The 288,358-nt window shown below is 38.5% G+C and overlaps 3 protein-coding genes, 1 long non-coding RNA gene and 1 pseudogene across 16 annotated transcripts; 2 read left to right on the top strand and 3 right to left on the bottom strand.

Moving 5' to 3' along the window:
- The first annotated feature begins 61,952 nt into the window (after nt 1–61,952).
- Nucleotides 61,953–216,569, top strand: FBXO34 (F-box protein 34). Of its 13 annotated transcripts, XR_013160217.1 has the most exons (5): nt 61,954–62,098; nt 75,249–75,339; nt 208,292–208,425; nt 210,164–210,232; nt 214,971–216,569. XR_013160217.1 is itself a non-coding variant. In XM_077122564.1 (3 exons), exon 3 carries the CDS (start codon nt 179,833–179,835, stop codon nt 181,954–181,956), a length of 2,124 nt encoding a protein of 707 aa, XP_076978679.1. In that variant the 5' UTR covers nt 61,965–62,098; nt 75,249–75,339; nt 179,823–179,832; the 3' UTR covers nt 181,957–187,757. The 13 variants fall into 13 exon arrangements, 6 of the variants coding, with proteins under 6 accessions (XP_076978679.1, XP_076978683.1, XP_076978682.1 ...); XR_013160220.1 differs by lacking the exons at nt 208,292–208,425; nt 210,164–210,232; nt 214,971–216,569 and adding exons at nt 87,168–87,346; nt 171,132–172,647 and having other exon boundaries at nt 61,953–62,098; XR_013160218.1 differs by lacking the exon at nt 210,164–210,232 and having other exon boundaries at nt 61,956–62,098.
- On the bottom strand, nt 139,906–149,332 carry LOC143652742 (high mobility group protein B3 pseudogene; annotated as a pseudogene).
- ATG14 (autophagy related 14) lies at nt 191,567–239,436 on the bottom strand. Its single transcript, XM_077122569.1, has 11 exons — nt 239,361–239,436; nt 238,577–238,803; nt 216,506–216,568; nt 214,941–214,983; nt 212,013–212,094; nt 207,342–207,579; nt 203,876–204,105; nt 201,779–201,896; nt 200,411–200,501; nt 200,246–200,331; nt 191,567–194,535 (listed from the first exon to the last, which is right to left on the bottom strand). The coding sequence occupies exons 2-11, from the start codon at nt 238,795–238,797 to the stop codon at nt 194,229–194,231; spliced, it is 1,479 nt and encodes a 492-aa protein (XP_076978684.1). The 5' UTR covers nt 238,798–238,803; nt 239,361–239,436; the 3' UTR covers nt 191,567–194,228.
- A 4,114-nt stretch (nt 239,437–243,550) lies between these two features.
- Nucleotides 243,551–274,785, bottom strand: TBPL2 (TATA-box binding protein like 2). The gene is made up of 7 exons (XM_077122244.1): nt 274,711–274,785; nt 272,089–272,540; nt 271,363–271,450; nt 269,184–269,275; nt 266,020–266,187; nt 260,688–260,782; nt 243,551–243,627 (listed from the first exon to the last, which is right to left on the bottom strand). The coding sequence occupies exons 1-7, from the start codon at nt 274,759–274,761 to the stop codon at nt 243,551–243,553; spliced, it is 1,023 nt and encodes a 340-aa protein (XP_076978359.1). The 5' UTR covers nt 274,762–274,785.
- Nucleotides 274,385–281,236, top strand: LOC143651213 (uncharacterized). The gene is made up of 3 exons (XR_013159914.1): nt 274,385–274,743; nt 280,327–280,521; nt 280,966–281,236. It is a non-coding gene; the product is annotated as an uncharacterized LOC143651213 (long non-coding RNA).
- Nucleotides 281,237–288,358: the final 7,122 nt, after the last annotated feature.

Raw genomic sequence — 288,358 nt, 5'->3', positions numbered from 1 at the left:
AGCTGATCTCTCGGTCACAAATTCTCTCAGTGATTTTTTGTCTGAAAATGTTTTAATTTCTCCCTCATTTTTGAAGGAAAATTTTGCTGGATATAGAATTCTTGGTTGGCAGTTTTTCTCTTTTAATAGTTTAAATATATCTTCCCACTGTCTTCTTGCCTCTATGGTTTCTACTGAGAGATCTGCGCATAGTCTTATGGGGCTTCCCTTGTATGTGATGGATTGCTTTTCTCTTGCTGCTTTCAAGATTCTCTCTTTCTCTTTGACCTCTGACATTCTGATTAGTAAATATCTTGGAGTATGTCTATTTGGATCTATTGTCTTTGAGGTATGCTGCACTTCTTGGATCTGTAATTTTAAGTCTTTGGGAAATTTTCAGTGATAATTTCCTCCATTAGTTTTTCTCCTCCTTTTCCCTTCTCTTCTCCTTTTGGGACACCCACAATGCATATATTCATGTACTTCATATTGTCTTTCAATTCCCTGAGTCCCTGCTCATATTTTTCCATTTTTTCCCTGTATTTTCTTTTGCTTGTTGAATTTCAGATGTTCTGTCCTCCAGTTCACTAATCCTATGTTCTGTCTCTCAAAATCTACCATTGTAGGTTTCCATTGTTTTTTTATCTCTTCTACTGTGCCTTTCATTCCCATAAGTTCTGTGATTTGTTTTTTCAGAGTTTCGATTTCTTCTTTTTGTTCATTCCTTGCCTTCTTTATATCCTCCCTCAATTCATTGATTTGGTTTTTGATGAGGTTTTCCATGTCTGTTTGTATATTCTGAATTAATTATTTCAGCTCCTATATGTCATTTGAATTGTTGGTTTTTTTCCTTTGAATGGGCCATATCTTCAATTTTCCTAGTGTGATTTGTTATTTTTTGCTGGTGTCTAGGCATTTAATTACCTTAATTAGTTTATTCTGGAGATTGCTTTCACTTCTTTTACCTAGGGTTTTCTTGCTGGATGAATTTGTTGTCTATCTGTTCTTTGACATTCAGTTCAGCTTTATCTGGATCTCTAGCTTAAGTTTTGTTTAACAGAGGAGAATTTTTCAGTTCTTATTTTCTTGTTTCTTGCCCTGCTTGTATGGTGCCTTCCCCCCCCGCCCCCCTAAGGAGGGTCTACTTAGATATTATAGACTCCAGCCAGATTTTCCCAGTCCAAACTGGCCTCCTATCAGGAGGAAAGAGTCACCTGCATCGGTTTTCCCTGAGAGTGAAACCCAGCAGGTTGAAAGACTTTCCTGTGAATTTTCTGGGCTCTGTTTTTCTTATCCTGCCCAGTATGTGGTGCTTGTCTGCCTGCAGGTCCCACCAGCATAAGATGATGCGGTGCCTTTAACTTTGGTGGACACTCCCTGCTGGGGGCGTGGTGGAGACAGAGGAGAGGTTATAGGCTGGTTTTAATGGCTTCAAATTACCAAGCCCTGGAGTCTGAATTACTTGAGGGAAGGATTCCACCTCAGTTGGGCTTCACCCCTCCCCTCGGGAAGGCACAGGCTCCAGACAAGCCCCCAAAAGAGCTCACTTCTGCCTATGCCTGGGGCAGTTGCAGCCTGAGAAGTCCTGCTGCTATATCCAAAGGCAGTCAAGCCTTTGTAGAAACACAGCCACAAAAACCTCTGTTTCCTTCTTTTTTTTCCCCCTTTTTCCGTCAGCCCTGCCCCCTTGGAGCCAGGGCAAAAACGAGCAAATCCTCCACTTTGACCAGGTTCACCTAAGCTGGGGGCCTATTTTTAGTAGTCAGAATTTGTTAATTAATTACACAATTGGCATTTAATTGTGCTCAGTCCCTACTGCTGGTAAATTTCCTTTCCTTTCCCCCCCCTGGGAAGCAGCCTATGGGGGAGGGGTGCCGGCTGCCGCAGCTTTGGGAACTCAGGGTTCTGTGGGGGCTCGCAGCTGGTACAGCTGGTCCAGACTGGGGTACCCTGTGTGTCCAGTCACTGACGTGGCCCCAGGAGCTGTTCTGTACTGTTTCTGGTTATTTAGTAGTTGTTCTGGAAGACAAACTAAAATGCATACATTGCTAAGCCACCATCTTGACCTGGAAGTCACCTACCTGGTTTTATCTCTCTGCTCTCTGTGTTGACCCTGAGTTTCTGCCTTTTATTCTCTTCACCTGGTAAAACAATTAAGACCCACCTCAAATGGGCAGGGCCATATCTCTATGGAAACAAGCTAATGAAGAGGTCCCACCCACAATTGGGTGGGTCACATCTCCATGGAAACAACCTAATCAAACGGTCATATCTAATAATAGGACAGCACTCACACTATTGGATTAGAAGAACAGGGCTTTTCTGGGGTACTTAACAATTTCAAACCAGCACACTGACTATAGGAGACACATTTTAAATTCAAAGATACAAATAGATTGAAAATGAAAGGATAGAAATAGATATATCATGCAACCACAAAAATGTATATAGTTTTGTAACATTTTAAAATTCATTTAAATTGCATCATAGTTTGCATATCATGCTGCAATTCCCTTTTACGACTACATCATAATTTATTTTTCCTTTTTTAAATCAATGAACATTTAGACTATTTCCTTCTTTTTCTCTAATAAAAACAACACTGCATTGAACATACCTTCTTGTGCACGTCTGAGAATTTCTCTATATAATCTATCTAGGAGTGAAACTGCTGGGTTTAGGAAATGTGCATCTTCATCCTTACAGGGCAGTGCCCAATTGCTCTTCAGGATGGTTGCATAATATAATTTATACTCTTGCCAGCAGAATAACAGGGATCCTGTTTACTCATTTCCTTGCTGTCGCTGGTATTTTTGTTTTGGGTCTTATTGAGGTTTATGACTTTGATAGTAGCAGAATTTTCACACTACTGCTTTATGGCTTTTGGTGCTTGGTGTGTGAGTTAATGTGTGTATGTGTATGTGTGTGTGTGTGTGTGTATGGTGTTTATAAGACTTTTTTGGCCATGTTTAGAGGTTTTTTTGTTTTTCTAATTTTGGTAGCAAATGGATATTGCAGCTTAAGTTGCAGATACAGTTTTTTGTTGTTGCTGTTCATTTTGTTTCACAATGATAAAATTAAAATAGAGTAGTGCTAATTGTCTAGAAACCTGAAAATCCTGCAGCATGATCTCTCTCTCCAGATTGTACAGCATTTGGCCTGCCAAATATTAGGAGGGACAAGAAGCAAAGTTAAATTAAATTCCAAAAACTTTAATTAAAAAACTGTGGTAAAGGTTATATGTAACAGTAAGGGTTTTGCTCCCTGCACAGAACTGTGTTGTCTAATGCAGCATTGATAGCTGTATTAGACACAGGGTACACAGCTAATTCGGTGGGTCCTATTTCTGATGTTTTTTTTCCCTCTATTTTCCTTTTCCTTCTAAAATAATGTATACTTTCTCTTCCTTATCATGTCACTCTTAAAGTCTCAGGAAGATCCTGCATGTAACTTTGTTTAGTCTAAAGATTTTTTCTGTTGGGATATAATCAGAGGGATTATACTCTCTTATGCTATTCTAGCTAAAAATAAACCAAAACTCCAAACCATATGTGACATTTGCTGAGCTGCCCTTTGAAAATAAGCAATAAATTACAGAAAAAAAACTAGGAATGCAGCAGGTGTAATGAATCAGGAATGGCTTCTTGACATAATATATATTATGATATTATGGCATAGTATATATTATGATATATATGACATATAGTTTATATATATAAATATATATTTATATTTGTATCTGAATCAGTATACATATAACATATATAATGATTTATTATATATGTATAATATATATATAAAAATATATTTACATGGGCATGGGCAGGCACCGGGACTCAAACCTGGGTCTCTGGCATGGCAGGTGAGAACTCTGCTTGCTGAGCCACCGTGGGCTGCCCAAACTGATTCATTTTACTTCTGAAATGGAGGTACTTTATTATTTTGTGTGTTCAACCCTTTTTGCAAAGCATATTATTTCATAAAACTACCAGATCTAAGAATAGGTTTATTATATTACCCCTGTGGGTGGAGTGGGGATAATTTTTTCACTAACCAAATGTCCCCAAATACAGAATTTTCACCTAGAAATGATCATTCCCCCAAATTGTTAGGTGTGAACTTTTATTTGAAGATAGCCCATCCTTTTTAGAAAATTTTAAATCCTGCATAGTGTCATGCACCGTATATACGCAGGAATATATATATATATATACAAAGTACTTCTGATTTTTCAGAAGGTGGCAAAATTATAAAAGCCTTTCGGCAAGATATTCCACTCTGATGAGAAGACTTTAAAGCAAACAAAGACACTTTTTCTCAAGATAATGGAGAGACATCCCCACATTATGAAGCCCCCTAGACAAATGGCCTTATGATGAAATATTAACAGTCCTATTCTCTGCACAGAAAACTCCAAGGCATTCTTGGTTACAATTTATATGGCAGCATCTTTCATTTATACATTACCTTTTAGTTATTTAAATGTTAGAACTCATTGCTTCATCAATCTATGCCTGCCACTTATCTTCTGTGTGACTCTGATTTGTGACTCCTCCATCCTGAGCCTTCAGATTTTAGAGTAAGTGGGTAAATTCAGACTTAAAGAGAGAAATAACTGCTTCTTTCAATGATGGAGCTTTTGAGTTTAGAGCACTTGCTTGGGAAACCAGCATTTGTTCTGGCAAAGAGGCCTAAAATTCTTCAAAGCCATTACTGTCTCAGCCTAGAAATAAAATTCTATGGGACACTTCATTTAATTATTTCAAGATTGACTTCACAATTCTTTTTTCTTAATGTTTAAATCTCATTGTTATTAGTCCATTGTTTTTAGTTCCTTTTAATTATATTTTTGATGCAGAACTAGTCAAAAATTGGCAAATATATTTAGGGTACACATTCATTCACTTCCCGAGTGCCTACTATCATAGAATACTATTTATAACTAGTAAGGCCTAAGATTAATGATTTAGATACAAAAAGGAATAATAAATACATTAATATCTCTTATTTGTAGTTCCTACTAGATAGCAAGTGGTTCATGTATTAGGTCAATAAAGATATTTCCGTGTTATAGTTCTCAAGCAGTGAAAATGGTGGCTAGAAGCGTTGAGTGGTCTATGTCCCTGCTATGAAATCAATTATGTGTGAAATATAAGTGCACTCTCATATGCCAATAAACACAGGTCTTTTTAGGAAGCCATGAGATCAAAGATAAAATTCATTTAATTTGACAACAGATGCATAAATAAGACCCAAATATGAGAGAGGACTGTAGGAAAATGGTGGAATAGGAAGCTCCAGGATATGGTCTGTCCACCAGAACAACAATTAAACAGGCAGGAGCTATCTGAAACAACTATTCTGAAACTCTGGAGGCCAGTAAAATACTGTATAGCATCTGGGAAAGAGCAGGAGGAAGAGGCTGGTAAACTGTAGAGAGTTGCTGTCTCTTGTAGTGTTTACCAGAGCCCATCCCCGACTCATGCCACAGGCCACTAGGGGACCCAGCCTCTGGCTAGCTCACTGGTGACAAAAAGGGGACACAAAAATCAACTTTCCCAAGATTAGGGGTGAGCATGGCCAATTGCTGATCACAGCTATTTTGTGTGTGTGTGTGTGTGCATGGTCCGGGAATTGAACCTGGGTCTCCTGCATGGAAAGCGAGCATTCTACCACTGAACCACCTGTGCACCCTGATCACAGCTTTTAATCAGTGGCTTTGGATTGCTGGAGACCCAGCTCTGAGGGCAGCCATTGCTGTAAGTTGTCCCAGACAAAGGCAGTGGTGGTGGAGACTTGAAGATGCTAAGCTTCCACGGGACTGTGGGGGATAGTTAGCTGAAGAGTTGCAGTTGTTGGGCAGGTCAAGAAAGCTCAACTTTGGGGACCCAGAAAGAATCTCCTGGTGCCCTTTCTGATCCCCTCCCCAGGGCACTTTGCAGCTGGTCTGTGCTGTCTTCGTGAGTCTCTGGCTCTGTTTTGGCTAGGAAAGAAAGACTTGGGAAGCTCCTTTCTAGCATGCTCCTCGTCCCAGAATTATGTGGAAGCAGCTTGCAGCAATGAAGAGTATAAAAATCTATAGAGGTGGACAGTATGGGGCCAAGGCTTGCCTGCCTTAAACATTCAGGATAAGGAGATCTGAATCCTGGGTAATAGAGGGACACTCAGACTCCTGTGAGCAGGGGAGCCCAAAACAAGGACTAAGCACAAGTCCAGGACAAGAAAGGACACAGAGGATCCAGTACACTGCATTTACCTTAGAAATACCTGAAGAATAGGAGGGCTAAGGCACAAGAAAATCTGTGTCTTATCACCAGCTGGTTAAAAAATCAAGAAACAGACATCTCAGGGAACAAATCCATGGTTCACATTTTAAAATATTTAAATGTGGGCAGGCAACAGTGGCTCAGTGGCAGAGTTCTCACCTGCCATGCTGGAGACCCGGATTTGGTTCCTTGTGCCTGCCCATGTAAAAAAAAAATTTTAAATGTACAGTGTACAACAAAAGGGTACAAGGCAAACAAAGAAACAGAAGATGATGGCCCATGCGAAAGAAACGGATTAAAATCAGAAAACACCAATGAAAAATATCAGAATGTGGACACACACACAGACACATATATAGAACCTTTAAAAAATGATTTTAAAGAAAAAGATCTTGAAAATGCTCAAGGAGTTGAGGGAAAATACAGAGAAAGAACTAAACGATATGAGGAAAACAATGAATGAGCAATATGAGAATCTTAGTAAAGATAAATAATTTTAAAATGAAATCAAACAGGGTGGGCCATGGTGGCTCAGCAGGCAGAGTTCTGTCCTGCCATGCCAGAGACCTGGGTTCAATTCCCGGTGCCTGCCCTTGCAAGAAAAAAAAAAAAAAAAAAAGGAACCAAACAGGACTATTGGAGTTGAAGTCCACAAAAACTGAAATGAAAAATTCCCAGGGAGATTTCAAAAGCAGATTGAAGCTGGCAGAAGAAAGAATCAGTAAACTCAAAGACAAGATACTTGAAATGAGGCAGGCTAAGGGGCAGAAAGAAGAAAACAATTATGAAAAGCAAAAATAGTGCAAAACACCAATGTGACACCATCAAGCATGCAAATATATGCATTATGGTAGTGCTAAATGGGGAAGAAAGAAAGAAAGGAGCAGAAGGAACATACGGAGAAATAATGACAGAGAACTTCCCAAACTTACAAAAGACATGAATATATACATCCGAGAAGCCCAGAGAAACAGAATAGGATAAACATGGAGTTAAATACAACCCCTATCATATGCTGATCCCACTATTGAATGCAAAGGACAAAGAGAGAGTTCTGAAAACTGCAAGAGCAAAGCCATGTGTTATGTACAAGGGAATCCCAGTTAGATTGAGTGCTGATTTCTCATCAGAAACCGTGGAGGCAAGAAGGCAGTTGTTGAAATACTTACAGAGCTGGAAGAATGCAACTGCTAGCCAAGAATTTTCACTCTCAAAACTGATGGAGAGATTAAGACATTCTCAGATAAGCAAAGTGAGGGAGTTCATTACCACTAGATCAGTCCCACAAGAAATGCTAAAAGGAGTTCTTCAGATTAAAAGGAAAGGACAACAGACAGTGGTTCAAAGCAGCATAAAGAAATGAAGACCTCTGGTAGAGGTAACCATTTGGGTAATTATAAATGCCAGTACTATTGTATTGTTTCGTACATAACTGCTTCTTAATTCCTACAAGTGCTAAAATGCAAATTCATAAAAAGTAATGTTAGACCTATGGTTTTAGACATATGATGTATAAATGATAACAAGTACAAAAAAGGTGGGGGATGGATGGGTATAGAAAAATTAATGTGTATGCTATGGAAATCAAGTTAGTATCAAACCAAATATGATTTTTATATATTTAGGATGTTATTTTTTAACTCCATGTTAACCACAAAGAAAATATATGAAAAATGTATCAAGATAAAAAAGAGAAGATACTCAATATGGTTGTGCTGGTTTGAAACTGTTATGTATCCCAGGAAAACTATGTTCTTTTTATCCTAATCCAATCTTGTGGGGGAAGCCAAGTTCTTTTAATCCTGATTCAATATTTTAGGGTGGGACTCTTGATTTGGTTGTTTCCATGGAAATGTGACATGCCCAATTGTGGGTGTGATCTTTTGATAAAATTGAGGTATGATTTTACCCATTCAAGGTGAGTCTTAATTAGTGTACTGGAGTCCTTCAAAAGGGGAAACATTTTGGAGAAAGCTCAGACACAGACATTTGGAGAGATGCCTGAATAGTTGATACAGAGAACTGACACTGACATTTGGAGATGCAGAGGAAAATTCCAGAAGGACTGATAGAATGGACAAGAGTGGTTTAAAACCAGAAGCAGAGAAAGGAGCTGAGGAGACATTGCCATATGCCTCCCCATGAGATGCTAAGCAAGCCAGAACCCAGACTTTTGTCCCAGAGCAGCTAAGTGAGGGCTCACAGGTGCTTGGAGTCAGAAGCACAAAGCAACAAACTGGAAACAAGAACTTCAGGTGCCAGCCATGTACCTTCCCAGCTGACAGAGAAATCCTGGATGCCATTCAGCATTTCTTCAGAGTTAAGTCCTCTTTCTCTGGATGCCTTAGAGATTTTTAAGGCCTTAGAACAGTAAACGTGTAACTTAATAAATTTCCTTTATAGAAGCTATTCAATTTCTGGTATATTGCATTCTGGCAACATTAGCAAACTAAAACAATGGTACACACCACACACACACAAAAATAAAATAAAAATAGGTATTAATGGAAGAATTCAGAAAAAAAGTTTAAGTTATAATAGTTAAATAGCAAATGGCAGAAGAAAGTCCTGAATTATCAGTAGTGACTTTAAATGTAAATGGATCAAATTCTCCAGTCAAAAGTCAGGGATTGGCAGAATGGATAAAAAAGAGCATAACCCAACTAAATGCTCTTTAAATGAGACTCACCTTAAACTCAAAGATATAAGTAGGTTAAAAGTGACAGGATGAGAAAAAACATACCAGGCAATTAGTAACTAAAAGAGAGCTTGGATAGCTATAGCAGTATCAGATAAAAGAGACTTTAAGTAAAAAATAATTACAAAGGCCAAAGAGATCATTATATACTGATAAAGGGGACAATTTAGCAAGAAGTTGTAACAATTGTAAATATATATGCACCTAACAGCAGCGCATCAAAATATATTCAGCAAATAACGGATTTGAAGGGAGAAATAGATGGTTCCATGTTAATACACCACTTTCAATAGTTAAGAATATCTAGTCAGAAGCTCAATATGGAAATACAATACTTGAATGATACTCTAAACCAACTATACCCAACAGTCATATATAGAACACTTCTCCAAACAGAAACAGGACACACGTCCTTCTCAAGTGCACATGGATTATTCTACAGGATAGGCCACATATTAAGTCACAGAACAAGTCTTAATAAATTCAAAAATATTAAAAATCATACAACTATCTTCTCTGATGACAATGGAATGAAGCTAGAAAACAATAACAGAAGGAGAAATAGAAAATTCACAAAATATGGAAATTAAACAAGATACTCTTGAATAACCAGTGAGTTAAAGAGGAAGTCATAAGGAAAATTAGTAAGTGTCTTGAGGTGAGTGAAAATGATAATACAACATACCAAAACTTACAGGATGGAGCAAAAGGCAGTGCTGAGAGACAAACTTATAGCTCTCAATGCTTACATTAAAAAAGAAAATAGATCTCAAGTCAGAGACCTGATCTCACAACTGGAGGATCTCAGAAAAGAACAAACTAAACTCGAAGTCAGCAAAAGAAAGGAACTATCAAATGGTGCTGGGAAAATTGAATCTCCATTTGCAAAAAAAAAAAGGAGGATCTAAACCTCATACCTTATACAAAAATAAGCTCAAAATGGACTGAAGAACTCAATATAAGAGCCATAACTATCAGACTCCTAAAAGAAAATATAGGGAAGCATGTTCTGGACCTTGTGTTAGGCAATGGTTATTAGACTTTACACCCAAAACACAAACAACAAAATAAAAATAGATAAATGACACCTCATAAAAATTAAAACCTTTTATACCTCAAAGGACTTTACATGAAAGTAAAACAAGAACCTACCCAATGGGAGAAAATATTTGGAAACAACATATTTGAGAAAGGTGTAATATCCAGAGTATATAAAGAAATTATTCAACTTAAGAATAAAAAGAAAAACCTCCCAATTTAAAAATGGGAAAAGAGTTGAATAGAAATCTCTCCAAAGAAGATATACGAGTGGACAGAATGCACATGAAAAGATGCTCAGTATCACTGGATATTAGGGAAATTTAAATCAAAACCACAAGGAGATATCATTTTGCACCTACTAAAATAGCCACTGTTTAAAAAATCAGAAAATTGCAGGTGTTGGAGAAGATTTGGAGAAATAGGAACACTCATTCATTGCTGGTGGCAATGTAAAATTGTACAGCTGCTGTGGAACACAGTTTGTTTGTTCCTCAGAAAGTTAAGTACAGAACTGGCAATCCCACTTCTAGATATATACCAAAAGGATTGAAAACAGGAACTCCAAAAGATCTCTGCACCCTGATGTTCTTAGTGGCATTATTCACAATTTCCAAAAGATGGAAATATCCCAAGTGTCCATCAACTGCTAAATGGATAAACAAAATGTGGTATATACATAGAATGGAGTATAATTTATCCTTTAAAAGGAATGAAGTTCTGATACATGTGATGACATCGATGAACCTTGAAGACTTTGCATTGAGTTAAATAAGTCAGACACAGAAGAACAAATAGTGTAAGATCTCACTGATATGAAATAATTTGAATAAGTAAACTCGTGGAGTCAGAACCTAGAATATAGGTTACCAGGGAAAGGGGTGGGAATAGGGAATGGGAAATTAAGGCTTAAAATATACAAGGGTTCCTCCTTGGATGACGGTGATGGCAGCATAATATTGTGGTTGTAATGAACAGAACTGAAATATATATCTGAACATGGTTAATGGGGAAAAGTTAGGTTGTATCTATGGTATTCGAATAAAAGTTTTTTTAAAAAAATTCATGAGCTGTACTACACAGTGAACCCTAAGTTAAACCATGGATTATAGTCAACAGTAAAATTATAAAAATATGCTTTTATCAGTTGTAACAAATGTTCCACCCCAACGCAAGGTGTTAGTAATAGGGTGACATATGGCAATCCTGTATTTTATGCATGATTATTCTGTAAACCCAAAATTTCTCCAATAAAAAGAAAAAACCCCACAAATATGAGTTACTCATCCATGTTTCAGATATTACCCTGAGAAATATTTTTTCGCAGCATCTATTAACTATAATTTGAAAAAAAAGTGACCATAATATACAGTTTGAGTCCTGAAAAGAACAGTTTAAGTCAATGAATTTTATCATCCTCTGTGGTGTATAGAAAAAAAATTAACGATTCTTTCTTTCACATCTGTAACTTATAAATCAGTTCTGCTGTAGCATGTGTCTGTTCGTGCTCACTATAAGCTCGTAGCAATTGGTAGTTGCTATTAATGTCTTTCTGACTAGTTGCTATTAATGTCTTTCTGATTTGTAGCACGTGCTACAAATTCATCATTCGAAATGAGAGCAATGTGTTTAATCTGTTTCCCTGATCCCTCTCACTTTATTCTCCATGAAGCAACCATGATGATTATATAACTTGTCATACAGAGGATGGGGTGTCAGAAGAACACAAGGTTTGAGCCAGAGGGCCTGTGTTTAAGTCCAGGCCTCTAACTAGCTGTGTGATCACAGGCATGTAACTTAATCTCTCTGAGCCTCAGATTCTTCATCTGTAAAAAGAGTCATTCTGTTCACCTCACAGGGTGGTTGTAATGATTAAATGAAATAATATATGGAAAGCAATCCACAAATGCCTTTTAAGCATTTTGTTATTGGAAGTTTCAGATATTCTAAGACCGAGAAAAGAGTATGTTGGATTTTCATGTACCCCTGTCCCAGCTTCAACAATCATCCACTTATGGCCAATGGTGTTTTATCTATTCTCTACTTGCTTCCTCTCTTCTTCCTGCCCAAAAGAATATTATTTTTTAAATTCCAGATATCATATCATCCCTATCTTAAAATACTTCAATATGTATTTCCAAAATGTAATGTCTCTTTTTTAAAAGCATAACTGTAAAATCATTATCATACTTTAAAAATTTTACAAATATCCAATCACATAAAATTTTTTTAGTTATTTTGTTTGACTCAGGATCTAAATAAGGCCTACACATAGCATTTGACTGATCTGTCTCTTTAGTTTAATCTAACCTACATTTGTACTGTTCGATATGGTAGCCACTAGCCACCTGTGAATTTAAATATAAATTTAAATTAATTAAAATAAATAACATTAAAAACACAATTCCACTTCCGGAGAAGATGGCGGCTTAGTAAGATGCGCAGGTCTTAGTTCCTCCTCCAGAACAGCAACTAAAGAAACAGAAACAATACGAAACAACTCCCGGAGCCACGACAGAGACCAAAAAGACAGCGTACCCCATTCTGGAATGGCTGAACGGGTGGGGAGGGTCCGCTGCGGTGAGATGCCCGAGGGGCGTGCGTTTTCCTGGCTGGGGCGGCTGGCGGCTGGGGTCCCCTCCTCGTGCATGGCTCCCCGGTCTGACTGGGAACGTTGGATGGCGGGGCCCTCCCGCCATGCTTGGCGTCTCGGGCCAGCTGGACAATTTGGACCAGCACTCCCACAAGCCGCGGCGGCCGGCGACCCCCCCCTCCATGCGCAGTTTCCCGGGCCGACTGCGAGATTCGGATTGGCAAGTTAAAGGAGCCACAGCATCTTTTACTGGTAGGACCCGCAGACAGACGAGTGCCACGAGCGCCACCTACTGGGCAGGAAAAGAAAAACAGAGCCCAGAGATTTCACAGAAAAACCTTTCAACCAGCTGGGTCCCACACCCAGGGAAATCTGATCAAATGCCCAGACACCAGCAGAAAATAATGGATGACGCTCGGAAAATTGAAGATATGGCCCAGTCAAAGGAACAAACCAATAGTTCAAATGAGATACAGGAGCCGAGACAACTAATGTTGAATATACGAACAGAAATGGAAAAACTCTTCAAAAACCAAATCAATAAATTGAGGGAGGACATGAAGAAGACATGGGCTGAACAAAAAGAAGAAATAGAGAATCTGAAAAAACAAATCACAGAACTTATGGGAGTGAAGGACAAAGAAGAAAAAATGGAAAAAACAATGGATACCTACAATGGCAGATCTAAAGAGACAGAAGCTACAATTAGTGAACTGGAGGATGGAACATCTGAATTCCAAAAAGAAACAGAAACTATAGGGAAAAGAATGGAAAAACTTGAGCAGAGGATCAGGGAACTGAATGACAATATGAAGCGCACAAATATACGTGTTGTGGGTGTCCCAGAAGGAGAAGAGAAGGGAAAAGGAGGAGAAAAATTAATGGAAGAAATTATCACTGAAAATTTCCCAACTCTTATGAAAGACCTAAATTTACAGATCCAAGAAGTGCAGTGCACCCCAAAGAGAATAGACCCAAATAGGCGTTCTCCAAGACACTTACTAGTTAGAATGTCAGAGGTCAAAGAGAAAGAGAGGATCTTGAAAGCAGCAAGAGAAAAACAATCTGTCACATACAAGGGAAACCCAATAAGACTATGTGTAGATTTCTCAGCAGAAACCATGGAAGCTAGAAGACAGTGGGATGATATATTTAAATTACTAAAAGAGAAAAACTGCCAACCAAGACTCCTATATCCAGCAAAATTGTCCTTCAAAAATGAAGGAGAAATTAAAACATTTATAGACAAAAAGTCACTGAGAGAATTTGTGACCAAGAGACCAGCTCTGCAAGAAATACTAAAGGGAGCACTAGAGTCAGATACAAAAAGACAGAAGAGAGAGGTATGGAGTAAAGTGTAGAAAGAAGGAAAATCAGATATGATATATATAATGCAAAAGCCAAAATGGTAGAGGAAAATATTATCCAAACAGTAATAACGCTAAAAGTTAATGGACTGAATTTCCCAATCAAAAGACATAGGCTGGCAGAATGGATTATGACCCAGCAATACCACTGCTAGGTATCTACTCAAAGGACTTAAGGGCAAAGACACAGGCAGACATTTGCACACCAGTGTTTATAGCAGCATAATCTACAATTGCAAAGAGATGGAAACAGCCAAAATGTCCATCAACAGATGAGTGGCTAAACAAACTGTGGTGTATACCTACGATGGAATATTATGCAGCTTTAAGACAGACTAAACTTATGAAGCATGTAATAACATGGATGGACCTAGAGAACATTATGCTGAGTGAGTCTAGCCAAAAACTAAAGGACAAATACTGTATGGTCCCACTGATGTGAACCGACATTCGAGAATCAGCTTGGAATATATCATTGGTAACAGAGACCAGCAGGAGTTAGAAACAGGGTAAGATAATGGGTAATTGGAGCTGAAGGGATACAGACTGTGCAACAGGACTAGATACAAAAACTCAAAAATGGACAGCACAATAATACCTAAGTGTAATGTAACTATGTTGGAACACTGAATAAAGCTGCACCTGAAATATAGTTTTTTGTTTGTTTGTTTGTTTGTTTGTATCTTTTGTTTTTGTTTTTTTCTTTTTCCTTTTATATATATATTTTTTTTAATTAGTATTATCATTTTAATTCTGTTCTCTATATTAACATTCTGTATCTTTTTCTGCTGTTTTGCTAGTTCTTTTCCTAAATCGATGCAAATGTACTAAGAAATGATGATCATACATCTATGTGATGATACTAAGAATTACTGAGTGCATGTGTAGAATGGAATGATTTCTAAATGTGTTAATTTCTTTTCTTTTTTTGATTATTAAAAAAAATTTTAAAAAAAACACAATTCCTCGGTTGTAATAGCTACATAGATAGTGCAGATATAGAACATTTCCATCATTGCAGAAAGTTCTATGGGATAATCCTGATCTACAAGTTTTTCTACCCTCTCTATTGTATTCCTTGCAATTGAATTGTTGAAGAAACTAGGTCATTTGTCTTAAAGTCTTTCCCATATTCTGGATATTGCTCATTGAATACTCAAGGTTTCATTTAACTTGTTTCTCTATCTTCTAGAGTTCCTAAAAATTGGTGCATAGAGCTAGAGGTTCAAAAGCTGCTCATCATTTTTGTGAGCCCAACTTCCACCATGTGCTGCTGTGTACATAACTTGACTTTCTGAATATCAGTTCCCTCACGTATAAAGTGGGAAAAAGAATAGAACCTATATCATGTAGTTGCTGTGAAGATTAAAACAGATACTGGTATAAAGTGCTTAGCCTGGTACATGTCACCATAATATGGATTCAGTTTATATTAGTTATTAAAGTATGATTACCTGTTATAATTGTTATTAGGCAGTGGTTCTCAAATCACAGTCCATGAACTGGCTGCATCAAAATCCTCTGGAGACTTAAAAAATGAGTCCTGGAGATTCTAATTCAGTCGATTGAAATGTGGCCAAAGAAGTCTGTCTTTGTAATAATTTTAAATGAATCTAATGCATTAGTGAATTTGGAAACTGTGATGGCTTTGTGATATGTCCACTTGGTTAGACTGAACCACTGTCCCCAGAATTCCCTTTCCAGAAATATTCTCTCACGAGTATGGAAGGGGAGCAACAGTCATTCTGTAGCATATATACAAATTCTCCCAATCGTTCAATCAAACACTATTCTTGTGTTCCTGTAAAGAGATTTTGATCAGTTGATGTTAAATTAAGCAAAATGGCAATTATCCTGGGTGCCCCAATTCAGTGAGCTGGAAGGCCTTTAAAAAAGGGCTTAGCCCAGGCATCAATGGCTTCATTGGTATCTTACTAAACACTTAAAGAATAATTAATATCAATTTTTCACAAATTCTTTTTAAAAAAAGAAGAGGAAGGAACACTTCCCAGGTACCAGGCATTGCTACCCTGATACCAAAACAAGACAAAGTTGTCACAAGAAAAGAAGCCTAAGACCAACATCTCTTATGAATATAGATGCAAAGGTCCTCAATAAAATACTTTCAAACTGAATCCACCAATATATAAAAAGGATTGTATACCTTGACACTGTGGGATTTATCCTGTATGAATGCAAGGCGGGTTTAACACCTGAAATCAATTAATATAATATGCTATATCAATGTAATTTTAAAAACCCCACATGATCATTTCAATAGATAATAAATAAAAGGCATTTGAAAAAATGCAATACCTTATCATAATAAAAATCCTCAACAAGCTAGGATTATAAGGGAACTTCATCATCAAAATTGTATAGTACTGATGTAAGGACATATAGACTAATGGAATACAGTGGAAGTCCAGAAGTAGTCCCACACATCTATGGCCAATTGATTTTTGACAAGGGTGCCAAATCCATTCAATAGAGAAAGAGTAGTCTTTTCAATAAATGGTGCTAGGAAAACTGGATATCCACATGCAAAAGAATGAAATTGAACCCCTACCTCATACCATACACAAAAATTAACTTGAAATGGATCAAAGACCTAAATATAAGTGCTAAAGCCAAAATTCAGAAGAAACTATAAGATAAATCTTCAAGAACTTTTATTTGGTGATAGATTCTTAGATATGACACCAAAAGCAAAAGCAATAAAAGAAAAAAATAGATAAATTAGACTTCACCAAGATTAAAAACGTGTATCAAAGGACGTCAAGAAAGTGAAAAGACAACTTTTAGTATATGAGAAAATACTTGCAAATCATGTATCTAATAATGACTTGTATTTACAATAAATAACTCTTACAATTCAATAATAAAAAGACAAATAACCCAATTAAAAATGGACAATAGACTTGAATAGAGAATATACAAATGGCCAATAAGCATATGAAAAGATGTTCAACATTATCAGCCATCAGGAAAATGCAAATCAAAACCACAATGAAATATCACTCTGTCCCCCCACTCCCAGGATGGCTATTATTTATAAAAACAGAAAATAGTAAGATGAGGATGCAAAGAAATAGGTACCCTTACATATTGCTGGTGCACTGTGAAATTGTGCAGCCATGGTGGAAATCAGTTTGGTTGTTCCTCAGAAAATTGAAAATTAAATTACCATATGACCCAGCAATCCCACCTTTTGGCATATGCCCAAAAGAATTGAAAACCAGGACTTCAAAAGATATTTGTACACCAATGTTAAATCAGCAGTATTCACAATAGCTAAAACGTGGAAGTAACCAACTTGTCTATCAACAGACAAATGAATATACAAAATTTGGTTTATACATACAATGTAAAATTATTCAGTCATTAAAATGAGTGATATTTTGGTACATGCTATATCATGGCTAAACCTTGAAGACATAGTCTTGAGTGAAATAAACCAGACAAAAAGGACAAATACTGTATGATCTCACCTAAATAAAATGCTAGAAGGAGCATACAGCATAGAGAAAGATAGCTTATAGATTACCAGAGGTGGGGTAGGGGGTAGGACTGGAAGAGAAAATTATAGTTTAGTGGGCGAAGAGTTTCTGTTTGAGGTGATGAAAAAGTTGGAGTAATGGATATCAGTGATGGATATCAGCATAATATTGTGAATGCAATCCATACTATTGAACTGTACGCACGAATGTGGCTAAAATGGGGAATTTTAAGTTGCATATTTGTTACTACAATAAAAAATTTTAAAAGATAGTATGAAAATCACACCACAATAGGATGGTTATAACAAAACAAAACAAAACAACAACAAAAAGCCCCAGACAATTGCCAGCGTTGGCTGGAATGTAGAAAAATTGGACCACATACACTGCTGGTGGGAATGTAAAATGGTGCAGCTGCTTTGGAAAACAGCTGCTTTGGAAAACAGAAGTTCTTCAAAGGGTTAAACATAGAGTTATCATATGCTCCAGCAATTCCACTCCTAGGTTTGTACCCAAAAGAAATGAAAACATGTGTCTATACAAAACCTTGTACTTGAATGTTGATAGCAGCATTACTCATAATAGCCATAAAGTGGGAGCAACCCAATTGTTTATCAACTGATGAATAGATAAATTTTGCAAAATCTATATATCTACACAATGGAATATTATTTGGCAATAAAAAGCAACAAAAGACTGAAACATACCAACACATTGATGAACATTATGCTAAGTGAAAGAAGCCAGTTATGAAGGCCACATATTGTATGATTCCATTTACATGAAATGTCCAGAATAGGAAAATCTATGGAGACAGAAAGTAGATTTATAGTTGTCTAGGGCTAGGGGTTAGGAAGGTAAGGGGAGAGGTTAGGAGGAAGTCAGGAATGACTGTTAATGGGCTCAGTATTTCTTTTAGGGTGATGAATTATGGGAATGGTTGCACAACTGTTAAATATACTAAAAACCGTTAAATTTTACACTTTAAATAGATGAATTGTATGGCATCAATAAAGCTATTATTTTTTAAAAAGGGGGGTAGGTTTAAATCTTTTCTGAACTCAGAGATTTGAAAGAGAAGCTACGTTTGCAATTGCTCTCTCTTTCCTCTGGATTTTCCTCCTCACTGCCTGTGAAACCTTTTGCCTTTATGGGTCTAATTTCAGCCTGCTCATTATCTCCCCTTTCTGACTGTCTGCACTGTGAACTTCGGCCTAGCTTAGCTAGCTCCCACAATTGCATCAGCCAAGTCCTTGTACTAAACAAACAAACTAATTCTGCTTCTCTGGTTGAAACCTGTGTACTGGTTTGAAACTGTTATGTACCTCAGAAAAGCCATGTTCTTCTAATCCAATCTTGTGGGGCCAGAAAAATTGCTGGGTGGAAGCCTTTGATGAGGTTGTTTCTACGGAGAGGTGACCCCACCCATTCAAGATGTGTCTTGATCTGCTTAATGGAGTCCTTTAAGAGGAAGACATTTTGGAGAAAGCACAGATGCTTGGATACAAGAAAATTTCCTGGGAGATGCCAAACTGAGAGATGAAATCCAGAGTTTGCTCTGGAGATGCTAAGTGAGGACCCTGGAATCAGAAGCTAAAAATGATGAACTAGGAGCAAGAACCAGCAGATGCCAGCCACATGTGTTCCCAAGTAATAGAAGAGTTCCAGATGCTGGTGGTCTTCCTGCAGAGTCCGAGTATCATTTTGTTGATGTCTTAATTCAGACATTTTCATGGCCTTAGAACTATAAATTTGTGACCTAATAAATCCTTTTTGTAAAAGACATCCATTTCTAGTATATTGCATTCCAGCAGCTTTAGCTAAGCAAAACAGATTTTGGTACCAGAGAAGTGGGGTGCTGTGTTATGCAAATACCAAAAATGCTGGAATGGCTAAAAAAATAGCTAAATTTATGGATATAGACCCACTAAACAGAGATTCTACATTCAAGGTTGTAACTTGAGTGGTTAGAAAGGGCATTAATAGTTTGTTTGGGTGGTTGACTGAAACATGGATAAAAAGGTCGCCAACATTCCCTGAGGTTGAAATGTTAGAACTGCCCTGATATAATGTAGATGAAGGAATCCAAAGGCTTAGAGAGATTGGAATGTGTTTGAAGCTAGTATGTGCCCCAGAAAAGCCATGTCATTTAATCCTTATTCAATATTGCTGGGTGGAATCTTTTTTATTGTTTTCATGGAGATATGACCAACCCAATTGTGGGTGGTAACTTTTTAAAAAAATTTATTAATTAAAAAAATTAACATAGATAATCAGTAATTCACAATATCATCACTTAGTTGCATATTCATCATTTCTTAGAACATTTGGATCCATTCAGAAAAAGAAATAAAAAGACAATAGAAAAAGAAATAAAATGAAAACAGAAAAAAAAAATTATACTTACCATACCCCTTACCCCTTGCTTTCACTGATCACTAGCATTTCAAACTAAATTTATTTTAACATTTGTTTGTGGGTGGTAACTTTTGATTAGATGCTTTCCATGGAGATGTGGTACCATCCATTCAAGGTGGGGTTGCTTACTGGAGCTCTGTAAGAGGGAATCATTTTGGAAAAAGCTTTAGAGCCACCAGGACCAACAGAACAGACAGAGCCCTGGGGAAGCTGCTGAAGAAGCCTGGAGAGAAAGCTAGCAGACATCGCCATGCACCTTTCCAGCTGATAGTGAAATCCAGAACATCATCAGCCTTCTTCAGCCAAGGTATCTTTCCCTGGATGCCTTAAGTTGGACATTTTTATAGGCTTGCCTTAATTTGGACATTCTCATGGCCTTAGAACTGTAAACTTGCAAATTAATAAACTCCCCTTTTGTAAAAGCCATTCCAGTTCTGACATATTGCATTCAGGCATCTAGCAAACTAGCGCATAATGTTAGAGTGGATTTATCTTGGAAGATCTGCTCACACACCCCAGGAATATCCAGAGGACACATCTTTTGCCAGGACTTTGAGGAATAAATTTGTGAATTCCATTTTTTTTTTTTTGCATAGGTAGTCATCAGGAATTCCAATATAGCAGCATAGCAATCCAGCATAGCAGGTGAGAACTCTGCCACTGAGAGCCACCATGCAACTGCCCTGAGAAATAAATTTATGAGACTAGTTCCATCATTACTGAAGAGCTCTGTAATCACCCTTCTCAGTAGGTCAGATATTACTGTGGGAACAGCTATCACTGAGCTGGAATCCTTAAACATGATGGGGATGATCAGATACCAAGTTGGCAGAAACCACATGGCAACAGTTCATTACAGTAATGGTTAGGCCAGTGCTTGCTTGACCAGACAACCAGGAACCATCACCTGGCCAAGTTGATGCATGAACCTGACCATGACAGTCCACCCCCTATCAACTTGGCAGCTATACACATTACCTTCAACCATACTTGATGTCTAAATAGAATTCAATAACAGACATATTTTTTTGCCTACAAATACTCAACTGTCCTGTTTACAACTGGAATGCACTAAATCCAGAATAGGGTGCAAGTCCTTGGGTAACGTTCACTCTTAAACGTGATACCTTATAATTTAAATACTACAACATGAACAGTACAATTGATGTCATATTAAAAGGGGATAAGATAGAGAAGAAAACAAAGATATTTGCTTTATGTACAAATACAAACATAATCATAACAAAATGAGAAGGAAATATTCATACCATCACAGTCTTCGTTTCTGTAACTGGTCATGTGATCATAGTTATATTTATCATTACCTTCTTCCATTACCCATTCCATGTTCCCTTTACCTTCAGAAAGCATTTCAGCTGACCATGGTTCTTTGCCTGGTGGGGTTACCCAAACCCTCCTGAAGTTTCTGGGCCATTGGTAGTCCTGCCTGGATTGTGTTGTTACAATTTTCAATTGACTTTAATCACAGGGCATGGTAGTATTAAGAGACACCCTAGGGGATCTCCTATGTTTGATAAGTAGGGCAAGTTTGACAGAGAGAGGGATGCCTGCCCAAACCAAAGAAGACCTAGAAATATGCGACTTCACTCTAATTGCTGAGATGCTGACAGTAATTGCCAAGGTCTAGAAGAATCTGTGGGTCAAGCATCCCATTCTCTGGCTAAATTGACCCGTTATCTAATTTATACTGTCACCATGCAGAATTGCAATAGAAAATTAATCTCTTAGGTCTTAAATCAACAGCAGGACCAAGGACTGTCCATTTCCCATGACAGTGGATAGGGTAAGGAGAAAACTCTCCCTCTTAGATGACTTAGAAACAATCAAGAGGATGTTCCCCCCTTGAGAGTTTTAAGCTGCAGTGAGTATGTGGAGGAGTGGTTGGAGGCAGCCCACCACTCACATGCTCCTAGGGTTCCAGACCGGCAGAGGCAGCTCTCCCCTTGTGCTAGAATTTCCAAATGTGTTGTCCTGGGCAACAAAGAAAGAGAGTGCTGGACAGAAAGGAGGAGGGCATTTTTCCTTACGCTGAGATGACTCACCAGTATCGGTGCTGAAGTCAGACAAGTGGGTTTCATCCCCTCTTACGGAGGTTTTGTCTCCATTCACAGTCCCGGGTTTCAGCACCAAAATGATAGATTTTTCAATTGGGAAGGAGGAGAAGAGACCAAAACTCGATTAAAGGAGCGTTATTGTGTGGCTATGCTATGCACAGGTGGGCTGGAGCCTAAGATGGCGACAGTCACTCTCTCTCTTCTTGACCATAAGGTTAATTTTTAAGCCCAATGGGTCAAGAAAACAAAAAGCTGAGAAATATTGGGAGTTGTTGCACTTGATGCCCTGCCTGAACTTTCCCTCCCTGTGGAAAAGCAACCCTAATGTAACACTTTTGGTCTCTATTTGGGTCCTCAAATATTCTTAGTGAGTGCTTGGTTATTAGGTGAAGCAGCCTACTGAGTGCTGAGTTTTGAGGAGTAAATGGACGTGCACAGCCTGAATATATATATCCTCTTTCTTTTTCTGGGAATTGAGCTTTCTCCAGGGAGCCCACTCTTTCCTTTGTCTTTCTATTCCATATATTTTGTATATGCTTGATTCCATGTGGGCCAGCCTGGGTAGACAAGATGTCTTCTTAACGTGGGTTTCAGTTTCCCACAAGTGGATGCTATATTATCTGCTCAAGTTTTTTAATAATAAAGGTGAGATTTTTGCCTCTTCCCAGGCCCTAATGCCTTCTAGGTTACCTTATTTCTTTTATATTTTATTTTATTAATAAAATCAATCAACATAACCACACGCACATTCTTAACATATGAACATTCCATACTTGGTGTGCAATCAATGGCTCACAATGTCATCACATAGTATATTTTATCAACATGATCATTTCTCAGAACATTTGCATCACTCCAGAAAAAGAAATAAAAAGAAAAAAGAAAAAAACTCATACATACCACACTCCTTACCTCTCCCTCTCATTGACCACTAGTAGTTCCCTCTACCCAATTTATTTATTTATTTTTGCATGGACAGGCACCAGGAATCGAACCTGGGTCTCCAGCATGGCAGGCTAGAACTCTGCCTGCTAAGCTGCCGTGGCCCACCCTCTACCCAATTTATTTGAACATTTTTTCCCCCTATTATTTATTCATTTTTAATCCATATTTTTTTTTTTTTTTTTTTTTTTTTAAAGGAAAGACAGAGAGAAGGAAGGAAGGATGAAAGACAGAGAGAAGGAAGGAAGGATAGAAGGAAGGAAGGGAGGAAGAAAGGGAAACATCTTTTAAACATTTTCTTGTTTTATTGTATTTTGTTTCTCCGTTTTTGTTACATGGGCTGGGGCCGGGAATCGAACCGAGGTCCTCCGGCATAGCAGGCAAGCACTTTGCCCGCTGAGCCACCGCGGCCCGCCCTTAATCCATATTTTTTTTACTCATCTGTCCATACTGTAGATAAAAGGAGCATCAAAACAAGGTTTTCACAATCACACAGTTACTTGCAAAAGCTGCATCATATAGTCATCTTAAAGAAACATTAGGTTATCTTATTTCTTAATTGATTCACAATTTGGGTATGGAAGAGGGGGTAGTAGTTATGGACCCTGTCAAAGACCCCAGCATGGGGCAATAGAAGAGCAACTTACAGAAAAGTTTTGGATATGCACAATTGTAATGCCTGGAGCAATGGTTAGATTCCTATTCTTTTTAACAGTTCCACGAGATCCTAGAGATTATCCAGCAGCTTGATATTAACCCAGTCCATTGAGGCTAAGAGAGATTAGGCAATTTCTCCAAGGTTAGCCAGTCACCTAGTGACATATTGGAACAAGAGTCCAAATTTTCTCTCAGCTCAGTTCATTTTCTACCGTTGCTTCCTTAATAAGCTGAGATAAAAATAATAACACATTATGCTATTGTTTTCTTATCTACTTCCCCAAAGGTTGAGACTTTGTCAGTTTTGTAGCTGAAGAAATAAATGCACTTAGGCTAAATAATTTTCCCAGGTAAAAGAGCTTATCAGAGGTAGTACTAGAAAGGAAATATAGCACTCTAATTTTGTTCAAGGCTGTACACGTGAAATAATTTTTTCTGTTGAAATGCAAACTGAAATAAACAGGAGAGTGGGACACCATGGAAGTACAGTTGGCGTGACAGAATCTCTGGTTCACAGTGTTGACTTGACGGGTGATTTCTATTTCTTTTTTTTTTTTTTTTGGCATGCTGGCATAGTATTTGTGGTATTAAAATTCTCTCCTGTAAGAATAAAAGGAAATAAGTGGAATGAGATGTTGCTGCTTAACTCCAGCTGTGATCTTAATTAACCATGATGTTTACTGCCTCCCCAGATCTGGAAGGTACAAAAGCAAAGTTTTAGACAATAACATGAAAGTTTAGGCAAACACCTACGGGTTATTTATATAATATTCATGAAAGTAGTATTATTCATTATTTGGGCTTGGCATTGCAGATTTCTTTATATAATCATCTCTGCAATTATATTGGTGGAAATGCAGTAAGGTGACAAACACACACCAGGTCACTAAGATGACAGCATGGAGAATTATTTTACAGACATTGCTATCTGTTAATGAGGCCATTACTCTTTGATTTTCCTATGAAATCTTGACACACATTTAGTTTTGATTTCTACCAAAAGCCTTTAAACTAATTACTAAAATTGAGTTTCCATGTTTAGAATTAAATCATTCATTTACCAGTAAGTTTGGAGAACCTACTGTGTGCACACAGCATATTTTAGGCAGGGGGGATAGAGTGATAAGGAGAATAAAGTCCCTGATCTCACTGAGTAGAGGGTTTTATAAAATGATATTCCTTATTTGCTGCTGTTAGAAATAGATATAACTCTCATTTAATAAAGCTGCTATATTTGTTCCTCAGAGAAGAAGAGAAAAAAAATTATGGTCAAATAAATTTGGGAAAGAATGTAACTATAGTTCTTTCTCAATGCTTCAAAATATATATATTAGCTTATTAAAGTCCCTAAGATATTAGAAAATAAAGAAATCTTTCTTCCCTCTATTTCCCTAACTTATTTGACCATTAAAATGTTTTTTGGGGGGGTTGGGGTGAATAGCACTTATAAACCTTGTGTGTAATGAGTATTCCAAGGAAGCCCATTTTTAGAAAATTCTGGTTGTTTTTGTTTTATTGTATTCTATGATTCTATATCGGTTTTAGTGTCCATGTTATATGGTTGTGGTAGATCGAGCCACGTCCCCCACAAAGAAATGTGTCAGCCCCAATCCCTGGTCCTGAGTTCAGGAACTCATTGGTAAATAGGATCTTTGGAGATCCTATTGAGATGAGGCCAAACTGAATCAGGGTGGGCCTTACTCCAGTTTCACTGGAGTCCCTGTAAGCAGAGGAAGTTTGGACACAGAGTAGGAGCGAGTAGGAGATAGAAGGAGACAGAGAGATGGCTGTGTGATAGAGGCAGAAATCCAGTTATGGGTTGCTGGCAAACCTCCACCAAAGCACCGTGGACTTCAGGGAAAGCATGCTGCTGCTGCTGCCTTGATTCAGTCTTCTAGTCTCCACAACTGTGAGATGATCATTTCCTGTTGTTGAAGCCAGTCAGTCTGTGGTGTCTTGTTATGGCAGGCCTGGCAAACTGAGATGATGGTCGAGCTTTGGGAGACACACATGGACCTTATATTGAACCTTATATATATCGGACCTTAGCCCAAATATATACCAGTAATCAGCTATATTATCATAAAAGTCTATTATACATGTCTATTATACATACCTTTTTTCCTTACAATTCTCCAGGTTGATTTATCTTCACAAACCACTATAATTTTTTTAATTAGACCCCTATAATGTTTTAAAATCTTTTTATTGTAAAAGAAAATATAGAAACAGAAAACTACACGTAAAAACTGTAGAAGTGAGTGAATAGTGAATAAGGTGAATAGCCTTGTAGCCACCACTCAAGTTAAAAATTGAACTTTTCCAACCACCCCGGGTCCCCTGTATGTTCCCCCTACCAGTCACAGCGCCCCCCATCTTCCTCCAAAGTAATCCTATCCTGATTTTTATAGCAATTACTCCCCTGCATTTCTTTATGGTTTTTACTACCCAAGTGTGTATCTCTAGATACTGTAGTCTTGCCCATTACACACACACACACACACAAAACCTGGTTATGTCTTTTCAGTGTCTTAACTATAGTTTCTCCCTCTATTTTTTTCTTTTTTCTCCCGATTTATCCATTATAGAATTCAGTCTGTTTCACATATAGCATTTCTCACTATATAAACATCTCTGAATTGAGATTTTTTTTTTCATTTCAGCCCATCATGTTTGTCAGATTATAAATGGATAAGTGCTTTCTCAAGCAATTTGCCGTGTCACCCAGCCTGAGATCATTTAATCCTGCTCTAACAGATTTCATTTCTTCAGAGTAGCATAGAATGTTTGTTGTTCCCAAATATGTACTTTCTACTCCTTCCATAGTAATAGGATATTTAGCCAGAGAAATGGCCAGCCAGAAAAAAGTACATTTTCTACTTGGCAACTAGTTGTGGCCATGTGCTAAAGACAAAGTGAGACAGCTTCTAGGGACCTTCCTTAAAATGTGCCCCATTACCTTACACCTAAAGCAAGAGCACTGAAGAAAGAAATAAATAAATGGGAGCTCCTCAAAATTAAACACTTTTGTGCATCAAAGAACTTCATCAAGAAAGTAAAAAGACAGCCTACACAATGGGAGACAATATTTGGAAATGACATATCAGATAAAGGTCTAGTATCCAGAATTTATAAAGAGATTGTTCAACTCAACAACAAAAAGACAGCCAACCCAATTACAAAATGGGAAAAAGACTTGAACAGACACCTCTCAGAAGAGGAAATACAAATGGCCAAAAGGCACATGAAGAGATGCTCAATGTCTCTGGCCATTAGAGAAATGCAAATTAAAACCACAATGAGATATCATCTCACATCCACCAGAATGGCCATTACCAACAAAACAAAAAATGAGAAGTGCTGGAGAGGATGCAGAGAAAGAGGCACACTTATCCACTGTTGGTGGGAATGTCAAATTGTGCAACCGCTGTGGAAGGCAATTTGGCGGTTCCTCAAAAAGCTGAATATAGAATTGCCATACGACCCAGCAATACCATTGCTAGGTATCTACTCAAAGGACTTGAGGGCAAAGACACAAACGGACATTTGCACACCAATGTTTATAGCAGCACTATTTACAATTGCAAAGAGATGGAAACAGCCAAAATGTCCATCAACAGACGTGTAGCTAAACAAACTGTGGTATATACATACGATGGAATATTATGCAACTCTAAGACAGAATAAACTTATGAAGCATGTAATAACATGGATGGACCTAGAGAACATTATGCTGAGTGAGACTAGCCAAAAACTAAAGGACAAATACTGTATGGTTTCACTGATATGAACCGACATTAGTGAATAAACTTGGAATATGTCATTGGTAACAGAGACCATCAGGAGTTAGAAATAGGGTAAGATAATGGGTAATTGGACCTGAAGGGATACAGACTTTGCAACAGGACTGGATACAAAAACTCAAAAATGGACAGCACAATACTACCTAATTGTAAAGTAATCATGTTAAAACATTGAATGAAGCTGCATGTGAGGTATAGTTTTTTTTTCTCTCTCTAGTATCGTTTTATTTCTTTTTCTAAATTGATGCAAATGTACTAAGAAATGATGAATATGCAACTATGTGATGATATTAAGAATTACTGATTGTATATGTAGAATGGAATGATTTCTAAATGTTTTGTTAGTTAATTTTTTTTAATTAATAAAAACAAAATGTGCCCCATTACACCTTCTTCTTTATTGTGTTCTCCATCCTGCTGCCTGGAGCAGAGCTCATCCCTTGGATAACTGAAATAAGGGCTGCACTCCAGGAATTGCAGAGTGGGGAACTAAAAAGAGCCTCATGGGTCCCAGGGCTTTATGGGGCAGAGCTGCTGTAAAAACTCTGTACTGCAATGTTTCAGACAGTTAGGAGAGAGAGAACATTGTTGAAGCCACTGATATTTTGACTTACCCAACTACATCCTGGGGTATACATTCAATATACCTCTGTAAATTCTGGTTATTTTATCTCAACATCCATTTAACCCTTCTCCCATTAAGAAACAGCCTGACCTTCAAGTAAGATTGATCCCACTGCCTAGAGATGACCCCAAAAGTTCTAGGGCCAATCTGGGTAATTTCAACATCTGGCCAAGCAGATCTGACCTTCCCCTGGCTCAAGTGGTTGATTCAGGTGTGATCAAATTAATGCCAGATATAGCAGTTGCACCCCATGGAAAGAGGTAGACCCGGTGTAAACACAGAAGCACGTACCTTTAGGGAAATTCTTGAAGGTATAACTGGCTGGTGGGGTAGGATAGAACCAAAGGAATTGCGGGAAAATAGTTTCAGATTGAACCAACACTAAAGCCAGCCCAACTTCTGGGCTTTTTCAGGAAAGCGAGCCAACAAACTTTTGGTTATATTGTTTAAGCTAATTTGAATTGGGTTTTCTGTTAATTGAACCCAAAGACATCTTAAATGACATTACCTTCCCATGGCTTCAGGATTATAGGAATATCCAGTAATGTTGCTTACTATCTCTCAGAAAATATTTTTTGAGCTCCCAGTTTAATACACTTTTTCCACATTTTTACTCCATTGCTCTATTCTCTTTCTCTTGTTATCTTCAAAAATCTTTGTGAATTGAAGAATGATTTTGGAAAGGCATGTGTTAAAATGTGAAGGTTTTCTCTTCTGGAAACTCACTCCTTGGTTTTCTTATGCTGTCTCATTCCTCCACCTTTTTCTTTTTCCATTTCTCAGGTTTTCTGTGCTGATTCCTTCACTGCTATGCTTCCTCCTATAACTCGCTAACAGTGGGCATGCTCTTGACCCGCTGATTTATTTCTTTATTTTAATTTTTATGTATAAAACCGATCAACATATAACATGAACATTCTTAATGTTTGAACATTCCATACTTGGTGTGCAATCAATGGCTCACAATATCATCACTTAGTTGTATATTCATCACTGTGATCATTTCTCAGAACATTTACATCACTCCAGAAAAAGAAAAAGAAAAAAGAAAAAACTCATACATACCATACCCCTTACCCCTCCCTCTCATCAGCCGCTGGTATTTTCCTTTACCCAACTTATTTTGACATTGTTCCCCCTATTTATTTATTTATTTTTAAACCATATGTTTTACTTGTCCATCGATAAGGTAGACAAAAGGAGCATCAGACACAAGGCTCTCACAACCACACAGTCACACTGTGACAGCCATATTTTCATACAATTATCTTCAAGAAACATTGCCACTGGAGCACAGCTCCACATTTTCAGACAGTTCCCTCCAGCCTCTCCATTACATCTTGACTAACAAGGTGATATCTATTTAATGCGTAAGAATAACCTCCAGGATAACCTCTCAACTCTGTTTGGAATCTCTCAGCCATGACACTTTATTTTGTCTCATTTCTCTCTTCCCCCCTTTTGGTCGAGAAGGTTTTCTCAATCCCTTGATGCTGAGTCCCAGCTCTTGACCTGTGGATTTACAGTGAAGTTTTTTCTCACAGGCACTGCTCACTCTTAGGACTTCAAATAATCACTTTTTCAATTTTATGTCTCCAACCCTCCTCTCTTCTTTGTGTTTCCTGCCTCCATTTCCACCTCCACTAGGAAGCACTGTAGCCACTTCAATGCAGTATATCTAAAAACCAAAGTAAAAATCTTTCATCACAAACCAGCTCACAGAGGTTTTTCTGCTTTTCCCTATGTACCACCATTCTGAGTCCCTCAGTTTCACAGCTTAGAAGTTATCCTTATCTTCAGCATTTTTTTCTACCACATTTAGCCCACAACTAAAATATAGTTTCTTCTTTTATAGTGTTTTTAAGGGCCAATACCATTTCGATTTGCTAATGCTGCTGGAATGCAATATACCAGAAATGAATCGGCTTTTACAAAGGGGAATCATTAGGTTACAAATTTGCAGTTCTAAGGCCATGAAAATGTCCAAATGAAGACATCAACAAGAGGATACGTTCACTGAAGAAAGGCTGATCAGGCCCAGGGTTTCCTCTGTCACGTGGGAAGGCGCATGGTGATGTCTGCTGGCCCTTCTCTCCCGGGTTGGTTTCCAAAATGGTTCTCTCCGCTCCTGTGGGTCCTTCCGGCTTCTGCTGGGGCATTTTCTTTCTCTAAGTATCTGTGGGTCCTCTCTGAGCTTCTCCTGAGCAAACTCTGGATTTCATCTCTTAACATAGCACCTCCCAGGGCATTTTCTATCTCCAGGCATCTGTAGGTCCTCTCTTTGCTTCTCAGAGGGCATTTTCTTTCTCAACTTCTCTAAACTCTTGGCTGTTTTCTTGGCTGTTTTAAAGGATTCCAGTAAGTGGATTAAGATCCGCCTTGAATGGGCGGGGTCACATCTTCATGGAAACAACCTAATCAAAGGGTCCCACCCAACAATGTCTGCCCCCACAAGATTAGATTAAAAGAATATGGCTTTTCTGAGGTACGTAGCAGATTCAAACTGGAACTACCCTGGATAACTGCGTTTGTTTGCTAATGTGTCCTCTTAGCTCTACCAGTGTTTTTCCCTCTAGACCATTTTATATATTAATTCTGAAATACTGTTTTGCTTAAGAAGTTTTAAAGACTCCTTAGAACCCTTAGCTAGGCATTTAAGGAGTCCCAAATTGGTTCTTTACTCAGCCCTCCAAACCCATCTCCCTCTATTTGCTTATATCAACCCTACAAGATGGCCCCATTTCCATCTTTGCTCACAATCTTTCCCACTTTCTGAAATGTCCTCTTACTTCTTAGTCTTTATTTAATCTTATTTCCACCTCAAAGTGGAGTTCAAGTTTCACTTCCTCAAAGATGTAGTTCCTAAGGTGGTAAAGAATGGGGTTCCTTTTCCCTTTCTCTTCCCAGAATCAGATGCATCAAGCCAGTCTAATAGACGACATCCACCCTTTTGACAAACCTTTCAGCAAGTGCAGGAAACACCTACAGAATATTTTAAACCTTATTATTATTTTTTTATTTAAAGCAGCTTTATTGAGATATGTTCACATCCCATGTAATCCCTCCAAAGTGTACACGTGTAAGTCACTGAACGTTAATATTTAAACCTGTGAAATATCTGATGGCTTACAGATACCAAAACCTGAGGTCGGACCACTAATAAGGTTTTTTATTTGTTTCTCTTTCCACCTTTAGCCTCCAGGGTCAGAAACCTCAACCTTATCTGGCAAGGAACCCAATGAGGTCAAAAGACTAATGTTTGGCACAAGAAACAATGAATCCCTGGACCCAGGAGAAAAGGAGACTGAAGAAAGGCTGTAGAGATTAGGAAAAGAGGCTCCTCTGTGGAGGGGCTGGTGGAGAGGGCGTTTGAGGCGTAGTTCAGTGAGAGAATCAGGGGAGGGGGAACTGGTCGAAAACAGAGTGACTCCTGCGTCTGCAATGCCTGAAGTAACATGCTGTCTTGCATATTCTTCCAAAATGTTTATATTTGACCTGCTAAGGGAAAACTACTTGGGGGTAAGCATAGTATTGTTCCCTCCTTTCTGAGATAGAAATATAATCTGAAAGTATCATTCAGGGTACTGGCTGGAAGTAGCACACTTAATGGATTTAACTGAAGAGTTAATAAAAGGACTATTTCCAGAAGTATGGTCAGGGACCTAAAAATGGATGGTGAATTACCCAGGTATTAACAACAACTGAAAGCTATTGCCATGCTTAGGCCAAGAGGCAGGGCAAAGGAGCAGTTTTACCAGAGACCTGCCGAGCTGAGCCACAGAGGAAGGATCATGTGGCAGGAGCTGTGCTGGAAAGTAACACAGCACCTTCCATAACTCTGCAGGGTGCTGGGAAATAAATTCCCGTATCGCTACCTCTTCCCCTTATCAGCAGCAGTGCTTCTTTTTGGCCATTCCCAGTGGAATCAACAAGATAAGGAATCATAGGGGATACAGTCCTTGTAGATTGTGATTAATCCCATGTGTCAATTTGGCTACATTATGGTGTCCAATTGTTTGGTCAAGCAAGGACTGCCCTGATTGTTACTGTGAGGGTATTTCATGGATTTAAATCATTAGTCAGTTGATTGCATCTACAATCAACAAAGGAGTTTGCCTCCAGCAATGAGAGGAATCTCCTCATCTAATCAGCTGGAGGCCTTAAAGTAAAAAGGATTTTAGCAGTCAGAAGAAGAATTTCTATCTCCACTTCACCCAGGCAGTTTCTCTGGGAGAATTCAATTTCAGCTTCACTGGACTTTCCAATTTGCAACTTCTCCTGGGGAATTCAACTTCACCTTCACTGATTTTCAAAAGTTGCAGTCTGCACTACAGAATTCAGACTTGCCAGTTCTGACAGTTGCATGTACCAATTCCTGTTATAAAATTCTTAATGTTTATATACACACATACACACACTTATCAAACACACATTTACACTATTGGTTCTGTTTCTCTGAAGAACCCTAAGACAGAGATCATCCTTTTGTATTATCCAAGCAGATAATGGATTGAGGAAGGGTGAGGGGACAAACCCCAAATATCTAGCACAATGGGATTATGATAGTGATTGTTCCCTCCTCTGAATCCCATAGCATTTATTGCTTCTATCCTCATTTCAATTTAATTCAACAACCGTCTCCTGAGTACTTGTCAGGAAAGTTAGATACTTTGGATTGCTATACAAATTAATCAGATATGGGCCCTTTTAGGAATTCTAATCTGGTAGGCAACCATGGGACATTTAAAATTTGTTACTTTATGTTGTGTTTTATCTTTTTTAGTGGATATAGTAGGTTGGGCTTTTTCAAACTGCAGGAAAAGAGATGTGTTCAGGTCATTTCATATGACAGAAGTTCTATGTCAGGCTCCATATAAAACTAGCATGTTAGTCCAGATATATTGGCAACTCTAGTGACACCCATAACGGCTTTTTTTTTATCACCTCTGAATCAACTAGTTGTGGCTCATTGTTCCCTTCTCTTTCCTTTCACTCTTGTAACTCAGCATTTCTTTGTCTGCTAATTGCTGACTTCCTTTATGTCTTCCAAATCTGTCTCATGTTCAGATTTCCTGAGAGAGAAATAAAATGGGTCAGTTTGTCTCTTTCTGTCCCTATTACACAGGATTCTATAAAGGGTAATGGTTTTCCTCATCTACAATCTATATATAGATGGATAGTTATGACCTGAGTAAAGTCATATCACATAAGTATGGCAGCTGTAATGAACATCTGTCGTTTATGGCTGCCCCAAATCTTCTGAACATTCTCTCTCCATTACCATCGATTCTTATAGTGGAAATCCTGCCTCCTCAATGTAGAATGGGCTTTCTTTCTTATTAGGATGCAGACATGTAATGTAGATTCTGCTACTCACATTAAGATTTTGTTTCTGAATGGAATTACATGGGGGACAAAGGAAGAATGTGGGGTATGCATTTTGAAAGTGTTGATAAGCAAAGATGGTATGTTTGGGGAGCTGACAAGTCAATCTGGTAGAAACACAGCTCTCTTAGAAGGCCAACTTCATGATGCAACCCTGGGAATCATTTCTGGAAGCTGTTTTTTCAACTTTCTCTTCAATTCTGTGAGCTATGTGTGTGTGTGTGTGTGTATTCCTTAATAAATCCATTTCTGTTCAAATTAGCTAGTGTTTTGTAGACTACAACTAAGAATCCTGATTAATACAGAACTCATGGATGAGGAAGCATCCTCAGAAAAGAATGGTATGGCTGGAAGGCATTTTGAGGTTTTGCTACCGCTCCCATACAATATTTCTTGCTTTCTTAAATAGTATAAGTCCATTGAATGCCTAACACAATACCTTATGTAAAGAAAATATTTAGGGCAGTGCAACAGCGGCTCAGTGGCAGAATTCTCACCTGCCATGTTAGAGACCCAAGTTCGATTCCTGGAGCCTGCACATGCCAAAAGAAATTAATAAGAGGAAGACAAAGGAACAAATGTTAAAATAAATTGATCAAATGTTAAAATAAATTTAGTAGATTGAAATACTAAAATCAGTGAAAGGGAGTGATAAGGGGTATAGAAAAAAATAGGGGAAACAAAGGCTAAAGTATATTGAGTAGTTGGAAATAGCAATCAATGAGAGGGAGGGGTAAGGGGTATGGTATGTTTGAGTTTTTTTCTTTTTTCCTCTTTATTTCTTTTTCTGAATTGATGCAAGTATTCTAAGAAATGATCATGGTGATGATACTGTTTTTGATTATATACCAAGAGGAAGACAAAGATCTTTTAAAATTCTTATGTGGATTTATAGCCTGAAGGACTTCTGAGCTTTCCAGTTGGGAGAGGCAAAGTGAGGACTGGAGAAAAAGGTATTTGGGCCTTGAGAGGAATGGAAATTAGTTGTTGTTGTTGTTAAAGTCTGCAGGGTAGCTAGATGAAGGGAGGTAAAGCTGTGCAAGCACTGCACATGCTGACGGTGAATGTGGTTGGGCAGGGGCATTGCAAAAGGGAAAAGGCCATTAGTCTGAAAGGTACAATCTTTTTATATACCTTTATTCCCCCCCCATTTGATTATTAAGATAATACATGCTTGGTGAAATTTTAAAAACTCAAGCAATCAAAAGATATAGTTAAGAATAAAACAAAAGCTTCCTAAAGTCCCTCCATGGAACAGTGTTTGAAAAAATTCCCCCATCTGTTCACTCTCCACCCTCTTTCAAATAAACCCACTGAGTGATGGAGCCTCCTGGTTTGGATACTACATTTTTCACAGTTACCCATTTTACACGTTCATACTGTTTTAGTTTCCTAGGTTGCTCGAGCAATTCTATGAAATGGTTTGATTTCAACAATGAAAATTTATTCGCTTACGATTTGAGGCTGAGAAAATGTCTGAATAAAGGTGTTCTGGTTTGCTAGCTGCTGGAATGCAACACACCAGAGACGGATTGGCTTTTAATAAAAGGGGATTTATTTTGTTGGTTCTTCAGAGGAAAGGCAGCTAACTTTCCACTGAGGCTCTTTTCTTACGTGGAAGGCACAGGATGTTCTCTGCTGGTCTTCTCTCCAGGCCCCTGGGTTCCAACAACTTTCCCCAGGGTGACTTCTCCAAAGGCCTGGGCTGAGCTGCAAGTGCTGAGATGAGGAATGCTGAGCTGCTAGACTGTGCTACATTTCGTTCTCTCATTTAAGCACAAGCCAATTAAGTTAAACGTCACTCATTGCAGCAGACACGCCTCCTAGCCAACTGCAGATGTAATTAGCAACAGATGAGATTCACCTACCATTGGCTCATGTCCACAGCAACAGAACTAGGTGCTTTCACCTGGCCAAGTTGACAACTGAATCTAACTACCACAAAAGGCATCATCAAGGTGATGCTTTCTTCCTGAAATTGGCTATTAGCGACCCTTGGCTCCTCCACCACATAGCAAGGTACATGGTGGTGTCTTCTGGTTTCTCCCTTCTCTTCCAGGTTTCATTGTTTCATTGCTTGCAGCTTCTTGTTTCTGTGGCTCTCTCTCTTTATCTGAATTTCATTGTCTTATAAAGGATGACAATAAGAGGATTAAGACCCACTCTCAAAAAGGAAGCATCCTCATCAAAAGATCCTACTTACAATGTGTTCACACCCACAGGAATGGATTAAATTTAAGAACATGTTTTTCTGAAGTACATATGGCTTCAAACCACCTGTTCTAGTTTGCAAGCTGCTGGAATGCAATACACCTGAAATGGAATGGCTTTTTTTTTTTTTTTTTTTTTTTACCATGGGAAGGCACTGGGAACTGAACCTGGGTCTCTGGCATGGATGGCAGGCAAGAACCCTGCCACTGAGCCACTGTGGCCCACCCTGGAATGGCTTTTAAAAAGGGGGAATTTATTGACTTGCAAGTTGACAATTCTAAGGCTGTGGAAAAGTCCAAATTAAGGCATCCAGAGAAAGATACTTTGGTGTAAGAAGACCTATGATGTTCAGAGTTTCTCTCTCAGCTGGAAAGACATATGGCGATGTCTACTAACTTCTCTCCAGGAATCTTCAGCAGCTTCCCTGGGGCTTTGTCTGTTCTGTTGGCTCTGTTTGTTCTGGTGGCTCTGAAGCTTTTTCCAAAATGGTTCCTTCTTAAAGGGCTCCAGTAAGCAACCCCACCTTGAATGGGTGGAGATACATCTCCATGGAAACCATCTAATCAAAAATTACCACCCACAATTGGGTGAATCACATCTCCATGGCAGCAATCAAAAAGCTCCCACCCAGCAATACTGAATGAGGATTAAAGAACTTGGCTTTTCTGGGATTCACGACAGATTTAAACCGACACACCACCACGCATCCTAAATCTGCCTTTTTTCTTCATCTTTGTTCTTCCAACTTGATCTCTTCACTCTTACCTTGGGCTCTTGCCATGTTCTTGATATTGTAATCTTTGTTAACATCACATTATTAACAGTGATGGATTTGAAAGATGTTTCTGAGAAATTGGAATTTAGTAACAGTAATATCAAGTGACTTCTAAGTAATATGTGAACTTTAAGATAGAATTCACCAGAACTCCTATTAAAATAGAAATCTACTTCTTTAACTGAATTGTACTATGTTGGTTTTAAGGACATATGGTATAAATCACGATTTTTACTTTGTACCTCTGAATAAAGACATTTTTAGCATGACTCTAAGGCTCAATAGTAATGTTCTTTGGTCTCACATCTTATGCAGGAATTATGTTCTGAAATATGCTTGAAAGGTAAAAGCCATGTTTAGTCAAATTACCCTGGAAATTTCCTGAAATCACTCCTTGTTGGATATTTGAGGTTATATCTAAAACTCATTAAAGTAACTCATGCACAATTGGAAACCACTGAGCTATATATACCTTAGAAAGAATGAGGGGATATCTAGGCATTTAAAGCATTCTGCTTAGAGTTTAATAAGCGATAAATGAGGAACACTAAAATATCCTTAGATGCCTGTAGGCTTTTTTGTGATATAGTAGAATCATAAGGAAAGTTAAACTAAGGCATTTAAATGCCTTTTGGTGGACTTCATTGATGTTTACTTAGTCTGTAATATATTCTCCTTGTATCCACTTGCCTTTGAAAGGCATGATTTTCGCCTCTAAACTTTTCCCATTCTGCTTCTCAAATTCTGTTCTTTATATTTTGTTAACTTTTTTAGATCTCTTGACTAATTATCAGTATGGAAGGTGTCAATGTGGTATTGGGACATATAATTTTCGAAAATGAGTTTCTCTGATGAGAAAGTTTGAATTACCAAGCTCATACCCTTGTTCTGAGCTTGGACTATAAAATAGATGCTTAGCCTCATTTCTAATAGTTTTCTGTTACTTTGTAAAACTGGTACTTCAAATGTGCATTTTTGTTTTAGTGTTCTAAAATCTACCAGGTGAAAAATGGTATCTTAGGCTGCAGCAATATGGCCACGTGGCTGACAGTCTCACCCTGGGGCACTTGGTAAAATGCTTCTGAGTCACACTTAAGGGGAAAACCTGGAATTTTGTGCTTAAAAGCCAACCAATTCTTTTATGATCATATATGTTTGTAGCACTCTGTATTCGAGAGTGACTAAAGCAGTGGTTCTCAAAGTGAGATGTCAAGACTGATATCCTCAACATCACTAGGAACTTGTTGGAAATGCCAGTTCTTAGGCTTCATTCCAGACCCACTGAATCAGAATTTCTGGGGAAGTGGTTTGCTAGTTGTGTTTTAATAAGCCCTGGAGTTTGAGAACCACAGTTCTAAAGCACTAACCATGGAAGGCATATTAGAATGCAATTCAATAAATTTTATTTATTTTACATAATAAACTGTTAAAAGAATGGAATAAATTATTAATGAGGTTCTGTTTTGCCATTGCACCCCTGGTTGTGTGTTGCCATCAGAGGAAGTTCATATCTGTTCTCTACGCTAGTAGCAGCTTCCAGGTGCTGGAACAGCTTCCTCCAAATACTTCTTGAGCTTCACTGCATCCACATGGCAGACTAAGAGGGGAATATGGAATCTCCGGGGTCCAGAAGAGTCAAGAGCTCCTGGAGATAGAAGCAAAAGGAGATGAACAAAGTGTCAGTTTGGCTGAAATTACAGAGCTCTTGGTTGCAGCACAGAATTTCAGGATAAAAATTAAATCATCTTTTAACAAGGGAGTAGAAGGAATGAAATGACTTGGTGCATCACTACTTGCTATTTTGATGCTAACTTACTCTTTCAGGAAGCTCTACAATAAGTCAAAATATTGGTTGATGAAGTGAACCATAGAACCAAAAGAAGAAATGGGCATCTGCATCTACTTTTAACCTATAGTCCAGTTCCAGAAACCCTTTAGTCTCCCTGAGGATGATGACTTCACAAAGAGAAAAGATGCTGACATCTCACAGCCAGAAGAAACTGCAAAATACAAATTTTTGGAGGAATAATTACCCTCCAAAGGTGCTCTTGCACCTCTGCCATTATCAAGGGAAGACATCACTGGGTTTTCCCCACTCTTCTAGGAAAAGAATGAGAAAGAGTAGGACAGAGCCAAGTGCACAGCTGGGTCAGGTCCCATCAGCTGACATCTAGCTGACCCCAAGACACATGAGCAAGCCAGCCAATATCAGAAGAGCCACCCAGCCCAGCACCAGATCAGTCAATCCTCACCTAACTTTAAGACACATGAGCAATGTCAGTCAAGGTCAGCAGATCTACTTGGCCCAGCCCAGCTGAAATCAGCCAATTCTGAGCTGACTCACAGTCTCATTGACAACAAGATCAAGTTGCTCATTAAACTGGATAAAGTCTGGGTGTCCTGTGGCCTAAGAAAGGTTCAGGTGGCCCAATACACCTGCCTTTGTGAGGGGAACTGCATTGAACACTTAAATCTCTCCTAAAATTATCTTTCTGAACAGCAGCACCCTGAAGGGCTTCTGTCTCATTAAATACTTCACCATCTGTTTTAGTTTGCAAGCTGCTGGAATGCCATATACCAGAAATGGAACAGCTTTTAAAAGGGGGAATTTATTAAGTTGCTAAGTCACAGTTCTAAGGCCATGAAAATGTCCCTATAAAAATGTCCAATCTAAGGCATCCAGAGAAAAATACCCTGCTTAAGAAGGCCAGTGACATTCAGCGTTTCTCTCTCAGCTGGAAAGGTACATGGCGATGTCTGCTAGCTTTCTCTCCAGGCTTCTTGAATGGCTTGCCTGGGACTCTGCTCTTTTGATTCTGGTAGCTCCAAAACTTTTTCCAAAATGGTTCCTCCTTAAAGGGCTCCAGTAAGCAACTCCACCTTGAATAAGTGGAGACACATCTCCATGGAAACCATATAATCAAAAGCTACCACCCACATAAAGGATGATATCATCCATATTTTAAAACTTCAGCTTCTGTGTAAGACTAAAGGGAGAGATATTTATTTGGTATAAAATTTATATTTTGGATAGTGTGTTTCCTAATTTAACTTGTATGACCAGTTTAGTTGAACACCATACGTACATGGAATCTTGAAGAGGGCATAAAACTTTGTTGGTTTGTCTAGGTTAGTATGATGCCCCGATATATCCCAGAGTGATTTGGACAGTGAATAAAGAAGTATTTGCAAAGTCCCCTTGGGAGAATGGGGAGAAAGGGGGAAATATTCAGCTTCCCCATTTGCAGAATTTTTGATATTCTCACAAGAAGTAAGGACAACCTAATCAATAGGCTAAACCTTTGATTTTGGGGTTCACTCTTATGAAACTTGTCCCTGCAAAGGATGGGCTAAGCTTATTTAAAATTAGGCCTCAGTCACCCCCAGAGTACCTCTTTTGTTGCTCAGATGTGGCCTCTCTTTCTCTCTAAGCCAACATGGCAAATGAACTCATTACCCTCTTCACCTACATGAGACATGACTGCCAGGGGTGTAAATCTCCCTGGCAACATGGGACAGAAATTCTGGAATGAGTCAGGACCGAGCATCAAGAGATCAGAAAAACTTCTTGATCAAAAGGGGGAAGAGAGAAATGAGACAAAATAAAGTGTCAGTGGCTGAGAGATTTAAAACAGAGTAAAGAAGTTATCCTGGAGTCTATTCTTATGCATTATATAGAAATCCTTTTTAGTTTATGGTGTATTGGAGTAGCTAGAGGGATGTACCTGAAATTGTAGAGCTGTGTTCCAGTAGCCATGTTTCCTGAAGATGATTGTATAATGATATAGCTTTTACAGTGTGACTGTGTGATTGTAAAAACCTTGTGTCTGATGCTCCTTTTATCCAGGGTCTGGATAGATGAGTAAAAAATATGGATAAAAAAATAAAGAACTAATACAGAAACAAAGGTTAAAATAAATTGAGTGGATTGAAATACTAGTCGTCAATGAGAGGGAGGGGTAAGGGGTATGGTATGTATGAGTTTTTTCTTTTTTCTTTTTATTTCTTTTGTTGAAATGATGCAAATGTTTTAGAAAATGGTCATGGTGATGAATACACAACTATGTGATGATATTGTGAGCCATTGATTGTACACCATGTATAGAATGTTTACATGTCAAGAATGTTTGTATGTTTGCAGGTTGTTTTTTTCTTTTTTGTGAAAAGCAATGTATATGTACGAAAAACAATACATTTCAAAGCCCAACACAACAATTAGTTGTAGAACAGACCTCAAAGTTTGGCATGGGCCACAATTTCACAATTTTAGGTCTCTACCTTCAGCTGCTCTAAGATACTGGAGACTAAAAGAAATATCAGTATAATGATTCAGCAATCATACATGTTTGTTAGACCCTACCTTCTCTGTATACCTCCACTATCACCTTTGATCTTTCTCCCACTCTTTAGGGGTATTTGGGCTATGTCCATTCCAACTTTTTCATATTGGAAGGGGCTGTCAATAATAAGGGGTGGAGAGATGGAACTAGCTGATGTTCTAGAAAGGCTGGCCCCTCTAGGTTTCAGGACTTATCTGGTCCAGGGACTCATTCTGGAAGGTTACCCTAGTGCATGGAGCTGCATTCTTTGTAGACTCTTATATATTGCCCTAGGTATTCTTTAAGATTGGTTGGGATGGTTTTGATTGGGTTTGGCAAGTTATGATAGTAGCAATGTCTAACTGAAGTTTGCATAAGAGTGACCTCCAGAGTAGCCTCTTGATTCCATTTGAACTCTCTCAGCCACTGATACTTTATTAGTTACACTTCTTTTCTCCCTTTTGGTCAGGATGGCATTGTTGATCCCGCGGTGCCAGGGCCAGACTCATCCCTGGGAGTCATCTCCCACGCCACCAGGGAGACTTTCATCTGTGGATGTCATGTCCCATGTAAGGGGGAAAGCAATGATTTCACTTGCAGAGTTGGGCCTAGAGAGAGTGAGGCCACATCTGAGCAACAACAGAGGTCCTCCAGAAGTAACTCTTAGGCATACCTATAGGTAGGCAAAGCTTCTCCCCACTACATACATAAGCTTCACAAGAGCAAGCCTCAAGATCAAGGGCTGGGCCTATGGATTTGTGTGTCCCTGATGTTTGACACAGTATCAGGAGATTCCCCAGTGGTAATTGTTAGGTCTGGGGAATAAGGGAGGGCTCTATGGCTGAACTCATGAAGTTACTTCGGAATGGGAGGTGAATTGTTACAACCAAGGTCTTTATGCAGCAAACATCAGCTCACTCATTGCTCAATGGACATCTGACCACCCGCTGCTCAACCCACTAGCATAATAATCCTTTGTTTAATGTGCCACCCCTTTCATGCCATCACCTAACCCCTGCCCTTAAAAACTGCACTCACCAAAGCCCTTGCGCAGACTCACCCACTCCACCTTGGGTTCGGTGAGCTCTGCTCGGGGAGCGCAGCCAATAAAGCACACTCACTTAAAATCATTTTGTCTACTTTCCTTTCTCTCAAATACCTCATATCTTAAAACTTTTCAGTAATGTTTAATAGAGCCATATTTTTCCTCCCATCCTTCAAGGAACTTTGCCAATAGTTTTTGATTATCTGCTTAGTGTATCCAGGTATTACATTGAGCCATACAGGATTAAAGGGCCTCATTTTTATTCTGAGCTCCCTGTGTCTCAACTGTTTTAATGAGCTATCTAGACAGATTGAGTTAGAGTATCTGCTGTAGAAAATTTAGGTTCTGGACAAAATAAACCTTTCTTCCTTTGGTCTCAAAGAGTAGGTGAGGTTCTAAAATATACACAATGTCTTCCTTACTCCTGTGTTCTGAATTATCTCGGTCCTGACCTGATCACCTTCGTTTTTATCTCTGGCTACCAGTTACACATGTAGAAAATCCAGAAATAATAATTACCACTCTGGTTAAATTGTGACTGCTACAAGAACCTACAATCTAGGCGTCTGTTTTCTTATAAGCATTTTCTAAATGAGACCATACAATAATTGCTCTTTTGTTTCTGGCTTATTTAGCTTCCCCAATGTCCCACAGGTTCATTCACAATGTTGCGTGCCTCAAAACTTCGCTCCTTTTTGTAGCAGCACAACATTCGATCATATGTATACACCATTGTTCACCAATCTAATCAGTCAGTGCATCCTTCAGACACCTGTATTCATTAGGCATCATAAAAAAATATATATTTTTTTCTCACAGTAAAAGTATTTAAAAAAAGTTACCACCCAGAATTAGGTGGGTCATATTTCCATGGAAACAATAAAAGACTCCACCCAACAATATTGAATGAGGATTAAAGGCATGGCCTTTCTGGGATACAGAATAGCTTCAAGCCAGCATACCTCACCTGAAGGAATAGTTTGAAAATCATGCTTTCCTTGCTTACAGTTGGAAATGTGAAGACTTTGAAAATACCATGTACTTTGTCTTTCATTTAAAGAGGACATTAGTGATCTAATGTCCACAGGGAATTTTCTGTGACTTTGGTGGGCTGAGACCTTCGGGAGCTCAAAATAAAGTGTGTTTTGAAGAGCCAAAGAGTCATTGGCTAGTGTTTTATGGAATTCCTCCCCTGCCTCAAGTCCACTGAGGTCTGCACTGGTTTGGTTCTTACCCATGTTCTCTGTAGTGTGTCATGGACAGCAGGGTCCTGGCAACCTGAGAGGTCCAGATTGATGGCCATGATGGTTTATGTCCTGCTGGTCCTAGAGATACTGTGCCAGGTTGTGGCAGACTGCCAGGGGCCTCAGACAAGGCACAGACCCTCATGGAGAACTGTGGGTGATGGTGGTATTTATAATCATAGTTGGATTTTTAATTATTATAAGCCTACCTTATGCAAGTAGAAACAAAGAAATGAGCACTGGAGTTTGTGCCTTCTGGAGGAAAGATATCAAAATTTTAAGAAGCTTAGCCTCATTCAGAAAGAATTTGGAGACCTTGACTCCACTTTCATGAAAGCCAGATTTGAGGACAAATGATCAGAAATAGAAAAACTGGAGGTCATTAATAAAGAGCTTCAAAACTCTCACTCTCTTCTTGGGCTTAAAGAAAAGGACCAAAAGAAGAGAAATCTAAAGTTTAGAGCAAGTTGAGCTGATGGTTGACATTATAAAAAGATTCAGTCTTTAGAAGATTGAAAATATCCAATTTCAAGTATCTGAAACCAAAACAGTTTTCAAAATACACAAAAAGAATGAAAAACAACTTAAGCACTGAAAGATGCTTTGGATGAAAATTCAGATTTTCAGAAAAGCATAAAACTATTTGCATAAGAAGCTAAGGAATGGGAAGGAAGAGTGAATGAACTTATTCTACAGGAAAAAAAGGTTAGAAAACTCTAAAGTGCACATGGAATAACTTAAATGACAAAGTCAGAGCAAGCCTCTAGGTGAACATGTGCTAAAGATAAGAGATGGAGTTGCTGCTTTTGGAGAAGTCAGTGTAGACGGTGGAACTTTGTAATTGGACACAACAAATGCATCAGAAATGGAGACCACCTGGGGGAATCAAAAGGAGTTTTGGGTGGGGGAATCAAAAGGAGTTTTGAAGAAATGGATTATATATCTGAGTTAAATACTTATTTAAAACCTTTGAAGAAAAAAGAAGCCAAATATACACTAAATTATGTAAGATGAATTAATTGATATGCTTAAAGATCATATAAAGTCCGTAAAAAGCCATTTACGGACTTACCATATGGTAAGACAAAAAAAAAAAAAAAAAAAAAAACAGAGAGAATAGGAGAAGTTGAAACCCTGGTGGAAGAGTCAAGCTCTTTCTGAATTGCATCAAGAAAAAGAGATGAATTTTCACCAAATAGCCAATTTAAAGACATTTTACCCTGGAGAGAGAAGAATCTTCCCACAGCAGATGTAAAGATCAGCAGCTATGTGAAGAGCTCGACACACATAAAGTAAAAAACAAAACTTTTTCAGAAAAATGCCAAAGAATCACTGGTTATCATTAAAGCTAGTTTACTGCCTGTTCTAATTTGCTAGCTGCTGGAATGCGATATACCAGAAATGGAATGGCTTTTAAAAAGGGGAATTTATTAAGGTTAAAATTTATAGTACTAAGGCTGAGAAAATGCCCCAATTAAAACAAGTTTATAAAAATGTCCAAATTAAGGCACCAACAAGAGGTTACCTTCACTCAAGAAAGGCCGATGAAGTTCAGGGTTTCTCTCTCAACTGGAAAGGCACATGGCAAGCATATCAATGTCTGCTAGTTTTCTCTCCAGGCTTCTTGTTTCATGAAGCCCTCCCAGGGGCATTTTCCTTCTTCATCTCCAAAGGTCTCTGGTTGCATGGGCCATGGCTCTCGTCATTGTAAAAGGGACCCTTTCCAAAACATTTCCTCTTTTAATGGATTCCAGTAAGCTAATCAAGACCAACCTGGAATGGGTGGAGTCACATCTCCATGGAAGCCAACTAATCAAAAGTTACCACCCACAATTGGATGGGTCACATCTCCAAGGAAACAATCAAAAAGCTCCCGGCCAGCAATATTGAATGAGGTTTAAAGGACATGGCTTGTCTGGGGTCCACCTCAGATTCAAACCAGCACATTGCCCATGAGAGAAAAGCTCATGATAATGAGTTGGGAGCTCAAGTGACAGAAACAAACTTTGATAAATTAGGAAGAGAAATTGTGTACATTTAAATATTTTGAAAAGGATCTCTATGTTTCTGATGTCCCAAATGGGGCATTTGGCAGAGGCCCTAGAGGACCACCAGGAAATCTGGATGACCTGTTCCACAAGGAAGAAAGAACATCTGACACTGATGCTATGGGAAGTCAGATCCATTGTCCTTTGTGGACCAGAATGGATGCCATCCCCATGGGTTCAAGATTCCTCCATCAGGCCAACCGCATTCTGATACAGTAGGTTTCTGCAGGAGCAAGACAAAGCTCATCCTGGTGTCCTTAGGCAGACAGAGTCTCAGAACCTTCTTTTGGTTCAATGCTCCCATCTGAATGTGTGGCCGCTGGCCTAGGCTGTTCCTTTACTCACCCACCTGTTGGAGATGAAATGTTATAGAGGGCTCCCCAGACATTTCCTAAGGAGAAGCCTCTCTAGTTCTTTCTTCTTTTCTGGATGAGGAAGAAGCTACCCAGGAAACCTTTCCGCCATTTACTGAGGGACTTCCCTGACTCAGCACAGACTCCACTGGCAACAAGAAGTGACTTTACACCAAGTGCTAGATTGGATCTTCCACACAACCTGAAAACACAAGTGTGTCATCTTCTGAGTTGATCCTGCCCTCCAACAAATCTACTTCTGAAGATACAAAATCATGGCAAAAAGATGTTTTTCTTTCTGCTAAGGTAAATTTAATTGTTTTCTTTTTAGTTTTATTGCCATTAAAGTGATTATACAGTGGCTCAAAAGGAAGCTTAATAGGATTATAAATTCTTAAGTAATGTGCAGTTGTAACTGCAGATTATTTAAGTGTTGAGTCTTATAAATGAATCACTTCCATTTCATTTGTAGGTAGTATAAGTATAGTATTTTTATTGTTTATTAAAATTATTTAGAAACATTTTTCTCTTTTTGTTTTGTTGCTAATATTTAAATGATTATACAATGAAGCTAGGATTATAATTCTTATGGTAGATTTGATTCAGAAATAACATTTTTTTGTCTCATAAAGTAATTTTGAATCTTTTCTTATTTAATTTCACTGTCCTAGTTAAGTGGTTATGCAGATGCTCAAATATAAGCATGATAGATTTATGATTTATAGGAGAGTGTTTTATAAATATAACTTAAAAAATGACTTTCATAAGTGAATTGTTTCCTTTTCTATTTCTAGATGGTGTAAGGATAATATTTCAGTTGTTTCTGTTTAACAAGTCCTCCATAACATGAATTGTTTTAAGAATTTTACATGAAAATTCTAATAAATGGAGACATTTGAAACTCAAAGTTTATTTCTCTATATCAAAGGCTGAATTTACTCTAGTTATTGAGAGTAATGTATTCAACTAAATAAATTTTCAGTTTAAAAATGTACCAATTTCAAATACTAATTATCAATAAAAATAAAGGGTATTATGACTGTAGTTATAAAATTAACATGCTTAAATAAATTTTGATTTTAAGTATTAATTTCAAATACTTAATTTGAATACTTATTAATAAAGTGGAACAAGCAAAAAGTGCCTGGTGAAATGGTAGCTAAATCATTGCTTAACCTAATGTTAGGTGTGCTGGTTTGAAGTTGTTACGTACCCCAGAAAAGCCATGTCCTTTTTCCAGATTCAATCTTGTGTGGGAAGCCATGTTTCTTTTAATCCTAATTCAATATTGTGGGGTGGAAATGGAATTGTTTCCATGGAAATGTGACCCACTCAGTTGTGGGTGGGACCTTTTGATTGGATTGAGTTGTGACTCCACCCATTCAAGGTGGATCTTGATTAGTTTACTAGAGTCTATTAAAAGAGGAAACATTTCGGAGAGAGCCCAGAGCCAACAGAAACACAGACATCTGGACGTTTGGAGATGCAGAACCCAGCAGACATTGCCATATGTCTTCTCATGAGATACTAAGCAAGTCAGAACTCAGAGTTGCATCCCAGAGGAGCTAAGTGAAGGCCACAGATGCTTAGGGAGGAAACCACTGGCATCAGAAGCTGGAAACAGCAGAACTGGGAACAAGGACCAGCAGACGCCAGCCACATACCTTCCCATGTGACAGACATCAGCCTTTCTTGAAACAAGGTGTCTTTTTCTAAATGCCTTAGTTTGGACATTTTTTATGGCTTTAGAACTGCAAATTTGTAACTTAATAAAGTTCCTTTTTAAAAGCCATTCCATTTCTGGTATGTTGCATTCTGGCAGCATTTAGCAAACCAAAACAGCTTATTTTTGCTTATATTGTTTAAATTGGGAAAATTTGCACTCTGTCTTAAAGTTCTGTGGTAGGTAGAAAAGCTGGAGGACCCAGATACTGCTTTCTAATCCCTTAGTGTGACTTCATCATCTAAAGCTCCTAGCAGTGCTGTGCTGGAGCTAGTTCCCAGGGGTTGATGAGAGCAGATTATGCACATCCCTTCCCAACTCCAAGGTCAGTGTCTTCACATTAGTAGCTTGAAATTGGCCAAGTTGGGAGTATTTACACAATGAAATTAGCAAATGCTATGAGTCAGAGCTTCCTCTCACATGCCCCCTCCCACCTGAGAGCCAGTTTGCCAGAACACTTCTACCCATATAGCAATAATTCTTAACCTTCACTATGTGTCAGAATCACAGTTGCCTGGGCTTCTCCCAAAGACTCACAGATTCCATTGGGCATTCCACGTTTCAGAAGTGCTCTAGGTGATTCAAATGTGTGGTCAAGCTTGGGGGCAACCGCCAATAAATACTTTCAACCACCCTTTGATCTGTTTATTGTGGAAGAGACCTTTAAATGTTTTCTTAACATTTCTTTAAAGAAAAACAAACCTACCTTATTAAGTTCTAAGTTCTCATCCACTGGTACCTTCCTCCTCCTGTGGCAAGTAAAGAATAGCACGTGAAAAGATTATGGAATGCTTTGCACAGAACCACAGGCTTTTCTCAGCTGGAAATCCCTCTTGAGTAGACTTGGATGTTACCAGTTCTCCTTCCCATGAGGTATCAAATATTATCACAGAATGGTTTCTTTATATTCGATGACTTTTTTGACATAGCACTCTGGCACCAACTCATTTTAAATAGTTGGTCCTCTTTTTTCCCCATGAGACTTTTTAACCTTTTAGGCAGAAGTAAAAGGTCTTAATGATTCTTCAACATTTTGCTTAGAGCTTGCTGAGAGTCTTCGTTAGTCCTAAAGATATGTTTGAAACTTATTTGCATGAGACAGGGGGTCAAGGGGTAGTACCCTTGGAGGATGGCCACAGACAAGTGCCTCTACCACAGCTCCATGAAGATGCGTGATGCAATCGTGTGGGCTTCTTCTTGTGTATTCAGTGGCTCCTTGGTCCTCCACCATGCCTGGTCATTGAGTGGTAGCTATTGCCTTTGTAATAGATTAGCCATGTACTTCTGTGCTTTATTTGCTTACAGCTCAGGAGGGCATGGAACCAACCAGAAAGGAAGTTGATAGGAGGATGATTTCAAGGTGAGGAGAGATCTGGAATATTCAGTCTTACCGCCAGCTCTGTGTATGCTTTCAGAAGCCTTACCGAAGCGTTTGTCCCCAGAGTTCAAATTCCAGGTGGCTTATAATTGTCTGGGATTTGATATTGTCTTCTTACAGAAAAAATAGAGCAGTAATATCAGGGTAAAAAGAGCAGGCTTCAGTTCCCCCACTTAAAAAATTCTGTTTTGGGGATAAGAGGCAAAAATAGGAATGAATTTAGGGATTTTTGCTTACAGGTGTTAAGTTCTTTGGTTTTCTTCATCAGCATATTCTTCACATCTCAACCTCTCCTAAGTTTTTCAAGTGAAAATTTTGCATTTACTTGTTAAACACCAATATGCAAAAAAACTTCAGACTGTAATTTTACAAATATCCATGTATTCATCACTTAGATTTTTTAAAAATGCCAACAGTTAACCAGCTATATTTGGTTCAGATATTTTCTTAAAGAAATAAATATTACAGATACAGCTGAAGTCCCCTTTGCTCCCCTTTCTAGCCCTTTCCTCTTCCTTTCTCCCCAGAGAGAACTATTTTTCTGAGGTTGTTTTGAGCCTTTTCACCATGTCTTTGCACTTTTATTGCATTTGTAGCTGCCTATAAGCAATGTCTAGCATTTCTTGTGTTTTTTTTAAAGATTTATATGAATGGTAACATATAGTGTATATCTCTCTGCCATTTGCTTTTATCATGGAACCAAATGTTTTTGAGACTTATCTACGTTGATGCATGTAAATTATTTATTTATTTTTTAATTAAAAACAATTTTTTTTTTTTTACATGGTCAGCACCAGGAATCGAACCCAGGTCTCTGGCATGGCAGGTGAGAACTCTGCCTGCTGAGCCACCATGGCCCACCCTTTAAATCATTTTAACTGCAGTTTCTTATTCCCCTCTATGAAATACCCTCATTTGGTCATCCATCCGCTATTTGTCCACTTCTCCCTTTTTCGTAATAAATTAGGGCAACTGATACTATATATGGAAAAATTGTTTCCTTTTTAAAATAATTTGAAGCAGTTTTATTTTTTCTTTCATTTATATACTTGCTAGTCCTGTTCTGGATTTAAACTTGTCTGACAGTACTATAAGAATGAGGGGGATGGACCACGGTAGCTTGGCAGGCAAAGTTCTCGCCTGCCATGCCGGAGACCCGGGGTTGATTCCTGGTGCCTGACCCTGCAAAAAAAAAAGATGATGGAAAGGAAAATAGGTGGGGGAGGGCAGCTCAGGCTGGGATAAAAATTAGAATTGACAGACTCAAGAAGCCAGACACAAAAATCACAAATTGTAGGATTTTAATTCTATGAGCTACCAAAATCGGTATATTCATAGACAGAACTCAGATTGGTAGTTCCTGGGACCCGGGGAAGGGAGAATGTAGGACAGCTACTTAATGGGTATGGGGGTTCCTTTTGGTGATAAAATGCTTTAGAACTAGAGAGAGGTGGTGGTTACACAACACTGTGACGATATTACATACCACAGAGTTGTTCATTTTAAAATGGTTAATGTTATGTAATGTGAATTTCCCCTCAATGATTTTTTAAGTTGGCAGGTTCAATTGCTGCCTCAATGAAAATTAACTTATGGCTTACAACAAAAAAGAAAACAACCCTTGGTACAAACTCATTAGAATATAGCTTAATAATTGTAAAAAAAAAAAAAAAAAAGCTTCACGTAATTTATCTTTGACCACAGTGTCTAAGTGTGAATTATAGTCCCATCCAGGATAATGAGGCTCAATCTGTTAACATATGGCATCCAGCACTCTGGAGAAAACATGTAAGTCGTTTTACCTCTGAAAAGGCGCCGAGGAAAACAGCGAGCCTTTGGAAAGGACAACACTTTTCACTGCCAGCAACAGTCAGTAATGAAACATAGTTAACTATTTACAGGAAGATCACAGAGCCATGGTCATTGGAGATGCTCATGTTCTTTAATTTAGTCCCCATTTATGTAAAAATCAATAAATTTGGCAATTTAAATATCATTGCATTTAATGAAAAGGCATTTTTTACCTCTGAAAATCTTGTTGTAGTAAATGACATTGCTCTTATGAATCATTCACAAAGTGTTCTGCACACTTCAAAAAGAGTGTGTGTCCTTAAACAGCTCGTAGAGGGAGAGTGGTAGCTCCAGGTATAGAGAATGTACATTAAATTGTTCGAAGTGAAATAGCAAAAATGAAAACAAAGTACTCTGAGATCAGAGACCTTGGGAATGCCTGATTTTGTAGTAGCTTAGTAGCAGGGGGACGAGAACATGTTGGTGTGAAACATGGTGACATCATAGCCACCCAAGACTGGAGCACTGACTGAAACAGAAAAGCTGAAAAATTGGGAGGCTTAACCAATTTTGGAGCTTGGAAAAAATTACTTTTCTGTGATGTTCTAACAGGGCTTTCATTATCAAAGCATAACTTCCTCCTCAGAGCAAGAAATGAAGAATCAGGTATGCCAACGTACAGAATGTCACAATATGTGAAAAGATATCTAGGACATTTCTGTGAGGTGCTTAATGAACTGAAGAAGGGAACTGTCAATCATATGTAATACTCACATTTTGGTTTTCTTTGGAGGGCAGGACTTTGGAAAAGTAAAAAAAAAAAAAAAAAAAAAGAAGGTGCCTGTGGACACAAAACAGCAGCCCCTGAGCAGAAGGAAATAACTGAGAAAGGAAGAGAAGTTAGCACCTGTATTTGATATGCAGTGATTGCAGTGATGTCATGTATAGACCAACAAGAGACTTCTTATTGACTTTTGATGACTATGAAAATCAAGTCTTTTGGTAGAAGAGTCAAGAAATAAGGGAGCAATAGCAGGAACACAGGCAGAAGAGAGAAGAAAAACATACAGAAAGCCAGAAACCTGCAGGAACAGTAAAAGTAACAGATGGCAGAATCCACAGGAGCAATTAAGGAGCATATAATCTGAGTGTGAAAATGTCATCTCTGATATAAGAAAACCAGAGCAGCTCTGAAGACAGGAAGCAATCAGTCACTCCCTCAGTAATTTTATAAAGTCATTGTTATGACACCTTAAGGCACACTTCGGCTTTGTCGAGGGGAGGGACACTTACAGAGAAGACAAAACAGGCTCTGTTTACTTAAATAATACACACGTAGGTATTATTGTTCAGATTATGTCTTGCTGAAGGTATACGGAATAAGTCTCAGGAAGGAGCAGGAAGTGAGATGTGGTGAAAGATGGGTGGGATTCTCTGTTAGAGTAACAGATCACACTTTAATACAGTGTCATGATAAAGTCTATATGGTAGTGCATTCAAAAGAAGACAAACCAGGCAACTCTAGTTCTGGTCCAGTACTTAATCAGCAAAAGCAAATGATTTTGGCAAAGAAATGCTGATACCTGAGCTCTGTACTTTTTGAAAAACGCCTTTGGTATTTAAAAGCAAGATGGTATTAAAAGCGTAGTGTGTAACTGGTAGAAAATGTCAGCAACCCCTAAAACTGCAGAGTAGGTTAGTGTTTTGTTTTTTTTTTTTTTCTTTCAAAGAATCCAGTTCTGAGCAAAATCTATCCCCTGGACTATTTCAGCAAGCTGATGTAAGTTATTTTAGCCAGGCAGCCCCTTCTTTACTATAGCTGGGGTCGGTGAAGTAGGTGTGTTAGACCTTAAGCAGAATAACGCTTACTCTTGTACTAACACTGCAGTCTCCCCCAAATTAACTTTCAATAATTGGAAAATGACATTGTCTTAAAAGTTTCAATGCATTGCATGAATTTCTGTTCAGTTATTTAGAGAACACAAGTGTATGCATTAATAGACAAAAATATTTTTCTTCCTGGTTTTATCATCTCTTGATGTCAGTTTAACATTATACTATAGTGTAGCAAAGCAAAATTATTTTCGCTACTAGACAGTTGTAGAATTTGCCCCCAAAGGACTAAGTTAGTACCCTCCCTCCTCTCCCCGCCCCCTATCATTTTATTTCCTATTCAACAAATCTGTGATGGTTAAGTTCATGAGTCAACTTGGCAAAGTAATGGTGTCAGTTGTTTGGCCAAGCAAGCACTGTCTTGACTGCTACTGTGAGGCTATTTCATAGACTTAAATCATCAGTAAGTTGATTGCATCCATGGCTGATTACATCTACAATCAACTGAGGAGATGGCCTTCAACAAAAAGAGATGTCTCATCCAATCAGTGGACGGTCTTAAAAGTAGAAGTGATGATTTCCAGCAGTCAGAAGGGAGAATTTCCAACAAAAAAAAGATGTCTCATCCAATCAGTGGACGGTCTTAAAAGTAGAAGTGATGATTTCCAGCAGTCAGAAGGGAGAATTTCCATCTCTGCTTCAGCCAGCCACCTTCTCCTGAGGAACTGATCAGAAACCTTCGTTGGAATTCCCAGCTTATAGCCTCCCCTAAGGAATTTGGACTTGCCAATCCCACAGACTCGTGAGCCAATTCCTATTAAAAAATCCCCAATACTTACATTATATATATAACATATATATGCTGTCAGTTCTGTTTCCCTAGAGAATCCTGGCTAATATAAAACCAAACAAAATAAAAATGTAAAATGTATAACAATTAGGATTAGGATGTTTCGGCTACAAATTTAAAAGGAGAAAAAAACCTATAAATGAATTAAATAGTAATGGAATTTATTATGTCATATAACAAGAAGTCTCAAGAACTGGTTTAATGCAGCCATCAAGTATCCAGTTTCCTTCTACCCTTTTATTTGCATTACTCTTGTGTTCTCTTCAGTTGAGTCCTTTCATGGTCCTCAACTGACAAATGACAGCTCAAAATGACAGCTGCAGTTCCAAACATCACTTGGAGACATGTGGCTTCAAGCAGCAGATAAGGGATGGTTTCTTCTGGCACGTTACTCTTTTGCTGCCATTGTTGGTAAATATGATCTTTTAATCAAACTTTTTATTTTGAAAGAATTTCGAACTTACAGGACAATAGCGAAAATAATACAAAAAACATACAGAGAAGTCCAACACACTGCCTGTACAGATAACCCGATCCACCAATTTTTAACGTTTTGTCACATTTACCATATCATTCTATCCATCCATCTATGCATCTATCCATCAATGTATATCATCTGTCTATCTATCTATCTATCTATCTATCCATCCATCCTTGAACACTTAATACTTCCATGTATATTTCAAAAGAACAAAGATATTCACAAATGGAACCACCTTAAGTAAATACGATTTTAATTAGGAAAGTAATGCATTTGAACAGAAAATGAAGGCCTCTTTTTAAGAGTAGGAAAAAGCTTTCCCAGAAGTATCTCAGCAAACTTATTGCATTCTATTGGTTAGAATTGCATTACACGCCATTCCTGAACCAAAACTGACAAGAAGACATGAGCCATGCTGATTAGCTTAGAACTGGGTTTCCCAACCTCACATTACTGACATTTTGGGCTGGATAATTTTTTTTGTGAAGGACTGAACTATTCACTGTAGGTTGCTGAGCAACACCTCTGGTCTTTCCTTAGTAGATACCTACAGTCCTCTCCCCCTTTCAAAGTTGTGACAACCAGAAATGTCTTCAGACATTACTGAATGCCCACTGAGAGACAAAAATCACCCCACTGAGAACCACTGGCTTAGGCCAATTATCATTTGCCCAGTGGGTCTGGCCCCACCTCCCCTGAAATACAGTGACAGTGGTCAAGATCAGGATTCTGTTAAAAAGGGAGAAAAGGGGAATGGATGTGCCTTAGGCAGCCAGCTAATAGTGGCTCCCCCTGACCCCACTATTTTCTTTCTTGCCATTTTTTTTTTCAACAAGCAGGCCAGAGACTGTTTAGCGTTGCAAAGAAACTAAGCAGTTTTGTGAAAGTGGATATTTTGAGGAGACCACATAGAATAGTTAATGAGATCTTGGCTTGGAAAGGCTCTAGCCAGCCCCCATGCCTACTCAAACAAAAATAAAATATAACAAAACTGTACTTGCCGGGGAAATGTATTTTAAGTTTCCAGTTTAGGTGCTTTTCCTCCCAAGGCCCCTCCTAAATATAAATAATCCTAGCACTTCCAATGCTCTAAGGAGATCTAAGCTAACACCTAAGGTAGTGTTGGGGGCTAACCAGGTGCAGTGAGGGTCAGGGGACTTCCAGGCTGACAGATGTGTGGGCCTCAAGGCTGTGAGAAGGAAGGGAGATTGCCTGACTTGACAGAACTGATAATGCTTTCATTGTTTCCTGCTGACTACACTTGGGTTCTGTAGACTACAGATTTTAAATACGAGCATTAGGAATGCAGGTTGTTACTTACACCTAGAATTGCGGTAAAGAGGCAAACATGAAGGAGAGACTTGCAGAACATCGTGGCCTGGTTTCAAATCTGCCCAAGTATTAATTCCGATAATAAGAATGTGATAATTTGGGTCTAAGCCCTGCTTAGAACTCTGTAACACTCTTTTACGTGCCATCAGGTGGGATAAATATGGAAATTGTGATGGCCCATTGTGTTATCAGTGTAGAAACCACCTGCTGAATGTTGCTGAAAGATCACAGGGCATAGATAAAAAAGGCTGATCCCCTGAGGGTGATATTAGGAGAGGACTTGGGACCTTGGTTCAGTTTCACAGTACTTCCACTGGAGGAGGCCATCATCCTTCTGAATATCTTCTACGCCCCTTTAAGAACACAGGTCACCATAGGGACTTAGATCTTAGGGACAGTGCTGGTTTGAAAGGATTATGTACACTAGAAAAGCCATGTTTTAATCCTGATCCATCTCCAGAGGCAGCCGATTCTTTTAACTCCTATTCAGCAATGCAGGTTGGAAACTTGATTAGATTATCTCCACAGAGATATGGCTTGCCCAATTGTGGGTATTAACCTTTGATTAGAGGGAGATGTGACTTTACCCATTTCAAGTGGGTCTTGATTAGTTTGCTGAAATCCTTTAAAGAGGGAGACATTTTTGGAAAAAAAGCTTCAGAGTCATGAGATCCACGAGAGCCCACGCAGCCAGAGAGACCTTTGAGATGAAGAAGGAAAAACATTCCCCTGGAGTGCTTCATGAAACAAGAAGCCTGGAGAGAAAGCTAGTAGATGCCACCATGTTCGCCATGCGCCTTTCCAGGTGAGAAAGAAACCCTGAACTTCATCAGCCTTTCTTGAGTGAAGGTAAGCTCTTGTTGGTGCCTTAATTTGGACATTATTATGGACTTGCTTTAATTGGGATATTTTCATGGCCTTAGAACTGTAAATTTTCAACTTATTAAATTCCCCTTTTTAACAGCTGTTCTGTTTCTGGTATATTGCATTCTGGCAGCTAGCAAACTAGATCAGGGACTTTTTAGAAGAAATTAATTTTCAAAATTATCTGAGTAATATTATATCTGTTGAGTTTCATAATAAAGAATATGAGCTTTTATCTTTGTTTTTTAAAATTTCATTTTTCTAGTAATTCAGCTTTATTATATTTTATAAAATATTCAGTTTACAATGGATTAAAAGTTTAAAAGAAAAAAAAAAAGGCCCTTAATCAGTTTGAAAAGCACTGCATTAGACCACATTTAGTCTGACAGTATTTTTAAAAGGAAGATGTGCCATTGATATTTGCGCTGTGCTTTGTTGTTTCAACATCTTTTAACTCATCTGAAATTCCTATTCATAATTCAGCGACATCATAAGGGGTCTGAAGTCTTTTTAAATTTTGCTCTGTACTACCTATACAACCTTGGTCAAATAGCTTAACTCTTCAAGCCTGTTTCCTCTTCTATAAAATGGGAATAATAACAGTACTTATCTCATAGACCTGTTTTTCTGATTAAAATGAAACAATGTGTATGGAGCACTTAGCATAGCGTCTGGATCATACATTGTAAATGCAATAAATGTTAAATAGTAAACACTGTAAACACTATTACAGAATGGAGAGCATACTCGTGAGACAAGTGCAGGTCATGAAGTTGGCTATGATAATCTGTTAAACATTTAAGCAAAATCAAGTGCAACGGGTGGGCCATGGTGGCTCAGCAGGCAAGAATGCTCGCCTGCCATGCCAGAGGACCTGGGTTCGATTCCCTGTGCCTGCCCATGTGAAAAAAAAATCAAGTGCGAGGCCATTTGGTGGATACTAGGGTATAATCCTTATCCCCCAGCAGTTTAGAATCCAGAATGCAGGGGGCATTAACTACACACAAGGAAGATATGTGTGGCAGAAGATAGGGGCCATGTATTAGTGTTCTCTGGGGGAACAGAACCAAAACAGATACATGAGATTTTTATAAAAATTATCTCATGCATCTGGACAGATGCACAAGTCCAAATTCTGTAGGGCAGGCTGCAAGCTGGAAACTCTAATGAAGGTTTCTTATTAGTTCCTCAGGAGAAGCTAGCTGGCTGAAGTAGAGATGGAAATTCTCCATTTTGACTGCCTTAATCATCACTTCTTTTAAGGCCTTCCACTCGTTGGATGAGACACTGGAAGGCAATCTCCTCAGTTGATTGTAGGTATAATCAGCCATGGATGCAATCAACTTACTGGTGATTTAAGTACATATGTCAGGCCAGTGCTTGCTTAACCAAACAACTGGATACCATCACCTGGCCAAGCTGACATATGAAACTAACCATCACAGGCCATAAGGGAAGGGGAAAATTGACTTTTTTTTTTTGACAGAATCAAGAAAAGTTTTGAGGAGGGCAGAGTTTGACACAAACCTGAAAGAATGAATGAAGTTTCAGAATTTTGAGTCAAATATGACATAAAGAAGTTTCAAATGATCATATGTTGACTTAATATTGATCAGATGTTTAATAAAATATACAGTTTGACCCCAGAATGTACAGTAGGACCTCCCCATCCCTACCTCTGGTACATTAAATTGTCGTACCACAGAAAAAACATGTTCTTAATCTTAATCTCAGTCCTATGGATATGAACGCATTGTAAATAGGACTTCTTGAAGATGTATTTTAGTTAGGGTGGGGCCCATCTGAGTGACGGTGGGTCTTAATTCTGGCTACTGGAGTCTTATCAAGAGAACCTGAAAGTCACAGGAGCCAGAAAGGAGAGGACATTTTCATGTGGCTGGAAGCAGAGATGCAAGTTTAGGAGCCCCAAGGACTGTCAGCAGCCTCTAGAGAAAGCCAGTCTGGCAGATATCTTTATTTTAGACTTCTTTTAGACTCAAAACCATAAACCAATAAATTCCCATTGTTTAAGCCAACCCATTGTATGCTATTTGTCATAGAATACAGCCTGGCAAGTTAAGACTAAAAATTTTTCATTGTTAAATTATATAAAATATAATTTAAAGGTCTATATAAAGGTCTAGATAGAGATGTTAAGTGGTTATTTCTTAGTGTGAGATTATGGGAAATATTTATCTTGTTTTTATTTTACTTTTACTTTTGCTATTCAATAATTTATACATATATATTTTACAAGAGTAGTTTATAATTGGACAAAAATACTTTAAGTGCTAAAATAAAAAGTACTGACTTAAATGTAAATTGGTACAAACTTTTTTTTTGTACATTGGTACAAACTTTTAAAAATCATATCGGTAATTTGTATTTTTAAGCGTGAGGCTGTTGATACTCACCTAGTAATTCCATTTCTGGGTACCTGTGTGTGTAGATGTTCTATGATTTCTTTATAATGGCAAACCCAAGAATGGGTAATTAATTCAGTATATTTTGGAAGTCCACTTAATGTAATTTTCTGCAGATGTTAAAGTGGTTGTGAAGCCTATGTAGAAATATGAAAAATGCTTTAAAAGTGAAAAAGCAGGATCCATAATTGTGTGCATACTATAATTAGAACATTGTAAAATAAATCTTCATGGGGAAAAGGTGTATAAGAAAATACACCAAAATGCCAAGAGTAGCTGTGTTAAGGTGAGGGATTTGTCTTTATTGGCGTAATTTTTTTCAATGTATTAAATTACTTTTACAAGGAGAACAATCATAATTGTCAAGTCTGGGGATTAAAGTGTTCGTCACTGGTGTTCTGTTTTCAAAATAAACTAATGAAAACCTTTGTCTATAGACATCACTAGCAATCTCTTAAACTTCTCTCCTACGGGCTATAGTTGGAGATTGTCAATATCAAAGTTTATCTACTTTCTGGTAGATATTCCAGTCACGATTTTGCACAGAATAAAAAGATCATAAATCAGAAGGCACTTTCCCAATCGCATCATTTTACAAATGAGGACTTTGAAGCCCAGCCTTCCAAGCTACTAGCAGAATCAAGATTGGGACCCACATTCATATTTTAAAAATTTGACTTCTGTGTGAGACTAAAGCAAATAAATGAAAGTTTACTTGGTACAAAATTTATATTTTGACTAGTGCATTTGCTAATTTAACTTATATGGACAGTTTAGTTGAACTGGCATGAGATTTTGTATGTTTGTCCAGGTTAGTGTGATGCCCCGACAAATCCCAGAGTGATTTGAACAGTGAATACAGAAGTATTTGCAAAGTTCCCTTGGGGGAATGGGGAGAAAGGGGGAAAAATTCAACTTCCCCGTTTGGAGAATTCCTGATATTCTAGCAAGCAGTGGGGACAACCAGATCAATAGGCTGAGCCCTCAATCTTGGGATTTGTTTCTAAAAAACTTATCCCCGCAAAGAATCACCCCCAGAGACTTTGCTGCTCAGATGTGGCTTCTCTCTCTCAGCCAACCCGGCAAGCAAACTCACTGCCCAACCCCTCTCTACGTAGGACATGACTCCTAGTGGTATAAACCTCACTGGCAACGTAAAACAGGAATCCTAGATGAGCTGGGACTCAGCATCAAGGGATTGAGAAAATCTTCTTGTTAAAAGTGGGAAAAGAGAAACGAGACAAAATAAAGTGTCAGTGGCTGAGAGATTTCAAACAGTGTCGAGAGGTTATTCTGGAGGTTATTCTTATGCATTATATAGATACCCCTTTTTAGTTTATGGTGTGTTAGAGTGGCTAGACAGAAATGCCTGAAACTGTAGAGCTGTGTTCCAGTAACCATGTTTCTTGAAGATGATTGTATAATGATATAGCTTTCACAATGTGCCTGTGATTGTGAAAACCTTGTGTATGATGGTCCTTTAGTCTATGGTATGGACAGATGAGTAAAAAATATGGATAAAAAATAAATAATGGGGAACAAAGGCTAAAATTAAGTAGATTGAAATACTAGTCGTCAATGAAAGGGAGGGGTAAGGATATGGCATGTATGAGTTTTTTTTTCTGGAGAAATGCAAATGTTCAAAAAAAATGATCACGGTGATGAATATACAACTATATGATGATATTGTGAGCCATTGATTGTGCAACATGTCAAGAATGTTCAATGTCAAGAATGTTGGTATGCTGGTTCACTGTTTATAATAAAAATATTTTTGAAAATGGGAACGGCACCACTCACTATTACCTCTAGTAATGCACTAGGAAAATTTTTGCTTCCTGTCCGTGCAAACTTGAGCCCTGCTGGTCTGCAGGTTTTAGTTCCAAAAGGGGGAGTGCTTCCACCAGGAGAAATAACGATTCCATTGAACTGGAATCTAAGGCTGCCACCTGGTCACTTTGGGCTACTCATACCTCTGAGTCAACAAGCCAAGAAGGGGATTATTTTACTGACTGGGGTGATTGACCCTATCTTGGGTAACTACAACTGCAACCACACAATGGAGGTAAAGAAGAGTTTTCCTGGAATATAGGAGATCTCCTAGGGCATCTTTAAGTACTACAATGCCCTGTGATTAAAATCAATGGAAAACTCCAACAACCCAATCCAGGCAGGGCTACCAATGGTTCTGAAACTTCAGGAATGAAGGTTTGGGTCACCCCACCAGGCAAAGAACCATGGCCAGCTTTGAAGTGCTTACTGGGGGTAAAGGGAACGTGGAATGGGTAGTGATAAACATGAACATGACCACGTGACCAGTTACAGAAACGAGGACTGTAATGGTATATTTCTTCCTTACTCGGTAATTGGTATCTATGTATTTTTACATAGATCAAATATCTTTGTTTTCCTCTTTATTTTATTCCCTTTATCATATGACATAAGCTTGTTTTATGTTATGGTACTTTTAAGTTGTAAGGTATTGAGTTTAAGAGTGACTGCTACCCAAGGACTTGCACCCTATTCTGGAGGGATTTAATGCATTTCTGATTGTACACAGGACAATTGAGTATTGTTAGGCAAGGAAGACATATGTCTGTTATTGTTTTCTATTTAGAGATTAAGTATGGTTTCAGGTGATGTGTATAGCTGCCAAGTTGACAAAAGGTGGACTGTGATGGTCAGATTCACATGTCAACTTGGCCAGGTGGTGGAGCCCTATTGTCTGGTCCGGCAAGTGCCGGCCTGTCTGTGGCTGTTAGGACATTTCATGAACTTAAATCATGACCATGTTGGCTGCGTCCACAGGTGACTGCGTTCAGCTAACGGGAGTGTCTTTTGCAATGAGTGATGCTTAATCTAAGCACCAGAAGGCTTTTAAGGAGGATTCAAAAGAGACAATTACTCTTCCTGCTTCAGCCAGCCAGCCTCTCCTGAGAGTTCACTGAGGATCTTCATTGGAGCTGCCAGCTCACAGCCTGCCCTACAGGCCTTGGACTCTACATCCCCACCCTTACGTGAGACACTTCTGTAAATTTTGTATTTACAAATATCTCCTGCTGATTCTGTCTCTCTAGAGAACTCTAGCTAATACATCTTCTTTCAGAAAAATTCTGTTACTCATCTCATTTACAACTTAAAATTATAACGTAGAAATTTAGCAAACTTAATAAAAGTCTATGCTGTGAGAAGTTCAGGTCTCAGCTTTTTGGGCTCCATGGCGAATTAGGCACCCTGAAATGGATGCCTAAGTAACAATACAACATTGTATCCTGGGATTTGTGGCTCCTTGGGGTGAGAATTATATTAATGATTAAGAAGACATCAACATAATCCTTTTTATGCATCCCTGGGGCTTCGCTCATTAAAACAAAACGAACATATGTGAGAAAAACCATATTCTGTCTTTAATGCAATTATATTGCCAATACTGATAGATGTTGTATACAACGATATTTATAACTATCTTCTGCTATTTCTTCTAACGCTAATTGTCCGAACATATTTGTTTCAAAACCATTGTAAAAAAAGAAAGATAAAATTCACAATAAATGTACTACTTTTTTTTTTTTAAGTTTGGGATCCAAGACTCTTAGGGTACCCAATACTATTTAGAGCTTGAGATCCACCCAGGAGTATTGACAAAGTCTACTGACCGAACACTGGTGTTACTACCAGCCTTCTGGCCAGTCTGCCGGTTTGACTCCTTTCCCTACAGATTGTGCCTGAGTTTTCACTCTTTTCTACCGCCTGGGGGCCCGAAACGCTCCACCCAGTGCTGGGTCTTGAGGTTCTAGTCTCTCCGCTCCCCAGGCGCCAGAGTACCGCCGGGCGCTCGCCAGGGGGCGCTGTCACCCTCGGCTCCGCGGCCCCTCCTCTGACCAACCGTCGATTGGGCCGGCGCGTGACGTCACACAGTTTTAGCCAAACACATAGGTTTCGGGCCGAGCGTTGGGTTCCGCCGCGCCGCGCTGGGCGCTCGGTCCGCCTCAGCCGGGGAGAGCGAGCCAGGCCTCCTGCCGCCGGCGCCGTATCGCGGGGGCGCAGCCCCGGGACGGGCCCCGGGTGGGGCAGGAGCGCAGGTGGGTCGGGGCTCGGATGGGGCGTGGCGCGAGGGAAGCGCGGTCGGGGTCCGGCGGCGGCCACCGTGGCCGCTCCCCGCCCCCTCCCGCTGCCCGCCTGCGCTCCCGGGGCGCGGGGCGGGTGGGGGCGGGGGCGCCGCCCGCAGGTCCCGGGCTCGTGGCGTGCGGGCCGCGTCTCGGGCAGGCCCCCGGCGGCCCCCGCCTCCTCCCGGGGCTGGCCGCTGAGCGACCCCGCGGGCCACGGCGGCTCAGACGGGCGGGAGCGGGGTTCCCGCTCCGGGCTGGAGCTGAGGCTATCACGGATAGGCCGTGAGGAGGCACCGGATCGGCTCACTTGCTGCCGGGACCCGCGGCCGGTGAGGAGGTCGGGCCCTGGGTGTGTGTGTGTGTGTGTGTGTGTGTGTGCGTGTTTGTGGGTGGCCTCGCTGCGGTCGCGTCCGCCCGGGCTCGGCCCCCCTGCCCGTCCCTGTCCCCTCGCAGGTGAGCTGGCGCCAGTCCTTAACCTTCGTAGGGGTCGGGGCCGGACTGAGGCTCGGGTGCTCCGCTCGTCTCCCGGCTGGCGCTGGTCGGCTGCGGTTCGGCCCCGGTTGGCGATGAAGTCATAGTGCCGGGGGTCCGCGCGTGTGTGACGTCAGGGGTTTCCAGGAGATGGGCCGTGATGTCACCGCGGGCCCCTGGCGAGGACCTTGGCGCGCGGACGGGTCGGGAGGACCCGGACGGGAGTAAGAGGAAGTTCAGTCTCCTTTCAGCTCCTGGGATCCTGTGGATTTGAATAGAAAGTTGTTGGATTTCAGCGTTTTCTAATTTTAATGTAATAATCATCATGTTCTTTAACTTCATTTCGAACAGGTATTAGTACGGTTCAATGTAAGACATTTTATTTGGAACAGTCTAGATCAGGATAGGAGTTTTTGGTGGGGGGGTGGTTCTAAATTCATAGTTTGATGGCATTTGATTGAAACTGCTGAGAAAGAATGGAACCACTCTGAGTGCTGAACGTTCGGTTTGCTTTATTCTTTTATTGCTAGGCTATTTTGAAAGAACATATCTGATTGTTAGCATTTTTGTTAGAGAATGGCCGGGGAAAGGGACAGCAGATCTTTAATGATTTTTTTCCTGTTGTAAAGGAGTAGGGTGGGGAGAGGGGAAGGGAGGTTGAATTAATCTACCATTCTTCTTAAATAATAATTACCTGAGGATTTACTTTATCCAGGTTGTCCCTGTCCTTCCCATGCTACCGTGGATAATTGAGGTTTTCCTGTAGTTATAGCTTAGCAACAAGCCTTTTTCGTGGTTCCGTACTAAGACTGGGCTGTAACGTAATATAATAACAGGACTGCTTGCCTGAACAGGTAACTAAACTTTTGTCTATAGTGCTTTCAAATATGAAACTACAGAATTGATAAAAAAGAAGTGCTTTGTCTGTGGCTATTGTTTTTCTTCCAAAGCTTTCGGAAGAGATCACACTGGAAGAGAAGCTAGTCATTTGCCATACTGGCCTTTTTCAGGTATTCTGGCAATAGCGATACTTTCACTCATTATGTCTTCCTCATTAGAGAGTCATTTAAATTGACTCTAGTTGAAAAGATAGATGGCTTAAAATTGAAACATAATTACCATTTAGTGTAGTTCTCAATCTTTCCTCGCTGACCTTGACTTCCAATAATACTTTTTTTTTTAATTACTTCCTCCTCTCCATCTGTTCTTAAAAGCGATTGATAAGATATTGTCTTTCTAGACTTTGCAGCAACATGCATATGAAAGTTATGTAATGCCTGGTAACAAAGAAAATGAAAGCAAAATTTTACCCCTGTTAATTGCTGTTAGATTTAATTAGAAAGTTCACAATATATATATATATTTCCTGTAAAAATATGTATATATTTTTGTAAGATCTAGAACATAACATTTACCATTTTCACCACTTTCACTTTCAAGTATACAGTTCAATGGTGTAAATCTCATTTTGATTCTCATCACAGCTTTTGGAATTTGACAGCATTTTTTGTACTACTTGAAAATTGTAATTTTTTGTTTTAAGAAATTAGAAATTGTATGGAGACAATGTTGAATAAAAGCTTTAAGGGTAAAATTTGACCCTTGTATCCCTAAAGATTGTTAGCTTCCTGAGATAATATGAAATTGTAGCTATTGGAGGTGTAATCAACCTACTCTCTCAGGTGAAAGGATAATGGCAGGAGATTTCATAAATTGAAATTGGAGGAGGGACAAAAAGGACATTTGAATGTCTTTTTGGGGCATGCTACATGGCTATGTGTAAATTTGCATGTTAAGTATGCTAGTGTGAATAGGAGTGGATGAAAGTCAAATGTGAGTTTATGGCTGTATAAGTTTCCTAGCTGGTAAAACAAATACCGTACAGTGCGTTGACCAAAAACAGGAGTTTATTGGCTCACGGTTTCAGAGGCTTAGAAGCCTTGCTTCCTCTTGGGGTCATTATCTTTTGGCTGGCTGGCAATTTTGGGGTTCCTTGACTTTTCCTTCATGTGGTGATATCCTTTTCTCTCTCTTCCCAGTTCTATTGACTTCCAGCTTCTCGCTGCACCCCCCCCCCCCCATCCCCTCCATGGCTTCTCTTTCAGCATCCAGTTTCCTTTGCTTATTAGGACTCCAGCCATGTTGGAATGAGGCCCACCCTCATTCTATTTGGGCACACCTTAACCAGTGGCATTCAAAAGTCCTGTTTACAAATGGATTCACACCCACAGGACCCGGGCTTGGGACCTGAACATGTCTCTTGTGGGGGACATGATTGATTCTCCAACAGTAGCATATAAGTGATGACAGAATAGCACCTTATTGGCAGTGCATTTTTCCTGTCTATTTTGCTTAGCAGTTATGAATTTTTTTCTTCTTTTGGAAAATGAGTTAACAGGTTGAGAATAAATGTCAGGATCTTCTGATGTGACTGAGGAACAATGATTCAGGTATTAAAAAAAAAAGCTGGCTTGTGTGCATACTTGTATAACTTTTAACAAGCAGTAAATCATTGGAAACATTTTTATAGTCTGTTTCTACTCCTGGCAAGGATATTTTTCACCCATGCCTTGCAGTTTTGGGTCTAGTAAGCCATTTTTACTTCTTATAAAATGGTTTTATGGAAATTTATTTAATTGAAATAAGGTTTATTATTATTTCTTAACATTTTGTCATTTTATTCAGGTATAGTATTTGAAGGGACTAAATCAATTAACCATTTAGTGCTGTGGCAATTTTTCTGAAGGATTAAAGAAATGTCATATATTTTAACTGATTACAGAAACATAATGTGTCAAGATTTACAGGATGCAGCTAAAGTAATGTGAGAAATTTACGGTTATAGATGATTATATTAGAAGAAAAATGTAAAACCAGTGCTTAAGCTTCTACCTTAAGAAGCTAGAAAAAGATTAAGTTAAACCCTAGATAAGTAATGAAGGGAAATAATGAGAATAAAAGTGAATGAAACTCAGTGAAGTACAAAATGGACAAACAATAGAAACAAAAAAGTCAAGTGTTGGTTCTTTGAAAAAATTAATAAAATTGATAATTGTTCAAGAAAAAATGAGAAAAAATGCAAATGATCTTTATCAGGAATGAAAAAAGGCAGAATCACTGCAGATCCTAGAGACAAATTTAGAATAAGTATCTATTATGAACAACATTGCCATTTCATTTTGGACAAAATGAATAACCGCAAAACACACACACATACACACACACAGCAAATGTCATAAAGAATGAGAGTACTGCATTTTAGAAATTGTTTAGGATATATTTATTGGATGTTATGTTAACATAAGATACTTAGAATCTAAATTCTTATGAAACTTTTCTACTTTATTTCTAAACTTAAATTTATGCTCAGCTGGTTTAATTTTGACAGTTTTGATTTTCTAGTTAACATTAATCTTGTTTTAGTATTTGGGAGAGACCATACTTACCTTGAGAGACATCATTTAGTATTATCTTCCAAAATTTGCAGCTGTTTAGAACCAGATACTTGCTGGAAGCTACTATGGTATAATGAATGCCTTCCTTGTTAGATCATGTGTGACAAACGCAAAATTCAGCAAGTGCATAATCTACAGTCCTTTGGAAGCAATAACAACCAAAAATAGCAGATTAACTCCAAATGCATTTAGGTCATCTGCAATTGAATTCCTGTCAGTTTTAATCTTTGCATAATTTTTTTTCCCCATTTAGTTCATGTTCACAGTATTTTGAAGGTGATGAACATACTATATAACCCGCGAAAGCATTAATGATTAAAATGTAGGTGTTCTTAGTGTTATTTAAAAGAACCTATCAAGGAGGGCCACAGTGGCTCAGTGGCAGAGTTCTTGCCTGCCATGCCGGAGACCCAGGTTCAATTCGCAGTGCCTGCCCATGCAAAAAAAAAAAAATTTCTTTTAGTCACCTTGTTATTCAAGATGTAATGGAGAGGCTGGAGGGAACTGCCTGAAAATGTAGAGCTGTGTTCCAGTAGCCATGTTTCTTGAGGATGATCGAATAATCTACATATAGCTTTCACAGTGTGACTGTGTGATTGTGAAAACCTAGTGTCTGATGCTCCTTTTATCTACCTTGTCAACAGATGAGTAGAATGTATGGAATAAAAATAAATAATAGGGGGAACAAATGTTAAAATAAAAAGAAAGTTATTGAAAAAAAAGGAGCCTATCAACCTTTCGTTTCCAGCACCATCTTTTCGTTAGCTCTCCACAAAAGAAGCTCCACATCTTCCCTCCTGATATAATCAATTTCAGAATCCCAGCATGTACCTTTCCAACCCACAGCACAATGGTATAAATTTGAAACTCTCAACCATTATGTCAGTGTGGTTATTAAGTTATCAGGCACAGATTCCTCCATATATACTCTTTATTTATTCATTATTCACCCAACAAACACTTTCTGGGTACCTCTGTGCCAGTTACTCAGCCTGGGTCTGCAATACACAGATGAGTCATCCTTCTTGCAAGGACCCTTGACCTTTGTTTTAATAATGTGTTATTAAAATAAATATATTTTAATATTTGGGGTCTGAGGGGCCAGATTTGGGCAGAACCACAGATGAACAGAATCCAAGGATTGTCCTGGAATAGGGTTTATTGAGCTTTATTTGAGGCGTGAACTATTGTGTCTGGGCAATTTAAAGTCAGAGGATGTGATGAAAGGGACAATCCAAGCATCTTTCCACTCTCAGAGGTGTATATGTACCTTTTTCTTTTCCAAACTCAATCCCTTGACCTCTTTATACATTTGAATCCAAGACTCCTCCCACCCAGTCCCCCTCCCCTTAACAGTCCTGCCTCTTCTGTCTGCCCTTTCCTTTTGCTTTCAGACTTATACATTTTATTTTTTGATGTAAATTTCCTTTGAATCTGTTGTTTCTACCACTTATTGCCCTATTTCTTACTTTTTCTTTAGTTGATAGACCTCTGAAGTAAATGAACTTTGCATAGTTTTTGTTCCAAGTCTTCATTTGCTTTCTTCAATATTTTATTAAAAATTTAAAATATCCAGAGAAATGGAAAGAATTGAGTGTACATTGAATACCTGTATACCTGCTAAAGATTCTGTAAACAATATTTTGCCTCATTTAATTTTTCACCTGTCTTATCCATCCCTCTCACCATTCATCAGTCCATCTTATATTTATATTGTATTTCTTAGTAAGTTGCAGACATCAGTATATCTAACACCTAAACATGCCAGCATCCTTATCATTAACTAGATTTCAATATTTGTTTACTTATTTTTTAGATAACATTTGCGTGCGTAAAGTATACTCACCATTCCCTTAGTTTGGACAAATTCATAGATCTATATAACATGCCCCTGTCAAGACGTAGAGCATTACCATCACCACAGAGTTCATTTGCACACCTTCCAAGTCAATTTAATTAGCTTTTTAATCTCTTGCAATCTTCCACCAATTTCCTCTAAAATTACCCATTCAAAAGAGCTACTTTGTTGGCATTATACGTATTCAGAATATAAAGGAATGAAGAACAAAGCACGAGCCCTCTTTAAGCTTGTAATTTAGTTTGGGTTATAGCTAGTTCTCTTAGTTTGCCAGGGCTGCTATAGCAAACACTATAAACTGGTTGGCTTAAACAACTGGAATTTATTGATTCAGTTTGGAGGCTAGAAGTCCAAAATCAAGGTATTGGCACCCCGTGCTTCTCCGCAGTGTATCGGGGTGTTGGTGTGGCTTGCTGGCAGTCACCTTCTGCCTCCGTTACGTGGTGACCTGTCTCTCCTCCTGTGGCTTTGGGCTTCACGTGCCCATGTTCTTTGCTTGTAGGACTCTGATCATAATGGATCATGAAGTGCTCATGCTGTTTCACTTCAGCCTCATGTTAACAGGATCCTCAAACATCCCATTTACAAATAGGTTCATATCCACAGGACTGGGTTAGGATTTGAACATGTTTTTATGTGGGACATGATTCAGTCTACCACAATAGGTGTTCAAAGAGAGGTAAACAAATGTTACATGAATTCAGAGGAAGCAACTGGGTCTTCCAGAGAAAGCTTCCTTGGTGTGGGTAGGTCTTGCATTGGGCTTTGAATAAGATCCAGAGAAGAGATTTTTTTGTTTGTTTGATTTTTAGGCTGTGAGATTGGAAGTTTTGGTGTAAAGGCAATCATGATGGTTGGGATTGGATTTTGAAGGGCGTTTGAGCATTATACTACACCCAGTTTTTAAGGGAGAATTAATTTGAAAAGCTAGTTTTCTAGTTAAATCATCTTTGATCCTTAACTTGTAGAATACCTTTTATTTTTTTTTTGAGTTTTCTCTTCTCTTGGTTCTTTATCTATCTCTGGTTTCACCTTTTTTTGTTTTGACTTTGTTTGCATCTCTTTTCTAGATCCAAACTGTCTAAGCATTTCTTGATCTTTTATTGTTCACCTTATGATCTGGCCCTCAGCTCTTGAAGTCTTCAATTATAATTCAGTCCAAGTTATGCCTATATTTATATCCATAAATTGCTAACTCTTGTTAGGTTTCCAACTGCTAATAGGATGTCTCTCTTGTGTATCGTCATTTACTTTGTATCTAATTCGTTGGTCAAGATCCTGCAGCAAGAAGGTTTGTTCCAAGTAGTTGAAGAAAAAGGAATTTATTGAGAGAAAGATCAGTAGACTTTGAGTGGACTGAAAGAACAGATTGAGTCTAAACCCCAGAGTGGCACTGCAGAACTTGCCTGCTAAAGGGGCTGCTGCCATCATAGGCGCTAAAATTATGTTGTTGAATCAGGATGCTGTTGCTACTGTGCTTGGCAGAATTTCATTCTCTTTCAGAACTGTCATGCTGTGTTACTTCTTTCTATCCTCTGTGTCGTATGCAAGTATATCTCCTTAGTCACACTTAGGTCATATGTGAATCCTTAGTAACATGGGAGTCTGGGAAATGTAGTTTTCAGCTGTGCAGTCTCTGTAAAACAGGATATCCATGCTTGAATGGACTTGACTGGGCATTGAGCGACTTACTCTGCTGTGCACTGAGTTTGTGAAAAACTGAACTCATTTTTCCTATAGTCTCTCAGCATACCAAAGTTAAACCATTTCTAATTTTGCTTTTCTGTTCAAAGACAAGGTATTTTTTGTAGTTTCCTGAGATAGAAACCATTGAAATCATCTGTATCATTTTGATTCTTTTATAGTATTTGAGAAAACCAACTCAAATTTACTGACTCACAGTACTGAAAAGTCCAAAGGTGAGGCTTGATCCGGTTTTTGTGCTTATTGTGACTAAAACCTCTCTTTCACTTCCTTTATTTAATGAACTCTGCTTCTGTGGTGTTGGTCCAGTCTTGGGCAGATGTTCCCTTTGTGATCACAGCATGGCTATCAGCAGCTCATACTGTCTTCCTCATGCCATCAAGTCCAGAGAGGAGAAGGAGAGTGCTTCTACAGAAGCTCTAGGGCAGGGCTCTTAAACTTTTTTTGCTCCAGACTCATTTTTCAGTATGAAACCTAGAGGTCTCCTTTTCTGAGTAATATTTTTACATAAAATACATGGGGCTACACACACACACACACAAAAACTAATTATATTAAAATACAGTTATCAAAATGTTTTTCAAAATTGTGAAAACCTTGAGAGGGTCTGTGAACCTCTTCTTAAAGAACCACTACTAGAAGAGAGCTTCTCTTCCAGAAGCTCCAGCAGATGTCTTCTTTATACCTCATTAACTTTGGGTTATATTGACATTTCTGTACCAACCATTAAGTCTTGGGAAATAGGATATGCCAATTGGTTTTCTCCTGGAGCTTGGGATGGCATCATTTCTATCTAAACAACACAGTGGAAGAAGAGTGGGTTCCCAAAGGAAATTCAGGGACCAGTGAAGCCGGGTAGTAAATAGCAGATGTCCATTATGTCATCCTTAGTCCATCCCCTTTCCTTTGCTGTCATAATTAACCAATCATCAAACTTTAGTGAATTTCTCATTTGGGTTTGCCTTTCTGTTCAGTCTCTCTACTAGAATCCTGGGTAGACTAATGGTCCCCAGTGTGAGATGTGTGAAATTCTTTTTCTATGGGATTGCAAAAAGAAAAATTTTAGAACTTTTTATTTTTCTCATCCTTCTAACCTTTATTTTTTAAAAATATTTTTATTTCATAGAATTTAACGTACAAGCATTCTTAACATACAAACATTTCATACATGGTGTACAGTCAGTGGCCCACAACATCATCACATAGCTGTGTACTCATCACCATGATCATTCCTTCGAACACCTGGATTACTCCAGGAAAGAAAAGAAAAAAGAAAAAACTCATCCATACCATATCCCTCCCTTTCATTGACCACCAGCATTTCTATCTACCCAATTTATTTTAACCTTTGTACCCTCTATTATTTATTTTTTATCCATATTTTCACTCATCTGTTCCTACTCTATATAAAAGGGGCATCAGACACAAGGTTTTCACAATCAGCTGCATTGTAAAAACTGTATCATTATACAATCATCTTCAAGAAAGAAGGCTACTGGAACACACATCTGCAGTTTCAGGTACTTCCCTCTAGCCATTCTAATAACACCATAAACTAAAAAGGGATATCTATATAATGTGTAAGAATGAACTCCTGACTCTTTGAAATCTCTCAGCCACCGACACTTTATTTTTTCTCTCTTCCGCCTTTTTCTAACCTTTATGGTTATGTTTTGTATTGTATGTAAAAGATATTAGTACAGTAGTTCATATGTTTATACATATACTTTCTGAAAATATGTGTATATATCTTTCTGAAGATACACACACACACTCATACTTGTGGGTTCATGTTAAAATGCTTTGACTTATGGGAATGGGAGAGTTAAAAAAGTTGAGATAACTTTCTAGACCAGTGCTGTCCAATAGAAATATAATGTGAACCATGTATGTAAAATTTTCTAGTTACATTAATAAAAGTAAAAAGAAAGGTGAAATTAATTTTAATATGTCAACACAGTATATTGAAAGCATCATTTCAACATAAAAACAATATAAAATTGTTGAAATAGTTTATTTTCTTTTTCTATACAAAGTCTTTGAAATCTGATATGTATTTTATACTTAGATCATATCTCAGTTAACACTAGTGATATTTCAGGTGCTTAAAAGTTATATGTGGCTAGTGCCTGCTGTATTGTACTGCACAGATCTAGACCAGTGATCATTCTGAATTTAAATATCTGTACTTGTCTCTGTGGTGGTTTTCCTAATTCTGTTCTTTGCCCCCTAAAATCTCTTTGTACATAGTTGTCGGGTTAACTGGGCAAAAATTCCAGCTAGATGGTGGTGTTTTCCTGAGCCACAACCTGTTCTACAATTCTATGGCATCACCTTTAGAAGCAGCTCTGAGATTTTCCATAAGATGGTCCCATCCTTTCTCTCCTTTCTCTGAAGCTGCCTGCAAAAATTCTGATGCTCTTTTAGGCAGTTTTCTCAGCCTTGCCCTACCCCCCTTCCACTTCTCCAAATATAATCTCCGTTATAACAAGTCTGTTCCATAAAACTTTCTTGGGTGCTTCAATTCCTCTGCAGTTGTTCCATTTCTGGAATCCTATGCTGTTTATGTTCAGTATTTCACTTAGCACTTCACTCTATACTGTTGCTTATTGCTCTCTAATTGCCTCACATGTGATTAGTCTTATCTCCCCTACTAAATTCTAAGTTTTCATATTTTTTGTCTCCAAATTGTAGACACATAATTGAAGGCTTAGCTTTTTTCCATATCTTTAAGAATGTAGCTCGGTTAGTTAAATTTGTAGGTTTATAATTTTTTTGAAGTTGTTTTGTTTCTTCTTCTGCCACTTAGACACCATCTAGCAGATTCATTTGCAGGAGTTTGTATATTAAAGTATTCCTTTGCTTCTTGAAAACTAGAAAAATATGTATTTAATTTTGTTTGTAAAGTAGTCTGTTTAAAGCTGTGAAATTACTTTTGGAACAGCAGTTGGGAATTATTAATTAGCTGGAATTTTTGAAGTTGAAATTTAAGTTTGATAAGGAAGTTTCAAAGGACACATTTGCTCTGTTATCCAGGAACCAAGAGTGGCAAACTTATTTCCAAAGTAGGGCAAGAGATTTTATTTCAAATCAGTCATCAAATCTCTGGAGGTTTTCGGTACTTTCTACACACCAGTCACTTTAGCTCTAGGGGACAGGTTTCTCTAGTTCAAGCCTTTTTCTTTCCTAGATGAAGAGCTATCTTACCATCACAATATTTTAACTCATTTGCGATATTATGAAGAGTACTGAAAATGGATCCTGAAAATAAGTCTAAAGAGGGTCAAATAGCCACCTGTAGGAATCTTATCTTTCATTTGACATTTTCTTTGACTTTGTTTTTGCATGTTAGGTGGTTAGTTTGATAAAATAGTTATATACCAGCATTTTGAATTTGTGGAATTTCATTTACTAAAAAAAGTACAGAATATTTTATGTGCCAGGCGTTGTGCTAAGTACATTAGTTAACTTCTCTTATGTTTCTTTCTTGACTGTTTTATCTGTCTCATATTTTTTGGCAAGTTGCAATCTGTAAGGAATTTGTTCTTGTCTCTTTTTTTGTTGTTGCTTATTTTAACACCTTGTATTTTTTTTTCTTTTGGCAAATGTCATTAATGAAATTAATTATCAAAGACCAAATAAATAGTAACTTTTACAGGAAAGTTCACATTTTAGTTTTATTAGCTGGCAGAAGGTTATAACATTTCCTAAATTAAAATGTAACTTTACATTTTTAGTTGCATATATTTTTAAGACTGTATAGTAAAACTATTTTTACCCTTAATTATAGCATAAAACATTTTAGAATTTCTTTTTTTATGCTGTATGGTGGGAATCACATTTCATTCTTTTTCCATGTGAGTATCCCATTATTCCTTCACGATTTGTTGAATTTTTTGTTTCTTTGCTTGTTTGTTTTTTGGGGGAAGTGCATGGACTGGGAATCAAAACTAGGTCTCCCTCCTGGCAGGTGAGAATTCTACCACTGAACTATCCTTGCACCCCCTAGAATTTTTTTATACATTCTGAGGATCTTGAAATTTAATGAAACTTAAACCATGTTCGTTACTGTTTTATTTCTGAATCTAAGAAATGAGTTTCCCCTTCTTTATTTGATTTAGGGGCTTATATTCTTTATTATGACTGCTCCCAGTTACTTAAAATATTCTTGTATGCAATAAAAAAAATCGCTTTGTTTTTTACTGTAGTTGCTTTTCTTATTTTGTGAATCGTTATCTTGTGTATCCTGTTTGTCTTATTTTAGTAGAGTTGTAAAGCTTCTTTTAAGAATTATTCCTTTAATGAAAGTTTCAGGAGATTTCCCGCCCTCTCCTCCCCCCCTTTGAGGGACACAAAAAGAAGGGAAACATGTCTCTTTAAAATGTATAATTAATTTTGACAATTAAAATCTGCTTGCCAACTTTCATTTTGCTGGATTATTTAAATATTACAGTTTTTATTTTATTAAAGGTCTTTTCGTATGTCCCCAGTAATTCCACAGCATTCCTTTATCTAAGCAGTTGGTGAATCTTTCTTACGTTTAATCGTTCATTTTTGAATATTTCATTTATTTGTTATCTCTTGACCACAGTCATGTAATCCAATGGGAATTCCAGTAAGATTTTAGACTCTTGAAAATAAGTCCCTTATGGGCTGGTCTGACATTTACTAATCTGGGTTTCCTGTAGAATCAAGAATGCCTTCCACCTTTAGGTTTTCCACCAAAAATTGTCAGACTTGAATTTGAGTACCCCCTGACCTTGTGTTTATTCTTTATTTTGTTGTCTTGGAGAGTACTGTATGAGATTAATAATTTGTCCATCTTTTCTCCCTCTAAATTGGTATCTTTTTTTAGGAGAAAATGCTCTCTACCTTCTGTTTCCCAATTAAAAAAAAATGACTATAACTTCCCACCTTTCTACTTGTAAAACATGTTAACCTTAATTGATTTAGTAAAGTAAGAGTGATACCATTTTTGAAGATTCAGCATGAATTCAATTTAATGTTCCTGGTGATACAAACCTGGTTTTTTTCCCTTTGGACCAAAATCTTATCAGTCCTTCATTTGTAAAACCTCAATGGCTGTCAGCAATGGATGGGTTAAATAAATTGTAGTACATACATATATAGAATACTATAAAACTGTTTAAAACAACAAACAAAAAAAACAGGAAGCAGAAATGCTTATTCCTTAATTGCCAATCTTTTCTCCTTCCATAGAAATAGAACTTTTAGCTGGACATCAGCCACTTAGAATAAAGACTGTTATTGAGGTTATTTCATATCTTCTTCTGTTATAAATAATGCTGCAGTGAGCAATCTTGTTCATATATGATTTTGTGGGATAAATTCCTGGAAGTGGAACTGCTGGGTTAAGAGTAATTTGCAGTTTGAGAATACATCTTGTTTTTCACATCCTTGCTGACAGTTTTTATATTTGCTAATTGATAGGTAAAAAATAGTGCAGAGACTAGTTAATTCAGTTAATTTGTCTGATAGGACATTTAGATAGAGAAATTACTTCTGTAACATACTGACAGTGTCTTGAATACATGGACTACACAGCTAATGTAATGCTAACTTAGTGTATTAGTGAATCATATTACAGCTGTTTTTTTTTCTTCATTTTATTTAGGCCAATCTTAAGAAGATACTGAAGATTAAGGTTAGAAGACAAACCTTCTACCCATAAATACTTCACAGTGAACTTACTAAGAGGAAGAAAAGTGAGTAATATGTTTTTTAGGAGTTGCTATCTTAATTAAAAAGTTGATTAGGTTCTGTAATTGCTTGTTGAAGTGTACTTTGAAAATTAATGCTTTTTCTTTCTTTTCTTTGTATATATGTTATATTTCACAATAAAAAAAATTAAAAAGTATATTAAGGCATAAGGTTAAAATGCATTAATTATGTTCCAAAACATGCAGATATGTGTTTTCAGCTAATCTTAAAGATACCCTTTTACTAATGGGGAAAAAGAAAGCAATCAACAAATATATCCCATTTGGTTCTTTTTATGTAATATTTCTTGTGGTTCTTTTAACTCTCTAATCTTTTCCTCTCCTATTGCTGAGTGGATTCAGATAAGCTATGTGAAATGTACCCTGCTAAAATTGTAATTTTTAAATAGAATACTAAGTGTTTTAAAATTTTTTAATGTTTTCTTTAAGTGCAGTTTTATTGAGATATATTCACACACCATGCCAACCATCTGAAGTTTATACTCACTGACTCACAGTATCATCACATAGTTGTGCATTCAACTCCATGATCGATAAAATGTTTTTTAGTTCTATAAAATGAGCATTTGTTTGGGACTTAAGGAAATAATTCATAGAACTTTTCTATGCCACCAGGTGGTATTATGAGCTGTACTTATTATTATTATTATTATTATTTTTTATACTTAACTTTTGAAATAAAAAATAGGGGCATAATGAAAATTGAATGTATATTTGTATGCTTTCCTATATCGCATCATGAGGCCTTAGAAAGCAGAGACCTTACTTAGCTACTGTGGCACTCAGCAGCGCAGTACCTTTGTACCTGGTAAATAGTACTCATGTTTTTCTGTAATTGAATTGAATGCTGGGAAAGTCATAGAAATGATTAGAATCCCAATAGTAATGATTTGGCCATTCTTGGGGCAGTGGCAGATATATTAATATAATGTCATTGTTCGTACTTTTAAAATTATCATCTCTTTAGATAAATAAATTTATTAAGGGACTGAAATGTCTATCCTCTAAATATAGAAACTTTGAGATACTTTCAGTACAGTATCATCCCAATTATCTGGAGTCAAATTTCTGTAAATCTCTGCTATTTTGAGAAAAGTGAAGGAAAAAGGAAAACTAACCTCAGGGCGTATGGGTTATTTTGGTTTTAATGACACAAACATCATGATGCACATTTGTTAAATAAAATAAAGGGAAAAGGCAGTAAATAATAAGCCAGAGATCTAGGAAAGAGGTTTTCCTTATGAATAATAAATGGGTCTTGTGGACCTTAGGCTTTTTCCTACGGTCTTTATGGCTTTGAATAGAAGGTTGGATCTCAGCAGAGAACCTTGCCTCTCATATTCATTTTGTATGTCCTTAACACTGAAAGTGGTAGTCTGCAGTAAACATTTGTTGAATGAAATGAATAGAAATTGGTTTTTTTTTTTTGTTTTGCTAGCACAGATATTTTGAGAGTGTGAGGGGGATATTGTTGAGAATGTTAGCAACACCTGGCATTTTTAGTTGTTAGTGCATTTTTAGTTGTTAGTGCATTTTTAGTTGTTAGTGGTAGTGTTTTAATGAATCAGTTAAGTATGCTCTTGACTTTGATTTTTGCACTGTCTGTTCCCTTTGCCTAGAACACTATTCCCACATATGAATCCTCATGCCTAACTTCCTCATCTCCTTCAGATCTTCTAATATTATCACCTTTTCACAAAGGCATATGCCGACTGACCTATTTAAAATTCCTACTGCCTCTCTTCTCCTGTACTTACACTCCTCTTTATCCTCGTCTGATTTTTTCTTTTTTCCACAGCAGTAACACCTTGAAACATACTGTTTAATTTACTTAGTATGGTTATAATTCATTGTTTCTCTCCCCCTCAGAATGTTAATTTCTTGGAGTTCTTTATTTGTTCGTTGTATTTGAGGTACCCATTAGGTGCTCAACAAACATTGTGGAGTACAACATTAGAAAATTAGCTGTATAATTGTTCACATTCAAACAATTTATATTTAAAAGTATTATTTCCATTATTTAAACATTTTTGCTTTTGGAGACCTCGTTTTCCTTAGTGATGTCAAGTCAAACTAACCTGTGCTAAGTTTAAGGACTCTATATTCTGTTAGTAAAAAGGGGATTGAGTTTTGACTTTCTGAAATATATTTCCCCTTAAAAGTCCAGAAGAACAGCAAAACCTACCCACTGTGTACTTCTCTGCTTCTCCACTAAATTATTCTTCCACCTGATGGCTTTTGTCTTTTTGTTAAATCTAATTTTTAGGAAAGCTGAAGAAAGAGCACGCAAATTCTACCCCTGATAGACTAAATAGTTCTTGAGCTATTCAGATAATATATTTGAATCTCTACTGTGTTTTTCGTGAGGTTGATTCTCAAATCCTTCAGTAGTGTTTTTGAGAATGAGAATAATGAAAAGAAAAAAAAGAAAAACATCTTTCTAGGTTTGAGTGTCACTGTGGTATGTATGCATGTGAAGCATTTCTTTCCTACTGGAGGTGGCTTTTGACAAAGGGGTGACAATATTAATAGCTGGCTTTATTTTCTTTTTACTTAGCACTAGGCCTTATGTTAAGCAGTTTATTTATGTTATCTCTTGTAATCTTTATAACACCCCTGTAAGTTAAGTATACTTCCTTATTTCGTAGAAGCAAAAAACTTCGTTCTAGAGATTAAGCAGCTTGCATAGATAGTGTTGGAGCTGGAATTCAAACTCAGGCAGACTGACTCACAGAGAGACAACTTTGCTCTTATGCCTTCCTATTGAAGAGCACCTCAAAGTGAAAAAGAAATTAGGAACAGCTTAGTGGAACATTGATGTCACAAAGAGACCTTTATTTTTTATTTGCTGTAGCTTCCTATGACTTAAGTTGATTGAATGAGGCCACTGTGATTGAAGCAGTAATGCTAAAGTTAGCCATGCTAATTTAAATAAAGTTAAATATAAATAAATTCACAGCTGGCTCCTACCTAGTCTTCTAGTACTTGGACTTAGCTTAGCTCAAGAACTAACTATTTAGGTAGAATTTGTGTGCTCTTTCTTCAGCTTTCCTAAAAATTAGATTTAGCAAAGAGGCAAAAGCCATAAGGTGAAAGAATAATTTAGTGGAGAAGCAGAGAAGTACACAGTGGGTAGGTTTTGCTGTTCTTCTGGACTTTTAAGGGGAAAGGTTCTTTATCATGTATATAAGATTATACAAATAGAAACTATCATCCCCTGCCTACCACAATAATGTTTAATTTCAAATTCTTGTTTTTTTTTAGCTTTTTTAAATTATCAAACCAAAACAACATACAAACATGAACATTCGTAACATACAAACCGTGCATGGTGTACAATCAGTGGCTCACAATGTTATCAGTAGTGGTATATTCATCAGCATCATCATTTTTTAGAACATTTGCATCACTCCAGAAAGAAATAAAAAGAAAAAAAATCATGCATACCATACCTCTTACCCCTCCCTCTCATTGACCACTAGTATTTCCATCTACTCAATAGATTTCAACCTTTGTTCCTCCTATTTTTTTTCTATACCCCTTACCACTCCCTTTTCATTGTTCACTAGTATTCCAGTCTACTCAATTTATTTTAACATTTGTTCCCCCTATTATTTATTTATTTTTAATCCATATTTTTTACTCATCTGTCAATTATCATAGATAAAAGGAGCATCAGACACAAGATTTTTACAGTCACATAATCACATTGCAAAAGCTACGTCATTATACATTCATCTTCAAGAAACATGGCTCTTGGAACACAGCTCTACAGTTTCAGGCACTTCCCTCTGACCTCTCTAATACACCTTAAGCTAAAAAGGGGATATCTATAAAATGTAAGAATAGCCTCCAGGATAACCTCTTAACTGTGTTTGAAATCTCTCAGCCACTGACACTTTATTTTGTCTCATTTCTCTCTTTCCCCTTTTGGTTGAGAAGGTTTCTCAATCCCTTGATGCTTAGTCCCAGCTCATTGTAGGATTTCTGTCTCACGTTGCCAGAAAGGTTTATACCCCTGTGAGTCATGTCCCACAAAGAGAAGGGGAGGGCAGTGAGTTCACTTGCCATGTTGGCTGAGAGAGAGAGGTCACATCTGAGCAACGAAAGAGGTTCTCTGTGGGTGACTCTTAGGCTTAATTTTAAGTAGGCTTAGTCTATCCTTTGCGGGGATAAGATTCATATGAGCAAATCCTAAGATTGAGGGCTTGGCCTGTTGATTTGGGTTGTCCCCACTGCTTGTGAGAATATCAGGAATTTTCCAAATGGGGAAGTTGACAAATTCTGATTCTTTTAATGTGAATTATTTTTTGAGCCTTAACTAGCAATCTGTCCATTTTTTTCTTGAAAAATGACATATTTTATTCTCCCTGTCATAAAAACCTCTGCTCCATCCAAAAGAACCTCAGACTATACCTTGTTATCCTCAGTATCATAAATTAATTTTAATTTCAGTTTTAAAGCAGTGGTGGTGTAGGGGGGTGAATTAGAATTTATAATTGCAGGAAATTATGTTTAAAGATACATATTTATATACTAAAGCCCATAATGTTCTCTGTGTAGGAGAGGTTGTGAGACTGACATTGAGAATCATATTTTAAAAAATTCTCCAAAGCAAGATGAAGTTTTTATGCCAGTATACTTTTTTGGCCTACAGATTGAGACTATTTTGTGATTTAAGATTGGTGAGAGAGTCTTCTCTCAGTTTGTAGAGCTATGTTAAGGACATATTTAATTAAGTATTTTTTTTTTATGTTCCCACCCAATTTTAGTTGAAAACGTCTTTTTATTGTACACTTCTCCCCGCCCTCACCTTGAAATAGCCAAGAAAGGCTCCTTTCTCAAATACATGTTCATGGTGGGGAAAAAATATAATGGTACAGAAGAGTGTAGGCTGAAAGCAGTAGTCCCCTGCCCCACCATTACCCTCTCAGTAGTACCCTCTCCAGGTGGAACCACCTCAGTTGTTTCTGTTTTTAATTCTTCTAGTGGTAATCCCCCATAATCATATGCTTATACTTCTATTTCTTGATTCATCGATTTTAAGCATTACTCATTGACTTACTACAATGATAGTGAACATTTTGATCCTATTTACCACTTGTCAGGAACTTTGAAGGCTCATAAGATAGCTTGTCACAGTTTCATGAGTGCTGGTAGATAATGAAACCTGGGTCAGAGATTAAAAACAGTTTATTATACACAGCAATAGCAGTAGCTAGAGTATCATTTATACCTCACTGTTCTTAACTCTTACTTCCCACAGGGTAATACAGAGAGGGCCAGTAGCACTTGTGTAATGCAGTGAGTTTTGTTCTAGGAGAAAATAATGAGTGTCGGAACATTTTGTAATGGTCAGTAAGCACATTTACTCTTTACTTCAGAAGGAGAGGCAGTAATTATATCTGCCTCCAGTCACCTTGGTAACACATATTTTTATTTATTTGTTTTACCAACAGTAGATGGTATCTTTTGGCTCCCTTGACTCCCTGCTTTGTAAAAGGAGTATTTTAGATGGGTATCCTTTTAAATATTAGACAACCCAATCAGTATTGAAGAAGGACATTTGTTCCTGGAAGGTAGAGTAGATTTAGATCCAGGTACTCAAACAGTGTTTTTGAGGAATTGTTTTTCTCTGTGACTCAGCTCTGTTGTTTTCTTTTTGGCTTTACTTTTAGGAGTACCCTCTCTCCCCTCACCCTCTCCTACCCAACCAGGGCTGAATCTAGGCTGTATATCTATCTCTGAACAAGTTCCTGTGGTGAGGAAGAGATTAGATTAGAATAGCTAGACTCTGATTACTTACCCTTGGAGATGGGGTGTGGGGTCACTCCTACTTGAATCATATGTATTAGTGGTGGGAGAAAGATAAAACTTCCTTCCTACCAGTTTTCTCATAAGAGATACCAATTTTCTCATAATTTTCTCCAGTTTTGTAAAGATTGACTCAAATTTCTAATATTTCCTTTTTTCCTGCTTACCCCCCTCCCGATGCCCTCTATCCTCCTGCTCCAGTCTCTGCACTTGATTCAGAACTGCTGCCCGGCTGACACCTGTGACTTGCTATCATATGCTCCTGTTTCCCATGTACACCTTTTTCTTGGTTTATTGCCTTGTTTTGCTGGCATACACTAAGATATGTGAGAGGCAAATTTTATAAGGAATTCCACGTCTCGGTATGTTTTCTATTCTTATATGTTGTGGCTGGGACTATAATTCTAAGGTTGAAAGTAATTTTCTTCAAAATTTAAAAGAAATGGAACAACTTTTATAAAGTTGCAACATTATTAGCTAGTAGAGAAGTCTTATACCATTTTCATTCTTGTTCCTTTGTTGGTAAGTGTGCTGGTTTGAAAATGTTATGTACCCCAGAAAAGCCATTTTTAAAATCCTGATTCCATCTTGTGGAGGCAGCATTTCTTTTAATCCTCAGTCAATAATGTAGGTTGGAATCTTTTGATTAAATTATCTCCCTGGAGATGTAAACTCCACCCATTTCAGGTGGAGTCTTGATAATTTTATGGAAATCCTTTGAAAGAGGAAGCATTTTGGAGAGAGCTCAGCGCATACTGAGCTGACAGAAATGACAGAAACGACAGAAACCTCAGAGCCAACAGAGAAACTTGAGAGCAGAGTTGACAAAGATGCTGACATTTGGAGAACAGAGATGCAGATGTTTGGAGATGTTTAGAGCCCAGCAGACATTGCTATGAGAAGTTAAGCAAGCCAGAACCCAGAGAGAGCCAAGGGAAGCCAAGAGATGAAAGCCTGTCCTGGAGAAGCAAAGTGAGGAATCCCAGAGGAACAGAGGCTGAAAGCATGGAGCCGAGGAGCAGGGGACCAGCAGGGAACCAGCGTGCCGTCCCAGCTGGCAGAGGTGTCCTGACCCATGAAGCTCTTGGTGGCACCTTAATTTGGACATTTCCATAGGCTTAGAACGCTAAACGTCTAACTAATTAAATTCCCTTTGTAAAAATTGTTCCATTTCTGGTATATTGCATTTGGGCAGCTGGCAAACTAACAGTTAAGTTACCTTTTCTCTGAAGGTTTTTAAGATCTTTTTATCTTTGTTGTTAGTAAATGCCTGGTAATATAGTAAGTGTAAATTTCCCTTTTCTCCCAACCAATAATAATGATTATATGATTTAAATATAGTAATGATTACCTACAAAGGAAGTTTGGTAGGATTAGATTAATTTTGGATGGTATTTTTCCTCTCTATAACCTCAAAGAACACCTAAGGTTATGGTAAATTTTTTCTAGGTCTCATTACTGAAATGCTAGAATGTGTGTCTGTAAATGTAAATGTTTTTATTAAAGTGGTTAAAAGACTCCCCTCTGGCCCCCAAAAAGGATCTCCCTAAAGATAAATTAAAAAGAAAAGTCTGGAAGCACAGCCAGGAAACTGGGAACAACAACAAAAAAATTATTTTCATGCTCAGAATCTCCATGTATAATTTGAAAATCATATGTATTCAGGATGTTAGGGAAGCTTTGTTCCTGTACAAAATACACACTGATGGTCTCCTTTTTGAACCTTGGAGATTTGAAAATTTCTTTATAAATAGATGGCTTAGGGCAAGATTGGCAGGAGGAAACAATGCTTGATCACCAAACAAGCTATTTTTTGCTTTGAGCATGCCATCTTTATAGTAGAGCACTGTGAGAATTCCCTTACCACTCCTCCTGCTGTTTGTGAAACTAAACTGAGCTAAATGAGTAATGCTGCAGTGGTTCCTCACCCACCCACCCACCTGAAATTTGATCCTTATTTGAACCAGGAAGTTTTAGTTTGCTTTATTTACCTTTTTGTTTCCTTAAGCCTCTTACGTGAATTTAGAAAGTCCTTGGAATGTATTATTGTTACTATTTTTTTCGTTTTAAATGTAAACACACAACAGTAGAGTCAGTGAGCCTGTATGTATGCACCACTTAATTTCAACAGCCACCATTTGCCATACCTGTTTATTTTGTTCCGAATTAGGAAATTTAAATCAAATTCTAGATATCATATAATTTTAACCCTAAATATGTGAATATACATCATTAAAAATGACAGTTTTCCCCTCATAAGCACAACACTTGACAAAACTGACACATTGATCTCTTGCCTAGTGTGCAGGTTTGAAGCTGTTATGTACCCCAGAAAAGCCATGCTCTTTTTCCTAATCCAGTCATGTGGAGGCAGACCTAATTGTGGGTGGGTCTTTTTGATTAAGTTGTTTCAGTGGAGATGTGACATACCCAGTTGTGGGTCAGACTTTTTGATTAGGTGGTTTCCATGGATATGTATCCCTGCGTATTTAAGGTGTGTCTTAATCTGTTTACTAATCCACGTACTGATCTGCTTACTGGAGTCCTTTAAGAGGGAACCATCTTGGAAAAAGGTCAGAGCTGACACAGACAGACATTTGGAGATGCAGAAGGAAAACACCCCTGAGGAAGCTGTTTGAAACCATAAGCCAAAGGATCAGCAGATGCCAGCCATATGACTTCCCAGATCGGCCTTTCTTGGGTTAATGTATCTTTCTGTGGATGCCTTATTTTGAACATTTTTATGGCCTTGGAACTGTAAAATTGAAACTTAATAAATTTCCTTTATAAAAGCCAGCCCATTTCTGGTATATTGCATTCTGGCAGCTTTAGCAAACTAAAACACCTAGCTTCTGAATTTTAGTCTCTTAGTATCATCAAATTTTTTTATATCATCCAAAATCCATTTTACTGGTATCATTTTTAAATGACCTATTCTTCATTCCCTTAAGAAAATGTCTTTAGCAAATGCTTCTTTTTCTCTATTGTTATGGAAAACTTCAAACTCATAAAAGTGATTGGAATCCATACAGTAAATCCTCATGTATCCATCACCCAGCTTTGACATGTTCCTGTCACCCAGTTTCAACAATGATCAGGTCATGTTCAGTTTTGTTTCAGTTATTCCCCTCCTGAATTATTTTGAAGCAAATCCCAGATACTTCATTTGTAGTCCTGTCTGTATCTTTGAAAGATAAGATTTATTTTAAAATACATATACACACAATACCATATCACCCCCCCCAATCCCTTAATATCATCAAATATCCAGTCAGTGTTCAAATTTTCAATCGTTTCCAGTTGTCTTTGTTTTGGTAATAATTTGAATCAGGATCCATGTAAGGTCCTAACCTTGCACTTGATTTGTAATGTCCTCTAAGTCTCTGTAATCTATAGATTCTCCCTTAACTCTCTCTTTTTTCCCTCTCCTTTGCAATTGTTAAAGAAACCAGAGTTTGTCTTCTAGAGTTTCTCAGAGTATGTGTTTTTTCCTTTTTCGTTTTGCATATATCTTTGCTTGTAAGTACCTTATGGAGAGTCTTGATGTTAACGATTACATCCCACATCTCTGTGTTTTAGTTGTGTTTTCTTTATTTCCTATAAATTGGTGATTGGATCTAGAGGGTTATTTTTAGAAAATATAGCACATGCACATAGTAAAATTTAAAATGGTACAAAAAGGTGTATTTTGAAAAGTCAGTCATTTTCCCATGCTGTACCTTAAGTATTTTCCTAGAGATATTTATTGTCTAAAGTGATTGTCTAGAGAGTTTCTGTATAGAGGTACTGTTGGACATACCACATATTCTTCTAATTCTGAAGATGCAAAGATTATTTTGTAAATTTTAGAATTCGATTTAAATTCCATATAAACACATGATTCTAGTCACTATATTAGGTGAGGGCTTTTCTTTTGCATAAGGCAGTATTTGTAATGGGAGATGATAGCTAACTAGAAGATTCCTTGGTACTGCAGTAGATTACTTTTCACATAATGAGCAACAGGTAAAAGTAGGCTTGTAAAAGGAAACATTAAGCATAATCATTTTTGCAAATGATAAACTTTATGCAATAGGTGGTACAGTTAGCTTTTATTTTCTTAAACGTGAAGATAGTGAAGTTTATAGTTTCCTCATATGTAAAATGAGGGCAATATTTTTATCAATGGCTTTGTTTTGTCTTGAGTAAGGTAATGGATGAAAACACCTAGCATAGTACCAAATATGGAAGAAACAGTTAACTGTTAGTTTCTTTTTCTATATGCATAGCCATAATTATGAAACTCTTCTGTTTAAGGTACAAGGCAGGGGACCAAGAAGGCCAAAGCCAGTCTGAAGGGTTAGGATGAGATTAAAAAAAAAAAAGGGTGTAAGATAGGAAGAGACAAGAGAGAGAGGTGTAGAGAAGAGTGTAGAAATGAAGCCTTATCAGTAAAGGTAGAAAGAGGAAAAATTAGATATGACATATAAAATTGAAAAGGCAAAATGGTGGAAGAAAGTACTGCCCATACTGTAATAACACTAAATGTTTAATGGATTAGACTCCCCAATTAAAAGACATAGACTGGAAGAATGGATTAAAAAACAGGACCCATCTATATGCTGTCTATAGGAGATGCATTTTAAACCCAAGGATAAACTTAGATTGAAAATGAAAGCTTGGGAAAATATATTTTATGCAAACAACAATCAAAAAAGAGCAGGAGAGGGCGGGCCGCGGTGGCTCAGCGGGCAAAGTGCTTGCCTGCTATGCCGGAGGACCTCGGTTCGATTCCCGGCCCCAGCCCATGTAACAAAAACGGAGAAACAGAATACAATAAAACAAGAAAATGTTTAAAAAAGATGTTTCCCTTTCTTCCTTCCTTCCTTCCTTCTATCCTTCCTTCCTTCTCTCTGTCTTTCCTTTAAAAAAAAAAAAAAAAAAAAAAAAAAAAAAAAAAAAAGAGCAGGAGTAGCTATACTAATATCCAATAAATTAGATTTCAAATGTAAAACAATTAAAAGAGGCAAAGAAGGACACTATGTATTAATAAAAGGAACAATTCAACAAGAAGACATAACAATCATAAATATTTATGCACTGAGCCAGAGTGCTCCAAAATACATGAGGCAAACACTGAAAAGAGAAATAGACACATCTACCATAATAGTTGGAGACTTTAGTTCCCTGCTCTCATCAATGGACAGAACATCTAGACAGAGGATCAATAAAGAAACAGAGAACTTGAATGATAAAATAAACAAACTAGACTTAACATTTATTGAACATTTCACCCCACAACAGCAGGATACACCATTTTCTCAAGTGCTCATGGATCATTTTCAGGGATAGACCATATGCTGGGTCACAAAGCATGTCTCAGTAAGTTAGAAAAGATTGAAATCATATAAAACACTTTCTTGGATGATAAAAGAATGAAACTGGAATTCAATAGTAGGCAGAGGGCCAGAAAATTCACTAATATATGAAGGCTCAACGACGCACTCTTAAGTAACCAGTGGATCAAGGAAGAAATTATAAGAGAAATCACTAAATATCTTGAGGGAAATGAAGATGAAAATACAGTGTATCAAAATTTATTGGATGCAGCAAAGGCAGAGCTAAACGGGAAATTTATTGCCTTAAATACCTATATCAAAAAAGAAGAAAGAGCAAAAATCGAGGAATTCACTGTCCACTTGGAAGAACTAGAGAAAGAACAACAAACTAACCCCAAAGCAAGCCAAAGGAAAGAAATAATGAAGATTAGAGCAGAAATAAATGAAATTCAGAACAGGAAAACAGTCAAGAAAATCAACAAAACCAGAAGTCGGTTCTATGAGAAAATCAGTAAGATTGATGGACCCTTAGCAAGGTTGACAAAAACAGGCTGTCAGAGTAAGCCAGGGTATACAAACTGTCAGAATAGGTTTTGGTATGGTTGGATAGAATAGGTGAGTCATGTTATGTGACCCCATGGTCCCATATTCCTTTTCCCCCCTATCTTCCCACCCCTCTAGTCCCTGTCTGGAGAATAGTAAAATTCAGAAGATATACATTATATCAGTTATAGGAGCAAAGGAAGAACAGTAATTGGGTTTATAGGAAGACAGAGCAGCAGAGGGGCTCTGGGGAGCTAAGAACCATGCGAGATGATTGGCCAAAAGATGTAGATGTGACTCCAGCAGCAAGAAAAAAGGTAAGCTAGTTACAAAGTTGTTTGTTGTTTTAGCCCAGAACTTCTATTTGTTGTCTCTAAAAGCAACATTTGACCCCCAGCCTATAAAGTAGTTTTATGCTTAAGGATAGTGATAGTGGGAAAGCTCTTGCGTTGAGTGAGAGCCGTGTGGTAGAAAACAGTTGAGCATGAGCTCCATGCCCAAGCTCTGTTTTAAAGTCTTTGTGATAAATTCCTAACTCAGGGAGCTCAGTCTAGAGCTGTGCTCTGCAATAAAACTTAATATGATGATGAAAGTATTGTTTCTGTTCTACCCGATATGGTAGCACTGGCTGAGCACATGAAATGTGGCTAATGCAGCTGAAGAATGGAATTTTAAATGTTATTTAATTTTAAATAAATTTTAATAAAACCACACACATGGTACTGAAATGTTTGACTTATAGCCGAAATGAATTGTCTTTGCTGTTTCCTGGTACTGAAATGCCTTTTCTTGTGTTTGGTGCCTTTTGGGGATTGAATCATATTGCTCATAAAAGACATATTCATATCCTTACCCCTGGTTCTGTGGCTATGAACCCATTTGTAAAAAGAACCTTTGGTGTTATTTGTGAAGGTGTGGGTAAACGGCATGAGGGTGGGTGTTAATGCAGTATAGCTGAAGTCCTTATAATCAAAGGAAATTGATAAGAAAGGAGGAACCAGAGGAGAAGACAGGAAGAGACAGATTACTGTGTGATTGAGAATTGCCAGAAAGCCATCGATAAAACCCTGTGGGTTTTGGAGGAAGCGTGGCCTTGCCAATACCTTGATTTTTCAAAACTGTAAGCTAATAAATTTTGGAGTTTATGCTTGCTGTTGTGTGGTATTTGTCATAGCAGCCCTGGCAAACCAAGATAGTTCCTGACCAACTCTTAGTTTTCAGGGCACAAGCAGACGTGACCTTTATTGTCATGCAAGGATGATAGGTCTCTCTTTTCTACTAGACTGTTCCTTGAGAGCAGATTGGTTCATTAATCTTCCCTGAAAACAGAGTACAGTGCCTGGCTCATAGTTAATGCTCAGTAAATGTTAAGTTGAATATTCACTGAAATAGTAGCATTTTATAATAGATGCATGAGGTATATTGGGAACAAAATAAGAAGTTCCTGGCTTCTTAAATGATAGTTTCTTTCATGAGGTCTTAAAGCAGTTTTGAATAGCAGGCATCAAACAGAGGTGAGTTTTGGAATTTATTTCTCTTCTGTCAGCAGGGATCAGACATTTGAACCGGGGATAATAATGTCCGTCTGTTAGTCTGCTTCTGCCTGGTAGAAAGTTTGTATGATGTTAAGCTACTTAACAGGATAGAAATTTAAATGCTGTTCCTTGCATTAAGTCATTCCGTGGTATCTTATTTGGGGAGAAAGTACAGGAATAGAGAGGACTTCTCAAGAAAACTCCCTTTAGTAGTTATTTTTCTCATAGCTAACAGTATATCTGAATGCTCTGTAGCTAGAATTGGCTTTATAATTAGAAAGTAATTACTAAGTGGTTAGGTAATAAATATGGGAAATAGAATTTGTGTGATATTCTCTGGGTTTAGAGAAGACTTGATTGAAGTCTTTAAAGGTAAGACGAGTTTTTTCTTCTTTGACAAAGCTTTTTTAAAATCCCATCGGATGGAAATGTTATGGTAATGATGTGATGGTAGCCCAATATTGTGAACACTGTTAACAGCAATGAAATGTATATCTGAATGTGATTAAAAGGGAGAAATATGATTGTTTTTATGGTAACAGAAGAAAAATTTTTTTAAATCCTATGGTACTATACTGTATAGTGAACCCTAATTTAAACCAGGTACTTTAATTAATAGTAATTATTAAAATATGCTATCAGTTTTAATAAATGTTCCACACCAATTCAAGGTGTTGGTGATGGGGTGGTGTATGGGAATCCTGTATTTTATATGCTGTTGTAGCATAAACCCACAACTTCTCTAGTAAAGTAAAAAAAAAAAAAAAAAAATTGAAAAAAAATGCAGTCTGAGTAGTCTTTGGGCAGATGTAGCAAAGTATAAGAGAATTGCTTGTGATTTGAAGAACTGTTTCATTTTTCCTGTGAATAATGGAAGTAGCAGAGAGAGTAACAGGTCACTGCTTTTGAAGAGATCATGGTATTGAGTAATATAAATGGATCTGAGGCAGGTAAATTCACTGGCTTACCACTAGTGTTTGCCCCCTTAAGGTTTTTAATGCCTGCTAAGGTAATTTCAGGTTTCCATCCTGTAATAAATTTTAAGAAAAAATTAAGTGTTTTAATATGAATTAATTTCCAGGGCTCTTGCAGACTTGCTTTTTCTTGAACATAAGCTCTTCATTCTTGCACTAAATTTTCAAGTGCCTACCATGTGTTAGCATCATACAGGAAGTACCCCAGCTGTGAGGAAGAAGTATGCAAGAATGAACACCAATGTTACTATTAGACAGGGTTGATAAGGTTATAATGCATAATCATAGTTATCTGGGTACTTACTGTGTTAAGCAATCTAATCTTCACTACATCTCTGTGAAATATCGGAAGTAATGATTTGCCCAAGGCCATAGAGATAAGAAGTGACTACTCCTGGAGTGAGATCCAGGCTTTACAGGAATTGAGTGATATTTTGCTTTAAAAATTTTGGGGGTGGGTCTTTTTACATGCAAATTACTATATCTAAGTTTAGATCATGATATTATAATTTATTAAGTAGATAACTTTGCTAAGTATCACAAATTAGAATTTGGTACCTGAAACAGTCCCTCCTCCATGTGGAGCTAATGGGGCACTGTGGAGAAGGGAAGAATTTGAAACTTCTTATCTTTTTTGGAATTATAAAGTTTCTGGGAATTTTGAAGTCAGGGAAAATACTTTTTTTTAATCCCTTTAATTTTCTTCTTCCTCAACTTGCTCCCCATTTTCCCTCAATACAAATATATTTGTGAAAGAGAGAGAACCCAGCAGGTTCAGACAAGTGCTCTAATTGTGGAGGGCAGGAAACCATATTTACCAGGACCAATTTACCACCTGAGAAGATATGTGCCCATGGGGAAGGGTGGTGAAGACAATTATCAATTCCCCTTGAAACTTCATATGTACCCTGTGGGGCCGATGAAAAGAACAGCTGTCTCAGAACTACTGAAAGTCCTTTGCTGCTCTGTGTCCTTTGTGACACAGTGTTTCTCCTAGAAGGTAAGAGGTATTTTCCTTTTGAGCTACAGTGAGGTATTGTTGAACATCTAGGAGCAGAGTGGAGTGTTAAGAAATAGTAAAAGATATTGTGCACTCATTGCCTGGGTTACATGGTACCAACAGTGTTCTAGGTTGTTCTGAGGCAATAAAAATATCACATCACACTTGTGGTATGACAGAGGAAAACAGTAAAAGCTAAACAATTCTCAGTTTGTTTGAGGGCAATTGTTTAATTTCCTAAGCTGCCCAAAATAGATAACCCATAAAATTCGTTGGTGTTAACTATGGAAATTTATTACTTAACAAGCTTATAGTTTTTTTATTAATAAAACCAATAAACATACAGTATGAACATTCTTTTTTTCTTTCATCACATAGTTGAATATTCATCATCATGGTCATTACTTCGAACATTTGCATCATTTCAGAAAAAAAAAAAGAAAACAGAAAAAAAACTCACACATACCATACCCCTTACCCCTCCCATTCATTGATAACTAGCATTTCAATCTACTAAATTTATTTTAACATTTGTTCCCCCTATTATTTATTTATTTTTAATCCATATATTCTACTTGTCTATCAACAAGGTAGATAAAAGGAGCATCAGACACAGGGTTTTCACAACCACACAGTCACATTGTAAAAGCGGTATCATTATACAATCATCTTCAAGAAACATGGCTACTGGAACATAGCTCTACATTTTCAGGCAGTTCCCTCCAGCCTGTCCATTACATCTCGAATAACAAGGTGATATCTGTTTAATGCGTAGGAATAACCTCCAGGATAATCTCTCGACTCTGTATTCTCTCAGCCATTGGCACTTTATTTTGTCTCATTTCTCTCTTTCGCCTTTTGGTCTAGAAAGTTTTCTCAGCCCCTTGATGTTGAGTCCCAGCTCATTCTAGGATTTCTGTCCCAAGTTGCAGAAGGTCCACACCCCTGGGAGTCATCCCATGTAGAGAGGGGGGAAGGACAGTGAGTTTGCTTGTCATTTAGAGAGAGAGAGAGAGAGGCCACATCTGAGCAACAGAAGAGGTTCTCTGGGGGTGACTCTTGGGCCTAATTCTGAGTAGGCTTAGCCTTCCATTGCGGGGTTAAGTTTCTTATGAACAAACCCCACAATTGGGGGCTCAGCCTATTGCTTTGGTTGTCTCCACTGCTTGTGAGAATATTAAGACTTCTCCACTTGGGGAAGTTGAATTTTCCTCCTTTCTCACCTTTCCCCAAGGGGACTTTACAAATACTTTTTTATCCACTGTTTAAAACACTCTGGGATTTATCAGGACATCACCCTGGACAAACCTACAAAATCTCACGCCCTACTCGAGGTTCCAAGTACTATGGTGTTCACTTAAGCTGTCCATATAAGTTATATTGGGAAATGCACTAGTCAAAATATAAATTTTGTACCAAATAAACATTTTTTGCTTTAGTCTCACACATAAGTTAGTTTTAAAATCATAATTACCATCTATTTTCAACACCATGCATTATTGACATTCCTTTGTTCTTCCTCATGCAAAACATTTTTTAATTTGTACATTTAGTCACTATCACTATACACTCTGGGCATTCCTAGATTATACCATATCAGTCTTATATACAATTTATATATACTTATATATATATAGACTATATATATATGTCTTATATATATATATATAGACTATATATGACTTATATAGTCATATGTCTTTCCTTCTGATTTCATTTGTGCCCCCAGGCCTCCTCCCTCTATCATTCTCACATTCAGACAAGCTTACAGTTTTGAAGTCATGAAAATGTCCAAATCCAGATATCAAACAAACAGTGCTTTCTTCCTGAAGGCTGGCTGCCAGCAGTCCTGGACTCCTTAGTCACATGGCAAAGCACATGGCAGAATCTGCTGGTCTCTCCCTTCTCTTTTGGATTTCTTTGCTTTCAGCTTCATGCTTCCCTTGCTTTCTCTGTCTCTGTGTGAATTTCATTCTTTTATAAAGGACTCCAGTAAGAAGTTTAAGACCCACCCTGAATGATATGGGTCACAACTTAAGATAGTGCTCAATAACAGATCTTACTTACAATTGATCCACACCTACAGGAATGAATTAACTTTAAGAACATACTTTTCTGGGGTACCTACAGCTTCAAACCATAACACTTCACCCTCTGGACTCCAGAAACACAAGTTGTGTACATTGTCATTTCATTAAGAATATTAAGTACAAGGGCTTTGTTACAATAGGGCCAGGATGAAGTTTCTTCACCCTTGGGTTTGAGAGCAAAGATGTCTCTGAGGAGGAAGTAGATGAGGAACATGTGATAATCACTTTAGTTCCAATAAAAGAGGAACTTCAAGAAGACCATCAAATGGAACCAAGTACTTCTACTGCAGAAGTTAAACCAAAGAAGTCTAGGAAAAGGGATAAAGTTCCTCTTCCTCAATCCAAAGCTTGCTCAAAACCTAAAGTACCAGCTCTTCCCTTGCCAACCATTTTGCCTCCAATTAATAAGGTACACCGGGACACTTTGCGGAAGTGGTGCCAGCATTTTAATTTGAGTACCGATGGCCCGAAAATGGAGGTTTATCTGAGACTCCAGCAACATGCTTAGCCTGAGCAAAAACAGGATATTCCTGACACACCGCGAAAGGCCAAGTTGGAGTCACGTTCAAAGAATTGCAAGACAATGACCAAGACAGGAAAGGGTCAGAAAAAGGAGAAAGAAGAAATGACTAAAAAAATTGAAGTAATAACTTCTGCTCAGGAGGCAATGTTAGCATCATGGACAAGAATTGCTGCAAGAGCAGTTCAGCCTAAGATTGTGAATTCATGTCCCATACCTACTTCTGTTGAGACCTTTTTGCTGCAAGCCTCAGGTGTCAGATGGTGTGTGGTCCATGGCAGAGTTCTCCCTGCAGACACAAAGGGTTGGCTTTGCCTACAGTTCCATGCAGGTCAGGCCTGGGTACCTGACACTCCCAAGAGGATGATCTCTCTCTTTCTGTTACCAGCCTGCACTTTTGCATCAGCGGACGTAGAAGACAATATGTTGTGCCCAGAATGTGTGAAGAGGAACAAGAAGTTAATGAAAAGATTAATTTTAATTGGGAAGGAGAAGCGATCTGCTTTGAACACACCACAATCTCTGTTTTTGGAAGGGCAATGTTTTAGTAAACAACGAATGACTGAGAGTCCATAGCTAAAATTGGCTTGCATCCAGATGATTAATGTGCTGTGTCCTAAACATCCTCAATGCTGCTTGCTTTTTTGAGTAAAAATGTGAATTTCTGGATTCTGGACTTTGGGTTTATCAAAAAATGACTGCTACTGCTACTTTTTATGAATTGGGTTTAGTAGAAGGTAATCCTGTCCACGTCAATTAAAATTTTCTCCATGTGTTGGTTCCATAGAAATTACTGCTAGAGGAGAGCTCAAGTACAGGAAATGTATCCATAAATATTTTAACATTCTGTGTATAGCTATATAGAATATGTTTTTGCTATCTTAAAAATCTTTATGTGGGTATATCCACAATATTTAAAAACTACTTGGATATATTATGAAATATTTCTCATTGTAATATTCACACAGTTAGCCTTGTTCAATCATATTGTGTGTGTGCATTTGTACAATGAAATTTCTACATGTGGATTTGTTAAATAAAATTTGTTCAAGTGGAAAAAAAATATTAAGTACAAAGTCTCATTAAAATTGATTATGGGTGTGGTCTGTTCTGGGGTAAAATTTCACAGACTGTGGGCCTGTGAAATTTAGCAAGTTATCTGCTTCCATTATACAAAGGAGGGACTCATAGGATAACTGTTCCCATTGACATAGGGAGAAATTGGAAGGAAAACAGGAGATCACAGGTCCCAAACAATTCCAAAACCCTGCCAGATATACTCTATTAGATTTCAAAGCCTGAGAGTCATCTGTGGAAGGGTTGTGTTTTGGTTTGCTAAAGCTGCCAGAATGCAGTATACCAGAAATGGGTTGGCTTTTATAATGGGGATTTATTCACTTATAAATTTATAGATCTAAGGTCATGAAAATGTCCAAACAAAGGCTTTAAGAAGAAGATGTCTTCTCTGAAGTTCGTCTGTGGTCTCTCTGTCACATGGGAAGGTACATGGCCAGTGCCTGCTGGTCCTTATCTTCAGGGTTTCCTTGAGGTTCTAACATCAGTGACACTTTCTTTCAACTCCTTTGGGTTTTTCTTGCTTCTCTGGGTGTTTGTCTCTTTAAGCTCTCAACTTTTCTGTCCTTTATCCTCTTATGACAGGACTCCAGTAAAGGATTAAGACCCACCTTGAATGGGCTGGGTCACATCTCGGTTGAAACAACCTTATCAGAAGGTCCCACTACAATAGGTCTGCACCAAAACAATGGATTAAAAGAGCATGGCCTTTTCTGGAGTACATAGTAGCCTCAGACACCACAGATGTTTTCTTCTTTGGATCTGGTAGAGCAGCAGCCTCATTCTTTGCAAATGTTTGTGCAGCAGCTGTGCTTTTCCTGAACTTTGGGGGGAATGCTCCAGTATCATAAGAATTGTGGTAACAGCTCTCAGCTCTGCTCTCTTCAAGAACAGGTGTGGTGGCCAGACTCTACAATGCCCCAGATATCTGAGAACAGTGGGATGGTACTACTTCTCCTGAAGGACAGGGCAGAAGGCCTGCTCTGTCCAAGTTCTGGGGCATATACACTTTTTCCACATATATGGGTGGAAATGCTCTCAGCCCAAAAAGGATGTCTTTCGTCAGTTTCTATGGTTCTGCCTTTGAAATGATATTTCCTCTAATCTGTCCCTTTTTTTGTCCCTTGTAGTCCAGGCTAGCAGTGATTCCATTCATACAGATCTCTCAAAAAAAGTTTGTATGTTTTGCATATAGTACAGAGGTGTGCAAACCATCAGACAAAACAACTTTCCACAGATCCTTTCTGGATAACTGTATTTCTAGACCTGACCTACACTGAAATGGCTAACTGATTCCATGTTCAGTTAAACCCTCAAATGAAATACTATTCTCTGAAAACTCACTTTCTGGGAACTCAGAATTTCCCAAACCATCAATTTCTTTGTGCCCAAGAGTTTAGTTCTTGGCTTATTCCTTTCCTCTCACATTTTACTATAAGTAAATATCCAAGCCTGACACTTTGAAATTTTGCCTTCCATCCAACGTAAAGACTCAATTTTGCCAAAATCTCTTTAAAAAGAGTGGCACCTTTCTTCCAATGTCATTCTTACAATGACAGATTCATCTTTTCTGTTTAAGGCCTCATCAGGAGTACCTTTAGCATTCATATTTCTACCAACAGCCTCTTCAAGGCAGTCTAGGCCTTTTTTTTTTATCAAGCACTTCAGTTCTTTCAGGATCTTCTCATTTCCCAATTTCAAAAAACCTTTTTTAACATTTTGATATTTGTGAAAGCAGCATCCCACTTTCCTGGCACCAAAAATCTGTTCTAGTTTGCTCAGTTGCTGAAAGAAGATACCATAAATTAACGTCTTTAACTATGGAAATTTATTAATTAATAGGCCTACAATTTTGAAGCTGAGAAAATATCCAAATCAAGGCATCACCAAACCATGCTTTCTTCTTGACGTCTTGCTGCCAGTAATCCTGGACTCCTCTGTTACATGGCAAGGAATATGGCGGCATCTACTGGTCTTTCCCTTCTCTTCCAGGTCATTCTCTCCTCTTTCATTGCTCTTAGCCTCTTGCTTCCTGGCTTTCTCTGTCTTTATCTGAATTTCATTCTTTTATAAAGAACTTTAGTAAGAGAATTAAGAACCACCCTGAATGAGGTATGTCATAATTTAAGATCCTGCTCACCAAAAGATCCTACTTACAATGGGTCCACACCCATAGGAATGGATTAATTTTAAGAACACACTTTTCTGGGGTGCATACAGCTTCAAAGTATTATAACAACTTATCATACAAAATATATTAATAAGTTAATTGATCTAGCAAAGGTTTGCTTGGTTGCTGTTGGAGTTCTCAAGTTACCTTTCCCTGCTGAGAATCTTGGCAGACTCTTGAGAAACTTTCTTGGTTGTGTCAACTTTCTTGGTTATGTCACCTGGCTTGGCAATCTGCTGAGAAACCCTTGAGATAAACCCTCCAACCCCCCATGAACTTGGACCCTGGGTATACAAGGTTCTAACACCATCATGGTATTAAATAAACTTCCTCTTTTGCATTTAGGTTTTAAAATTTGAAAAGCTTGATAGGAATCTTTTGGCAAAGCTGTCAGAAGTTTAACAGTCTTTGTTGGTGGAATGAATTTCCTGCCATTGTAGAGGTCAGTCTGTGTGACCTCTTAAGGGAAGGGTTATTAAAAGGGTTCAAATACCATAATGAATGTAGGTAACCATTAGATACCTTGCTAACAGGGATTCTGTACAAATTTTGTTCATATGAAGAAAAAGTAAGTTTTAAGATTTTCCCCCAAATCTGGGAAAATGAAACTGGGGGGAAAAGTTTTTAATTTTTTTTCCTCTTAGACTTTGCCCAGATGATGAGGCTTTCATAGCTCTAATCAAAATCCTGATTTCCTGAAATAGGTTATTTTATACAAGCAGGCAGTTAGAGTTATTAAAAAAAAAAAAAAGGCAAACCTCCCTTTTCCTCTGTCTCTATAATTGTACTATAAACATGAATTAAGCTTATTTCCATTAATTCCATATCAGCTAAGAGTTTTAAATCCCTCTCCATTTGCCAGGGAGAAGGTTGTTCTTTTAGTGTATGTACTGTAGTGGTATTTGAAGACATATTTTATTTTAAATGACTAATTTCTAACCCATTTGTAACACAAATGTAGTGCTAGGTTATTTCAGGTAAAGCAGACAACCAACCAAATAAAAACACCTCTCACTGTTTCCTCTAATCTGAAATTTTGGTGGCTTTTAATCTTTTGTCTTCCGACATATTCATTCAGTGTTGTTCAAGAACCATCCTTTTGTGCTAAAGTTATATGAAACTGGCCATCTTGGGTGAAAATGGCAGGATTCTGCAGCCTTAAATGAACTTACTAGACTCACCATTTGTCCATCTCTGCACATCTTTTCAAGAAAAAGAGTTAGATAGACTTGCTAACATCATTGGGCAAGGGGCACAAGCAAAGCATTATACTTTGGAAGATAGTGGCTGTTTTAAATCTTCGTCACTCTCTTTTGAAAATACTCAGATACAGAGTAGCATCGAAGAGAAGAGGTGCAGAGGTGCTTTGATATCACTTCAGAGTTGAATGTCTCATTTGCAAACACGTTTAAAAAGTAACATTGTATAGTATGATAGATGACTCCCATTAGCTTGTTTGAATTTACTGGTGTCTTTTTTTTTTTTTTTTTCCGTTTTTGGCTCACCAATAAAGAACATCTCCGTGAAAATAGACTTCACTCACTGATCTGTATCATCTCCATCCGTAGGACAAATCTCAACTAGAAGTCCATGAATTATGTATTATATGATATGTATACTTCACAACTTTTGTTATTCTATAAAGCATCTGATAAGGATCCATACCAAATAATATTAGGAAAAAATGTAAATAGTTTTGTGAGTTTATTTTGGTTTTGTTTTTTTAATTGTTAAAGAAATAGCCTAAGCTAGTGTCCTTGAATCTGATCGGTAGCTTCAGAAAAGACCTCAGAAGAGCTGAAATATGAAGTTGTTTATAAACATACTCTGCATTTATTGAGTGCTCATAGCATTTTACTAATCATTTTTATGTATGCATGTTAAAGACACAGAACATGAGCATTGTTATAATGTTGTTATTAAGCTTTAAAGGGAGGTAATATCTTTTTTTAAGCTCCCAGGAGGTTTTATTATGCACCTAAAGTTGAGAACAACAGCTATACGAGGAGGCATAGATTTCTGACTTGGCCTCTGGGTGGATGGTTGTGCTATTTGAGAGAGAAAATGTGAAAAAGAGGCTTAGTGTGTAAATTTGAGTTACCAATTGAGTCTGAAGCTCAGTAACAAACTCTGTACAAGTAATGTGTGGGTGAATCATTGGCAACTAGATCGTTCTTAAGAGAGTAGATGAAATTACCCCAGAAGAGCTTGCAGGAAAGAGAGGGCCCATAATCCTAGAGGACCTTGAAGTGTTTCGGGTGACTGGAAGGAGGAAAGAGAGAAAGAAGACCTAAGTGTTCAAACAAGCAACAGGAACAAGAAAGTAAGTGATATTTCGGAAGCCAAGTGAGAAGACAGATCAGGTATTAGGGGTCACATGTGCCTGGTAGGTTTTCAGTAAATACTTGCTCAAAGTAGAAAAATTTAGTGGGTTTTAAGGAATATTTGTAAGATTCTTTTGGATTTGCAGGATGTTGCTTATAACTTTGGTAAAAATAATTTCGAGTGGTCTTTCGCCTACCTTATTCTGGGCTTTTCTTCATCTCCATTTAAGTGCTTTATCTTCTACTTGTAAAGTATCATCTACTATTGAAATTCTGTAGGGCTTTTCTGTAGACCATTGGTTATCCAAGTGTGGTCACCAGACCAGCAACATCAGCATCCCCTAGGAACTTGTTAGAAATGAAAATTCTGCCCCCCTCTCTGACCCAGAACTATTGAATCAGAAACTCTGGAGATGGAGCCCAGCCCTGTGGTACTTGCTGAAATTTGAAAACTGCTTTAAGCCTTTTTGTCTCTCTCCTTTTCTCCTTAGGTATTTTTTGTTTTTTTGTTAACTTGTTTTGAAGTGCCATGTTATGTGCTCTAACTTCTAAATCTACCATTTTGTTCCGATTCTTTTGAGAACTAGATCCACAGATCATACCGCTCATTTTTCTTAATTTTGATGGCTCATAGTTCCTTCAGGTCAATTTGTCCAAGTGTGAACTCAAAATTTTCTTCTAGTCCCCCTTTCCCACACACAGTAAAGGGCACTACCATCCACACAACTTTTCAAGCTGGAAATCTCGGCTTGATATCCACTCTTACATAGTCAGATACTAATACATTCTAAGCACATACCACTCTACTGTCTCAGGATATACATGCACACACACACATAAAAGAGTGATAATTTTGGTAATGTAATGAGCATATGTTCCCCCAAATAAGTGTGAGAAAGAGATGTCTTTCAGAAAGTCTCAGGTCTTGGAGCTGCTTGTATGTGTGATCAACTTGACTTGTTGAGTGTGATTCCAGAGTTTAAAGATTATGAAAGAGACCGTGGTCTCTAAACTCAACCTTCATCAGGTGTTTAACCAGAGAAACTTGTATATAAATGTTCAAAGTATCTGATTACTGTACATTATTGAATATATATAAAACCATGTATATAGTAATTGACAGGCAGTTTCCAGGAAAGACTGGATGGTGAAGTATTGAGTGTGGGAATCACAGGCCGGATTACTTTGGTTCAAGTCATGATAGAACTGCTTGCTACCTTTGACCTTGGGCAAGTTGTTTCCTTTATTGTGCCTCATTTTCCTTATCTGTGAAATGGAGATAATAACCATTCATATTGCAGAGAGTTCTTCAGATTAAATTATATATTTAAGGGTTTAGAGTAAGGGATGCCTGGCATATAGGTAAAAGTTCAATAAATGTAAGCTATGTTGTTACCACCTCTTCTCCCTATTCACTGTATTCCAACTGTTCTTAAATTCTCTTAGCTACTGTACTACTCAGTCATGCCACATACTTCCATGCTTTAAAGTGCTTTTGCATTCAGATCTCTTAACTCTCCTCTGATTTCCCAGATTAGGTCAGGATTCCCTTTATAAGTTTCCATAACACCCTGAACTTGGTCACATGCTTTTTACACATGATTGTAATTTTTAAATAATGGCTTTATTGAAAAATAATTCACATATCACACAGTTCACTCATTGAAAGCATACAGCTCAATGGGTTTTAAGTATTCATGGAAAATAATGCAACGACCATCACAATCAATTTTAGAACATTTCATCACCCCCAAAAGAATCCCTGGATCGAAGTTGGAGGATTGTGGAAGATGGCAGAGTAGGAAGCGTCAGGAAGCATTCCCTCCACCAAATAGCTATTTAACTGATAGTAACTGTCTGAATCAACTTCTTTGAGACTCTGGAATTTAGTGGAATCCAGGGAGGAATGGAGGAAGAGGCTGATAAATTGTGATAAATACCAGTGAGTTTCATCTTGCCTGCACAAGCTACCATCTCCCTTCCCCAACCTTGTGGCTCTAGTAGACTGGAGCTTGGACTCCTGGTGCAGTTTACTAGTTCCAGGCTGGGTCTTAAACACCTAGTTCTCCAATCTTAGAGGTGTGTGGTCTGATTGCTCATCTCTACATTTGATCAACTCTGTCAGATTGCTGTGGGCTAGCTCTGAGGATGGCTATTGTTCCAGCCCTGCCTTGGGCAAAGGCAAGATTGGAATCTTTTTGTTTTTTAATTTATTATTATTATTTTTATTATGAACAACAAACAAACGTACATTTTTGACATACAAACATTCTTGACATGGTTACAATCAGTGGCTCACAGTGTCATCACATAGTTGTGTATTCATCACCATGATCATTTTTTTGAACATTTGCATCTCTCCAGCAAAAGAAAGAAAAAATAAAAAAACTCATACATGCTGTACTCCTTCCCATTGACCACTAATATTTCAGTCTGCTCAATTTATTTTAACCTTTGCTCCCGCTATCAGGGGAGAGCAAGAGGGTCTGGTGAAGGGATCCCCACCGGGCATGCTGTAAGTACATTACCAGGAGGTATAATAGGAGGGAACTGACCTTCCTCAGCCACACCTTGAACAGCAACTGGCTGGAAAAACCTCCCCACTTGGTTGTGGTGGGCAGCATGTGCAGGGAGCCTGGAGGCCGGCAGTTGTTCACCATTGAGTGGGCCTCGGGTGGGGGAAGTGATCAACCCTTCGGGTGCGGGAAAAGCCACCTGCAGTTGTGGTGTCTGGCACACCCACCAGTGCTGCAGATCAGCTGATTCCCCATGTGCTGGTTGGCTCCCTGGTCCCCTGGAAGAAACTCACCTGCCGGCTGCCCCTGGCAGAGCAGGCCTCCCCCCATTGTCACCACTTGGTGGAAGAAGGTAAGTGTTGGCAGGCTAACTCGCTAGCTGCCTAGGTCTTTATTTTAATTTAATTTAATTTAATTTTTATTCTTAATATTCTTTTTTATTTTCTCCCCTTTACATTTTATTAGTAATGTAACTGTCCTTTTTATTATTAAAAAAAGATTTTATAACTATTTTATATTTTATTCATTTTCTATTTTTTATTTCACATATTTTTCTATTATTCCATTTCCTTTATTTTTATTATTACTATTATTATTTTTCTCTTGAATTTTCTCTCCCTCTGGTGGACACCAGCCTGACTTCACTCACAGTATGTTCTGGGATGTCTCCTTTTGATTCTTGTGCCTCCTACTGTCGAGGTGTATTTTGTTGTGGTTCTTGTTTTTGTGTTTCATATTTTTATTATATTATTATTTTACTTTATTATTATTATCTCTTCTTTTTTTTTTTTGTGTGTAGGCTAGGAGTTCACCTTGGGTCTCCTGTGTGGTAGTCAGCCATTCTGCCACTGGAGTACGTATGCACCCCAGCCTACATTATAATAGATCCTTAAGTTGAATTGTATCCCTACATGAGATCTGGATCTTGATTTGGCAGAGGATAACCAACAAAGTAGAAAAGGAATCTTTCAGCAAAAACTAAGTAAATACAAAACTTTAGAAGAGTGAAGGAAACCATCTTGCTTAATAACCATATCAAGATTTCAAATGCCCAGAACACAACAGAAAATCACAAAGCATACAAAGATGCAAGCAGAAATGGCCCAGCCAAACGACCAAATCATAGTTCCAGAGGGTATACAGAATATGGAACAGCTACTCAAGGATATTCATGAAGAAGGAAAGGATATCAGGAAGACACTAGATGAGCATAAAGAATAATTTGGGGGGTTAAATAGAAAATGGCAAATCTCACAGAAATGAAAGATGCTGTAGATCAAATAAAAAATATACTGGATACACACGATAGCAGATTTGAAGAAGCAGAAGGAAGAATAAGTGAGTTAGAACAATAGAACTAGAGCATGCAAAAGAACAAATGGCAGGTGGGCCAGGGCGGCTCAACAGGCAAAGTTCTCGCCTGCCATGCTGGAGACCTGGATTCAATTCCTGATGCCTGCCCATGCCACAAAACAAAACAAAGCAAAAACAAATGGCAAGTAAAATGAAAAGGATGAAACAGGATCTTAGAGAAATGATGGACAATAAGAGGCACAAAAATATAAGAATTATTGGTGTCCCAGAAGGAGAAGAGAAGGGTGTAAAGGGGTGGGAAAGTTAGTTTGAAGATATACCGGGGAAAATTTCCCATCCATTATGAAAGACACCGATATGCACATCAGAGAGACCCAGCGAACTCCAAATAGAATAAATCCAAACAAACCTACTCCAACACACATACTAATCAGACTTTGATGTGTTGAAGAGAAACAGAAAGTCCTGAAAGCAACATGAGAAAAGCAATCTATGTACAAGGGAAAATACACAAGACTGACTTCAGACTACTCAACAGGCACCATGGAAGCAAGAAGGCTTGCTTTTTTTTAATGATATTTTTAAGATAGTGAATGAGGAAGTTGTTCAACCAATAATTCTTTACCAGCCAAGTTATCCTTCAAAATTGAAGGAGAGATTAAAATCTTCAAAGATAAAGAAAGATTGAGAGAACTAGTCAACAAGAGACCAGCCCTACAAGAAATACTAAAGGAATCTTTGTCAGCTGATAAAAAAAAAAGACGAGAGGGAAGTCTGGAAGAGGGCACAGAACTAAAGAATATGAGTAAAGATAATTTAGGGGAAAAGAGTGAGATGGTAAATATATAGATCTGACAATTAAAAACTACAGGACAAGATCATAGAATCAAGAACTGCTTTTACTGTAATTACTTTGAATGTTAAAGGGCTAAATTCACCAATTAGAAAATACAGACTGACAGACTAGATCAAAAACATAATCCATCTATATGCTGTTTACAAGAGACGCATCTTAGACTCAAGGACACAGATTGAAAGTGAAAGGATGGAAAAAAGATCTATGCAAGCTGTAACCAAAAGAAAGCAGGAGTAGCTATACTAATATCAGACAAAATAGACTTTAAATATAAAGATGTCATAAGAGACAAAGGACATTACATATGAATAAGAACAATTCACTAGGAAGAAATAACAATCATAAATATGTATGCTCCCAATCAAAGAGCTCCAAAGTACATGAGGCAGGCACATATTGGAAACCTGACATATCAAAAGTAATAGTAGGAGACTTCAATACACCACTGTCCGTTATAGATAGAACAACCACACAGAGGATCAACAAAGAAATAGAGAACCTAAACAATAAGGTAAATGAATCAGATCTAATGACATATGTAGATTATTATATCCCAGAATACTAGGATACACATTCTTCTGTGGTGCACATGGAACATTCTCTAGCATAGATCATAAACTGGGACAAACTGAGTCTCTGTAAATTCAACAAGATTGAAATTATTCAAAGCACTTTCTCTGATCACAACAGAATAAAGTTGGAAATTAATATCACCAAAGAACCAGAGCTTTCACAAATATATGGAGATTAAATAACACTCTCTTAAATAATCAGTGGGTCAAGGAAGAAATTGCTAGAGAAACCAGTAAATATCTGGAGATAAATGATAATGAAAATACAACATATCAAAACTTAGGGATGTGGCAAAGGCAGTGGTGAGAGGGAAATATATTGCCCTGAATTGCCTATACTTAAAAACAAGAATGAGCAAAACTTGAGGATTTAACTGCTTACCTGGAGAATTTAGAGAAAGAGCAGCAAACTAACCCCAAAGCAAATAAAAGAAGAGAAATAATAAAGATTAAAGTAGAAATGAACAAACTGGAGAACAATAAACCAATAGAAAGAATCAACAAAACTAAAAGTTGGTTCTTTGAGAAAATTAATAAAATTGATGGTCCCCTAGGTAGACTAACAAAGAGGAAAAGAGAGAAGACATAAAGAAACTCAGAAACGAGAGTTTCTACAGATCATGAAGAAATTTTTAAAATCATGAGAATATTATGAGCAACTATATGCCAACAAACTCGATAACTTAGAGAAATGGACAGATACCTAGAAACACAAATTACCTATACTGACTTGAGAAAAATAGAAGATCTCAATGAATCAATTACAAGTAAAGAGATACAATCAGTCATTAAAAATCTTCCCACAAAAAAAAAAACCCAGGAGCTGATGGCTTCACAGGAGAATTTTATCAGACTTTTCAAAAAGAACTGACCCCATGCCTGCTCAGACACTTCCAAAATATTGAAGAGAAATGGATGCTGTCTAACTCATTTTATGAAGTTGCATCACTCTAATACCAATATCAGATAAAGACGACACAAGTAAAGAAAGCTGTAGACCACTCTCCCTAATGAACATAGATGCAAAAAGTCTTAACAGAATACTAGCAAATCGTATCCAATGCCACATTAAAAGAAGTATGTATCATGATCAAGTGGAATTCATACTAGGAATGCAAGGATGTTCTAACATAAGAAAATCAATCAAAATAATGTAGCACATTAGCAAATCAAAAGGGAAAAGAATTAGATAATCATATCAGTTGATGCTGAAAAAACACTTACAAAATCCAGCATCCTTTCCTGATAAAAGCACTTCAGACGTTAGGCATCGAAGGAAACTTTCTCAATATCACAAAGGGCATATATGAAAAACCCATGGCCAGCATCATACTTGATGAGAAATTGAAAGCATTCCCCTTGAGACGGGGGATGAGACAAGGATGCCCATTGTCACCACTGTTACTCAACATTGTATTAGAAGTACTAGCTAGAGCAATTAGGCAGGAGAAAAAAATAAAAGGCATCCAAATAGAAAAGGAAGAAGTAAAACTTTCATTATTTGCAGATGACATGATCTTATACTTAGAAAATCCTGAGAAATCTGTAGTAAAACTACTTGAGCTAATAAATTCAGCAAAGTGGTAGGATACACGATTAATGTACAAAAATCAGCAGTGTTTCTATACACAAACAATGACCTATCTGAGGTGACAGCTGAGGAAAAAGTTCCATTTGAAATAGTGACCAGAAGAATTAGGTATCTAGGAATAAGGCTAACCAGGGATATCAAGGACTTGAACATGGAAAATTATAAAAAAAAAAAAAAATGCTAAAGGAAGTAAAAAGTGACCTAAGTAGATGGAAAGATTTTCCATGCTCATGTATAGGATAGTTGAATATTGATTTTCTTATGTTGGAACACCCTTGCATTCCTAGTATGAATCCCACTTGATCATGATACATACTCTTTTAATGTGGCATTGGATGCAATTTGCTAGTATTTTGTTAAGACTTTTTGCATGTAGTCAATACAATACCAATAAAAATCCCAACAACCTACTTTGAAGACTTGGAAAAACTGGTTATCAAATTTATATGGAAGGTTCCGGAGAAGATGGCGGCTTAGTAAGACGCGCGGGTCTTAGTTCCTCCTCCAGAACAGCAACTAAAGAAACAGAAAGAATACGAAACAGCTCCCGGAGCCACGACAGAGACCAAAAAGACAGCGTACCCCATTCTGGAACGGCTGAACGGGCAGGGAGAATCTGCTGTGGTGAGATACCCGAGGGGGGCGCGTTTTCCCAGCCGGGGCGGGTGGCGACTGGGGTCCCCTCCACGCACGTGGCTCCCCGGTCTGACTGGGAACGTTGGATAGCGGGGCCCTCCCGCCACGCTTGGCGTCTCGGGCCAGCTGGGCAATTCGGACCGGCACTCCCCCAAGCCGCGGCGGCCGGCGACCCCGCCCCCGCGCAGTTTCCCGGGCCGACTGCGAGATTCGGATTGGCAAGTTAAAGGAGCCACAGCATCTTTTACTAGTGGGACCTGCAGACAGACGAGCGCCACCTACTGGGCAGGAAAAGAAAAACAGAGCCCAGAGATTTCACAGAAAAACCTTTCAACCAGCCAGGTCCCACACCCAGGGAAATCTGATCAAATGCCCAGACACCAGCAGAAAATAATGGATGACGCTCGGAAAATTGAAGATATGGCCCAGTCAAAGGAACAAACCAATAGTTCAAATGAGATACAGGAGCTGAGACAACTAATGCTGAATATATGAACAGAAATGGAAAAAATCTTCAAAAACCAAATCAATAAATTGAGGGAGGACATGAAGAAGACATGGGCTGAACAAAAAGAAGAAATAGAAAATCTGAAAAAACAAATCACAGAACTTATGGGAGTGAAGGACAAAGAAGAAAAAATGGAAAAAACAATGGATACCTACAATGGTAGATCTAAAGAGACAGAAGCTACAATTAGTGAACTGGAGAATGGAGCATCTGAATTCCAAAAAGAAACAGAAACTATAGGGAAAAGAATGGAAAAACTTGAGCAGGGGATCAGGGAACTGAATGACAATATGAAGCACACAAATATACGTGTTGTGGGTGTCCCAGAAGGAGAAGAGAAGGGAAAAGGAGGAGAAAAACTAATGGAAGAAATTATCACTGAAAATTTCCCAATTCTTATGAAAGACCTAAATTTACAGATCCAAGAAGTGCAGCGCACCCCAAAGAGAGTAGACCCAAATAGGCGTTCTCCAAGACACTTACTAGTTAGAATGTCAGAGGTCAAAGAGAAAGAGAGGATCTTGAAAGCAGCAAGAGAAAAACAATCCATCACATACAAGGGAAACCCAATAAGACTATGTGTAGATTTCTCAGCAGAAACCATGGAAGCTAGAAGACAGTGGGATGATATATTTAAATTACTAAAAGAGAAAAACTGCCAACCAAGACTTCTATATCCAGCAAAATTGTCCTTCAAAAATGAAGGAGAAATTAAAACATTTATAGACAAAAAGTCACTGAGAGAATTTGTGACCAAGAGACCAGCTCTGCAAGAAATACTAAAGGGAGCACTAGAGTCAGATACGAAAAGACAGAAGAGAGAGGTATGGAGTAAAGTGTAGAAAGAAGGAAAATCAGATATGATATATATAATACAAAAGCCAAAATGGTAGAGGAAAATATTATCCAAACAGTAATAACACTAAAAGTTAATGGACTGAATTTCCCAATCAAAAGACATAGAATGGCAGAATGGATTACGACCCAGCAATACCACTGCTAGGTATCTACTCAAAGGACTTAAGGGCAAAGACACAGACAGACATTTGCACAGCAGTGTTTACAGCAGCATTATCTACAATTGCAAAGAGATGGAAACAGCCAAAATGTCCATCAACAGACGAGTGGCTAAACAAACTGTGGCGTATACCTACGATGGAATTTTATGCAGCTTTAAGACAGACTAAACTTATGAAGCATGTAATAACATGGATGGACCTAGAGAACATTATGCTGAGTGAGTCTAGCCCAAAACTAAAGGACAAATACTGTATGGTCCCACTGATGTGAACCGACATTCGAGAATCAGCTTGGAATATATCATTGGTAACAGAGACCAGCAGGAGTTAGAAACAGGGTAAGATAATGGGCAATTGGAGCTGAAGGGATACAGACTGTGCAACAGGACTAGATACAAAAACTCAAAAATGAACAGCACAATAATACCTAAGTGTAATGTAACTATGTTGGAACACTGAATGAAGCTGCACCTGAAATATAGTTTTTTGTTTGTTTGTTTGTATCTTTTGTTTTTGGTTTTTTTTCCTTTTTATATATATATATATATTTTTTTTTTATTAGTATTATTATTTTAATTCTCTTCTCTATATTAACATTCCATATCTTTTTCTGCTGTTTTGCTAGTTCTGTACCTAAATCGATGCAAATGTACTAAGTAATGATGATCATACATCTATGTGATGATACTAAGAATTACTGAGTGCATGTGTAGAATGGAATGATTTCTAAATGTTGTGTTAATTTCTTTTCTTTTTTTTTGATTAATAAAAAAAATTTAAAAAAAAATTTATATGGAAGGGAAAGAGACCTCGAATAGCTAAAGATACCCTAAAAAAGAAGAGTGAATTGGGAGGTCTATAACTTTGCTGACTTTAAAGCTTTCTGTAAAGCCACAGTGGTCAAAACAGCATGGTACTGGCACAAAGACTGAAGGACTGAACAGTGGAGTAGAATCGAGAAGACAGAGATTGACTACCAAATTTATGGACATTTGATCTTCTGTAAGGCCCCCCAAATACTATATTGGGACAGGATAGTCTTTTCGAGAAATGGGTATGGGAGAACTGGATTTCAATAGCCAAAAGAATAAAAGAGGACCCCTACCCTACACTCCATCCAAAAATTAATTCAAAATGTATCAAGGACCTAAATGTAAGAGCAAGTACCATAAAACTCCTTGAAAAAAATGTAGGGAAACATCTTCAAGATCTAGTAATAAGAGGTAGCTTCTTCAACTTTACACCTAATGCACAAGCGGTGAAAGAAAAAATAGACAAATGGAAGCTCCCTAACATCAAGAGCTTCTGTACCTCAAAGGACTTTTGTCAGAAAGGTGAAGAGGCAGCCAATTCAATGGGAGAAAATATTTGGAAACCACATATTGGATAAAAGTTTGATATCCTGTGGACATAAAGAAATTACACAGATCACCAACAAAAGAACCAGCAACCCAATTATAATATGGGCAGAGGAAATGAACAGGCAGTTTTCTGAAGAGCAGATACAAATAGCTAAAAAGCATATATCATCTTCGTTGGCTATAAGGGGAAATGTAAATTAAGATGATGGTGAGATATCACTTCACACCTATAAGAATGGCTGCCATTAAACAAACAGGAAGCTATAAATGTTGGAGAGGATGCAGAGAAATTGAAACACTTACCATTGGTGGGAATGTGAAATGGTTCAGCTGCAGTGGAAATCAGTTTGGCAGTTTAGTCTCAGAAAACTAAATATTGAGTTGCCCTATGACCTGGCAATACCAATACTCGATATATACCCAGAAGAGTTGAGAGCAGTGACATGAACAGACTGATGTCATTTGCACACCGATCTTCATAGCAGCACTATTCACAATTGCCAAGTGATGGAAACAATCTCAGTGTCCATCAACAGACAAATGGATAAACAAAATGTGGCATATACATGACAATGGAATATTATGCAGCATTTATACAAAATGATGTCTTGACACATATGACAACATGTATGAACCTTGAAGACATAATGCTGAGTGAAATAAGTCAGGCACAAAAGGACAGATATTGTATGATTCCATTTTTATAACTGATAAAGCCACCTGTGTTTTGGAGCCCCTGGAAGGCAAAACCTGAGTTGAGGGCATGGTAGTCCATGATAAACTCTGGAAACTGTTCTGTAGTGCTTGTTGAAGTGTGCTTTGAAAATTACTGCTTTTTTTGTTTTCTTTGTATATATATATATATATTTTACAATTAAAAAACAGTTAAAAAAACAACAAACAAAAAAAAATCCCAAGCAAACGAAAGACATTATAGAAAAATGGGACCTCATCAAAATTTAAAAGTTTTGAGCATCATGAGGCTTTATCATGAGAGTAAAATGACAACCTACTGAGAGGGAGAAAATATTTGGGAACCACATACCAGAATTTATTTAAAAATTTTTTTACAACTCAACAACAAAACGACAAACCAATTAAAAAGTGGGCAGAAGATTTGAAGAAGCATCTTTCAAAGAAGATCTGCGAATACCCAAAAAGCATATGAAAAGATAGCGTTATTAGCCATTGAAGAAATGCAGATGAGAACCACTATGAGTATCGTTTCACACCCACTAGAATGTATACTATTAAAAACATGAAAAATTATATGTTACCATGTGAAAAGAAGGAACATTCATTCATTGTTGGTGGGAATGTAAAATTGTGCTGCTGCTGTGGAAGACAGTTTGATGGTTTCTGAGAAAGATAAGTATAGAATTACCATATGACCATCAATTTCACTTCCAGGTATGTGCTCTAAAGAATTAAAAGCTGGGACTCACAGATATTTGTACACCAATATTCATTATTCACCATTGCTGAAAGATGGAACCAACCTGTTTATCAACTAATGAATGGATAAATAAAATGTGACATGTACATACAATGGAATATTATTTAATCACAAAAAGTAAGGAATTCTATTGCATGTAACAACATGGATGAACCTTGAACATCTTAAGTGAAATAAGGCAGACACAAAAGGATGGATACGGTTTGATCTCACTGATATAAAATAAGAATAAGCAAATTCATAGAAAGTAATATAGACTCCCAGAGGATGGGTTGGGGTTAATGAATGGGGTTAATGCATGCTTTAAAGAGTTATTTGGTTTGATGGAAAAGTTTTGGTAATGGATGGTGGTGATGATAGTACAACATTATGAACATAATTAACAGCACTAAATTATATTTGAAAGTGATTAAAAGGAAATTTTATGTTACATAGATGTTAGTGGAGTAAAAACTAAAAAAAGCAAAAGTATATGACTGTACAAAACAAACGATGTACCCTGTTGTAAACAATGGACAATAGTTAAAAGTACAATTATAAAAAATATTCTTTAATCAATTTTAACACCCTAATGCGAGATGATAATAATAATGTGGAAAATAGCAACTGTATTTTATGCATGTTTTTTTGTAAACCTACAGTTTCTCTAGTAAAATTTAATAAAAAGGATATCTGAATTTATTGGTAGTCACTTCCCCAACCATTACTGTAGGTAAACACTACTGTACTTAGGGTTTCTATAGATTTGCCTTTTATGGGCACTTCATTTAAGCAGAATCATACAATTTGTGGTCATTTGTGTCTAGCTTCTTTCAGTTATAATATTTTCAGGGCTTATCATGTTTTAGCATATATCAGTAGTTCCTTTTTATTGCTGAAAAATATTTTTTCATCCATTCATCAGTTGATGGAAATTGGGGTCATAATAGTCATTTTCACTTTTTTGACTATTATGAATGATATGGCTATGAACATTTGTGTACAAGATTTTGTGTGGGTTATAGTTTCATTTCTCTCGGGAGAGGAATTGATGGCTCAAATGGTTAACTCTAGGTTTAACCTTTTGAGGAACTGCCATAGTGTTTTCCAAAGAACAGCTGCACCATTTTATATTCCCAGTAGCAGCATATGGGAGTTCTGATTTCTCTGCATCCTTGCTGTATGTTTTTTTTTTAAATTTCTTTATTAATTAAAACAATTAAGAACAAACAATAACATTAACATATAATTCCATTCTACATATATGTTCAGTAAATCTCAGTATCATCACATAGTTGCATAGTCATCATTTCTTAGAACATTTGCATCAATTCAGAAAAAGAAATAAAAAGACAACAGAAATAGAAATAAAACAATAAGAGAAAAAAAAGATTATACATACCATACCCCTTACCCCTACTTTCATTTATCACTAGCATTTCAAACTAAATTTGTTTTAACATTTGTTCCCCCTATTATTTATTTATTTTTGTTTGTTTTAATTTTTTATTTAAAAAAATTACAAGAAACAAACATTCCCAACACATACACTCAGCAATTCACAATATCATCACATAGTTGCATATTCATCATTATAATTCTTTCCCAGAACATTAGCATCAATTCAGAAAAAGAAATAAAAAGACAACAGAAAAATATAACAAACAGAAAAAAAAAATTTTTACAGGCCATACCCCTTACGGATCCCTTTCATTGATCACTAGCATTTCAAATTAAATCTATTTTAACATTTGTTCCCCCTATTATTTATTTTTATTCCATGTGTTCCTCTCATCTGTTGACAAGGTAGATAAAAGGAGCATCAGACACAAGGTTTTCACAATCACACAGTCACATTGTGAAAGCTATATCATTATTCATTCATCCTCAAGAAACATGACTACTGGAACACAGCTCTACATTTTCAGGCAGTTCCCTCCAGCCTCTCTATTACATCTTGGATAACAAGGTGATATCTACTTAATGCATAAGAATCACCTCCAGGATGACCTCTCGACTCTGTTTGGAATCTCTCAGCCATTGGCACTTTGTCCCATTTCACTCTTCCCCCTTTTGGTCGAGAAGGTTTTCTCAATCCCTTGATGCTGGGTCACACCTCATTCTAGAGTTTTTCTCAATCCCTCGATGCTGAATCTCAGCTCATTCTGGGATTGATGCTGGGTCTCAGCTCATTTCTGTCCCACGCTGCCAGGAAGATCCACACCCCTGGTAATCATGTCCCACGTAGACAGGGGGAGGGTGGTAAGTCTGCTTGTTGTGTTGGCTGGAGAGAGAGGCCACATCTGAGCAACAAAAGAGGTTCTCTTGGGGGTGACTCTTAGGCTTAATTTTAAGTAGGCTTGACCTATCCCCTGTGGCGTTAAATTTCATATGAACAAACCCCAAGACTGGGGGCTCAGCCTATAGCTTTGGTTGTCCACACTGCTTGTGAGAATATCAGGAATTCAACTTGGGCAAGTTGAGTTTTCCCCCATTCTCACCATTCCCTGAAGGGGACTTTACAAATTCTTTTCCACTCACTGATCTGGGATTCATCAGGGCAACACCTGGACAAACCAACAAAATCTCATGTCCTATACAAAGTTCCATGTACTTAAGGTGTTCAATCAGCTATCTACATACGTTATATTAGGAGATGCAGTAGTCAAAGTACAGATTTTTACCAAATAAACATTTTTTGCTTTAGTCTCACACATTAGTTGAAATTTTAAAATATTAAGTACCATCTATTTTCAGCACACTGCAGTAATGACATTCTTTTGTTCTTCCTCATGCAAAAACATTTTTTAAATTTGTACATTTAGTCACTATCATTATACACTCTCGGCATTCCTAGATTACACCATCTCAATCTTTATCGTCTATCTTTCTTTGTGATTTCATTTATGCCCCAGCCCTCCTCCCTCTGTCATTCTCATATGCAGCTTCATTCAGTGTTTTAACATAATTGTATTACAGTTAGGTAGTGTTGTGCTGTCCATTTCTGAGTTTTTATATTCAGTCCTGTTGCACAATCTTTATTCCTTCAGCTCCAATTACCCAGTATCTTACCCTATTTCTATCTCCTGATGGTCTCTGTTACCAAGGAAATATTCCAAGTTTATTCACTAATGTCAGTTCATATCAGTGAGACCATACAGTATTTGTCCTTTTGTTTCTGGCTAATCACTCTCAGCATAATGTCCTTAAGGTCCATTCATGTTGTTACATACTTCATAACTTTATTCTGTCTTACAGCTGCATAATATTCCATCTTATGTAAATGTCACAGTTTGTTTAGCCAACTGTCTGTTGATGGACATTCTGGCTGTTTCCATCTCTTGGTAATTGTTAATAATGCTGCTATAAACATTGGTGTGTAAGTGTCCATTTGTGTCCTTGGCCTCCTGTCCTTTGAGTAGAGACAGCATATAGATGAGTCCTGTTTTTAAATCCATTCTGCCAGACTATGTCTTTTGATTGGAGAGTTTAATCCATTAACATTCAGTGTTATTACTGCATGGGTAGTACTTTCTTCTACTATGTTGCCTTCTAGATTTTATATGTCATATCTAATTTTCCTTCTTTTTACCCTTACTCATAGTCTTCCTTTCTACACTCTTTTCACACCTCTCTCTTCTGTCTTCCTATCTGTCTCTAGTGTTCCCTTTAGTATTTCTTGCAGAGCTGGTCTCTTGGTCACAAATTCTCTCAGTGATTTTTTGTCTGAAAATGTTTTAATTTCTCCCTCATTTTTGAAGGACAGTTTTCCTGGATATAGAATTCTTGGTTGGCAGTTTTTCTCTTTTAATAATTTAAATATATTATCCCACTGTCTTCTTGCCTCCATGGTTTCTGCTGAGACATCTGCGCATAGTCTTATTGGGCTTCCCTTGTATGTGATGGATTGCTTTTCTCTTGCTGCTTTCAAGATCCTCTCTTTCTCTTTGACCTCTGACATTCTGATTAGTAAATGTCTTGGAGTATGTCTATTTGGATCTATTCTCTTTGGGGTATGCTGCACTTCTTGGATCTGTAATTTTAAGTCTTTCATAAGAGTTGGGAAATTTTCAGTGATAATTTCCTCCATTAGTTTTTCTCCTCCTTTTCCCTTCTCTTCTCCTTTTGGGACACCCACAACACGTATATTCGTGCGCTTCATATTGTCTTTCAATTCCCTGAGTCCCTGCTCATATTTTTCCATTTTTTTCCCTATAGTTTCTGTTTCTTGTCGGATTTCAGATGTTCCGTCCTCCAGTTCAGAAATCCTATGTTCTGTCTCTCGAAATCTACCATTGTAGGTTTACATTATTTTTTTCATCTCTTCTACTGTGTCTTTCATTCCCATAAGTTCTGTGATTTGTTTTTTCAGACTTTCAATTTCTTCTTTTTGTCCTTTCCTTGCTTTCTTTATATCCTCCCTCAATTCATTGATTTGGTTTTTGATGAGGTTTTCCATGTCTGTTCGTACATTCTGAATTAATTGTTTCAGCTCCTGTATGTCATTTGAATTGTTGGTTTGTTCCTTTGACTGGGCCGTATCTTCAATTTTCCTAGTGTGATTTGTTATTTTTTGCTGGCGTCTAGGCATTTAATTACCTTAATTAGTTTATTCTGGAGATTGCTTTCACTTCCTTTATCTAGGTTTTTCTTGCTGGATGAATTTGTTGTCTTATCTGTTCTTTGATATTCCGTTCAGCTCTCTCTGGACCTTTAAGTTTTGTTTAACAAAGGAGAATTTTTCAGTTCTTGTTTTCTTGTTTCTTGCCCTGCTTGTGTGGTGCCTTTCCCCCACACACACTTAGAAGGGTCTACTTAGATATTATAGACCCAAGCCAGATTTTCCCAGACCAAACTGGCCTATCAGGAGGAAAGAGTCACCTGCATCGGTTTTCCCTGAGGGTGAGACCCAGCAGGTTGAAAGACTTTCCTGTGAAGTCTCTGGACTCTGTTTTTCTTATCCTGCCCAGTATGTGGCGCTTGTCTGCCTGCAGGTCCCACCAGCATAAGATGATGTGGTACCTTTAACTTTGGCAGACTCTCCCTGCTGGGGGTGTGGTGGAGACAGAGGAGAGGTTGTAGGCTGGTTTTAATGGCTTCAAATTACCAAGCCCTGGTGTCTGAATTCCTTGATGGAGGGATTCCCCCTGGGAGGGGCTTCACCCCTCCCCTGGGGAAGGCACAAGCTCCAGATAAGCCCCCAAAAGAGCTCACTTCTGCATATGCCTGGGGCAGTTGCAGCATGAAAAGTCCTGCCGCTGTATCCAGAGGGAGTCAAGTCTTTGTAGATACACAGCCACAAAAACCTCTGTTTCCTTCTCTTTTTTTCCCCCTTTTTCTGTCAGTCCTGCCCCCTTGGCGTTGGGGCAAAAATGAGCAACCTCTGCTTTGTTCAGGTTCACCTAAGCTGGGGGCCAATTTTTAGTAGTCAGAATTTGTTAATTAGTTCCACAATTGGCATTTGATTGTGCCCAGTCCCTGCTGCTGGTAAAGGCCTTTCCTTTCCCCTCTGGGGAGTGGACTGTGGTGGAGGGGTGCTGGCCGCCGCAGCTTTGGGAACTCACGGTTCTGGGGGGTGCTTGCAGCCGGTCCAGTTGGTCCAGACTGGGGTACGCTGTGTGTCCAGTCACTGTCGTGGCTCTGGGAGCTGTTCTGTACTGTTTCTGATTATTTAGTAGTTGTTCTGGAGGACGAACTAAAATGCGCACGTTGTTAAGCTGCCATCTTGACCCGGAAGTCCCGCTGTATGTGTTTTTAATTGAGAGTATGAAGTGGTATCTCCTTGTGGTTTTGATTTGCATTGTCCTGATGGCTGGTGATGATGAGCACCTTTTCATGTATTTACTGTGTTATCTTCTTTGGAGAAATTTCTATTCAGTTCCTTTCCTTATTATTTAATTGAGTTGTCTTTTTATTACTTGATTGTTAGGAAGGTCTTTATATATTCTAGATACAAATTCCTTTTTCAAATATATTATTTGCTAGTATTTTCTCCCATTCTGTGGATTGTCTTTTCACATTTTTGATGACTAAAATTGTTTTTATAATTTGATGCATTCCAGTTCATTTTTTTCTAGAGTTGCTTGTGTTTTTGCCTAATTCAAGGTCATGAAAAATTATGCCTTTGTTTCTTCTTAGGGTTATAGTTTTAGTCTTAACGTTTAATACATGTAACTGTTTTTCTGTTTTCCTTTTTGTGCTGCTGGTACGATGTGAAGGTTGGAATGGTGTTTCTCTTAGTAATGTCTTTTGGACCGAATTTAAAGCTTGGAAAATACTAAGTTCAGTAATGATTGTTAGTGGTTTTGGGAACATTAACATTTTTAAGGAGTTATTACCAAAGGTTATTAAATCTATAAACAATTTAGAAAGGCTTTCATTACAAATGAATTTCCTTAACACCTAACTTGAGCAGTGTTTCTAGTTTTTACTTTTAAAGTTGGGAGCTGAAATAGATATATTCCAGTAGTGCTGCCAGGAGTTGGATTAATATCGCAAATTATGTTTTGGAGACCTTACTTAAATAAGCATGTTTATTAGATTGTCCTCTACTCTGTTCTCAGAACTTATCTGTTTAGTGTTAAAAATTAGGCTTTGTAACTGATTGGTTTAATGCTGTTGCTTTTAGACTTGGACACTTTTGTTTATTACCCTGTTCTCCATCTCTGATCCTTAAAGAATAAACTGTGAGCACACCTCATTTTTCTAAACTTAAATGTTTCTTTTTGATAAACAAAAATTTTATTCCACTTTCTGAGAATAAGATAACCTACCCAGTGGATCTTGAAAGAGTCTATTTTCTAATTATATTCACTAGTAAAGAGGATTTTGTGGCGTTTCCTTCTATAGGTAGTATTACTCTCTCCTTTAATACTAGATTTAGGGTTAGGGTGATATCTGAAATGTGGGATTTGACATATATTTGATAGCCATGACTTTCTTTCACAAATAATGCAAACATTGTCACCCTAAAACTGCATATACAGTCTTTAGAGGAGGGAGAAAGTAGCACTTTGAAAATAAGTGATTTTGTTGATAAAGTGCCTGATTGAGAGTCAGTTTGTTTTTTTAATAGATTGATTTTAATTTTAATATGAGAAATATAATATATTAACCAATTGTAGTACATTGCTAGACTTCAAACACAGATTCTTAGAGGAAAATTCTTAGGACTGAGTAAATCATGGGGTTATATAACCACCACACTATATATATATTTTAATTTGGGTTTAAGAAAACCCTCAGTAATGTGTGTGTCTGGTTTTGAAATATATATATGTGTCTTCATTAAAAAACTCAGTTTTACATCAGAAAATAAATTGAGCAACATGATACCTTGTGAAGGTACACAAGGGAAAGTGTAGTCTTTGGATTTATTGCTTAGTTACAGTGACATGTCTATGCTACAGTGATGAAATTGTTTAATATGAGTTAGTATATGCCTCAGTTCTAATGAAACTGGCTATAGGTCTATGTTTATGCTTGTGATTTTAGCTTTTACTATGGTAACCTCATTCTGTCATTAAAAACTTTTAAAAGATCTGCTGGGCATTGAGTGCTCTGCTTTTTATGTTGGGACTAGCAGATTATCTTCAATGCTTGAAATCCAGATACCAGTTTATTAACACCATTGCTTTCATTCTCATCCCTGAAACTATCTCTTTAAGATTATATGAATTGGGGCTGTAATTAAACATAATCTTTTTTTTTTATTTTGGGGGCAGGAGAAGGTAAACCCTTTCGGTGAATTTTTATTTCAGACCCCCTGTCTTCACTCATCACTTTGTTTTATTGTAAACTGGAATAATTCTGCCTTTCTTTCATTTGTTTTTAATATTTTTATTGAGAAAACTTTACACACATAAGTCTATACATGGTGTAAATTTAATGGCTCACAATACCATCACATAGTTGTATATTCATCACCAAGATCATTTTTAGAACATGTGCATCACTCCAGAAAAAGAAATAAAAAGTAAAAAGAAAAACTCATGTTTACCATACCCTTTACCTCTCCCTCTCATTGACTACTAGTATTTCAATCAACCCAGTTGATTTTAACCCTTATTCCCCTATTATTTATTTATGGATTTATTTATCCATATTTTTCACTCATCTGTCCATACCCTGGATAAAAGGAGCATCAGACACAAGGTTTACACAGTCACACAGTCACACTGTAAAAGCTATATTATACAATTGTATTCAAGAATCAAGGCTACTGGAACACAGCTCAACAGTTTCAGGTACTTCCCTTCAACCACTCTGATACACCATAAACTGAAAAGGGATAACCTCTCTGCTCTGTTTGAAATCTCTCAGCCACTGAAACTTTATTTTGTCTCATTTCTCTCTTCCCCCTTTTGGTCAAGAAGGCTTTCTCAGTTCCATGATGCTGGTTTCTGGCTCATCCTGGGAGTTCTGTCCCATGTTGCCAGGCAGATTTCTATCCCTGGGAGTCATGTCCCGTGTAGGCAGGGAGGGTAGTGAGTTCACCTGCTGAGTTGGCTTAGAGAGAGAGAGGCCACATCTGAGCAACAAAAGAGGTTCTCGGGGGGGGGCACTTAGGTATAATTATAAGTAGTTAGCTTATCCTTTGCAGGAATAAGTGTCATAGCGGTGAACCCCAAGATCAAGGGCTCAGCATTGATTTGGTTGTCCCCATTGCTTGTGAGTATAGCAAGAATTTCCCAAATGGGCAAGATGATTATTTCCTCCTTTCTTCCCAATCCTGCAAGAAGACTGCAAATATTTTTTTGTTCACTGTCCATACTACTCTGGGATATATGGGGGCATCACAGTAGCCTGTACAATCCAACAAGATCTCATGCCCTGTATACAATTCTATATACTTATGGTGTTCAACTAAACTAACCATACAATTTAAATTAGGTAATGTGCTGCCTAATATAAATTTTGCACTAAATGAACATCTCTCCCTTTGGTCTGGCATAGAAGTTGAAGTTTTAAAATATGGACCATATCAGCCTTTACCCAGTATTCTGACTTACCTTAGTCCTATCTAGATCAGCTTCATTAATATCTCTAGTTGAAGTCTGCTTCCTTTTTCAGTTTTTTAAACAGTTTCTGTGTGGGCTAATGCTTACTTTCATAGCTTCAGAGCTCTAACTCTTGAGTCTCAGGTGTTACAAACATAGCTGAAGTTTCTGGGAATGACCAGGTTATATACAAACAGCTCAGTATCTCAAAATTTAGAAATAACAATTATAACTCCTGAATATATGTGACTGCTGTAAGAGCTTACAATCTAGGACCCTTTGCAGTAGACCCCCATGTGATAACCCATGCTCTTGACTTCAGTTCACTGAGTTTGTATATTATAGGTAGTCCACATGAATGAGGACAAAAAAACTTGTCTTTTTGTTTCTGCCATTTCATTCAGCATAGAGTCCTTAAGGTTCACTCACCTAGTTGCATGCCTTACAACTTCATTCCTTCTTGTAGCCGTTCAGTCGCCCATTGTTTCATTTTTCTTTGATCTATAGCAGTTATTGTGAAACAAAAGCAACAAAACAAATACTCCAAATTGCAGTTTCTACAGAATGTCAAGAGAGTAACAGAGCTCCTCCACTCCAGACTAGTAGAAGTGAGGGTGAGCTAGTAGAAGTTTGCTTGAAACAGTTTCTTAGTTCTTCTGTGTTCTCTGTTCAATTTAGCAGTTTTTTCTTTTGCCTTTAATAGTTTCCAAGTACATAAAACAGGTTGAATATTTTCATTTCTGTTTTCTTAGCTCATTTAAAAATATAAATTTAAAAATAATTATTTTCCTCTGTAATTCAGAAAAGGTTTGGTACATTGTATATGTTTTTCTTTATTATGTATGGTCATTTTTCCCCCCACAAAGGATTATGTAGTACATCTTTTGGAGATGAAGAGGAAAGTAGAAATCAAGCTTTAAAATTTTGCTTGGGGTAGTTCTTTGGGTATACCATTTTTTGATGGGAGATGGATCTCTGTTTTGGCTTTTGCAGTGCTTTTGGCAAGTGCTACACTTCTTACCTTACTTTCACCTAATTTGCTGGATAAATTTAGGAGTTTGGCCTCAGTCTTAAAAGTAATGATAAATAATTTTGCTTGAAGTCACTATAACTAGCAAGTAATTTAGGGGGCAAACCCATTTTTATTATAATTATCTTTCTAGGTTTAGAACTCTGGAATGGTTGCTTTTTACACATATTTTAGATTAAAAGAAATTTGAAATGTGGTTTTTACTTACTTTGTTTTTTTATACTTTCTAGTTGAAATAAGTGTTCCTGTTCTTAGAGAAGTATAGAATCTTGAGCTGAAGAAAAACTTTAACCCTTTGTGGTTCTTTTAAAAATAGCTTTTGTGGGAAGACACACTCCCTGTGTTTGAGCAATAGATTTCTCTGTCATTTGCAATTAACCAAACTAAAATATAAGTTTAATTGATGCATTAGAAGTGGATCTAAAAAAATTAATATTTCAAAAATTTAGTTCTTAAAAGCCAGCTATAAATATTTAATTGTTGTATTATATGTTTTTATTGAATTAGCTCAATAGCAGGATTTCTCCTCAGACCTGAATTTTATCCCCCACTTTTTTTCCTCCACCATTCTTCCACTGGATCATTATATAAAGTTAAGTTGATTAGATTAAAAATCATATTTATCATTATTAAAACTTTTTCATCCCTTTTCTGATTTTTACCTTGAAGCTAGTCAACAATGCATTAACTAATATTATTAAATTAGACTGAATGCATTGAATAATATATTGACATGCTACAGTGACAGAACTTAAAACCTATGTGATCTAGTAGTAGAGTAGCTGAGTGTTCCAACAAATAAACTTTCTATTCCAGCTGAAAGGCCTGCTTGCATTTGAGTGAGTGTATGTAAATATATAGTCCTCCTCTTTTTCTAGTCATTTAAAAAACAATTCGAGTTTATACTCTGCTTGAAAGTAAGTCATCAAGTTGAATAATTTGATCACTGAACTATCCCAAACAATTGTTTAATGTTTTGGACTTCATTATGATTAGGAAAATGAAGTCAGGAAAGGCATGTGGAAGAATAATTTGTTGCCTGAGAAATAAGAACAGTAAAACATGTAAAACAAACTGTTAGGCTTTATGTTGCTACTTGGTGCCCTCCTTCAATTTCTACTTTTATTAAAGTGGTGAAATATGTGGTTCTCTCTGGAGCTGCAACATCTATATATTTTAGAGGTTTCCGCTATAGTTGTTTCCTATACAGCGCCCTCTTCAAATTATATGATGTCAAATCTAGCATCTAATGCATGTATTTAAATTTACAGATTATACAAGGAGGTAATATGTAGTCTTTCAAACGTTTGTGCTTTTAAAACAGCCCATATTTAGATGTTAGTCATTGGAAACCTTCCTTGACTAGGACTTTCCAAATAGTAAAAATTTTTATTGTATAAAGGAGGAAAGGAACTTAGCCATCTGTATTAGGGTCATTTTTTCCTATATCCTATTAGCTAATTCCAAGATTGTTTAATATGGTATCCACCCGTTTCATTTGGCTGCACACTTTGCTCTCATGAAAGTAAAGCTGATTGTTCAGAATTGCTATGTATATGTGCTTTGGCATGGCATGAAGGTACCCTTAAAACTGCCATTGTCTTTAAAACGGCTTGCAGTTATGAATACAAACAAAGGGAGTGACAGGAGGACAGGACTTAGTTCTTTTTCCCTTGTGTTTAGCAAATCTGCTTTGTACTACTAGTCTCTTGTGTTCCCTGGACTACCTACTGTATTTTCTGAATATTGCTTCTAGTCAACTAAAATGTGTTTGCACTTTGTCTCTATAACTTGTCTACAGTCAACCACTTTGAATCGTTTTCACAGAAGCAAGCAAAACAAAATGTGTGGGAAGAAGTTTAGTGACTTTGCCTCTCAGTTAATGTTTTTTATTTCCACTCGTATGCTTTAATACTTAGGCATTTTCATTATTGTGTATGATTCTTGTCCTCCAAATGTTTATTTTTGTCTGCTTTAGAAGTTTGAGAATAGTCTTTGGTTCTAACCCCTTTTCTTTTTAAGTGCACAATAATACTATTTCTGTTGTGTAATTTCTTTTATTGTTGTTATTATTTTGTAATTTCTTGTTAAACAAGGAGTCTCTGTAGAAAAAATTGCAAACTATTTGAATGACTTTTAAATTGCTGAGAGATGCTGTACCATGGCAGGGAAGATATGGTTTGTTTCTAACATATTCTAATCTTAAATAACTTTACAAGTGATGTAGGATGAAAAAAGTAAATGTATAATTCAGAAATCAGAAAAGCCCCCTTGTGCTTTAGGAGTTTTATCCTTGATCACATATTCCTCTTAGACCGCTTTTAGGGAAGGGGATAGGTGCTTTAAGGAGCACCAATTAATGTTATTTAATTTTCATGGCACCCTCATAGTTCTTAGCATTTATTCCCATTTTACTGATTCAGAAATGGAAGATCAGAGAAAACAAGCATTTTGCCCTCAATGACAGCGTACAGCTTATAAGAGTTTGACCCCAAAGCCAGTATTTTTTATTTTAAATATATCATCTTTCACTTGAAGTGACTTCTTTCTAGAATCGGTCTGTCCTTTTGGTGATCTGGTGGAGAGCATAAAACATTTAATCTATGAAATACATCAGAATTTGATGATATTTAAAGTACAGCAAGAAACAAGAATAGCCTTTTGATTTCTCACATAATTTGTTGATAATGGCTTCACCTTTATAGGATACCATAGCCATTGTAGTACTTTAGCATGGATTTTTAAATTTGATTCTCACGTTAATGTTCTTTCGTAGTTGGATTAATTATTACCTTCATTTTACAGTTGATGAAACTGAGGTACAAGCTAGAACTATAATAATAGGTTTTCTTAGCTTGGAACACATTGCTCATTACATTGTATCCTAAGTGTTAAGTATTGCTAGATGTGAAGTCCATGTTTTCAGAAGGAAACTATAGTTTGCTATGAATAGCACCCAGTGATTTGGAATTATGAGTCTTCAGGCAAAGCAGTATCATTGATTCCTCCTTAGTTCCCTTGTCTTTGCAATGAAGGGATTGAACTAAGCGATATCTAAATGCTTCTTTTAGCTTCATAGTAATTATAATTTAAAAGTTTCAGGGGTCCATGGATGTGGATGGGGAAAATGTTATGGGCTCTTTTTTTTTTTTTTTTTTTATCTCTGTCATTTAGCATTTCCTTCAAACCACAGTAGTATTGACAGTACCTGTGACCTTGTCATCAATAGAAATCACATATTTTCATATCATATTGCCATTGTTACTGACTTCTTGAAAATATTATTTAATTTGGTCACAATATGGAAATTATGGTAGTTAATAAACATCATTAGAGCTGTTATTTAATATATTAACAGAGGAACAAAAAGGGTATTTAATTGCCATAATGGAGATTTGGTTTTTAATAGTAGGAGTATTATTAATATAGGACTAATATTTTGGTAGCTATTTTAGTGTAATTGTTTTTCTTTCTCTCAATGTATCTGTGCACTGCATAAAAAAATTATGAAAAAAATGTCTATAGTCTTTGCCTTCTTGCTAAAGAAGTTTATGGCACAAAAAAATGGTAAAAAAAACCCTGATCTGAATGTTAACCTATAGTGACTACAAACAGCCCAGATTAATTCTGGTTAATGTGAAAGAACTTTCTGGACACCATTTTTTGTATTGTGGGTGTTTAGGGGAGAGGTTGTCTCTGTAGCGATCTTACAGGTTGCCAGAGTGATAAACAGTGATTGTGTGACATTCCTCTGATTATTAGCAAGCTACAAAGAAGCAAAATGGTGATTATAAAAATAAGTTTATGGTCATGTCTGCTTTGTATAACCAGTTTTCCATTTGAGGGATTTGGGGAAAGACCTTATTTAAGGTCTCCTGCTGTTTTCTAAGGAGGTGGACTAGCTTCTCAAGAACAAAAGTTACCCACACACAAGTACTGCACACAAATATTTCTGAAACAGATGATCAGTTGGAAGGCTTGCCTTTTCTTCAAAATATTACACCATTTACAGCTCATTTTTTGTGTATTTCTTTTCATTTTTTTCTTTCTAAGCTATTAGTATCTATATAATAACTGGTTATGAAGAAATAGTGACACATTTTTCATATTATTAAGAATTAGGAAAACATGCAAAACTCAGTAGTTTAAATGGAACACAAAGACTGTTGGAGCTCTGTCCTGTCATTTATCTTTAGTTTGGATAGGGTGGGAATTTGCATTCCCAAAGTTACATGAGTTTCCAGATTCTTATCAGTCAGTGTTAGGAGTGACTGTTTTTAATAATGATAATGAGGCAGCTATTCCCAGGAGGATACTTAGTCACTGGCAGAATTGTCAGAGCCCTGAAATAGTGTGGGAGTGGGGATGGGAGGATGGGGTGGGGTAGAACTCAGGATGGAAAACCACAAGGTTCTCAAAAACAAAATAAGAAAACCCAAACTGCTTTTTAGGGCAGGGTGGAATGGGAATGGAGGTGGCAAGAAACCAGATAAACTTCCCTGAAGTCTGTGAGCTATCTAGAAGCCAAAAGAGATTAGTAACATTTACCTAAAGCTCTCTAGTGTAAACATTAAGTTTTGAGTGTTGTAAGGTTAAATTGGTAGCAGCCTCTAATCTGAAAGTATGTTCTTTGTAGAAATTAGTAAAATTTAATTTGATTTTCCTGAAAACAAAATCATTCTGGTAGCAGTTTGTTTTTGTTGTAAGTTTGAGAGAAAAATAAGTAGCATTTCACACCAAGGTATATTCTACTGGACCTACAGGCCACGCTACCATACCACTGTACTAATTAATAATACAGATGAGATAATCTTTGGCATGATGATACAAAATGAGGATGAGGAATGCAGACCATACCTTATGTATGTCTGACCCACTTCAATTATAAGTGCAAAAGGAATCTCTTTTTAGATTAGGGTTTCTTTCTCCATGACTGCCTGCCTGCCAACATAACAAGTTGTAAAACCTTGTTTAATTTTCCTTAAATCCAGAAATGATTCTATACCAAATCCAAACAAATCAAATCACTCTTAAGAGAATAAGTGAAAACATGTGTAGCTAGCTGCCTCGGGTGGACTGCTGTACTGTTTATAGGCCCAGTTCTCTGTGCACATTTCTTCTTAAACATCTGATGATGATGACCACCACCGTCATCATCATCATTAATTCTGGAGGGGAGCAAGGGATATGATCACATTTACTTATCTGAAATGGGTTTTGTAAACTCTGACCATAAGACCTCTTCTAGCTAGGTAAGAATCAACTTGACAGCTATATACACGCATATTGCTTTTCTTTTTTACAAATTGAAGATCTGTGGCAACCTTGCATTGAGCAAGTCTTCTGGAGCCATTATTACAACAGCAAGTGCTCACTACGTGTCTCTGTAATATTTTGGCAATTCTTGCAATATTTCAAAATTTTCAGTATTATATCTGGTATGGTGATCTGTGATCTTTGAGGCAATTGTAATTGTTTCGGGGTACCACAAACCACACCCATATATGATGGTGAACTTAATTGACTGCTCCACCCTCTGTTTCCTGTCTCTCTCCCACTCCTTGGGTCTCCCTATTCCCTGAAACACAAAAGTATTGAAATTAGGCCACTTAATAACCCTATAATGGACTCTTAAGTATTCAAGTGAAAGGAAGAGGTCCCCATCTCTCTGTATCAAAAGCTAGAAATGATTAACTTTAGTGAGGAAAGCATATTGAAAGTTGAGATAGGCCAAAAAAGCCAGGCCTCTTGCCCCAAACAATTAGCCAAGTTTTGAATGCAAAGGGAAAGTTCTTGGAGGAACTTAAAACTACTAATCCAGTGAACATATGAATGATAAGAAAGCAAAACAGCCTTACTGCTGATATGGAGAAAGTTTTAGTGGTTTGGAATGAAGATCAAACCAGCCCCAACATTCCCTTAAGCCAAAGCCTAATCCAGAAGAAGGCTCTAACTCCATTCAATTCTGTGAAGACAGAGAGGTGAAGAAGCTGCCAAAGAAAGGTCTGTAGCTAGCAGAGGTTGATTCATGAGGTTTAAGGAAAGAAGCTGTCTCCATAACAAAAGTACAAGGTGAAGCAGTAAGTGCTGATGTAGAAACCATAACAGTTATCCAGATGTAGTTAAGATAATTGATAAAGATGGCTACATTAAACAACAGATTTTCAATGGACAAAACAGCCTTCTATTAGAAGGACTTCATAGCTAGAGAGGAGAAGTCAATGCCTGGCTTCAGAGCTTCAAAGGACAGGCTGACTCTCTTGTTAGGGGCTAATGCAGCTGGTGACTTAAAGTTGAAACCGGTGCTCGTTTACCACTCTGAAAATCCCAGGGCCCTTAATAGTGATGATATATCTATTCTGTTTGCTCTATAAATAGAACAACAAAGCCTGGATGACAGCACATCTGTTTATATCATGGCTAACTGAATATTTTAACCCCACTGTTGAAACCTGTTCAGAAAAAAAGATTCCTTTCAGAATATTAATGCTTACTAACAGTGTACTTGGTCACCCAGAAGCTCTGATGAAGATGTACGAGATAAATGTTTTCATGCCTGCTAACACAACATCCATCCTATAGCCCATGGACTAAGGAATCATTCTGATTTTTGAATCTTACTGTTTAAGACATACATTTTGCAAGGCTATAGCTGCCAGATAAATGATTTCTATAATGGATCTGGACAAAGTAAATTGAAAGCCGCCTGGAAAGAATTCACCATTCTATAGCCATTAAGAACATTTATGATTCATAGGGGATGGTTAAAATATCAAAATAAAAGTTTGGAAGAAGTTGGTTCCCATCCTCATGGATAACTTTAAAGGCCTCGAGACTTCCATGGGGGAAGTAACTGCAGATGTGGTAGAAATGGCAAGAGAACTAGAATTAGAAGTGGAGTTTGAACATGTGACTAGATTGCTACAATCTCTTATAAAACTTGAACAGATGAGTTACTTCTTATGGATGAGAAAAGTAAGTGATTTCTCAAGATGAAATCTACTCTTGGTAAAGATGCTATGAGCATTGTTGGAATGACAAAAAGAGTTTAGAATACAACAGAAATACAGTTGATAAAACAGTAGCAGGGTCTGAGAGAATTGACTCCCATGTTGAAAGACGTTCTACTGTGGGTAAAATGCAAACAGCATTGCATGCTACAAAAAAATCTTTCATGAAAGGAAGAGTCAGTTGATTTGGTAAACTTCATTATTGTCTTATTTTAAGAAATTGCTACAGCTACCCCAAACTTAAGCAGCTACTTCCCTGATCAACCAGCATCCATTAAGCTCGAGGTACGACCCTCCACCAGCAGAAAGATTACGATTTGCTAAAGGGTCAGATGATGGCTAGTATTTTTTAACAATAAAATATTTTTAAATTAAGGTTTGTACATTTTTAAAAAAAAGATTTAATGCTATTACACACCTGTATAATGTAACATAGCTTCTATGCACTGGGAAACTAAAAAAATTCATGTGACTTGCTTTATTGTGATACTTGTTTTATTGAGATGGTCTGAAACCGAACCCACACTATTGTTGTCAGACAAAGGCCATGAATTCTTAAGGCTGATGAGCTCAATAACCAATTCCTGAGACACTGGGGTTTCAAAGAGAGAAAGAGTTTATTGCTAGGTAATAGGAGACAAATGACCTAGTGGCCCAAAATCTGTCTCCCTGAACTGTAGTCATTCTGATTGTATTATTAGAGAAAAGGATGGACAGGGTTTAGGATAATGAGCATAGTGGCCCCAGATGCTGTAATTGGAGGGGATCTAATTATTGAGCATGTGCAGCTTGATTACATGCTTAGTCCTAGAACATATGTAAGAAAATGGCGAAATGAGGTATAGGTGACTTGTAGATTAAAGTCAAAGCTACTGTCAGGAGGGCCCATTTTGATTAGATTCAGTCTCAGTTATCAAGATAACTTTGGACTTGGGATGGGTTAGTTCTGGGCTGACCCAAGACCTTCATTAATAAACAATAGGGTCTGTCTTTAGTGATTACAAGTTGAAAAACTAGTTAACTGCATACAAATGAAAGTTAGTCACAAATTTTTGCAATCACAGGGGCAGAAGATAAGGACTATACAATCATTATCAGAGATCAAGGCTGCTGAATTACAGTTAGAGCTTTCAGGTATTTCCCTCTGTCGACTCTAATATACCAGAAAGCAAAAAGGAGTATCTATGTAATGATTTAGTAATCAAGATCATCCCTTAAATATACAATAAAGACTGATATGGTATAATCTAGGAGTGCCTAGAGTGTATAATGATAGTCACTAAATGTACAAATTTAAAAATGTTTTGCATGAGGAAGAACAAAGGAATGTCAGTAATGCAGGGTATTGAAAATAGATGGTAATTAATATTTTAAAACTTTAACTTAGGTGTGAGACTAAAGCAATAAATGTTTATTGGTACAATATTTATATTTTTACTAGTGCATTTCCTAATATAACTTATGTGGACAGCTTAATTGAACACCATAAGTACATGGAACCTTGAATAGGGCATGAGAATTTGTAGGTTGTCCAGAGTGATGCTTCAATAAATTCCAGAAGGATTTGAACAATGAATAAAAAAGTATTTGCAAAGTCCCCTTCAGCGAATGGTGAGAAAGGGAGAAAATTCAGCTCCCCCAAGTGGAGAAGTCTTGTTATTCTCAGAAGCAGTAGGGACAACCAAAGCAATAGGCTGAGCCCCCAAACTTGGGGTTTGTTCTATGAAACTTAACCCCACAATGGATAGGTCAAGCCTACTTAAAATTAGGTCTAGGAGTCACCCCCAAGAGAACCTCTTTTGTTTCTCAGATGTGGCCTGTCTCTCTCAGCCAACATGACAAGCAAACTCACTGCCTGCCTCACCTCTCTATGTGGGACATGACTCCCGGGGGTGTGGACCTCCCTGGCACCTTGGGACAGAAATCCTAGAATGAGCTGGGACTCAGCACCAAGGGATTGAGAAAACCTTCTCGACCAAAAGGGGAAAGAGAGAAATGAGACAGAATAAATTGTCAATGGCTGAGAGATTCCAAACAGAGTTGAGAGGTTCTTCTGGAGGTTATTCTTATGCATTAAATAGATGTCACCTTTTTAGTTTAGGCATAACAGAGAGGCTGGAGGGAAATGTAGAGCTGTGTTCCAATAGCCATGTTTCTTGAAGATGATTGTATAATGATGAAGCTTTTGCAGTGTGACTGTGTTAATGTGAAAACCTTGTATCTGATGCTTCTTTTATCTACCTTATGGACAGATGAGTGAAACATATGGATTTAAAATGAATAAATAATAGGGGGAACAAATGTTAAAATAAATTTAGTAGACTGAAATGCTAGTGATCAATGAAAGGGAGGTGTAAGGGGCATGGTATGTATGATTTTTTTCTGTATTCTTTTTATTTCTTTTTCTGAATTGATGCAAATGTTCTAAGAAATGATCATGATGAATATACAACTATGTGACAAAAATGTTCATATTGTATGTTGATTGGTTTTCTTAATAAAATTAAAAACAAAACAAAGCAAAAAAGATCATCTCTTAAATCCTTAGTTATACTATCTCCAAGGTATGCCTGTAAAGGCATAAAATAAAAGCAAATGTTATCTGATTGTGTTAAAATAATATATTGCATATTGCAAGTGAAAACTTTTACTTTACTGTTTAAGATATGAAAGAAATTTAAGGTGCTGTCCACTTGAAGCCCATTTTAGAATTTATTTTGCTTATTTCAATTCCTCACAGTCTCTTTGTAGTGGAAACAGTCTCTTTATAGGGCTTTGAGAGATTGTGGAGTTGCAGAGGGAAATCCAGTGGAGTGATTTGGTATAAGTTACTGAGGTAACTCCAGAAGGTAAACCTTCTTTTCCTGGGCTGGGCTTAGATTGGGTATCATATGACATAGGAACCATGAAAATATTAGTTGGATTTGGAAATTACTTTGAATATCAGATAGTAGTAAAATAATTACTGTTTTTCTTATTTAAGTAATGTATTTTGTAAAAAAGGCTTGGAGAAAAATTCTTCCTGGGAAAACTTTTTTTTTATACTTTTTTATTGTAGAGTATAACATATTACAAAGGAAAGAAATTAAAAAATTTAAAAAATCCTCTCGGATTTTTATCATCACAGTCGACTTTTTTTTCCTTCTTTTTCTGTGAAAAATAACATACATACAAAACAAAAAGTTCAATGCACAGCACCACAATTAATTGTAGAACATATTTCAGAGTTTGACATGGGTTACAATTCTACAATTTTAGGTTTTTATTTCTAACTGCTCTAAGATACTGGAGATTAAGAGAAATATCAATTTAATGATTCAGTGTTCATGTTCATTTGTTAAATCCTATCTTCAGAAAAAAAATCCTATCTTTACTGTATAACTCCACCATCACCTTTGATCTTTCCATCCCTTTCTTTAGGGGTGTTTGGGCTATGGCCATTTTAAATTTTTTATATTGAAAGGGTCTGTCACTAATATGGGGTAGGGAGATGGAGATGGAACTATCTGATGTTCTGGAGAGGCTGGGCTAGGTTTCAGGACTTATCTGAACCAGGGACCCATCTGGAGGTTGTAGGTTTGGTTCGTTCTTATCTCTAAATATAAATAGCCAGTTTGAAGCTATTATGTACACCAGAAAAGCCATGTTTTAACCCTGATCCAATCTTATAGGGGCAGCCATTTCTTTTAATCCTGATTCAATAGTGTAGGGTGCTAACTGTTGATCATGTTATCTCCACGCAGCTATGACACATCCAATTCTGGGTGTGACCTTTCAATTAGATGGAGATGTGACTCCACCCATTCGAGGTGGGTCTTGATTAGCTTACTGGGGTCCTTTAAAAGGGGAAACATTTTGCAGAAACCTCAGGTGAGACACTTGGAGAACAGTTACTTCAGAGACACTGAAGTTTGGAGATGATTGGAGTGCCCACAGAGAGAGAAGATGCCTGGACACGGGCAGAGCCCAGCACATGGTGCCATGTGCTTCCCATGAGATGATAAGCAAGCCCGTACCCAGAGTTGTGTCCCAGAACTAAGTGAAGGCCATAGATGCTTAGAGAGGAAACTACTGGAATTAGAAGCTGGAAGCAATGGAGTCCAGGAGCAAAGAACCAGCAGATGCCAGCCATGTCCCTTCCCAGCTGGCAGAGGCATTCTGAACTGCGTCAGCCTTTCTTGAATGAAAAGTGACCACTTGTTGGTGTTAGTTTGGACATTTTCTTGGCGCTAGAATTGTAAACTTGTAACTTATTAAATTCCCTTTTTAAAAGCTGTTCCATTTCTGATATATTGCTTTCTGGCAGCATTAGCAAACTAATATACCATCCCACCACAAACACTTACATTTGCGTGGAAAATTTGTTACAGTTGATAACATTTTTTTGGTAATTCTGTTTATTAGCAGTTACATTTTTTGCAGTTGGTGGAAGATTATTAAAGTAGAACTGTAACTATGGTCCATAGTTATGTAAGGGTACTTTTTCCCCTTTATTCCCAACCTGTTTTTTTTTTTTCATGCATGTCTTTATTTTATTACTCATCTACCCATACATTGGACAAAGGGAGTGTTGGTCACAAGGTGTTTACAGTCACCCACATGACAAAAGCTATTTTTTTTTTTAGTCTATTAAAGATGAAGGCTACTGGATTATAGTTCAGCAATTTCAGGTATTTCCTTCTAGCTACCCCAATACCCAAGAAACTAAAAAGAAGCATCCATATGATTCAGTAGTCATAATCATTTGCTAAATCCTAATTTCTCAGTTACACCTCCTCCCTCTCATTTGATCTTTCTCTCAGTCTTCAAGGATATCTGGGCAATAACCATTTTAACTTCTTCATGCTGAAAAAGGGTGCCGACTTTATGGGATAGAGGAATGAACCTGGTTGATGTTCTTGGAGTGACTGTACCTTTGGTTTCAGGGCTTCTCTTGCATAGTGGAGACCTTAAGTTTCTGAAAAAATGAACTTTCTAAGTAAAACTTTTGTAGAGTATTAGAGGCAAGGGTATTCTTTAGTGTTTTCAGGAATGCTGTTGATTGGGTATTGGCATACTGTGGCAATTTATAATATCTGGCTGAAGTTTGTGTAAGAGTAACCTCCAGAATGACCTCTCAACTCTATTTGAAGTCTCTTAGCCACTGAAACTTTGTTTCATTTCTTTTCACCCTTTTGGTCAAGAAGGCATGCTCAATCTTATGATGCCAGGGCTAGTCTTATCCCTGGGAATCATGTCCCACATTGCCAGGGAGATTTATATCCCTGGGAATCATGGCCCACATATCAGGGAGCATAGTGCATTAATTTGCAGAGTTGGGCTTAGAAAGAGAGGCCACATCTGAACAACAAAAGAGGTACTCTGAAGGTGACTCTTAGATATAATTATAAGTAAGCTTAGCTTAGCTTAGCTTCACCATTATATTTTAAATCTTTGATTATTTTGAATCTGCAGGTTTTACTGAGTTATATTCACATCCCATACATTCTATCCTCAGTATACAATCGATGTCTCACAGTGTCTGCACTTAATTGTACAATCATCACACTCAATTTTAGATAATTGTCATTGCTCCAAAGAGAAAACTACGATAGGCACATACACACACAAAAGAAAACCCAAAACACCACATATTCCCTTTTCCCCCGACCCTGTTACTTACCTCTAATATTGGTGTGGTACATGTTAAATTGATGAAAGAATATTAAGGTATTACTGTTAAATATAAATTTTGTACCAAATAAGCATCTCTTCCTTTGGTTTTACATAGAAGGTGACATGTTAGAGTACAGATACTATTATCCTTTATCCTGTATTCTGATTTACCTTAGTCCCAACCAGATCAGCTTTGTTCATATCTCTCACTGAAGTCCGATCTCTTTTTTAGCTTCTTTAGTTACTGTATGGAGCAGTGCTGCCTCTCAGAGCTGCAGAACTCAAACTCTGAGTCTTAGTTGTTACACAGACTCAAAGTTCCAGGGAAATACCAGGTTACACACATTGAGTACAGATTTTAGAATTTAGAAATAACACTTAAAACTCAGGAATAAATGTGACTGCTGAAGAATTTATATTCTAGGCCCTAATTTTCTTATAAGTATTTTCTAAATGAAGTGATACAATATATGTCCTTTTGTTCTTAGCTTATTTTACTCAACATAATGTCCTCAAGGGTTCATTCACCTTGTTGCATGCTTCATGACTTCATTCCATCATATATATGTATGCCACAATATTCCATTATATATATATACACACCACAGTTCACCCTTCCACTCCTCAGTCGATGTACCCTTTGACAACCTCCATCCATTGGCTATTGTGAATAATGCCACCATAAACGTCAGTGTGCAGATGTCTATTCGAATCCCTGCTTTCAGTTCTTCTGAATATATTTCTAGTAATGGGATTGCTTAATCATGTGGCAACCCTATACGTAGCCTGCTGTGATCCATTACATTACTCTCTGGAGAGGCTGCACCATTCTGCTACCCTACAGATATTGAATAGGTATACCCCTCTCTGCATTTTCTCTAGCATTTGAATTTTTCTGTTTATTTAATTGTTTCATATTTTTTGACATGTATTCAAGTAGCATATATACTATGAAGTTTGATATTTCCACCTTTTCCCCGAGTCCCTTAAGTATTTGCAAATACTTTTTAATCTTCTGCAGAAGATATATGGGATCTTCTCAAAATTTAACACTTTTATTCATCAAAGGACTTTGTCAGGGAAGTAAAAAGGCAGCCTACACAATGGGAGACAATATTTGGAAACCACATATTAGATAAGGGTTTAATATCCAGCATATATAAAGAGATTCTACAACTCAACAACAAAGACAACCCAGTTAAAAAATGGACAAAAGACACTGACAGACACTTTTCAGAAAAGAAATAGAGAAAGGGCTCAAAACCATGAAAAGATGATGCTCAACCACACTGGCTATTAGGGAAATGCAAATCAAAACAATAATGAGATGTCATCTCACACCTTCTAAAATGGCCATTATAAAAAAAAAATTGGAAAACGACAAGAGCTGGAGAGGATCTGGAGAAAAAGGTGCACATTCACTGTTGGTGGGAATGTAGAATGGTACTGCTGCTCTGGAAGGCAGTGTAGTGTGGTGGTTTCTCAAGAAACTATGTATAGAATTGCTGTATGATCCAGCACTCCCATTACTAGGTAGTATATATCTTTATGCCAGTACCATACTGTTTTGACCACTGTAGCTTTGTAATATACTTTCAGATCAGGTAGTGTGAGACCTCCCACTTTATTCTTCTTTCTCAGTATTTTTTTTTAGCTATTTGGGGCTTCCTGCCTTTCCAGAAAATTTGGTTATTATATTTTCTATTTTTGTGAAGTAGATTTTGGGATTCTAATTGGTATTGCATTGAATCTATACATCAATTTGGGTAAAATAGACATATTTAGTTTTCCAATCCATGCAGATGCTGTCTTTCTATTTACTTCAGTTTTCTTTGATTTCTTTTAACAGTTTCTTGTACTTTTCTGTGTATAGGTCATTTGTGGCCTTGGTTTGATTTATTCCTAAAAATTTAATTCTTTTGGTTACTATTGTAAATGGAATTTTTTTTCTTGATTTCCTCCTCAGAATGCTCTTTACTAGTGTATAGAAACACTACTGATTTTGGGAGTGTTGATCTTGCACCTTACCACTTTGCTGTACTCATTTGTCAGCTCTAGTAGTTTTGCTGTAGATTTTTCAGGATTTTCGACATATAGTATCATGTCATTTGCAAACAGTGAAACTTTTGCTTCCTTCTTTCCAATTTGGATCCCTTTTATTTCTTTTTCTTGTCTAATTGCCCTAGTTAGAGCTTCAAGCACAATATTGAATAACAGTGGTGACAGTGGGCATCCTTGTCTTGTTCCTGATCTTAGAGGGAAAGCTTTCAGTCTTTCACCATTGAGTATGGTGTTACCTGGGTTTTTTTCCCCATATATTCCCTTTGTCATGTTGAGGAAGTTCCTTTCTATGCCTATTCTTTGAGGTGTGTTTGTCAAGAAAGGATGTTAAATTTTTGCAGATGCCTTTTTTGCATCAACTGACATGATCTTGTGGTCTTTCCACTTTGATTTATTGATGTGGTATGTTACATTAATTGATTTTCTTGTGTTGAACCTGCTTTTCATACCTGAAAAAAAATCCCACTGGGCCATGGTGTATAATTCTTTTAATATTCTGCTGGATTTGATTCGGGAGGATTTTTGAGGATTTTTACATCTATATTCATTAAAAAGATTGGTGTGATTTTCTTTTCTTGTAGTATCTTTGTTTGGCTTTGGTATTAGGGTAATCAGAGTAACTCATTCATAGAATGAGTTCATAGAATGAGTTAGGTAGCTTTCCCTTCTCTTCAGTTTTTTTGAAGAGTTTGAGCAGGATTGGTACTAATTCTTTCTTGAATGCTTGGTAGAATTCTCATGTGACACCATCTGGTCCTGGACATGGCTTTTTGGGGAGTTTTTTGATGACTTTCAGTCTCTTAACTTGTGATTGGTTTGTTGAGGTCATCCATTTCTTCTTGAGTCAGTGTTGGTTGTTGAAGCTTTTTAGGATGTAGTTCATTTTGGCAACATTAGTTTATTAGCATGTAGTTGCTCATAGTTTCCTTTCATTATCTCCTTTATTTCTGCGGGTTCATGTTATGTCCCCTCTCCTGTTTTGGCTTTTATTTATGTGCACCCTGTATTTTCTTTTTTCTCCTGGCCTTCTCAAAGAACCAGTTTCTGTTTTTGTTGATTCTCTCTATTGTTTTCATATTCTCAATTTCATCTCTGATATTTGTTATTTTTTTCCTTCAGTTTGCTTGGTGTTAGTTTGCAGTTTTTTCTCTACTTCCTTCAAATGAACTGTTAATACCTTGAGTTTTGTTCTTCTTTTTTAATACAGGGATTTAGGGCAATAAATTTCCCTCTTGAGTACTGCCTTTGCAGCATTCTATAAGTTTTGATATATTGTGCTTTCATTTAAATTTGCCTCTAGATATTTAGTGATTTTTTTAATTGTGAAATATAATGTATGTACAAAAAGGCAATAAATTTTAAAGTACACTGCAACAATTCGTTGTAGAAAATATTTCAGAGTTTAGTGTGGGTTACAATTCCACAATTTTAGGTTTTTACTTCTAGCTGCTCTGAAACATTGGAGACCAAAATACCAATATAATGATTTAGCAGTCATACTCATTTGTTAAACCCTATCTTCTCTTTATAACTCCACGTTCTCCTAGGTTCTTCCTCCCAATCCTTTATTTGAGCTATGCCCATTCTCACTTTTTCATGTTGGAAGGGGCTGTCAGTAATATGGGACAGAAGGATGGAACTAGTTGATGTTCTGGAGAGACATAACTATAGGTAGGCTAAGCTTCTCTGCTACATAAATAAGCTTCACAAAAGCAAGCCTCAAGATCAAGGGCTTGGCCTATTGACCTGAGAGTACTAATGTTTGTGACAGTATCATGGGTTTCCCTGGTTGTTTAAGTTTGTTAGCTCCATTTTTTTTTCCCCATCCATCAAGGAACTTTGCCAATACTTTTTTTTTTTTAGGTTAATACTGTTTAACTTCAGACACATATCAGTATTCTAAACACACACAAAAATAACAGAACATTGCAAATTGTGTTCTTTTTCCTTTTTTATTAATTTTTTAATTAAAAAATATATAACAGCAAACACAAATGTTCTTAACATATGATCATTCCGTTCTACATATATAATCAGTAATTCACAATATTATCACATAGTTGCATATTCATCATCATAATCATTTCTTAGAACATTTGCATCAATTCAGAAAAAGAAATTAAAAGACAACAGAAAAAAATTCATACATACCATACCCCTTACCCCTCCCTTTCACTGATCACTAGCATTTCAATCTACCAAATTTATTTTAACATTTGTTCCCCCTGTTCTTTATTTTTATTCTGTATGTTTTACTCATCTGTTGATAAGGTAGATAAAAGGAGCATCAGACACAAGGTTTTCACAATCACATAGTCACATTGTGAAAGCGATATTATATCTACATTTTCAGGCAGTTCCCTCTAGCCTCTCCATTACATCTTGACTAACAAGGTGATACCTATTTAATGCAAAAGAATAACCTCCAGAATAACCTCTCAACTCTGTTTGGAATCTCTCAGCCATTGACACTTTATTTTGTCTCATTTTGCTCTTACCCCTTTTGTTCGAGAAGGTTTTCTCAATCCCTTAATGCTGAGTCCCAGCTCGTTCTAGGATTTCTGTCCCAAGTTGCCAGGAAGGTCCACACCCTTGGGAGTCTTGACTCACATAGAGAGGGGGAGGGCAATGAGTTTACTTGTCATGTTGGCTAAGAGAGAAAGGCCACATCGGAGGAACAAAAGAGGTTCTCTTGTGGGTGACTCCTAGGCCTAATTTTAAGTAGGTTTGACCTATCCTTTGTGGGTTTAAGTTTCATATGAACAAACCCCAAGATTGGGGCTCAGCTATTGCTTTGGTTGTCCCCACTGCTTGTGAGAATATCAAGACTTCTCCACTTGGGGAAGTTGAATTTTCCCCCTTTCTCACCATTCCCCCAAGGGGACTTTTCAAATACCTTTTTACTCATTGTTCAAATTACTCAGGGATTTATAGGGGCATCACTCTGAACAAACATATAAAATTTTATGCCCTACTCAAGGTTCCATGTACTTATCGTGTTCATTTAAGCTGTCCACATAAGTTACATTAAGAACTGCACTAGTCAAAATATAAATTTTGTACCAAATAAACATATTTTGCTTTAGTCTAGTGTCACATATGTTAAAATTTTAAAATATTAATTGCTGTCTATTTTCAACACCCTACAGTAATGATACCCCTTTGTTCTTCCTCATGCAAAAGCATTTTTTAATTTGCACATTTAATCACTATCATTATACACTCTACGCATTCCTAGATTATGCCATCTCAGTCTTTATCATATATCTTTCCCTATGATTTCATTTGTGCCCCCAGCACAATGAAAGATGAAATCCTTCTATCTCTCACATTCAGCTTCATTCATTGTTCCAACATAATTGTATTACAGTTAGGTAGTATTCTGCTATCCATTTCTGAGTTTTTACAATCAATTCTATTGCACAATCTGTATCCCTTCAGCTCCAATTACCCGATATCTTACCCTATTTCTATCCTCTGATGGTCTCTGTTGCCAGTGAAATTCTCCAGGTTTATTCACTAATGTCAGTTCATATCAATGAGACCATACAGTAATTGTCCTTTTGTTTCTGGTAATCTCACTCAGCGTAATGTCCTCAAGGTCCATCCATGTTGTTGCATACTTCATAACTTTATTCTGTCTTACAGCTGCATAATATTCTATCATATGTATACATCACAGCTTGTTTAGCCACTTGTCTGTTGATGGACGTTTGGCTGCTTCCTTCTCTTGGCAGTTGTAAATAATGCTGCTATAAACATTGCTGTATAAATGTCCATTTGTGTCCTTGCCCTTACGTCCTCTGAGTAGATACCTAGCAGTGGTATTGCCAGGTCATATGGCAATTCTATACTTAGCTTCCTGAGGACCTGCCAAACTGCCTTTGACAGCGGTTATACCATTTAACATTCCCACCAACAGTGGATAAGTGTGCCTCTTTTTCCACATCCTCTCCAGCACTTGTTGTTTTCTGTTTTGCAAATTGTGTTTTAAGTACATATGATTCTTAAACTTTGGTGCAGTAGCTCTTCGGAAGCTGACAGTGGTTTTTTGAAAAACAGTTTTAAGACTACTGCACTTAACTAAAAACTATACAAACACTTATCATGCTAACTGATCCCCTCTCCCCTTTCTACAGCTACTAATGGCAATAGAATGCTGTATCACTATATACAAAAACAGGACAATCTGAAGCTAAATGGATACCCACTGCACTGTCAGCAGGTCCAGCTTCCCAGTGCACCCCCTGAGTTGCGGCCCTGTCGGGAGGCATCTCTGCCACTGCCTCAATGCTGAGCAGGGACCATCCAAGAATTTCCCTTGTTTCATTCTTTTTTACAAACTATAGATATGTACAGTTGATAACAGAATTTCTCACCAAAAACCATAGTTAACACTACCTTACAAATTAGAAAACAAACAAAACTGCCAGAAACATCTTTCAATGCCTTGTCATGTCAATATCATAGTGCACAGAGTGAGGAGAATAACAGTGGGCCTTTTCATTTTAAAAATGTTTGGAAACATGTATAATTGTCATACAGTATCAGCATGCTTTCAATACCCATGGCCACTCCATGTAAACCACTGAAATTTCTAGAGCACTTTGAAAGACTATGATAGAATTATGATACAATTTTGTAATTAAAACCTAATGAGGGCAACAGACATATCTCAGATAAGAAACGTGCCCAGTGCGTTGCTCCTTTCTCTAAGGTATTCATAAGGAGACAGGGCAACAGTTTTTTATTCTTTCCCCTCTCCTCCTTCTGCTTGACTTCCCCCTCCTCCTCGTCATCTTCCTCTTCCACCTTTTTCCTGACAACTTAAGTGGAACCCTTTGCGCCATCAAACTTCCCTTTAGTCTTACAGTCAGCAACGTCGTTCTTATACTTATCCTTCCGTTTTGCCACCTTATTGGTGTAAGACTGCTTTTTATTGTCACTCAGGTTATTCCACATCTCACCCAGCTTTTTGGCCATATCTCCAAAAGAGATGCCAGAGTTTGTGTTTGATCATGGGGCAGAATTCTGAACAAAAGAGGAAAATAGTTACCGTTTTGGAGCATTAGGATCTTTCTTCTTCTTGTTTCCCTTAGCTGGCCCATAATCCTTCATTTTCTGATCATAGCATACTTTGTCCTTTGCCATTTCATGAAATTTAGATTTCTCCTTTCTGGACATTTTCTTCCACCTCTCAGAGCACTTCTTGGAAAACTCTGCAAATTTGACAGAGACCTTGGGGTTTTTCTTCTTATGTTCCTCTCTGCACAAGGTACAAAGAAGGCATAAGCAGACATCTTGTCCTTTGGTTTCTTGGGATCAACTTTAGCCTTCCTGATTGTATAGTTCCTCAGTCTACCAATACTTTTTGATTATCTGCTTAACATACTCTGGGATGCATCTAGGTATTATATTAAGGTATACAGAATTACAGGCCCTCATTCTCATTCTGAGCTCCTTATGTTTGGATTTTTTACATGATCTATCCAGATAAGTTGAGTTAGATTATGTTCTACAGAGAATTTAGACAGTGTCTGGATTTTAGAACTTCACCTCCTCTATGAGACGGGTTTATTTTGTCCAGAATGTATTTTCTGATTTCTCTTTTAATTTCTTCCTTGACCCACTGATTGTTTAAGAGTATATTGTTTAGCCTCCATACATTTGTGATTTTTACAACCTTCTGCCTCTTATTGATTTCACCTTCATTCCGTTATGATCTGAGAAAGTGTTTTGATTAATTTCAGTCTTTTAAAATTTATTTAGACTTGCTTTGTGATCCAACATATGGTCTTTTCTGGAGAATGATCCTTGAGCAGTTCAGAAAAATGTATATCCTGCAGTTACAAAATGTGTATCCTGCTGTTATGGGGTGTAATGTTTTGTAAATATCTGCTAAGTTTAGTTTATTCACTGTATTAATCAAAACTGTTTCCTATTTGATCCTCTGTCTAGATTTTGTATTCATTGATGAGAGTGGTATATTGAAGTCTCCAACTGTTATTATAGAGGTGTCTACTTCTCTGTTTAGTGTTGTCAGTGTATGCCTAAATATTTGTTACTGTTATGTCTTCTTGATGAATTGTTCCTTTTGTTAATACATAGTGCCCTTCTTTGTCTCTTTTAATTGTTTTGCATTTGAAATATAATTTGTTGGATATTAGTATAGCTACCCCTGCTTTTTTCTGGTTGGTTGTTTTGTGGAATATCTCTTTTGAGCCTTTCAGTTTCAATGTATTTTTATTCTTGGGTCTAAAGGGAGTCTCTTTAGATAGCATAGAGGTGAGTCCTGTTTTTTAATCCAGTATGCCAGTCTGTATCTTTTGATTGGGGAGTTTAATCCATTAAAATTTAATGTTATTACTGAAAAGACAGTACTTTTTTCTTCCATTTTCTCATCTGGATTTTATGTGTTATGGCAGTTTGAAACTGTTGTGTACCCCCCAAAAAACATGTTCATTAATCCTCATTTAAAATTATAGGGATCTTTTTTATTAAGTTGTTTCCATGGAGATGTGATGCCACTGAATTGTGGGTGGCACCTTTTGATAATGTGATTTCCATGGAGATATGTCTCCATCCATTCAAGGTGGTCACTTACTGAAGTCCTTTAACAGTGAACCAATTTTGAAAAAGCTTTAGAGCTGACACATAATAGAGATGTTTGGAGATGCAGAAAGGAAATGCCTCTTGGGGAAGCCATTTGAAATGAGAAGCCAGGAAAAAAATCCAGCAGATGTCACCATGTGAATTCCTAGCTGACAGTGAAATCTTGAATTTCATTAGCCCTTTCTTGAGTCAAGGTATCTGTCTCTGAATACCTTAGTTTGGACATTTTTATGTCCTTAGAACTGTAAACTTGTAACTTAATAAATACCCTTTATTAAAGTTCATGCATTTGTGGTATATTGCATTTCCAGTAGCATTAACAAACAGATTTTGGTACCAGAGAAGTGGGGTGCTACAGATTGCAAATACTAAACATGTCGGAATGACTTTTTAAATGAATAAGGGGAATATTCTAGAAGAGTTTTTAGGACCTTGATAGAGAAATCCTAGAATGCTTTGAAGAGACTGTAGAAATGTATAGTCTAAAGATACCTCCAATGAAGATTTAGAAAGAAATGATGACAGTGTTGTTGCAAACTGGAAGGAAGGTGTGTTAACTAGTAAGTTGCTGGAATGCAGTATACCGAACTAGAACACCTTTTAAAAAGGGGAATTTAATAAGTTACATGTTTACAGTTCTAAGGAAGTGAAAGTGTGCAGATTATGGCACCAACAAGAGGTTACCTTTACTCAAGAAAGGCCGGTGGATCAGGAACACCTCTGTCGGCTGGGTGGTCATGTGGCTGGCCTCTGCTGGTCCCTTGCTCCTGGGCTCCGTTGCTTTCAGCCTCTGTTCCTATGAAGGTTTCTCACTTAACTTCTCTAGGGCTGGCTTTCATCTCTTGGCTTCCCTTGGCTCTCTCCAGGTTCTGGCTTGCTTAATATCTTCTGGTCATGACAGCTAGGCTCCAAGCATCTCCATACATCCATGTCTCTGTTCTCTACATGTCCACATTGTGTCAGCTCTGCTCTGAGGCTTCTGGCATTTTTCTTGTTTCTCTCATTTCCAAAATATTTCCTCTTTTATAGAATTCCAGTAAACTAATCAAGACCTACCTGGAATGGGTGGAGTCACATCTCCATATAATAAAAAGTTAACACCCACAATTGGATGTGTCACATCTCCGTGGAGATACTCTAAAAATTCCAACATACATTATTGTATCAGGAATAAAAGAAACAGCTGCCTCCACAAGATCGAATCAGGATTAAAACATGGCTTTTTTGGGGTATAATATTTTCTGTCCAGCACAGAAGGTGATCCTTGTTTTAAAGTGGCAGAGAATTTGGCAAAATTGACTGCTGGTTTTGGATTGAAGGCAGATTTTAAAAACCATGAATTTGGATATTTAGCTAAAGACATTTCTGAACTAAATATGGAAATTGCAGCCTGACTTCTCCTTGCAGCTTACAGTAAAATGCGACAGGAACAAGATAAGCCGAGAACTGAACTCTTGGGTACAAAGAAACCAGAAATTTGTGGTCTGGAAATTCTGGGTTTCCAGAAAGGGAAACTCCAGAGAATAGTGCCCCACATGAGGATTTAACCAAACATGGAACCCGTGAGTCATTTCTGAAAAAGCCAGGATTGGAGATGGAATAGGTAGTTGAAGAACATAATGATAAATATGAACTTCGACCACGTGACCAGTTACAGAAACGAGAACTGTAATGGTATGAATATTTCTTCCTTGCTTTGTAATAAGTTTGTTTGTATTTGTACATAAAGCAAATATCTTTGTTTTCCTCTCTATCTTATCCCCTTTATCACATTGGCATAAGTTGTATTGTTCATGTTATAGTATTTAAGTTTATAGTTTTTAAGATAGAGGATATCAAGTTTAAGGGTGAATATTACCCAAGGACCTGCACCCTATTCTGGAGATATTTAGTGTTTCTGGTTGTATGCAGGACAGTTGAGTCTTGTTAGGCTAATAAAGAAATGTCTGTTGTTATTTTTTATTTAGAGGTTAAATATGGTTTAAGGTGATGTGTATAGCTGCCAAGTTGATAAGAGGTGGATTGTGATGGTTAGGTTCATGTCTCAGCTTGGCCAAGTGATAGTTTCTGATTGTCTGGCCAAGCAAGCACTGGCCTATCTGTTGTTGTGAGGACATTTCATGACTTAAATCGTGAGCATGTTTGTCACATCCATTGCTGATTACTTCTGCAGTCAGCTAAGGGGAGTGGTTTCTGCAGTGAATGACAATATAATTACCTGAAGGCTTATTAAAATAAATTCAGAAGAGAGAATCTCTCTGCTTCAGTCAGCCAGTCTCAACCCGGGGAGCTTGTTGAGGACCTTCAATTGGAGCTGCCAACTCGCTTCCTGCTCTCTAGATTTTGGACTCTTGCATCCCCATGGTTGCATGAGACAGTTCTATAAATCTTATACTTACAGATATCTCCTGTTGGTTCTGTTTCTCTAAAGAACCCTGACTAATATGTATGTCATACCTTATTTTTTCTCTTTTTATCCTTACTGATAGTCTTCATTTCTACATTCTTCTCCAGACACCTTTCTTTATCTTTTCTGTCTGTAGTGCTCCCTTTAGTATTTCATGTGGACCCCATCTCTGATTCACAAACTCTCTCAGTGACTGTTTGTCTTAAAATATTTTAAACTATGCCTCATTTTTGAAGTACGCTTTTGCCAGATATGGAATTCTTCATTGACAGTTTTTCTTTTTCAGTATCTTAAATATATCATACCACAGCCTTCTCTCCTCCTGGTTTCTGCTGAGAAATTCGCATAGTCTAATCAAGCTTCCCTTGTATGTGATGGATTGTGTCTTTCATGCTTTCAGAATTTTGTTTTTTTGTGTGTGTGTGACAGTTTAATTAATAAGTGTCTTGGAGTAGGTCTATGTAGATCTGTTTTGTTTGGGTTATGCTGCACTTCTTGGATGTGTAAATTGATGTCTTTCATAAGAGATGGGAAATTTTCTATGATAATTTTGTCCATTATTCCCTCCGCTCCCTTTCCCTTCTCTTCTTCTGAGATACTCGTAACATATGTATTCATGTGCTTCATGTTGTCATTTAATTCCTTGAGACCCTGCTCATATTTTCCCATTCTTTTCCCTATGTGTTCTTTTTTGTTTAGGATTTTAGATACTGTCCTCTAGTTCATTAATTCTTTCTTCTGCTTCTTTTAATCTGCAGTTGTAGGTCTCCATATATCTTTTCTTGTGTGTTTCATTCCCATAAGTTCTGTCTTTCTTTCTTTCAAGCTTTTAAGTTCCTCTTTTTGGTCACCCAGTGTTGTCTTTATGTGATTACTCTCTTTTGCCATATTGTCCTTCAACTTGATTTGATTTTTTACTTGATGTAACGTGTTTGGTTGAACGTTAATTAGTTGTCTCACCTCCTTAATCTCATTTGAAAGTGTTAGTTTGTTCCTTTGACTGGGCCATATCTTCATTTTTCCTAGTATGACTCATAATTTTTTGTTGGTACATAGGCATCTGATTTCCTTGATTGATTTATTTTGGAGGTTGTTTTCATTCTTTTCTTGTTTGTTGGCTTTGTCCTCATTTTTTTTGGCATTCAGTTTGACTTTGCAGATCTGTCATAGCTTCTGTTTAACTTCTGAATTTTTCAGCTCTTGGTTTTCAGGTTTTGGCCCTGCCTATATTAAGGTAGGCTTTTTTAACTATAAATTCCCCTCTCAGCACTGCCTTCGGTGCATCCCATAAGGTTTTTTTGGCACCCGAACAGGGACCCCATAAGTTTTGATATGATGTAGTCTCATTTTCATTTGTCTCCTGGTATTTATTGATGTATCTTGCAATTTCTTCTTTAACCCACTGATTAAGAATGTATTGTTTAACCTCCACTTGTGAAATATTTGTGAAAGTTTCATTTCTTTGTTAGTTATTGATTTCCAGGTTCATTCCATTGTGAAAGAGGAAGTGCTTTGAATAATTTCAATCTTTTTAAATTATTAAGATCTGTTTTGTGCCCTTGCATGTGGTCTATCCTGGAAAATGTTCGGTGAGCACTAAGGAAGAATGTATATCCTGGTGTTTGGGGATGCAATGATCTATATATGCCTGTTACATCTAACTCACTTACCATATATATCGTTTAGTTAGGTTCTCTGTGTCCTTATTGATCCTCGGGTTTTTCTGTCTAAAGAAGAGAGTGGTGTATTGAAGTCTCTCACTGTCACTGTGGAAATATCTATTGCTCCCTTCAGTTTGCCAGTGTTTGCCTCATGTACTTTCGAGCTACTTGATTGGGTGCATAAACATTTATGATGGTTATTTCTTCTTGGTGAATAGTCCCTTTTATTAATATATAGTATCCTTCCTTGTCTCTTCTGACATCTTTGCATTTAAAGTATATTTTTTAAAAATGTTTTTATTTTTGAGAAATCTTAACACATATACAGTCCATCCATAGTATGCAATTAGTGACTCATAGTATCATCACATAGTTGTGTATTCATCACCATGATTGTTTTTAGAACATTTGCATCTACTCCAGAAAAAGAAATTAAAAAAAAAAAAGAAAAAACTCATACGTCCTATGCCCTTTACCCCTCCCTCTCATTGACCACTAGTATTTGTCTACCCAATTTTTTATCCTTTATTAGCCCCTATTTTTTATTTGTACTCATCTATCAATACCCTGGATAAAAGAAGATCAAACAGAAGGTTTTCGCAATCACATGGCCACATTGTGAAAGATATATGGTTTTACAGTCATCTTCAAGAATCAAAGCTGCTGGAACACAGCTCAACAGTTTCAGGTACTCCCCTCTAGCCATCCAATACACAATAAACTAAAAAGGGATATCTATATAATGTGTAAGAATAAACTCCAGGATAATCTCTTGACTCTGAAATCTCTCAGCCACTGAAACTTTATGTTGTCTCATTTCTCTCTTCCCCCTTTTGGTCAAGAATGCTTTCTCAGTCCTATGATGCCAGGTCCTGGTTCATTCTGAAGTCCTGTCCCATGTTGCCAGGGAGAGTTACACCCCTGGGAATCACGTCCCATTTAGGGGGGAGGGTAGTGAGTTCACCTGCCAATTTAGCTTGTAGAGAGAAACCACATCTGAGCAACAGAAGCGGTTCTCTGGGGGTGACTCTTAGGCATAATTATAAATAGGCTTAGCTTCTCATTTGTAGGAATAAGCTTCATAGGAGTGAGCCCCAAGATTAATGGCTCAGCCTATTGAATTTATTGACCCCATTGTTTATGAGAATATCAAGAATTTCCCAGATGGGAAAGTTGAACATTTCCTCCTTTCTCCCCAGTCCCACAAAGGGGACTTGGGAAATAAATTTTTATTCTCTGCCCACATTACTCTGGGATATTTAGGGGCATCACACTAACCTGTACAAACCAACAAGAGCTCATGCCCTGTTCAAGACTCCATGTACTTATGGTGTTTAACTAACCTGATCATACAAGTTAAATTAGATAATGTGCTACCTAAAATATAAATTTTGCACCAAATAAACATCTCTCCCTTTGGTCTCACACAAAAATTGAAGTTTTAGAGTGTGGACCATATCATCCTTTACCCTGTATTCTAATTTACCATAGTCCTGTCCAGATCAGCTTCATTCATGTCTCTAGCTGAAGTCTGATCACTTTTTCAACTTTTTCAAAGTTGCTGTATTGATTAATACTGATTTTCATAGCTTTGGTGCTCTAAACTCAGAGTCTCAGGTGTCATGTAAATACCCAGAGTTTCAGGAACAACTGAATTATACATAAATAGTTCAGTATCTCAGAATTTAGGGAAAAACAGCTACAACTCCTGAATATATGTGACTGCTGTTGTAAAAGCTGACAATCTAGGACCATTTTCAATAAGTCCCAACCTAATAACCCACATTCTCAACTTCAGTTCTCCGTGTTTGTATATTATAGTTAGTCCACATGAGTGAGGCATGATAATATTTGTCTTTGTTTCTGCCATTTCATTCAACATACTGTATTTAAGTTTCCTTCACCTAGTTGTATGCTTCATAATAAAGTGTATTTTATCTGATTTTAGTATGGCTGATTTTAGTATATTCTTTATTTTGGTTACAACTTGTATGGAATATTTTTCCTTCCTTTCGCTTTCAGCCTGTTTGTATCCTTGGTTCTAAGATGAATCTCTTGTGTAAAGCATATTCATGGATCATATTTTTTAATCCATTCTGCCAATCTATCTTTTAATTGGGGAGTTTAATCCCTTAACATTAAAAGTTATTGGTATAAAGGCAGTTCTAGGTTCATCTATCTTACACTTTGGTTTTTATTTGTCAGATCTCTTTTTTTCTCTGTCTTTTAAGCTACCCATACTAATACTTTTCAGTTCTGTGTGCTCCTTCAGACATCTCTTTTCTGTTTTTTTTTTTTTTTCAGCCAACAGAACTCCCATGTATTTCTTACGGGACAGGCCTCTTGTTAACAAATTCTCTCAGCATTTGTTTATCTGTGAAATTTTTAAACTCTCTCTCACTTTTTTTTTTGCATGGCAGGCACCGGGAATCGAACCCGGGTCTCAAACATGGCAGGTGAGAACTCTGTCTGCTGAGCCACCATGGCCCGCCCTCTCCCTCACTTTTTTTTTTTTTTTCACATGGGCAGGCACCATCGAACCGGGGTCCTCTGGCATGGCAGGCAAGCATTCTTGCCTGCTGAGCCACTGTGGCCCGCCCTCCCTCACTTTTGAAGGACAGCTTTACTCAATAATGAATTCTTGCCTGGCAGTTTTTCTCCTTCAGAATCTTAAATATATTATACCACTGTCTTCTCCACCCCCATGGTGCCTGATGAGTAGCCAGTGCTTGGTCTTATGTGGCTTCCCTTGAATGTGATGGTTTGCTTTTTTCCCTTGCTCCTTTTCAGCATTTGACAGTCTGATTAATATGTGTCTTGGAGTGGGTCTATTTGGGTTTATTCCTTTTGGAGTTTGTTGGGCTCCTTTGCCTTGCATGTTTATAAGGTTTGGGAAGTTTTCCCCAATTAACTCCTCAAGTATCTTCCTAGGACTTCCTAGGATTTTTCTTTTCCTTCTTTGACACCATTCTTCTATTTGCATGATTTGTGCTGTCAATCAGTTCCCTGAGATCCAATTCAAATGTTTCCATCTTTTTCACCATTTTCTCTTTTTTGCATTTGAATTCAGTTACTTTGTCCTCAGTTCGCTTATTCTTTCTTCTGCCTCTTCAGTCTGCTCTTGTGTTTTTCTAGGATAGTTTTAATTTGATCTTCAGTATCTTCCATTTCTGTAAGACCTGTTATTTTTCTGTTTGCTCTTTCAAATTCTTTTTTATGCACTTCTAGTGTCTTTTTGATACCCTTTATTTCATTAGACAACCCATTGAATTTATTTAGATTTGTTTAAATACCTTTGATTAGTATCAAATTCTGCCTCCTCTGGATTTTTAATTTGGTCAATTGACTCTGCTATATCTTTTTGAATCTTCATGTGCTTTGGCATTTTTTTGTTGGATTTTTGGCATTTGATTCTTTTGATAAAGTTATTTTGAAAGTTGGTTTCTCTTGCTCATATAAGATTTTGTAGATACTTGGGTTTACATTGAAGTCCTCCTTTGGCACTTGGTTTGTCAGTAATTCCATCCAAACTTGGGCTGGGTTCCCTACCCACAATTGTCCTAGGACTGCTCAGCTTTTTGCCAGCCAGCAAGATCTGGGTTTGCTTTAGGGCGTTCCTTTGATAGTTGCTCATCTGTATTTTTTTTTTTCAGTGAAAACTTGGCCAGGTTTCCATGTAGAGGATGTAAATAAGTTCCACTGGGCCTGGGATAGAGTTTGGACTAGATCTGAAAAGCCCTGTAATTCCACTGCTCTTTTTGGCCTGCCCAGCAAGTGGTGCTCTTTGATGACTTAATCATCATAAGAAGCTATCCACCTTCTGGGGCCCATGTGATGTCTGACCATCAGGGCTGCAACTGCGGGGGTCCTGTACACTCATTGTGCCAGCCAAATCTGACTCAGTGTGGGGCTAGGTCCCCTACTGTAGTTGCAGCAGAGGACTCCCCCAGCTACCTCAGTCTTTAGCTGTCCCCCAGGCAAGGATCGTGCCTCTTGCTGCTGCTTCCCTCATGAGGGTAGGGGCATGAGCACCACAGGGCTCAAAATACAGTCTCTTTCCACATTTTTTCAGACTTTTCACCCTTCGGTGACTTTGAGGCCTTGAAATGTCCTCCCTTGTCCCCTGGGTCCCCTAAAAGTTTGTGTTGTTTCTGCCTGGATACTTGCTGCTTTTAGGGAAGATTTTATGATCCCCTCCTTAGTTCTCCATTTTGGTAAGTCCTCCTTAACTGCCCTTTTGTATTCTGCCCACTCCAGCAACTAGGTCTTGCCATGGGTCTCTGTGGGCTTCTCTATTTCTGGATATAGGAGAGTATCTGTCTCACAGCTGTAAGAGATTGTATAGTCTGTGTCTCTGTTGGGGCACAACGAGGACCCCTCCTGGTTGCTGCTTCTGGGACTGAGCAAGCGGGAGGGGAAAGGACTGGCTGTTCCATGATGGTAAATTTTCTACCTGAAATTTTTTTTCCTTTGATTCAGCCACTTTGGGTTCCTTCTCCTATTCTGCCTTCCTCCAGAGTTCTGAGTGAGTGAGAATTGTCCTCTTTTTTGCTGAATTGTTGGGATGAGGTTTTCTGTAGCTGTTTTCATTGCCATGTTGATGACATCACTAAAACATTTTTAGGTGCAGTTATAGTCTTTATTAAAATTTTTAACAAATCTAGGTTACTGTTGAGACAGCAGATGGCTGGATAAAGTGGGAACATATCACCTGTAAAACGAAACCAATGATTAAATCATAACTAAAATATCTTCCCTGTGATTCACTAATAGTTTTTTTTCCTTTGGGTTAACCATTAATGTTGTCATTCATCTTTTGACAAAACCAAAGAATAACAGATGAACACAGAAAATGACCAAGGGTCACTTTGGAATCTCTTCATTCAGAGGTTTTTAAGACATGGACTTACCAAAATCAAAGAATCTTGAAAATAAGAGTTAGTTGAAAGAGCAAAGTTGATATGGGCTTTTTGTTTTCTATTCAATAAGTTGTTTAAAAATGGATTGTACTTTATCAGGAATACCCCGTCGTCTTGTATTAGTGTTAGTAGAAGTATCAGAGGGATCCTCTGCCTTATAAAGACAGGTGCTTTGCATATATCCCCATCTCCTCAAAAGAGAAAAAGAACAGGTGCCTTTATCTCCCTTACAAAGTACTGACCAAAGTAGCTAAACACCAATTTTTGCCTTCGACAACTTCGAAAATTTCTAACTGGTCCCAGTAAGTTTTCAGCATTTGTTGAATGGAGAAACTAATCAATACTGGTTTCCAGACTGGTGCCTTTTATATCCCTTCTCTGTAAAACTGCTCCAGGGATCTGTCAAAAATGCTAATCTAGCCATGCTACTTCATTTTACAAACCCTTCAATAGTTTTCAGATACCTACAGTTTTGCTTCTCAGGCTTTCTTCTTTGTAAAAAAATTTTTTTTGGTAAAATAGTTTTTGAAATTAGTATGTGTACTTAGGATCAGGAGTTCAAACAATATGGGAATACATGCAGATTATACATATACCTGACTTTCTTCCCCAAATAGTCAATATTCTGGATATTGTACATCTTTCTATGTAATTTGCAAACTACATGTAGTCTTTTGGTTTTGTCTGTTTTACCTCAGAGTATACTAAAATACTTTCTCTGTCTCTATATTTAATAGAGAAATTAATATGAAAATTAATACTTTGTATTGCATTAATTTTTCTCTCAACTTGTTGCTTGTTTTTTAAACTTCATAATGCCTTTTAAATAAATTACAATTTTTTAATTTAAAAATAAAGATAAAAATAAATTTTTATTATTTGAAATTTTTCAGTACTTTATATCTTTGGTTTAGAATGAATAAGTTGTTTCCTTCTAAGATTATGAAATCATTCTTCCATGTTTTGACAGTATTATATTTTGCATTTATTCATCTGGCTTTTTTATTTTTGGGTATGATGAAGTAGACACCTGAACTTTTTTTTTTATTCAGATGAGTATCCAGTTTTCTCACTTTATCCACACATCCCTGCTTTTCCCACACCCCTGCTTTTCCCACTTACTTGATACACCTCTGTGCCTCTAATCTTTTTGGGAGGCTATTTTATTGAACTACTTACCTATTTCTGCAGTATTGCCATACTGTTTTAATTAGTGTAGCTTTAAGGTTTGTTTTAGACATTCTCTTAGTTTTACTGCCTCAAAAATCTTACCCCTCAAAAAAAGTCAAAGAAAATGACTGTTCTTTCATTTATATTTTTTGAGATAATCATGTAGTATAAAATTTACCCTTTTAAAAAGTATATAATTCAGTGATGTTTACATATTCAAAAGGTTGCACAACTATCAATATCTTATTCCAGAACATCTTCATCTTCCAAAAAGATAGGCTGCACCCATTAGCCATTGCTCCCAATTCTCATTGCCCTACTCTCTGTACCCTTCTATCCCAAATAATGATTAGAAGCATTAGTCTCCTTTCTGTCTCTATGGATTTACTTATTGCGAATGTTTCATATAGATGGGATTATACAGTATGTGACCCTTTGTGTCTGACTTCTTTCACTTAGCATAATGTTTTCAAGTTTCATCCATCTTATAGCATGTATCTGTACTTCATTCCTTTTTAGGGCTGAATAATATTCTATTATATGTATGTACCACAATTTTTTTAATCCAGCTGTACATTGATGATCATTTGGGTTGTTTCAACCTTTTTTTTTTTTTTTTTTTTTTTTTTTTTTTTTTTTTTTTTTAAAGGAAAGACAGAGAGAAGGAAGGAAGGATAGAAGGAAGGAAGGAAGGAAGAAAGGGAAACATCTTTAAACATTTTCTTGTTTTATTGTATTCTGTTTCTCCGTTTTTGTTACATGGGCTGGGGCCGGGAATCGAACCGAGGTCCTCCGGCATAGCAGGCAAGCACTTTGCCCGCTGAGCCACCGCGGCCCGCCCTGTTTCAACCTTTTGATTACTGTGAATAGTGCTGTTGTGAACATGTGTGTTCATGCATTTGAATACCTTTTCAATATTTTGGGTATGTAGCCAACAGTGAAATTACTGGGTTTTTTGATATTTCTATGTTTAACAACTTTTTTTGTTTTTTTAAAATGCATTTTTGAGATAAATTCACACAGCATACAGACTATCTCAAGTATACAATTACTAGCTCACATTATCATCACACAGTTGTGCATACAACCTCATAATCAGTTTTAGAACATTTTCATTACTCCAGAAAAGAAATAAGAAAGAAAACCCAAATCCTCCATACCCCTTATCCCCCCTCATTATCAGTGTGGTACCTTTGTTACTGTTGATGAAAAAGTATTAAAATATTAGTTAACTATAGTCCATAATTTGCAATTAGTACATTTCCCCCCCATAAATCCATTATTAACTTCTAAAAGTGTCATACCTTTGTTCTAGTTCATGAAATATCTTTTTATATGAGTACAGTTAATCATGGGCATAGTCTACTACAAGATTCACTATGTTATACATTCCCATGTTTTAACCTTTAGCTTTCCTTCTGGTGACATTCATGACTGTAAATTTTCCCTTTCTGCCATATTCACCTGCTATTCAGCACTGTTAATTATTCTCACAATAATTTGCTACCTTAACCTCTGTCGGTTTGTAAATGTTTAAGTTCAACCTGGTTAAACATTCTGTGCATTTTAAGCAACTACTCTCCATTCTTTAGCCTCATTCTATATCCTGGTAAGCTATAGTCCATATTTTATGTCTGTGAGTTTACATATTATAATTCGTTCATGTCAGTGAGATCATACAATATTTGTCCTTTTATGTCTGACTTATTTCACTTAACATAATGTTGTCAAGGTTCATCTATGTTGTCAAGTGCTTCAGGACTTCACTCCTTCTTACTTCTAAATATTCCTTCATATGTATATACCACACTTTATTTATCCATTCATCTGTTGATAGACACTGGGTTGTTTCTGTCTTTTGGCAATTGTGAATAATGCCACTGTGAATGTTGATGTGCAGATGTCTGTTTACGTACCTGCTTTTAGATCTGCTGGGTATATCCTGAGCGGGATTGCTGCTTCATATGGTATCTTTTTACTTAGCTTCCTGAGGAACCACCAAACTGTCATCCACAGCAGCTGTACCAATTTATATGCCCAACAGCAGTGAATAAGTATTCCAATATCTCCACATCCTCTCCAACACTTGTAGTTTCCCTATTTGTTTAATAGCAGCCATTCTGATAAGTGTGAGAAGATGTCTCATTGTGGTTTTGATTTGCATTTCCCTAAAGCTGGTGAAGCTGTGCATCTTTTCATGTGCTTTTTAGCCATTTGTATTCCTCTTTGGAAAAATGTCCATTCATCCTTTTGCCCATTTTTAATTGGGTTGTTTGTCCTTTTATTGTTGAGTTGTAAAATTTCTTTGTTCCTGGATCTTAAACCCTTATCAGATACGTGGTTTCCATATATTTTCTCCCATTGAGTCGGTTATGTTTTCACTCTTTTAAGTGTTCAATTTTGAGGGGTTCCCATTTATCTTTTTCTTCTGTCGTTTGTACTTTGGGTGTAAATTCTGAGAAACCTACTATCTGTCACTAGATCATGGAGATGTTTCCCGACATTTTCTTCTAGGAATTTAGATCCATTTTGAGTTAATTTTTATATAGGGTTTTTTGTTCCTTTGATTATGGATATCCTGTTTTCCCAGTACTACTTACTGAACAGACTGTCCTATCCCCATTGAATAGGTTTGGGAGCCTTGTCAAAAATCAGTTGACCATAGGGCAGTGTGACAGTGGCTCAGTGGCAGAATTCTTGCCTGTCATGCCAGAGAGCTGGGTTCGATTCCCAATGCCTGCCCATGTTAAAAAAAAAAGAAAAATCAGTTGACCATAGAGCTGAGAATCTATTTCTGAACTCTCAATTTGATTCCCATGATCAAAATGTCTATCTTTATGCCAGTATCATGCTATTTTGACCACTGTGGCTTTGTAATGCTCTTTGAAGTCAAGGAGTGTGATGCCTCCCACTTCATTCTTTTTCAAGATGTTTTTGCTATTTGAGGCCCCTTACCCTTCCAAATAAAATTGATCATTAGCTTTTCCATTTCTTTTTTCCATTCTCTAATTAATCTGTTAGAATTTTGAATAGTATTGGATTGAATCTGTAGATCCATAGAATTGATATCTTAATGACATTTAGCCTTCCAGTCCATAAACATGGAATGTTTTTTCTATTTATTCAGGTCTTCTATGTTTAACTTTTGAGGAAACCACCAAACTGTTTCCCAAAGACACTTCATCATTTTACATTGCCACCAGCAGTGTATGAGGGTTTCAGTTTTTTGACATCCTTATCAGCACTTTGGTATTGTTGTTTATTATTATTCTAGCCATCAATAGAAGATGTAAAGTGATATCTTCTTGTGGTTTTGATTTGTATTTCCCTAACTAATGGCAATGAACAATTTTTCATGTACCTATTTACTTTTTAGATTTACTCTACAATCAGCTTGTTGACTTTCATAAAAAATTTATTTTTGAAATTTCATTGGTTTTATATTGAATAGATTCTATTTTCCCCTAAAACAGAGACCCATTTAGGAGGAAATACTGAGACCTTCCATTCAAGAACATCCTGCATTTCTTTATTTTATCATGTCTTCTTCTCTATCTCAAAGGAAGAATTTTTTATGGAATTTTCTTCATACAGTTTTTGCATGAATCTTGTTAGGTTTATTATACTAGGTAATTTTTTATTGTTATTGAGAATGGAATGTTTATTTTCATTACACTTTCTAATTGTTAGTGCTATTGCTATGGGTCACTTATTTTTTTTTAATACTTATCTTTTATCTGGTTACTTTACTTAATATTAGACTAAATAATTTAATATGATTGTTGACCTTAAAAGCCCCAGATAATATATGTACTTTGCAAATAATGACAGATTTTTGTCTTTTCAACATTTGAATCTATTTTGGGGTGTGTTTTTTTTTTTTGTAACATTATAACTGTCATTTTTGTTATTCCTGGCTTTAGCTGGGAATGTTTTTAATATTTTTCCCTTGTATTTATTATTTTCTGTAAGTTTCTGGTAAAGTCGCATATAATCTTTAGCTTGCTGAGATTTATCAGGAATGGAAGCTGATTATTATAATTTCCCTTTACAAATTCATGGAGATATGACTTCTTAAAAGGGATATGGATTTCCTGATGTATTTTGTGTGTGACAATCAGAAAACCTGTTTGTTCTGGAAAATCTGTAGTGGTGTGTCCAGTGAGTGCAGCTCTCTATATGTTAGAGTGCATGTTTATTTTCTTCTTTTTATTCCTTTCGTTTTTTCCCTGTAGATAGAACAATTTAAAATCTTGTTATTCAGAGTAAAAAAACAGTCCTTTACATGTTATAAATAAACTCTATAATTGGTTCTTCTGTTCCTCCCACCTCCTTCCTGATAAAAAGCAATGCTACAGAATGCATCCAGTTCTCAGAGAAGTGACAAATTATCTTTGTTCATAGTGTCCTTGTTACCATAGTAACAAGAAATCATTCTTGATTTGGGGTAGGATATACATCCATTGCTTTGCTTGAGGTACCTAAAAGAATCCAAATACCTTTTTTTGTTGATTTGACAGCATGGCCCGCTCAAGGTGTGTCAAAACAAACCTCAGCATATAGAAAACACAGGTGTTTGTGGAGGAAGTAAAATCCCCTGAGTTGAGATTCCATCACATTACAAAATCTCCAGGCAAATCTAGATGGTTTTTAGTTTCTGTCTGATGATAATCCAGTTACAGTTCATTAACCTCCCTCACCAGCATTGAAGACATCTGGCAGAAAAGGTTTGTGTGTGAGAATAGAGAATTAAATGAGGCAGAAGTAAAATTGGTTTTTGGACTTTGGCCAGTTGCCTAAATTGGGGCCACAGATAATCTTTGGTTGTGTTTAGATTTTGAAGTGCCTTTGAGATCCTCCTTAATTAACAGTCATGATGAAGCTAAGCTCTGAGAAGAGAAGGTTGATGGGGAACAGTAGATCGGGGTTTGAGATTTGCTGCCTGAAACACTTACCCTGATTTTTGGAGATGTCAAAAACAAAACTAAATTTCAAGATAGCTAATAAAATATGGAGGGCTTATCTAATCATTTAGCTTATAAATGGAATTAAAGAGGTTAGGAAAATTCAAGTGTAATTCATTTTAAACTAGCTAAATAATTCTTTATGGATAGTGATAATCAAAAAGTATATTAAAAGTCTAATATCAGGAAAATAGGAGAATTTGAAGTACAAGATAGAACTACTCCCACTAAAATAATCAGGTTTTGTTTAGGGGCATTTGAACAGATAATAAGAACATCAAAGTCCTTATTCAACACATATCCTGGTTTGGACTTAATAGATGCAACAGTGGAAAAACTAAGTCTGCCCTGTTAGAGCTGATATTCTGGTGGAGGAAGATTCACCAATGGGGGTAGAAGGGAGGGAGTAAGTGCTGTAGAGAATGTAAAGCAGGTAAAGGGGTGATAAGAAGTGTGGGGAATAGTACTCCTTTATAGAGGATGGTCAAGGAGTACCTTTCTGAAAAAATGTCATTTGAGCAGAGACCTGAAGAAATTTAAAGAGCAACATAGGTAAGTATCTGGGAGAAGAAGCAAAGAACTGCAGCAAGTATCGAGGCTCTAATATGGGATCGTGCTCTGTGGGTTTGAGGAATAGCAGGAAGGCTAGTCTCATTGGGGCAGAGTATAAGCCAAGGGGAAGGAGAGAAGAAGAAAATCCAAGAAGGGGCTTAGGAGGGACTGTTGAAGTATGTGGAAAATGATATAATGGAATTTACCTTTTTAATAGAGTTATTCTGACTGCTGAGTCTGAGAGCAGGTGAAATGGCGGAAGAGTAGAATCGGAAGCTATTGTAATATTCCAGATGAGAGATGATGTGGCTTAGACCTGGGTAGTAGTATCGGTGGGCAGTAGTATCAATGGGCAGTAGTGGTTGGATTTTTAACACATTTTGAAGGTAGAGCCAGCAGGATTTACTGATGGTGTGTGAGAAAGAAAAAGGAGGTTAAAGATGACAAAGTTTTTGGCTTTAACAATAGGGAATTAGAGTTTCTGTTACTCTATGTGAGTAAACAATTTGCACACAGGGAAAACAGGATTTTTATATTGGACATGTTGAGTATGAAATACTTATTGGATAGCCAAGTGGAGATTTTGGATAGTCAGTATACAAACTGGAGTCCTGCAGGGAGGTTTGGGCTGGCCACTTGACAGTGTCTTGTATGTATAGGTATAAGATTGCTGAGTTTGCCTGTTCTGGATCACTGAGGTACACTGAAACACTGAAAGTCACAGAGGTTGCTGCTAGATACCTTTTTTCTCGCTGCTAGATATTTTGATGTTTCCTAGGAAGCACTGTGTGTGGTAGGAGTAGGGGGGCTAGGTGGAGGAGAGGGAGGGGGTGGGGAGGCGAGGGAGGGAGCTTGACATTTGTGTTCTTAAAAAAAATTTTGAAAGATGTCTTGAGATGTGTGTACCTCTGCAATTTGTATATTACTGTGTGGCTGTGGTTCAGCTAGGTTCAGCTGGGTGCAGTTTTATATGTTCATCTAGTGTTTTCCACAGAAGAAATAGTATATAAGCCAACACGAAATTCATGATACACTCAAATAGTTTCCCAATTTCTCAATCAATACCATTATAGCAGAACTGGTTGTACTTAAATTAGAAGCTCTGGAGGGGTGGGGTGGAGAATCTGCCCTGAAAAACTAAGGAACCACTGCAGGACAGGACTGATGGAAATTTGGGCATAACCCCTAGCCCTTAAATAAAATTTATTTAGAAAGAGTTTATTTATGTAATTTATGCATAATTTGAATTATTTTCTCTAATATATTATCCCATTCTTAAACTTCAGAAATGTTTACATGAATTCCATGGAAGAACACTTACTGTAAGAAAGGATTAAGTAGGCTCTTTTCTTCAAAGTGAATGAGAATATATTAAAATTTTGAGATGTTTACTTTCAGAAACTTAGGTAGAACTGGATAATAATGGATGAGATCAGACATTTTTATATAGTTAAGGCCAACAATAAATGATCTAAAGAATAATCTACTGACTTTTAACCTGACTGCTGGGTGTTCTTCCTTTCCCTGTATTGTTTCAGCTTCCCTTTTAAGTTTGTTTGGTTCTCCGTAACTGCTCTTGTAAATGTTGTTTCACATTAATTTAAGAGTTTCAGGAATGGTTTGAGCACACTCCAGGATCAGACTTAGTTCCAAAAAGACCTTTCTTTTTTTGTTTCTACATGTTTTCCTGAGGTTCTCATCCCATTTCTGGATTTGTCATATAAGTGGGTTTTTATTTATTTTTTTAAGGGTTTTATTTATTTTTAAAAAGTTTTGATTTGTGATCTGGTTGACTCTAAAATAGCTTTCTGAAATCTGATGCTTAAATATGTCATTTGTATATTATGCACACACTCTCTGCTCCCCTTTTTCTCCATGACCTTTAACTTTTCTGTGCTGTGTGCTCAGTCTGTCTTGCCATTACATTGTAAGCTTGATGAGGATGGCGGTTTTTGTGTTTTGTTTACTGCTACATACTCAGTCTCTGGAAGAGTATCTGGTACATAGTGGATACTTAATAAATATTGGGTGAGTAAGCAAAAGATGTTTGATAATCTAGCTCCCTAACTGTGGGGTTTGAATAGGAGAAAGGACTGCTTGAATGTTCCAATTAGAGATTGAAAATTGGTTTTATACTTGTGATGTAAAATGGAAGAAAATTCACCCAAGTTAAGGTTTATGTTTCATTAATGCCCTGTTCTCTTTAGATCCCAGAAGATAGTTTCAATATGAGTGCAACTCTAGGATCTGGATGAGGGTGGGCCTACCTTCTCTGTAGTTTTTATAAATCTCTGTGGTATAAACTGTTATTATATACATATTAATAGCTTTTCCTGTGCCACTCTCATCCTCTTCTCCACTGAATCATTTCTGGTCTAGAGCAGTATTTCATAAGCTTGTGTAATGTATGAACCCTGTGCAAAGGAAGAAATTCCTTGAGGCCCTTTAATATCTCTGTTGTTTTTTAATTTCAGTGTTATAGTTAAATGTGTATGAACAAAACTTGTAAACACTTTTAGATGTGCTGCAACTATAAAGGTCAAATAAAGAAATATATAATGCATACAGTACTTCAAAACTAACAGTTTATTTGGACATTATTAAAGTTTGGCTGAAACGAAATTGATGCATGCAGTACAAATGCTGACATTCACTATGCTACTTTACGATTGTCATATTTTAAAGATAGTGATAACTCACCTTCACTGTTTTACTCTGAACTACCACTGAAACCTTGTTCGCACGTACACATTATTTGGCCTTAATTCTGATTCATTAAATCAGAATTTTAAGCACATGGAAGCATATTTTCAAGTATCTAATAATTATTTTCCTGATGAATTCAGGAACTAAAGAACATCCTCTTTTAAATATTCAATAATATTGAATATTTAATATTTGCCTCATCTAAAATTTCCACTCAGTAGAAGTATGGATTATTGTAGTAAATGTTAATCTCCTTAAAGGTATTGTTATGTGAAACACTGAATGAACTGATGTAAAGAGTCTTCTTGAGTGTGAACCTAGGTCTTATCACTATAACTTCTCCATTAGATCTCAGGTTATATACAGAAAGACTTCTGCTTTGCCTCTCAGTGATGGCCAGTTATTTGTTAGTCACTGTAGAAGACTTTGTGGATAAAGGCTCTTTCTCAGATTCTCTTTTACCTTGCTTTGTAAAATTGTGAAGGAAGTGTGGTTTAATACAAAATGGGGTTGCATGAGTAAGACATACTGTAAGCAAGGGTTAGCCAGTTGTTCCATGCTGACTATGATTTGTATGGAAGGTCTAATTCTTGCTTGTGGCCCCCCTAAGGAAGTTAGACAGTATTTTCATACGGAGAACTTGATATACATTTTTATTTATTTAAATCTTTTATAACTTAAAGTATATCAGAAAATATTGAGAGTAATGATTATAGCATAACCTATTACTGTGCTTTTGAGCAAGTTTCAATTTCTAAGCTGTTAATTCTGTTTCTGCACAATATAACTGCAGGTTGTGAGGTATAAAACATTGAGTGGTATGAAGAGCTGTTTGTAGTGACATTTGAGCCCAGGCTTGGAAGATAAGGGGATAGGCATGTGGAGGTTGGGAGAGAAAGAGAACAGAGACCCCAAGATGACTTTAGGAACAGAAAGAAGGCTGAGAGAGATGTTAGTGAAAGTACTTTGTAGATTTAAAACATTCCTTACATCTCAAGTGTTGTTATGTTACATTTAGGGGATCATCCCCTCAACTCTCCTAGTACTGTTTTCCAGAGTGTTATAGCTTGTTTAGCTACAAGATGACCTTGCTCAGTGTATTAGAGTTCTCCAGGGAATCAGAACCACAAGGAGATATTTGTAGAGATGAGATTTATAAAGGTGTCTCACGCAACCGTGGGAATGAAACAGTCCAAAATCTGTAGGGCAGGCTGTGAAGCTGGTGGCTCCGACAAAGGGTCTGGACAAATTCCACAGGAGACACTCGCTGGCTGAAGCAGTGAAAGTCTCTCTTCTTTAAAAGCCTTCATTATATCTTTGTGGGAGACACACACCTTAGTTGATCATAGATGTAATCAGCCACAGATGCAATCAATTGACTGATGATTTAAGTCGCCAGCCTTCCGGTTTACCAACCAGCCACGAAATATCCTTGCCGCAGCAGTCAGGCCAGTGCTTGTCTGACCAGACAACTGAGCAGAATCACTTGGCCAGCTTGACACCAGAACCCAACATCACACCTAGGAAGTTGGATCCTATAGCCACAAATTCCAGCATTGGGTGATTACTGTTACTTTGTTGTACAATAATCTTTTTCTGTGAGAATTGCAGTAGGAAAGAGAGGAATAGGTTAATTACCAGAAATTTGGGGTGAGGGAGGTTTTTTTTTTTTTCCTTCTCTTTTTAAACCATTTTTGCCTCTTAACATGTTCCTGAAAGTCCCAGGATGGGTGGAGGTTGGATAAGCAAAGCATAGACAGAGACATAGCACCATTAGCAGGAAAAGAAAGGTTTATTAGCGGAGGAGAGGCTGGGAGAGTTTATTCAAGAAATCAGCTCCCACATGCCTGGATTCGAGTAGGAGTTTTAAAGAAAGTTGGGAATAGAGTTTGGATGGGTTTTGGCTTTCCATTGGTGAAAACACTGCCTTAGTTCTACAAGGTTGTAACCGCGGGAGAGAGAACATTTGGACAAGGGAGTTGTATCAACAGAATGCTTCAAGGTCGTCACTGCCCAAGGGTGGATGTTTGTGTGCAAGGATTTTTCACCAGGTGGGGGCCGGAGAGCCTCGAGATGTTGATTCTCTGCTGTGTTGTCTTCATCCTTACTTGTTTCTCCGGTCCGGCTCTCTCAGTTCCTTTTGCATTGGCTTTCTTGGCTTTGCTGTTTGGTTTGCCATAGTTTTGTCATCTATTATCCCAGCATTGACATCTGGTTTTAGGTATCAGGTTCTTTGTGGTTTGGCTTGTTAGTAATTGAAGTACTTAAGGGTTCTAGGTGTGAACACTGCATACTTTATTATTAATTAAGAACCAGTGAACTTAGGGTTTCTAGTAAAGTAACTACTAAAGCATTGTGACTTTTAGTATAAATAGTATAAAATAGTTATACAGCCAAAACATTATAATAGGACATACTTTAATTTTGTTTTATGGGCCTTAAAGACATAAGTATTTTTAAGATTCTTGGTGTCCTCTTCATTTCTAGTTTTGTTAGTGTTGATTTGCCTTTTTAAAAAAACTATGGGGTGCACAGATAGTTCAGTGGGGTGTACAGGTAGTTCACTGGTTAGAATGCCCGCCTTCTATGCGGGAGACCTGGGTTCAATTCCAAGACCATGCACCCACACCCACCCCCCCAAAAAAACCAAAACTATGTAAACATGACTGTCAAATAGCTGTGTTTAATATAGTAAAGAATCATGGGGAGTCTGTGTAGCGTTTCTTGTTGGGATTTGAGTCTGTGTATTTTAGTATTTAAAGGATGCGATTTGGTTGGGGCTTTGAAAATGAGAGAGAGGTCGCCCAACTCATAGCTGAATGCCTGCATGTCTAGATTGAACTGTCCTGCAGGTTATTAGCAACACGAGAGTTATTTTTACTCTAGTTAAACTGACAGTATCAAGGTAAATAACTATTGTGGAAGTGTTTGTTTGCACGTGGCTGGTGAATAGGATTTTCTTTAAAATCTGATATTGCTTAGGAATATTTTAGGTAACTAGAGTGTTGGGAAAAAAAAACTGCTACTCAGGCCATCCTGCTTCTTAGAACTTTGCAGAAAATAACCAAAATTGAATGGGACCATGGTCTGAAGAACAGTGTCCCCTGTGTCTCCACCCTCTCCACCTCCCATCTCTAAGAGAGCAGAGTGCTCGTCAGGAGACTATGGGTGAAGTTGCTTCATTTTATCAACTTCCTGGGCTGCTCAAGTATTGATTAGTCAGACTTAGTTTTCCAGTTAAGAGATTCTTGGTGATAAGCTGGCTTAAGTCGTTAGGTTTGACATTGATTCACTTTAATAAACATTTGTTTATTATTATAAACTGTGCTGCATGTTTTATGAAAGTTACAGAAAGAAATAAGACTTCTACTTATCTTTCAGGAGTTTACAGTATAGTGGGTGAGAGACAGATAAGATAGAGCATTGTAAGAGTCACAGAGGAGGCACAGTTCTGGGGATTCAAAGAAGGCATATAGTAGCGATTCACTAATATTGATTGGGTGAGGGTGGCAGGGAGTGGATGAAACCTGGGCAGGGAGGAGTCCAGTTGGGTAAGCAGTCTCAGTTGTTCCACTAGTTCCAATGGGTAAAAGGTGATAAAGATGTTAACAGGGCTCTGTTTAAATAAAATCCATTTTAAAAAAACTGACCCAACACTTTTAGTATTCTAAGATGAACTGCCCCATGGTCAAGCAGAATATTGGATTCCTTTAAGCCTTACTTGATGTAAAAGTATAATTGATTACTTTAGTACTCATTCTACTTTAATTGGTTAGTTTCCTCATTTGTAAAACTAAAATAATTGTATCTCTCTCATAGACTTTTTATGGAGATAAAATTATTACATATACATACATAATGAAGCTCTGTAGAACAGTGTACAGGAACCTAGTGAGTGCTCAATAAATATTTAAGGCTATTATCATTATCAATATTAACATACAGATATTAATAATATTCCTCTCCCTTCCCCATGGATAAATGTGGGGGGTGACCTATTCATGTTATAAAAAGATTTACAGTGAGATGCCTTTTTATAGCAAAGTTTCCTATGTATTTATTTAAATGTTTAAGTTCCAATTTTTTAAGAGTGGGGAAGATTAAATACACTTATTCGAGGCTGATTCAGACATTAACTGTATTGCTCATTTAGGTTACAGAATTGAGATTGTGAGCCAGATGTGTTTATATTAATTAATTACATGGACTGATGGGTCTTGACCAATGTTGTCTTTTTGTTTTGCTTTTTTTGTTTTGACTTGCCTGTTTGTCTCCCATCCCCTTTTTTACCTCCTTTTTTGTTATTTTCTGACTTAGAGGGGAAGAACTTAAGATGAGTTCTTCCTGGGCTTACCTATCCAGGGAACCAGTGAATTCCGGTTTCCTTACTCTGAATAGTATGTGGCTTTATTTTGCATGTGCATAATGAACATTTATAGATTCATTCATCAGTATTTTACAAATGCCTCCATTTATTTATTTCTCTTTTTTAAAACCAGTAATTTTGGAAAAATTTAGCTATGTACAAAACTTCAACAAGAGTAGAACCATCATCCACCTTCAACAGATATCATCTCATGGCCAATCTTGTTTGAGCTATACCCTCAACCATTTCTTCTCTCTCATGTTGTTATTATCATTATTATTATTATTTATTTATGTATTATTTTGCGGGGTTGCATGGGCCCCTAATTGCACCTGGCTCTCCTGCATGAGAGGTGAGCATTCTACCACTGAACCACCCATCAACTCTCTCCCATATTATTTTGAAGGAAATCCCAGATAAATTATTTAATTAAAGGTATGTCTCTTAAGAGTTGAAGACTTTTTTTTGAATGCTGTATGGTGGGGTCACATTTCATTATTTTTCCAGGTGAATATCCCCTTATTGTAGCACCATTTGTTGAATTTTTTTGTTTGGTTGTGTTTGTTTTATTTATTTGTTTGCTTGTTTGTTTGTTTGGGAAGTGCACTGGTTGGGGATCGAACCTGGGTCTCCCACATGGCAGGTGAGAATTCTACCACTGAACTACCCTTGCACCCCCAAGAGTTGAAGACTCTTGTATATATATATACACGTATACATACACATCATTAATTTTTTTACAGTAAGTCCATTTGATTCAGGATCCACAGATGGTGTCTTTAATTGACTGGTTTTTTTTTTATTTTTATTTATAAAATCATTCAATATACAGTACGAACATTATTAATGTATGAACGTTCCATACTTACTATGCAATCAGTGGCTCGCAATATCATCACATAGTTATATATTCAGCACCATGATCATTTCTCAGAAGATTTACATTACTCCAGAAAAAAGAAATAAAAAAAACCTCATGCATACCATACCCTTTACCCCTCCCTCTCATTGACCACTAGTATTTCCCTCTACCCAATTTATTTTAACATTTGTTCCCCTATTATTTATTTGTTTTAATCCATTTTTTTCACTCATCTGTCCATACCATAGATAAAAAAGAGCATCAGAACAAGGTTTTCACAATCACACAATCACTTGCGAAAGCTTTATGATTATGCAGTCATCATAAAGAAACATGGCTACTGGAACACAGCTCTACAGTTTCAGGCACTTCCCTCTAGCCTCTCTAATACACCTTAAACTAAAAAAGAATTGTCTGTATAATGCGTAAGAATAACCTCCAGGATAATCTCTCGACTCTATTTGAAACCCTCAGCCACTGACACTTTATTTTGTCTCATTTCTCTCTTCCCCTTTCAGTTGAGAAGGTTTTCTCAATCCCTTGATGTTTAGTCCCAGCTCATTCTAGGATTTCTGTCCCACACGGCCAGAGAGATTTACACCCTTGGGAGTCATGTCCCGCGTAGAGAGGGAGAGGGCAGTGAGTTTGCTTGTCATGTTGGTTGAAAGGCCCTATGTGAGCAACAAAAGAGGTTCTCTGGGGATGACTCTCAGGCCTGATTTTAAGTAGGCTTAGCTTATCCTTTGCAGGGGTATGTTTCATATGAACAAACCGCAAGATTGAGGGTTTGGCCTATTGATTTTGTTGTCCTCACTGCTTGCAGGAATATCAGGCCTTCTCCTTATGGGGAAGTTGAATTTTCCCTCTTTCTCACCATTCCCCCAAGGGGACTGTTCTAGTTTGCTAGCTGCTGGAATGCAATGTACCAGAAATGGAATGGCTTTTTAAAAAGGGGAATTTAATAAGTTGCTAGTTTACAGTTCTAAGGCCAAGAAAATGTTTCAGTTAAAACATGTCTATAGAAATGTCCAATCAAAGGCATCCAGGGAAAGATACCTTGGTTCAAGAAGGCTGATGAAGTTCAGGGTTTCTCTGTCATCTGGAAAGGCATGTGGCGGACACGGCATCATCTGCTAGCTTTCACTCCTGGTTTCCCTTCATGAGGCGTTTTCCTTCTTCATCTCCAAAGGACGCTGGCTGATGGACTCTCTGCTTCTCGTGGCTATGTCATTGTGCTCTCTCTGAATCTCCCTTTCTCCAAAATGTTTCCTCTTTTATAGGAGAAAAACTAATCAAGACCCACCCAAATAGGTGAAGACACTCCTCCACCTAATCCAGTTTAACAACCACTCTTGATTAGGTCATATCTCCAGGGAGATGATCTAATTACAGTTTCAAGCATACAGTACTGAATAGGGATTAGAAGAAATGGCTGCCTTTACAAAATGGGATTAGGATTAAAACATGGCTCTTAAGGGTACATATATCATTTCAAACCAACACGGGGACTTTGCAAATACTTTTTTATTCACTCTTCAAATCACTCTGGGATTTATCAAGGCATCACTCTGGACAAACCTATAAAATCTCATGCCCTACTCAAGGTTCCATGTACTTATGGTGTTCAGTTAAACTGTCCATATAAATTATATTAGGAGATGCACTATTCAAAATATAAATTTTGTACCAAATAAACATTTTTTGCTTTAGTCACACACATAAATTAAAGTTTTAAAATATGAATTACCATCTATTTTCAACACCCTGCAATATTGACATTCCTTTGTTCTTCCTTATACAAAAACATTTTTTAATTTGTACATTTAGTCACAGTTCTTACACACTCTAGGCATTTCTAGATTATACCATCTCAGTCTTTATCGCCTGTCTTTCTTTCTGGTTTCATTTGTGCCCCCAGGCCTCCTCCCTCTGTCATTCTCACAGTCGGCTTCATTCAGTGTTACTGAATGTAACACTGTGAATACAATTGTATTACATTCAGTGTAATACAATACTAACATTATTGTATTACAGGTAGGTAGTATTGTGCTATCATTTCTGATTTTTTACTGATTGATTAGTCTTTAAGTCTCTTTTAATATATAGGCTCCCCTCAACTCTCTCTCTTTTTTTTTTTTTTGCTTGTAATCTGTTTGGGTAAAGCTTTTGTTTTTGATCCTCTAGTTTCCTGCTTGATTTTGCTGCTTTGTATCCTTCAGGTGTTGTTTAACATATTTCCCATCTGCAATGTATTGTATAATTTGGTAGGTATACCAAATTGTATAATTTGGTAGCTGGCTCTAAAAGCTTTATCAAATTAGGTTCAATTTTTTAAAGGTGTGTTTTTCCCCACTAGCAGGCCTGAACAGTAATGTCTGGTTGCGTTTCAGTTTTTGAAATATTAGCAGCCATTTGATGACCAATGTTTAGATCTATTTGTTAAAATTTGTAAAATGGTATTTAATTCTGTCATTTCTCCCTTTTATTTTGTACCAAAACCTATCATAAAGTAAAAGCTCATTTAGGGCATTTAACAGCTTTAGGTGTTTTGTTTTTAATTAGTGTTGTTTAAATGTCTTTGTAGCAGTGACTGAAAAGACGTGTGTGATTTGGCGTTGAGGCATGCAGTATTCTATATTGGCTAGCTGTTCGCTGCAGAATGACTTCAGACCCATTTATATATATTTCATTTAGTATCTTGTCTCAGAGTGCTTACTTCCCAGATAGAAATAATAATTAGGGATTTGTATGCACTCATTAGCATGTATTCTCCCCACACACACCCTATAATATTATAACTTGCTGTTTCAGAGTCTTACCTGCTTATGTAAGTTATTATTTTATTTAATGAGCTCATGTGCTTTATTTTCTAAAAATAATTTCTAGCCTTGATTTGGAATCTGGGAGCAAAAATTTTTAAATCTAAAATATTCTTTACTAAGTTTAGCTTTGGTATTATTGGGGACCTTGGTTTCTACATTGTGTGGGGTTTTTTGTAAAACTGTAGAAGGGAAGCCTGGAATGATAATCTGATTTTGTTTGTTTTTCTAGTTTATGGTAAAGTCCTGTTTCATAATTGCTGCATTATACATTTGAGTACTCACAGCGGTCCAGGGGCCACCTGATGACTTCCAAATAGTCTTCTATTAATGTTTACAATATGAAAATATTAAATTTTTTGCTTCTGGAAAGTTGATATGTTTAAAAGACAGTTTCCTCATAGGTATTTCATTAAAGATTGGAATGCTAGTGATCAGTGAAAGGGAGGGTAAGGAGCATGGTATGTATGAATTTTTTTCTGTTTTCTTTTTATTTCTTTTTCTGAATTGATGCAAATATTCTAAGAAATGATCATGATGATGAATATACAACTATGTGATGATATTGTAAGTTATTGATTATATAACAAGAATGGAATGATTATATGGTAAGAATGTTTGTGTTTGTATGTGATTTTGTTTCATAAACAAATAAATAAATAAATAGCAGCTGAAGCTGGTAAGCTAGAAAATGAGTTTAAGGCTATCAGGGATGCTCATGAGAATATTTGAGTTTCTCAGTAGTTTGCCAGGGTCTTAAGGAAGTTGTTTTTTAGGAAACTCTTTAGAAAAGAAGGGTTTAATAAATCTCTTTAACAAATAGCATTTTTCTCTTTGGGGTTCCATCTTAACACAAAGCTAGAATGACCTGAATGAGGTGCCTGTACAACAGAGATGGACATTTTTTCATTTAGTTTTCCAGGTTAAAGTTGTCTCATCTACAGTACAGCATTCTTTCAAATTCTACGAACATTTTTTGAGCGAGGCTCTAGGGCAGCAGTGGCAAACCAGGCAGATGTAGTTCCCTTTCCTTAGAAGCATGTATCTTAGTGAAATTATCCACAGAGTTCCCCTGGTGGAACAGTGACATTCCATATAGGTTTTTATTTTGTCCAGTTATATGAACATTTAGATTTTGAACATTAGATCTTGAATGAAAGGCTAAGGGATCAATCTTTGTTTCTCAAATTTGCCACGGGGACAAGAATTCCATCAGTTTTGTTCACACTGAAACCCCAGGTCTAGTACAATGTCTGACACTTAGGAGGTTAAATATCTGATAAATGAAGAGATAAATATTAAGTAGATTTGTCCCATTTCTGTAAGTACTATTTAATTAAAATAATGTCTTCCTGATAAAATCCAATATCAGTCTCCAGGCATCCAAAATTGAACTCATAGTCTGAGTTCTGTTTCCTTTCCTAGTTAGACATCTTAGTCTTCATTTATGATATTGAGGATAAGCTTGCCAAAGCTTACCCCATCCTGTATCCTTCATCTGTTCCCAACCTTGTTGTGTAGTGTGGTAGGTAAAAGCCTGAAGTTTGGCTATCAACTAGTTGCATAATCATGCCCCACCAAATGCTAGCTATGTAAACCTTGTGCAAATTCTTTAACTTCCCTTTAATTAAAAAAATAGAGATATTTTTTATCTCTAGCTCTACATTGCTTTCTTTCTTTAGACCTGAAAACAGTTCTCCTTAAATAACAAAAACTGGCATGCTTTTCTTGCTAGTGGCAATGTAAATTAGCACTACCCTTTGGAGAGTGGTCAGAAAGATCTTTCCAGGCATTAAAAAACTCACATTCCATGCCTGAGGACCCAGGTTCGATTCCCGGTGCCTGCCCATGTGAAAAAATAAAAATAAAAAAAATAAATAATAATAAAAAAAAAAACTCACATTCTAACTTAGGAATTGCTCTTCTGGAATTTTCTTCTAAAGACCTACCTGTAATGTATAAGAGACCATATCCATGAAGATGTTATTTTAATGCCTGGGGTTGGAAGGAGTGGTTCAATAAATTCAGGCACTTACACATTTATAGATGATGGGTCTGAAGGCCATGATAATAGCATAGGAAGTACTTATTTGTGATAAAATGTAAAATATTGCATGTACAATATGATTACAACCATATTAAATACATACACATAAATACACAAATGGGGACTTCCCTGTGATGAGAACGTAACCCCCTTACTACTTTTCAAATTCTGGACTTATGCAAACCTGGCTCTGAAGACTTCAGATTTTACGCTGAAATTGAGAGTTCTGTGTACCTTCTAACCATTACCTGTTAAAGTATAAGGCTCTAGGAATTCCAGACCCAGTCAAATTCTGCAAATTGGGGATAATCATGGGATTACAAAGATGAATGACTGTTCCTCTGTGTACTCAAGAAATATTTTATAGCACAGGTAAGACAAGTGCACAAACCCCCTAGTATGTACTTAACAGATAACGTTGCAGCCTGTGCTCTGTGGTGCCTAATGATTGATTTTCTGTAGGGTAGTGTAGTATCCTTGGAAATACTAGTTTTCTACATCAGTATTTAAATTGGTTTTGGTAAGCTCTAAAAACAGTTCCCAAAGCACCAACTTTCTGTTTTCTTGACCATAAAGTTCATTTCTTTCCAAGTCGTAATTTTTAACAAAGTGTACCTTGATCAGTCAGTATACAGACATAGGTCTTGATTTAACAGATTGTAGAGGTATGTCTGCATTGATAATATGCAAGCAAACTGTTTTACTTGGTGCATTAATATTTGTTACCTGAAGGTTTTTTTTATGTCTTTTTTTTTTTTTTCCCCCAGGGATAAGCCATTTTACAGTTCAGTTACCTGTGACAGTGTTAATGGTCCTGCCTGTGCCCAGCTGGCTTGTGTTAGGTACTTGGTGCAAGCTCCTGCTCTTACCCCAGGGTGGGTGAGAGGAGGGATGGGAGGGTATAAGGAGAATGTGTGTTGCAGGGGAGTGGTATATGTGATAGCAGAAAAGCGCATTTACCACACTAGAATTAGTAGCTGTTCTCTTCATGTTAAGTTATTTGGCACCTAATAGATTTTTGAACTGTCATGGCTGGCCTTAGAATGGAGTCTTGAACATTTATCTCTTAAGAGCAATAGGCTTATGTCAGTTACATTTTGGTCAAATAGGCCACGTTAAAGCTTGGAAAGTACTGCCTGTGCAAGAGATGTCAAAAATTGCCATTGCTTTTAAAATTGCATAAAAATTTGCATTTATATAGAAATATATGAAAGTATGATTAGTTTCAAAGTGAAAAAAAAGCATTAGCTCACTCAAGGCAGTAATGGTTTGCTATAAAAAGGCATAGTAGTTTTCCTTTCCTTATTTTTCTGTAAGAAATACTAAAGGAAAAATAAAGGGATGTCAACTAGAACTCTGAATATTAGAAAATCTGTGGAGGTGAAATTTTCTTGGTAATGCTCAATGTACTTTTAAAAATGTTTTAATGACTTTTTTTCCTGAACTTCAACTTTTATTCATGTTTTGTTTGGATTTTGATGTTCTTTCTAGAAGAGGCTTCCAAATAGTAGGTTTCTGATCAGCTGAGATAAGAATAAATTGTGATATGCTAGAGTTTTGTGGGTATTTAGCATTATGTCACAGAGAGATACAGGAATTAACTTTTTGAACTATCATTCACTGTGTTAATTTAGATAAACATGGTTAGTTTAACAAACCATAAAACTTCAATTTGTCTCTATCTTAGACTGTTATTTAGCAATTCACAACAGTCTGAGCAGGTGTTTTTTTCCTCCAGGCCCTCCCCTTCCCTCCCTACTGCAGAAGAGGGAGAGGGGAAACCCATGTAAACTTGTATTTTATAATGCATGTCAAACTGTAATATGTATCACTTCTGTTGTGATCACAATGGAAGAGTAGTGAATTACCCTTCTTAATTGCTCTATTCCTCTTTAATGTGTTTTGTCCTGTCAAGCTTAGCATAGAGCTTCCTTTATTTTCTGGAAGTTAGGTTTGTTTGGTCTTTAACCATGATATAGAATTATAGTATAGATAGATAACCTTGTAGCAGGTATTGCATTTTAAAACCACTGTGAATTCTAAGGTGGAAGCTGTGAGCAATGAGTTCTTGAAAACTGTCATGTGTTTCCAAAGGTCTTTTTCTGTATTACATAATATATACTAATAGTCAGTAAAGATTTTTTCCTTTAACTGTGTTCTACCAACTGTCCAGCCCTCCTACTCAGGCACAATTTAAAGGTCCCTTGAAATAACATTAGAGAATATTTCAAAAAGTCTGTCTTTTAAAGAATAAACTACTAATTTGGAGATTAGTTTGAGCACTACCACTTTTCTTTTTACAGTTTTTTTTTAATGCTGCTCTGTGGAATTGGATGCATTCTGTCATACTCAGTGGCATATGGAAAGAAATATTTTATACCTCTGCCTAATTTCATATCCTTCTGGTCTTGGCACTTTTCCAACTTTAATAGCAATGGATCCAGTTTCTGCATACCTTTGGAGTAGTATGGCTTCTTATATACCATGGTATGTCTGCTTTAATTTATCACAGCTCTGTGTAGAGGTTTTACCTGCCACTTAAGAAATACTGACTTAATTTGAAAAATGAAAGCTCTTTGAATAGATGCTCTCAAAATTATTTAATTTTGCATCATCATTGAGCCTAGGTGTTTTTTTTTTTATAAGTGCAATTTTAGTGAGATATATTCACACAGCCTAAAAACCATCCGAAGTATACAAAAAATATGAGCCTAGGTTTTTAATAAGCCTTTTTTTTTTTGTCAGCCAAGAAGTAGAGATGTAGGAGATTCTATTTCTTATCTAATTCAAATGTTAATTCTGTAACTAGGTGTGGGACTTCAAAAGTCATTTTACCTCTGTTTCCTCATTTGTAAAAAAACAGGGATTTCATTATGTATTCACAGTACTTTGATTGGGGTTGTTAATCATTTGAATAATGATGGTCCAGTAAAGAAAGTTGTCAAAAGAAGTTCTCTGGAAACTTTAAAAGTTGTAAGAAACCAGTGGTGATTTTATTTACTGTATATTCTGCACCCCCATCCCGGAAGGTATCATGAGAAGTCTTTTGGGGACTATTCTATTTTTTTTATTCTTCTTACTGTCTGAAAATAAGAATAGAGGAATTCTTACTATGCTGATAAATGATCACTTCTTTTTGGGGTAAACATTCTTGTGCCTTTACTGAAGCAGAAACAGGAAATGTTTTGTCTTCTAAACTATTTTGATAGACAAGGCCAAAGTCCAAGTGATAAGATAAAAAATGGGCATCTACCTTTGATACTATGACTTCCTCTTAGCACTAAGGGAAATCTCTCACTTTTCCCTCTATGTACCTATATTGCCATTTGAGTCCTCATTAGTCAAGTTTACCCTTTTACAGACATGAATCAACATGACTAATGAGACTTGGGGATTTATCCAACCACATTATTTTGTTTGTTTTGTTTTCTGCACGAAGTTAAATTTTCTTCCAAGACTTCATTTGGAGATTATACGCTATTGTGTTAGTCAGGGTTCTCTAGAGAAACAGAACCAACAGGAGAGATCTGTAAATATGAGATTTATAAAGATGTCTCACACAACCATGGAAATGGAGTCCTCCAAAACCCGCAGAGCAGGCTGTGAAGCTAGCGGCTCTGAAGAAGGTTCTGGACACATGCCACAGGAGAGGCTCACTTGCTGAAGAAGTAGTAAAAGAGTCTTTTCTTCCTTAAAAGCTTCCAACTGATTGGATTACCTCATTGTGGGAGACAAGCCTTGATTGATCTCAGATGTTATCAGCCACAGATATAATCGGTTGACTGATGATTTAATACACCAGCCTTCTGGTTTATCACCAGCCATGAAATATCCTGTGGCACTGGTCAGGCCAGTGCTTTCCTGGCCAGACAACTTGGCCGAGTTTGACACTAGAACTTAACCATCACAACTATCTTTAGGCAAATTTCAGTGTTTGCAGCTTGAAGCACAATTTACATGGTGCTCAAGGTGATTACTGAGTATCCCTTAAAAAGAAAAAATATTATTAATTATAGTCTGTAGTTTATATTACGGTTTACTGTGTGCTGTGCAGTCCAATGTTGTTTTAACAGTTTTTTCACATACCATACAGTCCATCCAAAGTGTACAATCAGTGGCTCTTGGTATTGTCACAGATAATGAGTTGTGCATTCACCACCACAGTCAATGTTGGAACATTTTCATTGCCCTGAGAAAAAAAACAACCCAGATCCAAATCACTGTGTTATTGATACTTAGCTTCGGTATAGTACCTTTGTTACGATTGCTGAAAGAATATTACTATGTTATTGTTAACTGTAGTCCATAGTTTGCATTGATTGTATTTTTCCATAAACGATGGGACAGTGACTGTCTCTTCTTTTATCTATAAAATGCTCATTTTGGAAATTCTTAGAAAAAGACATCTATACTCTCTATCTAGGAAACTTTTTCCTGGTAGAAATATTTCTGTGACAATTGTGGTTTTCCTTTCCTCATATCTCTCTTGACCAGATCTGCCTGTTGGATACCTCTAACTTATAAGTACTCAAGCCCAACATTTTTAAAAACTGGAACTTACCTCTGCTTCTCCTGCTCCAAATCTGCTCAGCCACCTTTGTTGTCATCTCTCAGAAGCCGTAAAATGAGGAATCATCTTTTACTCCTCTCCCTAAGTCCAGTTTGTTCTTCCTTATTAATTCATTTGCTTATCTTCTTTACGCTGATAGAATCTTAACTCAGGTTCTCGTTATTTCTCCCCTACCTTAGTTTCCCAAGAGCATCGTCAACTTTTGAACGTCTTAGAACTTTGTATATCTTCCTTCAAGGCCTAGCTTAGAAAATCAGGACTCTTTGACCAGTTCCTGTACTCTCAAGATTGAGCGTGGTGATTCCCCTCCTTCCTTCATACACACCCAACCCTCCCTCCCAATATGGCCCTCATATTTCCTTGAGGGTAGTGGCTATGTCTGTATTGGTATTATCCAGCCCAGAGTTTTAGTAAATTTCTGCTCAATGTGTACAAGGAAATGAACATTTTTAGGGTGGTGATTAGGTAAAACTAAACTTGAAATAGTTACATTAGGGTTATGGTCCTGGCTGTTTTAAAACTGTATCTTAGTGATGTAATTGACTTTTACCTACCTGGTCCTGTGGTAACTGTTCTTTGAACAAGCTTCTAAACTATGAAGTATGGTAAGGCAAAGCAAGGGGTGAAGTTGCATAGCATCAGAGGTGGACTCCATGACCTTGCATTGCATTATGAGAGTAGTTTCCTGTAGGTAACAACCAGAAACCACCGAATGGTTTTAGTCCGGGAAGTGATCCTATTCAATTTGTGTCTAAGGTCAGCGTGGTGGCAGTACTGAACATTTTTGTGACTGGGTGTACTTAATGTTTCTGTGAGGTAAATAGAGCAGAATGAGGGGCACCAATTATGTTGATTATGGGAGGCTTTTAAACAACAGTGTAGCAGAGATTAGATGGCTGCTTAAACTAGGGAAGTTGTGCTATGGATGAAGAAGGGTGGGGACCTTTTAGTCACTTGGTGATTGGATACTAGGGTCAGAGAAGAGAAACCTAAGTGACTCACATTTTATGACTTGGTTGATTTAAGTACTTGGTGCTGTCACCAACTGGTCGTGCTGATTTTTAGATTGTTTCTGACATCTGGGTGAGTTGGCTAGTCTACCTACGGCTAGATATGAAGTCTGGGAGAGTTTTCCACTGGAGATAGGGTGGGAAGTCATTGGCTCATGGTTGTTAACTGCAGGAGATCACTTAGACATATAACTTAAGAAGAGTAGTGGGTTAGAAGAAGAAAGGATTCTGAGGAACACTGATGTTTAAGGGGAAAGCAGTTTCAAAGAAATTGAGGAGTTAAGAGTTGAAGAGGGAATTTGGCAGTAAAACATTGATTTTATTTTGCTTTAAAGAGAGAAAAATAAATGAGTTTTTCTCTACCCAACTTTTCAAGCTGATATTCCAGTCTAGATTGTCTGCTTGGCTGTTTTTGTTGTTGTTGTTGGGCAGTTCCAGTTTACCCCTATTTGTGCCCAGGATCCAAACCCACCCCACACTAGAACCCCACTGACATTCTTACATTGGCTCTTAACACTTGACCCCTAAAGCTCCTTTCAAATTAAATTTCAGGTTAAGAAGATTCTTGGGCCCAATCCCAGAAATTCTGATTCAGTGGGCCCAGAGAGCTTAATTTTCAGAAGGGCCTTTTTGAGATTCTAAAGAATGGTGTGTTTGTGTTATAAACCTTCATTTTATTTAATTGCAGGAGAGCAGGACTTTATTATGATGAACTGCTTAAATATAATTGTGATAAAGAGATTGGCAACCATGGAAACCAGACTGGAGCTTTCTTTCTTCACTGTCTGTCTGGGTGGGTGGATGGGGGAAGTGCCACCATCTGGTGTAATCTGTTGGAGATTTAAGGTTTTATTTTATGGATTTTTGCAGCAGATGCCCTTGGTTCTCTGTATCATCTCTTCTTGGTCTGCCACTGATTTCAACCAAAACTCATTCTGTAGTTTCTCACTTTGTCTTGCTAGCACCTTTCTATTTTCTGCCTCAGGGCCTTCAAACCCAGCCTTGGGGGATTTGGGGAGCGAGGAGATTAATGTTCCAGGTACCCTTCAGCCAGTGGGGGGTTGGAACCAGTGCCTAAAGATCTACTTCCTGCAGAATTGCTGGGCCTGACCCCTCCGGTGATCACCTTGATTATATGTCCTTACTGGCTTTTCTGCTTCTCATTTGTATCTCTCCTTCCTTACTTCTGTTCCTGGGGTCATCTCCTATTTTAATATTGCTCAGATCGTGTATACTAGTGCTGGGTCAGTTGAGCTGACTTTAGAGTTAATAAGTACAAACAAAAGCCTTCTGTAATTCTATTAGTTTCTTTAATTTAATGTCCCCATCTATCAATAATTGCACCTAAAATAAGGTGTGGAGAAGGAAGGCGAGGAGAACATGTTGTGCAATTGAAAATAGCACATGCATTGCTAAAGTTGAAGTTAAATTTATTCACAGGCAGTTTGTAATGAGGTCATTATATAAAAATATATTGGATTTTCAGGAGAAAATGTTATTATTTGTGTGTTTAACTCAAAGCCATCATTTTTCATTTCACTTACAGAAGGGTTGAGGGATATAAAAAAACAGTGGTTAGCACAGAGATAGCACTAGATGTGCCTCTTTTATTCATGTCACCTTGCTCTTGAAGAATTCTGGGTGACTTTTTTGTAAGACTAAATTATAGAATATGATGATAGAAAGCTATTAAAAATGTTACAGTGCAGAGGGTGCACGTGTAGTTCAGTGGTTAGAATGCCCACCTTTCATGTGGGAGACCCGGCTTCAATTCCTGGACCATGCACCCAAAAAAAATGTTACAGTACAGGATGGGGACAAAGCTCTACCAATGCTAGGGATACAAATTGCCAAAGATCATTAAAGAAAAGCACATACAGATCTTCATCTGATGTATTTCACAGCCAACCATCTTTTAAAGATTCTTTGTCCCTGATATGTAAAATTACTTTTTACTTAGCTGAATAACCATTGTTTAGAAGACATCCATGTTTCGTATCTCTTCTTTTAACTGAGAATGGACTCTAGGAATTCTGTGTTCAATTAAAATTTGAAATGAAAGATAAACTTGTTCTGGATGAATGCTTTCATTCTTAATTATTAAAACTGATATCTGAAAGCATTTACCATAAGGCATCACATTGGTAGTACCCAGTAAATGTGTGACAAACAAGATATATGTCTTAGACTGGTATTCCATGAACAATAGTAGGTAAAAAAAAAAAAAAAAAAAAAAAAAAAAAATTCCATGTGCTTAGCCCTGTGGGGTTGCTGCCTCCCTCCCACCAACCTGTGACTTTGGAGGTAATTTTGGTCCATACCTTTATATTTAGGAGAACAGGCATTCTTGGCAAATACATTTCCTCAATCCAGGGTGTTCTGTGTAGCCCTAGGATGTTCTGGTGTGTAAACTGATGAGCTCAGTAGACAGTCTAGTATTCTAAACCCTCATTAACATTTCAGCTCAGACCTAGAGCTTAAAAGACCTGCCCAAGGTAAAATTGTCTTGTCCATCTATTTAGTGACACAGCAGGAACTAGAATATAGGTCTCTGTCATGTAATAACCTTTCCTTCCAATTTCTGAAATCACTCCTATCACTGTCCTGGCCAGGGGACAAAACAAGGCACTGTTTTTCTGAACTAGCTCAAAAATCACCTTAGAATTAATAAAGATCATGGGTTCTATATTTGATTCAATATTTTTGCAGGAAACTTGACAGTTAAGAGCTTATATATATATATATATATATATATATATATATATATATATATATAAGCTTATATATATATATATATATATTTAGAAATGTAGAAAATCAAAACTAGCAGATGGGCAGAATACATAAGCAAACAAGTGAAAATTCTGTAAACATGTAAATATTGAACAATATGGGAGTAGTTTAGAAAACTCTCTATATAACAGTTTTTAAAAAATTCTTATTGTGGTAATATAACATTTCCCATTTTAGCCACACTCAGGTATACAGTTCAGTGGGATTAATTACATCCACAAAGTTTTGCTATCACCACCACCATCCATTACCAAAAAGCTTTTCCATCACCCCAACCAGAAACTCTCTCCATTAAGCATTTACACCCCATTCCTCACCCCCACCTCATACCTTATATCTACTTTGTCTCTTTGAATTCACAAATTCTAATTTTATCTTATAAATGAGATCACATAATACTTGTCCTTTTGTGTCTGATTTATTTCACTCAAATAGTATTTTCAGAATTCATTCATGTTGTTGCAGGTATCCAAACTTCATTCCTTTTTACAGCCAAACAAATTTTATTTACCACATTTTATTTATCCATTTATCTGTTGCTGTACACTTGGGTTGCTTCACCTTTTTGCAATTGTGAATATTGTTGCTATGAACATTGGTGTACAGATACCTGTCTGTGGGAATATAACAATTTTGACGTATTGTCTAATGATTAAAATGCTAGTTGTGATGACCTAGATAGAAATAATGATAAATTACCTACTAGGATGGGATCGTGGATGATTTCCTTTTAAACTATCCTTTCTTTTATACAATGCCTGTTTACTTCTGTGATGCTTTCAGAAGGTTCAAATTTCTTTAAAAGTAAAGGACTAATTTTATGCATAGAATGTTAACTGTCAGTTATTAAAATTCACTCAGTCTAACCTAGTTTATTTTCTGGCCTATATACCATAGAAAGTGGTTATTTTGCTTTGTTTTAATTTTTAGTCTGTGCTTTAAAAACTAGCTGAAATGAGGGAATTGATAGTGAACTGGTAGAAAATGTTTCTATTACTTGTTTAGAGCCATCTGAGCTTAAATTAAAAAAAAAAGTATCCAAAGACAAAATCAGTTTCTTAGTCAATATTATTTCTTTCTTGTAGGCCCTCTGTTATGCACCTAAAGCCATACTGGAAACTCCAGAAGAAAGAACAACCTCTGGAAATCAGCAGGGAGACTCTGAGAACTCCTATGAGCCACCACAGGGGTATAAAAGATGAAAAATGCAGAGCTAGTTACTTGAAACCAAGTGTCTTTCCTTCAGCCTCTCTTAGTAGAGCTTCATCTCGAAAGCCTTTTGGGATCATCTCTCCAAATGTTCTGTGCAGTATGAGTGGGAAGAGTCCTGTAGAGAGCAGCTTGAGTGTTAAAACCAAAAAGAATGCCCCACCTACGACAATCCACCAGGGCGAAGAAGGGGAAGGGCCACTGGATATCTGGGCTGTTGTGAAACCGGGAAATACCAAGGAGAAAATTGCATTCTTTGCAGCCCACCAGTGTAGCAATAGGATAGGATCTATGAAGATAAAAAGCTCCTGGGATATTGATGGGAGAGCTACTAAGAGAAGGAAAAAATCAGGAGATCTTAAAAAAGCCAACATACAGTTAGAAAGGATGAGGGAAGTCAACAGCAGGTGCCCCCAGCCTGAGCCTTTTGCATGTGGCATTGAGCACTGCTCTGTGCACTATGTGAGTGACAGTGGGGATGCAGTCTATGCAGGGAGGCCTCTGTCGGTCATACAGATGGTGGCCTTCCTTGAGCAAAGAGCCAGTGCTCTGCTAGCCAGTTGTGCAAAAAGCTGCACTAACTCATCTGCTGTTGTGAGGTTTTCCAGAGGTGTACCTCCAGCCTCTGAGTCCTTCTCTACCCTGGGAGCCTGTGAAGAACCCACAGAAAGGGGAAATCCTGAGGTTGGTGAACCACAGAGTGAGCCAGTACGGGTCCTTGACATGGTAGCCAGACTGGAGTCAGAGTGTCTGAAACAGCAGAACCAGCGTGAGCCTGGGAGCCTCTCGAGGAATAACAGTTTCCGTCGGAATGTGGGCCGGGTGTTGCTTGCAAATGGCACTCAGGCTGATGAAGGCAAAACAGAAAACAGTGCCTTGGAGGCAGCTGACACTCAGATGAATCCTGTGGGGTCTGTGTCTGTGGACTGCAGCCCCTCTAGAGCTGACCCTTGTTCTCCAAAAGGGGACCGGCCCTGGGACAGTGCTTCTCAGAGCTGTCCCTCATTACCGGCAGATGTGAATTTCCATATGGACAGTGCAGAATTAGAGCCAGGTCAGCAAACTACCATGAAAAACCGCAATAGCTATGTTGTGGAAATGACAGAGGAGCTTGTTGGGTTACCTTTTCCTCTTCGCACCTGTCCCCAAGCCACTGAATTGCCCACCGATGCTAATGATTTTAAAAGTAGAGATCTTGTGCCACTTACTAGCCAAAATCCTGATCAAAGAAGAAAAGAATCTTTGTGCATTAGCATCACTGTGTCCAAGGTCGAGAAAGACCAACCTTCTAGTTTAAACCCCTGTGAAGACCCACTTCCAGGGATGTTATTTTTTTTGCCACCTGATCAGGGCCAGCTGGACTGTTCCCAGTTGAATGAAAGCACAACAAAAGAGTCTTCAGAGGACAGCCAGCTTGAAGAGGGTGGCTGTGCATCCGAGGAAAAGAATGTTTCCGCTGAGCCATTTGTCCCGTCCCCGTCTTCTGTGGAAGGTACATTACCGGTTCATGAGGCGTCCGGTTGGAAGAAGCAGGTGTCTCACGACTTTTTGGAGACCAGGTTTAAAATCCAGCAGCTTTTGGAGCCTCAGCAGTACATGGCCTTTTTGCCCCACCACATTATGGTGAAAATCTTCAGGTTACTTCCCACCAAGAGTTTAGTGGCTCTTAAATGTACCTGCTGCTATTTTAAGTTTATCATTGAATACTACAACATCAGGCCAGCAGATTCTCGCTGGGTTCGAGATCCACGCTATAGAGAGGATCCTTGCAAGCAGTGCAAGAAAAAATATGTGAAAGGGGACGTGTCCCTGTGCAGGTGGCACCCCAAGCCCTACTGCCAGGCATTGCCCTATGGGCCAGGATACTGGATGTGCTGCCATCGGTCTCAGAAGGGTTTCCCTGGCTGTAAGCTGGGGCTTCACGACAATCACTGGGTCCCTGCCTGCCACAGCTTTAATCGGACCATCCATAAGAAAGCAAAAGGGACGGAAACTGAAGAGGAATATTAAGGTCTGTGTGAGAGGCAACCAAAAAAACCTGATTTTAAAACTCTGCAAACATATTACCCAGATATACCAATCAAGTGACTGTTTGCTTCTCAGAGTCTCCACAGTCATGCTCAAGAAATCTTACTCCACCAGGACGGCCATTGCTTGGCATTTTAAAGTTGCAATTACAAGCTGTACAAGAAAATTGGTCTTATTATTGCTCTATAGTGGCACTTCCCATTTGATCCAGGGTGGTATTCCAGTTTGATTCACTTGGCTGTTTTCTAAAAAAGTCACGTCTATTCTCAAAGAATGAAGATTTATGTCCCATCGAGGATAATCAGAAGAGTACACTGCAGACTCTGCAGGCATTCTCCAGAAAGGTGCCAGAAATATTTCCATCACTGGCACCATATTTGAAATAAGCAGATAGTGTTCAGTGAAACGAACAGCAGCCCTCTTAAATGAAAAGTTTGCTTGAAAAGGAAAAGTCAGGCACCTTATTATAGACCTTGTGTGTTTGCTCCTGTGAGAATGATGTTTGTGGTCAAAAATGGATTTCATGCCCTGTGGTGTTTACAGTGTATATAATTGTTGTGTGTGCATAGGGCTATGGAAACTGCACATTAAACGTGAGCGCCTTTACCTTTAGATGAATGCTTTTGGCCCCTCTGTAAATAATATTATTAAAAATCCAGTTGTATATAATGGACAACTGACTGAACAACATAATCACCACGATGCAGCTAGAATAGCGTTGCAGCTGTAACTGTGTGTTTTTTATTGTCCTGTCTCAAATTTGTACATCCTGTATAAAATAAGAATTTCCCAAATAAACTATGAATGTTTCCTGTATAATATATAAATGTTTCTGAGAAGAAACAATAAATAGTTAAGAGGCTAACCTGTTCAAAGGATACCAAATAATGATTTAACTGGACAACCTTAAGATTAGGATAGAGAAAAATCCTTTGTTATATTTTAGTGATTCGCAAAGAAGGAGAATGTCATATATAGTCAGATTATAACATCCTTGTCTACTTTAATCTTTCTGTCTGGTTACAAAAAAATTTTTTAACTTCAATAAAAACATGCATCTTAAATGGGATCTGAGTTTTGCAAATATGCCTACCCCCTTTAAGGGTGATATTGAAAGATTTTGTGACTTGAGTCTAAGATTTTTTTTTTTTTTAAGTGTTTGAGTTGTTAGGCAGAGAGGGGAGATAAAATGTTTTTTTCTGCCACCAAGAAGAGACCATTTTCACTTAATGCCAGCTTCTTGAATTAAGTGCCTTTTAATACATTTAAAGTTTATCTTCCAGACATCTACTGTATTTCTTGTTGGGTATTAACTTGGATGTTCTTACAACTTGTCCGGGCATAATTAATCATTCATAAGTCATTGAAGTTTTACTCAGACTGTGATCATGTGATGCTTAGTGGGATTGGGAGGTATTGGGCCCCAGAGAACCTGCCATGGAGAACTTAACGACTAGCTTGGCTTGAAATTAAGTGCCCAGCAAAAAAACCTTGTGACCTGTGTAACCTCCAGGCTGTAGGGAATCAGTGGTTAACGTTGGGGGTGGTGTTGATATGGAAGTAATGTGTGAGATCTGTAATAGTTCCAAAGGTGGATGCTGTGAGGGTTGAGCAGGCTTTGGCCAGGCATGAGGTCTGCCAGGCAGAGTAGGGTGGGACTGGAGTCAGTGGAGCTAGCTCACACCTGAGGCTGAGGTAGTGGCTCGGACTGGAGTGGCTTCCACACTGGAGTCTGTTTTGGCCTTCTCTGCCCTTATGCTTAGACAATAATTGTTCCCTTGTTCAAAAGGGAATACTGAAACTGAACATTGCATCTTGCTGTTATACAATCTGTCTCCATTGGGCTAAACTGGAGCCTACTGGCTCATTGGCTTTGTTTTGTGGTGCAGGAGTAAGGAGAGGGTGAGGACAGCTTGCTTTTCCTTCACAATACCAAGTTAGAACCCACTGCAATTCAAGGTATGCTGGAAGATGCTTTTAAACCCTAGAGTCTCTAGGCTTAGCTTTCCAGTTTTACTTCCCTTTGGTTTGCTCTAAATTGGCAGTATCAATGGTACTTCCCTGGTAGGTAAGTTATTCATGGTTTATGAAGATTAAATGAGATAATGCATACAGTGTACTTAGTGTGCAGCCTGGTGTATAGAAAGTGCCCAGTAAATATTAGCTCTCACTGTTAATTGATTGTGTTGCCCAGTGTGGGCAGAGAGGAAACAAACTTGGTTTGTTTTCCCAAGTCAGCCATTCCTGTTCTGGTTTTCACGTGAAACATAAAGCTGTTAACTGTGAGAGGGGCTGACCTGAACAAGAACAGAAGGCACAGTAAGAATGTACTGAGCTCGTCCTTGGATGCAGCTCTTGGCCCCTTCTGAAATCACTAATGTCCCATTTTGAGCCGAGGGGCTGGACCTGGTTACCAGCACTGTCTGTGTGAATGGTAGAGGACTTTAGCAGAAGAGAACAAGGGTTCATCAGAGAACACCACCTCTTCTCTGATCTTCATTTCTAGACCAATGCAGCTTTCCCCTTAAAAAGACACTGTGCTTCAGGGCCCTCTAATGCCAAGCTTGTGAAAACCCCACTTTTTGTTTCCTGCAACAGTTCAGTGCTGTCTACCTTCCTGTATTGCTATAGGGTTATAGACTAAAAGGAAGAAAATAACAGTTTGGGCATCGGGACCCTAGCCTTCCCACCCTCCCACTCTGCCCTCCTCCCTTCAGCATTTGCTCAGAGGGTCTGATAAGCCTGTCCTAGTTTTTTACACCCACCCCTTCAAGCCCTAATTTTACCTGTAAAAGAAACATCAGAACCTGGGAAAGGAAGAGTCAGCTCCTCTCTGTCTCTGGCAGTTTGAATTTCTCCCCAACCCAGTGGGTGCAACCAGAGACCCAAGGAAGGGATGAATTGTAAACAGAAAAAGGGTTAAGCTTAAAATTTGTTTGTTTTTTTTTCTAGGCCTTTGACAAATGATTCTGGCATTAAATGGTCATGACTAAGATTTTTTCAGAAATTCCCATAATCTCTGTCTAAATGCATTGATGGCTGTGTGCTCAGGAGGCACCTCCTCTGGGAAACGCACCCCTGCCTCTCAGCACCCTGTGTACATCTACCACCGTGCGTCCCCTTTGATTTATCATATATAGGAGCTACTTCCCCTGCTGCAATCCAGGCATGGAGAGGAAGCTTCTCCCGCCATCACCCTCAGTGCCTCTCACCCAGGGCATACCTCCCTAAAGCTCCCATGCCACTCTAGTGGCCATCTTAAATGAGCGGTGCTGGTAGGTTCTGACTGCTCTGGGCCGTAAGGAGGTTTTCCATTCAGTGTGAGAAACCTAAAGGCAGGATAAAGGGCTCTTGGAGGATCTTTTCCTTTGGTCATAACTGGTCCTTGAGGAGCTTTCTTGCTTAAGAGAAGCTCCCACTGCAGGCCAAGTGTTTTTAATTTTTATTTTTGATTTTATTGAGAAATATCCACACATGTATAGTCCAACAATATTATACAATCAGTGGCTCACAATACCATCACACAGTTGTGTATTCTTTACCACGATCAGTTTTAGAACATATAAAGCACTCCAGAAAAAGAAAAAGAAAATCTTCACACATCCCATACCCCTTAACCCTCCCTCTCATTGGCCACCAGTATTTCAATCTACTGAATTTTTACCCTTTATCTCCCCCTATTATTTACCTTTTTATCCCCCCCCTTTTTTTTAACTCATCTACCCATACCATGGATAAAAGGAGCATCAGACACAAGGTTTTCACAATCACACAGTCACATTGTAAAAGCCATATAGTTAAATGATTCTCTTCATGAATCAAGGATATTGGAACACAGTTCAACAGTTTTTGGTCCTTCCCTCTAGCCACTTGAATGCACCATAAACTAAAAAGGGGTATCTATATAATGCCTAAGAATAACCTCCAGGATAACCTCTCGATTCTGAAATCTCTCAGTGGCTGAGACTTTCTTTGGTCTCATTTCTCTTTGGTCAAAAAGGCTGTCTCGCTCCTATGATGCCGGGTCCATGCTCATGGACCCAGGAGTCAGGTACCACATTGGCAGGGAGATTTACACCCCTGGGGGTCATGTCCCACATTGGGAGGAGGGAGGGAGGGCAGTGAGTTCACCCCAAAGGTGGCTTGGAGAGGCCACATCTGAGCAACAAAAGAGGCTCATGGGGGCAGGGGGTGATTCTTAGACAAAATTATCAGTAAGGCCTAGGGGTTTTACTCTATTGATTTTGTATTTGCATAATTTGGGTTCGATTGTTGCCAGTGGCTGGTTTAACCTTGCTGACTGCAGAAGGGCCACGGGGCTGAGGTTATGGCCTGACCTGAGATGAGAGTCTACTTCCTGGGCTTAGTCTAGTCATCCATGTTACTCAGAATTGGCAGCACCTTCCTGCCAGTCTTTTCAGATCAGCCCAAGACATTACTTTTATGTGTATTCCCAGGAGTTTTCTGTGGCTTCAACTGCCTTCATTCCTCCTTCACTCAGCAGACTGGTTATTCATTGTATGTCATCTCTCAGTCTGCCTCAAAAACATCATATACACACCCGTACCAAAGCCTTTCTTGCCATATGATGCAGAGAACACCGATAAGAATGCCATGTTTAAATGTATTCTCTATCATGCATAGGGCCTGGCACTTAAGGAATTTGATAGTTTTCATCCTTTTTTTTCCTTTGTGTTCAAATAAGCTAGAATAAGCAGTCTCTGACTGAGTTGGCTCAAACTATCCGTGTGGGAAACATGCAGTCCCTTGTGTTGACATGCATGCCATCCCTACGTTTGGCCACTGCCACATAACTTCAGTGGAACAGCATTCTTGTGGTCACGCATCCTTGGGTGACTTCCAGCGTATTTATACCTAACATTTAAGCAAAACCATGATCTAGCAGCACCACCAGCCTAGGTGGTTTGACCTTGGTGTTATTTTCAGTGGAGTAGAAGCCACCATAGTTGGTAAGTGAGGTGGAGGAAAAGAACTGGAACAGATGCAGAGAAATGACAATTCTTTGCACTGCAACAAGATGGGAGAGGTAATGTTCCTCTATTTAAAAACAAAAACGAAGCCTATCTCTCCACCCACCCCCAATGCCTCCATCTACTCTTTAGAGAGAAGAGGCCTTAGAACAAATTACTTTTGGAACAGTTTGTCTCAAATTCTTTTTGAAATAAGGTGGGCTATAAATAAAAATTAGTTAAAAATTAACCTCTACTAAATGTTTTGTTTTTCTTTGGAATGGTAAAACAGCAGGGGTTAAGTTCTAAAGTTAGAATTTACGTGAAAAATGGCATATAGATAAAATGACTCTTGAAAATCCGTTGTGCCTGTCACAGTAAAAGAATTCTCTGTAATGTGTACGGTGGTGTGCAGCATGTGGTAAGTCATGCAAGATGAGCTGCTTATGCTGAATGATGTGCAGCATGTAAAAATGGGGTCTTAGGGGAAAGCAGATCCCATCTTCCTTCTCCCAGTCGATTGGAGCACAATCACCTGTGCTAAATTATTTCCCTCATTTCTGTTATCTTCCTCCCCTACTGTATCTGAGAACCAAACAGCTGCTTTATGGAGTGGTAGCCCAGTTTCAGATGTCTGCTCAGTAGTACAGAAGTTGATACGGTTCTTCAAACAGGAGAATCAAAACTGACTGGTTGCCGGGGATGCAAGGGTAGTTCAGTGGTAGAATTCTTGCCCGCCACGCGGGAGGCCAGGGTTCAATTCCTGGCACATGCGCTTCCCAAAAACAAACAAGCAAAGAAAGGAAAACAAATAAAAATCCAACAAATGGTGCTGCAATAATGGGATACTCACATGGAAAAGGAATGAAATATGACCCCGGGAATATAGCATACAAAAAAAAAAATCAATTGGTTTTCCAAACTATCTGTCCTTACGCATTGTGGTGTGAGGTGTTCCATTTGCATAAGCCTGAATTTGCATCCATCAGTCTCAGGTTGGGGTGAGGGTGAGGGTGGGGGTGGAGCCAGACCTGACCAACCAGCCTTCCCTATCCTAGGACTGAGGTGGTCGCCTTCATGCCACTCTTTCTCTATAGGGTATGCAACCTGCCTTGAACAGTCTGCTTCCACCCAGCCCTGATCTGCTTTCCTTTGAAGCAGATGTGGTGTCTTGGCAGCCCCAGCGCTCAAGCAGGGGCCTCTCACGTGACCTTTCCCTCATCCATGGTTTTGGATTCAGGCCCCCCAATTTTTCTTCCAATCTGTGCTCTGTAGACGCTTTGCGTTGTACAGGGGCTTAACAGAAAGAGCAGGCACACAAGTGACAATTAAAGGAGAGTTTATTCTTAGGGTAGATACAGGGGCAAGCCCTCTCCTATATTGCAGAGCCCAGGCAAGAATACAAATTAGGAACCCTCCTGCACTGCACCCCCTTTTTCTTCCCACCCCTGGCCCTGTCCCTCACTCATCCCAGCCTCTTTTCTATACCTTATATCTACCCCTCAGGCTTAAGAGATCTTTCTGAAGGCCAGAGCTGGGGAAAGGACCCCGGAGTTCTTAAAACCTGGATAATGGTCTTCAGGGGAATGCAGGTCCCAGGAAAGCCTGCCCCTTGGCCGTCCAGTTCCTTGCCCACATAGAGGCATATGGCTGGAGGGCCAAGGGGTACAGCCTCCTGAAGTGCAACAGCCAATGCAGGCTGCACTGCCTGGACTGCTACTGTGCAGGATAGTGAATCTCAATCTTGGCTGCATGTTAGACTCACCCATGTGGCTTAAAAGACACCAGTGGTCAGGCCCCGCCCTCGACTTACTAAATCAGAACCTCTGGGGGTGGGGGCTGAGCATCATCAGTATTCTGTAAAGCTCCCTGGGTCACGGACATGAGGGGTCACCAGGACCGGAAGGACAGAGAAAAACTGTCCAGTCAGCACTGATTTTTCACCTAACACAGACATGGCAAGGAAGGAGCCGGGAATAAACACCCTGTCAGAAACCACGGAGCCTGTTGATACAGCCCACCCAGCTCAGTCTCCCTGGCAGTGAACAGGATGAAGAAGGGGAGGGAGTAGACCTGGGGGCGGGGGGCAAACATGAAATATCCGGAGAAAGCCCTAAGTGAAAAATCTCAAGCTGGACTGGAGTCATTATTTTATATTTGAGCAATCCATCCATCAGCTTTCCTTCAGCTCCCCAAAAGCCACCAGCAAAATCCCCTTCCCTTTCCTCTATGCCTGGGAAATAAGGGAACCTGATTCCTAAAAGTTAATGCCTGGGAAGCCCTAAATACACACCTGGGAAGGTGCCTGCCAGGCTCTACAGCACTTGACATTGGCAAGTCCGAAATGAGATGCGCTGTAAATGTAAAATAACACACATGGAATTTTAAAGACAGCATAAAAAAGAGTGCAAAATATCTTTTTTTTTCACAATGACTTACACGTTGAAATATTATGGGTATCTTCAGTTAAGATATAATAAATTTCTATTGGACAGTGCTGCCCTAGAGCAGTGTGTCTTAAACATGAACGTACATATGAATCATCACCCGGACTCTTGTTGAAGTTCTGAGTTTGATTCTAAGATCGGGCCCAAGACCTTGCAACCTCCCAGGTGATAGAGATGCTTCTGGCTGGAGGGTCACCCCGTCAGGACCACCAGCTAAAAGTTTTGGCCTGGTGTTATCACATCAGTCTGCAGGAACTCTAAAGCTCTTAGGAAGGTTTTTCTCAAAGGCCATCAAGGGGACAGACAGCAAAACTTCCAATTCAAACCAGAACCAGTGACCCCTAAACTAGGAGAAAGGTTTAGTTCCCCCTATAGATACATCCTCCTTACTTTGAAGGCAACTAATAAATTGCTGATCACAGAAGATATACTCTTCTATGTCATTCTTTAATTAGCCTTGGATTGGGAGGCATATTCTTGCTTATGCTCCAGAAACATCTCCCTGATGTTTTTAAATTTAGGGAAATAAGCTGCTGGTGTAGGAAAGCTCACCCCTCAAAATCCGGGCAGTCTTCTGAAGTCAGAGAGTACATGCTGAAAAGCCACAAACAAAGGAGGGGATAATGAACAACCTGAAGTGGATCTCAAGGGCCATGCCATGGCCTCAGGACCCTTAGTGCCTTAGATGTCTTCATTCAACTAGCTCTAGACCATTTTCAGCGCTTACCCAGTGCTGCCAAATACCTTTGGCCAATTTGTCGCTTCTTAAAGGAACCATTCAGATTCTTCCCTCAGATCCACCCCTTACCCACCTCCCCACTATCCCCTTGTTCCTCCCACCCCCCCCCAAAAAAAAAACAAAAGTCACTGATGTGGCCCCTGCTCTTTTACCATCTCCCCTTCTTCCAGAGAAGATGGTTCCACTGGTGGTTTCTGGTTTTAGGAAGATTCCATTTCATCTATGTAGCTCTAAGCAGATTGTGGGACCATTTCTCCGGGATATTTCCCTCATCAGATCATTGGTATGAAGGAGCCAGTGGTAGTTTTTCTTCACCGGGAGGCTGCGCTTTGCAATGGTTTGCCCAAGACCACTTTCACATTTCCTGGTGCATTTGATCAAAAACCCAAATGCCCTCCCCAACCACTAATCTACTGACAAAGTTATCCTTAGTATTTTTCATCTGCTTCAACCCGATTCCTGCATCAACCATGACATAACTTACCTGGGGGCAGAGGATCTCCCCTTATATACAGACAGGGACATGGTTCTAACTGCTACCTACTGAAACTAAAAGATGACAACACTACAGTCCTAGGGACTTGGGCTCACATCCTCTTGGGAACCCTAATGTTTCCTCCTGTTGCTGGCAGACCTACTTCTGGTTAAGGGGCGGGACAACCAGAGCAGCAGCTGCTCAGTACTTCTCTCTGCCACCCAGCCATTCAACAGTAGTCACTCCTGCTAACCCCTCCACCTGCAGCTGCCTCCTCTCCATAATAATACAACTTGAAAGATACAGACTTTCCAACAGGGAGAGATTGGTTACAAAAAAAAAAAAGTTTCTCCAAAGCTATGCAGTTCTACTCTCAGTCTGACAAGCCCTCCAACCTCTAACATTTCCCCTTTCTCTTGGTCTGCAAAAGTCAAGGCAGGCTCTCTTCCAAGAGGGCTGTCACCTGGGAATGACAAGGCAAGGCAGCAAGTCACTGCAGGCCACATAAACCCTATGATGGCTACCGAGAAAATGCATCTTTTTTTTTGTATGCTGTACGGTGGGGTCACATCTCATTCTTTTGCCATGTGAGTATCCCGCTATTGCAGCACCATTTGTTGAATTTTTTTTTGTTCCCGTTTGTTTTGTTTTGGGGAAGTGCATGGGCTGGGAATTAAACCCGGGTCTCCATCATGACAGGCAAGAATTCTACCATTGAACTGCCCTTGCACCCCCTGAAAATGCATCTTCAGAGAAAGATGTAACTGGTAAGCAACCCGTGTCCCTGCCTTGCTAAAGATGAATCGCTGTCACCACCATGATCTTATCAATAGGCTTATTTATAGACTTTTTTCCTTACCTGGCAAAAATTTCAAACTCATAAAAAATACTTTTTAAGATCTCATTTTTGTTACCCTCAAAGTAGTAATAGAAATGAACAGAGCTTGAAAAATGACATACATTTTATGTTGTACTGTTAAAAGATTTATTGCAGTAAAACAATAAAAGTTTAGAAAACATTTGTATAACTCAACTGGTTTAGAAGTCGCAGAGCAAGGGAAATCCCTGCAACGTGACATTGTGGGGAGATTCTCAGACATTGTAGTTCTTTTAACAGCATGCCACTGTATGTTCTTTCCCAAATATCTGTACGTGACTCTTTAAATAAATCCTGTTACACTCGATGTTGACATACTGTTTTTCCCCTTAATCTTTAGATGTGCAAAACTTTCCTGTTATATTCCATTACAAAAAAAAAAAAAAAGTCTTTAACAGACCATTTTCAGCAGCCTATTTGGTGCCTGTACATTTTTATTAGTATTAACTTGATTCAATATGTCATTTTTAAATGGAAACTATGACCAAGTGCTATGGCTTTTTGTTTTTTGTTTTAAAAACAGCTCCAGTTTTTTTAACAAGCTGTCTATGTGTGGTTCTGGCACCTACGTGAAAGATCTTAATGAGCAGCAAAGAATAGAAAAAACAGTGGTTGAAATGTGTATTTAAGAATATTTACAGGGTAGATCCAGTGCAAAATAATGAAAACCAAAACATCTCAGCAATGTAAGCCAGTATGTTGGTGTTCAAAACCACTAAAGGGTTTGATCACTCACCCCTAAGTAAAGTGCCTCTAGCTGATATTAACAAGAAAATACATCCCTTTTCAATCCCTACATTTCCCATATCCTTGTAAGTTTTATTGAGTTACCGCAGATATGAGTTGCGATATCTGGATTCTTGTCTTGAGCTTCATCTCACGTTCATGGTTTCATAGGAGGCTCACTTGGGCACACCATGACTACTATGCATCTCGCAGCTGCAGTCCAGCTTCCATGTCTGATCCCATCTTCCTGAGACTAAGCTATTCCTTCTTTGGGTCTGAAATAGCTAGACAATTTTTATTTCATGGGATTTTCAGTTCACTTGGTATATATTCAGGTCTACCACACCCGCTCTCCATGACCCGCCGAGCTGGATGGTAAAATGCAGATCCAGCAGTTGTAGCTGAGCACTGAGAACAGACATACGGGCTGTGTAAGAGCCTACAAGGGCAAGTCTGTCTGCTCCCTGAGTGGAAAATCAGGGAACCGGGTACTCCTGGATAGGAATGAACTCTCTTCCCTGCAACTCTATCCAAAACTCTACCAAACATCAAACATACCAACAGCAAAAGCTATATAGCACCTCGGATTTGGAGGCAAAGGATCAACTATAATAATTACAATGAGAAAAGGAGCTAGGACAGGGCAGACCTCTGAATGACCTGAGGTACTATCATGCTATTCACACTAACAAGATATGGTAATAATGCTTGTTAGGAATTTTTCATAGGATTTTTTTTTTTGCAGTTATTAAAAATAAAAACACTACTTACATATTTGTACATAATGCCTCTTTCATTAGTTTTCTTATAAGATTGTCACTAAGAGAATGTCAAGACACATTAGCTGAGAATGTTCTCTTGGAGAGGGAAGATTCTTTATCTCTGAGCTTTCCCTAGGAGAGAAGAATAGTATCAGCTACAAGTATCTACTCTGTATTTCTGAGCAAAAGTAGTGTCCTCAGAGCAACCAAGACCTCTAGGAAACAAACAAGTAAGATGATAAAACACAAACAAAAACTGGACAGTGGAAGAATGACCAGAGGCCACTTAAGTGGCTTTTAACTGGGCATTTAGTTTACACAAGGGAACGATCATAACGACTTATTTTTACTCAGAGAAAAGTTCAATTTCAAAGGAAAATAATGTGGATGGCAGGAATTGAAAAACCTAAATGAGAATGAGCTTGATTTCCCTCAGAATACAAGAGAATCTTGTTTTAAAATCTCTAGGACATTATTGCATCTAGGATATCTTTCACTGACAGATGTGGGTCCTAACGGGAAAGGACCTTAGTTTCTTTGGTTTGTGGGGAGAAAGCAAAACAGAATTTCTGACAAGCTATGGTAATGCAGCACAAATGAAATAATTTTCAAACTAAATCCCACCCCCAAAGCAGACCACCTACTCCCAAACAAGACCAAAATCCTTGACCTAAAAATCCAAGATGACCAAACTATACAAAAAAAAAAAATCAAATATTTCAAAAATGCCTTCTGGTTCTCTGTACAAAAAGTGATGGCATAAAAACACTCATGCTAAAACAGTTTTTATCTTTCAAGTCCTAAAATCAAGAATCACTTCCTTGTGATTCAACCTCTAACACTTAATTAAAGCGTTCAGGAACAGTCTCAGCATCCTAGGTCTGACACATAAACCCATCCCTGCAGATTCTGGGGTCCTATGGCCTGTGACCCGAGGGAACCCCAATGAATTTCTTCTTCTACAAAACCAGGAAATGGCTGCATGCACAGGTCCTTCTTTCACCAAGACTGCACTGGGGACAAGGGACAAGGGCCATTCTGGCCTATTAAGTATCACAATCATGGGTCTAGCCATTTCTATTATGTCACTCGTCACCACAGACCACCTGGCAAAAATGTTTGGCTCCCTGCCTGAGAGAAAACAAGCAGTTCCCCCTGTTCGGTTCCAGGCACTATCCTAGCTATGCAGGTTAAGGTTCACTGCTGTGTTGTGGAAGAATGTTCTGGATGCACATGTGGCATCTGTCTGTCCATGCCCACTAGCGGTGTCCGGTGTAGGCTTTGAACCAGGAGGTGACAGAGGCAGCTGCTGAGGAAATCATGCCGCCTGCGCTGCTGCTGGCGATGGGTGGGGACGCCTGGGTGCTCTGGCTCTGGGAGACTTCCACGGGCTGGGAAGGGATATCGCAAAACCGGGGGCTTGGCAGGTTCTCCCAGTCCGTGCCCAGGTCGGTCTCCTCGTCACTGACGTGCTCGTCTCCACTCTCATCAGATTCTCCAGCGACTCCGGGATCCACAAACTCCATGGACTCCTCAAGGTCTGCAAGCACTTCGAAGGGTCCCGACCTGCGTGCAGAGAGTGAGGGCCTCTTAAAGACCGCGCCCGCCCGCCCGCCCCACAAGGCCACGCTGCGGGCAGGGCACGGGGCCCGGGGCCCAGGGCCCAGGGCTGGCCCCACGCGCTGCTCCCCCCTCTGCGCCGCCCCCTCTGCGCCGCCCCCGCTGCAGCGCCGCCCTCACTGCACCGCCCTCGCTGCAGCGCCGCCCCCACTGCGCCGCCCTCGCTGCTGGCCGACCCTGGCCTCCTCCTTCACCCAGCCAGGAACTGCACCCAAGTGATGCACATGCCACGGCCCCACACTTCCCCTCAAGTCTACCCACTTTGTGAAGACCCTCAACAAAGGGCAAAACACAAAAATACAAAAAACATCGACTGAGATGGTCCAGGCTGGCCCGAAGTATGATTTCCAAAACTGTCGTGAACAGCTGCAGTGTTGATGGAGTCATACACAGCGTTGCCAAGAAGCCAATTCTGATAAAAAGTCACTTGATGTACACACCGGTCTGTTAATGAGTGCAATGAATGGTATACAAAGAAAAATATGCAGCATGATACATCCTGCCTTGTGGAAGCCCCCAGTTTTTAAACTCTTAAGACCCAGAAGAGAGAAACAGTACGCTGATATGCATGTTGGCAAAATTTCTGTAAACAGCAGGCTCCCGCATGCATTTTTAAATAACATCACACTATTTTCTAGGGACACATGTATGGCATAAAATGAGATACAACTATTTAGAATGTATTCAACTGGCAGAAAGCATATTTCTGCACTATATTTCAGGAGAAAAATTTATTAACCAAAGGTCCCAAATGATGTCGTCACCGCCAAATCCAATGACCCCTTCCTCCAGCCTCATCTCTGCAGCGGCTCCTCCCGCAGTGCTGCTCTTGTGGAACCCTGCAGAGCCCTCCCCCACCCCCCACAGGTGCTTCGGCCTTTCTTCCTGGCCAGGAGGCATGTCCTGTCACCCCACCCCCTGCCCTCCAGGGGACTGGAGCTGGCCATAGAGTGGGACCGAGTCTCTCCAGCAGTCCCACCTCCCTGCCGCTGCTCCCAAGAACAGCAAAAAAAACCTTGGTACTTCCAAGGGTTTCACTGATAACTACTTTGGGGAAAATGGTAGATGTTAACAAAAGTAACACACAGTAATTAGAAATATCCCAGAATTGTGAAGCCTAACATTTCAGTCTTGGGTCCAAAATTCTTTACAGCCTTTGGAATAAAAACTTAGTGCTGGCCTCCAATGCACCTTCACCAGCTTTGCACCTCCTGACTCACTTTTCCCAGGGTCAAGCAGACTTCATTTTTCCTAGCTGAAACAGCAATAGTAACAGCTAGCAGTGTTCCCCGCAGTCTCTAGGGATACCATTTATAGGTAGCAACTGAACTGAAAGATTTACACACAGGTTTTCCCCGTGGTCTCAAGTGAGCACTTTCCATTTCAAAGCACCTCAGATGGCCCCTCTCCCCAGCAGGCCTTCACCGGAGGAGAAGTCATGTGGCATGGAGGGGGAATTAGGAGGGGGCTTCTCCCCACAATCTTCTTCCTTCTTCCCCTGATCTTCCCTTGAAACCTTATTCTTCAAATAAACCTATGACACCATGACCAGTACCCTCACCCTGAGTATCCCTTTTCTGTTTCCTTATATTTCTCCCTCCCCTTTTTCTTTTCCTTGGCAAACACATCTCCTCCAAAGCCCAGATTCTTTTTCCTTCCAGCTCAACTCCCAAATTTACTCTTGCCTGCTAGACCTCTCCTGGGGTCTACTAACCCCTCAGAATCATCTCTCCCTCTCTAAGACATCTGAGCCAGCCTCCAGATGGACAGCCCACGCTAGCCGGGCCTCTCTCCCTCCGCCCTGCTGCTCCACACCCAGGGTTGCCAGGCTACCTGTCATCACTGAAGCAGCCCCTTTGGCATTTCCAGTGTGTTGCTCTAACTCAGGTCCCCAATACATGGGCATCACCTCCTAACTGGTGTCCTGCCTCCTGTCCATCCCATATTACCCCAGCCTGCTCTCCTCGTGCCATATGCCTACTAATAATGTCTCCTAACAATTTAAGTACCTCAGCTAGGCGCCTTCCTTTACTAAACGTGAGGCTCTCTCATTTTCCCTAGGTCCCCTCTTTTAGGGTTTTCCCAGGAGATGGGCAGAAGTGAGAAGACCATTATTCCTCCACTCAGGAAGATTCCCACTTTCTTGGAGTCCCTCAGAGCAGAGCTGACTTGGCAAGGAGCAGGTGCTCAAAAAAGTACTTAAAATGAAAAAAAAATGAAGGAATGGACAATTTCCAAGAGGCCAATCGGATGGGAAAATTTCGTTTCCAACAAGTAACCTACATTTCTGAGAACCGACGGGAGGAGACGTAGAGACCCCCTGCAGAGGCTCCTGGGGCATTTCTCAGTGTCTCTCTCCCAGAGCACAGGCATGGCTCACAGAGTAATTAAGTCATTTCACTTAATGCCTTTGGGGACTAAAGATTACAAAAGTGCTCCTCTAATTTTAAATTCAGCTGAATTAACTGATTACTTTTTATTCAAGATCTTGAAGCCGGAGTATTCATTTACTCATGATCATCCACGGAATTTATTCTATTGGTCAAGGCAACAAAATGCTTTTTTAGCTGCACAAAAGTCTCTTTTACAAAACACCTTATTTTCAAAAACTATCTAGACTACAAGTTCAAGTTCCACACTCAGTCAGAGCTGCTTTCATGCTGCTTTCTGTAAGGGACAGACCTGCTGTGTCCCTGACATTATTTCTGTCAACCATTTCCTTCTTTTTATCACTGTCTCCCATGTTAAACTAGGGTCCCACACCCACAAAGAAGAGAGAATATAAAGAAACAAGAGAAGGACAGACGCTGTGCTGGGCCTTTCTGTCCCTGTGCTAAGCGTCATCCCCTTGGACACCCACATTCAGAGTCCTTGATTCAAATCTCAGTCCTTGGTGCCCGTCCTTCCTAACTGCTTAAGTTTGAGATCTACCAGCTCTCTGCCATGTTGCCCCATCATTTTTTTAAATTCTGGCAATCATAATAATGTTAGTTCTCCTCCCTCAATTGTAGCAACTAGTCCTAGAGCTGCAGATGCTGTGGCTGTGAAATGCTGAGTCATACTGCATTTCTATATGTGAAAAAGCAGAATTATCTCTGTGAAAAATGCTAGGGTTTATCTGGAAGGAATTACAGCTAAATTGCTCAAGTGCCTAGATCCTATAACCACATACTTCTTCGCTGCTTGATAATCTCACTACTTAACTGTAAAGCTTTGTCTATTGCTGAAATCAAATGTAAAATTCTCTTAGATTCTTCTCCAAAGCCACGTTTCTCCCTGTAATGCAATCAGAGAAAACTTAAAAATGATAAGCGGGGGTGGGGGATGGGGGGAGGGTGGTACGGGCAGAGTCTATGCTGATAGTAGAACGCTGAAGGCCAACTGGTAAAGACTGGATCAAATCAGAATCATCAACAACTATTAAACCTAGGGGGAAATTCTGATGAGGAACAGATATTTGCATGGTTTCAAAGTATCTCCACCAAAACTGCTCATTAGTTGGTAGAAGGGTGAATGCAGTAATTATACCGTGGGGAAACTGGCACTTTGCAGAGGTGACCAAACGAACAGTACCAGTGGGGCAGATGGACACTGCGCCCCAGATGAGACGCCCTGAAGAAGGAGCCATCCCCTCATGTGCAGTATTCTGGCCTAGAGGGCACAGCCTGAATCTTAGCAAGGAAACACCTGGCAAGCCCCAAAAGAACACTCTACTTAAGAGCAGGGAGAGAGGGAAGCTGTATACTTTAAAATTTTACTGTCGTAAAAGACAAACTAAGCTATGGAAAATGTTCCAAGACTTAAAGGAGGCTAAACAGACCTGACAACTAAATGCAATACCTGACTCCAGACAGTATTCTACCTTGCACTGGAGGGGGGGAAAAATGCTAGAAAGCACAGTATCAGGTCCACTGACAAACTCTGAACATGGGAAGTAGGTTACAATTATTGTACCAATGTGAAGTTTACTGAAGTTGATAATTTTCCTATATGGTTAAGTAAGAGAATAACCTTATTTTTCGGAAGCATACACTCAAGTATTTAGGGGTTAACAGTCATGGTGTACATAACTTATCTCCACAGGATTCAGAAAAAATTATTTGGGTGAGTATGTGTGTATATTTGGAGACAAAATGTGCAAATGATAAAGCAAATGGGGTAAAACATTAGCAGTAGGAGAATCTGGGAAAGGATATATGAGTCTTTGTATTTATTTTTTCAACTGTTTTGTAAGTTTGGATTCAGGATGGGATCCAACAGTTCAGCTGGTCTGAATGGAAACAGGAAGTCCTACCCAGGTTCCATAAATAATCTTCCTGAAACTCTGATTCTGGGTAAGGCAGGTATGGAAAAGGGTACATTTGAAGCTCTTCTTTTAGCTTCAATTCCCTCCCCCACCCTCACACCTGTGGATCTAGCACTCTAACCCAAAGAATTCATTTTTAGAAGAGGATAAGAGGACTAGAGAGCTCTGCCCTAGGACCAGTTTCACTTCTTTATCCCTAGTTCTCTGTACCTTGTCCTGTCTCAGATTCTGAACCCCCAGCTGTGCTCACTCTGCCCAGCCCTGACCTCTTGGCCCACAGACCACAGACGTCGCCTACAGCCAGGCTCAGGCCCGGGCACAGGTGTGCGTGCGTGTACTTCTGCAGGCAGGACAAGCACTGGAAATGGCACAGCCAGTTCAGAGCAAGAAAACCCTCCAGATTGGCTTCCCAACAACTTATACTACATCATACCTTGTAATAAGAGAGCCCTATTTCCTTAAACAACCGCTAGCACTGGATGTCATCAATCCCTCCATTTTTGCCAAACTGATGGTTGAAAACCGGAAACCTGTTTTGAATTACATTTCTTTACTCTTGACTGAGGATGAACATTTTTTTGTTGTGGATACTGGCCACTGGCATTTCTGAGTTTCAATTGCCTGTTTGAATCTGTGCCTGGTTTCCTACCATGCTGCTTGACTGATTCGAAAGTTTCCTTTAGACTGTCTAGATTTTAGTACGTTTCAAACAAATTCATCCCCTAAACTTCTAAGACACTGTCCAACCAATGGGGACCAGACTGACTCAGTGAGAAGCAAAACTGTGATGAAGGATTATCACAGTGGGCAGGGAATGAGCAGGCGCAAAAGAAAGTGTTCAAGAGACAGGATGAGGACAGATCTACCAGGCAGAGGTAGAGCAGAAACACGTGTGGGCTAAAAGAAGTAGCCTTTGGTCCTCAGGGACAGGAAGAGAATTCCCTGCTCTAGGAATACTGTGTTCTTCTATTCCATTTTAGGTGTTTACCTATTTGATATTAATTCTCTGAAAAATTATTATGTAAGGAAAACTAAAATTCAAATATGATTAGCTATTTTTTCTTCTGTATGGAACTGCATTATTTTTGTTCTTTTTGGAGAGTTTGGGATTGGGAAATGGGCCCCTGTACTAGGCCAACAAGTACAACAATTCTAATTAAAAATAACCACACAGCCATGACAAACTCTGGGATCTGTCCTGTAACTACTTGTTCAAGAGTGCCTTGAAAACTATTGCTTTTTTCTTCCTTTGCTTTGTATATATGTGATATTATACAATAAAAAAAAGTTAATTAAAAAAAGTGATCACAGAAAGAACATTTAGAGAAAAGCAACAAATATCCTTCTTACCTGCCTAGGTGTTCAGAGTTTGGGCTGACCAGGTACATTAGATTCCTGAGGGTATGCAGCGGTTGTAATTGATCTAAATTTACATGCTAGAAAATGCAAAGAATTGATTAATATTTTCAAACTGTGTATCAAACTAAACATCACTTCACAGTATGTTTTCCATACCTGAGAAAAGCAAAGGTAAAGGATATTTGCATTCAATTTCTTCACTGCTCGAGTAAATTTCTGTCTGCTGAGATTTTCCCCACAAAATTCACTGTAAAGTAAACATACTATTTATAAAGGTGTTATATTTGTTGAGGAAATTATATATTAAAATGTTCATTTTGCAAAGAGTATGCTTTATACTATAGTTCAGGAGAAAGCCTACCCGGGTCCTAACCTCTGAATAAATGACACATAAACAGAAACTTCCTAAGAATGAGTATGATTACCCTTAAGGAGAACAATTTTACTCCATCTCCATAAATTACAAATGCATATATACCGTCTGACTAATTCCACTTCTGGGAACTTATCCTACACAAATACTTGCACACTCATGACTTGACAAATATACAAGATTACTCCTTGAAGCACTAATGGGGATTGGTCAGATCTTAGTATTTATACCAAGGAAAACTCTGTGGCCATGTGCCTTATGCAGAAGGACAGAGAAGGCTCACAGTGGCCCTGCCCTGCCGTCTCTTCCATAGAGCTTTGCACTTGTCATCCCCTTTGCCTGGAGCCTCTTTCCCTAGGGGTCTGCATCGCTTGTTTCCTTCCTCCCTTTAGCTTTATATATGGCCACCCAGCTGCCCACCCCAACACAACAACCCTTTCCTGCTCCACGTTCCCTTTCTCTTGCCCTGTTTTAATATTCTCAGTGTTATGTAACACTGAGCCCCATATGGCACTGTGTATTTAGTTGCTTATTATTTGCGCCCTCAGTAAGATGTAAGCCCTACGGTTTGCTTACCACAGTACCTGCACGTAGCAGATGCTCAATAAATATTCATTAAATAAATAAAATTCTAAAAAGCAAGGTGAAAATACCTTAGTATAATATGCTAGCTTTTGTGTAAAGAAGGGGGCAAAGGTAATGAAACATATTCATATTTGCTTGAAATGGAGGGGGGTAGGGAGATTTTAATGAGAACTGGGTAAATTATAAACCTCTTTTAGAAAGTTTTAGAATTTTAAACCATGCTAACTTACTTTTTAAACAAACCCACATATATACAATACAATTCTTATAATTGATCCCAGGTCTCATATATGAGGACCTACAGCATACTCTGAATATCCGAGTTTCTCCAATTATTATTTTTTCTAGCAGGAGAAACACTCTCTGTTTTTTTCAGACTTAAGAAGATGAGGAAACAGATTTTGCATTTGAGGATTATAAAATTAATCTCAACGTTTCACAGTCAAACTTTTTCTGCTTTGATTATACTTTTAAATTCTTGTTTTGGTTTAATTAGAACACATAAGAACACAGCAGAAACTTAAGTTAAATAAGATAAACATAACATCACCACATTGATTACTTGCCTGTTACACAGTTTTTGGGGAAGATTTACATCGAGTATATGTGATAAAATATTGACCAGCTGAGTTGCATAGCACAGTGCAGCACTGATTGTATAAGCGGGATTATTATGTTCCATGTCTAAAATATAAAAACAACAATCATACGCAAAATACCTTTAATTTCAAAAGAAACTATCTTCTATCTTCAATTATCCATAAACACAGATTTTATCATTTATATTTTTTCATATTATGGATGGTTCAGTTTTATTCCTCGTTCATAAAAACTCCAAGGCCAAGGATGTTTTCATAATTTATGTTTTATGCTAAGTGGAATATAATAAAAGTGAATGGGCCTACATCAGCCTCTCCAAGATTATCAGCTACTTATGACACCCCTTCTCAACATCAAAAAGTCAGAATGGACATTGCCAAACGATCCCTATAGACTGGGAGAAGGATCAAAGGAGAAGGAGGAGTTATAACAGAGAAAATAGGATTTAACAAACAAGTTGAGTGCTCAATCACTATATTGATATTTCTTCTAGCCTCCAGTGTTTTGGAGCAGCTAGAAGGAAAAATCTAAATAGTGGAATGGTAAACTCTAACAAGCTCTAAAATCTGTTCTGTAACTACTTGTAGAAATACATTATGAAAATTATTGCTTTGTATTTTTTTCTTTGCATATACATTTCACAATAGAAAGGTTAAAAGAAAAAGGGGGTGGGGGGGCGGCAGGCCATGATGGCTTAGCGGCAGAGTTCCTGCCTGCCATGCCAGAAACCTAGGTTCAATTCCTGGTGCCTGCCCATGCTAAAAAAAATTAAAATAAAAAATAAATAAATGGGCCTCTGTAGGATAGGCCACTGTAGCATAAATGAAATTAAAACCTGAACTACTCTGGATCAGAGGATGTAGCTTAATGTATTAACAGAACAATTTACACCCAATTTAAATGTCTCCTGCTCAGAGGCCTCCCTTGTCTACTTTTTATGGAAAAGAAGCGGCTTTTTCTGAAGCCCTGCCTGCCACAATGCTGCTGATTCCTTCCATAGTCCCAACTGTGCATGTGGGTATGCTGATCATTTACTTGTTTCCAGCCCTTCCCCTGACAGAAGACCTGTTTCAGTCCCTTTTGTATCACTGGTGCCCAGCAGTGTGCATGATCAAAGCACATGCTCACAGTTCACTCAATGACTTTACGTGAATAATCTTTCTCTATCACCAAGAGAAATTGCAGCAGTTTTAAAGGGTTTTGCTATTGGCAAATTTTAATCTCCATTTAGGACTGCTAAAACAATTTCTTTACAAAGTTGTAAAATAAAAATGGAATTCAACGGACTAAATACACTTCCTTAAATAGCAAGGCCTTTTTATAAAAATAAAGCAATATTAACCTCCAAAAGGTGAAACATCTAAAAAAAAAAAATGTACTTTTCCAGTCCAACTGCTGAATGCATAAACAAAGTCTGCTTTATAACCATACAATGGAATGTTATCCAGTCATAAAGAAAAACAATAAAAGTGGATGGATAGACAGACAGATAGACTGATACAACAAATGGTGCAAAATGATAAAAATTGGTGGATCTGGGTATCTGTGTAGGAAGCATCTGGAGTTCTCTGTATAGGTTTTGTACTGTTTTTGCAACTGTCCTTTAAGTTTGAAATTATTCCAAAATGAAAAATTTTAATTACAAAAAAGTAACAAAGCTCTGATACATGATACAACATGGGTGAACTTCCAAAATATTATGAAAGAATGTGAAAGAAGTCAGACACCAAAGGTCACACAGTTTTATGATTCTACTTTTATGAAATATCCAAAACAGGAAATCCCTAGAGACAGAAAGAAGATTCACGGTTGCCATGGGCTGGGGGAAATGAAGGGTGACTGCTTCATGGTACAGGGCTCCCTTTTACGGTGATGCAGAAGTTCTAGAACCAGGTAAAGCTGATGGTTGAACAACACTGTAAATGTACCAAATGCCACAAAATTGTATACTTTAAAATGATTAAATTTATATTATGTGAATTTATCTGGATTTTAAAAAACAAGAAAAGGCACACGCGCATACACTCACACACACAAGTTTTTAAAGAAGTTTTGCTTCTTACCAGGCCCCTGTGTTGTTTTCTTCTCTTCCACCCAATTGTAGTAGGCAGAGTAGTCCCCATTGTTCGGGAGACTAATCCAAGGCCCAGTAATGCTGATGCTGGTGTCCCCGTTGTGGTCATCACAGACCCACCTCCCCGAGAGGTAAGTGGTCCTCCGGGCTTCCGCAAGCTTGCTGACGGTGCTGGAGGTCATGGCGCTGTCACTTTCTGAAGACACGTCAGCAGGATCTCTAAAAATCAGAAGATGCACAGGGATTTCAGGAGACTGTTACTTGAGGGCACGCAATATACTTGCCAGAAACGCCAGAACATTAAAAAGCCACACGTGAGCCCAGGAACTTAGCTGGAACACACATACAGCGAACGCTATGAGAGCTGAGGGCACAGAAGGCTGCATAGGTGTGAGGAAGAAGCACCAAGGAGCCAGGGCCCACAGTTATTAGGTTCTCGAGCTGTCAGCAAGAACCCTTCCCGTGCTTAAAATTTTTTGATGGCCCCAAAGAGCTTTTGTTTACATGGCTTAGATCTATCAATATTTACTGTATTAGAAATTAAAACTGAGAAAAATTTAAAGCATTTATTCAATCACTCAAAAATAACAATGAGCCCGTTACATGTTAACACAGCACATTTTTAATGAAAATATTTATCTTTTTCAAAAATAAAAAAAATCAGTGAAGGTTGGCATTGTTTTTTGCAAATCTCTTTAGTACCCAAAACTGTCAGTATTAGTGTTCCATGAAAAAATGTAGCTCATCTCGCAGCGCCATCATTCAAGTGCTTTTCCTTGCACCAACCATGGTACTTTGGTATGTGGCAAAGTACTTCATGCATACTTCCCATTTCATCACAGTTCACTAAAAAGACATGTGCCACAGGGTCAACATTTAATAGAATTAATCATTTTCATTGCCCTTTCAAGACCTTTTTTTTTTTTTAAACCTGTGAGTATGTGGAGGTGGAAAATATGACTAGTACAGCTGGGTGCTACTGGTGATTTGTGTCAAGCCACCAGAGGCTTGTGAGCCACCAGTGCAAGTGTCAACCCATTGAAAAAGGAAAATAGTGTCTTAGTATTATCAGAAAAATAGTTTTCATTCCATGGATCCCTGAATAGATCTCATGGGCCCCTAGTGGATCATGAACCACAGTTTCAAAACTGTTGGGTCTGAAGTGTGGAATAGGAATGCAGAATGACAAGTCACCGCAGGCGCAAATGCATGACGGGAAACAGCACAGTGCGTTTGGGGAATAGAGATGTTTAGCGTGGCTGGTGTGGTAGGTGCAGCAGGAGAAGGTCCAAAAGATGGTCCTGGAGAACTAGTTAGAAGCGGGCAGAGTGGAAAAGGCCTGCCGGGTATCACTAAGTTTAGATACTGTCCTCTTGACCAGCGGGTTCCAAATCCTTTTTCCTTCTGCCATAACACACACAGAGATAACTCCTGCTGGCAGTCACAGATAAGACTGTGAGTGGAGGTATTATGGCTAACTCTATAAGCCTGCAGTATCTCTGCTTCTTCCTCTTCTCACTCAAGGAGTTCAGAGAAATGCAAACAAAGAAGAAATCTCATTATAGGGATAACTACAAAACCACCTGCTTAAAAACAAAAAAGCAAACAAACAGAAATTAATCTAATTGGCACCACTGACTTGTATACTTAAAATTGGTTAAATGTTATGCTGTATATATGTTATCACGTAAAAATTTAACAAAAAAATTCACAGGTGGTATAAAATAATATATACTCAAGGTAAAAGATTCAAACAGCACAAGTGTAGAAGAGAAAGTTTTTGTCCATGTTTTCCCATCTAGTATATTTACTATACATATGTTTCCCTTGACACATTCATTTTTTAAATAATTTTGGCCTTATTTTGAAATAATTTTGGCATTTTGAAAAAAGTGCAAGAATACTACAAAAATCTCCTGTATGCATTTCACTCACTCAACTTTTCCAAATTATCAGTTCAGGAAAATACAGTGATCAAGATCAGCTAATTAGCATTACTACAATCCTATTAACTAATCTACAGACCTTATTCCCATTTATCCAATTAATTTCCTTTTGAGGTCCAGGACCACACCGCACATTTAGCTGTTGCTTTCCTCAGTCTCCTTCATCTGAAACACAGCCTTAGTTTTTGTCTACTGTAAAGATTTTTAATACATCAATCTTTGACCCATCAGAATTTCACTTGGCATAATTTTCTTTTTTTAGCATTTTTAATTTTTTCCAAAGGGCTGGCCAGCTGTTCTAATACAAATTTTTTGATGTACCAAATTTTCCTCATTGGTCCAAAATGTCACCCTTATCACACACTAAATTCCCATGGGGGCTATAACTTCCTATTCCGCTCTATTTTGAATCTCTTTTCTTCCCTATCTGCTAAATATTATTAATGACAAATTACTTTGAAAGAGCCAGAGAACAGGTTTCCAAGCCAGAAGAAACAATCAGATTTTTTTAGGGTTTTAGGAAGTTAACTCTGGCAGTAGAACAAAGAGCAGACTGAAGTAAAGGTAGGAAAGAATAGTTACAAAATTTAGCAGTAGTCCAGCAATTTCACTGGAGTATTTCACTGTCATATTCTAGTGAAACGTGCCAGAAGTGAGAGTCACCAGGATAGACAGGAAAATCACCAGCTAGGACAGGTTCGTGAGAAAGCAACTTAACACTTAAGTGGTGGTTTTCAAACCTGGCTGATCATCTGAATCATCTGGGGAAGTCTGAAAACATAAAAGCATTATGAGATGCCCTGGAAGGTTGGGGTGTGTCGTCTGGAACCTGTATTTTCAAAAGTGACTCAGATCATCAGCCAGGAGGGGAATCACCGACTTGCCCAACCCAATGACTCCCAAGGGTATCAAGGCACAATGGCCTAGAAGCAAAACCACAGCATTCAGTGCTCAAAATCAACTAAAATAAAGGATGGTTACCAGGAAAACACTAAGTTAAGGTCTGGGGCCCAACATGTGACAGACCTTGAGCCCAGGGTGTTTTCTTAAATATTAGCTCATAATTACTCAATAAATGAAATAAGCGTTTATTATCTCCATTTAGTAGACAAGGAAATAAAGACTCAAGGTCCAACAACCTGCCTCATGTCACACAACTAATAAACAGTCCAACTGGGATTGTTACCCATTTACCCATCAAATGGTTCTCAGCCAGGGGCTGTGCATCAGCGCCCAGCTGGAAGCTCTGTAAAAGTGCACAAGCCTGTGACATGAGGCAGGTTGGTGAACCTTGAACCACCCCTCTGCAGGGCCACCACCCTTCACCCTGGATGTCCTGCCAACTTCGTGCAGTGTGTGCTATTTGCTGAAGCTGATAAGACCTGGGTTTCTTACCAGGAAAGCATATGGGTCCCAGAACGAGGCTTACTAAATGAGGCACTGACACATCTGAAAAACACTATTTGGAATATGATCTAGTCTAGGAGTCAAAAGAATTGCTTACTGTACCTCACACCAGTCTTTACTTCCTCGATGGGAAAAATGACGGACGTGAGCTCTAATATATGGGATCGCCGAAGATTTGCCAGACTCTCATAATGACTCTTTAAGTCCATGTTTTTTTTTTCCACCAAGTCACCAAGTTTGCGATTCTGTCTCTGTATCTTCTCCTTTTTCTCTTGATGCCGCTGTGCGCGACTGTAAAGCTTCTGATTCCTTTCCTTAGTTTTGAGAAGGCCTTCAGAATCTAAAATAAATTAAATAACATCCAACAACTATCTCTACAATTAGTTCTTCAATACTGCAGAATCCCACCCCACAAGTAAAGCGTCTCCCCTGCAATCTAGAATGAAAGCAAAACTTCAAAAAACTAACTAAATAATGTTCACTAACTGGAAATCTGAGAGTTTAGTTCAAGTATATATTTCACATAAAGCATAGGGGACCACCATTAAAATCTCTCTTTACCTCCATGTGTAACCACTGTTAATAAAAGGAGTCATTCAACTAATGTCAAGGTCAAGTTTTGCATAGGAAATACCTGACTTTCTAAGTATTCCCCAGAGAATAGCCAGGTTGGCAGAGAAGACAGTTCTAATTCAAGTTCTGTTTTGTTTTTTTCAATGCAATTTTATTGAGATACATTTACATACCAATACAATCCATTCAAAGTATACAATCAATGCATACTTTTCATAGAATCATCACATACTTGTGTATTCATCACCATGATCAATTTTAAAACATTTTCATTACTCCAGAAAAATAAATAGAAACCCAAAACATCCCATTTCCCTTACCCCCTCTATTACTGACCCATAGTATATTGGTGTGGTAAATTTGTTACTGGTGATGAAAGAATTTTAAGATATTACTCTTAACTATAGTCCATAGATTGCAATAGATGCATCTTCTAATTCAAGCTTGGAAAAACTTATTGGTCATCTGATTTTACTTAGAAACCTCCCAGGTGTGCCCTGGATGACAACAGAGAATCAAGGCATAAGAAGGATGGGCAAGAGAAATTGACCAAGCGCTCTGCAAAGGTCCAGTGGCACGGAGCAGCAGCCAGCTGGGAGGAAGCACACGCCAGGTGAGCACCTATGAGATGCCCAGTACGTCAAGCACAGCAAGGGGAAAAGGCCTGACCACACAATCAGGAGAGCATATACACATGTTCTAACAGGTTTAAGTACTTCTGGTGGAACTCCCTTAGGTTTTGGTCTGGATGGTAACTAAACTTCACTACAGTAGCAAAAAGAAGCTATAAAATCTCACACACTTAGAACTCTGGAGGCTCAAACTCAAGTTAAAAACCAAGCTCATTATTTTTCCCAGAAAACCTCCTCTTGATACATTTTAAGATAGGTTCCTGTGTTAGTTAGATTCAGTTGTCAACTTGGCCAGGTGAGCATACCTAGTCTTTTTGCTGCGGACATAAGCCAATGGTGCGTGAACCTCATCTGTTGCCAATTACATCTGCAGTCAGCTAGGAGGCGTGTCTGCTGCAATGAGTGACGTTTGGCTTAATTGGCTGGTGCTTAAATGGGAGATTGCAATGTAGCACTGCTAAGCAGCTCATCATTCCTCATCTCAGCACTAGCAGCTCAGCCCAGGCCTTTGGAGATGCAGAAAGAAGTCACCCCGGGGAAAGTTGTTGGAACCCAGGGGCCTGGAGAGAAGACCAGCAGAGACCATCTTGTGCCTTCCACGTAAGAAAGAACCTCAGTGGAAAGTTGGCTGCCTTTCCTCTGAAGAACCAACAAAATAAATCCCCTTTTATTAAAAGCCAATCCATCTCTGGTGTATTGCATTCCAGCAGCTAGCAAACTAGAACAGTTCCTTACTTCACAATTATTTCTGTCCAAGACCAAAATTAATCCTTTGGTGGCCAATTCCATCAGCTGGACTTTGATTTCATCTAGACTTTTCTTTTCATTCTCACTATCACAATCCTAGTTTACTCTCACCAAAAATCAGCCTATCTCAATCTTGGCTCCACTCTAAGCCTTTATGCCCTGCTCCGTGGGCTCAGTCTTCAAAATCCATGACCTGAATGCTCAGTGGTTCTCAACAAATACAAACCAAACTCCTTAGCCCAGAGGCTACCTCCACATCGGTGCACACCCCCCAGCTCCCTGCAGCATGCCCTTTCCTCTAGTCTTGATCAGTTACTAGATTCCTCAAATCCTTTCCATGAGGTGGAATACTTAAACACACAAATGGATGGGCTGAACCAATCATCATTCCCCAGTTATCCCATGCTGCTGAAATCAACATCTCTCAAGGAATGTTCCTGCTCCTGGTTTCCACATCTCCAAATTTTCTTCATTCAACAGGATGCTCCACCATGCGCCTATGGCACATAGCTCTTAACTTCTTATGTCAGGTTCAACTGATGCCTTGCCTCTTGACTAGAATATAACAGGCATCTATCTGACAAACATCCGTGGATGAAACCCACCCTCTTTTTCTGAGGACCTAGGATTTAGTTGCAGCATTAAATTTCTTACAGTTTTGTTTTTCCTCGGATGCATCTCTTTACCACACCTGCTCAATGTGCATGTCTTAAAGGTTAATTCTTCGGGTACGATCCCAAACTTACTTTCCAGCAAGCTCAGTCACTTTCATGACCTCGACTGAACTCTTTACAAGTGCTTAAATCAATCTGTTCAGTCATGGCCAAGTCGTACAGTCAGATTTCTTTTAGGACAGTTTTGAATCTCGTATCATGATTCCTTTACGGGTCACAGGAAAGCATCAGAGTTACCCAACCTGTACTTATTGTACAGTCAGTACTCAGAGTTCAACTCGTCCTTCTCTCCATGCAGCTCCTCCTAAACATCAAAACATTCCGATGCTATTCCTGTAATCTGTTCTTGCTTCTTGAGTGTCTTTGGGTAAGTAATTTACCCTGCAGTTTCATACAACCTAATTTCCCTAACCATGTCACATAATATATTGGTATTATTCTGTATTATGTGCACCTGTATCACAATACCTTAAATCCTAAGATTCTGAAGAAATAATTCATCTGGCTCTACGTTTATAATTTGTGCCCTTTCCTGAATGTGTATGATATTTCAACAATAAGTAGGGAAAAAAAAGACTTTTGGGTAACAAGCTCTGTGGGCTCAGGTCCATGCACAGCTTCTAGTCTGTCTGGCTAGAGGGTAGGAACTGGGCTACATTTCTGTTCTAAGGATCAGGGGTTACCATCCTGTTATCAGAAACACCCAAAACCATGCTACTCAGAGTATGGGTATGGCTGCAACCTATTACCAGCTCACCACAAAAGAAACACAGAGTGACTGTTCAGAAATTCACAGCAATTTGGTATTACCACAACATCCTAGTGTGTGATCAATTTCCTGAAACGTAGTTTTTACTGTATTTTACAAAAGCACCAGTTCATGACAGATTGGCCATTAAAAATAAACAAACAAACAAAAAACACAACTGATTCTTCACTACAGATAGTCTGAGAGCCACTGACCTAGTCTCCATTTGTGAAATTTTAACTTCATAAATCCAGAATGAATCCTAGGATTCTCTCTAGACTTTAAAAAGGTAAGTGACTGACGATTTGCTAGGGATGGAAACCACTGTTATGGTGTTTTTATTTTCTGTGGGTGTTGTTTTTGTATTTTGAAGTTAGAAGCCCATTAAAAGGGATCAGAGTTTAAATATGCTTATCAGAGAAATGCACATGTTCAATAAATCCAGATATTTCAGGAAGTTCACAGAGGCCTGGTGGCAAATCTCTGGTATGAACGTGATAGGGAGATGGGAAAGGAGGATGAACCGAAATGTTAGGTGGCAAGTTCCTAAAGCGCTACTGAAAGAAGTCTGTGGACGATGCACATAAAATCTGGCAGATATTCACTCATCCTCAGTTGTGAGAACATCTTCACCTGGCTTCCCTGCCCCTCTGGTTTATTAATCATGTGAACCTCCACACAAGCCCTTTATTAGCACAAACATTTTAAAAGGAAGATTTTATACCATCACATCCTACTATAAAAGACTTGCTTCTAAAAGCAATGAGTAGTCAAGAAAGGGGATCAAAATGTATGATGGTGACTCATTCTAAACTTTAAACTTCAGAAATACGTGGGGCACTTCTAAGGATATGGGATGTTTAAGAGGAATCTATCTTAACTTTTGTCAATCATCTATGATTAGTATGAAGTGTACAAATATAATGTGAAATGAACACAAGATTAAAATTTGTACAAGAGCCTGGAAGGGAGAAAAAACAATATTTGAACTTTTGAAGTTAGCTGATTTTCACAAGTGAGTGAAGAGTTAGACTCTGGACTTCCTATTAGCTAAGGCAAAATGGAAAACGTTCATTAATTGTGTTAACTGAGAAAAGTAGGAGGTTATGTTAGATCTCTATATTTGTATTTATAAAAAAAAATTCCTTATTAAAGTCATTTACAAGAAGAGGACGGCAAGGTCTCAACTTTTCCAAGTTTACTTCATTTAAATTTGTCATTTAAAATCTTGCTATTGTCCTCCTATCCTGGTTCTCTTTTTATATACATACATGCAAATATACATATGTAAATTAAGTAGCTTTTTATCATGTTGATATGGCTCTTTAGCTTATTAATCCTGTGAAATTCCATGTGAGCCCTTTATTAGGGGATCTATATATTAGGGGGCATCACTTACTTTTCTTCATTTCTTCATTTCCTTTACATATTGTTTGTTTCAGTTGTTCAATCCTCATCTTGCAGGACATGATTTTCCATCTCTGAAAAAAAATGCAGTAAATATCACAAAAATTGGTCTCTTATGATTAATACGATTTACCTGGGATCACTACTTATTTTCAGATATATCTTAGAAAACATAATAAAGAAAAGACCAATATAATTATCTTACAGCTTTTGTAGCTACGGTGGATTAAAAAAAGAACACTCAATGTTTTTCTAGTTCAATGCAGAAGGTGCTAATAAATCAGGAGAGAAAGAGAAATTCAGAGTTTTTCTTGCATGTGTCAATAAGCAAAGAGAAAAATGTTGAAGGATATTCATTAAACCTGCCCTGGCCAATATGTAGTTTCTGCCATGTGTAGCTATTAAAATCTCAATGGAAATTACATAAAATTAAAAATGTAGCTCCTCAGTCATCATACTGGCCACATGTCAAATGCTCAATACCACATATGGCTTGTGGCTACTGTACTGGACAACATAAATAGAGAACATTTGCGGCCTCAGAGAAAGTCCTGTTAAAGTACTGCTCTAAACATTTAGTGCTGACTGCTCAGGAGAACATTAACATCACTGTGTTATCTCACTTATACAATAAGAGATATTACTTAATAAGGGGTATAGAAAAAAGAAATAGGGGAAACAAAGGCTAAAATATATTGGGTAGATGGAAATACTAGCAGTCAATGAGAGGAGGGGTAAGGGGTATGGTATGTATGAGTTTTTTTTTTATTTCTTTTTCTGAATTGATACAAATGTTCTAAGAAATGATCATGGTGATGAATATACAACTGTGTGATGATATCATGAGTTATTGATTATATACCAAGAATGGAATGATCATTAAAAAAAAAAAATTTTTCACTTCTCAATTCAATTATAACCTGCCCTTCGAGTTAATGATTCTGGGATCTTAAACTAAAGCAGAATATGGAAATCTTTCTTTAGAATTTTTTACGGATTCCTATTTGAAGAAGAATGAGGTAGTACTCATTTCAGATTTATTACCATTTTAAATAATAAGTTTCCTTCTAGTTACAGGGAAATCCAGGAAAACAGATAATAAATAATGGCTATTTATAGTGCTTGAAAGCCTTTATTAATAAATTATGTCATTCCATCAAAAAAAAAGGAAATACTTAATATAATAAAAACTGCAACGAATCAGCATTTTTAAGTGCACAGCTTACATAAACTTCCAGAGAAGCCCCAGAAAATCATCCAGAACATGAAATTGCCTCTTCCTTCATATCATCAGCACTCAGGTACAGCTTTCCCCAAAGTGAATCAAGGATAAAGTAAAAACAGGATCTAGCAGCTAAAGAGTATGATTATCTATTCTATAATTCCTCTGAAATCTCCATAAATGTGGATAAGTTAAAAAGCTCCTGGTTTTAAACTTGTCCAGATAGTCTGATAGTATAAGATACAGACTAGAACAGAGACGTTACAATATGTGAAGCTTTAACCACACCAGTGGGGTCACAGAGACATCTGAAAACAGATTAATAGGGACAAACAGACTAAGAAATAAACCATCAATGAGATATTAGTCTTTAAGAATCAATATTGAAGTTTCTGACAGACAAACTAGCAAATATTAAAGAGAATTGGGAAAAATGGAAATGGGATTCTTTTACGATTCTTTCATGGGATTCACGGTCTTTTTCCATATAATATATTTTGTTTATCATAACATTCAGAGCAGATGCTAAACTTACCTATATCACAAATATTTTTAGTAAATATTAATGAAAAATTAGGAATTAGGCTTGTTGTGAGAAAAAAAAAATCACAGAAGAGAAAAAAGAAAAAGTGATTGCCAACCTGACTCTCCCATTTACCGGGAGGAAATCTTAAAGCTTGCTATATATATTTTCAGATTTTTAAAACTATATTTATATTTAAAACACACACACAAATGGAACCATTTTATACCACTAGCCTGCTTTTAGTTTGTTTTTTTTTCATTAAAAAAATATGCCTTGGACAATTCATTTTGATACAATTCAATTTGTAAATTGATCACATTCTTTTTATTTTTTTTTTAATTTTTAATGTGAAATGCAGAGAACTCCAACAAACACCCGCCTCCGATTTGCCACATTCTTTTTAATGATATACATTTTCACACTTTATCCACCTCACCCCCACTGATAAACATTTTGATTCTTTATATAGTAACTTAACACCCATTCTGCAGACAGTGATTTCCTGTTCATAAATCTCTGCTCTGTATACATTTCCTTAGGAGGAAAATTACTAGGCATGCCACATGTGCACTTTTCAGAAAAACAATAAAGCTGTCCATAAAACAAACATGTCAATGTATACTCCCACCAGCAGTGAATAAAAGCGTCTCTTATCAATCTAACTCCTTATTTCTATATATTGTACTCATTTCCCCCAGTTTATTTAAATGTTAATTTTGTTTATACAGAACCTTGTAACTTTTATACAGTCAAGTCTGTTAAAATGTTTTTCTTTATGGCTTGTAAAGGTCCTCTCCACCCCAAGACTACAAAAATACACTCCCATATCTTCTAATATTTATCAGTTTACTTTTTGCATTTTAGTCATTAATCCATCTAGACTGTGTGAGTATGATAATAGTGAAAGTATTAGCACACTATTCTAGTATTTCTGTGTTGATACCAGACTTCATAAATAACCTTTATGTGACTCCATAATTAATTGCCTATACTGTTTTTGGTCTCTAGATGAAATATCTGAGAAGCCCATATTATAAATATATTTAAATAGAGGACTGCCAAAAATGATCAAAAATAAATTTAAATTCAAAATGACTTTTTAACGCTTTTATCAATTTAAAATCATGTAGCCTTAAATATAAAGATTAATTTAAATACTTCTTGCAACTTACCAACTGATCTGTTATCCATTTTCCTTCCAGAGCTCTTATCACACTGAAAGGAGAAGAGACATTGAAAATATGCTCTTAAATATCAAAATTTTGTGAAGCTCAAAAAATGTAAAAACAACAACTGCCTAAAATAAGGAATTCTGAGAAATGGCTGGCTAGAAATACCAAAGGCTTAACAGTATTTAGAATGCTTTCCAAATTCCCTGCTCTCTGCAACTTTTTGCCTTCTTTCCATTGCACTTTCAATGCTGCCCAGAGCTTTTCTACACACATACACAGTAAAACTTCAACAATAGCCATAACTCAAGTCATAACAAAAAACTTCCGGGCAGGCCACAGTGGCTCACTGGCAGAGTTCTCGCTTGCCATGCCAGAGGCCTGGGTTCAATTCCTTATGCCTGCCCGTGTTAAAAAAAAAAAAAAAAAGAAAGAAAGAAATACAACTTCCATCAGTCATAATTAATGATGATGATAATGATTGTTACAAGAGAACTCATAATTGAAAATTTATTTGGTGACAAAATAAATGGCACAATCCACAATCTCTGAAAATTTATTCGATAGAATGAAGTGCTCTGAGGGAGAAAAATAAAGTTTCTGCAACTGAGTAAGAAACTGCTAAGTTTAAGTAAATTTAAGCAGGTTTCTCTAATATAAGATGTCTCAGAACATGGAATCTGCTCGTGTATGCATTTATCTGACCACCACAGGCTCTCCTGAGAAGCCCAGATTACATTCTGGGAACCAGAGGCACAGACATCAACTGCTTTCACCAAAGGAGGTGAAAGCTCTGTGATGGCAGGATTCGGGACGGTTTCACAGAGACGACGACCCCTAAACATCTTTGAGAGGTGGGATGGACTTGCAGAGAACAGAAAAACACTGAGGCAAAGATACAACTGAACAAAAGCACAGTGATGCAAACACCGGGGTTGTGCAAGCAGGACAGCGCCTGGGTCAGGCTAGGGCGGAAGGTCCTATTAAGACAGCAATTTTCAACCCCAGAAAGTGAGAGATTCAACAGGAGGGCCTGTTAAAAGTGCAGATTCCAAGGCCTCAGCAGCTCTACTGAATCGGAGTAACTAAGGAAAGGATTCCAAGAATCTGCATTTTTAACCGTTATCCTAGTAAGTTAATTCTGATGTAGGTGATCTGCAGACCACACTCTGTAAAACACAGACACAAAAGAAAAAAGGAAAATGGAAGCAGAGATGTCCTAAGGGAGTCACGTGTCACTAATTTAAATCTAGTCACACCCACTGTCCTGGACTTATGCACCAGACACCAATGATCAGAGCCAGGGGTTTGAGTCAACCATCTAAATATTCATTCAGTGCTAACTGCGTACCAGGCACTGGCTCTGCTTCCAATATTTTCTAGAAACTTGATTATTTCTCCACTTTCACTTCTCCCAAATGTACTAATCTTCTCAACTTGTCCACACTGTAAGAGATTTTATCCTAAGGTCAGTAAGTTGCAATTCACCTATCTGTACACCACAGCACTGAATTAAACCAAATGGTGAAAAGATAACTTCCACAAATTAAAAAGCAAACAAAACTCACTGTGTTTGAAATTCTTCTTGCTTGCTCTTAAGTCGGCTTAACCTTTCCTTCTTGTCAATAAACCTATGGGGAAAAATTCAGTTTCATTTAAATGCTCGTTTTTTCAATTCAGTGAAATTATGCAAATTCCTAAGAGCTGATCACTTCTGCGGATTCATTTAGAAATGTCACTATCCTCAAAGTAAATACACATCTTTACAATGGGATGCACACAGCTGCTTATAATTTTGTTAAGTCTGCGCTCAAATTCTGAACTTTAAAATGTTTCACAGGTTTATAAAATGTCTATAGAATTTTCCCCTAGGTAAAATTATTTTCCAAACCAGGCACATAAGAAAACTAAAGTGAATTTGAAATCAGGGAAATTTGAAACTTCCATTATAAAAATCATTTTAATTACTGAAGTTAATTTAACACTGCTCTCACCTATAAATTAGTTCCTTATAATTTTTGGAACACAATTTTTCTCATTAATTTTATTGCCAATCATTACAGGGTACTAAGGTACTTAGTACAAGTTACCAAAAAGAAAAGGAATTGTGCTGAAATATTCTTTGTTAATTTTCTGCCCTTACCCTTATCATTTTCTTCTTGCTACCATAATTGGGGTTCAGTTTCTTTATTTTATATTATTTTTTTGCAGTTTAAGGTGGACACAGATTGCCATAATTAATCCTTTCTTTTTTTTTTTTATAACGATATGAAGTTATATATGTCCCTCTAAGCACTGCTTTTGTGACATCCTACAAATTCTGATTTGGTGTATTTTCATTTACATTTAGTTTGAAATTTCTAATTTTCCATATGGTCCCTTCTTTGACCCAGTAACTTATTTTAAAGTGTAGTGTTTAATTTCCAGATACATGGGGGCTTTCTCTAGTTAACATATTGTCATTTATTTCTAATTTAATTCTGATATGGTCACAGCACATACCTGGTGACATTTCAATCTTGACTTGATTGCTTCGTGGCCTAGTACAGGGCTTTGCTCGGGGAAAGTTCCATGTGCACGTGAAGGAATGTGTATTCTCCGGTCGTTGGGGACAGGGCTCTCTAACTGTCAGTCAGTTTCAACTGGCTGAGTGTCATTTTGACCTTCTAGATCAGGGCTGTTTAAGACGGTCACCTCTACCCACATATGGCTACTGAGCATCTAAAATATGACTTAGTCAAACTGAGAGGTGCTATAAGTATAAAACTATACCAGATTTTGATATTTATGATATTTTTGCATATGTGGCATTAAATACATCATTAAAATTAAATTGGCCTAGAGGTGCAAGGGTAGTTCAGTAATAGAATTCTCACCTGCCATGTGGGAGACCTGGGTTCAATTCTCGGTCCATGCACTCCCCCCCCCCCGCCCCCCAAAAAACAAAAAACCCAAACAAATAAAATTCAACAAATGGGGCTGCAATAATGGGATACTCACAGGGAAAAATAATGAAATGTGACACCGCCATGCAGCAAACAACAACAACAAAAATTAAATTTATCTATTATTTTTTAAAATTAGGATACTAGAAAATTTAAATTTACATATGTGGCTTGCATTATATCTACTGGACAATGATGTTCTAAAGGCTTTCTTAAATTTCTCTAATTCTATTCATTACTGGAAGAAGGCTGTTAGATAATTCTTAACCTTTTATGTATTTTAAAGCTCTGTTTCTGTGTACTTTGAAGCTCTGTTATGAGGCGCATACACATTTATAATTGCTGATGTACTGACCCTTTTATCATCAAAGCAGAATGCAAATAAATATTGGGTCCTGGAAGAATAAAATTATTAGAAGGTAAAAGCACAGATTTAAGCCTGAAGATGTCAATGGAGAAATAATTAAGAACAGCACAGGACTGAGGCATCTGTCTCAAATGATTTATTTAAAAAAAAAAAAGGAAGGAAAAAGAAAATAGGAAACTCCCAACCACAATATAATCATGACTTCTTAACTATTTTTAAACTATTTATCTTAAAAACATCTACTCTACCAAGCAAAAAGCAAATAAAAAACAAGCCACAAACATCACAAAGACCTTCTTAATCTATACAAAACCAGCATGAGATCTATTCTATAACCTATATTAGTAATCTTAAAAAACGTAAGACAATTTGAGATATTTGGCCTCCTGAATTTCTAGTCTAAATACAAACAATTTAACTGAACCATAGCAGCCCTAAAAGAACTCTTCCTTAAAATAATCTAGTCAAATAAGTATCACTACAATACTATTAATTTCCATAATCAGATATAAACATACCCAAAGATATTTACTTCTAAACGTAAGAGGTAAAATGGTTCTATCATAACCCTACCATTTAATAGCATTTCAGTCACTGAAAATATACAATTTATTGGTACATGCTGGCTAAAGGTAGGGAACAAAAGCAGGAGTAAAAGACGTCATCTCTAGCCACAAAAAAAGCATACACCATAGTTGTGGAGCCAAAACTATAAACATATTAAACAAAAAGCAAACCAGGAAATTTTATATGACAGAATTATATACTAACTACATCCCATAACCACGTGTGGCTGGTGACTACCATATTAGACAGTAAGGACAGAGAACCAGCCCATCATCGAGGAAAGTTCTGTTGGCAGCACTGCAGTACCCAGTACAGTGGTACTGTAACTACATGAAACAGAATCAGAAATCTCAGAAACTAAATCAAGAAACATTTCTTGCCTACTAAGAAATGCAGACAGATTCATCTATTAACTTATCATATATATCCCAGACATTTGCATTTCTCTGTAAATTATAACAAAACAAGACTCCTGGGAAGATGGCAGAGTAGGGTAGGCTGCCTCAACCCCTGCTCTGTAGAACAAGACGGTGGGGGGAGGGGGGGCGGGAAATGACCGGGACTGCAGTCCTGGGGGAGTTAGTGATCATAGAGGGTCTTCAGCATTTCTTGAGGAGGACAGAGGCAGGGGGATTGGGACAGGGAGAGCAGAGTGGGTCTAATCAGCCACGACCCCCACTGGGGATGGACAGTGCTGCATGGGGAGGTGTGGATCGGAGGGAACTGATCATCCCTCCATTCCAGCCTGCCCCAACTGTTGGCTATGCAGCTGGCAGCACCCGTGGGGAGCCCAGAGGCTTGCCTAGCTGCCCACTGTGAAAACTGCACCCTTGGGCACTGGGAGCATTCGCCCAGCGGGGCACTGTGAATAGCTGTCACCTCAGGCACAGTGAAAAGCAGATCTACCAGGTGCCATGATCAGCTCCCCCATCCTGCACACTGGGACCGACCATGCCACCACTGTGTACCAGGAATAGCCTGCCCCCCCGCCATGCACGCCATCTTCCCAGTCCACAGCTGCAGTCAGGGAGGGACAGGCTTAAGGGGAGGAGGTGGCTCAGGAGCACCACCTTCTGGGAATAAGTGGCAAGTGCAGTTTGGCAAACTCCTCATTTGCGTAGGCTTTTAAAATATATATATTTTTAAATTATTTTATTTTTAATTAAATATATTTTATATATTTATATTTGTATTGACTTTTTAAATTTTCTTTTCCTTCTGTGGGCTGAGTTCATTCCCAATATATCTTGGGGTGTCTCCTTCTGACTTCAGAGTCTATTACTGCTGAAGTGGGTTTTTATTTTATATACTTTTTTGGGGAGGAGAGGCATGGTCCAGGAAGAGAGGCCGGGTCTCCTGCATGGCAGGCAGGCTTTCTGCCACTGAACTACCTGTGCACCCCTGCTTACCTTTTAATAGACCCTCAAGTAGAACTGCACCCTCTACGTGAGATTCAGGCCTTGGTTTGGCAAGGATACTGACAAATCAAGTGCAAAGGGAACTTTCATGCAAAACCAAGTTAATATTAAACTTCAGATGAGTGAAGGAAATCAATGTGCAAAATAACCATAAATAATCAAAAGCCCTGAACACAACAGAAAGTCACAAAGCACAGGAAGATCCAGGCAGAAAGGGCCCAGCCAAGTGACCAAATCAAAACACAGGAGGAAACACAGAAAATGGAACTACTCAAGGATATTTATAAAGAAATAAGGATAGCAGGGAGATACTAGTAGAGCATAAAAAAGAATTTGAAAGATTACAGAGAAAAACAGTAGATCTCACAGGGATGAAAGATAGTGTAGACCAAATAAGACATATACTAGAGACACACGACAGAAGATAGGAAGAGTAAGTTAGAAGACAGAACAATTGAACTAGGGTGCACAAAAGTACAAAATGGTAAGAAAAATGGAAAAAACGGAACCAGATCTAAGGGAAATGATGAACGAAATGCGCACAAATGTAAGAATCACTGGTGTCCCAGAAGAAAAGTGTAAAGGGCTGGGAAGCTTAAATTGAAGGTATAATTGGGGAAAACTTCCAATCCTTATAAAAGACATAAATATGCAAATCAAAGTGGCCCAACGTACCCCAAACAGAATAAACCCAAATAGACCTACTCCAAGACACCTATTACTCAAACTGTCAAATGTTGAAGAGAAGCAGGAAGTCCTAAAAGCAGCAACAGAAAAGCAGTCTACTGCACACAAGGGAAAACACTTAAGACTGAGTTCAGACTACTCAACAGGCACTAGGGAGGCAAGAAGGCAGAGGTAAGATATATTTTAGATCTTAAATATGAAAGGCCTCCAGCCAAGAATTTTTTATCCAGCCAAGATGTCCTTCAAAATTCAGGGACAGATTAAAATCTTCAAAGACAAAGACTGAAAGAATTAGTCAAAAAGTGAACTGCCCTAAAAAGAAATACTAGAAGGAGCCCTGTCGGCTGAAAAAAAAAAAAAACATTTGAGAGGAAGGTCTGGAGGAGGACACAGAATGGAAGAGTACCAGTAAGGGTCATTTAAAGGATAAAAGAGAGAAGAAAAGAATACATGCATCTGACAAAAACTAAAGGATAAGATGGTAGATTCAAAACAGTAATAACTTTGAATGTTAAGAAATTAAATGCACTAATTAAAAGATACAGATTGGCAGAATGGATTAAAAAAATAAAATCTATCTATATGTGTTTACAAGAGATACATCTTAGACCCAAGGATACAAACAGACTGAAAGTGAAAAGAGGGAAAAAGATATCCTATGCAAGCTGTATCCAAAACAAAGGCGTAGCTACACTATTTTAGACTTTTCATGTAAAGATGTCATAAAAGACAAAGAAAGAAAGTACATATTAATAAAAGGGACAATTCACCAAGAGGAAATGTTTATACTCCCAATCAAGGATCTCCAAAACACATAAGCCAAACACTGGAAAAACTGAAGGGAGCTGTAGACATTTCAACAGTAACGCTGGAAGACTTCAACACATCACTCTTCACTAAAGATAGAACAACTGGACAGAGGATTAACAAGGAAACACAGAACCTAAACAATGTGATAAATGAATTAAGCCTAATAGACATATACAGATCATTACATCCCCAAACACCAGGATACATAATCTTCTCGAGTACATATGGAACATTCTCCAGGAAAGATCATATGCTGGGAAGCAAAATAAGTCTTTATATTTAATAAGACTGAAATGATCCAAAGCACTTCCTCTGATCACAACGGAATGAAGGTGGAAACTAACAATCGCCAAAGAAACAGAGATTTTACAAATATATGGGGATTAAACAATATACTCTTAAATAATCAGTGGGGCAAAGAAGAAATTGCTACAGAAATAGGTAAGTATCTGGAGACAAATGATAATGAGAATACAACATATCAGAACTTATGGGATACAGCAAAGGCAGTGCTGAGGGGGAAATTTAATGTCCTAAATGCCTATATTAAAAAACAAGAACTGAAAGTTTCTATGTATTGGGGTAACTCTCCAAAAGCTACAACTTCCAGATGGGTCCCTGCACCAGATAAGTCCTGAAATGCAGAGGGCTGAGCCTCTCCAGAACATCAACTAGTTTCATCCCTCTATTTCATGTTTTCAACAGTCCCTTCCAACATGAAAAAGTTAGAATGTGCATAGCCCAAAACCCCTAAAGAGTGGGAGAAAGATCAAAGGTAATGGTGGAATTATACAGAGAAGGTTAGGTTTAACAAATGAGCATAACTGCTGAATTACACTGATATTTCTTTTAGTCTCCAGTGCCTTACAGCAGCTAGAACTAAAAACCTAAAATTGTGGAACTGTAACCCATACCAAACTCTGAAATCTGTTCTACAATTAATTGTTGCAATGTACTTTGAAACGTATTGCTTTTATGTATATATGCTATTTAAAGAGAAGGAGAAGTATAACAAAGAAGGATTTAACAAATGAGTATGACTGCTGAATCATTATATTGATGTTTCTGTTGGTTTCCAGGCCTTGGAATAGTTAGAAGAAAAAAACAAAAAATCATGGGTCTGTAAATCATACCAAACTTTAAAATACGTTCTATAACTATTTGTTAAAATGTACTTGAAAATTTATTGTTTTTTTTGTATATATGTTATATTTCACAAAAAAAATAAAGAACAAGAACAAAAATTAAGGACTTAACCTGGAGAACATGGAGAAATTAGAGAATGAAGAGCAAACTAATCCCAAAGCAAAGAGACAATGAGAAATAACAAAGACTCAAGCAGATATAAATGAATTGGAGAACATAGAAAAAAAAAACAACAGAAAGAATGAACAAAACCGTAAGTCGGTTCATTGAGAAAATCAATAAAATTGATGGACACCTAGCTACACTGACAAAGAAAAAAAGAGTGAAGACAAAATCAGAAATGAAGGGGGGGGGGTATTACCATGGATCTTGAAGATGATTTTAAAAATCATAAGAGAATACTATCAACATCTATATACCTAAAAATGAGAGAACGTAGATGAAATGGACAAATTCCTAGAAACACATGAACTACCTATACTGACTAGAAAAGAAATAAAATATTTCAACAAACCAATTACAAGAAAAGAGATTCAGTCAGTCATGAAAAAAAGTCATCCTTCACGGAAAAGCCCAGTACCAGATGGCTTCACAGGGGAATTTTACCAAGCATTCCAAAAAGAACTAACACTAGTTCTGCTCAAACTCCTCCAAAAAACTGAGGAAAAAGGAATACTACCTAACTCATTTCATGAAACTAGCATCACTCTAATACCAAAACCAGATAAAGATGCTACAAAAAGGAAAACTACAGAGCCATTTCTCTAACAAATATGGATGCCAAAATTTTAATATGTTGTTGGATTTGATTTGCTAACAAAATGCTAGCAAATCAAATCCAACAACATATTAAAAGAATTACACACCACGACCAAGTGGGGTTCATACTGGGAATGCATGGGTAGTTCAACACAAGAAAATCAATCAACGTAATACAGCACATTAACAAACTGAAAGGGATTGTGTGAGTTTTACATGATCATCTCGATTGATGCTGAAAAAGCATTTGACAAAATTCAGCATCCTTTCCTGATAAAAACACTTCAAAAGGTAGGGATCAAAGGAAATTTCCTCAATATGATAAGAGGGCATCTGTGAAAAACCCACAGCAAGCATCATACTTAATGGTGAGAGATTAAAAGCATTCACCCTAAGACCGGGACTGAGACAAGGATGCACATTGTCACCACTGTTATTCAACACGGTACTAGAAGTCCTAGCTGGAGCAATTAGACAGGAAAAAGAAATAAAAAGTATCTGAATAGGGAAGGAAGAAGTAAAACTTTCATTATTTGCAGATGACATGATCCTATACTTGGAAAACCGTGAGAAATCGATGACAAAGCTATTGAGCTAATAAACAAATTCAGCAAAATGGTGGTAATGTTTCTATACACAAGTAATGACCTCTCTGAAAATACAATTGAGGAAAAAATTCCATTCAAAATAGCAACAAAAGGAATCAAGTTTCTAGGAATAAGCCTAAACAGGGACATCAAGGACTTATACATGGAAAACTACAAAACATTACCAAAAAAAAATGACCTAATAGATGGAAAGACATTCCATGCTCATGGATAGGAAGATTGAATGTCGTTAAGATATCAGTTCTACCCAAACTGATCTACAGATCCAATGCAATACTAATCAAAATTCCAACAACTACTTTGAAGACCTGGAAAAGCTAGTTATCAAATTTATTTGGAAGGGAAAGAGACTCCAATGGCTAAAGATAATCCTTAAAAAGAAAGAGCAGAGTGGGAAGACCAACACTTTCTGAGTTTAAAGTTTACTTGCCACAGTGGTCAAAACAGCATGGTACTGGCACAAAGACAGACCAATGAAATCAAATTGAGAGTGCAGAGATAGACCACCAAATCTGTGGACAGTTGATCTCTGATAAGGCCCCCAAATTCACTGAACAGTGACAGAATAGTCTTTTCAATAAATGAGAAATGGGAGAATTGGATATCCACAGCCAAAAGAAGAGGTCCCTACCTTACACCCTATATAAAAATTAATTCAAAATGATTAAAGACCTAAATCTAAGAGCCAGTACCATAAAACTTTTAGAACAAAATGTAGGTAAACATCTCTAAGATCTAGTAATAGGAGGTAGCTTCTTATACTGTACACCTAAATCACAAACAGTGAAAGAAAAAATAGATAAATGGAAACTCCTTAAGATCAAGAGATTCTGTACCTCAAAGAACTTTGTCAAAAACATGAAAAGGCAGCCAACTCAATGGGAGAAAATATCTGGAAACCACATATTGGATAAAGGTTGGATATGCTGAATAGATAAAGAAATTATACAGCTCAACAACAAAGAACAACCCAATTATAAAATGAGCAAACGATATGAACAGACACTTTTCCGAAGAGAAAATACAAATGGCTATTAAAAAGCACATGAAGAGATGCTCATTTTCATTAGCTATGAGGGAAATGCAAACCAAGATGACAATGAGATATCACTTACACCTGTAAGAATGGCTGCTATTGAACAGAAAACTACAAATGTTGCAGAGAATGTGGAGAAACTGGAATACTCATTCACTGCTGGTGAGAATGTATAATATTAAAAGCTGTTGTAGGAAAAAAAAAAAAAGCTGTTGTACAAGACAGTTTGCCAGTTTCTCAGAATAAATATTAAGTTGCCCTATAACCCGGCAATACCAATATTTGATAAATACCCAGAAGAGCTGAAAGCAGTGACACAGACATTTGCATACTGATATTCATAGTGGCACTATTCGCAATTGCCAAAAGATGGAAACAATCCAAGTGCTCATCAAAAGACGAATGGATAAACAAAATGTGGTATATATGTACAATGGAATATTATGCAGCAGTAAGACAAAATGAGGTCCTGAAATATATGACTACATGGATGAACCTTGAGGACATAATGCTGAGTGAAGTCGGACACAAAAGGACAGATACTGTATGATTTCACTATGATTACTCTGGTAAAGGTAATCTCAAAGGTTAAACTGTACAGTATAGTAGACCTAGAGGTACACAGAAACTAGATACGGGGGAAAGGCTATCCAATGAGGTTGAATTCAAATGCAAGGATTCAGCTAGAAGTGATGGTAACTAATTAGTAGGGTTATAAGTAACACTGCCATATTGAAGTTAATATAACTGAAAGAAGATGCATAGTACCATGTATCCCACTGATTAAATCTATAATCAGAAACAAGTTCCCACATGTACTATTTCAAAGGTTTGATGCTGGGTAAAGAGTCAATAGTAGAGGGGTATAGGGGTAAAACTAAAATTGCATACTGTGGCCAATAGTTAACAGGAAGACTTCAAGAGTAACACAGCTCTATCAGGGGCAAATAATTGGGAAGTAGGAGGGACCAGTGATAAGGGATACTCTGAATTTGAGATTTGGTGAGGCTGAATTTGTGGGTTTGTTAACTCTATGGACCAAGGAAAACTGTCTAAAATTGAGGGTGCTGCTGATTATATACAACCAAGTAAGGATACTGTAAGACATGGTTTGTTTATTTTGGACATTATCCATGACCAATAGATGGAGGGAGCCGAAGGGTACAATGACTGAGAAGCAGAATGGTGAACTGTGATACATTTATATGATGGAATATGGTGTGCCTACAAAAAGGAGGGATGTCGAGAGGCATGCAATGAACTGAACAAACATTAGGGATAATGTGTTGTGCAAAATAAACCAGAAACAAAAGAACAAATATGGTAAGGTCTCTCTAATTGGAGCTTAGATTATAAGCCCTTATAGCAGCCACATTAAGTCTGAAGCTGACAATGTATTTCTAGATTCTGAGACACTGAGCTGTATGTGCATTAGCTGGTATTTCCCTGAAACTTTGAGTAACTCTGTGAAACCTAAGATCTAGAAATGGAGTGCTACAGCCCTGAAAAGCATAGATATACAATAACAGTTAAAGTTAACTGAAAAAAAGATCAGGCCTCAATTAGAGATGAAAATGATGCCTATCTGGCTGGACTAAGGTAAACAGAACGCAGGGTAAAAGATGATAGCATACGTACTCTAGACCTTCACCTACTGTCTCAGACCAAAGGCAAAGAGGTTTAGTATATCTAGAACCTAAATTTTCTGTAACACACTATCTAAATCAACCTGTCTGGAAAACAACCCAAACTCCTGGAGTCCAGAACAGAAATGAGGCCTTGTAATTCTGTATGGTTTAATGTACATCTCAGACTATGGTGGACTGATAATTAAAAAGCATTGGTAGAGTCCCTCTGAAGGCGAGAAAAAAAAAAGGAACTATTAAACTTTTCCATTGGAGAAACCCTGGGTAACTTCTCGAAACCATTGGACACTCCCAAGAAAATAAGCCAAGTCCTGGATTTTAAGGCTTTCCCTTATGAAACATTTCTGTAGTGGAGAAGCTAAGATTACCTATAACAAGGCCTAAGAGTTGCTTCCAAGAAACGTCTTTTGAGGCTCAGATGAGACCTCTCTCTCCCAAAGCCCAACTTTGCAAGGAAACTCATTACCCTCCCCCCTAACGTGGGACATGATATTCAGCGGTAAAAATCTCCATGACAACATGGGGCATGATTCCTGGGGCTGAGTCTGCCCCTGGCATCATGGGATCGACAACACCTTCCTGACCAAAAGGGGAGAAAGAAGTGTAATAAAATAAAGCATCAGTGGCTAGGAGAGATCAAATAGGTTCAAGAGGCTATTCTCTGAAGCTACTCTTATGCAAACTTCAGTTACATAGTGCTAACTGGCAAGGTTTGCTAAATCCCAACCAACATCACTCCTGGTAACTCTTAAGAACACCTGGGGCTTGAATTGAGATTCTGTAAACATTTCATGCACTAAGTTTGCTTTCCTGGAACCTATAATTTCCAGAGGGTTCCTAGCCAGATAAATCTTGAAACCCAGAAGGACCAGCCTCTTCAAAATCATCAACAAATTACATCCCCCTATCCTTTAGTGTCGACACCCCCTCTCAACATCAAAAAGTCAAAAAGGGCACTCATAAAGATTTCTTTAGATTGGGAGAGGGATCACGCAAGGAGGAGATTTAACAGAGAAAATAAGATTTAACAAATGAGCATGACTGCTGTATCACTATACTGGTATTCCTTTAACCTCCAACATTTTGAAGCAGCTAGAAGGAATAACCCATATATTCCTATATATGGAATGGTAACCCATACTAAACTCTGAAATCTGTTCTGTAACTACCTGTTGAAGTGTTCTTTGAAAATTATTGCTTTTTATTTCTTTTCTTTGTATATGTTATATTTCATAATTTAAAAAAAATTAAAAAAATTATAATAAAACATCCTCCAGAACATTAAGAAGTCTAACTAGATATCCTTCTGCTGCCATTTATCCTTGACTAAATCACTTAATTCTCATATGCTGCCATTTCCTTGTACCAAAAATGAGAAACTAATGTGGTATTTGGTATTTACTTCTACCTCACCGAGGCAATATGATGAATTATGTTCAGATAACTTAAGGTTATGACAAACTCATCAAACCATGCAATGACAAACCTAAGGTAATGACAAGACTCATCAAACCATGCAAAGGACTGACATGATAACATCTTGCTTCTAGTAGTTATAAAAGTCCTCCTTTCATATCTGTTGTAAAATGCCACTTTACACTAAAAGAAACTGGGGTGACAGACAACTCTTGTCTAGTTTTATAGCTAGCTGGTTGATTCACTTGGACTCTGTTCTAAAAAAAACTTAATAATATAAATATGCAAATGAAAGCAGGAATAGTAAACAGATGATAATAATTCCTACTTAGTAAACACTTCACGAGTCAAGCAGACTTTCCTTCCTGAAGGAAATTAAAAATAGGTGGTGTTGCAAAAGCAAAACAGGAGATGACATCAAGGAATGTGGCTGGGTCAGCATCTCAGTTGCTCACCTAGACACACCTATCCATCCTCCACATTCTCCAACCCACTACTCATGGAAATAGATTTAAAAAAAAAAATCATTCTAGCATTCTGTGTTTTCACAGTGTGGTTTCCAAAAAGTGGAAAGACTAATAGGCAGTTACCATAATCAAACCGAATTTAATGGTACATATTTTATCTTTAAAAAAAAAAGTGGAGGATGAATCCATATTTTACATATTATCATTCAAGCTGGGTTTGTCACATAAAATATCTTGTAATTTTTTCCATGTCAAAACATATACACCGGGCAGGCCACGGTGGCTCAGAAGGCAAGGTTGTTTGCCTGCCATGCCAGAGGACCTGGGTTTGATGCCCAGTGCCTGCCCATGTAAAAAAACAAACACATAATTAATTAATTAATTAATTAAAAACAAAAAAAACATATACACCTACTTCATTCTTTTATTTTTCATTTTTTGTTTTTCTTTATTTTTTGTACTTCATCCTTTTTAATAGGTACACAGCATTTCACTGAATAGATAGCATATAATTTGTTTATACAAACACCCATTAGTGGCCATTGCTATTGCTACCAAATTTTCACTGTTACCAGCAATACTACAAAATGAATACACAATATACACATTTTTACAAGCTTTTGTGTTCTTCTATGAAGAACTACTATAAAAAAATAAAATTCCTGGGACAAAGAATATTTATATGCAAAAACTTGTCATTTATTCTCAAATTCCAAAATGTTCCATATACTTAACAACCTCACCAACAGTAAGTAAAAGAACCTATTTTCTAATACTCTGTCCAATAACGGGCATTTCTCTTTAGTCTCTGCTTATCTGACTGCCCCTCACTCTGCCCAAAAGAAAGTTCATAATACTTTTATTTGCCTTTTTTTCACTATTAGAAATGGTGAACAACTTTTCATGTTATTGGTTACTTATTTTTCTTCCTGCCAACTGCCTGTGTCCTTTGTCCATTTTTCAATAGGGATTTTTTTTCCTATTAAGAATCATTTATTAGGGAAATCAGCCATTTTTCTGTCATACATCTTGCAATTATTTTTTCTCAATTTGCTTTCCAGCTATTTAGGTTTCTGGTCTATAGAATTTTCCAAAATTTTTATACACGTAAATGTATCAATCCTTTTTTTTTTCTGGAAGCAATAGCTATATATTAACCCTTTTAAATGACACAAAATTTTTGCATCATTTTCTGAAAGGAAATTGCCAGTGAACCTGTACCACCCCCAACCCCTACCAAGAATCTGTTTCCTATATCTTCTTCAATTTAAAAATCCCTCTTTATTATTTACTAAATCTTCTATACTTTTTGACTTTTAGAGAAAAAAAAAAAACACTCCCTTAAATTGGCTTGATTGTTTCCTAAATTCTCCCAGATGTCTGTGGCTTGTGGGTTTTTCCTATTAAAAACAAGCACTCCCAGGTACAAGGGTAGTTCAGTGGTTAGAATGCCCACCTTTCATGCGGGAGACCTGGGTTCGATTCCCGGACCATGCACCTCTCTCGCCCCCCAAAAAAGGCATTCCCTTAAATTGACTTTCAATATTTGAGTTTTGTTATGTGACAGGGGCCATATGCTAGACACCCAAATTTGATTAACAGAAATCCTCTCCCCTCAAAGGACTTAAAGATGGTACCCCTGCAGTAGAGACTGACAAGTCAGGGAGCAATTGTATTATACAGTGAGGAGAGTGACAAGGGGTGGCCACCTAGTCCCCTGCATACAAGAATGAGCAGACCACCAGTCTCAGGCTTTAGAGAGGGCTTTCGGTGGAGCTTCCAAGGAGTGATAGTTATCTAAAAGGATGGCCCAGTTAAGTAAGGAAAACATTACAGGCAGAGAAAATTCTTCTGTTTCACAAGGTAATTAATTTGCCCTGCATCAAAGTGTTTCAACACACAAGGTGGGATAACAGCAGAAGGGAGAATATCACTAATGAGGTAGCGGTAAAGAATCTGTGCCTCTTAATTCCACTCTGTCCCACAGCCACAGACAATGATGGACGACAGCGACTCTAACTACAGGTCACACTATGCACATAAAAAAAAAAAAAGTACGAGGGCAGGTACTGTGCTCATTAGCGATCCATATTAATTATGTACTATGGGGATATTTAGCATCATCATAACACCTACAAGTTACTGAATACTTACTTTGTCCTATCCCAAGCATGGCACAGCTTTCATAAAATAGCTCTAATCCCTCTGCCTGCCATCCAGTTCCTTCCTTTATCCTAGGGGTACATGTATTTTAAGAAAGGGCAAAAAAAAAAAAAAATAAAAAGTCTTTCAAATAAGCAATTGAAACCAGTAATCTCTGAACCAGTAACTGTATTTTTAGGAATCTATTCTAAAGAAATAGATCAGAGATGAGGAGAAAGATTTATGTTTGAAGGCATTAATCACTAAATCAGGCATAATAGCAGAATTTGAAACAACCTTAATGTTCAACAGGAAGATGATTAAATTGTGATATATTGCCATGAAGGACACTGAAATATTTCTGTAAACAAAGACATAATAGATAATATCTTCATGAGATGTTGGATAAAAAAGTAGAAAAATTATATACATGTGATATGATCCCAAAATTTAAAAAACAGATATACAAGCCCATACACATGTGTAGAAACAAGGCTAGAAGGAAATATAAGAAAATATTAGCAGAGTTGTGGAAATATGGGTAAAATCTTTTTCCATCTTTCTATAACTAACAAGTTTTCTAAAACTGCCATATATCCTTTTACAATTAGAAAAAAAAAGAGACATCATTCAATCAGTTAAAATTACTCGTGCTCCTTAGAGGCTCACACCCACTCTAAAAATATATCTGTAGTCCAAAAGGGATCTAAAGGTAATCTACTCTACCTTCACAGTGAGCAGCAAGCAAGGTGGTTCATTCCAGATTTACACAGAAACAGCTAAAGAGCTACCTATCCTTCCAATAAGGATACTAACAAGGTAAGTATTACTAACCATCAAAATTTTCTTCCTCAAATTCCTTAGGCAACCAGGGTATGATGTTTACGAACAAATGTGATATGAAAAACAACGGTCCTTATCAGGATGGTTCTTTTACCTTATAATAGAATATTTAGGATATGAGAAAATACAGTAAAAACACACTCTACTGGTAAGAATGTCACCAACAGAAAACAGAAACAAAGCATTGCTCAGTTTCCTCACTTGTACACCGGGAATGATGCTTATACTACTTGTCTTGCAGGAACTCTCACTAGTGCATTAAACTGAACCACACAATCAGACAATGAGAACAGACCAAGGACTGTGGAACTAGGGATAATGCAGTCTGAACAGTCACCCACTTGCGCATGTATAAAAAGAGCGTACTATAAAAAGTTACTTTGTGCAAACTTACTCTAAATTAAGACATCCTTCGGAAATGAAAAGGACAGAAAATTTCATTTGTGTTCCTGAGATGACAAATAAACAGAAAATTAAGAAGCATCAATAGTTGTATAATCCTATTTTTTTTTCCTGGAAAAAAGTGAATATAACCTTTAGGTTTAAAAAGATGAATTTTACAGTGGTGGAGAAAATGAGTAGTATTCTGTGCAATAACAGAAAAGATGTTCAATGCATTTTAAATGAAAAAAAAATCATACCTGTAAAATAGTATTACTATGTGGTCCCATTTTGGCAAAACAAGCATAGAAAAATGAGGACCAAACCTTATCTATAATGGAGGTACCTCAATGTGGTGGAATTGTGAGGCATTTTTACTTTATATTTCTATGTCTGAACAAAATCTCATATTTATGATATGCTACTGTATCTTGCACTTAAGGGTTTCATCAATGTAAAAGCTCAAAATATTCAAATCCAACTACATCTTGTTTGAAGAAAATTATCCAAAATACAAGTGTTTTTAAAATCTTAATGGAATGGAAATCATTACTAATAGTTACTGTCTGTCAAATGGAACAGACACAGAAATAACTTCCCAGGGTCCAGGATTAAACTGCTTACCTGAGATAACTTAGCCCAGAAGAGCTCACAAGTATCTGCCTCAACAGACCTGGATAATTAAGAGAACTAAATGTTCAGTTTTAAGACAACTACAAACTTCATCTGAAAATTTTTCTGAAGGACTAAATCAGAGCTGGAGACTTTCACCTGGCTCTGACTGAAAGTGGATCAACCTGACTAAAAACCTGTTCACTTAAATCTCACAGTAATATTTTCCCCACAATCCTAATACCTAAAGCACCTTGCTTCTTTTTGGAAATTTCTAAAAGAAAACACACCACCTGTCCAAATCCTTACGTGGAAACTCTGTGACAGGCCATCACTGCTCCAGCACTCTTAGTTAAGTACTCAAGTGTCTATTTTAACTGTTGCATCCATTCCATACCTTCTGAACAATAGCAAACGGCAAACTCCAGGGTTATTTTTACAATCACATTTTATTTCCCATGAAGTATGTCTTCTAGTGTTTGAAAGAGACTTTGGAAAGCAAAAACTCTTCCGGACCATGACAGGCTTTGGAAATGTCTGGTGTAGATATCCCGCGCACTGGAAAGGGTCTTCTGATGTCAGACCTGGGGATATTAGCATCTGGCAAAGTGGCAGATGGCAGCTGCCTAAAGGTGGGTAAACCAGGCATTCCAGGAATCTTCACATGGTGCAGGGCATACAGGCTAGGGCTCGCTGCCCCTCTGGGCTCACGCTAGACCACATATGACTTTCCAAGAAATATCTCGACATTTATAACAAAATGGGCTGTTTTAACCCTTTTCTGATATTGTTTTACATACATACTACATAAAAACAGTTCAGATCCAGAAGTTAACTTAAAAATTGACATAGCCCAGGGGCAAGTAAGCCACAACTACTGAGTCTCAGCTTCCTCATTTTTAAAATGGGTTAATAACTCATGGGGTGTGGTAGAGATTAAATGAGATAAATTGTGAAAGTTTTTTATAAATTCAGAAAGGTCTAATAAGAATGTCGGTGACACTGACTGAAAGCGCAGTTCATACTTTCTTAGCAGCAGAATCCCTCCCTGCCATCCACATTTGTTGAATGAATGATATAAGCTACATTGGATGGGGATGAGAGCCTTTCTGAGCGACATAATCAAACTGTAGTAAGGTTGATGAACTCTTAACCCAGTTACCTGGAGGGCCACAGTGACTGGCAACGAAAAAGATACTGGAGGGAGAAAGAAAGATCTAAAGGATAATATTTCTCCTTGAAATCTTCAGTAATATGTAAATGTTTTGCCTTTCCTCTATCCCACCTCTCAATATGTTAAATGCCCATATTTCTGTTTCACAATAAAAATGTAATAATATCTTCTTAAAATCACCAGAAGAGATAAAGCTACATCATCCCTGACAACCTACTTACAAAAGTAATATCCATATCCTCATAAAACATGCCTTTCTTTTAAATCCACCCTCTAAAACAATTGGTTCCTCAAATAGAAGCAGATTTTCCTAGGTGCAATAGTCTCTGGGTATCCTTTGATTCTGTTTCCAGTCTCATTCCTTCACCTGCCATACACTGATAACTAATTTCTTTCCAATTTTGAATGGAAAGATTACTTCATCCTATCAGTTACCCATTGGGTAAAACAATGCTATTTTTGGTGCCAGATAAATTTACAATTAACAAAGTCATGCTGCCAATAAGACTAATAAAGCCTTTCAATTTTAAAATGTTCATCAGTACTAGATCCAAAGATTGTGTTGGAGGTACTGCTTAATAACATTTCTCTTCTCCAGCCCTTAAAGATGCACAAGTTAAAAGACAGATGAAAAGTCAGAAAGGAACGTGGGTATTGTTTTAATACAGGGAGCAAGGTAGGAGATAAGGAAGGGATGATGCTGGTGAGAACACCAAGGTTATAAGGAATTTTTCCCATTGAACAACAATAGAAATAATTATTTTTCAATCTATCTGCCAAATTCAAACTGTCCCCAAAATTATATAAAGAAAAATGGACCCTTCTTAGGAGTCAAAGGGACTAATTATTAAGAAATAATTTCTTCTTTAATATCTAATTTCCCTTGAATGACTAAGCCATTAATATCTACATATTCAGCTAGCATATCAATGAAATCTGAAAAAGTATATTCACAAGAACTTTGTTGCATATTAACAAATTTAAGATGCATGGAGGCACAGCTAATTTGAGTAATTTACTGAAAAGAATCAAAGGTTAAACAAGGGTCTTTAAATGGTCCTGTAAGGTGCCATATTTTATTCCCAAGAGGTTTTCTAGAATTAGTGAGATGCTTTTCATAAAATTCAAAGGAAAAAGAGTCTGAAAGCAAAGCACAGAATAGAAAAATTTTCATAAATAATGAGGGCTGTAGAATAGCTCACAGTCAACCTTTGACCCATGCAACTCAACGCTTATTAGTAGTTGGTGTAATCCCTCGAGAGTAGAAATCGGTATATATCCTTTGTAACTTGCCAGAATGTTTTTTATAGTTAATTGCACCCCGTGAGAACACACTAAAAATTATTTGGCTCTTAGGACAATGGTCCTGTGTCTCAAGAGATTCCTTCTTTATACTAAATATTAGGCACTGTTCTGGAAATAAAGCAGGAAAACAAATGAACCCCTCTTCTTAAGGAATACACAATCCAGAAAAGTGAAAGGTGGAGAGTGAAGGAAAGCTACTGAAGCAGAGCACTAAGCAGCTCTGTTATCCCTGAACCCTGAAATGTCTGTCTTATTCCTAAATCTTTAATGGCTCTGGTATTTGCTCTTGATTTCTGTTTAATTAAGAAAAGAAATCCCCTGTAACATACCCCTCTTCTGGACATTCACTCTGATATTCAGATGTAGCAAAGAATTTGTATCTCAGTGTTTATGGTGGTATTGCTAATGGGAATCCTCCAACAACAAAACTATCTACTGCCCCTGAGCCACTGGTGACCTAACAGAATAAAAACAGAGTTCATGCCTTCATGGAGCTACACTTTGATGCCGATATCTTCCTCGAATAATATAACATTATACATCATGTTTAATGCCATAAAAGAAATAGAAAACTGAGTGTTGTGATTATAAATAATGGTGGGAGGGGAAGAAACAGAAGGGTAAATGTACTTGGCTGAGGTAGATCAGGACTGACATTTAAGCTGAGACTTGAAAGAAGGAAAGTGTTCGAGCAAAGGGAACAGCAAGGGAAAAGGCCGGGTGATGGAAAAGTTGCATGTGCTTAAGGATTCGAGAGGGGGCCCATGCCTGTGGGGCAAGGAGTAAGAGAGAGCGTGGCAGGAGTTTATTTTGCTAAGCACTTAAAATGCATGCTCTTAAGTAATCACTACCAGAAACTTATGAAGGCGGTATCCCACCATTTTCAAAATGAAAACAAAAAAACAAACAACAAAAAAACAATGATAGAAGAGAGTAAGAAACTTGTTCAAAGTCACATAGCAAATGGTGGCGCTTGGATTCAATTCACTGTAGCAAGAATCCAAAACCCCCGTTTCTAACTCAACCTCACAACCAAGGTTAGAACGGGAAGCAGTAGCCAAATCATGTGAGGCTTTAAATGTCACGGTAATAGGAGCTTGGACTGTATATTAAGTGCAACAGAGTCAATGAAAAATTTAAGCAAAAAAGGACATTACCTGATTTCTATTCTGGCTATGTGTGTGTTGGGTGGAGTTCTATGAGTAAAAGAAGGGAAATCAATAAATAGTCCATGAGAGAAATGATGGTGGTTTGGACTAGGAGATATATTATGGAGTCAGATCAAAAAAGACTTTTAAGATTTGGATGTGGGATTAAGAGAAAAGGAACAGTCTAGAATAACACTAAATTTTTTGGCTTTAGTAATAAATCGGTCAAGATGGATGATACTGAAACGGTCTAGGAATAGGCTAAGTTTGGGAAGGAGAGGAAGACCCATTCAATCATTCAACAAACCTTTATCGAGTTTATATGTGAGGATACAGCACTGTACAAAATAGGTAAAGTCTTGCTCTCATAAAGCTTCCATCATTGGAATGGGGGGACGAGAGTGGGAGACAGACAAATTAATATGTAAAATAGCAGATGATAATAAGTGCTATGGAAGACAATAAAGGAGGTTACGTGGAAAAGGTTACTGCTTTAATTGAATGGTCCTGGCAGTCAAATACGAATGCAAAGGCCAAGAGGCAGGAGCATTCTTGGCATGTTCGAGGAATGGCAAGATCAGGACTGTACAGCCGAGTAGGTAAGGAGGATAGGTAAGCAAGAAAATAAGTTAGGAGAGGGAGATAATACAGAATTTCGGTTAATGACTTTGGCTTTGATTAAAACAGAAAAATACTGGAGGATTTTGAACAGAGGACTGCAATAGGGAAACTGCACTATGAGGGAGCAAAACTGGAGACACGGAAACAAGAGATAGCCCCATGGTGAATCAGGCCAGATGGTGGTGAAAAGAGTAAGATTTAGAATAGTTTTGAAAAGCAGACAGGATTTGTTGATGGGATTAGATATGCTGTTAAGAAAAAGGGAGGAGTAAAGGAGGACTGAAAGGTTTTTTTTTGGCCTAAGCCAAAGGACCAAAGAATGCTGCCATTTACTGGGTCTGGATAAGCATAGGAGGAACAGATTTATGATGGAAAACCAGAGTGCAGTTTAACATAGAAAGGTGGAGATGTTTATTACATATCTAAATAGAAATGTTCAAGCAGCTATTTGCTGGATATCAGAAAGTTCTGGGGTTGGAGATACAAATCTGGCAGTCTTCAACATATACGGTATTTAAAACATGGGAATGGATCTAGGAAAAAGTGTATATAGATTATATAAATCTCCTTAAAAGAGAAAGAAACTCTACCCATGATCACGGGAAAGCTAGGAACTCAAAACATTTCCAAATACAGAGGCTGTATAGTGCAGAAGTCTGTGGGTTCGGGCCACCTGGTCCCTACACTTACTGTGTGACCTGGAGCAAAGTACTTACTATGGAGTTACCTTAGCAGTAAGTTGAGGATAATAAGTCGAGGTTGTTGTAAATGCATCGATACCCGTAAAGTGCTCAAAAAGCTAGCTATCTACTATCACTGGCACTAATTAAGTTCTTAAAACAAAAGTTGGGAGTCTTTGCAGCTAACCACACTTATTTTACAATTCTCTTTGCCAGGGGCTTGTAAAAGCTTTGTTTAAATTTCAAAATGAGACCAAAACGTTCTTAAATTCGACTCTAAAGGCTTGCAGTTCCCAGGCTGGATATTTTTCTTTAAGCCCAGACATGTCCCCAAATTCCTAAGCATCCAAAACAATCTTGGAGACAGGTAGGGAAAAGGAAGGAACTAACTAGTCTTAGTCCGCACGTGAAAGCTAGCATAGCTGATAATCAGTTCCATCTGTAACACAGACCACCAGAGCCCGAATCCTTTTCAGCCAGTTAATCTGATTCTCTTTTGGCCTCTCCTCTAGAGATTATGAACGTGCTTCCGAAAAGAGAGAAAACTTAAACCAAGCTTTCGAACAGGAGTGCAGCAAAGAGCTGGGAATCCAATCATGGCAGCAGTAGGGAAAGACTACTCCAGAATCACCATCTACTCCGTTTCCCTAATACACAAGGGAACCGCGGGATCTGACTCCTCTGGGGAAAGGGGGGGAGGGGGTGCGACCTTCCTCCATCCCTACTCCACCCTCTGGGAGCAAAGTCACTACCCTCCTCGTTGCCCCTTCCTCTCGCAGGGCTCGGAGCGCCTGGCCTCCGGCAGCCCGGCCGCAGGAGACACCGGGAGAAGAAACAATAGGACCGCGGCGGCCGCCGTACCTCTCACGGTCGCGGCCGTCGAAATAGACGAAATCCCCGTTCTGGACGCACTTTGCACAGGTCAACCTCCGGCGGGTGGTGTTGCAGAGCGGGCACCGCTCAACCGCCACGTACAGCCCCTCCGCGTCGTCCACGGAGTCCACCAGGTCCCTAGCGAGCGGCCGGTACCCGCAGCCGGGAGCCTCCGGCGCCCGGGCTCCCTTCCCACTGGGAGACGCCATGATGGTCTGAGAGCAGAGCCAGTCACGTGGGATTTTGTTTTCAACCAGGTGCATCCTGGGCGAGGGGGAGGGGCCCTGGGAGGTGCCGGGAGGCGAGGGGTGGGGGCTCGGCTGGGGGGGATCTCGGCGTGGGGAGTGGGGTAGGGGTTCGGCGCAGGGGCCTCGGTGAGGGGTGTGGGCCTCGGCGGGGTGGGCTGGGGGGGGTAGGGGCTCGGCGGGGGGTTGGGTTCGGGGCTCGGCGGGGTGGGCTGGGGGGTTAGGGACTCGGCGGGGGGTTGGGCTGGGGGCTCGGCGGGGTGGGCTGAGAGGGTAGGGGCTCGGCGGGGTGGGCTGGGGGGGTAGGGACTCGGTGGGGGTTGGGTTGGGGGCTCGGCGGGGTGGGCTGGGGGGTAGGGGCTCGGCGGGTGGTTAGGTTGGGGGCTCGGCGGGGGGTTGGGTTAGGAGCTGGGGGGTGGGGGCTCGGCGGTGGGGGGGCTCAACGGTGGTGGTGGGGTAGGAGCTCGGCGTGGAGGGGTGGTAGGGGCTCGGCGGGGGTGGGGGACACTCCCTTCCCGCCTCTAGACCTGGGCCGGCACACCCGCGGCGCGGCGCCTTCCCTCCGCGCGGTTGCTTTTCCGGTCCGCAGAGGGGAAGCCGGTCCCGAAACGGGGACGTGTGCGCTGGCAGGGGAGTTTGTCTAACATCACCCGCTGCAGGAGCTGAGTTAAGGCCTCAAACTTGTGCAAAAAAAAAAAATGATAATAATAGTATGATACCCTCAGGATTCTGGGAAAACTCATAGGATTACAGAAAAAGGGAATTTCTTTAATTCGTCGTGGATGCTTTTGAATTTGCCTAAAACTAGAGCAAACTAAATTGAGAGGGCTGGGCCCTAGAACTAGGTTTGGATTTTAGCTCATCTGCCTACCAGCTGTGCGATCTGGGGCACATTCTTTAACCTCTGTGTATATGGTACTAGTATGACATTTTTAAAAGAGATCCGTGTCACTGCACAACACAGAGACCCCTAACATGCCATGGGCTATAGCTAGTAATGCTATTCTTAAAATGGGCTTTCATCAATTATAACTGATATATGACGACAATATGAGGTGTTAATAGGGTGGCATATGCGAATTCTGTATTTTATGCATGATTGCTCTGTATGCCCCAACTTTAATAGAAAATAAGGTTAAAAAGTCATAAATAGTATATATATGGGAACTCTTCCACATGGTTTCTCTGTAAACCTACAACTTCTCTAATAAAAAAAATTTTAAAGACAAAAAAATTTCTTAACCTCTCTATGCCTGTTTTCTCATGTTAAATGGAGATAATTACAGTACCCTGTAAGGATAAGTCATTTTATAACAACCAAATGATACTGATAAGAGCTTACCAGTGGAAAGTGTCTTGGTGAACATAGAAATCAAAGGTTTCTGAAAGCTCAATTTTTTAAAAAAATATTTTTTATTGACAAAACAACATACAAACACAAATATTCTTAACATGTGAACATTCCATACATGGTGTACAATCAGTGGCTCACAATATCAGCACATAGTTGTATATTCATCACCATGTTCATTTCTTAGAACATTTGCATCACTCCAGAAAAAGAAATAAAAAGAAAAAAGAAAAAAAATCATACATACCGTACCCCTTACCCCTCTATCTCATTGACCACTCGTATTTCCATCTACCCAATATATTTTAATCTATTCTCCCTATTTTTTCCTATACCCCTTACCACTCCCTTTCATTGGTTACTAGTATTTCAATCTACTCTATTTTAACATCTGTTCCCCCTATTTACTTTTTATCCATTTTTTTTACTCATTTGTCCATACTGTAGATAAAAAGAGCATCAGAACAAAGTTTTCACAATCACACAGTCATATTGCAAAAGCTGTATCATTATACAGCCATCTTCAAGAAACATGACTACTGGAACACTGCTCTACAGTTTCAGGCACTTCCCTCTATCCTCTCTAATACACCTTAAACTAAGAAGGGGATATCTATAAAATGTGTAAGAATAACCTTCAGGATAAACTCTTGACTCTGTTTGGAATGTCTCAGCCACTGACACTTTATCTCATTTCTCTCTTCCCCATTTTGGTCAAGGTTTTCGTAATCCCTTGATGCCGAGTCCCAGTTCGTTCTAGGATTTCTGTCCCACGTTGCCAGGAAGGTTTACACCCCTGGGAGTCATGTCCCACGTAGAAAGGGGGAGGGCAGTGAGTTTGCTTGCCGTGTTGGCTGAGAGAGAGGCCACATCTGATGAAAGCTCAACTTTAATCCATTTAATGGCCAACATCCCTACCCTACCCTGGGTCATGCCCTGAGAAAGAATTTGAATTAAATGGTTAAGATTTCCCTTGAAGTTTCTTTCTGTGGGGGGTAAAGTAGGGTTGTGTCATAGGAGTATATTAGTGTTTGAGTATGCCTTAAAGCTACCGAAGGAGGGGGGGAAGAAAAAAAGAAGAGGGCTTATAGGTCATGATAAAATTTGTAAATTATCTACACTGTTGATACTCAAGGATTACTTTAGTAGGTTAAATCCATTGCTAACTCCCCTAAATTTTGTGTCTAGCCTAGACCCCTGTGTTAGTTAGATTCAGTTATCAACTTGTCCAGGTGAACGTACCTAGTCTTGTTGCTGCGGACATAAGTCAACAGTACGTGAACCTCATCTGTTGCCAATTACATCTGCAGTTGACTAGGAGGCATGTCTGCTGCAATGAGTGACATTTGACTTAATTGGCTGGTGCTTAAATGAGAGAGCTCAATGTAGCACAGCCTAAGCAGCTTGGCATTCCTCATCTCAGCACTAGCAGCTCAGCCCAGGCTTTTGGAGATGCAGAAAGAAGTCACCCCGGGGAAAGTTGTTGGAACCCAGGGGCCTGGAGAGAAGACCAGCAGAGACCATCTTGTGCCTTCCACATAAGAAAGAACCTCAGTGGAAAGTTAGTTGCCTTTCCCCTGAAGAACCAACAAAATAAATCCCCTTTAATTAAAAGCCAATTCGTCTCTGGTGTGTTGCATTCCGGCACCTAGCAAACTAGAACAACCCCTCTCCCAAGTTCTAGACTCAAGGTTTCTATCTACTAATCATCAAGTGATGTTACATGTCCCCAAAAACCACGTCTGAAACAGAACTCTCCCTCCTCACTGATTTGTTTCCTTATCTCGATGAAAGACATAATCATCGACTACGAAGGACAGTGTCAGCTCCTTCCCTCCCTTTTAATCTGCACATTTCAGTCATAGTCAAATGCGAGCAATTTTACAATCTAATTAGGTCTTGAATCTGAACTTTTTGCCCCATCCACTTCGTCTCACTAGCTCTCTTTTAATGCAATTAAAAAGGATAAATGTAAGCTAAAAGCAAAAATTCCATATACTGTTTCCAAAATAGAGCTTATGTTAAACCTGAATTTTTAAAACAGTTTTTAAGGTAAGAGAAGTAATTTTCTCTGATCCCTTCAGACAAAAGGATACTTCATTTTTCTTAAGGTTCAATCGTTCACGTTTCTTTTGTATTCTGACAGGATCCTCCACAGTACCTGTTACCTAATAGCCAGAGTCATCTATTCAATATTTTAAAAAGGTAAAATGTGGAGACATTACCTCCTAACTTGCTAGATGATATTTACACACAGGCTCTAGTTTATGGAGTTATTTGAAAGTTTTATATATTGCTGTGTGTTTTCAAAGAACACATGCTTATGTACTACATATTTAACAAGTGCAGAGCATTGAATTTTAATGATGCTAGAATATCATTCTAGCAAGGCCCCAACTCTCTCCGATTCTGAAATAATTTTAGTTACTCAGTTTTAAAAATATCATGCAGGAGCCGCTGCTCTTCCTCTTCCCATAAGCAGCCCGGGTGATCTCTGAAAATGATTCACGATCCACCTGACCCAGAAAATCATGCAAATCAAGAGGTTCAATCTTTGTGTTCACATCAAGAACACCCGAGAAACCACCCCGGCCATCAAGGGTATGCATATTTGAAAAGCTAACAAGTCTCTGAAAGATGTCACTTTACAGAAGCCACGTGTTCCATTCCATTGTTACAATGGTGATGTTGGCAGGTGAGCCCAGGTCAAACAGTGGGGTTGGATACAGGGTTGATGGCCCAAAGAGAGTGAAATTTTGTTGCACGTGCTAAAAAATGAAGAGAGTAATGCTGAACTTCAGAGTTTAGATGCAGATTCTCTGGTCACTGAGCACATCCAGGTGGACAAAGCCCCTGAGATGCTCTGCAAGACTCACAGAGGTCATGGTCGGATTAACCCATCCATGAGATCCCTTTGCCACTCTGAGATGGTCCTTACAAAAGAAGAGCAAATTGTTCCTAAACCAGAAGAGGAGGTTGCACAGAAGAAAAAGATACACCATAAGAAACTGAAGAAACAAGAACTTAGGGCTCAGGAATAAATTCATCATAAAATAAATGCCAATTAAATCTCCTCCAGAATGTTGATTTTATTAGTTAAATATGTTAAATATTTTTTACCCTGTCATTATCTTCGTTCAGAAGCATGCTGTTTTCAATCTCAAAATACATCATAGAGGAGTCATTTTGAATAAGAACTTTTTCTTCATTCTTAGTCATGGTAACTCACGTAGAATCATCCTTTGATAAGGAAAATCAAAATGTACATGGAATAGCCACAATGAAAAGTAGAAAAATCCAGCAGTTTCTGTGCAGGGTCTGTGTACGTACTCAAACTAGTATACTGTGACATGTTGAATAATATACTCAGGCTTTTTTAAAACCCTTTAGAATAGGATAGATGTTTTCAAATGCTTCATAGATCTCAGAACGTTCTTTGGCACCTATAAAAGAAACCACATTTATATAACCTTTAATATAAAAATACCAAAAGAGATTTCACACTGAAATTTCATTGTTTCATCTCTAATTACTTTATATGATGACATCTCTTCAGTTGTTCCAGAGAAGTCACAGTGGTATTTATTCTGGGTAAAAACAATTTCAGTGACTACAGCAACATTCCCACAAAACACGCACCCTAGAACTGAGTTTGCCAATACTTCTGCTACATGGGGATATCGGTCTGTAGTACACACTGCTCAGTATGAAATGCAGAGTGTTGTCTCTAAGTGTGGACATGAACTTGACCCAAGAGTAAACTTCATCAGTGCCTCTTGGTACTTACTGCCAGTGAAGGAGACTTCCCTTAATCCATGAATCTATAGTTAACGTATTGATTCCCTAATTTTAACCAACGGGCTGAGATAAATTGGAGCTATTCTACTCGAGTTTTACATTTCAGTGTACGGGAAGGGATTCGAGGGAAAGATTGTACCGCTGTCATCCCTTGGTAATTTTAGAGTCTTTATAACGTAACTGCTCTAGAAGCTATGAATTAACACAGTCCCACCCTTGAGAAATGTTCAGTCTCTACTCCTCACTCACTGCCACCAACTACCATTATCTTCTCTTTTGAAATTATGCAGCCACATTGTACTAAAGATTAAGGATTACTAGTATTGCTTATGTTTATATAGAACTATCAGCTGATGAAGAAACTAATCATTATGGGCAGGAGGCAAAGAGGGTGGTGTAAAAGTTGGAAAAGACAATGAATGAGAAGAAAGTAGAAATTGTTTGCATGAAGAGAAACGAAAAACAGCTTAAGTTGATAAAGACTTCCTTGAGAGCTAGAAGATTGGAAAGGAGTAACACTTCCATAAATTACGCAGCAGAAATAACCTCTGAGAAGTAGTTATCTAAAAAGAAGGAATTACCTAAAGAAGAATCCACAGATTTGAGACGCAGGTAGAAGTCAGGATTCGAAATCGAACATGAAGTTCATATAAGCTTTTTTTTTTTTTTCTTGAGACGTAAGGGCAAAAAGTTACTTATTCATTGCCAAGCAGTTTACTATCTGTAGGTCTCTACACCCAAGGATGTCAGGCAAGGAGAGTAAGTTCCTGACATGGGAACTGTGAAACCATGGGACTGTGAAACCCAGGGAAACTGCCTTTGGGGCAAGGGGGGAAAAAACCTTTAAATCTCACCAGATTTTAGCTACAGCCCTGAAATTTTAGATTCTAAAGAGATTGGTTTTATAGAAAACAAACAGTGAGCTGGCAAAGTAGAAAATAAAGCACAATTGTTTAAAAACAAAAACAAACACGCACACAAGACAAAACAAAAAAACCTCCCTGCCTTTGATTTTACGGACTTTTGGCTTCTGGGTATATTTATATGGAGGCGAATTCATGTTAGGAGACGGTGAAGCATAATTCATGTGACAAACAGTCACACACACACTGCTCACATCCCACCCCAGTCCACCCACACACACAAACAGCAGAAACCGAAGTTCTCCCTTTTTACATGTCATTAAGGAACAGAGTATCCAGGTCTGGTATTTTGTGTAACTGTACATTTCACTTGTTACATAACACCTTTATATATTCAAACAAATAAACCCAAAAGTATTTCATTCATGTACAAAGAGAGTAAAGCATTCTGGCATTCTCCATGGGGAGCAGAAAATACTCATTACCCAAGGACTGGACACTGAAGGTGATCATTATTTTCTATAATAGAAAAACTACTATAGACACAAAAGGACCTTAAGAGAATTATCTAGTACAATTTTCTCTTTTTATGGGTGGGAAACTGAAGCCGAAGAAATTGAAGTTCCCCCAAATCACAAAGTAGCAGCTCTGGGAGAAGAGCTGATGAACCCAGGATTTTTTTTTCTCCCACCGAATAAACATTATCAGAATTTGCTACCAGGTGTTAAAATGACTTTCTTTGTTCAATGTAGTCAAACGTTTCCTCACTAAATTGCTTGCATCCAAACTTCATAACTTAAAATTCACCAGTCGATAATCAAAAATTCCAGTTTGTAGCTCCAGACTCTAATTAGGTGGCCCTTGCTTTTTTGGGGGGTGGGGGTGGGGGGGGTACATGGGCCAGGAATCGAACCCAGGTGTCTGGCATGGAAGGTGAGCATTCTACCACTGAACCACCCGTGCACCTGACCCTTCCCTTTTAAGCAAAAGTTATAGTCATTTCTTTAGACTGTAATAACTACTGCTTTGGAGGATACTAGTCATTACTACCCTTGGCGATTGAGGTGAAAGTTCTTGTGGCCAGGTACACTGAAGAAAATGCCACTTTGAGATCACAGCATTGAGATCATACCACTAAATAGCCTTGGGATCAGGAAAACTGTTTAACCTGAGTTTCAGTTTCCTTATGCATAAAATAAGGAAAATAACCTTCTCATGGAGTTACTATATGGGTTAATATGTTTATAGGGAGTCCTCTGTAAACCACGACATTGTACCAAATCTAAGCCATTTTTATTGCCCAAGAAGAAAGTATTTCAGAATTAGGGATGTTGGAATGACTTACCATTGGGTTCTGTAACAGCCAGTACTATGTAATTTGTTCATGTCTGGCTCCTTCTCCAGGCTGGAATCCTGTCAGGCATGGCGTGTATTCTATGTGCCCTTACAGTCTCAGCACCTAACCAGGAGGTGTACCTGGTTTGCACTCCAAACTTTATAAATTCATCATCTGTTGATAAGGTTTGTAAGCTCACCCCTATGCCTTTGCCAGCCCAAATATCAATTTCCAATACTACTTGGATTTTCCAGTTTTATTCTTATATCATGTCATACTGCGCTTATTATTTTCCCAGGTGAAGCCACGTTTGTCAGCATATAAGTCAAATTTTACACACTGAAAAAAAGCATTAAACCTCAACTTACACATTTTACTAACTCGTTATTGGATGATTACTGGGTAAAATCGACAGGAATATTATGTTATCTCCCTGGCCCACTCCCTAATTGGTCTTGCCATTTTTCTGCTGTCTAGCCCCGCTCTCCACAAGAACATGTCCTCGGAGCTATACATTTTCCAGACACAATAACGTAGAGAGTATTGAGAATGGCCCTCATTAACAATGCCCCAGCTTCTTAGACCTTATGCTGGAGGGAAATAAGTCAGTGTGAAGCATTTTACTGAAACCTCTTTAGATTTCATATTCCTATCACCAGAGCAATGCGTCACAGCAGAATTTCAGTCTTTTTCAGGGATCAGCGGAAAAAAAGCAGGGAGAGGTGGGCTTTCACTGAAATAACAGCTAACACTTTATAGCATCCTTACCACGTGCCAGGCACAGTCTTCTACTCCCTCACCACACTTCAGATATAGTTTCTATTTCCACTCCATTTTACATACAAGGAAACTGAGGTGGAGAATTTCAATGAGTCACCTAAAGTCATACAACTAATAAGTCGTTGTAGTAGTTAGGATTCTCTAGAGAAACGGAATCAACAGGGAACACTCGCAAATATAAAATTTATAAAAGTGTCTCACATGAGCATGGGAATGCAGAGTCCAAAATCCACAGGGCACGCTGTGAAGCCGACGACTCCGATGGAGGGTCTGGACGAACTCTACAGGAAAGGTTCACCAGCCGAAGCAGGAATAGAATATGTCTCTTCTGAATCTTCCTTAAAAGGCTTCCCGTGATTAGATTAAGCATCACTCATTAGGGAAGACACTCCCCTTTGGTTGACTACAAATGGAATCAGCTGTGGATGCAGCTGACGTGATCATGATTTAATTCTATGAAATGTCCTCCTAGCAACAGACAGGCCAGCACTTGCCCAACCAGACAAACAGGTACCACCACCTGGCCAAATTGACACATGAACCTGACCATGACAGTCGTAAAGCCTGGATTCAAACTGGACAGTTGACCTCCAGAATCTACCCATCTTAACTACCACACCTTGCTGCCTTTCCCCACTGAAAGTATTTCTCATTCCTCCAGCTGACAAGGAGGAATAAGAAGGCAGCGCACAGGAGACTTCGGGGAAGGTTTAGGTGGCCCCAGACACCTAAAGTGCTGGGGACAGGGCGAATGTGGTGAAAATGCTGGGTCCTGGAGCCAGACTAAATTCCCATCCTGTCTGAGGCATGTACAGCTGTTTGAGACTGCTAATGTTATTTGACCTCTCCCTTATACCCATTTTACTGGTGAGGAAGCAGAAGTTCAAGGGACAAGCTCTTAAAGTTAATTACAACCTCTATAAAAGTCCTGAGCACAGAGCCTGGCACATGAGTTAACAGTATGTTAACTCTGTTATGCCTGATCTTACAAAGGAAAAGTTGTCATATTTGCTGTACGTTGTGTATTAATCCAGCAAAATCTTGCCATACTATTAATTGTACCATAGTTTGAGAGGAAAAAACAAAACATGGTGGTAAATGTCATGCCAACTACAGAAAAGCAGCACTACCCTGGTGTTCTAGTTTGCTAGCTGCTGGAATGCAATATACCAGAAACGGAATGGCTTTTAAAAAGGGGAATTTAATGAGTTGCTAGTTTATAGTTCTAAGGCCAAGAAAATGTCCCAATTAAAACAAGTCTAAAGAAATGTCCAATCAAAGGCATCTAGGGAAAGATACCTTGGTTCAAGAAGGCCGATGAAGTTCAGGGTTTCTCTCTCAAGTGAGAAGGCACATGGCGAACACAGTCAGGGCTTCTCTCTGAGCTGGAAGGGCACATGGCAAACACAGCATCATCTGCTACCTTTCTCTCCTGGCTTCCTATTTCATGAAGCTCCCCAGGAGGCGTTTTCCTTCTTCATCTCCAACAGTCACTGGTTGGTGGACTCTGTTTTGTGGTGCTGCAACATTCTCTGCTCTCTCTGAATCTCTTTCTCCAAAATGTTTCCTCTTTTATAGGACTTCAGAAACTAATCAAGACCCACTCAAATGGGTGGAGACATGTCACCCCCTAATCCAGTTTAACAACCATTCTTGACTAAATCACATCAACCAGGGAGATGATCTCATTGCAGTTTCATATATACAGTATTGAATAGGATTATTTTACCTTTAATAAATGAGATTTATATCAAAACATGGCTTTTCTTAGGGGGCATATATCCTTTCAAACCAGCACACCTGGGAAAAGTGTAAAGCTCAGTTCAGCTTCTACTGTCGGGGACATGACAAAGCAGGACAGCAGTGCCTTTCTGTCCTCAGCTCAACTATAATTAGAACACTCAGAAGTAGCACTGGACATGGTGATGGTAGCTTTGGAGATTAAGGGAAATAAGACAATTTTACATGAACAATTATTTTCAAAGGCTAAAATGACATGTGATACAAAATTTCATATTATCACATATTTGTATTATGTGTATTGACATTCTACAGTTCCCACCTGGAAAGGATCCATTATTTTCTAAAGTAGAATTCAAAGTACGTTTCTAATTTCAATATATTTTCTAGGCAAAAGTTATTCTTGGGATCTTGCTTCTAAAACATCTTTGTACAGTACCTAGGCTTGTCATGTTACACTAGAACCCATGTTTAAGCCATTAGAAGACACCATTTGACTTTTCACAAGCATCCCTAGCTCAAGACTAAAAGGAGATCTCTTTGGTCCCTTTCCTAGGTTTGCACCCCAAATTGGGACCTTGAGTTTTTAATTTAGGTGGAAAGAGTCTAGATCCCTAAAATTAGGGATTAATGAGCATTTGACTCTAAGTTTGGAGCAGAAGTAACCTAAACCATTGTATCGGTTTCCTAGAGCCACTGTAATAAGTTACAACAAACTCGGTGGCTTAAACAGAAATTTATCCTCTCACAGTTTTGAATGCCAGAAGTTCCGAATCAAGATGCTGCCAGGGACATAATCCCTTCAAAGGTTCCAGGGGAGTATGCTTCCTTGCCTCTTCCAGCTTCTGGTGGCTCCTTGACTTACAGCAGCATAACTTCCACTTCTCCTTGTCTTCACATTGCCTTCTCCCCTGTATCTCTGTCTTTTCCTTTTCTCCTTCTTATGAAAATACTCTTTATAAGATTTCTGGCCCACCTGAATCCAGGATGATCTCATTTTAAGATCGTTAAGTTAATTATGTCTCAAAGACCTCTGTTCTAAATAAGGTCACTTTCACAAGTTCCAGTTAGGTTTTGGACATATCCTTTAGGGGGATGCAATTCAGCTCACTACAGTCTGGCCTCTGGCCCCCTAAAATTCATATCCATCCCACCTACAAAATATATTCACTCCATTCCAACATCTCCAAAAGCCTCAACTCATTACAACATCAACTCTAAATCCAAAATCCCAACTAAGTATCAGCTCAAAAATCCCAAATCTCAAAAGTCCAAATTTAGGTATGGGTGAGACTCTAGGTCTGGGGAGAAATTCTTCTGTATCTGTGGACCTATGAAACTAGTAAGCAAGTTCTCTGCTTCCAAATTCAAGGTGGGACAGATACAGGACATTTCATCCAAAAGGGAGAAACTGAAAATAAGAAAGGGGTCACTAGTCCCAAACAAGTTTGAAACCCTGCAGGGCAAATTCTATTTGGTATTAAGGCCCGAGAAAAATCTGTGGCTCATTCCTTCACCCTTTGTACCCACAGAGGTGTTGCCCTCCAGGCCTGCCTCTTTGACTTCTGCCTCTGTGGCTTTGCCCTCAGTCATTCTTCCTTTTTCTTTCACACATTTGCAAACTGTAAACCTATCAGCCTACTTTCTGCCTGTAGAACATTGGGAGTCTGACAACTTTCCTTCAATTCATCTCATCGCTGTCCCTCTCAAGTCCAACTCAGCAGTGCTTCTGCCAATATAATATTCTCAAAAACCTTGTGGGTCTCCTATGTGTATCAAGGAGGAGCCATGGTATCAGACAAAAGGGTTCTCCACAAATCCTTCCTGGCTTCTGCTGAGATGGTTGGTTGGATCCATATGTCACATAACTGATCTCTTCAGCAAAAGATTGTCCAGCCACACCCTTGGTCCTCTCTCTAGAGTACAAATTCTCAGCAATGAATTTCCTAATTTTAGCATCCTTTGTAATCGAGATAGGTCAAGAACCTTCCAAATCATCAAATGTCGATTCCTTTTTGCTTAACAATTCCTTCCTCAGTTAATTTATTTCCTCTTGTATTTTACTATAAATAGTATAGAGAAACCAGGCTGTACTTCAATACTGTACTTGGAAATCTCTGCTAAGTATCCAAGCTCATCACTTACAGGTTCTGCTTTCTATTTAACTGTGGAACATAATTCAGCCAAGTTTTCTGCCCCTTTATAAGAAGAATCACTTCTCCAGTTTCCAATAAATATGTTCCTCATTTCCTTCAACTCCTTACCAGAATCACCTTTAACATCTCTATTTATACCAACCATCTTCTCAAGGCAACCTAGGATTTTTCTATCATGTACCTCAAAATTCTTCAAGCTCTACCAATTACCCAATTCCAAGTCATTTCCATATTTTTAGGTATGTTGCAGCTGCACCCTATTGCACAGTACCAAAATTTGTATTAATTTCCTAGGGCTACTGTAACAAATTACAACAAACTTGGTGGCTTAAAATAACAGAAATTTATCAACTCAAAGTTCTGGAGACCAGAAGTCCCAAATCATGGTGTTGGCAGGAGCATACTTCCTCTGAAAGCTCTGGAGAAGAATCCTCCTTTCCCTCTTCCAGCTTCTGGTGGGTCCTGGCATTCCTTGGCTTGTAGCAGCATGACTCCTTTCGCTGCCTCTATCTTCACCTGGACTTCTTCCCTCAATCTCCTTGGGTGTCTTCTTTTCTCTTTCTCCTACGGACACTGTCATTGGATTTCGGGTCCATTCTAATCTAGGATGATCCCATCTTAAGATTCTTACCTTAATCACATCATCAAAGACCCTTTTTCCAACTAAGGTCACATTCACAGGTAATAGGGTTAGGACTTGGATTTATTCCTTGGAGGAACACAATTCAACCCCCACTATAACCTATCTCGTTCGAAAACAAGTAGTTTAAGACAAAACAGCATAAGTAGGTAAAAACTCCAGTAGATGATAATTACACAAAATTTCACCAGTAAGACAAGGATTGGTTTTCACTTCATAATACAGGCAACAGTTTGGGGTTCAGGTAATACATTTCATTCCCCTCTTCACAAAATTGATGATCCACATCTCACAAGAGTAAAGCAATTTAACTTTGCCTACTCTTGCTTAACACGTTAAATTTTAAAGGAGGTTTATTGTTATGGCCTTCACTATTGCATGATAATGACGATCTTTTACTTTTTTATTTGAAAATGTTAGCAGAAGTGTACATAAGAGCTTTTAAAACAAGTTTGGGGAAATGGGAAAGCGTATCTGAATCAGGATATTTAAAGAAACTTATTTTTATGTACTTATTTAGTAACTTGGCTTGTACTTAGAAATTTGTACTTTTAATGTGACTGATTTGCAATGATACATAGTTCATAGCATACGTATGAAAGTTTCCTGCCAAAGGTCTTAAAAAGTTTGTTCCCTTAAGTCACCTGTATATTTGCCTCCATTATCATAACATTCAATTTGCTTGGGAGGCTTTTTCCTCTTCCTTATGGGCATACAGAGATAAACTTTGTCAGTCACTAAACTTTGTCAGTCACTATGGGTTTTATTTTTGTATTTTATTTATTTATTTTTGGAAATTTTATCTATTTTTTATCATCACATAGTTGTACATTCATCACCATGATCATTTCTTAGAACATTTGGATCAATTCAGAAAAAGAAATCAAAAGAAAATAGAAAAAAATTCATACATACCATGCCCCTTACTCCTCCCTTTCATTGATCACTAGCATTTCAATCTACTAAATTTATTTTGATATTTGTTCCCCCTATTATTTATTTATTTTTAATCCATATGTTTTACTCATCTATCCATAAGGTAGATAAAAGGAGCATCAGAGACAAGGTTTTCACAGTCACACAGTCACATTGCAAAAGCTATATCATTATACATTCATCTTCAAGAAACATGGCTTCTGGAGCACAGCTCTACATTTTCAGGCCGTTCCCTCCAGCCTCTCTGTTAGGCCTTAACTAAAAAGGCGATATCTATGACTATGGGTTTTAATTATTCTAAATTGGTGGCATCTGAGGAATTGTAGTCTTGCTATAGTCAAAAAATTTCTTCAGTTTCAAATAGGTTTTCCTGGCTTTGAAGACACCTTAGTTATTTCTTAGAGAAAAGAAAATAAAGCTTTCTACTGAGAATTATAAAAGAAGACTTAAAAATTCTTTTATTTTTTCTTCTGCCTTGGACAGACTAAATGATAACTTTATCAGTTTTTCTTAAATTAATTCAAGAAACACAAAAATACTGTTTTTCTTGGCTAGGGCAAGATTTCATAATTTTGAAGTTTATTTGGAAGAATAAATATTCCAGTTGAGCTAAGAACTATAAAAAGAGAGCAATGAGGGGAAACTGACCCAATCAGATATGGAAGCCACTAGAATGAAAGCTACAACATGGCCTCTCTAAGCCAACTCAGCAGGTGAATTCACTGCCCTCCTCCCTAAGTGGAACATGGCTCCCAGGGGTGTAAATCTCCCTTGGAACATGGGACAGAAGTCCTGGGATGAGCCAGGACCTGGCATCATGGGATTGAGAAAGACTTCTTGACCAAAGGGGGAAAGAGAGAAATGAGACAAAATAAAATTTCAGTGACTGAGAGATCTCAAACAGTTGAGAGGTTATCCTGGAGGTTATTCTTATGCATTATACAGATATCCCTTTTTAGTTTATGGTATGTTGGAGTGGCTGGAGGAAAGTACATGAAACTGTTGAGCTGTGTTCCAGTAACCTTGATCCTAGAAGGTAATTGTATAAAGATATAACTTTAATATGTGACTGTGTAATTGTGAAAAACATCTGCCTGATGCTCCTTTTATCCAGAGTATGGACAGATGAGTAAAAAAAGAAAAATGGTTTAAAAAGTAAATATTACAAAAAAAGAAAACTACAGACCAATCTCTCTAATGAATATAGATGCAAAAATCCTCAATAAAATTCTAGAAAAAAAAAAAGTAAATAAATAGGGCAGGCCATGGTGGCTCAGCAGGCAGAGTTTCTGCCTGCCATGCCGGAGACCCGGGTTCAATTCCCGGTGCCTGCCCATGCAAAAATAAAAATAAAAAATAAAAACAAGAATAAAAAAGTAAATAAATAATATGGGGGATAAGGGTAAAATAAATGGGATAGACTGAAATACTAGTGGTCAATGAGAAGGTGGGGTAAGGGGTATGGGATGTATGAGCTGTTGTTTTTTTCTTTGTATTTATCTGGAGTGATGCAAATGTTCTAAAAATGATCATGGTGTTGAAAACCATCTTATGATATTGTGAGCCATTGATTGTATACCATGTATGGACTATATGTGTGAAGATTTATCAATAAAAATATTTTTAAAAAAGAATTAAAACTATAATAATTAATATGGTATAATTCTGGAATGAAGGCAGAACCTGGGAAGAGACAATATAAGAATAAAGGTCAAAAGGATTCATCACAAATTAATGAGAGAAAAGATATATAATCTTGTGTTGGCTGGCTGGCTATCTGGAGGCAGGGCTAGGAAATCCATTTTGCTCATGGTATATAAACTTGGCATTCATTTCAGTAGAGAGGAGTAAAATGTATAACAAGGCAGACAAAACCAGACAAAAATAAATGGCAAACTTTAGTATAATGGCATAGAAAAGAGTCAACTATTTACCTCAGGCATAAAACAAACAAACAACAACAACAAAAAAACTCTATGTAAAAGTTGTAAAAATAAAAATCAACAGGAAAAAGTCACAAATATAACAGACTAATTACCTTTCATATTACTGCTGGGAGGCAGGGCAAGATGGCAGCGTAGGGAGGTGTACAATTTAGTTAGTCCCCAAGAGCGGCTGGTAAACAGCCAGGAACTGTCTGGAACAACAGTTTGGGGGACATTGTGACTGGACACACATCGTACACCAGTCTGGAATGGGTGGAAGAGCCGAGATCTCAGCAGGGAACTGTAAGTAAAGCCCCCAAACTGCAGGCTGGTGCACCCCCTTCACTGACATGGCAGCCTGCTGAAAACACTTCCCCATGGGGAAAAATAAGCAGTTCTGTACTAAAAGTAAGAGAAGGTAACAAACTGCAGCTTTAGTTAACAAATTTGGACTGCTGGGTACAAGCTCTGAGCACAGATAAAGCTAGAGAAAGCAGGAGAGTAACCCTGAGGTCTTTCCTTGCAGAGAGGAGGAGAAGGGGCCGATGGAAAAAAAACAAAAAACAAAAAAAGGGTTTTCAGTCAGCCAAGCTCAGAATACTGGAAGATGGCTATGTGAGCCAGGTACCAACTCCAGTTCTTGACTGGCAAGCTTTGGGGGCTGGGGGCTGGCTCTGAAGGAATTCTATTTCCTCTCTCCCTTTTCCTTTTTTCTTTCCTCTAAAAGTGTCCTAAGTAGTACATTAGAGAAAGCCTTAGGCATTTTCAATTGTCAGCACTGACCCAGGCAAGGGTGGAGTTATGATAGATTTGAGAGAAAAAGTAACAAGTGAAGGAGATAATTTCCCAAAGAGCTTATCTTCCCAGAGGAAAGACCCAACTCAAGGGTGGCTCCTTCAGAGAATTCAGACCCCACAGGCTGGGAATCAGAAACAGTTTAAGCTTACCTGTCACCTCTGCCTCTGTCTCAACCATGCCCTTGGCAGGCTGAGAATTAAAGGCTCCACACCACTTTATGCCAGCAAGGAACTGTGGGCTGACAAGCCCCACTTGCTAGGCAGGATAGGAAAAGCACAGAGTCTAATGGCTGCACAGGAAAATCAGACAATCTGCTGGGTCTCGTCCTCAGGGAATGCTGATTACATCCTCCTCCTGAGAGGTGGGCCTGCCTTGTCTGGGAAAAGCTGATTGGGGTCAATCACATCTGAAGAGACCCTTCTCAAAAAAAAAGTTCCATATAGACAGGCAAGAAACAGAGAAACAAGAGCTGAAATATTCTGATCACTTAAACAGAAGCTATGCTAGAGGCCTAGAATAAGTTGAAATGAATGCCAAAGAACAGATAGAGAACAAAGCCAACCAACAAAAAAACTCTAGGTTAAAGAGTGAAAATGACCCTCAGAATAAACTAATCGAGGAAATCAGATGCTTAGACACCACCAAAAAGCTATGAGTCAGACTAGGAAAAATGAAGATATGACCAAAGATAAAGGAACAAACTAACACTAAATGAGATACAGGAGTTGAAACAACTAGTTAAAGAGGTTCCAAACAAGCATGCTAAATCAAATCAATAAATTGAGAGAGGATATGGCAAAAGACACAAAGGATGTAAAGGAGACATTGGGTGACCATAAAGAAGAACTCAAAAGCTTGAAAAAAAAAAAAAAACATGGCAGAACTAATGGGAATGAAAGGCACAATAGAAGAGATTAAAAAACAAAAAACCACAATGGAGACTTAGAGCAGCAGAACTGAAGAGGCAGAAGAAAGGATTAGTGAACTAGAGGACAGACCATCTGGAATCTACACACAAAGGAACAGTCGCGGAAAGGATGGAAAAATATGAGCAAGGTCTCAGGGAACTGAATGACAACATGAAACACATGAACATACATGTAATTGGTGTCCCAGAAGGAGAAGAGAAAGGAAAGGGGGTGGAAAGATAACAGAGGAAATAATCACTGAAAATTTCCCATCTCTTATGAAAGACATAAAATTACAGATCCAAGAAGTGCAGCGTACCCCAAACAGAATAGATCCAAATAGATACACAGTAAGACACTCACTAATCAGACTGTCAAATGTCAAAGACAAAGAGAATTATAAAAGCAGCAAGAGAAAAGCAATCCATCACATACAAGGGAAGCCCAATAAGACTATACATGGATTTCTCAGCAGTAACTATGCAGACAAGAAGGTAGTGGTATGGTATTTTTGATACTGAAAGAGAAAAACTGCCAACCAAGAATTCTATATTTAGCAAAACTGTCCTTCAAAAATGAGGGGAGGTGGTTAAAATATTTTCAGACAGACAGACACAGACAGAAATTGTGAACAGGAGACCTGCTCTTTAAGAAATACTAAAGGCAGATATGAAAAGGCAGGAAAGAGGTCTGGAGAAGAGTATAGAAATGAAGACTTTCAGTAAGGGTGAAAAGAGAAAAAATAAGATATATCAGAGTAAAATCATGACACAAGCAGCAATGTGGATAAACTTTGAGGCTATTATGTTGAGTGAAATTAGCAGAAACAAAAGGACAAATACTGTATGGTCTCAATAATAGGAACTAACATTAATGAGCAAAGTTTGAGAGTTGAGGTTGAGAACACAGGTTATCAGGAGATAGAAAGAGGGCAGAGATTGGGCACTTGATGCTGAAGGAGTACAGAATATTCAACAGGATGACTATAAAGATTCAGAAACGGATAGCACAATACTACTTGATTGTAGCACAATATCGTAGGTACCCTGAACAAAACTGAGTGTGAGTATGGTTGAAGGAGAAAGGCTAGGGGCATGTACAACACCAGATGAAAAGATAAAAAATAAAGACTGGAACTGTATAACTTAGTGACATTTAGAGTGGATAATAATGGTGATTAAATGCACAAACATAAGAATGTTTTTTACACAAGGAAGAACAAATGGATGCCAACAGTGCAAAGTGTTGAAAGCAGGTTGGTATATGGAAAAAATACAATCAATGCAAACCAGGGTCTATAGTTAACAGTAACACTGTAATAAGTTTCCACTAAACATAAGGGCAACATGTCAAAGCTAAATATAAGGATATAAAGGAGGGATATGGGATTCTTGGTGGTGGTGTTTCTCCTTTTTATTTTTTATTCATTTTTTTCCTTCTTCTTTCATGGCAGAAGAAATGGAAATGCCCTCATGTAGATTGAGGTGGTGGATGCATAACTATGTGATTATATTAGTAACCACAGATGTTTTTTACTTAGGATGGAGTGCATGGTATGTAAATTAAACTGCTTAAGAAATAAACAAATACAAGTGCTGTGGAAAATGTGCAGAGGTGCACCTCTTCACTACTGGCAGGGAAGTAGGATGGTGGAGCCCCTCTGGAGGGCAGTTTGGTGGTCCTATGGGAGGCTAAGTATAGTGTTGCCATATGATCCTGCAACACTGTTACTATGTGTACACGTGAAGTGAAGCAGGGACAGAAATTAACATTTGCACACTGGTGTTTATGGTGGCAATATTCACTATTTGCAATGGATGGAGGTGCCTAAGGGTACATCGACTGATGAATGGAAGGATAAACTGTGGTGTATGCATACAATGGAATACTGAACAGCTGCAAAAAGGAAGGAAGTTAATGGGCGTACACATAGGTGAATGAACCTTGAGGACAGTATGTTGAGTGAAATAAGCAGAAGCTAAAAAAACAGCTATGATGATGTCTCACTAATATGGACTAACTATAGTGTGCAAACTCTGAGAATTGAATTCGAGAGCATAAGTTATCAGGGGAAGGCTTATTGTAAAGAGTCCTAGATTCTAAGCTCTTATAGCAGGCACATCTATTCCTAAATTGCAACGGTTATTTCTAAATTCTGAGATGGTGATCCTTTTTGTATAGCCTGGTCTTTTTTTTTTTTTGAAACTTCAGGTTTCTCTTGCAACTCCTGAGACTCAGAGCTAGAGTTCTGCAGCTATGAAAATCAGTATTACCCCCATAAAGCAACTGTTTAAAAAGCTGAGAAAGAGATCAGATTCCCATTAGAGATGTGAATGAAGCCAATGTGGTTAGGACCAAGGTAACCAGAGTACAGAGTAAAGGATGATATTGACTGCATCCTAAAGCTTCAACTTCTACATGAGATGAAAGGAAGAGATGTTTATTTGGTGCAAAATTTATATTTTCTGTGGCAGATATCTAATTTAACTTGTATGGTCAGTTCATTCGAACACCAAAATTACATGGAAACTTAAATAGGGAGTAAGATCTTGCTGGTTTGTACACGTTAATGTGATGCCCTGATATACTACAGAGTAACCTCAGCTGAAGTTAAAGAAGTATTTGCAAAATCCCCTTGAGGGACTGGGGAAAATTTAAATATTAAATTTCCCTTCTAGGGGAAGACCTGATAGTCTCACAATCATTGAAGACTATCAATTTAATAGGCCCAGTCCTTAATCTTGGGGCTTACCTTTAGGAAACTTATTCCTGCCAAGGAGATGCTAAGACTACTTATAATTATGCCTAAGAGTCACCCCCAGAGAACCTCTTTTGTTGCTTGGATGTGATCTCTGCCTTTAAGCCAACTCTGCAGGTAAATTCATTGCTCTCCCCAAGTAGTGGGGTGTAAATCTCCCTGCAACCTGGGACATGACTGCCAGGTATTAGCTTGGTCCTGACGTCTTGGAATTGAGAAAGCCTTCCTGACTAGAAGTGGGAAGAGAAATGAAACAAAATAAAGTTTCAGTGGCTCAGAGATTTCAAACAGAGTTGAGAGGTCATTCTGGAGGTTATTCATATACATTATATAGATCTCCCTTCAGTTTTTGGTATATTGGAATAACTAAAGGGAAATGCCTGAGACTGTTGAGCTGTAATCCAGTAGCCTTAATTCTTGATGACTGTATAACTATATAGCTTTCATAGTGTGACCATGCAATTGTCAAAACCTTGTGACTAACACTCCCTTTAACCAGTATGTGGACAGATACGTTAAAAAATAATGACAAAAAATACATAAATAATAGGGTGGGATGGGGCTATGGGATGCTTTGGGTGTTCTTTTTTATTTTTATTTTTATTGTTTTTTGGAGTAATAAAATGTTTAAAAATCAATGGTCATGATGACTGCACAGCTATATGATACTGTGAACCACCGATTGTATATTTTGGATGATTATATGTGTCAATACAATTGCATTAAAAATTATTGTGAGCATATAAAAATCCTTAGAGAAAAATACTAAAGATCAAGTAGGCAAAAGGAATGAGTTATACAAATGCTATCTACAGAAGATAAAAAGTTATTTAACAGATATATTGCAAAGTGATCGATTTCTATTTCTCTGATTACCAATGCAGTTAAAGCAGTGAGATACAGCCTCCACCTATACAATTAAAGTTCTTTTGTACTGTTTGTTTTGAATGCTGCTAAGAATTTGGTAAAGGACACTTCAAAACTTTGCCATAGGAACGTGTTATATAGGGAAACTCTATTGTAATTAATTTAAAAGACAACTTGGCAGTTTGCACTAAAAACTTTAAAAAGGTCATATCATCAAACAGAAAGTTCCATTTCTGAGAATCGACACTAATAATTCCCCACACATAAAAATTCAAACATTTGGCCATTTATAAGTAGCAAACAAAGAACATTTAAATGCTTAACAATGGCAGATCAAGTAAAGGATGATTCAATAACCAGTTAGAACAGGGGGTCAGAAAATTCAGTCCTGCCAGCCAAATCCAGTTGCTGCCTGTTTTTGTATGGCCTGCAAGCTGAGTAATTTTTATATTTTTAAATCTTCAGGAACAAACAAACAAAATAAAATTAATAGTATATGACACCAGAAAATTATATGAAATTCACATTTGTGTGTTCATGAAGTTGTACTACACAGAGCCACCCCCATTCATTTATGTAATGTCCATAGCTGCTTTCTCACCACAGAGGCAGAGTTCAGTGGTTATGAGTGAGACCACTCATAACCTTTACAGACAGAGTTTCTTGACCCCTATGTTGGAACATTATGCAGCCATTAAAAATACTCTTGAAGAGTCTGTAAGCAATGAGTTAAGCTAAATATGTTATAATAGTTAATAAAAAGGCAGGATGTAAAACTGAATATCAAAATCACAAAAACAAGAAAAGAAAAAAGTTACTGTTTTGGGTTTTGGGAACTATGGGTGATTTTATATATTTTTATATTTTTCATTTTTCCAGGCATTCTATAATAGCAAAACTACCTTTATAGTGTTGAATAAAGCTATTTGAAAGGAAAGACAAAGCACATTCATAGCTACTGAATTTATACAAAAGCCATAGCATATGTTAGAACTTACCTGTAAGTACAACTTTTCCAGATACAAAGATAAGCAACACAATTCGTGGCTTAACCATCCTATAAATAAGGCCAGGAAATAGTTCGGGTTCATAACTGTTAAGATATAAAAAGAACATGTTAAAAATAGCACTATTCAGCTACTGCTCCATAGCATTCAAGACCTAATATATTAAAGCAGTTACAAATAGGTTTTTTTCCTTCAAAGCAATTATGAATAAATAGCTATTTTACTGCAAACCTTTCCCCATCTTGATAAAAAGCAGAGTCTTGAGTGTCCTAAGAAATTTCTTAAGGCAACTAAATATAGAAATTATTTTTCCTCTAAAGGATTTTTCAAGGGCAAACCATCCTAAGCTATCTATGTACAAGAAGTTGAGGTAACTTAGGCCATCAGAATTAGTGTCTTAAGTTTTTTTTTTTTTTTTACATGGGCAGGCATCAGGAATCAAACCCGGGTCCTCTGGCATGGCAGGCGAGCATTCTTGCCTGCTGAGCCACTGTGGCCCACCTGTGTCTTAAGATTTTGTTGGTGACTATGTGACTGTGAAAACCTTGTCCTAATGCTCCTTTGATCTACGGTGTGGACAGATGAGTAACAAATATGGATTAAAAATGAATAAATAATAGGGGGAACAAACGTTAAAATAAATTGGGTAGAGGGAAATACTAGTGGTCAATGAGAGGGAGGGGTGAGCAGTATGGTATGGATGAGTTTTTACTTTTTTCTTTTTATTTCTTTTTCTGGAGTGATGCAAATGTTCTGAGAAATGATCATGGTGATGAATATACAACTATGTGATGGAAAAAAAAAAGAAAAGACACAGTAATACAGCACATATTCTAAATACATCATCTTCTCAACAGGAAGAAACAGATGTTGTTGGTTACCCATTTTCTACCTTTTCAAAAAAAAAAGTCTATCAGTATATACATAAAACATGTTTCTCTGGATTTTCCAAGTGTCCCAATAATGAGCACATTTTAAATGTATTTATAAACTAACATTAAACATTTTTAGCAGATAAATCCTAGATCCTTTTTCTAGACTACTCATTCAAAAACACTATTATTTACCTTTGGATGTGTGCTGTACAAAGAAAGTTATAAAGCTGAGCCACCCCAAGTTTTTAATATTCAGGATTTAGTCCCATAAATAGTAACGCACTCGTATTTTCTACTAAGTATAAGCAGGATTCTCCAGTGGAGCAAAACGTTTAAGGACTGTTTCTCCACACTCCAGCCTAGAGAAAAGAAATTGCTAGAAAGGCTTTTGAGGAGCTTGGACACAAAAGAAGTCAGACAGTTAGAGGAAGAGGCTGATACAAATAAAGTTTACTCTTAAAACAGTGGTTACTAGAGAAGCGATATGAGAAAAAGGAAGAAATCCAAGAAACGGAACACTGTGACCCACATGCATCTTTGCACGCAGAGGGTATATCCATAGGAAGAAAACAAAACAAAGCATTTAATTCTGCAGTGGATAAGGCCCTAACAGCGGCAGGTGTGCAGTCCCTTCTGGCACCAGGCAGATGCATCACAGCGATAAGGCTACACTTCCCAAGTACACGGAGGTCCCTACAGGTCTGTCTCCCCGGATCATTGCTCTGCCTCATGTCAAAAGGCCACTAAGAGTGGGCCACGGTGGCTCAGCAGGCAGAGCTCTCGCCTGCCATGCTGGAGGCCCGGGTCCGATTCCCGGTGCTGCCCATGCAAAAAAACAAAAGGCCACCAAGACATCTGCCCACTAACCACCTCCCAACATTGGGAAGACAACGATACCAGCTGGAATCCTGATAGGCCCCCTTCGGGAACTGTAAGGTCCCAGCCCCAAAAAACTGAGGGCACGGAAGAAAAGTTTGCATTAGTCTTCTAGATGAATCTTAGGACTCTAAGAAGGAAAAGAGTAAACAAGGCAAGCTTTGGGCATGTCGATGGAGGCGACTTTCAGAACCATGGTTTTAACATACCAGTTAAGATGCGCTTTTGATTACAGATTTACTTCATTTATTTCCCAATCCCAAAAGAGGGCAAGGCAGAAAAAAAGGAGAGATTTTGGTTAGGGGTAGAGATCATTTCATGAGGAATGAAACTATCAAACACCTGCCAGTCTCCTGGCAAACCCAACTTTGACTCCTTCTTCAGGTCTTAAATGTCACCTCCCTCAGCAAGCCTTCCTTGACCTCACTCCTCACAGTTACTTTAAGAACTCCATTTTATGGTCCCATAGCACCCTGGGGAGCTTTGCTATGGACTGAATTGTGTCCCCCCAAAAGATATGTTCAAGTCCTAACCCCCAGTCCTGTGAGTGCGATCCTATTTGGAAATAGGATATTAGTTGAGATGGGGCCTGTTCTAGCCTACCAGAATGCAACACACCAGAGATGAACTGGTTTTCAAGAAAAGGGGGTTGACTTAATTAATGCATGGTTTTTCAGAGAAAAGGCAGGCAACTTTCAACTGAGGTTCTTTCTTGCATGGGCAGGCACAGGGCAATCTCTGCTGGCCTTCTCTCCAGGCCTCTGGGTCCCAACAGCTTTCCCCAGGTGATTCCTTTCTGCATCTCCAAAGGCCTGGGTTGAGCTGCAAGTGCTGAGATGAGGTATGCTGAGCTGCTTGGGCTGTGCTACGTTGAGCTCTCTCATTTAAGCATCCAGCCAAATAAATCAAACATCATTCACTGCAGCAGGCATGCCTCCTAGCCGACTGCAGATGTAATCAGTGACAGATGAGCTTCACATGCCATTAGCTCATGTCCACAGCAACAGAACTAGGCACCTTCACCTGGCCAAGTTGACACCTGAACCTAACTCCCACAAGGCCAAAATGGATTAAGGTGGCTCCTAGTCCAATATGACTAGTATCCGAATAAGGAGAGGGCATTTGGACAGACGGACAACTGAAACAGAGAGAGAGAAAACATAGCCATTTGAAAGAGGCAGAGATTAAATTATGCTGCAAGCCAAAGACCACTATGGATTGACAACATGCTGCAACAGAACCCTGCAGACTTCAGGGAGCACGGCCCTGCTAACATCCTGATTTTGGACTTTTAGCCTCTAAAACTGTGAGACAATAAGCCTTTGATGCTTAAATCCACCCAGTTGGTGGATTTTGTTATGGCAGTCCTCAGAGACTAAAACAGGCCTTTACCATCAACATTTCATTACCCTTACTGTATTTCATTATCATTGACTTGTCTGTCTTCCCTTTTGGATAAGTTCCATGAGGGCAAGGGACCACGGCTACATTTGCTTACCATTATCACTCTAGCATCTGCTATACAGCCACCCACATTTTCTTCAATTAAATATTTATTATCAAGATATATTTTTTGAATTAAAAACTGAAGGGAATGGAGAAAGAAAATGTTTGAGGGACACTGTAAAAACAATTATAGTATAGAAAGACAGATGGAGAAGATGTAACACAGGAGGCACCAAATGACCAGATGTCTATATATTGGTTTGCAGAACTTGGGGAATTAAATGAACTTGAGGTTTTAACAGAAGGCAAACTTGCCCTGATAATTATAACTGATGTGTTCATAGCTCCCTACAGTGCTACAGACAATTAAAGAGTGGCCTCATTTTAAAGTTACAAACCTCCTGGGAAAAAGAGGTTTTAAGGCCATGATGTCAAGAATACACACGTTGGAGCTGGAGCCCATAATCTTTGGATAGAGTCCTGATGGAAAGCATGTGGGGGTGGTAAGAGTGAAACTATCAAGTGACAGCAATGCAGATATAAAACAAGCTTCCAGGCCAAATGAAAAGAGATGGATAAGATTATAAAATGGGCCCAGAAGGAAGATACAAGAGTGATGTGTCCATTTTGGGTAGATAAAAGCAGTACACTGATGACTTCTCCTCTTGTCCGACTGGCCTGTTTATCTTTCAGAAGGTAGAGTAGTGACAACAGACATTCCTCCTACAGACTTAAATCAGATAGGAAAAGAAGGCATCGTTGGTAAAAAAGAAACGATGGGAAACAGGAATAGTCCACATCATTTTAGAGCCCAGAATAGCCAGAAAGAAGAATGCTATGTCTCATTAGATATGTGACCGAAGAATTCAGGCAGAACTTTCATATATTCAGAAAACGTTGGTGCAAAGAAAGGCAGGCTGGAGCCCATGAATTGAGAATCCAAAAGAGAAGATGAATCACATGTTGACTTCGAAAAATTAAGGTTTTACTAAAAACGTGCAAATTATCCCAAGACTGAAGAAAGAAAAAGATGCTCAAAGATGAAAAGTGACTTGCACAGAGAACTTCTCATTAAACTCAGATTTTAGAAAAATGGGTGTAAGTGCTTAAATATATATGTTTTTAAATGAATGCGGAAGAGGAAAAATATACAATCAAGAAAAATAAACATGGCAGGAAGACGATCATAAAATCTAAATCTCAGTGTACTAGAATCGTTTAAAAGTCAAGGAAAAACAAAGCAATTCTTAACTTCTGTTCAGATCAAGTCTAGATGGAAAGCTCACCATTATTAGAGAAAACACAGCTATTTGATTCCTATGTACTCTGTTAAGCAGAATGCTTGCTCAATAGCAAAAAGAAGAAAAGTGTTGGAGTGAAAGGACTTAAGTTCAAGCGAGGTCCAGAGAATTGAAGAGCACATTGTAACTCTAAATCAGTTCTGGTGTCTTCAATGAGAAACCTCAAAGCAGCTGGTGAAAGAGGAAGGCGTGTTTGCTGCTGACATAGGAAAAGTTAGGTTTGAAGACGTCAGACCCGCTAGAGATACTCCCATGGAATATGAAAACACTAAAGAAGAAACTGGATAGGGGCTACAGTGACACACAAAGCGCCACCCCCACCCCCCTCCGCAAAAAAAAACACAAAACAGGATGAAAAGTAGGTAGGACAGCTACCATTAACTGTGCTATGGCCATTACCTCATGTTCCCTCACCTGTTCTCCATTCCTTCCAGCTTGCCGCACTCAAATCACACCCATGTGTGCCTCATTTATAAATCTATAGCTCAGTGGTTCTCAAAGTGGGGTCCCCTGACTGGCAGAACTGGCATCCCCAGAGGCAAATTCAAGCACAATCTCTGGTGAGGAAGCCCACCCAGGGACGTGTGTTTTAACAAGCTGCCCAGGTTACTATGCAATTGACATTTGAGAGCCACGGTTTCAAAATATCAGACACATTTAGTAACCTGTGAGAATTCAGGTACAACATCTTAATCCTTTTACCTAGCGTATCCTTTTTTTATTATCTAATAATCCCACATTCTCTGAAATACAATTATTCAGGCAGTATGTAACATAAAATCAATACCCAGGTAAACTCCAAGTAAAGCTAAATGCCAGTCATACCTACTGAACTGCTGATGGGTTAGCACTAAGCCTTCCAGCCGGATGGGGAATCTCACATCACAGCTTCCAACCATGTTCTGGATTTTAAAATCGAGGAATCTGGCAGGGAAGCCGAGCTTCTGCACCACACGAGCATATTTTCTTGCTGCAAGACGGGACTGTTCTTCGCTGGGGGAGGAGCAAATATATTTAAAGCTGCCTTAAGCATTAGGTTCTCCATAGCTACTTGTTCTGTTTTCACACACTTTTATCACACTTTCACCATTTGCTCCATATTTATCTTCCAATGCACTCTAGGAAACTGTAGACTTCACAAGAACAGGGACCTTCCTTCCATATTCTTGTTCCTAGCACCTCATAAGAGGCATGGAACAACTTACAGTTGTTGAACTGAACCATAAACTGAATTTTGTCTTAATTTGTCACCTTTCATATGCAACCTAGTTTTGTTTTTAACTTTTTTTAAATGCTACTAAGTGTGTCACCAGGTGAGTAGCAGGATTACTTGGGCACTTGTGAGAAATGCAAAGTCTCAGGCTCCCCCTCAAATGCTCAGGATCTGGGGGGGGGAGGGGGGGTTGAGCACCGGGCAGCAATCCGCATCTTAACAAGCTTTCCTGGTGAGGTTGAAGCTCCCTGAAGTTTTAGAACGACCCTTTTGGTCTAAAAGGGCTTACCACTTAGTGATGGGAAAAAATGACAAAATAAGGACACACCTATACAGAGAAACCAACATGAGGAGGTGAGATATGGGCCAATGGAGTGGCACAGACAGGGTGTCCAGCCTTGGCTCCTCATCGGACGAATTGTCAAAATAAATAAAAGACATTAAAATACCCCCAAATCTGCCCAATTTTGTCAAGTTTTCCCATGCAGTTGTCATTCGACAAATAGACAACATAAGAAATTCATCTGCTTTCACAACTATCCTTCTAAAATGCTTGCTCTGTTCCAACCCTCAACCCAAGACAGAAGAATGTGGAGTCCTAGATTTGAGGCTTCATTTTTATTGGATACTTTTACATGGGCAGGCACCGGGAATCGAACCCGGGTCCTCGGGCATGGCAGGCAAGCACTCTTACCTGCTGAGCCACCGTGGCCCTTTATTGGATACTTTTCAGCTGTCATTGTCACATTTTCGGTGAGGATGGGGAGAGTGGAAAAATACAATACTAATTTAAAAGTACATTATTAATTTAATTTAGGGAAATTTGGAAGGGCCATCCCTCCCTGCTATTGCCAACACTCATTTCACTATTCTCAAATGGGTATTGCCCGCAAACCACATGGAATGCAGGGCAGAAGTCATCTATGGTGGCTGGTATCAGGATTTAAGATAAAAGAAGTAAGTGGGGACTAGTGACATGAAGTGCTTAGTACACAACATTAAGTAGCAAGGTTTGCCACGCCGGGGCAACATCTGATGGGCAAGTCCTGTGGACTCCTGCTCTCTCATGGGTTGCCCTCATGTTTAACTTGAAAACCACAAGTACCTGGGAAAAGAGCCATATTGAATGTGTTGTTGCCTGGACCCGAGGTAGTGCTTGATTTATCTCACCTATCTCAGTCCTTTGTGACATGATCTAATATGTATAACAAACCAAACTCCATTTATTGGACATCTACCAGGGGCCAGCCATTGCAGTAATAATTTCATAGACATTATCTCCTTTAAGTTTGATTCTCCTCACCCATTTCCAGCTCCTGAAATGTCCCCAGCAAGGCCACATCCCCAAGTGAACAGTGAAATAAACTGTTTCCATTTTGAAAAACTACGTTTCACCTAATTTATTACATATCCCATAGTGTTAATATTTAGGAGTCCAAATTTCAAGAGTAGGCATAGTCCTATAGTTTCTTGGAAAATAAGCTGTAAATATCATGCAGAAGTTCCTATAGAGAGCACTCATAAATTTCTACATACATGTTCCTTGCACAAACATTAGCAGATAGATTAAGAATCATGAAATCTCACCACCAGTGACAACCACTGTTAAATCTGACCCTTTTCCAATGCAAATAAATATAAGTATCTCCGCTATCCAAACTCTTGCTATTCCAATTAAAGAGAACAGGTTTGGATAACTTTTCAGAGATAAGGCCAGTATCTCTTTCACTAATCACATTCATGATCAGAAACTCGAAATCTGCTCCCACATTGGACAGCTCAGATACAAAACACTTCCATCACTTAGAGAAAGCTGTAGATGAATCAGAACATCAACTATCCTTTCCCTAATACAAAGCACAACCTGAAAAAGACCAAAAAAATATATGGGGATCAATATTTCTATAACGTTGTACATTACAACAAATGCAGGAGCCATAAAGAAAGAGTCTGTATCTGGCTATAAACAAAAATTTTTTAAGTTGTGTCTGAAAAAAAAAACCATGAAATACCATAATTGGTAACCTGGGGAAAATATTTACCGTGTAAAATGGTGAAAATATTTAAATACCAAAAACTAGTAAGAGAAATATCTCCATAGACTATTGGGCAAGACATGGTAGGCAGTTTACATACTTAGGAGAAGTGATAAATCTCACTTATAAGGAAATGTAAATGAAAACAATCTGCCAAATAAAATGGCAAATATGAAAGAACATAACTTTCTTGCCTTCAGAGGAGAAAATGAACACTCAGTACATTCCTAGAGGGAAAAGAAATTGGCAAAACTTTTCAGGAGGAGAACCTGAAATTCATCTTTCAATGTTTAGAGGAAAGAGCAGTTCTTCCACTATAGCGTTATGGTAAAAGGATCTAAATCAGTACAGGGATTCCTCGGCATGATATCCAGGAAAGATGAGACTTTTAAGAGAGTCTTTTTCTTGAGTTTATGCTCAACAAATGTCTAATTTACCTCCTTTAGGAAGTTTTAGCCAATTTCCCCCAAATAAAAAAAAATCTACAATAACGATTTCCCCAGGCTTATAGCATGCTTTATTGTCAAGTGCCCTAGGTTTAACAGGGGGTATTGTAAGTGTGGGATAAAAGTTAGCATTAGGGGCCTCAGTATTTTTAAATCAAATTTTGGTATTTCATGAAATGAACTCATCAGAAAAGAAGAGGATTTTCCCCCCAGCATATGTTTTAGAAAATTAATGCCATCATTGCTTATTATACATACTGAACTGTTTGTCTGGTAGGCAGCGGTTCCTCATACCTTTTGGCTCCTGTGCAGACCATTTTCCCAGAGCTGAATATGAGCGCTGTTGTCCTGGGTTCTCGGATCCTCATTATAACAGCTGCAAACCTCTATGCACAGAGCCAGAGAAATCATTAGCCCCTGCTAGGAATTCATGCTGTAGCAGCTAAAACGCCGAGCTGGCTATGAAAACAGCTTTGCATAAGCTGAGATTGGGTGGGAAAACAAAATGACATCTGGGTCTATTCTCCCCACACTAAGACGATCTAACAAAAGCAGTTCTGAATCTAAAATTTACCTGGAGAAACCAGATAAGAATAATAATCCTAACAGCGACAAAATTTGAGAGCCCATCATGGGTCAAGCCCTATGCTATGAGCTTTCGGGTTTTATTGCATTTATCCTCATTATAGGACTGAGTTTAATCCACTATTAACCCCAGTTCGGCTAAGTCCTAGAAAAGTTAACTTTCAGAATTACAAGGTAAATGATCAAGTTAGATTTTAAACCACGACTGACCAGAGCCCATGCTTTTTACTTTGAAATACTTACTTTTACTTTCAGATTGGCTTTGAAAAAGGTAAGAGCGAAAAGTAATTAGAGGCTTTCCAAGAGTCTAGAATGTACTAAAAAGCAATCAAAATGCAGCCTAGAATGGATGGCCAGGCGTGCTGATGGATGACCAAAAAAAAAATTGATTTGTCAAGTTCTGCCTGCCGTAGTTCTCAGAGTGGGCCCCAGCCCCACAGACCAGTAAGTCCCCCAGGCGATTCTGATGCACAGGGCGGGGGGGCACACTGACCTGCACCTTATCCCGTCATTAGAAGACCTGATCCCCTTACTGGTCCTATGCAGACACTCTCTCTGCCTCATCTCCTGCTCCCCCAGTAAGCTGGGAAGGAAACTGATGGGTACTATGTGACACTACAAATGCCAAGGGTTGGCGCTGCTTCACAGCACCATAGATCACTTCCTGGCTGGACTGGCAATGTCAGATTAGGAGTGTCACCAGATAGTAAAAGAACCCTGAGAGTCAGCATTACACAGAGTGGATCAAGTTCTATTAATATTTTCCAGGTGGCTAATAAACTCTCACCTGGTTTTCATTTTGTAAGACAGATTAAGTGCCCAGCCAGAATTTCTTTGGCTGTCAAGTTCAAGTTTGGAAAGATTCTATATACCCAAATAAAATGAGGGGAGAGCTGAGGGTGGGGAGGGTAAAATGTGCTTAAAATGCCAGTTGTTCAAGAGCATGATCAATCATTGGCCGTAAGAATCCTAGGTCTTCATTCAGCTTGCTGGACCCATCATACATCATGCTTAGGAAATTTAAAAAGGAAAGCTACATTTGTTTTGGAAGAATTCCGGCAACATTTAAATTCAGATGTCAGTACCACCATCACTACAGCAAAAACAACCCATAGACGGTTGATGCTGACCAAGCCTTGGGATTCCTACCAAAGTGGCCTTTTTATCTAACTCCATAAATCCTCCAACAACCCAAACAGTGAACTCTTTCCCAGTAGGGGCCAGGTGTCATCTTCATCTTTGCATGCCTAAATACAGAGCCTGAAAAACAGTAAATGTTGATTGAACAAACAAATCTACTTCCCCTAAGAGGAAAGCACTTTGAAAATGGGATACCTGGTCTTGCCAGGATACAAGAAAGAATGGATTTTATTATGCTTTGAAGGGACGAAAAAAATTTAATGAAAAGCTCCCATTCTTACATTAGTAAGTGGGAGCTTTGAACTTTGAAGTGAAAAATGTAAAGTTAACTTCCTCAAATAAGAGAATCTGTAAGTGAAAATTACACAAGTGCCAGTTAAGTGAGGCAACATTAAAAAAAAAATTATTTCCAGGAATGTGACAGCATCTTAATAAAGTAAGAGCCCCGAAAGACATGCTGAAAATACTCAAACTGAAAAGTCTTTGAATGACAAGGGAACAATATCAATTTTTAGGAACTACTCGATAACTGTTTTATTCACCACAGAGAATGAGCTTATTTTTATCACTTTAAAACAGAATCAGTTTATTTACTTTTAAGATAATTCATTTTGAATTGCCAAAAGCTTTTCACTAACAAGTTTTTTTCTTTGAAACAAAACAAAACAAAGGAATGAGTCAATATCTGATCATACGAAGAAAGGTAAAAAGAAGCCAATTGTCGAAACAAAATATGGAGAAATCTTACCTTTGGGTTATATTCTGCATTTTTTGCATGCAAAGCTATTTTCTTCAGATCCAATTTACAGGCCAGGTTTACAGTGGAAACTATATTTCTGAAGAAATAAGCCAATTTATGAACTCACACAGATATAAAAGTAAAAAATTAAAACTTATAAATTAACTTCCTCATTTCACAGGTCCTACATTAATGACATCCTAGGGGGGAGAATTATTCTGAATATGAAATGCACAGTAACATGGTCCCTAATAAAATGTAAAAATCCTGAACTGAAGTATTAAAATAGCCTTTTCTAAAATTTCATGACTAGCTGACTAAAATGAAATCTTTTAAATCTTTTCAAAACTATACCTCAAAATAGAAAGTACAATGCGAAATCAATACTCAAATCAAATTCAATTTTACATCCTTATATCCTTTGTGTTTATCCAACCTTAACTACCATTTTCAGCAACTATAGTGCTGTAGCAAAAACACACAATACCTCAAGTGTGTGTACACTAATCCTTAACCCCTTCTCGGGAGATGAGATATTAATGCTTCATTGGATAGATAGGCTGTCTAAAGCCACAATGCATTCACAACTGATAAAGCAAGAAATAACAAAATCTGAAGTTCTCTTCCCTGTGCTCATCCTGACATTAGCTGTCTTCACGTAAAGGAACACGAGATGTGAACACAGAAGCATTGCTTGGGGGAGGGGGAGAGGGAGAGGCTACCTCCCCCGCTTACTGCAGTTGAGGCACAATTCCAGAGCATTCGGAAACAGGGGTCATCGGCGTCATGGGAGTTAGGGACACCAGAGGCACGGAGTCAGGGTTTGCTTTCTCAGGCGAAGGCTGGACTGAGTCAGGACCAACAGGTTGCTGATGTGAACGGGAATTTGATAAGCTGCTGTTGCCACTTAAATCCACGCCAACATCCCGTTCGGTGGGTAATGGCAGCCTGCACTGATGAGTTTTGCCATTTTCTTCCATTTCATTCTTGCTTCCGATGACAGGCTGGTCTTTATTTTCTTGGGTAAGTTCATCCGGTAGGAAGCTAAGATCCAAATCACCAGATGTTTCTTTGGCTTGTTCAAGATGGGAACTCAACGCATTCTCTTGTTTGGATGGAGTAGGTATGTACATATCATAAGGCACAACCCGGCTGAACAGGGGAGACCCAGCTGGGGTCAGGTCATCCTAAGCAGTTCCCAAATCAGATAGACAAAACACAAAACAGAACAGCATGTTACACCAAAGGGACACCAGTGTGGCAGGCAATCAACGTGTTCAGTGTGAGGGGCCTGTTCAAGACATCTTATGTATTCAGGCTATTAGAGTTTCGTTACAGGTTACAGCACAATGCACAGCAGTAGTATAGTGGGTCTTAAAATTCAGAAAAGGCATTTTCAGGTTTTTCCTACTTTAGTTAGATCCTTAGTAAGTTGTCACTCTCTAAATCCAATTTTGTAAGAGACAATTGAGCAACCGCATACTAAATTGTGTGTACTCTGAAGCACATAAATTTACTGTATTCAAGTTAATTACAAACTTTAATCATTTAAAGATCATTTAGAGGTTTAAGTTCAGATTTTAAATAGCGAAGGAAGTTTAAGATACAGTTTTGAGTGCTAATCAAACTCGACTAAAAATCAAATGCTATTCCTTACAGCCAAAGGAGAGAATGTTTTCTTAAACATTCTAGTTACATGAATTTACAATAGGAAAGAGTTATTGACATTTAAATGACAAGGACAGTTACCCATTGTATTTCCCAGTGCAAGGAAGGCTGCTCAACATCCATTACCCATAAGTTAGGGAATGAGGTGTGCAACTGAGAGAAGCAGCAAATGCAAAATTCATGTTTTAAAATGGATTTGAATATTGGGGGGAAAATCTATTACTTTGGTACATATATTACCACTTGTTTCACCCAAGCTGCAGGCTTAGCATCTCAATTCTGAATGCTGCTTGCAGAATAAATCTCATCCCTTAGAAGGTTTTACTTCTGATGGCTTACCAGTCACAAATGCCTTGTATTGCATCTTCTCAAGTGACAAAGCTACCTTAGCTAAGATAAAAATGTCTTGCTAGAGCCTGTTGAATTGCTGTTATTAAAATACAAGTCCAGCAGATGGCAGGGGTGACTAATTATTCAAAGACAACGCTTAGAAAAGTGAAGTTACTCTCTCGAAGATTGTTCGACCTCTGCTTCACTGTGAATTATGTAATTAACCTCCTCACTCCCACAGAACGGCCCTAAGAAAACTGAGGGGGAGGAAATGGTGCCCTGAATCCTCTCAGATCATTTCTGTGGCCTTTTCTGTCCCACCTGGAAAGGATTTCATCAACCGTTTTACACGAAACCACTAATATCTGCATGAATGTCTCCCTTCCCTTCTCCCATCAGGGCATTTTAGCAAGGGACAGAGGCCCTCCCCCAAAGAAACTAAATTTCAGCAGGGAATCTATGTCAACAGCAGCAAGATGCTGAAGACGGATAATTTTATGGCAAAGTTTCCTTCCCCCAGGAACACCTCAGGTGAAATACTTATAATGTATACTTAAAAAAAAAATGCATATATTCACTACATCTTTTGGCTTCCTATCTGAAGAATTTTTTTTGTTAAACAGTTTCTGCAGAACCATCAACTCCCCTTTCCCAGAACTCTCCTTTGCCATACTAAATGCTACGGAATGTCACTATTTCTACCCCAGCGCTAATCGCTACTTTAAAAAAAAAAAAAAATCTCACCTCCCCCCCCCAAGAAAAACAAAACTTGCTCTTGCTTTTCTTTTTGAAGATTTCTTCCTCTCTTTCCTAGCATACTTGACGCTAAAGATTTAAAAAACAAAAACAGAAACCTTATCAATCCTTAACTGAAAGAAGGCACAGGTGTCCCCAACTCACGCTGTGCCAAACCCAGGGACCACCACTTCCACCGTTAACCCCGAGAGGGGCTTTATTTCCTGAGGCCTGTTGTTGGCATCAAAGGCAGCCATCCCTTGAAAGTACAACATCAGCGCTCCACCGAATAGTCAGTCTACCTTTTCCCCAGCAAAGTAGAGGCCCGCTGGGACCAAAGCTCTTTCTAGAACTGGAAACCGGGGAAAGGAGTTGGGCTGGGGGGGGTCTCATCTAGCAATTAGGCGCATCACCGAATTCACCCCAGAGTAGGTTGGAGTGCTGGCTGGCAACCTTGGCAAACGATTTCACCTTTTGCAGCTTCTACGTCTGCACCTGAAAGTGGATACGCAGCAACGCTTCTTCAGGTCACTCTAAGTTGAAACGAGAAAACGAAGGCAGAGCCCCTGGTGCACAGAATTTGGCTCCAACCAAAGAGCAGAGAAGCCTGGTTTCCAGGCTCACCTGGGAGGTGCACTGGTCTAGGTAGAGCTCCAGGTACGTTTCCTCCTCCATGGGTGGAGGTCCCACGATTGGAGGAAGAGGTATACGTCCAAATGAGCCCAGCTGAGCTAGAGGCAGAAAGCATTTAACAGCCCCGCTTGCTCGTGCGCTGCAAGGTGGGGGCGGGGCCGAGGGCTCAGGTGTGGGTGGGGTCAGGTGGGAAAGGGGGGGTGCAATAAGCCAGCAGGGGGGCCATGCAGAATCAGACTGGTCTTTGGGAAGAGAGGGTGGGCGGGGAGCAAGGAATGAAAAAAGGTGGGAGGGAAGGGGCTCCTCTTCAGCGTGCACCTGAGAAGTGCCTCCCCCAGTCTGCCCTTGGCTGCAAATCTGGAGATTTTCTTTGGTGCTTAAAAGCTTTGCCTTTACCTCCTGGAGGCGAGAAGATCTCGCTGTGATTAGCATAAAAGGTGAGCGGGGTAGACAGAGAAAAAATAAAGGATTTTTATTTGTGTGTGTGTAAGGGAAAGTTTTTTTTTTTTTCCCCCCACCGGAGCAGAGCAAGTAAAATTTGAGGCACCTTACTTAGGCGGTGTAGAATTTTTATCAATACTTCTCACCACGTTCAAATCCTAGGTGGTTTTCTTCTAATCATAGAGATTTCAGTCTACAGTCACATACAAAACAATTTATTGCTGCACAGTTAGGGTTGAGGCAGATCAAGATATAATGTAAAACCAGATACTCAGAGTGGTTTCACCTTTCTTGAAATTATTTTAATTTTCAGTGCCTCAGCTTCCGTGTGCAGAATGGTTCTATAAATATAACCGATCCCACTTTCAGTTATTTCAAAATGTGCAGAGACACATAAATTGTGTCTTTCCTACTAGACTATAAGTTCTCTGAAGACAGGAATTTTGATTATTCATTTTGTGTCTCCATGCGGAGTTCATAGAGACTGAAATTGTCCTCAGAAGGGAGCATGGGAAACATGTTACAGTGGAGAGAGATTTGTTCTAAGAATCAGCTCACAATAGAAATCTAATAGAATTTCTAATAAAAAATATAGATCCCAATCTCAGATAATGGTTTACATTGGTATTGTAATTTTATGTAATGGTTTATGTTAAATGAGATAGTTTACACAAAATGCTTATCACAGTACTATATAAAGTATCTCATCATATGTGGTAGTCAGAATTTAAGATGAGTGTTCAATCAAACACTAATCTAGGTACTTCTGTGAAGGAATTTTGCAGATGCAATTAATGTCCCAAATCAGTTAACATTAAGAAAGAGAGATTGTTCTGGGTGAGCCTGGCCTAATCAGGTGAACCCTTAAACAAAATGGCGCCCTTTCTTGGAAGGGAGATGAAAAGCATGAGAAGGATTTGCCATGAGGGATGTTCTCAATGGCTGGCTTTGAAGGGCCCACATGGCACAGAATGAGGGTTACCTCTGAGAGCTGAGAGTGGCCTGGAGTTGAAAGCTAGCAAGGAAATGGGGACCTCATGCTCATATCCCCAAGGAACTGAATTTGGCCAACAACACGAATGAGTTTGAAAGTGAAATCTTTTCTCGCCTGCCATGTGGTAGACCCAGATTCTAGTCCCGGTGCCTGCCTGTGCAAAAAAAAAAAATGAAAGTGGAATCTTTCCAGGAGCCTCCAGAAATGATCTTGGCCCAGCTGATGCCTTGACTTCAGTGTTGTAAGACCCGGAGCAGAGAACCCAGTCATGCTGTGCTCAAGCTTTTGATCTAGAATTGTGAACCAATAAATAGGTGTTGTTTTAAGCTGCAAAGGTTGTGGCATTTGTTACATAGCAATAGAAAACAAATATATCATCAGTTAAGAATATTAAATAGGACCACAAATTTGCAGTGATCTGCAATGTAAATGATATAATAAATAGGGTTAATAGGTAAATCTGGGTAAAGGGTACATGGGTGTTTTTTTGTTTGTTTTTGCTTTTTTTTTTTACATGGGCAGGCACCGGGAATCGAACCTCGGTTCTCTGGTATGGCAGGCGAGCATTTTTGCCTGCTCAGCCACCATGGCCCGCCCTACATGGGTGTTTTTGATACTATTTTTATTTTTAAAACTTTTTTTGTTGGAAATTATTTCCAGATAAAATGTTTTTAAATGAGAGATTAATTACTGTTTTTGTAGTTTTCAGCTGGTTTTGGTGAGAGTTAATTTATGCAAAGTCTTAAAACATTATATGTCTGAGAATCAAGGATTGATAAATATATCAATCTTTGCATGGGCAGGCACTAGACTGGCATGGCAGGTGAGAGTTCTGCCACTGAGCCACCGTGGCCTGCTGTTGTGTTTTCTTTTTTAATTGTTAATTCTTAACATTTCTTGAACTCTTACTATGTGCCAGCACTGTTCTAAATTCTATCTATACATATATTAATTCATGTAAACCCCAAACAACCCTGTAAGGTTGTTGTTTTATCCCCAATTTACAGTTGAGAATACTGAGGCACAGAGAGGTTGAGTAACTTGTCCCATGTCACAAAACTGCTATCCTGAGTTATCTGATTCTGGTGCCTTATGCTATGTCTTGACGTTCATCAAAGAGCTATAGATGCCATTTGAAATGAGTAGTTTGTTTTCATTTACATTATTTTTAATTTTGATTTGTGATTGACTTTTTTTGTTTGTTTTGGAATTTATAATATCCTCTACTTCAGCAAAAACCAAAACAAAACGAAGACACCAAATCCAAAATTTTCAACTTCTCTTTCTTAATTTACCACTTGAAAGAGTAGATGAGTGGAATGGGAGTGTGTGTGTAAACTGTCATCAAGCACTTTGCATGTAGAAAGAATGCAGTTATGCTAATATCGTCAAGACTTACGTGCACCTATGCCAGTGGTCTTGAAGAGTCTTTAAGAGAGGTCACTTCTATGGAGAATAAGCCTTTAACTCTTATTTTAAGAGGCCCATCCCTCATCACAGGAAATGTTGAAATGAACCCATGTTAATCATAATTTTTAAAATTATAATTTTATTGAAAACTTTTTTATTGTGGTAACAAACACAGCATAATATTTCCTGTTTTAACCCTTTCAAGTATACGGTTTGGTGGTGATAAATTACATCCACGATGTTATGCTACCATCACCACCATCCGTTACAAAATTTTTCTATCACCTCAAACAGAAACTTTGGAACCATGAATCCTTAACTCCCCATTGCCCACCCCACCCCCAGCTCTGGCCCCCGCAATCTTTCTGTCTCTGTGAATTTGCATCACACTAAATATAATTTTTATATGATTATGGAAGAGATGCATTGCTCGTGTTTAGTAGCTACAACGGCATGGTTTGTAGACATTTAATCACATTTTCTAATTTCATTTATGGAGTTTTTTCCTATTTTGAAGCCAATAGGTTTTTCTCAGCTTTCAAACATTTAAAAAAATTTTTTTTGGCCCTTGAAAATTTCCTAGGTGCTAGGCACTGAGCCTCAGCCTCCCAAACAGCTGTTGGGGCTTGAGACTGAGTTGCTTGAACTGAGGTGGAATTTCAGCGTGGAAAGGATGTGGGGTTTCACTAGGGGTGCTCTTTCCTCTCCACGAGGAGATTATCTGTTGATTTGGGAAAGAAACAGCTTTTGGGGCCAGGGGACAAGGGGCTTTATGCATCTCCCAGATGTTAAAAAAAAAAAGTGGATTTCTTTGTGGCAGAGGATCAGAGGGTGCTTCCAAAAATAAATAGGATTAGTCACTGTACCAGTCAGTGCAAATATATATGTACATATTTATACAAGGAGGACAATGTACAGCTCTTGTAGAATAACCCACATCATATCACCTTGATGGATGTTAAATGTAAGGGGCAATTTTGCTGCCTAGGAAAACACTGAAAAGCAAGAATTTGAGCAAATGCGATTAGGTTTCTTGAGGCCATGATAACAGAGAACATTTTTTTAATCTGGCTGTAATTTGCTAAATTCAGCCTTCTCTTTCTCTTTAGGAGTCTTAGGAGTCATCAACATGTGTTGTGATTCATCTCTACGCTGAGCTGTCAGTTTCCTAACAGGGATTTTAAATCCAAGAATTTGTCGATGAATTGCATCACTCAAAGATCTTTTCCAGATTCAAAATTCAATAAATTCTTGTCCCTTTAGTGATCATTAAAAAAAAAAAAAAAAGATCCCACAGCAATTCATCTTTCCCCATTTTCAGTGGATGTGGGACATAAACATCAGCATCTGGGAAGGATCCTGTTTAAGCATTTAATTGTGGAGGCACTGAAGCATGCTCACAAAGTCACAAAGTCTGGTCTCTGTCATCTTGGCTTGCTGACCTTAGTCCATTGAAAATCTGAGTTTTAATGGCACCACAGTTCTTTCTTGATAATGCTGCAGTTTTCCTTCTCAGGTGCTGCTGTAAACCGGATGTAAAGACTACTTGCTGTATTTTAATTTTCTCAGGAAAATGACTCAATGTCATTTAAAAACTAAAGACAAGGATTGAAGTTGCACAAGTTCCTTTTCCTGTTTTGACTGATTGCTATTATTTGCCTTCTGTTTGACCCTCTCCTATCGGTTTCTATAATAAAAAATACATTTATTTTTAAAGTATAGTATATATGACATGTGTTATCTATGAGCACAGTTTTGGCAGTTGTTACATAGAAAGGGAACTAAAACAATCAACTCTGATCGTGGACAGGAGAGAGTTGTTCTATCAGTTCCCAAACTGAGCACATCCAGGGAAGCTGGGTCCCAAAAGGTAGCTACCTGCCCCTGCCACCCACAGCAGGAGCAGTGTAAACAAGCAGATTACATTTTACAATATTTGCTTGGTAAAGTATGCAAAAGGATTTCAGCTTCTGTCATTGCGGTGAATACTCTGTACAGATCTGGAATGAATATTTGGACGTGCCTGCACTTGCATGCTGTATAATTAGAGTGGAGTTTGGAACAACATGCCCCCCCCCCCCCAAGAATTAACATTTTAAAGATTTAAGTCTGACAGACATTCTCTAGAAACTTGACCACATTTACATTTATTATGTCAAACCAAGTAAACTTCTGAGAGTGCAGCTGTTTATCCATCTGTGAAGGGTCTTCCCCCTAACTGGGAAATGTAAGAAACGGTGCCAGCTTTCAAAGAAATTTAATTTTATTTACAACACTCAATATCCACCAAACATACACTTCCCCTCTCCCTCTCCCCAGTGACCTTTAAACAATGCTATTTTCATTCGTTGCTTAGGTATCAAATGGACATAATTTTTGCAGTTGCAGAAAGATAAAAATCTGCATTTCCTCTAATCTACAGTGATGCGTTTTAGGAGGCTGCACAGTACAGGGGTTGAGAGCCTGGAAATTAGACTCAGTTTGAATCCCTGCTTAATTCTGTACAAGGGTGGTGACTTTAGTTGGGCAAGTCATTTAATCTCTGTACGCCTCAACTTTCTCCCCATGAAAGGGAACTAATAACAGGGCTGTCCTAGAACTGTGGTCAAGATTACCTGAGATAATCTGCAGCACACTTAGGACAGCGCCTGTCACATAGCTCAGGCAGTGGGGGGAGGGGTTTTATTTTTTCTAGGATTATGATCTGTGGCCAGGTGGGAGTGGCCACGAGCCCTCAATTCCAACGCTGCAAATCTTTTCAGGGAAAACCTCAGACTGAACCATCTTTCAAAAGGCTTTGTCCTCTAGCAGGCGACGTCAAAAAGTAGCCCGTGGAATTACGGAGGGGGCAAGTACCGTGGGAATAGAAAAGAAACGGCACTGCCGCTAGAGGTTTCCAGGACTTCTGCAGAGGGCCTTGGAAGGAAATCACCTTTGGGAGGAGACCTAAGGCTGAGGTGAGTCAGCACCCCTAGGCGGGTCCCCAGAAGCCTCCCTGCCACCACCCACTCATTCTTCCCTTAAACCAGGACTCCCCCCCTCCCCCCCTTCCCCTTCTATTTTGGAGCCAAGTCAACGCTAAGAGGTGCAACGGGAGTAATAAAATATAATCACCCCGATGACACATCAGCAAGTGATGTTCTTTGCGGAAAGGAATTCTCTTTTGGATATGCCGCGCTTGAGTGGCAAACCTCCAAGTTAGGCTGCGGGCAAGTTCGCGGAAGTAACTTGGCAGAGGTGTCTTGGGAGGGACCGAGGAAAGACTCTGCCTTAGGGGAAGACCTGGGCACTTCACTGCTCAAAGGGTTGGAGAGAGGGGCCTCTCCCTTCAGAATATTTCCGTGCATATTTCTGTTGTATATTCTTTCGAGATGGCATACCTGTCTTTTTTTTTTCTGCAGGTGTTCACTCATTCATTCCTCTGGGCAAGACATTCTTTGGATACCATGGAGGATACAGCGATGGCTGGGTTTAATAAAAGAACTTCCAGTCTAGCAGAGAAGATGAATTATAATAATAAAAATGGTAATCAGAGTAGCACTGATGGAGGAACTTCTGTGTCCAGACACTGTCCTAAATCCTATAAGTCCTTTTTAATGGAATAAAGTAAGAGTAGGATAGTGCCCCGCTACTAGGTGTATTTTGAAATAAAGGAAAAATAAAGCCACGAAGTTAGAGCCACTCAGCTGCTCTGAAACCACACGGAGAGGCCTTTATTTTCCTGCCAGCGACGGTGGCATCCGCCAGGGTGGGGGTCCCCGGTCTAAGGGCGACGCTGCAGATGCCCATTATGGTGGGGGAGGGGGAAGCAAGAGGCGCTCAGCGCCGGGCCCTGTCCCCAGGCTTGGGAAGTCACGCTCAGCCACAGTGCATATCCGGGGAGGACAGAGGGTGCTCTGACCCAGCTGGGCTGGTCATGGAAGGGACGGGTGGACCCCTGGGCGGGGACCGGGTCCATGCGGAGCGTCCAATCAGCGCGTCCGCCCGGTGGGCATCACCTCCTCCACGCTGCGCTGCGGGCGTCCGTGTCTTCTTCCCCGTACGCTGCCCGCCCTCCTCCCCTCCTGGCTGGCGACTCCGGGGCTGGCGGGGCGAGGCTGCCCTCCCCACCCATCCCAGGACGCGGGGGTGGGGGCTGTGCCCACCAGGCCTGCAGCTCTCGGCCACCGCCAGGGCCAGCGCCACGCACCCAGCCGGCCACGGTCTGCTGGGACTGCGGGCAGGAGCCCACTTCCTGAAATCTTTTGATCAAAACGGTACTGGGGCGGGCCACAGGCGGCTCAGCCGGCAGAGTTCTCGCCCGCCGTGCGGGAGACCCGGGTTAGATTCCCGGTGCCTGTCCATGCCAAAAAACGAGCAAAAAAACAACACCATGGGGTGCACGGGTTGTTCAGGGGTAGAATGCTCGCCTTCCAGGTGGGTCACCTGGGTTTGATTCCCGGACCATGCACCACCCCCTGCCCCCAGACCACCCATCCCCCCCCAAAAAAAACAGTGCTACGAACAGATGTGATTATCATCTCAGTCTCAAAGGTGAGGAAACTTAGGCCCCCGGAAGCGAAACAACTCAGGGAAATATAAGCCATATATACAAATACAAATAATGCAACACAAAGAATCCAGCGAAGTGTCTTGGTATTTTCTGGGAGGAAAGATTACTTCTTGTGAGTAGGCATCAGGGTAGGCTTCATGGAGGAAGAGGCAACAGAGCAAGGTCTTGAAGGTATGATAGGGTGGCTGGGAAACTACAGCTCAAGCAAAGACACTGAAACAGAAAAATAGAGCGGTTTGTATGCTTTGGTTTGGCTGAAGCATAAGGATCCTGAATAGAACAGACTTTAAGATGTGGGTCATATAATGGAGGGCTTTGAATGTCAGGTTAAGAAATTAAGATTTTATTTGATGAGTAATGAGGAGTTGATGAGAGTTGTATTTTTAGAAGATTAAAGTGCCCCTGGATTGGCAGGAGCTAATATGGGTCCGAATTAGGAAGAAGCACTGGGAATGAAGAGAGGGGTCAGAGAGAAAGTATCTTGTCAGGATCCAAGAGAGTTATTAATTGGTGGATTCTCGATCTGACTTGCTAAGTAGCTATAGTCATACTTTACCTGCTATTGTATATGCCTCTTTATCTTCTGGGCTGCACAACACCCACATTTTTTTTTTTTACTTTTTTTATTGTATAATATAACATATATACAAAGCAAAGAAAGAAAAATGTAATAGTTTTCAAAGCACTCTTCAGCAAGTAGTTACAGGAGAGATCCCAAGGTTTTTCATGGGCTACCATACCATCATCTCAGATTTTTCCTTCCAGCTGCTCCAGAACATAGGAGGGTAGAAGGTATAAATATTGACTTTTTTTTCTTTTTTGTGAAAAATAACATATTTACAAAGAAGCAAGACATTTCAAAGCACATCACAACAATTAGTTGTACAACAGATTTCAGAGTTTGGTATGGGTTACAATTCCATAATTTTAGGTTCTTACTTCTAGTTGCTCTATGATACTGGAGACTAAAAGAAATATCAATTAATGATTCAGCAATCATATTTGTTTGTTAAACCCTATCTTCTCTGTATAACTCCACCATTACCTTTGATCTTTCTATCCCACTCTTTAGGGGTGTTTGGGCTATGGCCATTCTAACTTTTTCATGTTGGAAGGGGCTTTCAATAATAAGGGGTAGGGAGATGGAGCTAGCTGATGTTCTGGAGAGGTTGGGCCCTCTAGGTTTCAGGACTTATCTGGTCCAGGGACCCATCTGGAGATTGTAGGTTTCTGGAAAGTTACCCTAGTGCATGGAACCTTTATCGAATCTTATATATTGCCCTAGGTGTTCTTTAGGATTGTCTGGAATGGTTTTGGTTGGGAAGTTGGCAGGTTATGATAGGTAGCAAGGTCTACCTGAAGCTTGGGTAAGAGCAACCTCCAGAGTAGCCTCTCGACTCTATTTGAACTCTCTCTGCCACTGATACTTTATTAGTTACACTTCTTTTCCCCCTTTTGGTCAGATGGAATTGTTCATCCCACAGTGCCAGAGCTGGATTCATCCCTGGGAATCCTCTTCCCACCCAGGGAGACGTTCACCCCTGGATGTCATGTCCCACATAGTGGGGAGGGCAAGGATTTCACTTGCAGAGTTGGGCTTAGAGAGAGTGAGGCCACTTCTGAGCAACAAAAGAGGTTCTCCAGAAGTCACTCTTAGGCATACGTATAGGTAGGCTAAGTTTCTCCTCTACCTACTAAAGCTTCGCAAGATCAAGGGCGTGGCCTATTGATTTGAGTGTCCCTAGTGTTTGACACAGTGTCAGGGGATTCCCTGATGGTAAAGTTTAATAGTTTCATATTTTTTTTCTCCCATCCCTCCAGGGACTTTGCCAATACTTTGTGATTATCTGCTTAATATACTCTAGGATGTATCCGGGCGTTACATTAAGCTATACAGGATTAAAGGCCCTTATTCTTCACAACACCCACACTTTAAATGAACTACCCCATATCTGCTGGCTGCTTGTCAAGTTGGGTTATTAACTTGTTCTGGCTTCCTGGCTGTCCATTTGTGCTCTACATTGAGGACTTTCCTTCCCTGGATCTTGGGAGCATTTCTTTTGCTTTCTTGGCCCCTGATCCTCTTACATGAGCTAATGTTTGAAGGCGTGTCAGTATCCTGCAGTCACCTCTCCTTGGGACTGTTCTGCCTGAGCTGGAAGCAGCAGGCAGGTTTCAGGCTTGCTGTGTTGGCTTCATCCCAGCATCCTACAATGGATCCTTTCTTAGTGGTTAATGCTCAATGTCATGTAGTAGCAGCATTGATCAAGCTGAGACAGTTTGAACAGATGCAAATCTTAGGACCATATAAGAAGCTGAGCATTGCCAATGCCCGGGAGACCTTTACAGTGGCTGGAGGCTTCAAGCCTCATTAGTGGCAGCTTCTGTTGATTAGTTTTCCAAAATCACACTGACCCTTCTGATTGGCTTTCTAATATTAGAACGATGGGAGGAAAGGAAGAGGAACCAGGGTTTACTCAGGGATTACCCTAAACCAGGTGTCCTGTAAGGTGCTTTGCATTTATTATCTCATTTAATCTTCACACCAGAACTGAGGCAGGTGTTATTATCCTCATTTTACAGATGAGGAAATTGAAACTCAAAGCAGCTAAGTACCTGCATGAGGTTACACAGCGAATGACTTTCTCAGACACCATGTCGCCTTCCTACATGGAAGTTTTGTTTCTGTTTTTGTTTCTGTTTCTGTTTTAGGGCTACTACGATGGCAGAATTCAGTTTTTGGTGTTTGTAGGATTTGCCTGGTGTTTGCCGCTTTCTGATTTCATGGTTGATATTGTATTTCTCCTTTGGCCTCTCCTACAGCCCAAGCTCTGATTTAATGGCTTCAACTTGTGCTATGTCACTCAACTTTTGCTGTTTCCCAAAGGATCCAAAGCATGTTTTAGCATCAAGTTGCAGGTTTCTTGTTGCATCCTCAGATTCGGTTGTATTGGAAAGAGTAAATAAAATGGATCCTCTTATATAGCCTTACTGTTCAACATTTGGGAAAGGAAATGGTTTTGATACAGGGTGGTGGTGGTACTGCCTGCAAAACCTGCAATGTTAGGGCTGCTGCACACACCCTCTGCTGTCCAAACCCAGGCCAATAGCCTCAGGAACCCAAGCCCACTGTCCTGCCAGGCTTTGTGCATGCTGGGCCCCCCGCCGACCCCCCACTCCCTACCCCTGCTGCCATCTTTCTTGTGCTCAATCTCAAAATGTCATCTGCCTTTCTTTCTGCAATCCCAAACTGTAAATTGGTTCAAGGCTCAGTCCCAGCACACTTCTTCCATTAACCCTCTCCTCACCGGCTTTATGTTTTGGAATTCCTGTAGCCAGTTTAATTATATGGTGCTGTCCCCCAGCTTTCTTTCTGATTCTGGATCTGTGCATTATTGCTTTAATTGATTGCATTTTCATAGGCGATATCTCTGGGTACCGAGCTTACTGGTGGTTTTCATTTCTTCTTTGCACTTCCATTTTCTACAACTAGCACATCTCATGTCTTGCATGTGGGACTGTTGCCTTTTTTTCTTATTCTTCCCCATTTCCATCTTTTTGATGTCCATGGAGATACGGTTTCTAATTAAGCCATGTACTTCAAGAGAATCTGGACTCTCTTGTCAGATATGCCACTGACTTTTTGAGTGGCAGTCTTAAATTTCCCATTACTTTAGTGTCCATCTGTAAAGCTGGCTGAGTGATACAGGAACACTTGTTATCCACCCTCCTCCAGAACTGTTGGGCATCTGATGAAGGGATGTTGCAAAATGACTTTTAAATCTCCTGGTAAAAGGTTATAGACCCGAGTTATTTGGCTGTGTGTGCCCCACATCTCTGTGTCCCTCCAGTCTCTGTGTAACTCAGTTTTATAGAACACTTTTGTCGGGGACTCAGCTCTTTGTTTAGAATTTATTAGTCTCAAAATTACTGTGGTAGAGAACATTTGGAAATCATGGGATTTGGGCTATAAAGCATTATACTGAGACGGTATAGCGGGAGGCAGAATAGGGCTGTAGCTAAGAAATGGGCTTTGGGCTCTGTATCACCTGCCAGCTGTTTGATTTTGGCCAGGATGCTTGATCTTTCTGAGCTTCAGTTTTCCCATCTGTAAAATCAGGATAACAAAGGTAACAGCCTAGCAGTAATGTTTAGACCTTTTAGCACAGGGCCTAGTTCTACTCACTGGATAACTATATAAATTGCAGATCTATTTCTAGATCACAGATCTTGCTGAAAGGTAGAATTTGCCTCATCCTATGCTTTAGAAAAGAACTGAATTGTTTTCTCCACTGCGGATAGAATACAGGACATATCCCTGAACTTGGAATTAAAATAAATAAAAACCCACAAAAAGAGTTGCTCCATTTTCTGATCCTCTGATTCCACACCATACTTCTAGCCCTGATGTCTATCACTGCTCTCACGATTCCCTTTCTCCGCCTTTCTGGCTGCAGAAACCACCTCCTGGGCAGAGCCTGCCCTCATCTTCCACCTCACATCCCAGCCGTTTACTTCTGAATGCCCACACCATGCCTCTTGAGCCCAGTTTGTCTGGTATTTCATTCATCCTTTTGCCCTGCATTTTATTATTTAGATCTCCTTCTAGAGGGTTCACTCCTCAAGGAATAGAAGGCCGTTTATTCACGTTTTCATCCAGTTAATGCCTGATGTGGGGTAGGCATTCTTTCATAGATGCCGGCTATGCTGAGGATACTTCCTGACTGGCAGGATTCAGTGACAGCTCGAATGCTTCTTAGCAGCAGCATCTTGCTTGTCATGGAGCTAAAAGGGAGGGCTGGGACGGGAATATACCTACTCCTTCCTTCTTTCTATCCTCCATCGCTGGTTGCAGGGACGGGATTCTTAGGTCTCTGTCTGGAAGCTTGCGTAGGCTTCTTTAGCCAACCTGCTTTAGCTGAAGAGAAAATGGAAATCCTTCCTGATTCAAAGTGCAAACATCATGCCTGAGGCAGGCCAGGTTTTATGAATCAGCATGCATTAAGTCACGCTCATCTCCTCCCTTACCTCTGAAGCCCACGAAGCAGCAAACTTCTCATCGGCGCACAGAGAAGAATCAGCATGACTTCAAGGATGGAGCTGTCTGGATTGTCGGGAGGCGGGGGGGGGGCTGCTTTTTCCAGGGATCGTGCAGTGGACCACTTTGCCTTCAATCGCCCGTTACCTAGCCTCACCAATGTTGAGCGAGGGCAGCCCCCTTGACTTTGGTAGAGTGAACCAGAAGTTTCCCATTTCTCCAGCTTGCTGAACTCATCTGTTCTTTATGATCTCGTGAAAGTTGGCTCAAACTCCCATCCCTTAAGCAGGAGGGAGCCCAGACACTTCCCCAATACTGCAAGAATTCTTGCTGGTGGGGTATGTGGAAAGAGCCTGTTTGGCCTCCGCTACTAGTCTCTGTTCCCACTGCCTTTGTGGTCTGGCCTTCCTCTCGGACCTCTCCCCTCCTGGTTCATTCAGCTCCAACTCCAAAAATTACTGTGCTTTTCTGATACAAAATGGTTTAGTAAACTTACTCTCCCTGCAAACTTTCCAGGCTTGGCCTAGGGGGCCATCTCAGTAACTAAAAACTCCACTAAAGAGGTTTCTAACAAAGACAGTTCTCTGAGGGATAATTCTATGACCAGCTCTGATAGAAAGAACTTTTTGTCCTTTCATCAGTAAATTAAATGAGATAATTTATTGATGTAAATATTTCAGTGAATTAGTTTCTGTTTGTTTATTTCTTGGTGCATTAAAAAAATTCCTCCTGCAAAAAAATCTGAATGGTAGTGAACATAGGTTGTACCTAATAAGCCAGGAAGGGACAATTTATAATACTCTCCTCTACCAGAAGACATACTGCTCTAGTTTGCTAGCTGCCAGAATGCAATACACCAGAGAAGGACTGGCTTTCAATAAAAGGGGATTTACTTAGTTAACTTATAGTTCTTCAGAGAAAAGGCAGGCAACTTTCAACTGAGGTTCTTTCTTGCATGGGAAGGCACAGGGTGATCTTTGCTGGACTTCTCTCCAGGCCTCTGGGTTCCAACAACTTTCCCCAGGGTGATTTCTTTCTGCATCTCCAAAGGCCTGGGCTGAGCTGCTAGTGCTGAGATGAGCTGCTTGGGCTGTGCTATGTTGAGTCTCTCATTTAAGCACCAGCCAATTAAGTCAACCATCATTCATTGCAGCAGGCATGCCTCCTAGCCGACTGCAGATGTAATCAGCGACAGATGAGCTTC

Source organism: Tamandua tetradactyla, chromosome 12 (assembly GCF_023851605.1).
Source record: "Tamandua tetradactyla isolate mTamTet1 chromosome 12, mTamTet1.pri, whole genome shotgun sequence".
NCBI classification, from domain to species: domain Eukaryota; kingdom Metazoa; phylum Chordata; class Mammalia; order Pilosa; family Myrmecophagidae; genus Tamandua; species Tamandua tetradactyla.
Note: the sequence above shows the minus strand (reverse complement) of the source record. Positions and strands in the feature narration are given on the sequence as shown.

Excerpts from the sequence above, each read along its gene's own strand:
- FBXO34 (XM_077122563.1), top strand. The coding sequence starts at position 172,724 with ATGGAAAGAAATATTTTATACCTCTGCCTAATTTCATATCCTTCTGGT. Across the intron at positions 172,852-179,822 it reads ATGGCTTCTTATATACCATG|GCCCTCTGTTATGCACCTAA; the intron begins GTATGTCTGCTT and ends TCTTTCTTGTAG.
- ATG14 (XM_077122569.1), bottom strand. The coding sequence starts at position 238,797 with ATGGCGTCTCCCAGTGGGAAGGGAGCCCGGGCGCCGGAGGCTCCCGGC. Across the intron at positions 214,984-216,505 it reads CAAGAAGAATTTCAAACACA|TGTGATAAGAGCTCTGGAAG; the intron begins GTGAGTTTTGTT and ends TTCTCCTTTCAG. Across the intron at positions 201,897-203,875 it reads GAAAACAACACAGGGGCCTG|ACATGGAACATAATAATCCC; the intron begins GTAAGAAGCAAA and ends TTTATATTTTAG.
- TBPL2 (XM_077122244.1), bottom strand. The coding sequence starts at position 274,761 with ATGGAGGAGGAAACGTACCTGGAGCTCTACCTAGACCAGTGCACCTCC. Across the intron at positions 272,541-274,710 it reads TAGACCAGTGCACCTCCCAG|GATGACCTGACCCCAGCTGG; the intron begins GTGAGCCTGGAA and ends GGAACTGCTTAG. Across the intron at positions 260,783-266,019 it reads ACCCATCAGCAGTTCAGTAG|TTATGAACCCGAACTATTTC; the intron begins GTATGACTGGCA and ends ATATCTTAACAG.